At 45.7% G+C, this 288,358-nt stretch overlaps 5 protein-coding genes and 1 long non-coding RNA gene across 7 annotated transcripts; 3 read left to right on the forward strand and 3 right to left on the reverse strand.

Moving 5' to 3' along the window:
* The first annotated feature begins 459 nt into the window (after positions 1 to 459).
* On the forward strand, positions 460 to 41,304 carry oga (O-GlcNAcase). The gene is made up of 15 exons (XM_055646522.1): positions 460 to 908; positions 10,117 to 10,168; positions 10,726 to 10,823; positions 11,689 to 11,819; positions 12,636 to 12,807; positions 15,220 to 15,507; positions 16,093 to 16,251; positions 19,725 to 20,341; positions 22,781 to 22,955; positions 28,366 to 28,451; positions 29,419 to 29,523; positions 34,506 to 34,594; positions 36,413 to 36,605; positions 37,835 to 37,994; positions 40,393 to 41,304. Exons 1-15 carry the CDS (start codon positions 632 to 634, stop codon positions 40,527 to 40,529), a joined length of 2,739 nt encoding a protein of 912 aa, XP_055502497.1. The 5' UTR covers positions 460 to 631; the 3' UTR covers positions 40,530 to 41,304.
* Positions 41,305 to 43,841: 2,537 nt separating this feature from the next.
* Positions 43,842 to 54,199, reverse strand: poll (polymerase (DNA directed), lambda). The gene is made up of 8 exons (XM_055647101.1): positions 54,093 to 54,199; positions 51,570 to 51,721; positions 50,447 to 50,946; positions 49,620 to 49,928; positions 48,732 to 48,905; positions 48,011 to 48,139; positions 46,303 to 46,471; positions 43,842 to 45,480 (listed from the first exon to the last, which is right to left on the reverse strand). The coding sequence occupies exons 2-8, from the start codon at positions 51,676 to 51,678 to the stop codon at positions 45,122 to 45,124; spliced, it is 1,749 nt and encodes a 582-aa protein (XP_055503076.1). The 5' UTR covers positions 51,679 to 51,721; positions 54,093 to 54,199; the 3' UTR covers positions 43,842 to 45,121.
* Positions 54,200 to 54,242: 43 nt separating this feature from the next.
* On the forward strand, positions 54,243 to 60,465 carry dpcd (deleted in primary ciliary dyskinesia homolog (mouse)). The gene is made up of 6 exons (XM_055647106.1): positions 54,243 to 54,387; positions 55,780 to 55,860; positions 56,590 to 56,714; positions 57,336 to 57,469; positions 59,218 to 59,320; positions 60,227 to 60,465. Exons 1-6 carry the CDS (start codon positions 54,324 to 54,326, stop codon positions 60,329 to 60,331), a joined length of 612 nt encoding a protein of 203 aa, XP_055503081.1. The 5' UTR covers positions 54,243 to 54,323; the 3' UTR covers positions 60,332 to 60,465.
* Positions 60,466 to 61,526: 1,061 nt separating this feature from the next.
* On the reverse strand, positions 61,527 to 157,356 carry fbxw4 (F-box and WD repeat domain containing 4). Its single transcript, XM_055647102.1, has 9 exons — positions 155,395 to 157,356; positions 142,765 to 142,860; positions 142,169 to 142,354; positions 139,305 to 139,437; positions 132,774 to 132,868; positions 92,200 to 92,265; positions 64,439 to 64,579; positions 63,296 to 63,437; positions 61,527 to 62,010 (listed from the first exon to the last, which is right to left on the reverse strand). Exons 1-9 carry the CDS (start codon positions 155,646 to 155,648, stop codon positions 61,828 to 61,830), a joined length of 1,296 nt encoding a protein of 431 aa, XP_055503077.1. The 5' UTR covers positions 155,649 to 157,356; the 3' UTR covers positions 61,527 to 61,827.
* LOC129704178 (uncharacterized) lies at positions 153,883 to 241,347 on the forward strand. The gene is made up of 4 exons (XR_008724693.1): positions 153,883 to 155,336; positions 210,147 to 210,406; positions 232,230 to 232,396; positions 240,008 to 241,347. It is a non-coding gene; the product is annotated as an uncharacterized LOC129704178 (long non-coding RNA).
* On the reverse strand, positions 184,106 to 202,023 carry LOC129704176 (fibroblast growth factor 8-like). 2 transcript variants are annotated; one of them, XM_055647105.1, is made up of 5 exons: positions 201,315 to 202,023; positions 201,154 to 201,190; positions 198,697 to 198,841; positions 189,269 to 189,375; positions 184,106 to 186,801 (listed from the first exon to the last, which is right to left on the reverse strand). In XM_055647105.1, exons 1-5 carry the CDS (start codon positions 201,344 to 201,346, stop codon positions 186,520 to 186,522), a joined length of 603 nt encoding a protein of 200 aa, XP_055503080.1. In that variant the 5' UTR covers positions 201,347 to 202,023; the 3' UTR covers positions 184,106 to 186,519. The 2 variants fall into 2 exon arrangements, with proteins under 2 accessions (XP_055503080.1, XP_055503079.1); XM_055647104.1 differs by having other exon boundaries at positions 198,697 to 198,874; positions 201,315 to 202,022.
* Positions 241,348 to 288,358: the final 47,011 nt, after the last annotated feature.

The following is a 288,358-nucleotide window of genomic DNA, read 5'->3' on the forward strand; positions in this document are numbered from 1 at the left end:
GGCGGTTCCCACGCCTGCGCAGTTGCTTCGCGTCAACCCCCAGCAGCCTCTACAATGTATTTCCCGGCAGTAAAACGGGAGTGCGCGCATTAGTGGATTAACCAATTATAATTTTGTAAGAATGAGTGCAAAGTGATAAAAAAATATGTAGGGTCTTGTGGCCGAGCGAGTCGCCGCGCGTGCGTACTGTGACGGGTGTGGCTGCCGTCGGCGGTACGCATGCGTGGCCGCGGGGAGGTGGTGACGGAGCTGCGCACGCGCTGTACGGCGGCCAGCAGCGCGCATGCGCGAGGGGCGGAGGGAACAGAGTGCCGGGCGGCCGTGCGCATGCGGGCGGGGCGTGTCGGCGGCGCAGGGCGGCCGTGCGCATGCGGGAGGGGCGCGGCCAGGCGGCACGCACGCGCGGGGCAGGGCGGCGGCGGGCAGTGCGCATGCGGGGAGGCGGGCCAGCGATCCCAGGGTGCTTCAGTGGACAACAAGGGACGGAAGCGAAGGATCGCACAGCCGCCCTGAGAGAAAAAAAAAACCCAGATAGAGAAGCAACCCGCTCCGTGTCAGAATCATTTTCGTGCGCGGCAGATCGGCAGTAGTCGGGGAACAGTGAGCCAGGCTCGCCGACCCTCCGGTCGCCATGGTGCAGACGGACAAAGTGCCCCCGGGCCCCCAGGACAGCGGCAGCAACAGCGGCGGAGGAGACTGCTCCCCGCCCGCACAACCCTCCCCTGCCCCCGTCCCCGCGGCCGATGTTGGCCTCCCCGTCCCGCCCGGCGACCCCCCGGCCACGGCCGAGCCCGCCGCCACCGACGCCCCCGATCCCACCCTCGCCTACGGCGGCCTCGACAATCGGCCGGCGCCGCCTCGCACCGACTCTTCCGGCGGCAAGAAGTTTCTGTGCGGCGTCGTGGAAGGTAAATGAGTTAAACAGTGGCGAGCGCCTTTAAAATACCCACGTCCCGATCGGCGGCGGGGGTGTAACATGTATTCCATTAACGATGCACCATGCAGGCGGCACAGTCTTCCTCGGTGTGGAAAGCGCGGCTTGTTTGTCCCTCTGGCTCCTTCCTGCCGCCGCGGGAGGGGCGACGTTGCTTCTGAAGTCATAACATCCTCTAATTCTATCTCTCCCGTGAATAACAACGTGCACCTGGGACGTCCGACGGTGTAGAATTGTTATTGTCACCTGTACGGACTGCAGTAATAAGCTTTGCCTTCCAATTAAAGATAATGCTAGACGCAAGGAATGTGTGGCAGCACAGTGACGCAGCGGTAGTTGTTGCCTCGTAGCACCAGAGATCCGGTTTCCATTCTGACCACGGGTGTTGTCTGAACGGGGTTTGTACAAACACAAAATGCTGGAGTAACCCAGCGGGATAGACAACATCTTGAGGGAAAGAATGGCTGACGTTTTGGGTCGAGACCCTTCAGACAGAGTCAGGAGAGAGGGCGACCAGAGATATAGATGGATAAGGTGTGAAAACGAAAGATCAAAGCAGATGGTGATCAAGGAAATGTAGAATGGTTCATTGTTGGCCATGGGGAAGGTGACAAAGGGGGCATATAATCAGGTGGACAGCGGAACTAGTACTTATTGGTGTCATAAGGTCCTAAGTGATAGTAGAATCAGGCCATTCGGCCCATCAAGTCTAATCCACCATACAATCTTGACTGATCTATCCCTCCCTTCACCCCATAACCTCTGATACCTGTACTAATTAGGGATGGATTAACTCGCATCTGCAATTCCTTCCAACACACACATTTGTAGGTTAATTGGCTTCTGTAAATTTTCCCATAGTATAGGATAGAACAAGTGTCCAGTGTGATCACTGGTCAGTGCTGACACGGTTGGCCGATAGGCCTGTTTCCGAGCTATATCTCTAAAGTCTGAAGGAACTGCTGCTGCCGGCTTACAAAGACGAGGTGTATGAGTAACTCAACTGGTCGGGTCGCATCTCGGGTGAAGCAGCCTTCTTCGTAAATATAAGCAAGCTAAACTCAAGTACAATAATAGGTAGAGCAAAGAGAACTATAGAGAGCAAAATATAGTTTCTCAGCATTGTAGTCTAACGGTTCCAAAGACCAATGTCCGCAAAGGGGTTGAGGTGAATCTTGACAGTACCCTAGCTTTTGGAAGGACTGATCAGAAACCTAATAATGAAGGGGAAGTAGCTATTCCTGAGTCTGGCGGTGCACGCTTTCAAACTCCTGTATCTTCTGCCGAACGGGGTTGGGATGTAAGGTGGTGGGGTTGTTAATGCTTGTTTTGGGGACTAGCTCCCTTCAGTTTTCTCTTCAGCATATAAATGGCATGCTCAATTGGGTTCAGATCGGGTGATTGACTTGGCCACTCAAGAGTTGACCATTTTTTAGCTTTGAAAAACTTCTTTGCTGCTTTAGCAGTATGTTTGGGATCATTGTATTGCTGTAGAATGAACCGCCGGCCAATTAGTTTGGACGTATTTGTTTGAACTTGAACAGATAGGATGTGTCTATACACTTCGGAATTCATTATGCTACTACCATCAGCATTTGTATCATCAATTAAGATAAGTGAGCCAGTTCCTTCAGCAACCATACATGCCCAGGCCATAATACTCCCACCACCGTGTTTCACAGATGAGGTGGTATGCTTTGGATCTTGGGCAGTTCCTTCTCCTCCATACTTTGCTCTTGCCATCACTCTGATATGTCAATCTTCATCTTATCTGTCCACAAGACCTTTTCCCAGAACTGTGGTTGCTCTTTTAAGTACTTCTTGGTAAACTCTAATCTGACCATCCTGTGGTTGGCATCTTGCAGCGTACTGCTGTATTTCTGTTCATGAAGTCTTCTGCGGACAGTGGTCATTGACAAATCCATATCTGACTCCTGAAGAGTGTTTCTGATCTGTCGGACAGGTGTTTGGGAATTTTTCTTTATTATAGAGAGAATTCTTCTGTCATCAGCTGTGTAGGTCTTCCTTGGCCTGCCAGTCCCTTTGCGATTAGTAAACTATAACCAGTGGTCTCTTTCTTAATGATGTTCCAAGCAGTTGATTTTGGTAAGCCTAAGGTTTGGCTAATGTCTCTTAACAGTTATTCTTGTTTCTCAGTCTCATAGTGGCTTCCTTGACTTTCATTGGCACAACTCTGGTCCTCATGCTGACAAACTGCAATGACATTTCCAAAGGTGATTAAAAGACTGGAGGAAAGACTAGGTGCTGAGAGCTCTCTTGCACCTGCATTAAGGAGGCAATTAAACACACCTGAGCAATTACAAACACCTATGAAGTCCCATGTGTTCCAAACATAATGGTGCCCTGAAATGGGGGAACTATGTATAAATCATGGTGAAACCAAAATGTTTAAAAATGGCCATTAATAAAGTCTGACAATGTGTACTTTAACATGTGATTTTTCCTATTACAAATCTGAAATTGTGGAGTACAGAGGGAAATAAATAAATGACAGGTCTTTGTCCCAAACATTATGGAGGACACTGTAAATTTATTGGGGAATGGGGTTAGGAATTTGGATGGTAACTGGCTGAAACAATGATTCTCCATATGGCCATTTTGATCTAATCCTGATGTTAAAACACCCATCACACCATGGCTCCTTTCAACAAGATCCCTAATGTATCTGTTTTACTTGATTATTTTAAAGCCTTAGTGTAAAATTAAACACTGTCTAAAGTTGACATTTTGATCATTTGCAGAATGCTAGGTAGAAATAGTGGTGCCTTTCCTCCTCCTTGGCGCTGTTGAATTAAACCTACTGACACAGTATTACCATGCCTGTGAAATCTGCTTAAACTGTTCCAGTCTCTTGCAACAGCTGACAGCTTGCTATTTGGTTCGCTGCCACATTCCTTTTGTATTGTATTGTATTGTATATCTTTATTGTCATTTCCTGAGTATTCACATACCCAGAGGAAACAAAAAAACGTTGCTCAACCAGTGTCCATTCAGTGTGCATTAAAAATAAATAGAAATAAAAATACATATATCATGAACAAATTTAACACTCTACTAAACATTCAACAGGCGTTCCGATCGGCAGCGGCACAACAGTGGCTCTGCTGCAGTGTGTCCAGGTTGGTGGTTGGTGCGCGATACTTTGGCAGGGGGCAAAGTCCGTTTAGCAGTCTTATAGCCTGTGGGAAGAAGCTGAGGAGCATCCTGCTGGTTTTGCAGCTAATGCTCCTGTACCTCTTCCCAGATGGCAGGATGGAGAATATGTGATGCGATGGGTGGTTCACTTTAAGAATAGAATCAAGAATTATCCCTTTGTCTCCCCTGCATTCAGACGTGTAAGGTAAATTCTGTGTAGCTGAACAAAGGGAATTGTGGGTAAGACAATCATGGTATTGTCTGCATCCCCTAATTTGTTTGTCCAAGTTGTCTAGTAATTATTTTTTTCGGGTCTCTCTTTGCTAAACCCAGTTGTGGATATTCCATTTTATGTTGCAGAATAAAAACAAAGTACGTACTTGTGATGTGGTTGCCTGTGCCACAGATTTGCCTTTGTACATTAAGAAGGCAAAATGAATGAACTGCATTTACAAGCTAATGCTCTGGTAATATTGCCTGACGGGTGAGAGGGAGTACTGGCCAACAATATTTTGCGTCATACAGTGCCAAAATAGATCCCTCGACCCAACTTGTCAATGCCAACAAAATATGTAATCTAAGCTCTAGTTGCATTTGGCCCATATATCGATAAATCTTTCCTGCCCATGTTCCTGGCCAAATATCTTTTAAACATTATAATTTGTACTTCTAAAGCTTCCTCTTGCAGGTAATTATTTGTGCCCTTCTGTGTTGGAAAGTTGCCACCTTGGGTCGCTATTAAGTCTCTATTCTCGTATCTTGAAGCTGTCCTCTAGTCTCAGATTCTCTAGAGCTGGAAAAAGAACAGTGACCATACACATTATAAAGGGGGAGAAATCCTAGCCTCTCCAACCCTTTGTAACTCAAGTCCTCCGATCCCAACAACATCCTCGTGAACTTTTTTTGCACTCCTGATCTTGGTGCCCTGACTGATGAAAGCAAGCCATGCCAAACAGTCTTCACCACCCTGAGGACCCGTGTCGCCAAGTTCAGAGAACTATGTACTTGTACTCCTGGGTCTCTCTGTTCTACAACATTCTCCAGAGTCCTATCATTTACTGTGCAAATCCTGTCCTGGTTTAACTTACCAAATTGTGACATCTCACACTTGTCCGAGAAACGTTCCATCTGCCATTCCTTGGCCCACTATCACAGAATGATTGCAAAGGGCTGGCTTTGTTTACGATGCAGGGATGCATCCCATCTTTATTATCAGTGTTATTTCCTGCTCCTCACAAATCTGTTAATGTGGCCAGAGATGACTTGCACGGTTGTATTTCATTCCCACCTTGTTGATGTCCCTGTTCTGCTGACATTGACAAGAATGGTAGTTTAGCACTGAATGAAAAGTCAATTTTGAAAATTACATTTGTAAGAAATACTAATTGTTTGAAAATGGTATCCACTAAGACGTTTTGACTAACTAACTGTGGGTCACAAAATGGGAAGTGAAATGGCCTGATTAGATGGCATGATATCCTCCAAGACATTCTGTTCCCTATTGGAATCATTGTGACACCTGTTCTCTAATAACATTGGGCACTCATATGGGCAGCATTTTGTTTCCTTTCAATCCAGTATATAGTCTTAATCAACTGTTTTAATTACCCCCAGGACCCTATTTTGTTGAGGCTTATTAATCTTTGAGGGTTATGTATAATCTCCCGTGTCTACCTATTCTCGGTTTTGCTTTCTTGAGGATGGTTTGAATAAACTCAGTGAACTCGCATTCAGTGTAGGAAAGAACTGCAGATGCTGTTTTAAATCGAATGTAGACACAAAATGCTGGAGTAACTCAGGCAGCATCTCGGGAGAGAAGGAATGGGTGACGTTTTGGGTCTAGACCGTCATCAGTTTAAACCAGCATCTACAGTTCCTTCTTACACGGTCCATGACATCCATTGGTCTGTCAAAACGGGTAATCCAGGAAGGCTCTGGAACAAAGGGTGCTGGAAAAGAAATCTAAACTGGGGTGCTGGTGCGTACATCAGTTTGCAATGAAATTCCTTGCTCGCGTGAAGCTCAGAGTAAACAGCTGATTGTAATGATGGACACAACAATAAATTCAACACATGCAAAAGTGCAGAATGGTGCAAAGAAACCCTGCAATAAAGACGAACCAAATGAGGTAGAGTCAAGAGTAAGAGTACGTGACAGCAGCTCCATGATGGTGGATGTGAAAGAGGTGATTGGTTCAGAAGTCCGAGAGCAACCGGAAAGCTGTTCCAGAATCTGGGCATCTAAGCCTTCTAGTTCCTGTATCTTCTCCCAGAAGGTAGAACTGACAAATGGCCAGAATTGCAGGCATCCTTAATGGCCCAGTCTTGCTGATGCATTGCACCGTGAAGATGGACTGGATGGAAGGAAGTGACGAACCTGTGATGGACTGGGTTGTGTCCACCACTCTGTAGACTCGGGCAGTCAAGACCAGTGCAGTTGCCATACACGGCTGAAATGCATTCCATCAGAATATTTTCAATAAAAGTCCTGGCAGTCATCTCTATATTAATTACCAATCTCAACACCATGAAACAGCTAAGGTAGAGACAAAATGCTGGAGTAACTCAGCGGGACATGCAGCATCTCTGGAGAGAAGGAATGAGTGACGTTTCGGGTCGAGACCCTTCTTCAGACTGAAGGGTCTCGAGTCTCGACCTAAAACGTCACCTATACGAAATTGGAGACATGGAGCTCCAGGAAGAGTGAAACGTTACTGGAATGGATCGCTTAGGCTTCCGGGGAGCTGAGATACTGGCCCGCAAGTCAGCCTCAGAACTCGGATATGGGAACAGATCCTCTGGCTGGGCCGGAGAGTGGATACGAAAATGTAGTAACATGGAACTACTTGACTGGGTGATTGACGGTCTATGTTTACTCAGTGGGCGGAAGGGCTTCTTTCCATGCTGTATCTTTCAATCAAACAATAACCACTAGTGTGGCTATTTTCTTACTAAATTAACCTAAATAGCCTTTGAACTTTCCTCTTGCCAGTCATGGAGTTTCAGCGCAGTTTGTTTTTATTTAGAGCGTGACCAGAAATGTGAGTTCAGACAGCAACCATCTGTCATAGGCTGCCTGAATGCAGGGGATGGGATCTGTACTCAGCAGATTGACATTGACTGTGGAGGATACTCTTTCATTTAGACCTCTCACTGCATGTAAATGTGCCAGTTCTATTTGGCAACGTGGGAGCATATTTGGTTTGATGTAATTGTGACTAGACATGATTAGTAAAGGAATCTGTTGCCGTGTTTTGTGCTTGGTTTCGAGATCACTAATTAGCAAACCAACTGTTTAGTTTCTGGCACTCTGCTAAGCATACAGTGGTGCCTACAATGCAAAGGGATCTCATTTGTCATCCTTCAATTGAAAAAAAATTGTGACAACATGCCTCATGCCAAAATGTTGGGATGCTATATATCTTTTCAGTGCATGCTTTAGGACTGTACAATATTTCTAATGTGTCTTCCTCTGCAGAGGCAAAACAACCGTGATGCCATTCAGCTGACAAAGGTTCCATTTAATGGATTTTTAAAAAAACACTTAATTTTCCAAGGGCAATTGAGGAAGGATAATATTTACATGCAATAATTTACGAGATACTTGCCCGATAAGTGCTTAATTGTAACCTTTTTCCTATTTATGGCAAAGGTCAAAGCATAAATATGTTCAGCATTGTATAAGGGCTGATTACTGGTGGATTGGAGCTGGTGATGTGGTAGTTTTGCTGTGAGGCTATTGGCTCTTGGGTTGCCCGGGCAACACTTGTTCTGCATCAAGGAATTTGGGAACAGCTGTTTGTGTGTAAATGGCTTGTGTGACCTGGGTTTAAAACAGCGTGCCGTGCGCACAAAGCCGGCTTCACCGCAGAATTTCCCAGTTTAGTGCCATGAAACCTTAACTATAACCAAGCACTTAACACCGCAACAGATTCCTTTACTAATTGTGTCTGTTTAAATGAGGGGGGGGGGGGCATATTGAAGGAGAACACAGTTGCAGAGCTGGGTGACCAACCTTTGCGGAGGGATGCAAAAGCAAGGAAAAGATTTGAATGTGTTTCGGGATGCGTTGGGAGGCACTGCAGATGCTGGTTTAAAACCAAAGACAGACACAAAAGGCTGGCATAACTCAGCGGGTCAGGCAGCATCTCTGGAGGGTTGGGACCCTTCTTCAGTGTTTTGCTGGGTACCAGAACGGTTCAACAAACACAGTGGTGATTAGTGAAAGACACAAAATGCTGAAGTACCTCTGGGATAGGCGGCATCTCCAGTGATGCTGCCTTTCCCACTGAGTTACTCCAGCATTTTGTGTCTATCTTTGGTTTAAATCAGCACCTGCAGCTCTTTCCTACACATGGTGATTTGTGAACTGGACATGGTATGAATTTAAAGATAGCGGTTTGGGTTAATAGGCTGCTAAATGTAGGGTGGAGGCTAGTTGTGAATGCAGTGAAATCAATTTGAGGTACAATTCAAGGTTTCAGTCCTGGCTTAATTGAAATAGGAGGTATAATTAATGTTTCAGATGAAAATGGGTGGATATTAATCACATTGGCGTCCTTTAAATAATTAATCTCTTCACCCCAGCAGTGATTTGGAGTCTCAATCCTTACATCCATCTTTCAAGCCATTCCTTTAATTCCCTTTGACTGGTCTAATGATTTTGAAAGAACCACATGTCAAATTGCAACTATCAGACTGTGTCATTACTGTTAGCATTAGGTGTCATAGGATGTTTTGACATAAATGGTGTACATCTCCCTGCTCCCCACTTTTATGTCACTGCTTTCTCAGTGCTTCATGTTCTGACACAAGTGTACTGTAATCTTCTGAGTCTTTAAAATATCAACCTACTTTCAGTGTTGGACACATTTTAGTGCCTTTCACAAGCAAACAACAAACTCCTGGAGATATTGTGCAGGTCAGGCAGAGTCTGGGCAGGGAAATGAGCACGAATAGGGATCCAGACCAGAAACATCTCCTATTCATTTCCCTCCATGATTGCCGACTGGCCTGCTACTCTCTTCTGTTTTTTTTTTTTTGCATTGGATTCCAGCATCTGCAGTCTATGATCATCTAAATGTTTTGTTCATGTTAATAATGACAACCAGAGGCCAAAGATGATGTTCAAAACTTCAAAACTTTTTTTTAAGACACTTATGTGGCAGATTTAATGTTTTGATTGCACCCCAGATAGTAGAGAACTTCTTCAGTACTTCAATGGAATGGTGTGAATTATACACTCCATCCACAAGAATTCTTGTTTGCAATTTTCAGAATTAATCAGTGCCTACACTAATATTTTACATGAAATAGACCTCACTTTTCTTCTTACTTTGAACAGCGACACAGCACAGACCAGAACTGTGTATAGTACTTTAAATATATGGCCCTAACATGACATCCCACCTCCTGTATGAATTATTTCGACTGATGAAAGCCAGCACTCCAAATGCCGTCTTCAGACTGTTTATCTGTGTCGGCACTTTCATGGAATTGTGTGCCCACACTACTCGGTGCCTCTGTTCCACAATACTCCCTACCACTTTCACTGTAGTTAGGAACCTGGTTTAACTTATCAAAATGCAACCCCTCATATTTATCTTGATTTAAACTCCATCTGCCATTCCTCAGCCCACTGGCCCAGTTGATCAAGATCCTGCTGTAATCTTAGATGGCCTCCTTTGTTATCCACTTTGCTGCTAATTTTAGTGTCTCGAAAGAATGTGTCCTTGGAAATGCCTCCTAATTCAAAGCTACAGGCAATACATATAATATAATAAAAAATAACTGCAGATGCTGGTTTATGCCATAGATAGACAGAGTACACACTGTCCTTACTAGCTTTATTAGACACATAGTCATGAATGAATAAAAATACATTTTATTGAATTGTAGTTTTGCTTGTATTTCATATTTAATACCATGTTATTATTTGCTTACCATCAAATCCTTTGGGCAGATATGTGAAATTTGTGCCATTTGCAGTATTTTATTTTTTTAATCTGTTCTTTTCCGATTTCCTAGGATTTTATGGGCGGCCCTGGAGCATGGAACAGAGAAGGGAGCTCTTCAGAAGGTGTGTTTCTGTAACTCATCTCGGGTGTATTTTGAAGTTGACGGTCTCTTCAAACTAAATCGGCAATCTCATGACTCGCTTTATTTATTAACCCTGCGTGAATCCACATACAGAGAAATTATAGTAACGTGAATTGTCACTGAGGAAAATGAACTTTCTTTTCACCTTTGAAAGTATTGATAACTAACCTACAGTCTACTGCCATTGGATCAAATTGAGATTCTAAAGCTGTTGTCTCCACTCTAGCTAGAAGTTATTCTCACTAATAACTTTTCTTTGTGGATTTTAATCTTCAATGTATGTTTTTTTTTCCTTTAATGTATGCTTGTATGTTTAATTTGGTTTGTAATGTTACAGATTTAACACTTTAGTTTTGAAGGAACTGTTATCAAATAGTTACGCGTGCTTCCTTTGAGGCTGATTTAGCCCTTTTTCTTCCTCTTCCAAATCTGGTCATCTGAACTGGTGTGTTCTAGTTTTATCTAAAACTCCAGCATTTTGGATACTTCAGTGCAGAGAGGCTTAATGTGCGTTTTTATTGTTACATTCTTCAACAGAATGCGTCGATGGGGATTGAACACATACCTATATGCACCAAAGGATGATTATAAGCACCGAATGTTCTGGCGAGAGATGTATTCTGTTGAAGAAGCAGGTGAGTCTCAGTTCCATTATTCCCTTTCTGTTAATGTTGCACAATTTAGTTCAGTTCAGAGGTGGAGCATGGAAACTGATTCCAAGCCAACCGTTGATCACCCGTTCACCTTAGTTCTATGTTATCCCACTTTTTCATCTGCTCCCTACAGCCATTAGGGGCAGTTTACAGAGGCCATTGTGCTTGCATGTCTCTGGGGTGTGAGAGGAAAGCGGAGCACGCGGAGGAAGCCCACGCAGTTACAGGGATAACGTGCCAATTCCATGCAGACAGCACCTGAGGTCGGGATCGAATCCGGGTTTCTGGTGCTGTTTATCCTATATGCGGATTTTCCTTTGATGGAGCTCCACCACTAGTTGAACACACTCAGTCCCGGGAAGAGGCATAGTGAAGTGTACGTTTCATGAGTCAAGAGTGTTTAATTGTCAGATGTCCTGACAACCGACCTGACATTCTTCCTTACTGTAGCATAGCAGGCCTTAAACAGGGTATACATAAATAATATATAACAGAAATTTTGTAAAGTCATAAATTCTGATGGTGTTTTGGGTCAGGACCTTTCTTCTGACTGAACAGTTTCTTATTTCGGCATCTTTCTGATGAATGGTCCTGACCTAAAATGTCTCTCTGTCCATTCCCTCCGCTGATACTGCCTGACCCGCTGTGTTCCTCCAGCACTTTGTTTTGCTCAAGATTCCATCGTCTGCAGTTTCTTATTTGTCGGTTCATTGGCCTTTTCAATGTCCTGTTGTACCAGCGGTGTGCTGTTGTCTGGGAGTTGTCCATTCCTTGGCTCTTAGATTGATTGTTTTCTTTAACATTTCTGCTGCAAAGCTTTTGTTTATTCATCTTTTTCCTGTTCCAGAGCAATTGATGCAGCTGATTACTGCAGCAAAAGAGCACAGTATTGAGTTTGTCTATGCCATATCACCTGGACTGGATATCACTTTCTCTAATCAGAAGGAGGTTGCAACTCTTAAACGAAAATTGGATCAGGTGAGTGTTTTTATGATATTTGTGGAAGTCATAATCAATTTTGTAACTCAACTTTTTCAATTGCCAACCAGGTGAATGGGGTTGGAACTGATTTTGCTATTGGAAGAATAACGTTAGGATGGAAAGGGTGCAGAAAAGATTTACGAGGTGCTGCCAGGATTTGAGAGCCTGACTTGGAGGGAGAGGTTAGGCAGGCTAGGTCTTGGAAACATAGGAAATAGGTGCAGGAGTAGGCCATTCGATCCTTCGAGCCAGCCATTTAATATGATCACGGCTTATCATCCAAAATCAGTACCACGTTCCTGTTTGCTCCCCATATCCCTTGATTCCCTTGGGGCTAAGAGCTATATTTAACTCTCTTGAATGCATCCAGTGAATTGACCAGTACCCTCAATACCATGTGCTCTAATTTTGCTAACTGCACTCTTGTGTGGGACCTTGTATAATGCATCTTATTAAGTTGTATGAAATCATGAGGGGAATAGATGTGGTGAATGTGCAGTCTCTTACCCAGAGTAGAGGAATCAATAACCAGAGGACCGTGGTTTAAAGAGAGGGGAAAGAGTTAAAAGGAACCCAAGGAGAAAAAGAGGATGGTGGGTACATAGAACGAGCTGCCATAGGAGGTAGTTGAGGGAGGTATTACAACAACATTTAAAAAGCATTTGGACAAGTACATGGATAGGAAAGGTTTAGAGGGATTTTGGCCAAATACAGGCAGCTGGGACTAATGTTGATGGGGCATCTTGGTCGGCTAGGGCAAGTTCGGCCAGGGGAGTCATTTCAGTTAATGAACACTATCTTCCTGTTTTACAGGTGTCACAGTTTGGTTGCAAGTCTTTTGCACTGTTATTTGATGACATTGACCACAACATGTGTCCAGCAGATAAAGAGGTCTTCAGCTCATTTGCGCATGCACAACTCTCAGTTACTAACGAGATTTATCAGTATCTGGAAGAGCCGGAACACTTTTTATTCTGTCCAACTGGTGAGTATGCAGAAATATTTCATACTGTAATGCAACCTGGGTATAAGGTTTCTGCTGCCCGGGAGTCTGTAATTATTCTTTTCCTCCTTGTATTTGATAGCTGCAAAGGTGTTCTTGACTCCAGGGCAAAGCCATACATTTTGAGGGTGCAGAATTGACTCTTTTGATTTAAAACTCTACAGAAACATTCTTTTATCAGATGCATTTATGTACTTGCTGATCTTTGAGTCGTAAGGCTGGTTATCTTTTCTGGTTATATAGCTGTAGAATTACCAAAGTAATTCTTTGAACTTTACTGTAATTTGCCTGTTGTTTAAAAGGAAGAAGTTCCAAAAAAGGTTTTTGTATAAATGAACAGTGCCCCCTCGTGAGATTTGTTTTAGTCATGTGTGAAGAAATTGTGTTTCCCAGTGTTCTATTTCACAATCGACTCTCGGCTCTGTGCAAATACAAAAATCTGACGTCCAGTAAAGTTAGTTCAAAGGCTTTGTGCTACCAAAGGGGTTCTGGGGCTGAAGTAGGAGTTGCTTTAAAATCAATGTCAAAAGTATATATGTCGAAACGAGTAACTGCAGATGCTGGTTTACAAAAAAAAAATCCCAAAGCACTGGAGTAACTTGAGTCAGACTGTAGTCTGAAGAAGGGTCCCAACCTGAAACGTCACCTCTCCATGTTATCCAGGGACCCACTGATTTACTACATCACTTTGTGTCTAAAATGTACTTATTTGTCACTTGTCTCTGCAATTTCAACATTTTCCAATGGATCTCTGTGGCAGTGGCCTTGTATGCAATGTATGCATACCTATTTATTAGTGTCAGTATTCCAAAGGAATGCTAACATCTTAATTGCCCTTAAATTGTGTTGTTTTTATTTAACCAGTATTGGGAAATGCAGTGCCCTTGGTGTTTATCAAAGCTAAAAAATGCTCAATTCTTGAGTGACCAAATCAATCACCCGATCTGAACCTAATTGAGCATGCCTTGTATATGCTGAAGAGAAAACTGAAGGGGACTAGCCCCCAAAACATGCATACGCTAAAGATGGCTGCAATACAGGCCTAGCAGAGCATCATCAGAGAAGACACCCAGCAACTGGTGATGTCCATGAATCACAGACTTCAAGCAGTCTTTGCATGCAAACTATGTGCAACAAAATACTAAACATGACTAATTTCATTTACATGATATTGCTGTGTCCCAAACATTATTGTGCCCTGAAATGGGGGGACTATGCATAAACACTGCTGTAATTTCTACATGGTGAAACCAGAATGTATAAAAATGGCCTTTAGTAAAATTTGTCAATGTGCACTTTAACATGTGATTTTTTTTTTACTATTACAAATCTCAAATTGTGGAGTACAGAGGCAAATAAACACATGATGGGTCTTTGTCCCAAACATTATGGAGGGCACTGTATTTCAAATTTATCTGTCTCCCCTTTTCCTCTTTTTGGGGCCAATATGCCTATCCCTGAAGACACATTTTGTACTGGTATTTTGTGAGTAGTTCACTCTATAACAGCGTTCTAATCCCCTGACAATTTTCTGTGGGGGGGAAAATGTTTTCTGCAAAATAATCTGAGTTTGAAACTTGACTTGAATTACTAAGCCCAGGGGTGCAGATTGAGATCTCTGGCTTCTATGCTTACTGAAAGAAAATTAACCTAATTCTGTGTTCCCCAACCCCTTGCATTGGAGTCTAGTTAAGGTTGAATTTGAATCTTTAATGTTTTAATTTAGTTATAAATATCAGTGCTGCAATGGTAGAGTTGCTGCCTCATGTCACCGGGGTCCTGGGTTTAACCCTGACTATAGTGCTGGCTGGCGTTTATACGTTCTTCCTGTGACTGCGTGAGTTTTCTCCAGTGCTCTGGTTTCCTCCCACATTCAGATTCAGGTTCGGATTCAATTTTAATTGTCATTGTCAGTGTACAGTACAGAGACAACGAAATGCATTTAGCATCTCCCTGGAAGAGCGACATAGCAAACGATTTGAATAAATAATAATAAGTGTCTGGGGGGGGGTGGTGATTGGCAGTGAGGTACGTTGTAGGTTAAGTTGAAGCTTTTCGACCTGTGAAATTGCCTTTGTGTGTACGTCCATGTGGGGTGAGTGAAAGTGGCGATGCTAACGTAGACTCAATGGAGGGGAGCTAGGGCAATACAAATGTTCCGATCGATGCAGTTGCCATACCATCGTGATGCAGTTGGTACACTCAGTGGACGGTAGAAGGGATCCGTGGGTTTCGAATGCTTTTGCACATACAAAGAGGCTCTAAACTTGCCTTTGTGTGTAAAATATAGATAAATCAATAACATTGTGGCTGTAATGTCAAGGTAATAAAAGTGCTTGATTGCAAACAGTAAATCGGGTAAAATGTGTGAGAAACTAACTGCTTCTTGATGTGTAGGTCCAAAAGTCGTGTCCAAAGATATCTCTGTGGATTCTATTGAAGAGGTCACCAAAATATTGAAGAGGTCTCCTCTCATCTGGGACAATCTACATGCCAATGATTACGATCAGAAGCGCCTCTTCCTTGGGCCGTACAAAGGGCGGTCAACTGAGCTCATTCCACGACTGAAAGGAGTATTAACGAACCCCAACTGTGAATTTGAAGGGAACTTTGTTGCCATTCACACGCTGGCTACCTGGTACAAATCCAACATGAATGGTGTGAGGAAGGATGTCGTAATGAGTAAGTAGACTGCATGAAACTCGGCTGCAGGCTTCATCTGACATTTGTGACTTTAGTATTGTTTCCAATATTGGTAGAGGTGCATTAAACATTTGGGTACAGTTGGTTGTAACCTCAGAAAACCCAATTGTTTTCTTTTATTTAACATTATTATAACATTAACTCAACATTAATTGGTGGTAATTATTTCCTCCACCTGTGGATGTATGATGACTTTGAAGATGAGGCTGAAATTGGCACCAATGTTTGTATTCAATGCCTGCTGTATGTACAGCTGAAGCTGTTGGGGGAAGTGCTGCTGTTGGTATTCTTGTGCATCAGAGTGTGAAGCTGGGATCTTGCTGTTCCTTACCACATTCCATAGGATTTCAGTCTTGTAACAAGTGACTATACTGTACTTTGTGTTAACTGACAGTAAGTACCTCTGGTTTAGTCAGAAATGTCACAGGATAATGTTGGCAAAATGATAGCCACCGCACCTTCTCTGTTCTCTCCTGTGACTTCTGCATTTATTTGGAATATTAGTTCTTAATGCTGATTTTATTATGGGTTATGCAGTAAAGCCATCCTTTTTCTTTCCTCCAGCTGACACGGAAGAGAACACCGTGTCCATCCAGATCAAACTTGAAAATGAAGGCAGTGACGAGGAGATAGAAATGGATGTCTTGTACAGCCCTCAAATGGCTTTGAAGCTGGCCATAACAGAATGGATGCAGGAATTCGGAGTACCGCATCAGTATAACTGTAAGCATTTGACCACATTTTCACTAAAAGTCTTTCCTATCGGTGATCCACAAAGTTTTATCCTCCCAAATACCGGAATGTGACTGGCACAGAAAGACTTGCTTTTCAGTTTCCATTTAAGTTTTTTGCGTACGTCCAAATTGAACAATATCAAGGCTAGCTAAGAACAAATCTGGGTACAGTCGGACAGATAGCATTCAGTCCACTCCTTCTTGCTGGCCACTTGGCAGCTCTCAATTCTTATTGGCACCCCATGGGTCTTCCTTGTGTGAAGACTTCGACTTGCACTATTCTAGAATATAATCACTAGCAATAATTTTCCTCAACTTCCTTCGAATACTTCTACAAATTGTGTACCCCTGCATGCCTCTCTCCCTCCCTACTGAGTGCGATTTAACATTTCTATTCACAGTGTAGGCTTCGTAAAGCAGAGTGATCTGAAATAGTTCTATCTGCCTCAACTACTATATTACTACTATACAGTCTGAAGAAGGTTTTCGGCCCGAAACTTTACCTATTTCCTTCGCTCCATAGATGCTGCTGCACCCGCTGAGTTTCTCCAGCATTTTTGTGTACCTACTATTATGGCATCTTTTTCCATATAAACATCACCCTCTGTGTGGAACAGTTACCCCTCGGTTCCTCACCGTAAACCTTTCCCCTTTAGTTTTTGATTACCTTTCTCTGGAAAGAAGACTGCGTTCACCGAATCTCATTAAGGTCACCATAAGGCTCCTATGATCCAAGGAATAAAGTCCTAGTTTGGCCAACTTCTCCCTATAAATGTGGTCAGGTTTAATCTACAATTGGAAATCGGAGGTGTCCGTGCTACAGTTGAATAAAGGGGACTATGGGGCCAATAGAGCATAATAATTTAGAGCATGGTATGAAATGGATAGGGTGTTGACATGACATGACGTATGAAATGACATAGGGTGTTGACATGGAGAGAAAATTGGTTGTCAGACCGGAAGCAAAGAGGAGGCATGAACAGGTCCTTTTCAGAATGGCAGCAGTGGCGAGTGGAGTAGCGCAAGGCTCGGTGTTGAGGCAACTGATTACCATATATATTAATGATTTGGAAGAGGGAATTAGGAGCAACACTAGCAAGTTTGCGGATGACACAAAGCTGGGTGGCATTGTGAACTGTGAAGAGGATATTAGGAGGTTGCAGGGTGACCTGGACAGGTTGAGTGAGTGGGCAGATGCAGTATAATATAGATAAATGTGAGGTTATCCACTTTGGCGACAAAAACAAGGGAGCAGATTATTATCTCAATGGGGTTAGGTTAGGTAAGGGGGAGGTGCAGCGAGACCTGGGCGTCCTTGTACACCAGTCACTGAAAGTCGGCTTACTGGTACAGCAGGCAGTGAAGAAAGCTAATGGAATGTTGGCCTTCATAACAAGAGGATTTCAGTATAGGAGTAAAGAGGTTCTTCTGCAGTTGTGTAGGGCTCTGGTGAGACCACATCTGGAGTATTGTGCACAATTTTGGTCTCCTAATTTGAGGAAGGACATCCTTGTGATTGAGGCAGTGCAGCATAGGTTCATAAGATTGATCCCTGGGATGGCGGGACTGTCGTATGAGGAAAGATTGAAAAGACTAGGTTTGATTCACTGGAGTTTAGAAGGATGAGGGGGGATCTTATAGAAACATATAAAATTATAAAAGGACTAGACAAGCTAGATGCAGGAATGCAGTTCCCAATGTTGGGCGAGTCCAGAACCAGGGGCCACAGTCTTAGAATAAAGGGGAGGTCATTTAAGACTGAGGTGAGAAAAAACTTTTTCACCAGAGAGTTGTGAATTTATGGAATTCCCTGCCACAGAGGGCAGTGGAGGCCAAGTCACTGGATGGAATTAAGAGAGAGTAAGATCGAGCACTAGGGGCTAGTGGAGTCAAGGGATATGGGGAGAAGGCAGGCACGGGTTATTGATAGGGGACGATCAGCCACGATCACAATGAATGAGTTCATGGGGAGAAGGCAGGCTCGAAGGACCGAATGGCCTCCTCCTGCACCTATTTTCTATGTTTCTATGTTTCATAAGGGAGGAGCTGGCCAAAGTTGACTGGAAAGATACCCTAGCAGGGATGACAGTGGAACAACAATGGCAGGTATTTCTAGGAATAACACCGAAGATGCAGGGTCAGTTCATTCCTCGGAGGAAGAAAGATTCCAAGGGGAGTAAGGGGCGACCGTGGCTGACAAGGGACGTCAGGGACAGTATAAAAATAAGAGAAGTACAACGTAGCGAAGATGAGTTACAGAGCAACAGAAGATAACTAAAAAGACAATACGGGGAGAAAAATGAGGTACGAAGGTAAGCTAACCAAGAATATAAAGGAGGATAGTAAAAACTTCTTTAGGTACGTGAAGAGGAAAAAAATAGTTAAGTCCAAAGTTAGACCCTTGAGGACTGAAAAAAGGTGAATTTATTATGGGGAACAAGGAAATGGCAGATGAGTTGAACGGGTACTTTGGATCCGTCTTCACTCAGGAGGACACAAACAATCTTCCTGATATAGTAGTGGCCAGAAGATCTGGTGTGACGGAGGAACTGAAGGAAATCACATTAGGCAGGAAATGGCGTTGGGTAGACAGATGGGACTGAAGGCTCATAAATCCCCAGGGTACTTAAGGAAGTGGCTAGAAATCGTGGATGCATTGGTAATAATTTTCCAATGTTCTATAGACTCAGGATCAGTTCCTATGGATTGGGGGTTAGCTAATGTTATTCCACTTTTTAAGAAAGGCGGGGGAGAGAAAACACGGAATTCTAGATCAGTTAGCCTGACATTGGTGGTGGGGAAGATGCTGGTGACAATTTAAAAAAGATGAAATAGCCGCACATTTGGATAGCAGTAACAGGATCAGTATGAGTCAGCATGGATTTACGAAGTGGAACTCATGCTTGACTAATCTTCTGCAATTTTTTGAGGATGTAACTAGGAAATGGACATGGGGGAGCCAGTGGATGTAGTGTACCTGGACTTTCAGAAACAAAGGCGAAGTTAGATGGTTGCCTGTTGCTGTTCTGTTGAGAGAACATTTGTCAATTTTGGTCAGAGATCTTCCATTCCATTCAGCTTCATGCTAAAATATTGTTGCCAAACTGACATTTTCCTGTGAACTATTCACAAATTAGGTTTCAATTTATTGTCACTGTGTAAAGGTTTGTTTTGTATGCTCTCCTATCAGATTGGATGTACTTTCCAAAAAATACACTTATCAAACTCCAGTATAATAGATGGAACAATGGGGATGAATGCAGAGTGCAGAATATAGTTCTCAGCATTGTAGCGCATCAGTTCCAGAGACAAAATACAATGTCTGCAATGGGGTAGAGGTGAATCGGGCAGTACCCAAGCTTATGGAAAGACCGTTGTGAATCCTGATATAATAGGGGAAGCAGCTGTTCTTGAGTATGCTGGTTGCGTGTGTTCAAGTTTCTAATATTTTTTTGTTTTCAGGCCGAACAGTCCCTCACAGCGGCGCAAAGACAAACCCGATTGACACGGGAGGGATTGGCACACCATGCTTGAACTCCACTACCACAGTGACCACGGTCTACCAGCAGCCCATCATGAGTCAGGGAAGCCCACTGAGTGGCGAGCCAGTCTTACTGGCCAAGGAAGAGGAGGAAAAGAAACAGCAGTCCGATGAAGAGCCAATGGAGATGGTATTGGAAAAACCAGACGAGCAAGAAACCAAAACCGTTAATCAGATCCTTACAGACATTGTCAAAGCCAAATTGTCTGAGGATCTCAAACCCATGGAAATGGACAAAGACAGTATTGCTGAATCCAAGTCTCCGGAGATCTTTATGCAGGAAGACACGGGAAGTGACATGGCTCCAATGCAGACAGATGAGCAGTTGAACAAGGAACAGTACATCCCAGGTCCCAACGAGAAGCCGCTCTTCGCCGCTGAGGCCATGACTATGGAAGACCTGAATCTCTTGGCTGAGATGTTCTATCTGCCTTATGAGCATGGACCCAAATCTGTTCAGATGTTGAGGGAATTTCAATGGCTTCGGGCAAACAGTAGTGTTGTCAGTGTGAACTGTAAAGGGAAAGATGCAGAAAAGGTAAAATGTCGAGAGATTTTGGTTGCTCTCTCCTATCAAACACCCAGGGCGGCTCCTAGGCACAGTGTGCAGCTCCTTCTGAAATGATTCATTTAATGATCCCTGGAAGTTATGGAATGGAGTCTATACAAGTTATATACTGAGATGGAGCAGGTGAAGACGCCAGTCTGCATCTGACAGTCGGATAATGCCGATCCAGGCGTTTTTTTGGTCTGTTGCCTCCATGCCGACTATCTACACTGATCCCACTTGGCCCATATCCCTCTTTTCCTACGAGCTGTGTTTATGCCCACCTCTGCCACCTTTTGCAGCTTTTTCAACATGTGTATCATCCTCTTGGAGAGAAAAGCTGTGTCTCCTCCTTTAAATGTTTCCTCTCTCACTTTAAACGTGTTCTCTAGTTTAAGACGTCTACCCTTGGAGGAAAACTGACTATCCATCCCATTTAACTTCCTGATGTACTGTATTTCCCGAAATGAAGACGCACCTGTGTCAAAGACGCACCCCCAATTTAAGTTGCTAAATTTTGAGAAAAGGCTGGCGAGACAGGATCAAGGATTTGGTTTAGTCCAGGGGTGGGCAACATCGCCTGTGTACCCCAGGACTGGCTGCAGTTCCCAGATCCCTCGCATCCCTGGGACTGGCTGCAGTTCCCAGGTCGCCTGCCCCGGGACTGGCTGTTGCGCCCAGGTCACCTGCCCCGAGACTAGGAGAGAGAGAGAGAGCGCAAGCCCGGGACGGAGCAGCCAGCCTTCCGCCCAGTAGCTACCTGCCAACCACCACCTCCACTGGTTGTGCCTGTGCCAAAGGACACTGTGGCTGGCGGGCGGGCAGGCAGATGGCGCTGAGGTGGCAGCTCACAGCCACCCGAGCTACTTCCCTCCCCGGCGGTGCTGACCTTTTACAGCCGCATCCCATCAGTTGCCAGCAATGAGGGATAGACTTAGCTATCCCTCAGTACAGCAGCATCGTTCTTGATGTTGCTGTACTGAGGGATAGCCAAGTCTATCTTACTTGGCTAACAACCTAACCTTCGGCCTCCAAGACGCCGGTTAATTTTCGTGAGTTATTTTTAGCGTCTTCATTGCCGGGAAATATGGTGATTAATAAAACGACACCCCTCCACCTCCAATGAGAACAATCACAACATGTCCAATCTCTTGTAACTGAAACCCTTGATTCCAGGTGACTTCCTGATGAATCGCTTCTTCAAACTTTCTAGAGCTGCCACATCCCTTTGATGGTGTGGTGACCAGAATTGTGCACAATATTCCAAGTGTAGCCTATGTCTTTAACAGTTGCAACTTTACCCACCGCTTCCTATCAAACTATTTTGGATCTAGTTTGCCAAAATACCTTGTGCCATAAGTTCCTGGACCAGCTTGCCATGTGGGATCTTGCCAAAAGTCTTGTTAAAGTCTGGACAGAGTGAATGTGTAGAGGATATTTTTGCTAGTGAGAGAGTCTAGACCCGAGGCCATAGCCTCAGAATAAAAGAATATACCTTTAGAATGGAGATGAGGAGGAATTTCTTTAGCCAGAGGGTAGTGAATCTGTGGAAACGGACAACTGTGGAAGCCAAATTGATGGATATTTTTACGGTGAGGTTTGACCGATTATTGATTAGTAAGGGTGTCGGGGGTTATGGGGAGAAGGCAGGAGTATGGGGTTGAGAGGGAAAGATAGATCAGCCATGAGTGAATGGTGGAGTAGACTTGATGGGCCAAATGGCCTAATTCTGCTCCTAGAATGTATAGACTTATAAAGTCTATATACACCACATCTACTGCCTTGCTCTTATACATTTTCTTAGTCACCTCAAAAATAAAAGGTCAGATTCGCGAGGAAGGATTCCCCATACACAAACCTATGGCAACTACCCCTAGTCAGTCTAAGTGATCTTAAATCCTTTCCCAAATAATTGTTACTACTGACATAAGGCTCACCTACCTGGAGTTCCCTGGCTCAACCGTACCGCCCTTGAATAATACCTCTGCTGAGCTCCTCCTGAAATTTCTGTTCTACGTAAAATATCAGCATCTACAGTTCATTTTTGTTTCTGTCCATTCTGAACATGCCTTTGCTGGCTTGATATTCTTTTCCTCCACTTCTTCTGCATTTTCACCTCTTCTAAGGATCTGTCTTTAAACTGTATTTGCTGTCATCTCTTCCTGTTAACAAACCTTGGGTGTGGTTTGGTGAGCCATTAGATTGGGACTGATGTATTGATCTATTGACTGACCACATGTGTTTTCTCCAGTTTCCTCCCACATTCCATACAGACAGCACCTTTGGTCAGGATCGAACTCCGGTCTCTGGAGCTGTAAGGCAGCAGCTCTACCGCTGCTCCACTGTGACGACCTAAAATTACATTGAGTTATACTCTATCCATAAGTATGTATTTAGACAATAAGCAGAGTTCTGATTTTTCTGTTGCAGATTGAGAAATGGCATTTCAGAGCCACCAAGTTTGAAGAAATGTGTCGCAGAGTAATGCAAATGTTTACTCGCCTGGCTAACTGTGAAAACCGATCCATTCTCTACGACTTGTACCCATATGTCTGGGACATAAAGGGTGTTGTGGCCATGGTGAAATCCTTTGTCCAGTGGTTAGGTAGGTAACATCGCAGTCTGGTATTGATCCCACATGCTCTTGGTTTGAGACTCTACAATTGTGTCAGCCTTTGAAAACTTCTTAAACTAAAACTATCACTGCACCGAATCGATCTGGAATCCAAAGGTCGCACTTCAGGAATAATTTCTGCCATCCCCTACTTCTGTCCTTCAAAGTTACGGCATCTTCTAATTAACCCACATTGATCTTAAATTTCCCCCCCCCCCCCCCCTGCCCACATCACATGTACAGTGCAGGACATTGACATGCTGATGTCTTGTTTCTGAACTGGGATTTTAAACCAACACTAGGATTAGAGTTAATGATTTTGATTGAGAGTTTCTAAACCACACTTTTCCACTAGCTTTACTTTTCAGAGGCTGATGCAGTTGTTCCTTGTAAATATTTAAAGCCCACTGGTAATTAAAAAAAGAAACAGCCCATTGCATTTCATTTTTGTGTTGTCTCTTTTTTCTGGGACTGACTGTGGACTGCATCACGTCACTAGAACTAGTAAAATGTCTCGAAATTGTGGAATGGCACCCAGAGGAAATAACACAGGGAGAGCTGAAATGTGCCGAGATCACACCCTGCCGTTAGGAGCTGCTTGCTGTGTGCCTTGTAACATTACTGTTTCCAACAGAACAGTGGCATGCCATCAGAAGCCGAAGGCTTGGAACGCAAACTCCAGGCCACAGCGCATGCGAGCTTTATAAAACGCGCAAGGCTATTCTGGTGACTGCTGCTTCAGTCAGTACTTCACGTGTGCTACCAGTTTCAAAACAAAAAAAAAAATGGGCGGAAAGCCGTGTTAAAAATCCGGAGACTCCAATCTCCTTTCGCAAATGCAATTGGAATACAGTCATGGAATGAAACAACAATGAGAGCTTACATTGATTGAGGTGGTGGAGTGCGGACTGTCTCAGGCACCAGCATGGTCTAGGTTACGGCATGTAACCAAATTTTATTCACAGGTTCTACGCAGATGACAGGGAATGTGACGTGGATGCAGTCTTTTAAAGAACAATACAGCAGGCAGCTCAACTGGCATCGTGATCACGGCACGTGTTCCTCTTTTGAAAAGCCTAGGATTAGGGATTGCATATTCGAGTGGCAAGGTCCCCTGTCTGAAGGCAAAGCATTTCGATACAGTTTCTGAAAAACGGCTGCTGTTGTGTCCTGGGGAGGGGTGAGAAAGATCCTGACTTCCAAAAGTGCTGCAGTGAGTTTAATACAAGAGTTTGCAATGTTATAATGGCAGGTGTAAGACCGGGTGGTTGTGACACAGTTCAAAATGTGCAATATCAGTTTTCTGGTAGACATCAGAAATGATCAATATCTGACCACACTGATCGTTTAAAAAAATAAAAAAAATCAATGGGTGGGGTGCAAATTTATTTATTTTTCCTTGAGTCAGTACTGAACTTAGATTCATCTTGTTTAGTAATCAGCAGTATGCAACAGTTAGTTGGCAGCTTACAAATATTAGGTTCCATTATTGGAGTAATAATTGGCAGTGTTCAGCGCAGACATTGTGGGCCAAAGGACATGTTCCTATGTTTTAATTTTGTTCTGGCAAAAATCAACAATAGATTACACAAACAGCGGTGCTTCTATCAAGGTATTCGGCAAATTCAGTGCTAATTCATTAAACATGGGGGGGGCACAAGTTGTGAGAAAGGCAGCCTGTCATAATTTTTGAAGAGCTTTAGAGCTCGGCTTTTTCCCCGCTGAGATTGTCCTAGTGTTCAGTGATGCGGTTTGCATTCTGTCATAACCTGAGTGTGATGCTGTGATGTGAAGGGATACTAATGGCCTCTTCTATTGTCTTGTCTTCTTCCCTCATTGTGTACAGATAGAAGAATCCTCAGCACAAGTTACTACAGCTGTGGGATCCACAACGCCAGATGTATGAAGCGTGGCGCGATCATTCATTTAGCTTAGTGATAGGCAGTGAGGTTTTCTAAGGGAATGTTTTGAGGAAGTCTTGAAGTCACATTTATGCAGCCAGTATTATAAGAAATGCTTTAACGTTTTTTTTTTATATAGAACACAGTCCAGATTAATTTTGAAATCAAAAGCTAGTTGTGTTACTGTCCCCCAAGTACCCGTTACAAGCTTTATGAAATGTTTTGTTTTGCACTCTGTTATAATGTAGGAAAAATTAGTTCTGAAGCTGCAGTTATTTTTTTAGAAATGGGTTCAGTTTTCTAAGCTGACTCATTTTGCAAATGGAAGTCAATTGCAATATAAAAATTAATCTTGTTCTCCATTCCCCAGCCCTGAAAACATCTACTGAAGGTTCAGTAAAGTGTTTCCGTGCCACATTCCATATCTTTCATTTTTTATAAAGTTCTGCATTTTCATTCTAGATTGGCATGTAACGTTGGTACTGCTCAGGACTGTATCTCACTAGTGAATCGAGAGGAAGGCTTCCTTATTCGTAGCCAGGTTACAGACTCGTTTTTGCATTGACCCATAAAAACGAGCAAGGCCTAGAAACTGAAGCTTTCTCTCTTGTGCTGCTCTGCTAATCTTGTCAGATGACTGTCATGGTATGGACTGCACGCCAGTCATCATTTCTGTTTGCCTATTTGGAGTGAAAGTGGAAAGTCAAAGCGAGCCGAGTTTTCCAGTGTCGCTTACAGTTTATAAACCATGGTGCAAGAATTCTTTATTGTGGAAGGAGGGCTTGGGTGCATCTGACCCTTCCCACCTTGTCCCGTTAAGATTGTGGGGCAAGTTGCTTGGTGCAGGAGTCGGTGCAATCACCGATGCTTCAATTTCTTGTGTTGGAAATATGGCTGATAGAAAACTTAAACATTTATTTCTCATTTCGACATTTGGTCTGAAATGTTGAGTGGCTTTTAACTTTTCTGGCTGGATTTAGATTTCAGATTTATGACGGCCCAAATTGCCTCAGTGTTCACCCCATTAAATCACGATAGTTCAGATATATGTGGAGATCTTATGCTGGCTTCTATTCGACCTCTGTCACCCAAACTGTGTCTCACCAGTTGGCATTCAGCAGGATGGACAGGAGTGTGGTGACTCTTTGCGTGCTGGTCCCAGAGGAGGTTCTACTAATCATCCGATACACACGTTTTGTTTTGCCGTCTGTTATAATGTCAGAAAAATTATTTCTGAAGCTGCAGTTATTTTTTAGAAAAGTGTTCCGATTTCTAAGCTGACTCATTTTGCAAATGGAAGTAAATTGCAACGTAAAAATGAATCTTGCTCTCCATTCCCCAATAGTAGCTGGATCCTTTGTGAACTGTGCTAATTGTAGAGCATTGAAGCACAGCTTTGTTAAAGGCACTACCCAAAGCCATCAGCTCCAGGAAATGGGTTGTATAATGACTCTTTGCATAAAAACATTGTCTCCAGTGTTATTTGTCGGAAACCTGTGCGTTATCCGTGATCACATCTGTCTGTAGTGGACATGCAGGCTTGTGCCATTGATGTAAATGAGTTGCCCGTGTCAAAGGGTGATAGAGGAAGAATATGCAAATATTTGGAAGTAGTAAAGTTGATTCTACATGTGGATATTGATAAACATCCCCGTTTAAGTCTCCTGCTTAACAGTCTAAATGGTTCTTTGCACGTCTGGTGAACATGTCTGTCTTTCCCTCACTTGCTCTCCAAACTTTATTATAGTTCATTGTCTGCTCAGTATTTAAAATTGAGGGAGCATTTACCCAGCAAGGCTCAAGGTTCATCATTTTGACCCGACCTCTGCTCTGACCACATCATCTGTCCCTGTTGATGGAGTGGTTTGGTGTGTCTGTGGGATATTATTTTGCGCCCCTTTCCTTTGGCTGACTTGGACTTAGTTGGCTGATTCTCTGAAACAGTTAACTGTCCACGTTCACTACGTTTTGTCTTGTTTCCCCTCTCTAGTTTTGAAACTATATATACCCATCCATCCTTCCTGTTCTTTCTTCAACCTTGCTTCATGGCTGGGAAAGAAAGTGATCAGGCCAATGCCTCAACAGCAGTGAAACAATCTGCGATTACACTTCAAAGCAGCTTCAAGCTACAAAGTCCTTTCCCAGAGATTCCTGTTTGCAAAGGGAATTTGGGAACTTGCTAGAAACCAGAAGTTGTGTTGGGAGTAAGCAGGGTCGTGGTTCCAGGCCTTCAACTGGTATGCAAATACAGACTCAACTTGATTTTTCCAATATACACCTAAACCATACAGAAAACTCGGCAGCCACCAGCAAATGAAAAGAAGAATTGATAACTTCAGTCCAATCCAGAGTACCATTGTGTATTTGAGTTAATATGATTGCTGCAAATGTAACTTGGATGTAAAAGCCTACTAGAATTGAAGAGATTTGAGATGAGAAGAGAACATGGGCGTTATCTGTTACTGAAACTTGGAGTTGATGCCTTGCTTTAAGACAATCTTGGTCTTGTTTTCCCTCTTGGAAATTTTTTCCGTCAAACATCTTGAATGGTGGACCCTGGTGTGAATTTTAGAAGAAGCGAGCTGAACAGGCAAAGATGGCTGGATGCCTTGATGTACGTACAAGGCCTGCTGGCCTGAAAACCCTCTGTCAGACAAGGGTGAGCTGGGGAAACTAGTTGCCTGCAGCTTACAGCCTGGTCCTGCCCAGCTTCAGTGTGCTGACTATATAGGGCATTACCTGTGGAAGCTTTTATTGTTGGACCTCGCTGATAATACAAGAACTGAAGGATGCCATAAGTTGCCGTGAGTGCTCAACGATTGATGAGCCTTGCCCCCATTGAAAGACACACAACCTACAGATGCTGGAAAATCTGAAATCATAAATAAAGAGAGTTGAAAATACTCAGCAGATTCAGGCAGGGATTGTGAGAATGAAACATTGTGTTTCTCTTATCGACCATTGCTGGAGTATTTCCAGCATTTTCTTTACTTTTTATTTGAAGCTTGCAACTATTGTTGATCTTTAACCAGCATAGGTTAAAGGTTTTCCTGTTTAAACAAACAAATCTGCATACCAAATGTCATCTGACAAGAGGAGCCAAAATGTGACTTCATTTTAAGTTAAGGATTGCTTAGGGCTGCAATGGGACTAGGGACATCCTTTCAATATCCAATGTAGCCAAAACAGCATGGCAAAACCTGGAATTATTCCATGCACATTTGTAAATAAGCATTTGGTAAAGAGCTACGGTCAAACATTTCTCTATTGATGGTTGCATTTGATGGGTTAATAGATGTCTGTTTCGTATTAAAACTTTTGTAAAGAAGAGTGGTGTGGATCATTTCAGCCCTAAACTCATGCAAGGGGTAGTCCAGTTCAGAGAGGGTTATTCTTGCTGCGCACTTTTTCTATTGAGAAGGTGGTGTATTGCTTTTGTGGAAAAAATAAGACCACAGGAAGCCCCTACGTAACATTCTCCGCTTGGATCTGATCAACAGGGTGTCGTAGTCAATCTTCAGCACAGTTCTTGAGTGGCGACCAAGAACCCTGGGCCTTTAGAGGTGGTCTAGCAGGAGAGTTTCAGGTATTCTACCAATTCCCAATGATGATGTTATTTTTTCTTCATTTTGAAAGAGAAAACATTGTGCAAAAGGAAAGGATTGGTCTGTTGATGGCTAGCTGGTTTCCTTGACAGAATTTGGTACACTTTGGTACTGGCACTAATTTGCTTTCTTTTCAGTTTGGAAGGAGATGTTGGAATCCCACTGCGCCTGCGCGCGCTGCAAATTTTAGTTGACGTGTCGTTGACCAAAACGTTCCTTTGCAGGTTGCGCAACATTTACTGAGCGCTGCGCAGCTTGCTTCCACCTCGAAGTTCCATGAACCGCGAAGGCCAAGTTAAGAAGTGAACATTCAGCCTCTAAAATGTGGTGGGGATGGAGGGCGGGCGGGAGGAATACACCGAGACACATACGTAAGCACACTAAGTTATAACTCGCCTTGCCATTGGTGCCTAATGGACTCGAATGGGAGGGTCAATGGACAAGGATGTTTTCTATCCAGACTGCTGAACTTTCTTGGTTTTTCCTCAAAGGTTCATGGAGCTTTGTTGCGCTGTTTTGTTTTCTCCTCTACAGGTGCTTTTGCGCGCAGCCTGTGATACCGCGCTTGCGATGAAACTCTGGGTGCACTGCTTCGACAGCCAGTTAACCCTCTCCAGACCAAACCTCCTCCCCAGACATTCCTTGCCCCCCCCACCCCCTAAACCCTTCAAAAGAGATTTTTTGGCCTTTAAAACAAAAAAAAAAACTAAAAATAAAACTACGATTTCCATAGTAATTGGCACCTCCCTGACTTCTTTGCTGCCGCAGACGCTGTGCGTCATGTCCGGTGACTGGAATTGGTTCCAGCTACATTGCTGCACGTGATGTTTTACATGGTGCCTTCAGCAGCAAATGAGTTTGAGATTGGAAGTTATGTTGTGTGGAGAAGATACTGATGTCCCAAAGTTGTCGCAGAGCTGTACTGACTAAGCTGTTTGTTCTTCGCAGCGTTTGTTGCCCATTGAAGCGGCAAACGATCTCTTCTACCAACCACCGCCACCCATGCCGACGTCAAAAGTCTTCGCCATCAGGCCATACTTCCCAAAGGACGAGGTAAGTGCCATTTTCATCTCAACGACATCATCGAGACATTCTTAGATCCTGGCATTTTGTGTTTGTGTAAACTAAGATGGGTCCTGACCCGAAACGTCACATATACATAAGGTAGACACAACATGCTGCAGTAACTCAACGGGTCAGACAGCATGTCTGTAGAAATGCAATAGCTGACTTTTCGGGTCGGAACCCTTCTTCAGACCATGCTACAGCCATCTTAAAACGGCTGATCTCTGAAGCTATGCAGGCACAGGCCTGGTCAGTACTTGGATGGGAGACTGCCTGGGAATATAGGGTGCGAACAGCATTTTATAGCTAGCTTCCATATAAACCAACATCTTCAGTCCTTCCTATACATCTGTCACGTATCCATGTTCTCCAGAGGTGCTGCGATACTCCAGCTCTTTGCGTCTTGTGTTCTTAAACAGAGTTTTAGTTTTAATCGGGTTCTTAATATATATGAAAATTCCCAACCTTATCACCAACTGAAATGTGGTGTGGATATCAGACAGTGGCTTCTCATCCAAGTCACATTCTCCTTCTGTGTAACTATTAGAGAAAAAAAAACTGCTGAAGGAGCATGACAGGTCAGGCAGCTCGACAGGTCATGGACAGATGACATTTAGTCAGTTTACAGAATGATCCCGACCTGAAACATCGCCTGTCTTCCCTCCACAGACACTGCCTGACCTACTGGGTTCCTCCAGCACTTTGTTTAGCTCAAGATTCTATTGCCTGCAGTTTCTTGCATGCTCCCTCCTACTGACAGTGTTTACTGTCCAACTTCAGATATTCAGGCACTGAGGACCTTCAATGTCCACGAGGGCTTTGTAGTTTTGACAGTTTGAAGAAGGGTCCCGACCCAAAACATCATCTGTCCATTTCCCTCACAAGACGTTGCCTGACCCACAGTGATCCTCCAGCACTTTGTGCTTTGCTCAAGATTCTATCACCAGTTCCTTGTGTCTCCGCGTAACTACAGACGTTTGTTCCAGCAGGCTTATTATATATTTTTTCTTGTGTCATTGCTGTCCATGCACAGAAGCCACTTAAATGAGATGCTTTTATCTCCAGTTGCTACAGTTATTTAATCAGTTCGTCTTGAGAAATCAACTGCTGCTTGTGCGGACTATTTGACTTTAGAGTTTGCATCCTTCCCTCTTGGTCTTACAAAACATTTTAATCCCTTGGAAATGGGAAGAAGGCATCTCGAAGGCAGCACTCAGAAACCTGTTCACAGTTTATATTCATGCTGTGTCTTTATATTTTTAGAAGTTAAGCATTATTTCCTTTTGACCATCTCTTCAGTGGATGTTGTTGCTGTTTCTTCTAAATTGCTAAGTCAGTTACTTTAGCCCACCAAGTCCACGCCAACCAGTGATCACCCCGTATATTTGCACTATACTACACACTAGGGGCAATTTACAATTTTTACCAAAGCCAATTAATCTACAAACCTGCACGTCTTTGGAGTGTGGGTGGAAACCGGACCACCAGGAGAAAAACCCACGCAGTCACAGGGAGAGAGTTCCAACTCTTGTCAGCCTGTAGTCGGGATCGAACCCGGGTCCCTGGCGCTGTGTGACAGCAACTCTGCCACTGTGCTTCAGGAGTGCAACATCGGGCGTAATTGTAGCATTCGTACACTTCAAGGGTCAGTCCAGTTGTACCCTCTTCTCTTTACTGTTCAACGCAGAACGAGATGCAAACTCAATGTGTGAGGAAATTTGATTAATGTAACTACCAAGGCTTTTTTTTAAATGATCCAAAAGTGATCAGTTTATTAAACGTTCAACAAAAAAAAAAGCCTTGGTGCAGTTACATGAATCCATGAGAATTCACTTTGCATTTTTGTAATGGCACACTGGCTGAATCAAATCTGGCAATGTCATCCAGCATGGAAATGTCTTGTCAATCCCAACCTAAGTTAATCCCATTTGCCTGCACTCAGCCCATACCCCTCTATACCTTTCCTAAGACATAGGAGCAGAATTGGGCCACTCTGCCCATCGTGTCTGTTCCGCCATTGGCTGATCCATTTTTCTCTCTGCCTCATTCTCCTGCCTTCTAACATTTGACACCATTACTAACCAAGAATCTATCGATCGCCGCTTTAAAAGTATCCAATGACTTGATCTCTGCCACCGACTGTGGCAATGAATTCCACAGATTCACCACTCTCTGGCTAGAGAAACTCTTTCCGACTCGTTCGACTGCTTCCTGGCACCCAGTGCTTGGTTAATCTGTGTAGAATAGTGATGAACATACTCTTCACAGGTAAAAGAACCTGGGGAAACTGGGATGCTATATGATGGATTTGTCCTTGTACATGTGGAAATCACCATTGATATGAATTTACTTGGTAAGTTCTATCAGATTGGCAAGTTATTTTTTAAACCGAGTTACAGTCAACATCTGGAACCGAGATGCAGGTCCAAGTAGTGAATCTGCACATGTGTACAAACCTAACTTTAATCCTTGATTTGTTCTATTAGTCTCTGGATAATGAATATTTGGTTCATTGGTCCAGAGAGTCGCAAACAATATATACAGTGTTAAAGCTGGGAGCTTTGTCCAAGTCGGGCAACTGGTTTTATTGGTGGGTTGGTGGTGGAAGTCTCACACCAGCAGGTTCAGGAATAGCTACTTTCCTGCAACCATCAGGTTCCTGAACTGACCTGCATATCCCTTGCCCTTCCTTGTGCGTGAATCATCGGGAAGTACTATACCGCGGCAGAGTTGGGCAGATTTCCCACCAGTGTATTTGGGCCACGCCTCTTCTTGGCAATCAAGACCAAGTTCGATTAAGTAGTCTCTCACTGTCAATTATCTTTAACTGCGACCAGGAAAATATTGCAAAGACCGTACTGCTCTGTGTGTTTCATTTCCTGACACCCGCGTAGCTTGAGAACGACAGACACTGCAAATAAGACAGCTAGTTTCACCAGCTACATTTGTGCCATAAATACGCACGTGGAACATTGGCAAAACATCTTGCCTTCCCCCAGATGTGGCACTTGAACTGGGGGATAAACACGTCACTCTTTGAGCTCTCCTTCAATGCAAATTCATCTCCCAAAACTTGGCAGCCAGCACTGATGTTTGTGACATTGGTCCAATTTTAAGCATTGTCTATGTATGGCAATAATTGCACTGATATATATGCAAAAACTGTATTTCACTGTACCTTTGGTGCAAGTGACAAAAAAAAGAACCATACACCAACCATATGACTGACATCTTCAGGATCCTCCTATTGTAGATACGCACAAAACGCTGGAGTAACAGCAGGTCAGGCCGCAGCTCTGGAGAAATGGCTGCTAAGGAACCACACTCTGAAAACTTCCCTCTCTGAACCACTCTTTAAATCTTTAAAAACCTTCATAAAACGTTCCTAGGCCAGTAAGTGTTTTGTCACATGCGCTTTGTAAAACTTTATCTCATACTATTGTAACATCAGTAAATTGATCCACTCATTAGATATTTTGGTACATCCTCTGTGGACTGTTAGATAACGATATACACAGCCGCACGTGATAAAACATTAACTGGCATAGGTAAGTTTTGTGAAGCTTTTTAAAGCTGAGTGGTTCAGAGCGGGGAGTTTTCAGAGCGTGGCTCCTTAACAGCTGAAAGTGTGGCCACCTATTATAGAGACACAATGTGCCGAAGTGACTCTAACGGGTCAGGCAGCATCTCTGGAGAACATGGATAGGTGATGTTTCAGGTTGGGACCCTTCTTCAGGCTGATTCCAGGGGTGGGAGGGGAAAAAAGCTTAACGAGTGGAAGGGCAGACAAGGCATACCAGGTCATAGGTGAGCGTGAGGGGTGGGAATTGTTGGACAAAGGAAGAACACGCAAGAGTTGCAAATTGAGGTTTGACTCGTGACTGAGTGATTGAAGTGCGACTCGTTTAGGAATATAGTGGAAGGGGAAGGGAGAGATGGGTGCCAGGGTTCGGGGATTGCAGTGGAAAGGGGGGAGGGGGGAATGTTTTGTAGAGGTTACCTAAAGTTGCAGAATTCAATGTTTGAACTTCCAACTTTAGAATATTGTGTTTCAGGTACAAGGAGGGTGCAGATGGGGAAAAAAAGGGGCAAGGACTGCAATTAGGTATATTTTGACTACATGCTTAGCGCATGAGAGGCCCATTGAAGATTGATTACTGTGGGCAAGATGTTCCTGAATCTGGTGGGGTGTGCTTTCAAACCTTTGTATCTTCTGCCCGACGGGAGAGAAGAGGGAATTACACTCTTGGGCAGAACCAAGGCAAAGGATGCTTTCTACAGTGCATCTGTTGAGGTTAATAATTCATTGGAAACATGCCAAATTTCCTTAGTCTTCTGAGGAAGAAGTGTTGTCATGGCTGTATATGTTGTTGGACAAGTTTATGTTCATAAATTACAGGAGCAGAAATATTCATAAATCACACGATCACCATCTACTCCTCCATTAAATCATGGCTAATCTATCCTTCCCTCTCAACCCCATTCTCCTGCCTTTCTCACCAGAGATATCTCGATATCTTTACTAATCAAGTAGCTGTCAATCTCTGCCTTAAAAATATCCAATGATTTGGCCTCCACTGATATCTGTGGCAATGAATACCTTAAATTCAACACCCTCTGACTAAAGAAATTCCTCCTAGTCTCCTTTCTAAAAGTACATCCTTTTGTTCATTTTAGTTGGAAATTCACAGCAGGTAAATCCATCAGTTTTTCTCTACCTTTCAACTAAATGTACAAGGAGGATCCATTAGCCTCAAAAGGGCCTTGACAAATTGACCTCAATCCCAAATCTATTTGGCCACATTGGATTGTTTCTATAACGATTCGGTGATAACGGGATATTGTGATTTTTCTGGTTGCATTTCACGCAAATGAAAGGATCAAACACCTTTATTTTGCCAGTGCGTCGGACAGTCCCCTCATAATGTGTTACAGAACTATTTATTAACTGGCCTTTTTTTTATCCGCAGGCCTCGGTGTACAAGATCTGTAAGGAAATGTATGATGATGAAATGGATGCCGGCTTGATGTCTGATCAGCCAGATATCATCGGTGATAGGTGAGTGTCTGTGCGGAGTCTCAGCTGGTGTGTGAAATAGAACATAGCACAATACAACACAGGAACAGGTCCTTTGGCCTGCGATGTCTGTATCGAACATTATGCCAGGGCCAACCCTCATGTGCATGTACATAATCCACATCCCTCCATGCCCTGCATATCCATATGCCTATCCAAAAAGTCTCTTAAATGCCACTATTGTATGTGTCTCCACAACCACCCCTGGCAGCACATTCCAGACACTCAACACCTTCTGTACCTTTAAAAAAAAAAACTGATTTGTCCGACTTTTCCCCTGTAACCTTAAACCATTCCCTCTGGTATTTGATATTCAGTTAAATATTCGATATTCAGTTAACTCCCCCTCCCATTCCCACACTGATCTTTGTGTCCTGGGCCTCCTCCATTGTCAGAGTGAGGCCCAGTGCAAATTGGAGGAACAGCACCTCATATTTCGCTTGGGTAGCTTGCACCCCAGTGGTATGAACATTGACTTATCTACCTACAAGTAGCCCTTGCTTTCCTTCTCTCCCCATCCCTTCCCAGTTCTCCGACCAGTCTTACTATCTCCGACTACATTTTATCTCTGTACCACCCGCTCCCCTGATATCAGTCTGAAGAAGGGTCTCGACCCAAATCATCACCTATTCGTTCTCTCGAGAGATGCTGCCTGTCCGGCTGAGTTACTCCAGCATTTCGTGCCTATCTTCGACACAAAAACTTGACAGTATGAATCATCAGATTCAGGAGCAGCATCTTCCCCACTACTGTCTGCCTACATTCAGTAGTCACAGTCTCTCCCCCACCTCATTCTGGACCTTGTACTTTTCCTCTAACTGTAACACTGCAGGCCCGTAACACCACTTTATGCACGCTTTGTACTTGTGTGTGATTTGATGGTACTCGTGTACAGTATGATTAGACTGGATAGCACGCAGTTTTTCATTGCAACTTGATACACACAACAATATACCAATACTAGTCATTCCTTTCAAAATGTATGTGACTGGATCTTGGCTCGGGGAAATATTGTCCCTGTTTCTATGCTATTGAATCCTCTGAGACGCTGACATCTTTACATATGGGCATGTTGATCGGTGTGGGCAAGTTGGGTCTAAGGGCCTGTTTCCACACTCTATCTTGCATAAAGTAGCTGAAGATTGCTGTCCGATGCTGTGTTGCAACAACCATCAGGCTCTTGAACACCATGAACTCCCAACTAAACTGCAAACTGCCCATTTAGGGTCTTTGGGAATTTTTGTTTATGTAACTTTTGTGGGGATTTTTCCTATTCATTAAGTTTTGTTTAGTTTAGTTTAGATACAGCGTGGAAACACGCCCTTTAGCCCACCGAGTCCGTGCCGACGAGTCCTGCATGTTAACTAGGGACAATTGACATTTATACAAAGCCAATTAACCTACAAACCTGTACGTGTTTGGAGTGTGGGAGGAAACCAAAGATCTTTGAGAAAACCCACGCGGTCACGGGGAGAACGTACAAATCCCGTACAGACAGCACCTATGTTCTGGATTGAACCCGTGTCTCTGGCACTGAATGCACTGTAAGGCAGCAACTCTACCGCTGAGCCAGCGTGCCATCTTGGTTATTGTTTATTATACTATCTATTGGGTACTGTTAAACATATGCTGCTGCAGCAAGAAAGATTTTCTTTGTTCTTTTCCCGGCTATATGACGATAAAACACGACACTCTTAGGTGTCTAACTGAGGGACTATTTGAAGCAGTTGGTGTATGGGGAAGGGCAATGTGGCTCTGATGTGCCGGTACATTGATTGTGCTGCTCTTGCTGTGTTGCAGCTTGGTGGGTGGATTTTTGACACTAAGCCCCGACTATTGCTTTGTGTTGGAAGACGAGGGCAGCGTGTGTGGTTATGCCCTCGGCATTGTCGACGTCCACCCCTACGCCAGAAAGTGTAAAGTTTCCTGGATACCCGCAATGCGGGAAAAATACATTAAACCAGAAGCCAGTAAGGAGCTCTCCGATGAACAGGTACTTTCTCAGAATAATTGCACAATAATAGAACTTTCATGCTATAAATTCATTCAGTAACATTTGCTGCTACTTCCCCAGTTTTGCATCTGAATGTTACTAATTAGCAATGGCTTGTTGTAAATTTATCGTGCCTTTCAATGGACGAAACTCTGCAACCAGTAAAGACACGGGGTTCTTGCCCTCGTAGATCCCCGCAGCCCACCCATTCACGCTGACCCTTCATTGATCCCATCTTAGTCTACCCACATTCTCATCTCCCCAGATTCAACCACTAGTGTACACACCAACGGCCGGTGAACCTACTGACACGCACCTCTTTAGGATGTGGCAGGAAACTGGAGCACCCGGGAGGGAAACCCATGCGGTCACAGGGAGAACGTGCAAACTCCTCACAGACAGCACCCGTAGTCGGGGTCGAACCTGGCTCTCTGGCACTGTAAGGTAGTGAACACACTAACTGCTGCTCCACACATTGGAATGGTCTGGCGACTACAATGCCTGCACCTGAGGAGGTCGCCACGTCCATCCCTCGCTGATAATCTGGTCAGTCGTGTGGATGTAGCATGTTTTGGTACCAACATAGAACAGTACAGCAAAGTGTGTCCGAACATGATGTCGAGAGCAACCCTTATTGCCCACACATAATCCATATTCCTCCATTCCCTGCACTCCACGCGCTTCTCCTGAAGCCTCTGAAACACCACTATTGTATCTGCCTCCATCACCCTGGGCAGTGGGTTCCAGACAAAAATAGAACCTTCATGCTCAAACGTTCACTCCTTCCCCAGTTTTTCACCTGAAACTTACTAATTAATATTGAGACGTGTACTGTTATGTCCTGTTTTACCATTTTCTCCTATCCCCACCCCTCAAGTCCCCATTTTATAAAGAATAATTGCCCAATTCCTGATCAGTTCCTCCTTGTCCAGATTCCTGGAGTTTTATTTTGCTGCTATCTATCCAATTTGTGATTGGAAGCCACGTGTGAATCTGATTCCATTTTGCTCTGGCAGTGAATCCTGAATCAGTATTACATGCAAAGGTTTTCCGCTCATCACCAGTGTTCTTTCAGCTTTTCCTGCATTTGTGTGTGATCTTTCAACCTATTAGATTGTTCTCCACCCCCTCTCCTCCAAAGGGAATAATTGCAGTTCCCCTACTTTATCTGTATACTTGTGTGTTGTTACTGAGTGCCTCTCCGTCACTGGTCTGTGTCTCTCACACAGAAAATGATGTTGAGTTTCCACGAAGAGCAGCAAGGCCTGCCGGAAAACTTCCTCGCTTCCTTTCCCTCGCTGATTAAAGTGGACGTGCACACGAAAGTGACAGATCCCAGTGTCGCTAAGAGTATGATGGGCTGTTTGCTTTCTTCCTTAAAAGCTGACGGTAAGGACCTCTCTTTTCTTCCAAATGTTTTACCTCCATCTGTGAGTAGGAAGTGCATTGTTCACACAGAGTAAACCTTCAGTGGCATTTGTTCTTCCTTCCTAGACCAGTCTTAGCATTGTACCGTACGGAAACAGACCCTTCAGTCCAATTCGTCTATGCTGACCAGTGGCCATCTAAGCTTGTCCCATTTGCCTGTGTTTGGGCCATACCCCTCTAAACCTTTCCTATCCATGTATCCGTCCAAATGTCTTGTAAATGTTATAGTACAGGTGCACAACCTTTTATCCGAAGATCCAAATAACGAAAACCTCCGAATAGCGACATTTTTTCAGTCCTTGAATAAAGGTCCTTGAAAACGTTCACCGAGGGCGGCCCGCAGAGGTGACAGCGGAACCTCCGGTCGGTCCTCGAAGAAAGGGGAACTAAATCCCCATTCATAAAAGAGGTGAGGGTATATTGCGCGGGAGGGTTAATAATTGACAATATGCTGCTGCCTGCCCGCTGAGTTATAAAGTTCCCACGGTAGACACGATACACAGTGTATCGTGAGTCTTGCGTGCGAACTTTTTAACTCAGCGGGCAGGCAGCAGCAAATTGTCGCTCCCTTCAGTTTCACCCCACCTACACCCCTCTGCTTCCCGGCCATGTGTGTGACCCCTTCCCTCCCCTCTCCAGCTCCCCGCGCATTGCACCGGCGCGGGGGCTTTGCACTGTCTTCACGTTGGAGCCAGTGCCAGTCACCGGAGACGTCAGGACCAACGGGACACCGACCCCCAGGCCCACTGCAAGCACGGAGATCCCAGAGACCCACAGCCAGCAGCAGCCCAGCCCCGTTCCAATTCCAGAGGAACACGCTCTCCGCTGTCCCCGTTGGGACAGAAGCTGATGGCTCGGGCTGTGACGTCTCCGGCCACCCCCCTGTACAGGAGCTGAGACTGGGAACTGTGGGGTTGTTTACAGTTGCAGAGGGTGGGGGCAAGGGCGGTACAGTTCCCAGTCTCAGCTCCATTCCAGGGTAGTGACCGGAGACGTCAGGACCAACGGGACACCGACTGCAAGCATGGAGATCCCAGAGACTCACAGCCAGCAGCAACTCTAGCCCAGCCCCGCTCCAACTCCAGAGGAACCCGGGTTGCGGATGAGGGGGCGCAGCTCGGGCTGTGGGCGAACTGCCACTTGTCGCTGTAGCGGCGCATCGGGGAGCGGGTTCCTGTTGGTCCTGACGTCTCCGGTCATCCCCCTGGACAGGAGCTGAGAGACGCCAGGACCACCAGAAGCCGCTCCCCGATGCGCCGCTACAGCGACAAGTGGCAGTTCGCCCACAGCCCGAGCTGCGCCCCCTCATCGGGACACCGACCCCCAGGCCCACTGCAAGCACGGAGATCCCAGAGACTCACAGCCAGCAACAACTCTAGCCCAGCCCCGCTCCAACTCCAGAGGACCCCGGCTTGCGGATGAGGGGGCGCAGCTCGGGCTGTGGGCGAACTGCCACTTGTCGCCGTAGCGGCCCATCGGGGAGCGGATTCCTCTGGAGTTGGAGGGACAGGGAGACACAGTGGCTTTTGAGAATGGTGGGCAATCACTTCCAAAGTTCTGCCCACAAAGTCAGTACACCTCTCCTACACTTGTCTCCCGCACTAAGATCATCTCACAGAGAATGATCCCAGCCTAACCCTCCCTATTCTCTCCTATTCTGCAAGAAAAAACTACATTGAAGACTCAAACTCGCGATTGAGTAACTGCGGGGATCGAGGGGCAAACTCGCGACCTGGCGGATACGAGCCGAGCACTCTACCACTGAGCCAGCCGTTAAAATCTACGCTAAAAATCTTCCATTCCGAAAGCCGAAAAATTCTCAATTACGAAAAGTGTCTGGTCCCAAGGCTTTCGGATAAAAGGTTGTGCACCTGTACCTACATCGACTACCTACTCTGGCAGCTCATTCCATATACCCACTAGCCTCTGAGTGAAAACGTTGCCCCTCGGGTTCCTATTAAGTCTTTTCCCCCCTCATCTTAAACCAATGCCCTCAATTTTTGGATTTCTCTACCTTGAGTACTGAGGGGTAACTTTTTCACAAAGGGTGGTGGATGTATGGAACGAGCTGCTGGAGGAGGTAGTTAAAGCAGATACTATCGCAACGTTCAAGAAACATTTAGACGGGTACATGGATAGAACAGATTTAGACGGATATAGGCCAAACGCAGGGAGGTGGGACTAGTGTAGATGGGACATGTTGGTCGGTGTGGGTATGTTGGGCTGAAGGACCTATTTCCATGCTGTATGACTATGACAAACTATTTTGTCACACCCCTGTATGTTGGTACTGCCAATTTCCACTATCGCTCAACATGCACTGTCTGTCCCAAGAGCTAATGGACTGTTTTGTTTCCAGGGTCTCGAGGAGCTTTCTGTGAAGTGAAACCCAGCGACAGGCGAGGGTTGGAGTTTTACAGCAAACTGGGCTTCCTGGAGCTGGCCAAGATGGAGGGATTCCCCAAGGAGATGCTGGTGCTGGGAAGGAATTTGTAACGTGCAGCCTCTTCAACGTAGTGTAATTAAAGGATGTGTATAATTAAATGTATCTAAATTTAGCCTTAAGCTGAATAACCCGTGTTTAATAATGTTTTATATTTTATCTTTTTAATTTGCAATACACAAGGTGAACTCGACATGGAACTTTGTGAAGTGGGTGAGCTTCCAATGATGCAATAACAGTTATTTGATCTCCTTCCCCTTCTGACATTTCATCCCAGCCTTGCCTCCAAATATCGGGGAGTCTGAAGTTTCTCGTTTGGAATCTGGGAACTTGGCCTCTGAGTAGGAAACTACTCGGTCCACTGCCCACGCCATTCAAAAAGAGAGTGGTTTAGACTATCCACTGCCTGATTGCAGTCCTGGTGTGAGCATGCTGTTAAAGCAGCCATTTTGCCATCACAAGGTGGCTGTGTTTATAACTGACCACCCACAGGAGTAATTGGAGTTCTTCATCCCTGGAGCCCAGTTCATTTTCACTAAGTGAGATTTTAGGGCTTCAGTCGGTGATTTTAAGAGTTTGCTTTCTGCAGCATGTATGCATCTGTGAAAACTAATGACCTTTTGATACCTCTCTTTGAAGGCACTTTATAAGTAGTGAATCTCGATCTGAATGGTTAGTGGAATTGCTCTCCGGAGAAAGGAATGAAATGTTGACATTGGAAATGAGCACAGCAGTACTGGACTGCATACTGGGCCTGTCAACGTTTGTAAAGAAAGACGGGTTAATAATTTGGGTGGATCAGAACGTAATTAAATGTACGTGAAACCATTGAGTGTGGTGGGAGAGCTTGTTTGTACCCCAGCCCCATGAAGCCGTCATGCACTGGGGGGGGAGGGGTTACCTGCACTTACTGAAGGAATCCATTCCAGGTTGCTCATCAGCAGTGTGCCAGCGTTCTCTCAGGCGTGCGCGACAGACCTGTCAGTTGCAGCTTGGTTTTGCCGCCAGTGGTGCAAACTGCTGGCCTTGGAGAGCGGACGTCCCCGGCATCTGCTGCAGCTGGCCGTCGATTTGAGAGAAGGCCATGAGGCTGGGTCGAGACGGCAATCACTGTGAACTTCCAGCAACCCAGGAAGCAAAGAGCACTTATTACAAGCTATACATTATTGAAGTTCAGTGTAAACTATTGTAGATTGGAAGGTGCGTGTACAATTAAAGTCAAATGTCAAGTTCATTTAAAACAAAAAGTGGCCGTTATCCTTAATCTAAGAGTATTGCCGTTCACATTGAGGCCTGAGATGTGGGTAAGTAGTTCTTCTCTGGCCTTGCTTGGAGCCAGCTCCAGGAATGGTCAAAATGATTAAACCCACCAGCCTCACTAGCTGTGTGTGTCCTGACAGGGTTCCTAACTTACTGGCTGCACATTTGTGGCATTATGTTCAAAGACATCAATGATTGTTGACTTGTTGCCTGTTAGATACAGAGCAGAAAACTAGAATTGGAAAAAGCCCCAAGAGAACTGGACAGTGTTAGTCTGGTACCCAAGTTCCTGTTATTGGCCCATATCCCACTAAACCTTGCCTATCCATGTACCTGTCCTAAGTATCTTTGCTGTTGTACCTGCTTGCAAAAGAAAAAGTTCCATTCTGTCCAGTCTGGAAACACAAGCCTATACAGCAGGGTAACATCGTGTTTTGGGCTGACCTAAGATGGATATATAAAAGTCTTCATGCACAATCTGTATCTGGGAGTTAAATGTCCATATCCAATGACATTAAACAAATTCACCTGTGTTTCCAGCAATATCTTGGATAACTAGGTCTCTTTGAGCATTTGCACTCAAATTTTAGCCCTCAAGTCATAAAGTGTGCAAACTACCCTTTTGGCCCAACCTGCCCACAGTTATCTGTACACCAGTTCTATCCTACACATCGGGTACAATTTACAGAATTAACCTCTGACTTGTAGGGCAGAAGGGCCTGTTTCCGTGCTGTATCTCTAAATTAAACTAAACCCCTGTCATGGGCTTGCGGGTGTTACTGCTTCATCCTTTACTTTCTTGCATCTGCACAGATGGTGCCAACCAAGGGAAGTGGAACTGTGGTCTGAGATTGTGGTCACTACACTGGCAATACAGTTTGTATGAAGTCTGGCTGCAAGCCAAAGGAGTGCACCTGTATTAAACTTCTAGCTATGTTCATCATTTGTCCTCTGCTCTGGTAAAACTAAAAATGCACCTCTAGCATTTTCCTCACAAATCTGTGTGACTTTGCCTGTAAGTCTAATTTACAGATAAAGTGTAGAAACAGGCACACCGAGTCCATGCTGACTGACCATTGATCAAATATACAGTAGTTATACACATGAGAGGCAATTTAGAGGGCCAATTGACCTACAAACCTGCACATCTTTGTAATGCGGAAGGAAACTAGAGCGCCTGGAGGAAACCCAGGGTCACAGGGGACACACATAGTCAGGATTGAACCTGGGTCTCTGGTGCTGTGAGGCAGCAGCTCTAACGCTGGGCTGAAACCAACAGCTGGAGAACCTGATATGGATGAACCCACAAACAGGGAGAATTGTGTAGTGATTGGACTGGATGTGTTGCTGTTCATGGGGGGGCCCCATGCTAGTTTTCGACTTGCCAACCCTGGGGAAAAGATTGTATCTCATGGTGCTCCTCAGCCACTCTCCAGGGGAAAGAAGTCCCAGCCTCCAGTCACGGTAACTGTCCGCATGTTCTCTCTAACTCCCCAGCTAAACGTTCCCATGCAAAACATTGCCTGTCCATTCCCTCCACAGATGCTGCTTGACCCACTGAGTTCCTCCAGCACTTTCTTTTGCTCAAGATTCCAGCATCTGCAGTTGTCTAACCAATTTGGTTTCTGTTTCCACGGATGCTGCCAGACCGCTGTGTGTTTCAGCATTTGTTATTTCAATTTTTTCCCTGTGGCCATATGCCGTTTCCTCCCTCATCCAAAAGACGTGCAGGTTGGTAGGTAAATTGGCTTCTTTGAATTGTCCCTAGAGTTTAATGTTCGTCGGCTGGGCCAAAGGGCCTGTTTCCACGATGTACATCTAAACAATTAGTCAACAGAACTCTTTAAAAATTTTTTTTTTTAAAAACACATTCCTTCGCTGGTGAAGGGTCCAGACCTGAAACTACATCTGTTCACTTCACAGATGGTGCCCGACCTGCTGAGCTCCTCTAGCACTATGGGCTTTGCTCAAAGTCCCAGCATCTTGCGATGCCTTGGCAAGTTTAGGTTCTGTCCACAAGGTGGAGACAGAACACCAGTTTGAGATCTGGGACCTGACTCTCGCCAACAACCTGATCTTAATGCAGCTGTTTGTGGAACATGACAAACATTAATGTCATTTATTAAAATGTAAAAGCTTTTACAGAGACAACACAGCAGGATTGGATAACTTCATTAAAATGAGATCAATTAATCCAGATGTTGGTGAACCAGAATCATACAGTATAGAAACAGGCCCTTTGGGCCATCTCATCCATGCCAACCAAGATGCTCCATCTTAACTAGTCCCATTAGGGCCCATTATCCCTCTGATCCTTTCAAACCATATACCTGTCTAAGCATAATTTAAATGTTATAGTACCTGCGTTAACTACCTTCTCTGGCAGCTCGTTCAATGTATCCGCCACCCTTGGTGTGAAAAGGCTGCCCCTCAGATTACTATTAAATCTTTCCCCTCTCACCTTCAAGCCATGTCCTCTAATTCTTTATTCATCTACCTTGGGTAACAGCTCTGTGAATTCACCCTTTTCATCTCATGATTTTATACAACTATAAGATTACCCCTCAGCCTCCTGCACTCCAAGGAAGAGTCCTAGCTTGTTCAAGCTCTTGCTATTGCTCAGGAATTTGAGTCCTAGGAATATCCTCAAATCTTCTCTGCACTCCTTCCAGCTTAATGGCATCTTTGCTTTAGCAGGGTGACCAAAACAGAACGCAATACTCCCAAGTTAATATTTGACGAGTTTAAAGAAGTTCCCGACCCGAAATGTCACCTGTCCATTCCCTCCACAGATGCTGCCTGACCCACTGAGTTCCTCCCACACTTTGTGTTTTGATTGTGATTACAACACCTGCAGTTCCTTGTGTCTCTATTAGATCGTACTTTTTCCCCATTCATCCCCAGAAAGGTGATAGGGTGGAAACAGGCCCTTCAGCCCAACTTGCCCATCCCTTGCTAGCACAACGCCCACCACTTTGTGAACCTCTGCCTGGGCACGGTACCAGTGAGTAGGGAGGGGTTTCAGGATCTTTGATCATACCCTAGTGTCTGTGACAGTGCAGGGATTCACGACAAGAGAAAGGAGCAGAATTTAGGCCATTCAGCACATCGAGTGCTCCGCCATTCAATCATGGCTAATCTATCTTTTCCACAACTCCATTCCCTGTGACCTTTGACACCCTTACTAATCAAAAACCTATCAATCTCTGCTTTAAAAACACCTGTTGACTTAGCCTCCACCACCATCTGTAGCAACAAATTCCACAGATTCACCACCCTCGGGCCCAAAGGAAGAGGTCCAATGTTCATGTCATAGGAGCAGAAGTAGGCCATTCAACTCGGATTTGGCCTCCATCGCTGTCTGTGGCAAAGAATTTGCAGAGATTCACCAGTCCCTCTCCCGCGGCTCTCTGTACACCAGCCCCAGCTTCTCGAAGACTGCCTCCTCGCTGGGGGTGGGGACGGAGATGCCGGCAGCGACTTTGGTGCCGCCCTTCCTGAGGACCCGGCAGCTGAGCGAGTGCTCCGACAGGCTCATGTCCCTAGTCTTGGCCAGGGCTCGCATGGAACGGTTAAAGTGGGCCGACCCAGTGAAGTAGAGCAAGGCGCAGGCGAACTCCGCGTACGGCACCACGATGATGTCCAGCCGCCGGTAGCGCCGCCCGGCTCCCGGGAGCCGGCAGACGCCCAGGTACTTGACTTGGTTCCTGTTCTCCAGACTGACCAGGTCATCCGTGATAAACCCTAGCAGCAGAAAATTCAGCGGTCAATAAACTGTGCAAAACAATCAGGCCCCCATTCACGGAGTGAACCATGTCAAACGAGTGTATCCTGAAATAAAAACAAAATTCTACAAACCTTCAGCAGGTCAGGCAGCATCTGTGGGAAGGATCCTCAAGCTTGTTTATCTCTCCACTGTCGCTGCCTGACCTAACGAGTGTTTCTGGCATTTCTGTTTGTTTTTGGTTTACTCCGTTAATGCGGGCCTGATTTAGCACAGGACCAGGCCCTTTGGGCCATAATGCCCGTATTAAACATGATGACAAGTTAAACTGACCTCATTTGCCTGTACATGATCCATATCCCTTAACTCCCTGCACTTCCATAGGCCCATGTAAAGCCTCTTAAATGCCACTATCACTCCAGGCAATACAGTCCAGCACCTAGATGTAAATACTTGAACCGCACGTCTCCGTTAAACTTTCTCCCTCTCACCTTAAAGCTACATTTCCATCCTGGGAAAGAGGTTCTGACTATCTATGGGTCTCTTAATTGTATATACTTCTATCAAGTCACCCTCCAACGCTCCAGAGAAAACAATCTAAAAGTTCACCCATCTCCTTTTAGCAGAAACCCTCTAATGAATAATTCTGGTCAACTTCCGGTGCACCCTCTCCAAAGCCTACACATCTCCCTGTATTCGGGTGACCAGAACAGCACTCAATACTCGCAATAACTCCAAAATTTGGTTTTCCTCTGGAGATACCCTGCCTCTGAACCCGGGATGCCTCTGAACCTAAACCTTGTGAGTTGTGAGTATGAGTTGCCGCACCAGCCCATGCTCACCATCGCTGCGCAGACCGTCGAGGAGTTTGTTGAAGACGCCTCGGTGCGAATGTCCATCGGGGTGGGTGATGAGGATGTCCACGTCCCCGCAGGTGGGCTTCCCCCGTCGGAACGAACCGCAGGCGAGGCCGACCAGGCCTGGGTTGATGGAATGGGCCATGTCACAAACCTGGACAGCACAGGGCACACAGTCATGCAGCACGGAGACAGGCCCTTTGGCTAAACTCGTCTATGCCGATCAAGATGCCCCACCTGCACTTGTCCCTTCTGCCAGCAATTGGCCCATATCCCTCTAAACTTTTCTTTAAGCTTAGTTTAGTTTATTAAAAGTCACGTGTACTGAAGTACAGTGTAAAGCTTTTTGTTGCGTGCTATCCAATTAACAAAAGACTACAAATGATCACACTCAAGCCGTCCATAGTGTACAAATACAAGATAATGGTAATAACGTTTAGTGCAAGATGAAGTCCAATAAAGTCCATTAAAGATAGTTCAATGGCCTCCAATGAGGTAGGTAAAAGGTCAGGACCACACTCTAGCTGGTGAGAAGACCGGTCTGCATTAACCAACCTGATCTCCCAGTGGCTCAGCACTTCAACTTCACCTCCCATTCCGAATTCGACCTTTCTGTCCTGGGCCTCCTCCAACGCCAGAGTGAGCACCACCAGATATTGGAGGAGCAGCATCTCATATTCCGCTTGGGCAATTTGCACCCTAGCGGCATAAACATTGACTTCTCCAATTTCCGGTAGCCCTTGCTGTCTCCTCCCCTTCTCAGCCCTCGGGCTCCTCCTCTTCCTTTCTTCTCTCCGCCCCCCACCCCAGCCCACATCAGTCTGAAGAAGGGTTTCAGCAAGAAATGTTGCCTCTTTCCTTCGCTCCATAGATGCTGCTGCACCCGCTGAGTTTCTCCAGCACTTTTGTCTACCTGGTGAGAAGACTGTTCTGTTGACTGATGAGAAAGTGTCCCTGAATCTCTATGTAACCCTGCATGCATTTTCAAACTCTTGTACCTTTTGCCTGTCTGACCCACCTCTGACTTTTAAATATTGTTATTGTACCTGCCTCAACTACCTCCCTCTGACAACTCATTGCCAGAGGAGAAAGTTGTGATAGGTTTGCAAATAAAGTTCTGATTCCCTGTAAAGTGTAGTGAAGACTGTATTTATCAGACAGAACCTGCCTGATAATTTGCCGCAGGGCAGATTCAGGAGAAAGCCTTCAGTCTTGAAGCATGGTTTTGACCAAAAAAATGACAGTCCCTTCCGCCCCTTCCCCCCCCCCCCCCCCCCCCCCCCCCCAGATGCGGGTCGACCCACCGGACAAACTGCAAGCTAAAAACCGACGAAGGGTCTCGATCGAAATGTCGCCCATTCCTTCTCTCCAAAGATACTGCCTGTCCCTGCTTAGTTACTCCAGCTTTTTGTGTTTATCTTCGGTTTAAACCAGCATCTTCAGTTCCTTCCTACACACATTTTTGATTGATTGATTGATTGATTTATAGATACAACATGGAAACAGGCCGTTCAGCCCACTGAGTCATCGATCACCCGTTCACACTAGTTCTATGTTATCCCACTTTCACATCCAGTCCCCACATACTAGGAGCAATTTGCTGGGGGCCAACTAACCTACAAATCCGCAAGCCTTTGGGGTGTGGGGGTAAACCGGAGTAGTGATGGTTCCACACTCACACAGAGGCACTTACAGTTTTCTCAATCTCAGCTGCCTCTTCCCTGGGCATGCGATCCAGGAAGTCATGGTAGTGCTTGAGACCTATCGCCTGCTGTCTGGTGAGACTGGCTTTCGTCTTAATGTCCTCCAACGTTCTGAATCCCTGCAAAACACAGCAAAGGCACTGAAGCTTTTCGGTGAATAGTGCAAGGGAAAGGAAGTGGCAATGCAGAAGGGATCTTAATTTCCAGAAAAAGTTCGGTATTTACGAGCCTGGATGGGCTGTGGAAACCTTAATGGGTTAGTTTCTAACAAATACATCAGCATTTATAGAATCATAGTCACATTCTATGCAAGCAGGCGCTTCGGCCCAACTCATTCATGCTGACCACGTTGTCTAATGGAGCTGGTCCTATTTTCCTGTGTTGGTCAATATCCCTCAGCAGCAGCTTCTTCCCAAACTACCAACTCCAACTATACTCTGAACGACACTTTCTTGATTACGCAAGGGACTTGGGGCATTATCTTTGTCGTTGCACCATATTGGGTTTTTTTTGGCATTTGGGAGGAAACTGGAGCACCCGAGAAAACCCACGCAGGTCATGGGGTGACCGTACAAACAGCACCCATAGAGAGGATCAAACCCGGGTCTCTGGCGCTGTGAGGCAGCAACTCGACTGCTGCGCCACTGTGCCACCCTACCAGGTTGAAAGTACTGTCGGCACTCAGGACTCTGCACACCACAAGCTCCTCACCTGCTGGTACCACATCTGGGCTGTCTTCACGCCAGCTCCCCAGATGTTGGAAAAGGTCCCCAGCACAGAGACACTGTCGCCCAGGTGATCTAACTTGCGCAGATGGCCAGTTTGCAGGATCTCCCAAATCTTCTCGGCCAGCCTCTTGCCGATCCCGGGGATCTCACAGGCTTCCTGCGGAGAGTGAACGGGAGCGATGATGATTCCGAAATGCACAAAACCCTGAGAGGGGCAGACTTTCAAAACAAAAAAACATGCAAAAAAAGATGTTGGAAATGCAAAATAAAACATACAATGTCAGAAATTCTTATCTGGTCAGGCAGCATCTGTGGGGACAGGCGGGCTGAACGTTTCAGGCCCATGGAACTTCTGCTGAGGAATTCCAGATCTGAAACCTCAACGGGTTCTCTTTTTTTGTTCATTGATTCTCATTCATGGCATTTAAAAGACTTTTGTAAAGGCACATGGACATGCAGAGAAAGGTGGGGCATGGGCTACGTGCAAGTAGATAATAGGTATAGTGCGGCACATTGGCGTAGCTGTAGAGTGCTACAGATGCTGCTTGAGTCCATGGTGGGGAGAGTGGTCTGTGTGATGGGCCGGGCGCTCCATCCACAACTCTGTAATTTCTTGCGGCCTTGGGCAGAGCTGTTCCCAAACCCAGCTGTGATACTAACATGTGTAGGAAGGAACTGCAGATACTGGTTTAAATGAAAGAATGACACAAAAAGCTGGAGTAACTCAGCGGGACAGGCAGCATCTCTGGAGAAAAGGAATAGGTGGCGTTTCGGTTTGAGACCCTTCCTTAGGCTGAGTTTTTTGTGCTTTTTGTGTCTATCTGTGAGATGGAAGCTTCATTCCTTCGGGGAGGCGGTGAGAATGTTTTACCTGATAGGTGGAGATTGGTTTGTGATGGCTCTTCAGGGCGTTGATGGCCTTGCTGTATCCCAGCGCTCGCCACTTGTCGCCCTGGTGTGTGTACGCTGTCTCCAACGCCTTCAGCTTGTCCGTGATGGCCTGGTTGTGGTTGAGCTGCTTGCTTTCCGACGAGCGGGAACACACCCATTTGCCTCTGCCAGCGGCTCCGCTGGAGTCGGGGTCCACAGCACCACGCTCGCCCCCAGAGATCAGAGCTCGCAGGTCACGTTGGGACACACCTTCATCCTCAGACTCGCTGCTACTGTCAGTGTTGGGGAGCTGCGGAGAGATCATAAATGGTGCTCAGTGGCAGGGTCCCTGGCATGACTGGGTTGAATGACATACAAGGCGCGTTTGACAGCTCAGGGTGTGTACTCACTGGATGAGGAGGGATCTTATTGAAATCTACCAAATAATGAAAGGCCTGGATAGAGTGGACGTGGAGAGGATGATTCCACTAGTGGGAGAGTCTAGGATCAGTGGGCACAGCCTCAGAATAAAAGGACACACCTTAGAAAGGAGATGAGGAAGAATTTCTTTAGTCGGAGGGTGGTAAATCTGTGGAATTCATTGCCACAGACAGCTATGGAGGCCAAGTAATTCGGAATTTTTAAAGCAGAGATCGACAGGTTCTTAAGGGAGTCAAACGTTACGGGGAGAAGGCAGGAGCATAGCGTTGAGAAGGAAAAATAGATCAGCCATGATTGAATGGCGGAGCATAATGTTGGGCAGGATTACATTTCATTGTTCCGTTTCGGGACACATGACAATAAAACACTTGACTCGTGTTTACTTACCTGGGCTGTAGAGGCATGAAGTTTTTCGCTGCTCTCTGTGATGGCTTGGGGGTGCTGGGCTGCGACTCCCTCTGCCTTTGGGCACTGCGAGCTGGCGTTTGGCGACGGGGTAGGCCGCCCACTGAGTTCAGGGTGCACGTTCCCGCATTGGCCCTCGTCTCCTGCCGTGGGCGCAGGGAGCGGCGGCTCGGTCGGGAGGAGGTGTCCCGGGGTGCAGAGGGCGTGGGCTGCAGTGCTCAGCAACCTCCGCTGAGAGATGCAGGAGCTGAGCCAGGCGGAGCGCAGCAGGCAGACGCTGGCTGGCAGCACCTCCAGCCGCAGCAGGCGAAGGGCACGCTCGGCATCCATCCCATCGTCCACCACCACGTGGGTAACCGCTGGGCCGAAGACCAGGCTGACCTCTCCCCCATTCTGTGATATCTGCTTCTGGAAGATCTCCGTCCGAGCCTTTCCAATCCCGGCTGGTACAATGTACACCGTCACTCCACTCAACCACTGCTCTACAATGGAATGGATGCGGGGATAATAGTGTTACAACCACAATGTACAACACAGAACAGTACAGGAAGAGGCCACACTGTCTGTGCCCAATATAAGGCCAAGACCAACTCTTTTTTGCCTGCACATATTCTAGACAGTATGATTTGAATGGATAGCATGCAGGTTTTGTGTTTATCCCACATTCTCATCCACTTCCTACACACTAGGGGGGAATTTACAGAGGCCTATTAACCTACAAACCTGCCGCCTTTGGGATGTGGGAGGAAACAGGAGCACCCGGAGGAAACTCTCACGGTCACAGGGCAAACTCCACATACAGACATCACTCGGGGTCAGGATTGAACCCGGGTCTCTGGCGATGTGAGGTAGCAACTCTTTAATCGGAATTTCGTGGACTTGCACTAAACGTTATTCCCTTTATCCTGTATCTGTACACTGTGAATGGCTTGGTTGTAATCATGTAGAGGCTTTCCACTGACTGGTTGGCACGCAACAAAAAGCTTTTGCCTGTACCTTGGTACAGGTGACAATAAACAAAACTAAACCCACTGCGGAGAGCAAACAAACAAAGCTATTCATTATACTTTCAGTACAGGTTACAATAATATATCAATAGTTCTACCTTTGGCTTCCTCCGGCTTCTTCTTCAGGGGCTCCCCGTCTGTGGTGGACTGGACACCCTGGGATCGCTTCACCTTTCGAAAAGCCTTCACGATCCCCTGAGGATCCATGCACAGCCCGCCAGCCGCTGGTGAGGGTTAGCGTTTATCCCACCTGTACAACGATTGGTGAGAAAGATACGTGTCAGCACCCATGCTCCTGCGTTTACTACCCAAAGTGGCCAAACCTCGCCAGAGTTTCTGCTGGAAGCTGTGTCTGCACTCACTAAGGACTTTGCACTAAAACACCTGCACAAAGTACTTTGATTTTTACTCGATCATGGTCTAATTTACTGAGAATAACTAATCGTTTAATGTATATTTATTTTTGTTGCCTCTAATGTGCCAATAAAATTGCAGCAGGAATTATATTGTTCCGTTTCCTATCCAGTGCCTATGACACATCAATACTTGGTCACCCACACAGCTACCACCCCTGCTCGCAAGAGTTAGAGTTAGTGAGTGATGCAAGTGAGCAAAGGATACAGAAGTACCCTGGGCGGCAGAACCTTCAGTTCATTGGCTATATTTAAGAGGGAGTTAGGTGTGGCCTTTGTGGCTAAGGGGATCAGAGGGTATGGAGAGAAGGCAGGTACGGGATACTGAGTTGGATGATCAGCCATGATCATATTGAATGTGAATAGTGCAGGCTCGAAGGGCCGAATGGCCTACTCCTGCACCTAATTTCTATGTTCCTATGTTTCAACATGCACCAGCACTGACTGCTGGCCGGGTGTTGAAGGACAACGTTGGTGCAATGTGACTTCTCGAAACAGAGCTGTAGACTGGATCAGTGGCCAGTGATGAGTGAACTAACGCAAGAGACAGGAGTTTATGATTTACTGCAGGAAGCGAAGCGATACACCTTCCCCGGTATACATTGATGGCGACAAAGTAGAGATGCTTCAAGTTTAAAGTTTCAAGTTCTTAGGAATAAATATTACTAGCAATTTGTCCTGGACCAGCCATATCAAAGCAATGACTAAGAAAACGCACCAACGCCTCCACTTCCTTAGAAGCCCAGGAAGTTTGGCATGTCCCCAACAACCCTCATCAACTTCTACAAAATAGCTGTAGAAAACATTTTATCAGGATGCTTCACAGAATGGTTTGGGAACAGCTCCAACCAAGCAAGAAATTGCAGAGAATTATGGACACAGCCCAGACCATCACACAAACCAACCTCCCTTCTCATGATTCCAACTACACCCCGCTGCCTCGGCAAGGCCACCAGCATAATCAAGGACGCATCTCAACTCACTTTTCTCCCCTCTCCCATCAGGCAAGAGGTACAGAAGTTTGAAAACGCGTATCTCCAGATGCCCTCTAGTTTTTGAATCCTCTACCCTGAGAAAAAGACTATGAGTGTACGCTTTATCCATGCTCCTCATGATCTTGTTCACCTTTATAAGGTCACCCCTTAGCCTCCTACACTCTAAATAAATGGTCCCAGCCTATCCAACCTCCCTCTATAACTCAAGCCAGGGTAACCTGGTGTGAAACTATGTTTGTGATGATTCAAATGTTATGACTATTACTTTAATTGCTGTTATAGGAAAGATGCTAATAAGCTGAAAAAAGTACAGGGAAGATTTACGAGGATGTTGCCAGAATGCCAGGGCCCAAGCTTTAGGGAGAGATTGGGCAGGGTAGTTTTTTTTTCCTTGTAGCGTAGGAGAGTGAGAGGTGATCTTACAGCGGTGTACAAAATCATGAGAGGAATAGATCGGGTGAATTCTGAGTCTTTTATCCAGAGTTCGGGAATCAAGTATCACAGGTCATAAGTTTAAGGTTAGGGGGGAAAGATTTTTTCACACAGGGTATATGGAATGAGCTGTCAGGGGACGTAGTTGCGGCAGGTACTATGTCGTGTTTTATTGTCATATGTCCCAGACAGAACATTGAAATTCTTACTTGCAGCAGCACAACCAAATATGAATATGTACTTTGTAAACAATATTATAAATGAAAAAAATGTTGTGTGCATATGGGTGTGGGCAAAAAGACAAAACTAATGCTCCCAAGTCTATGGTACACGGAAATACTGGAGAAACTCAGCGGGTGCAGCAGCATCTATGGAGCGAAGGAAATAGGCAACGTTTCGGGCCGAAACCCTTCTTCCCAAGTCTATGTAGTTTGGAGCTTATGAAGTTTAATAGCCTAATTATAGGGAAGAGGTTAACAATATTTAATAGACACTTGCACAGGTACATGGATGGGACAGGTTTGGAGGGAGAGGGGCCAAGAACAGGCAGGTGGGACATCTGGGCTAGATAATTTGGGCCGAAGGGCCTATGTCTGGTTTAAAGTGACCAACGGGCGAGGCCGGTGCGACAGGAAGCGGCCAATCAGAGCCCCGCTCCCGGCTGTGTGGCCCCGGGGCCTCTGCACCGGCGGGTTGATGATTAAATCACCGGAGCGGCGGGAGGGGAGCGCCGGCCGATCGCTGAGGTGACCCGGGCGGAGATGGCCGCGGCCTCACTCACCGAGCCGGAAGTACCCAGCGGACAGCGAGCGGCCGGCGTGGATCAAACCGCGTCCATTCATAAAGCAGCAGCGGCGGGAAACGGCGGCGGGTGAAATCAGTGCACGCGGGCGGGGGCGGGGTCCGGGGTCCGGGGGGGCAGAGGGCAGGGGCCGGGGTCAGAGGGCGCGCCGCCAGAGAGGGGCGGGGCCAAGGGCGGCCGTTGCCGTGGAGACGGGCAGCCCGATGCAAGATGGCGGCGCGGGTCTGGCTGGAGAGTCTGCGGGGAGCGAAGAAAACAGCGGTGGTGCAGGAAGGTGAGTGGAGGATGGGGAGAGGGGTGGTTGAAGGAAGGGAGGGAGAGAATGAAGAGAAAGAAGGAAGGGAGTAAAGGAATCGAGAGAAAAAGGGGACGGATTTAGAGGGAGAGCGTGGATGGATGGATGGAGGAGGGGTGTTAAGAAGAGGGAAAGGGGAGCGATAAAAGTTTATTGTCACGTGTACCGCGATACAGTGAAAAGTTTGAAAAGGAATAACTTTTAGTGGGAGATAAGGTCCAGTAAAGGATCTGGATGTAGTCCGCTGAAGAACTCTAAGCAGAGCATCACTCAGCACTATGATGGTAGTGGACGTGCTAGTCGAGATGCTTTTAGAGTCAGTGCATCTTTGTATGTGTTGATGTTTTGGAGATCTCTGATGCTGGCTGGTTACGGTGTCCCTTGCTGTCTTGAAGAAAAACGAGTTAGAAAGTGCTAATGAAATGCCGTGCGGAATGAAATAATTTCCTTGTTGGTAGCTTCTGGTTGACATGCCTGTGGGTGCTTGGGTTAACTGGATGTGGTCCTCCATCATTAAATCAATAGTTGTATTCTTGATCTTGTGGAATTTTGTCAGTCTGATGAACCTGCGACGAGTAGTAGGTGGATGAAGTTTAAGGTCCTTTATCATGCTGGAGACTGGGCTCTGCCACTTGTAGTTGTTAGATATGAACCTTGCTGCTCTGATTTGTACTGCCTGGATCTTATTGATGTTCCCTTGAATGAAAGGATCCAACACAGAGCAGCAATATTCAACATGTGGACATACAAGGCTTTTATATGCTTGGATCTTGACTTAACTTCTTTGGGTGCATTTTGCAGATTGCAACCTAGAAAGCCGATGACACTGCTGGCTTTGGCTGATGCCCCTTCCACATGCTTGTTCCATTAAATGTTTTCAGACAAAGTAACTCCTAAGTATTTATGACTAGAAACTGCCTGTAGCTGATGTCCAGAGAGTGTATAGGAATGATGGATTGATTTAGGTTTCGTAGTAAAAAGCATGACATTACATTTTTCCGGTTTGAACATCATTTGCCATTTCTTCTCCCATTGCTCCAATGAGCGCAGATCTTTTATTCCTCCAGATATTCTTCCACTCTTCTTCCCGGTTCCTGGTCTATGGGGTCTAGCAAGAGATGAGCCTTGGACAACTCCAGTCGGGTTCCTGGTTACATGGTGGGCGTGTAGGGCCTGCTGTCAAGGCATGGCCGTGGCTCGCAGGGCGCCTCTGCGGCTGGCTGGGAACTTCCAACCGGGAATCCCTCCAACACTTTGTGTGTTTTGCTCAAGATTCCAGCATCTGTAGTCTCTTGTACGTCATCTCTGCCACTTGTGTTGATTGTTACAATGGTTACTAACTCTGTTCCTGACTCCCCTGCAAACCCATAGGTAAGAGGAAAGTCCATTATGTATTTACCGATGGTGCAGAAATGGTGGAAGAATATGAAATTTCCAGCGATCAACTAAAGGGTAAGAATTACATGCGTCCACTGGCAACTTGTTCGTTTGGTATCATTATTTAGTATTTGTTTTTCAATTGTATTAATCGTGCTTATAGAGTAAATAGGGGTAGTATTGGGTGATCAGTTGCAATTAATACCCAGTGATAATGCGTACGTTATGCTTGCCTTCATTGGTCGGGGCACTGAGCATAAGTGGCAGGAATTCATGATATAGCTTTATAGGACTTTGATTAAGCCGCATTTCGAGTATTGCGTGCAGTTCCGCGTCGCCCCATAGCAGCAAGAATGGAAAGGGTGCAGAGGAGGTTTACGAGAATGATGGCTGAATTAGGGTATTAGTTAGCTACAGGGAGAGGTTGGACTGACTTGGAATATTTTCTCTGGCATGCCAGAGGTTCCAGGGAGACCTGATTGAAGTATATCAAATTATGAGAGGCATAGATAGAGTAGATAGTCGGAACCTTTTTCTCAGAATGGAAAAATCAAATAGCAGACCGTGTAGTTTTAAGGTGAGAAGGGCAAAGTTTAAAGGAGATGAGCGCAATGTGTGGTGAGTGCCTGGAATGTGCTGCCGGGGGTGATGGTCGAGGCAGAAATGATAGTGGTGTCTAAGAGACCTATGGATGTGCAGGGAATGGAGGAACATGGATTATATGCAGGCATATATAAATTGGTCTTTGCATCATGTTTTTTAATGGTTCTCTTCGAATGTTTATTTTGAGACCTTTGCTTGTAGTCAGGAAGTGGAAGCAGAAGACCACACTGGGATCCCCTGGGCAGTGGCAATTCGAGGTGGGGGAAGCGTATTCTCGACCTGCAGGGACCTTGGAGCAGCAGCTGATACACGAGAGTGGCAGCAGTGTAAGTATCTGGAGCAAGGGTTGTAAACAACTCTTAAAGTGCTCCGTATTCATCAGAGTGAGTACTGAACATACAGAAACGACTTGAGTTGGATTGGCTGATCATTTCTAGCCTCCATTGATTAAAAAAGACAAAATAACATAAGAAATAAAGGTGCAGAGGGATGTGGGTTAAATGCGGGCAAATGGGACTAGCATCTTGGGCATCTTGGTTGGCATGAAAGAATTGGGCCGAATAGCCTGTTCCTGTGCTGAATAACTCTAAAGTTATTCGGTTCCGTGAGTTTGTTTCACCATCTAAAAGTGTTTATGTCTATTGCCACACGTACTACAATAGAAGTGCAATTATTACTTGCTGCAGCTTAACACGACCATTAACACAATAATAATGTTATGTAGTTTTCCTTTATGCCAGAAACACATCCCACGGTTCTCAATATCCCCTATCCACCACCCCCCCCCCCCCCCCCCCCCCCCCCCACCAGCACCGACAGAAGATGTATGGGTCAGTTTCTTCCCTCTTAAGCCCTTCCCTGTTTCAGTAACGCCACCTCTCATTGTTCTAAACCTCAGAGAGTATATCCTTTCTAAAGTTAATTTGTTTGTTTTGTTAATCTTGCAGCCAATTTTCACACGGCAGGACACCAAGACCTGCTTCCAGTGGCGGATTCGGAATATACCGTACCCCAAGAACGTGTACACTGTAACCGTTGATTCAGACCAGCGATGCTGCATCGTGAGGACCTCGAACAAAAAGTAATCAATCAAATTACAACATTATCATCCCTATCCACGATGCACTGGATGTCCCATTTCCACCACCCCCCATGGCGACCAGCATTCACGGAAGGCCTCAAGTCCTCAGGGACACCGTGTGTTCCCTCTCCAGCACCATACAGACACGGGCGTGGGCCAATTAGTTTACTTTGCTGCTGTTACAATTCTACAACAACCCCATGCCCATGGTTCCTCTCCTCTTTCAGACGCCCATTGATGATTAGTTTAGAGATACAGCATGGAAACAGGTCCTTTGGCCCACCTAGTTCATGCTGACCATTGATCAAGTTCACACTAGTTCTATGTTAACCCACTCCCTTCACATTAGAGACAATTTTCTTTTACAGAGGGCCAATAAACCTACAAATCCGCACGTCTTTGGAACGTGGGAGGAAACTAGAGCACCCGTAAGAAACCCACGCAGTCATAGGGAGAATGTGCAAACTCCACGCAGACAGCACCTGAGGTTAGGCTCGAACCCGGCTCTCTGGCGTTGTGAGGCAGCAGCTCTACCCGCTGCGCCACTGTGCCGCCCACATATGTAGGAAGCATCTGTGGAAGTTTGATCTGGTGGACGTGGACAGGGTAAACGGCAGAGTGTGAGTAACCTCGATGCTTCTTGTGCTAGACATTTATTTGCCTTCCAAATATATTGAATAAGTTGTTCTCCATAGCCTCCTGTGACAGGGAATTCCACAGGTTCACTATCACCTGATGAAATTCTGCGTGCCTCCATCCCAAATGTCATACCTTGTATCCTGAGATCAAACAAATCTCTTCTGCCTACATGTGATCTGTATCCATCCATTCCCTACATATCCATGTGCCTATGTAAATGCCTCTTTAAATGCAACTACCGTATCTTCCTCCTCCACCATCACTTGCAACACGTTCTAGGCATCTACCACCCTCTGTGTCAAAAAAACCGTGCCCTGCACATCTTTACATTTTCCCACTTGGACCTTAAATCTATGCCCGGTTGTATTTTCCACCCTGGGAATAAGGTTCTGAATGTCTACCCTATCTATGCCATTCATAATTTTATGTGGCATTATTATGTTTTCTCTCGCCCTCTGATGATCCCAGTTGGGTCCCTGGAAGGGGGGGATAAGGGTACTCCAGTTTCCTCCCACATCCCAAAGACGTGTGGGTTTGTAGGTTAATTACCCCTAATGTGTAGGGAGTGGATGAGAAAGTGGGATAACATAGAACAAGTGATCGATGGTTGGCGTGGACTAGTGGGCTAAAGGGGCTGTTTCTGTGCTGTGTCTTTCAATTTAAAAAAAGTGATTAGACCTCAAAACCACTTGGTGTTTATATCAGAATCCCAGCATTCATTTGTGTTGATAGGGTAGATCTCTGGCTGCGGAGCTGGATAAACCCATGGCTGGTTTAGAGAGGGAGGCCATTCCCATTTGAGGACCAGGGTCGGGGGTTTGAGGGGATGAGAAGATGCATTGGGATATCCTGGGGGGAGTATCAGTACGTTCAGATTCAAGTTGTTTCTCTTTGTGTTAACACTGTCAACACGAGGCAGATATTAATAGGTCCTTGATTAGTAAGCATGTCAAAGGTTATGGGGAGAAGGCAGGAGAATGGTTGAGAATGGTTGAGAGGGAAAAATAGATCAGCCATGATTTGGGCCAAACAGCCTAATTCTGCTCCTAGGTCTTATAAATGCAAGTCTTCTGTTGTTGAGAGTGACGTGGGCTCTTTCTTGTCTCTAGGTATTACAAGAAGTTTAATGTTGCCGATATGGACCGATGCCACCTCCCTCTGGACAGCTCAGCACTCGGCTTCACTCATGCTAACAATACCCTCATTATCACGGTGAGCACTTTGCGTCACCCATCCGCATCCTCCACAGATGCTGCCAGACCCGCTGCGTTACTCCAACCTTCCATGCACAGACTGAGAGCACAGGTAGAGAGCAGCCTCATTGTATTCGGCTGGCCCAGTTGCTTCAGATGATTTTTAAATCATTCAACGTCTGGATTTACAGAAGGAGTAGTGGCGAAAATAATCCAGGAGAGAATCTAAGGCCACAAATTCAGAACCGTGTCCAATTGTGGACAATTCAGGCCACGGGAGTGGAGGAAGAAAAGTGATTCTTTTCCCCCTTCTCCTTCCACCTTTATCCCATACTCTGACTTCAAATGTCATGCCTCTTGTATCCGTCGTATAGAAACCGGGAACAGCCGATGGTGGTTAATACACAAAAGGACACCAAGTGCTGAAGTAACTCAGCAGGTCAGGCAGCATCTCTGGAGAAACTGGATAGGTGACGTTTTGGGTTGAGACCTACTGAGTTACTTCAACACTCTGTGTTCTTTTGCCTTTTCTCTCCTTATCTCACGACCTTTTGGCTTTTCGTCTCTGGCTTTTGTCCAACCGTCAGCCCATCAACCCCCTCAACTATATCCACCTATCACTCACCCGGCTTTGTCCTGCCCCCACCTCTCTTCCAGTATTCTCTCCCTTACTACACTCAGTCTGAAGAATGGTCCTGACCCAAAACATCATCTATCCAATGCCTTCAAGAGATGCTCCCCGACCCAGAGTTACTACAGCGCTTTGTGTGTTTTTTGTAAACCAGCATCTGCATTTCCTTGTATCGACAAAGTGGTGGCGATGCGTGTGGTTGAGAGCGGAATGGTGTTAACACCTGAAGGGACGGGCTGGCTGGGTGGGTGCTGACTGTAAACGTGTTCACTGGATATTTTTCCCTCCCATCAGTATCAAAAGCCGACAGCAATCCTACAGCTGGAGCAGGAGGTGCAGCAGGAACTGAAGAAGATGAAGGTGGCAGAGGATGGAGATGTGCAGTGTAAAACGCAGTGATCCTCAGCACTGGTATCTGCCTCCACAGGCAACGCGTGGGGAGAAGGCACAAACCTGTGGTCGCACCAACTACTTCAAATCCACCTTGTATATTTAAAATCCCATTAAAGTTCTGCTAGTTTTTGAATATAGAATGTCTTCATTTTATGGTGGTCATAGTAAATTCTACCAACATTTAGTTTATTGTCACATGTACAAAGGTACAGTGAAAAGCTTTTTGTTGCATGCTATCTGGTCAGAGGAAAGACTACATGATTACAATTAAGCTGTCCGCAGTGTGCAGATACATGATAAAGGGAATAACGTTTAGTGCAAGGTAAAGTTTGATTTAAGATAGTCTGAGAAGCTCAGGACCGTTCTCTAGTTGTTGGTAGGATGGTTCAGTTGCCTGATAACAGCTGGGAAGAAACTGTTCCTGAACCTGGAGGTGTGCGTTTTTACACTTCTGTACCTCTTGCCTGATGGGAGAGGGGAGAAGAGGGAGTGGTGAGACTAGCCCTTGATTATGTTGGTGGCTTCGTTGAGGCAGCGTGAAATGTAAATGGGAGGGAGGTAGGTTTATGTGATTATCCTGGCTGTGTCCACACTTCTCCGCAATTTCTTGCAGTCTTGGATGGAGCTGTTCCCAAACCAAGCTGTGATGCATCCCGATAAAATGCTTTCTACATTTGATATTGTCGTGACATTTGTTTCCCAAGCCCTCAAATCCCTTCATGGTGTCAAATCAGTCACTTGCTGGGATACCTCACTCCGTGTAGTAGCTCTCACAAAGAGTCAGTCATAAAATAGGGACACAGGTCCTTCAGCCCTCCGAGTCCATGGAGCAGAATGAGGCCATTAGACCAGCGATCACCTGTACACTAGGGTTATCCTACACACTAGGACCTACAAATCTGTAGGTCTTTGGTCTATGGGAGAAAAACAGAGCACACGTAGGAAACCCATGCAGTCACGGGGAGAACGTACAAACTCCATACAGACCTCATTGAACCCGGGTCTCTGGTGCTGTGAGACAGCGACTACCACTGCACACAGTTTGCATACTGTGGGCTAGTCCTATTTAGCACATAGACCTCTAGACCTTTTCTATCCAAATGTCTTTCAAAAGTCATAATTGTATGTACTTCTGTACAAACCAGCTGTTACTTTAGCTTGCATTACAACATGAGATAACTGATAGATAACTGATAGATCAGGCTGTATCGCTTGCAAATGCAAGGTTTTTTATTTTTTTTAAATTGCATTCAAACATCCGAACACTGGTGCAGCCTTTAGCACCTTCCAACTACACAAATCCAGTTACAGATGATGCTTTGAGCAAATGGACAACCTCATTCACTAGTCATATAAAAGTTATTGCAAATAAAGAACACTCTATTTCATATATTAAAAAAAGCCACAGAAGGTGATTTTTAAAGACTGCAGAGCTGGAAGGGTGAAGGAGTGGTGTCTGTTCCAAATGCATCATCTGCCAGTGTGCTGGGCGGACCTTGACTTCAGGTGCACCGTCCTGGATATGTCTCGGTTGGTGTCTGGGGCTCTTTACCTGGCAAGCCCCAAGGCTTGGACGATGTGAAGTCCAGTGTGTAAAGTGCATTGGCTAAGGCAGCATAGAGGTGGGAGGTAGTAAACCGGAGGCAGTACACGGGACTGCTGCTGGGGGAGGAGAGGAAGAACATCTGGTGGAAGAGGAAACAACAACAGTTAGCTCGGAAACGTGCCTGCTCCGATTTGTGCCCAGTTTGTCATTTTTGATGGATTGAAAGATAGAGCAAGAAGCTGTTCCTGCGTCTGGTGATGCGCACATTTCAAGTTTCTGTTCCTACAGCCGGATGGGAATGGGGAGAAGAAGCTGTGACCGGGGTGGGATAAGTTTAATTCAATTTAGTTCTGAGATACAGCATGGAAACAAGCTCCTCGGCCCACCAAGCCCACGCCGAACATCGATCAACTATTCACACTGGTTTCTATGTTATCCCACTTTCTCATCCACCCCCTAAGGGTCAGGAAACATCACTGGAGAAAAGGAGCTGGTGACATTACGGGTCGTGTCCCTTCTTCAGACAGTCGGGAGAGAGAAACGAGAGATATGATAATGTCTCAAAGCCAGCAACGATGATCAAGGAATGGTAGAGCCTACAATGGTCCATTGTTGGCTGTGGGAAAGGTGATATGATTACTAGAGTGGGGGGTGGACGAAGAGAGAGGAGATGTAAGGGTTACTTTAAGTTAGAGATATCAATATTAATACTGATGGGCTGTAAGGTGTTCAAGCAAAATATGAGGTGCTGTTCCTCCAGTTTGCGTTTGGCAAAGGGAAAGGGAAGTTATGCTTTCAATGGTTCGAAACCCTGTCAGTGTCCCTTGCCTCAACAACTGATAATGTGAAGACAACCCTCAGAGAAGAGAGTAAGTTGACTCCTTTCCCGAGGATGCCAGTCGCCATTATCCACCCAAAAACACATATTGTTGGTGCCAGGGTGGTTTTGTTGGGTATTGCTGCCTGGCCTGCAGCGGGAAGGATATGGGTCCAATTACCAGGTGTCTACAATGGGACTCCTCTAAGGGTCATCAGTGTGGAGCTGTGCTGGCTGGGAGCACGTGGGGGGGGGGGGGGGGGTTCCTGACCAAGCGCGGTCCTAAAAGATCTCGGCGGAGGATGGTGTCTGGTCGGTGGGTGGGGACCACAATGGCTGAGAAGGCGGCAGCAGGGAGAGACTCCCAACCGTGGTGGATTCCATGCTGTTTAACCCAGGCCAGTCTCTGTCTGGGACCGTGTGATGGTTGTCCGTGCACCAGGCTCCCCACGGTAAAGACATCACCCATGGGCGTGCGCCTGGAGGGACAGAACGCCTGTGGCTTCAGGATCAGCCATCTCCAAATCCACAGACAGGACCCACCGGGACAATCGCACTCCGGGTGATCATGGATGATTTAGTCAAAACTCTGCCACACCCATCCTACCTGGAGGCTCTTTGACTGCCTCCTGTCCCAGAGGCGGACCACCCCATAGTGCGAGGAGCCACTGGCGATCATGTAGTTCCCGTCGGTCTGCAGGCAGTAGAGAGCGCTGTCGTGGGGCTCCTCCCATTCCATCACACAGCGCCTGTTACAGAAGGGGCAGGTTAGAACTGAGAATGCATCATTTGGGCAGCACCTTGGTGCAGCTGGCAGAGGTTTTTCTGGTGCGTGCTATCCAGTCAGTGAAATGACTACATGATTAAAAACAAGTCGTCCACAGTGTGCAAATACAGAATAAATTGAATAATATAACCTTTAGTGCAAGATCTAGTCCTGTAAAGTCCCATTCAAAGGTGTCTAATGAGGTAGATGGTAACTCAGGGCTGCTCACTGGTTGATGATAGGATGGCTCGGTTACCTGATAACAGCTGGGAAAAACTGTCCCTGAATCTGGGAGCTCCCCTTCTCTGGCGGCTCCTTCCATACACCCACCACCCTCTGAATGAAAGTTTTTATCTAGTCATTCATATGGGGCGGCACTGCGGCGCAGCGGTAGAATTGCTGCCTCACAGCGCCAGTCCTGTATTCGATCCTGGGTGTGCAGCCTGTACGCGGTTTGTACGTCCTGTGACCGTGTGGGTTTCCTCCCTCACTCCAAAGACATGCATGCAAGTGTGTAGTCTAATTGGCTTCTGTAAATTGTCCCCAGCGTGTAGGATAGTGCTCGTATATGGGGTGATCGCTGGCCGGTGTGAACGGTGGGCTCAAGGGCCTGTTTCAGCGCTGTATCTCTAAAGTTGAAAAGTCTAAATCAGCCACCTCAGAGTGGGTGCGTTTGCAAGAGTATGAATCTCCCTGGCTATCCAGTAGATGGCAGCATTATCCCACAGGGAGAGAGGATCACAGTGTGTACCACTACACGCTCTCTCATCACACAGGCCTGGGTTCCCTGCAGGTGAATCCCCCTGTCTCCCCAGAGCCTGTTTCTGTGCTGTATGAATCCGTGACTGGCTGGGAAATGGCTTGGAGCATCTCATGGCCGTGGAGCAGACAAGCCCAAAGCACGACTCTTGTTTTTTGAAAGCGAGCGTGTGCAGATAGAGGGAGCGGGGAGCGGTGCTCGGAGGCTGTAGAAGCTGGGCTTACCTGGTGCCGGCCCGTGTGTCCCATTGCCTGATGTAGGAATCGTACCCGCAACTCAGCACGACCGAGGGGCTCTCGTACAAGATGTCCAGGACCCCGGCTCCCCTTCGGAAGTCTGACCCCAGGCTGCTCTCCAGATGGCCACTGGAATGGATCAGATACACAGCATTGATTAAGATGTCATCAAGTTGGAAAGGGTGCAGAGAAGATTTACGAGGATGTTGCCAGTATTCGAGGGCCTAAGCTATAGGGAGAGGTTAGGCAAGCTAAGACTTTATTCCTTGGAGGATGGGGGGTGATCTTATAGAGGTGTACAAAATCATGAGAGGAATAGATCAGGTAAACACAGGTGTATATATAAGGCAAATCAGGTACTCTATTACCCAGAGTATGGGGATTTGCAAACCAGAGGACATAGGTTTAAGGTGACGGGGGAAGATTTAATAGGAACCTGAGGGACAACGTTTTCACACAAAGGATGCTGGGTGTATGGAGCAAGTTGCAGGAGGAGGTGGGGTCTCGATCCGAAACGTCACCTATTCCTTCTCTCCGTAAATGCTGCCTCACCCACTGAGTTTCTCCAGCATTTTTGTCTACTGCCAGAGGAGGTAGTTGAGACAGGTACTATTGTAAAATTTAAGAAACATTTTGACAGGTACATGGATAGGATAGGCTTAGAGGGATGTGCACCAAATGCAGGCAGATGAGACTAGTGTAGACGTGGCATGTTGCTTTCTCTGTACTTTCACCCTATCTATCCCCCCATGATTTTATACATCTCTATAAGATCACCCCTCAGCTTCCTGCACTCCAAGTTCTAATTTTCCCAACCTTTTCCTGCAGCTCAGGTCCTTTAGTTCTGGCAAAATCCTCATAAATCTTTTCTGCACTTTTTTCAGTTTATATCAGTGGCGTCAGACTTTGTTAAACTGCTTTTCGTTATTCCCAATATCACTGAGAAACAATCATAGAGCAGTACAGGATAGGAATGGGCCCTTCAGCTCACCGTGTCTATGCTGAACATGATGTTAAATTAATCTCCTTGCCTGCATGTAATCCATATCCCTTCATGCCTTGTGTATCAGTCTGAAGAAGTGTCTCGACCTGAAACGTTACCCATTCCTTCTTTCTAGAGATGCTGCCTGTCCCGTTGAGATACTGCAGCATTTTGTGTCTATCCCTGTGTATTCATGCGCCTGTCTAAAAGCCGCTTAAACACCACTGCCGTATCCTTTAGTCTCACCCGTGGTTGAGGGAAGACATTGTTTCAGTTTAGTTTACCATTTTTACATATACTGAGGTATAGTGAAAAGCTTTTTGTTGTGTGCTATCCAGTCAGCAAAAAGACTATACATGATTACAATCAAGTCGCCCACAGTGTACAGATACAAAATAAAGAAAATAATGTTTAGTGCAAGATAAAGTCCAGCAAAGTCTGATTAAAGATAGTCCGAGGGTCTCCATGAGGTAGATGGTAGCTCAGGACTGTTTTCTAGTTGGTGATACGATGGTTTTGGTTGCCTGATAGCAGCTGGGAAGAAACTGTCCCTTAATTTGGAGATGTGCATTTGCACACTTCTGTATCTGTTGCCTGATGGGAGAGGGGAGAAGTGGGAGTGACCGGGGTGAGACTCGTTCTTGATTATGCTGGTGGCCTTGCCGAGGCAACGTGAAGTCAAAGGACGAGAGGTTGGTTTGTGTGATGGTCTGGGCTACGTCCACAGCTCTCTGTAATTTCTTGGATGGAGCTGTTCCACAGGACAACGCTGACCGAAGTTTGCAAAACATTTTAAAGAGCAAGGCCGCAGCACACAGGCAAAAAAAAAAGAGAGCGGTGACTATTTTATTTGACTGACCCGACATATCAGCGGGGTCAGACTTTATTAAGATGGAGACCACACCAAAAGTTGGAGTGGAGCAGAGAGAAAAGGCCAGGCAATGTTAAAATATAAATAAACACCTTTGTCCGGGGGAAGGGTTTGCAAAAGGAGCTTATTAGTTGAGGCGAAGTGCTGGAGATCTAACACAGCGCCCCAATGCAGACGGAGCAGAGACTAACTACGCTGCTCTGATCACAGCTAATCACACACTGGGGGAGACCTGTCCCCACTCGCTTTCCAAAGAGAAGATTATTTAGAGTAACAATTTCTTTGTCAATGTTCAATTCTCCCCTTGGCCGTGACTGGGCATGTCTACATTGCACCTCGATACCTTGCCCCTAGCAACCAGCCAAAGTAGCTCAGCCGGCCCTGGCAACAGGCTCTTGTAAGCATCCCTTCACAAGCTTTATCGGCAAGTAGTTTGACTAATCCTTGACATTAACCTGCAGTGGAGTGTTATTGTGTTGCAAATTCTCCACGTTGGAGGTGACCCAAACCCACTGGAGTCAAGATTTTAACCCTTGCTGCACTGCCTCGCTCTCAAGGGCAGGGGAATTTTAGTTTAGTTTAGAGATACAGCGCAGAAACAGGCCCTTTGGCCCACCAAGTCCACGTCAACCAGCGATCCCCGCACACGAGCACTATACGGCACACACTAGGGACAATTTACAATTATACCAAGCTAATTAACCTACAAACCTGTAAGTCTTTGGAGTGTGGGAGGAAACCAGAGCTCCCAGAGTAAACTCAAGCAGGTCACGGGGAGAATGTACAAACTCAGTCTAGTCAGTATCGAACCCGGGTCTCTGGCGCTGTAAGGCAGCAACTCTACCGCTGCACCACCGTTCCGCCTTAACTCCCACAAATTAACGGTGATGAAAACAAACTGAATGTACGTAGCACAGCAACACTTTACATAAAGTTTGATGGGCAGTCATGTCAGGAACCTGAGAGTCAAGAGTATAAAAAGGTGTGAGAGGCACAGATTGAGTAGACGGTCAGAACCTTTTTTCAGGGTAGAAATGTTTCAAGGTGAGAGGGGCAACGTTTAAAGATGTGCAGGATGCTTTTTTTACATAGAGTGTAAAGTAATGGTGGTTGCCTGGAACGCTGGTGCTGGTGCGTCAGGCAGATTCGATAGTGGCGTTTAAGAGGCTTTTGGAAAGGCGGGTCATGCAGGGAATGGAGGGAAACATGTATAAATTATATGCAAGCAAATACGAGTTAGTTTTGGCATCATGTTCGGCTGGGATATTGAGGACTGAAGGGCCTGTTCTTGTGCTAAGTTCTATGCCCAAGGAGCATTTAATTGTCATGCACTGAAAGAGGAACAATGACATTCTTACTTGCTGCAGCGTAACAGGTTCATTAACGCAACAACGCCCAGACAAATATGTAATCATCACCAATACAATACATTAATAATCAGGAACTAATTGATAACCAAGCAAAGACCATAGTCGAACTGAAACAGTACAGATAGAAGATCATAGTTGCTGAGGTAGGGTCGTGGTTAGGATTCAAGGTGGGTATTGTATCATTTTATTTACAGAGGACAATTAACCTACACACCTTTGGGATGTGGGACGAAACCGGAGCACCTGGAGAAAACCCACATGGTCACAGAGAGAACATGCAAACTCTGTGCAGATAGCACCCATAGTTAGGATGGAACCCAGGTCTCTGGTGCTACAAGGCAATAACTCTACCGCTGCGCCACTTTGCCGACCGGGTCTCGGTCCGTGAGTGCTGGGTTGGTAGGTGGGCACACGGCAGTATCTGGGCTTGCCGCACCAGGGCACCACCCCGGGGCAACAGAGCGACGCAAAGGACAATCCCTTATCGCAGCACCCGGTGGGTGCACTCAGAGCGCAGGACGAGATGGGACATGATACACGAGATTCAAAGGGAAAGAATCCTCAGTCAACACTTTGAACATCAAAAAAAACCCACAACCAGCATCACTTAGAGAAACGTATTCTGTGATTAAACACACAAACAGACGGGACTGCACAAATGCCTTGGGCCAGTGATACAGGGTCTTCCTCCGTCATCTCATGAAGAGCTGAAAACAGAAGAACAGAGAGAAAGAAGGGGGGGGGGGGGGGGGGGGAGGGGGAGGGGGAGGGGGAGAGGAGAGAGGATGGGAGAAAAAGAGAGGGGGGGGGAGAGAGAAGAGAGAGAAAGCTGCCCATGCCAATCAAGATGTTCCATCTATGCTCGCACTAACGCTATCACCAACTAGAGAGCTACCATCTACCCCATTGGAGACCCTCGGTCTATCTTTAATCGGACTTTACTGGACTTGCACGAAACGTTATTTCCTTTGTCCTGTATCTGTACACTGTGAACAGCTTGATTGTAATCACATCTAGTCTTGCTGCCGTCTGGATAGCACGCAACAAAAAAGCTTTACAATGTGAGAGGGGCAAAGTTTAAAGGAGTTGTGCAGGGCAGGTTTTTTTTTTTACACGCACTGCCGGGGGTGGTGGTGGAGACAGATACCATAGTGGCGTTTAAGAGACGTGGATCAGCACATGGATATGTAGGGAATGGAGGGATATGGATTATTGTTTTAGTTTTAGTTTTAGGGATACAGTGTGATAACAGGCCCTTCGGCCCACCGAGTCCGCACCAACCAGCGATCACTCCATACTCTAGTTCAATCCTACACATTAGGGACAATTTACAGAAGCCAATTATCCTACAAACCTGCACGTCTTTGAAGTGTAGGACAAAATCGGAACACCCAGAGAAAATCCACGCGGGCACAGGGGGTACGTGCAAACTCCGTACAGACAGCACCTGTGTTCAGGATCGAACCCCGGTCTCTGGCGCTGCAAGGCAGCAACTCTACCGCTGCGCCACTGTGCCGCTCCGGATAACATGCAGGCAGATAAAAGTTGGCCTTAGAATCAGGTTCGGAACGGATATTGTGGGCCGAAGGCTGCACTGTCCTGTGTTCTATATTGTGAAACTGTGAGCATTAATATATATGACAATATATTCTATCGCATGTATCATTCCTGTACATCTATTACATCATAGCATTATGAATTACAATGTTCAAAACAGCTGAATATGCTAATAACTCAGTACTCTAATTATTGAACACCGATAGAGGAATGTAAAAGTATAAGATGCAGAGATGGGTAGAAAGCCAGAGTGTGTTTCCCTGAGGGTCCATAACCTGAGGGCACAGATTTAAGATGGGAAGGAGGAGGTTTAACGTTAGTGCGATCAGTTTATAGTCATATACTCCAGGGTGCAAAGAAACTTCCAAGTTTGTTTCAAATACAAATCAGCAAAATGGTACAAGATTAAAGACTGATCTGATGTAGTACAAAAATAAAGTGCACCAAAGGAATCACCGAATGAGGTAGAGTTGGGAGCATGGGTTTGAGTAGCACCACTGGGAAGTGGGTGTGTAAAAGGCAATTAGTTCAGGAATCTGATAGCAGTGAGGAAGAAGCTGTTCTTATGTCTGAATGTCTGAGCTTCCGTATCTTCTCCCAGAGGTAGAAGAGAGGAAAGAGAATGGTCAGGACGTCAGCATCCTTGACGATGCTTCCCGCCTTCCTCATGCAACACACCGTGAGGATGGACTGGAAGTGAGGAGCCTGTGATGGACTGGGCTGTGTTCACCGCTCTCTGCATGTTCAGGTGGTCAAGAGCAGAGCAGTTGCCAGAACAGGCTGAGATGCATCCCATCAGAATACTCTCTATAGCACATCTGTGGAAGTTCAGGAGAACCCTTGAAGACATGCCGAATTTTCTAGGATGCTTAAGAAAGTAAATACGCTGATGAGCTTTGTAGATCACTACATCAGTGTGAGGGGACCAGGTTAGATGGATGCCCAGGAACCTGAAGCTGTCGACCATCTCTACAGCAGCTCCGATGATGCGGATGGGGTTGCGTTCTCTCCCTTGCTTCCCGAGGCCAACAACCAATTCTTTTGTCTTGTTCATGCTAAGGGTTATGTTATTCTGACACCATGATACAAGGGTCCTGAACTGTTTTTTTGTACTCTGTCTCATCATTGGTGTTGATCTGGCCGATGACACTAACATCATCGGTGACCTTAAAGCTTGAGCTGTCGCCGTTATCAGTGTACATGGAGCAGACCAAGAGACTGAGCAAACACCTGAAGAGCATCATTGATGAGGGTTCAAAGAAAGAACCAAAGTGCTGGAGTAACTCAGCAGGTCAGGCAACATCTCTGGAGAACATGGGTAGCTGACATTTTAAATCGGGGAAGGGTTCCGACCCAAACTGCCGCCTATCCATGTTCTCCGGAGATGCTGCCTGATTTGCTGAGTTACTCCAGCACTTTGGGTCTTTTTTTGGTAAACCAGCATCTGCAGTTCCTCGTTTCTACATTGTCGAGGGTTAGGTGGAGGAAATGTTTCGACCAATTCTGCAAGTCAGGAAGTTCAGAAGCTGATTGCAGATCTTCTACGCAGAACTCAATTCTTTCAACCATTAAAGACTTTGAAGAAACCTGAATAGCTTGAACAACAAATAAATGTAATCAAATAGTAGAGGTTTGTCTAACGAGGTGATGCTTAAGCAGGTGGAGTGAACAAATGTTGATGGCCGTGGCTGGAGAGGGGGTGAGGAGACACTGGTTGGCCAGATGCCCCACACCAGCCTGGCTGGTGAGATGGGTGCCTTGGAACGTGAAGCTGTTTTGGAAGATACCCCCATGTTGCCCTGGACTCACCCACCGGGAGGACATGAAAAGTTCCAGATGCAAATTAAGTGAGTCCCGTCATTTCAGTGATGTTTGATATTTCTTTTAAAAAATAAAAGATGTGAGAGAGAAAGTCCAGGGAGGGAAGGAATTTGATATCTTCACAATTTCAACAAAGCACTCTCACTGCGAGGCTCCCTTTTTATTCTTGCAAAGCTGTTTTTTGTCCTCAGTAACAACGTTTCAAAGGCTTTGTGCCAAACACGCACCTTTCAAAACAACCCGGGGTCCGTCTGACTATATCTGTGCAGTTCCCTCTGGCGAAGGAAGGAACTGCAGATGCTGGTTTACACCGGAGATAGGCCACAAAATGCTGGAGTAACTCAGCGGGTCAGGCAGCATCTTTGGAGAAAAAGAATAGGTGATGTTTTTCGGGTCAGGACCCTTCTTCACACTGTTTGACGAAGGATTCCAACCAGAAACATCTCCTATTATTTTTCTGCCTGACCCGCTGAGTCACTCCAGCATTTTGTGTTCAGTTTCCTCTGGTGTCCTGTGTACCTACACGAGTCCTTGCAGGGTGTCACCATGCTAGCAGGCTGTGGTTCCAGGCGGAGAGTCTCGGCTTTCCCAACGGTTTGCACTGAGGGTCAAGATTAGGCCAAGGGCAATCAAAAACGATAATTCAAAGGAGACACAAGGAACTGCAGAGGTTGGTTAACAAAACAAGACAAAGTGCTGGCGTAACTGGCCCTGGTTAGTAGGGCCGGAATTACAAGGAGAGGTTAAGCAGGCTACGACTCGATTCCTTGGAGCGTAGGAGGATGAGGGGTGATCTTAATGAGGTGTATGAGGAATAGATCGGGTAGACACACAGAGTATTTTGCCAGTATAGGGGAGTCGATGAATCAGAGGACACAGGATTTAGATGAAGAGGGAAAGATTTAATAGGAACCCGAGGGGTGACTTTTTTTAATACACAAAAGTTGGTGGCTATATGGAACAAGCTGCCGAAGGAAGTACTATCATTACGTTTCAGAATCCTTTGGACAGATACAAGGATAGGAAAGATTTAGAAGAATATGGCAGGTGGGATTTGTGTAGATGGGGCATGTTGGTTGGCGTGGGCAAGTTGGGCCGAAGGGCCTGTTTCCACACTGTATGTATGGCTCTATGACTATACGACTAATACTGGAACTGGAGCAGACCTTTCCACACCCCTTACCTGCTCCACCGTTCAATCAGTTTATGGCTGATCATTGGCACTTTCTCGCAAATCCTCCGATTTCCTGCATCTCTAAATGGATATAAAGAGTGGCATCAAAATGGAAGAGGAAGCTCTAATGAATAAAACCGAATGCTAAGCATAAGTATGAGTCAGTCATTTAAAAGACCCTTGGACCGATACATGGATACGAAACATTTGGAGGGATATGGGCCAGGCACAGGAGCTGGCTGCTCTTGAAAATGATGTCAGTCCTCTAGCTTTCACTTTGACCATCTTCCCAACCAACTATTCACGCGCTTTTGAGTGCAACATGCACTTTAATTTAGTTCAACAACGAAAATAATGTAACTGAAAAACCCAAAGGGACGAGCAACTAGCAGTTAGGCAACTTGGTTAGCATGGATGAGTTGGACCTAGGAGCCAGTTTCCATCCTGTATAACGTCTATAACTCCAAGTGCTGTGTGCTTTCTGGAAGGCAGTACAGAAATGCAACTTGGTCTTGAAAGGCTCTCTGCTGAGTGTGAAATGCCAGAGGAGATTTCTGCGCTCAATTCTTGGGCTCACCAACGGCTTCCTGCACTCACCACCTAGATGAGCAAACCTCAGCATTGACCTCCCGCCCCCCCACCCCGAGCGGGCCATACGGTTTGAAGGTTTGTCGCTCAGTCGGCAGTTGAAACCAAGATGCCAGGTCCTGCTGAAGGCTTCAACTCAAGCTGCCCCATGTGTAACCATGACTTCAGCAACATTATATTTCACTTGGGTAGCTTACACTTCGATAAAACCAGCATCTGACCTTCTTTCCTACACCTTTCCCATCTCCAGGTTTAGTTTAGTTTATCGTCACGTGTACCGAGGTACAGTGAAAAGCTATTGTTGTGTGCTAACCAGTCAGCTGAACGAGACTATACATGATTACAATCGAGCCGGTCACAGTGTACCGATTCAGGATAAAGGGAATAATGTTTAGTGCAAGATAAAGTCCAGTAAAGTTCAATTAAAGATAGTATGAGGGTTTCCAATGAAGTAGATGATAATAGGATAGTTCATTTGCCTGATAACTGCTGGGAAGAAACTGTCCCTGAATCTGGAGGTCTGCGTTTTCACACTTCTGTACCTCTTGCCCGATGGGAGAAGGGAGAAGAAGGAGTGACTGGGGCGAGACTGGTCCTTGATTATGCTGGTGGCCTTGCCAAGGCAGGGTGAAGTGTAGATGGAGTCAATGGAAGGGAGATTGGTTTGTGTGATTATCTGGGATGCGTCCACAATTCTCTGCAATTTCTTGCGGAATAGTCTCTCTCTCTCTCTCTTTAGTTCCCCAATTTTACCACCTTTATTGCATCCTTTTGAATTCTGTCCCTGAAGGACATCAAACTGAAACATCATTTGCCCATTACGTCCACAGATGCTGCCTGACCTGCGGAGTTCCTCCAGCTCTTTGTGTGTTGGTGAGAGGTGTCATGGCATCCGTGTGCAGAGATCCACAAAGTGGACAAACCCCTCGTAAAGGGACATGGATACAAAGGAGACGGGTCTATCTCAAAGTGAACTGGCGAGCTGGAGGTGATCAGGCAGTTTTGTTACGTACACTGCCTGCTCTCCTCTCAGGAGTTCCCAAAAGAATGTAGTTGAAGAAACGTCTCGGTACCAGCCCAGTGGGTTTGAAAGAGTATGTTTAAAAAATATACTGGGAATCATAGTTGTTGGTGGGGGGGGGGGGGGGGGGGGGGGGGGGGGGGGGGAAGCTGCTTGTCCCAATTGCGAGTGGGAAAATTCACATGCCAACAAAGCGGAGAACAAAGAGGCACATTGTTTAACCCTTTCACCCAGCCAGTGCTGCTCATGCGGAAACCTCAGAACATCATTAAACCCCGCTTATTTCACAGGTACCTTTGAATGTATATGGGTTTTCCGTTGTTAACTACAATCGATGCTATAATTCAATTTACAAATGCTTGGGAATTCTTGCCCCATCAGATCGGCACTGGTGGTGGTCCAGGAAAAGTTGTTTTAAAAATTACAATCTTTCTCCATTCATCACTCTAGTTTCTCGAACTTGCTGGATTCAGTTCAGTCCAGGTGTGAAGTTACACTGAGACTCTATCCATGGAGAGCTGACTTTTTGGGTTGGGACCCTTCTTCAGTGCTCTATCTAATCTGTAGGTTCCTCGAGCAGATTATCTGGTCAGGAATCATCCATATTTGCACAATCTTGCTCTGTTGCTTTTTTCTAAATTACATTCATCAGTTTGCTTTGAAAGGAATATGGTTTAGAACATCCATATATCTGTAATATGGTTTAGAACATCCCGTGAGTTGTGACACTGTAGAAATGCCAATTGATCTATTTTCTGGAAGCTCTGGGCCAGTAATGGGAATGCCGTAGAGAGAAGAGACAAGCAACTGCAGGTGTTGGGGGAAAAAAAGACACAAAGTACTGGAGTTATTTGGGTTAAGCAGCATTTCCGGAGGACATGGACAGGTGATGTTTCAGTCCAAAGAAGGATCCCGACCCAAAACGTTGCCTGTCCATGTCCTCCAGAGGTGTTGCCTGACCTGCTGAGCTACATTAACATCTTGTGTTCTATACATGGGAAACCCATAATCAGAGGCAGGAACCAGAAACAACAGAATGGTGGGGCTAGGGGATAAGTTCATAGGTTATAGGAGCAGAATTAGGCTATTCGGCCCATCAAATCTACTCTACAATTCAATCATGGCTGACCTATCTTACCCTCTCAACCCTATTCTCCTGCTTCTCCCCAGAGCCCCCGACACCATATAGTTGGTGAATACTTGGACTTGGACCTGTGCAGCCAGGATGTTGGTCCATGGTTTAAACTTCATTGTCCGCATGACTATCTGTATGACCACTTGGCAACTGACATCACAGCAACCTGTACAGACGCTATGTCAAAAACCAATAGTAACAAATAGTTTTTGTTTTATAGACTCCTGTGACAAATTCCTAATTTCATTTGATGACATAACTTTATTTTTCTAAAATCCTCCTGCCTTGGGTCAATTTGCTTTTTTAAAGGCCTCATATTTACACACAGAAGGGATAACAAACATGTTCAGCGTGATCAGAAATTAGCAGCCTTGTGATATAAAACAAAGCTCAGAAGTGACTGCAGGGAAGGGAAGAACTCGGTTAAACATCGATGACACCACAGAGAGCATATTAACGTATGGCATCTCTGTGTGGTATGTCAGCTGCACGGAGGTGGAGAGGAGAGCTCTTCAGCGCGTCGTCCACAGAGCGCAGAGGATCATTGGGACACAGCTACCAGCCTTGGAGAGCATCTACCACACACGGTGCCTCAGGAAGGCCGTCAGCATCCATAAAGACTCCTCACACCCTTGTAATGGACTGTTCAAACTACTTCCCTCCAGCAGACGTTACAAGGCCTTCTACGCCCGAACCTCCAGACTCAGAAACAGCTTTATTCCCAGAACTATAGCGGCTCTGAACCGGCCCCGCTGAGTGCCCCCCATCCCCCCTGGACTGTCTCCCTCGGATGGTCACGTCACACAGCTATTTATTTATTTATTTTACTCTTCTTTTACATCGGTTGGAAGCTGCGTACTAAATCTCGTTGCACTGACGTACAATGACAATAAAAGATATTATTATTATTATGAATAATCTTGTTCTTATGTAAGCCTCGCAAAGGCTGACATTTGTTGTCAAATTTTAATTAGAATCATACAGCATGGAAACAGGCCCTCCTGCCCAGCCTGTCCATGGCAACCAAAGTGCCCCATCTATGCTGGTCCCATTTGCCTGCATTTGACCTTTCTCCCTCTAAATATTTCCTATCCATATACCGTCCAAATGTCTTTCAAAAATATTATTGTTTCTGCCCCAGTAAATCCTCTGGCAGCTTGTTCCATATACCCACCACCATCTGTGTGACAATGATTGCCCTCAAGTTCTTATTAAATCTATAGAATTCCTAATACATCTAAAACAGAGATTAATAGATATTTACTGGACATGAGAATTTTTAAAAAATGGAGCCTAGATGTGGTTGTTAGAATCACAGATCATTGATGAGCTAGCAGGAGCTAGATTAAAGGGCTCAATGGCCTCCTCCAGGACATGCATGACATGAAACTGTACAGAGCTTGTACTTTTCTGTACAAAGTTTGTACCTTCCTGTACGCAGTTTGCACGTTCTCCCTGTGACCGCGTGGTTTTCTCCTGGTGCTCTGGTTTTCTTCCGCACTCCAAAGACATACAGGTTTGTAGGTTAATTGGCTTCTGTAAATTGTAAATTGTCCCTTGTGTACAGGATAGTGCTAGTGTGCAGGGTGATCGCTGGCACAGTGGGCCGAAGGGCTTGTTACAGTGCTGTATCTCTAAACTAAACTAAACGTGAAAGGACCAGACAGAAATTGGAGACCATCCTTTAATTACAGACCCCTTTGTACAATGCATTTGGGTAGTTGTCAGACTGTTTCTGTTGTGGGGTATTTGCAGAATTAGGAAACAATTTGACCTGCTGATTGAAAGGTTAACTCCCTGCTCTGTGCCCACTGCAATTTTGTACATTAACGGATTAACAGGAGTCATGTCGCAGGGTTACGATGTGCTATCCAGAATGATAAAGCAGGCCACCTGAAAGTAAGGAACAATGTTTCAAACAGATTCAGATGGGATTACCTGGCATTGCCAATATAGCCAGAGGGTTTTCCACAAATGTCCCCTGTACTTGGGTGGGGGGAGGAAAAGTGAAAGAACATTTCTCACCTCTATCTTTCTGTCTGAAGAAGGGTTCCGACCCAAAACGTCACCTATTCCTATTTTCCCCCCAGAGATGCTGCCTGACCCACTGAGTTACTCCAGCATTTTGTATCTATCTTCGGTATAAACCAACATCTGCAGTTCCTTCCTGCACAACAGATAGTTAATCAATGGGCGAGAGAGTGTTAGACCATCTGTGTGCAAGATCACACTTGTGCAAGAATACCTTTGAGCAATACAGAGTGTGAGAATGTGCAAAGGAATTTTCAGGGATCCCAGTCAGCTGTCTCCAATATTAATTATGTCCAGAGTCATGCATACAGAGTCACAGAGTTTTCACCCAGAGTAGTAGAGGCAAGAGCCAGAAGACATAGGTTTAAGGTGAGGGGGGAAAGATTTCATATAGGGACTCGAGGGGTAACTTTTTCCACACTGGAAATGAGCTGTTAGAGGCGGTAGTTGAGGCAGGTACTATAACAACATTTAAAAGACTGTTGGACAGGTACATGGATAGGAAAGGTTCAGAAGGATATGAGCCAAACACAGGCAGCTGGCACTAGTGTAGATGGGGCATCTTGGTCGGCGTGGACAAGTTGGGCCGAAGGGCCTGTTTCTATGCTGCGTGATTCTTTGACAGGCATCTGGGAGAAAAGCACGCGTAAATTATCTTTTTACAATATGGGATTATTCCTCCTGAGCAAAACATCAAGGAAGAGTAGACCGCATGGAAAGAGGAAAATAGATACTAAAAAAAAAAATACTGAACTTAAAAATGAAGTTTTGAAAACCAAACATTCAATCAAGTGGAGCAAGCACAATGTGTCTGGGTAGAAATCCTGGAGGAGGGGAATTTTACTCGCTTTTCGCTTTAGAAATATTCACTTGACTGGAGCTGCCTGCAGCGTATCAGGATTTCTTTTAGCTGCAGAGCCTTCGCATTGAGCAAAGGCAATACCTTCCTTTACAAAGCCCAGATTCCTCCACTCCCCTCCGCACAGCCGCTGGGTACGGCTGCGCCTTTTCTCTCTTTTATTTTAACCCCTCTTGTAAAGGTTAAGTTTGTGTGTGTAAACGGTCATGTCGCACAGCTATGAGAAACAGCCACCCCCTGCAACTGGCGAGCAAAGACAGTGACCTGCAACCCTTGTTACTCCTGCAAAAACAAACAGAGATGGCACTGTACCCTCTCCTTATTAACCATCTGTTGCTACCAGTGGTTGCACTGTGCCACGACACAATGCAGCCCGCCTTCCACCGGGCCACCCACAACTAACGCAAAAGCCTCCTCCCCCAGCCCCCTTGTTGCAAGCAAGGGACCCTAAAGCTTCCCTCTGCACCACTCCGACCCTTCAGGAGAACACACAATGCGGCAGGGTTGGAGGACGATGAGGCATGTTGGAAGTGCAATAAGGCTTTTCAATGCAGCCTGCCTTTCATTGCTGGCTGCGTAGCAACACAGATTTGGTTGACATCATTGTGGGGATCTAAGCCAGGCTGTGCAGCCTTAAAGAGAAAGGGGAGGGGGTGAAGTTTAACTGATTAAGGTCGAGGTGGGGCGTATTGGTGGGTAGGTATGGCTGCATCGGCTGCGGCACTACAAAGTCATTGTATCGGCTTTTTTTTAAAAAATCTAAAAGGGAGAACCTTTAAATAACACACAGGGTGCCAAGTAGACTTGAGGATAAGGCACTGGGGTAAAAATGAGATTCAGGAATTGAGAATATCCAAGAGAGTAGATAAATGTGGAGCATTAAAGGGGAGATCGAAAAAAAATGGAGGGAGATGGAGAGAAATTACAAACGCAAGTGAGAGGAGGATGGGTCAAGCAACGTGAGAGATTGGGAGGTTTTCCCAACGATCCCCAGGGACTTTATTGATCCAAACCTTGTTCACATCCTCTGCTTTTGAAGGCGAGTCAAAGGCAGGGGAGAGGGGTAGATGGGGGGTGGGGTGGCTGGGAGACATTACATTACGATGCGCCTCATACCTCTCCAATGAGGAAAGAATGCTGACCAAATTGATCATGGGAGACCTCTGCCCTTACTCCAGTAGTGTCTATCTGGACAACTAGCTGAACACCCAGTTTTATACACCCACCGCAAGTAATGGCATCAGGTGCTACTTCCTCAATGCTGCGCAGGAGAAGTGAGAAGAGAACACAACTAGGATGGAGAACAAAAACTAAGTTTAGTTATATTGTCCCATGTACCAGGGTACAATGAAAAGCTTGGTTTTGCATGCTATCTAAATAGATCAGATATGGCATCCATAAATATAACCAAGTCAAACTCAAGTAGAATAGGTAGAGCAAAGGGAAAGGCACAGAGTGCAGAATATGGCTCTCAGCATTGTAGCGCATCAGTTCCAGGGACAAAGTCCAATGGGCTAGAGGTGAATCAGACAGTACCCTAGAATATGGAAGGACCGTTCAAAAGCCTGATTACACAGGGGAAGAAGCTGTTCTCTAGTCTAATTGCTGAATTAGAGGAAGCTGAAAAGCTGCCGACTGCGCGGTTCCTGTGTACAAAGGATGCTCATCACAGGTGGATGGACCAGTACTGGGAACAGTTGGCCACTGACTCCCACAGGGACATTCTCCTCTGCCGTTTGTACACCTCCCTGGGCCAATATCACTAGAGCACAATGTTTTTTGCTTGTGGGATCTTCCAAGTGAATGATCTGCTGTAATCTCCTACTTTGAAACACTGACTGACCGACAGAGGTACCTAATCTGCTGTAAGCCTTTTTGAGACATCTTGAGTCAGAGTGGAAACAGGCCCTTCGGTCCAACTCATCCACGCTGACCAAGATCCCCATCCAGGCTATTTGCCTATGCCTGGCTCATATCCCTCTAGATCTTTCCTATCCATTTACCTGTCCAAATGTCTTTTAAATATTGTTATAATACCTGCCTCATCTACCTCATCTGGCAGCTCGTTCCATGCACCCACCACCCTCTGTGTGCAAAGTTGCCCTTCAGGTTCATATTACATTTTTCCACTCACATTTTAAACCTTTGGCTCTTGATTTCCCCACCCTGGGAAAAAGACTGTACATTCCACTCTATCTACATCCTCATGCGTTTATACAATGCTACAAGATCACGTCCAAGAAATAAAGTCCTAACCTCTAGGTGCTAAACAGGGCACATACATCATTAATTTATCTTGTGATTTATTTGATTGCATCTGATTATCACTATTTATCATTATAATTTCATTTATCTTTCCCTTTATATCGATCTTGAAGATTTCAATCAATACCACAGCACTCGAGTTTTTGTTTTAAACCAGGAGTGGAGGTAATGTATTGACATCTAGAGAGGATAGTCACATTTTAAATGGCCCTTCTGTTTGAGCTCCGTACACGGCAGACCCCACACTGATGTCGACCCTACCAAAGAATCCACGTCGTTAGACAAAGTACAGGGAAATTGAAGCATAATCAGAAACAGAGACTGGGGCGTGAAGCTAAAGGAAGATTCTCACCCTTTTACACTTAATCTGAACACATCAACAGTTTCAAAAATAGAACAAAAACACTTCAAAGAATGTTTAGATGTCAAAGTAATACTTTAAACAAATGCACACCTTATTCCTCTTGAGCCCCAGCTGCCCTTTGAAGCTAAACTTACACAAGCTTCACGTTCTGCCAGACTATTCAGAAGCGATTGTTAGATTTGCTTTTTTTGATATTCTAACTTGCATCAGCTGTGGGCAGGACTCTCCCATCTGTAAGTTAAGTGGTTGTGGGTTCTGAGCACACGACCTAGCGTGACACAACTAGTACAACACCTATGCTACACGTGGAGATGTTATCTGTATAGGATGCAACATCGCACTTAGTCTGGCCACTTCGATCATATTATCGTGAAGAAAAATCAGGGATGCTCTCTCCGGTATCCTGGCCTATATCTGTCCCTCAATAATCATAACTTCAACAGATTTGTGCCATTTATTTTGCTGCTTCCTCTTGCTTTCTGTCGCAATTTGAGTGCCTCGATGTCTCATGACTAAACTTTACAAAGCGCTTCATTAGCTGTAAGGTACTTTGGAGCATCTGAGATTGTGAAAGACACTACAGAAACACAAGATTTTCTGTCATTCCCTCTTCTCCACTCTCCCATCGGACAAGAGGTACACAAGTGTGAAAACGCAAATGTCCAGATTCAGGGACAGTTTCTTCCCAGCTGTTATCAGGTAATTGAATCATCCTATCATCAACCAGAGAGCAGTCTTGACTTACCATCCACCTCAATGGAGACCCTCAGACTATCTTTAATCGGACTTTGTCTTCCACTAAACGTTATTCCCTTGTCCAGTATCTGTACATTGTAGACAGCTTGATTGTAATCATGCACAGTCTTTTTGCTGACTAAATTGCACGCAACAAATAGATTTTCACTGTACCTCGGTATACGTGACAGTTAATAAACTAAACTCAACTAAAGTACTTAGCTGTGAGGAAGTTCCACAAAGAGAAAATCCAGTCTCTGCTCACAAATAACCTTAGGGTTTTGATGCTGGACCAGACTGGAGCTCATGTTCAACGCAATGCATGTAAATAGGTCGCCATTCACAATGATATACAAGCATTATACAAGTGCTCAGCAACTGCGGCTCTGAGTCCGATCTCTTCACTGTGGGAACGGGGGTCAAACAGGGATGCATCATCGCACCCACCCTGTTTGTCTTCTTCATTGCTGCCATACTTCACCTCATTGGTGAAGAGCTGCCACAGGAGATCCCAATCCTCTACAGAACTGACGGTGGGCTCTTCATCCTTAATAGGTTGAAGGCCAAGAGCAAAGTTAGTAACACTGCTATCATGGAACTTCAGCATTCGGACGACTGTGCCATTGCAGCACACTATGCAGAAGACATTCAGGGCATCCTGAATGCCTTTGCCAAGGCATACAGAGCCCATGGGCCTAGCCCTAAGTATCAAGAAGACCCAGGTCCTACATCAACCTCCACGCAACCAGCCGTCTACCCAGCCCACTATAAAAGTGGAAGACACCACTCTTGAAAACGGTGACCACTCCCCCAACCTTGGCAGGATTTTCGTTCCTCAAAAGCTGACTCTGAAGTTAACCGTCGCCTGAGTTGTGCCAGCGGAGCCTAAGCCAGACTCAGGAAAAGAGTCTTTGAAGACCGATACCTAAAGGCTCAAACAAAACTGCTGGTCTACAGAGCCGTTGTCCTCTCCACCCTGTTGTATGGAGCCAGGTCATGGACCACCTACAGCAGGCACCTGAGAGCCCTGGAACAATACGATCAAAGATCCTTACAAAAGATTCTGAGCATCAGCTGGGAGGACAAACGCACCAACATCAACGTTTTGGAGGAAGCCAACATGACCAGCATCACCACCACAATAATGCAGCACCAACTTCGTTGGACTGGCCATCGCATGTCCATCACACGTCTCCCTAAACAAATCCTGTACTGTCAATTGAAGGAAGGTCGGCGAGCCCCCGGCGGGCCAAAAAAACGCTTCAAGGACAACATCAAGAACAGTCTGAAGAAATTCCACATCACATCAAGCAACTGGGAGCACACTGCACTGGTCAGGCGCTCCTGGAGGAAATCCGTACAGGAAGGAGCTGCACTTCACAAAATGGAACTACGCTGTGTTGCAGAGACAAAGCAGCAGCACCGTAAGGAGAGAGAGAGAAGGGGGCTCGACGACTACCAACCACCGCCAGTCTCCAATGCCCACGTTGCACCAAGATGTCTGAATCGCGGATTGGCTTCTACAGACATCTGCAGACTCACAAGTAGACGACCCTATGGAGAGGAGAGGACAGTCATACTCGTTTCGAGTGACCGCCGATGATAATGACAAGCATTATACAAGTTGCTAACCATACCTGATTAAATAAAACATTTACATACATTTAGCATTCCCATTTCTCAATAACAATAACATTTTATTGACCAGATTCATAACTTAATTCCTGTAGCCTCTTGGCATAGGATATTTGAAGAAGTCACCAACTAACTTTCCTATTGTAGAAACAAGGAACTGAGGATGCTGGCTTCCAAATAAGGCATAGAGTGCTGGAGTAACTCAGTGCGTCAGGCAGCATCCTGAACATGGATAGGTGACGTTTCAGGCTGGGACCCTTCTTCAGGTTTTGGTGGGATGGGAGAAAGCTTGAGGAGAGGAGAAGCAGGACAAAGTAGATGGTTGCGCAAAGGCTAGAGATAAAAAGACAAATGTGTGAGATAAAGATAGAATAGTTGTGAATTGTGAAGACAGTGGAGGGGAACGTAGGTGTATGGGGAGCAGGAGGGGGGAAATGGGCGTGGTTGATCTACATCTTATGGTAACCATAGACTCCTTCTTCACTGTCCTGCCTCAATTTTGGTGTCATCTTCAAACTTACCAATCATGCTACCTATATTCCCATCCAAATCACTAACATATATGACTGTGGATGAAGTCTTCTCACCCACCACTCCACCTCCAGGTCCCTCAGATCGGCCGACTTGGGGCTGCTGAATATCCCGCGGTCTAGGTATAAGCTTAGGGGCGACCGCGCCTTTGCGGTTGCAGCTCCTAGACTGTGGAACAGCATCCCCCTTCCCATCAGAACTGCCCCCTCCATCGACTACTTTAAGTCAAGACTAAAATCTTATCTATACTCCCAAGCCTTTCCTGACTTCCACTGAGTGAGGGCTATATGTATATATGTATGTAGTTTGTTTGTTTATACTATTCATATAACAAATGTAAAGCACTTTGGCCAATGAGAGTTGTTTTTTAAATGTGCTATGTAAATAAATGCGACTTGACTTGACAAATGATGGAAGACCCAGTACTGGTCCTGTGGCACACTACTGGTCGCTGGCCTCCACCTGAAAAACAATCCTTCACTACCACCCTCTGCCTCTTTTTACTCAACTATTGTATCCACTTTGCTAACTCACCCTGAATCCCAAGTCTTCTAATCATCCCGATCTGTTCCCGCACAGGACCTTGTTAAAGGCCTTGCTTTAGTCCAGTTAGGGCTAAGAAGACATTGCCACCGCATTATGTTGGATTGGATTGCACTTCAGTCAGAGGAAGCTTTGAAAGGTCAGTGTTGTCAGAAAGTGCAATACCAGGCACCATCTGAGCTTTGGTATCTTGCCAGGTGGGTCTGTACACTTCCGAATCATTGCTGTCAGTAACAAGATGTCTTCTTTGATATGGTTCCCCATCTCATCTCTGCAAAGCTTTCAGTAGATAAAGAGACGGCAAACTTCCAGTTTGGCAAAGAGCAGAGTTTACAAAATTATTCACCAAGGATGAGGGTGAGATCACATCAAAAGATCCCACGTTGGAGACATGCCACATCAAGGAATCCCAGTCATACCACAAGCTACTGGAGCTGGCAGAGTGTTGCAAACAAGGGGATTGAAGTGATCCAGCCCATCACATTTGATGTTTATCCTCGGCCAAACAATATTTAACACTACATTTTGGCACATTCATCAGTCTGAAGAAGGGTCTCGACCCAAAACGTCACCCATTCCTTCTCTCCAGAGATTACTCCAGCATTTCATGTCTATCTTCGATTTAAACCAGCATCTGCAGTTCCTTCACACACTACATTTAGCACTTTCCGAGAACTTTCAACTTTAGAGAAACGGCACGGAAACAGTCCACGCCGACCAGCGATCACCCAGTACACTAGCACTAACCTACGCACTAGGGACAATTTACAGAAGCCAGTAAACCCACAAACTTGTACATCTCTGGAGTGTGGGAGGAAACTCCTTCTGCAGTTGTACAGAGCCCTAATGAGACCACACCTGGAGTATTGTGTGCAGTTTTGGTCCCCTAATTTGAGGAAGGACATTCTTGCTATTGAGGGAGTGCAGTGTAGGTTTACAAGGTTAATTCCCGGGATGGCAGGACTGTCATAAGCTGAGAGAATGGAGCAGCTGGGTTTGTACACTCTGGAGTTTAGAAGGATTGGAGGGGATCTCATTGAAACATATAAGATTGTTAAGGGCTTGGACACGCTAGAGGCAGGAAACACGTTCCCGATGTTGGGGGAGTCATCTGGACCACAGTTTAAGAATAAGGAATAAGCCATTTAGAACGGAGATGAGGAAACACTTTTTCCCACAGAGAGTGGTGAGTCTGTGGAATTCTCTGCCTCAGAGGGCGGTGGAGGCAGGTTCTCTGGATGCTTTAAAGAGAGAGCTATATAGGGCTCTTAAAAATAGCGGAGTCAGGGGATATGGGGAGAAGGCAGGAACAGCGTACTGATTGGGGATGATCCGCCATGATCACATTGAATGTTGGTGCAGGCACGAAGGGTGAAATGGCCTACTCCTGCACATGTTGTCTATTGTCTATTGAAACTGGAGCACCCGGCGAAAACTCACGTGGTCCCAGTGAGAACGTACAAAATCCACACAGACAGCATCCTTAGTCAGGACAAATGGCCTAATTCTGCTCCTAGACTTATGAACTCAGGTCTCTGGCATATTAAGGCAGCAACTCTACCGCTGTGCCACTGTGACACATCATTCCTGATATTGTTTATTAATTAATAATTCAAAACCCTCCATCCCACTCACTCCCAGGTATGTGATATTCTAAATAAAAAAATGATTTACCCCTAGGTCACAGAAGAACACAATATAACAGTGAGAACAGCCCTAGAGGTCTCAAGCCTGCACTGCTATTCAGTAACACGGCTGATCCTACACTTATTTCTATTTTTTTCCAATCCTTTAGTTCCCAAAAATCAGATCTTATATTTAATCTTTCAAAAATGTATTGATTTTATTGGGATGTATAAAATCATGAGGGGGATAGATAGGCTGAATGCAAGGTCTGGTACCCAGGCTAGGGGAATCAAGAACCAGAGCACATAAGTTTAAGGTGAAGAGGCAACATTTCATAGAAAAGTGAGGGGCTACTTTAACACACAGAAGGTGGTGGCTATATGAAACGGGCAGCTAGAGGAGATAGTTGAGGCAGGTACTATAACAGTGTTTAAAAGACAGGTGGACAGGTACATGGAGAGGTACGATTTGGAGGGATATAAACTAAACGCATGCAAATGGGACTAGCTTAGAGGGACACCTTGGACAGCATGGACAAGTTGGGCTAGAGGGCTTGTTTCTATGCTGTATGACTATGACTATCTATGACTCTCGGTGGATCTTGCACATGCAAAAATGAACCATTCTGAACATCTACAATGTTATGCATTGAAGAAATATCCTCACATCTCAAACCTAAATGGCTAATCCCTTACCCCAGGAGAAAATAGCTACCGTGTCACTCCCTTGAGAGTCTTTAGTTGGATACCCTCTACTTTCTGCATTGCAATGAGTACAGACTCAAGTCTTACTTGATCTTTCCTCATAGCATAAACTATCCCACTGAACTAATTTCAAGCGTACAGAAGTGTCCAGTCCCAAATCCAATCTGCTTTTCTATGCAGAAACCACCTGAGTCCCTCTATTAGATTCCATCCTGTAATTCACTTCCAGGTATGTTCTTCAATAATTGAAGCCCCTGAACCCTTCAATTACATTCTACCCTGTAACTCACACTCAGGTATCCACCATTCTACATATAAACTTCCCAAACACCTTGATTAGATTCCAGACTATAACACACTGCCAGGTGTCCATTATTCGAGTTATAAACAGCCCAGCGGGGAAAATGTAAAGGTGTGTTTATTACTTTTGATGTATTTTTCAAACACCTCACCTAACACAATGTTTATCAATAAAAAGCTGCCTACAGGGGCAACAGCACAATACCACGCCAAGCCGACAGGCAGGTCAGACGTGACTTCAAGTCTCAGTCTGTGCTTGGATAACAGATCTCAGTTGGACTAGTGAAAGGTGCGATCAGTGAAAGGTTATGCTGACCGCAAGTTATTGCCTGATAAGGGCAGATTCTGGTTGGGGGGGGGGGGGGGGAGAGAAATATATCACCATTCACAATCTATACTCAGCCAGCATTAACACAATGCTGGACTTTACTGGACATTATCTTCCACTAGACGTTATTTCCTTTATCCTGTATCTGTACACTGACGGCGTGATTGCAATCATGCATATAGTCTTTCCACTGACTGGGTAGCACGCAACTAAAAAGCTTTTCGCTGTACCTCGGTGCACATGACTATAAACTAAATCAAACTAAACTATACAAAACGATGCTGGACATTGGGTCAAACTGGCAAACGTTGACCTCTAGGGGAAGATGGACAAAAAAAGGAGAAAGAGAAAAAAGATTCTTTTTCTGCTGGACTGTAGTGAGGTTGCAGGCAGGTCCAGCTGTCGTCCAGTCTGAGGCAGGTTCTGTTGCCTCTCAGTGCAGCTTGTGTTTATTCCTTGATTGGTGCTGACTTCAGCGGTTTACTTCAAAGGGCTCTCCCTTTCCCCGAACACCTGACGTTCTGTCTTGAATGGTGGGAACCTGCATCGCAAGCCCGGGCACGAGCTTCAATAGCACGACATGCAGAGAAAAAGCTTCAGATAATGGAAGATACAAAAAAAAGGGGGAGGCCGAGGTGGCCCCTATATGTGGGAGAAAACACACACAATCACACACAAGACATTTGCCATCACAATGGCTCACAAAGGTAAACCTGTACCAGGGCTACTTTGTACTTTGACAAAACATACATGATTACACACACAGAAGATAAAAGGATGAAAGCAAAACATCTGTTTCACAGCAGCCCATCTGGCCCCCACAAGGAAAAAAAAAGATAAATCCAAACTTCCAGATCCTTACATTATCTTCACTGACCAAACTATGCACAGCAACAATTTATACCTCAGGTATCTATAATAATTCAGTGTATGAACTACCTAAACATTTTGATTAGACCACAAACCTTTGAATTCACTTCCGTATATAAACCACCTGAATCACTTGATTTGATTTCAGACTTGAACTAAATCCCAGGGATGTTTTAATACATATACAAAAAGCACTTGATATTCCTATTTAGTCCACAATTATTTATCCAGATCAATTGTAGTTTCCACCATATAAAAATTATTGATAATTATTCTATTCTTTCAATACCCAAGTCTGGGGTGTAACCCATATGTTAGCACACAACAAACTGGGTAGAAAGCAAAAAAAAAGCTTTTCACTGTACCTCGGTACATGTGACAATAAACTAAACTAATATACAAGGGTGGTATATATAGGTTGACAATAATATTGGCATGTCACAGTAGGCACTGTGCATACATTTACGATACAGAAATAGCTGGTGACTGACTTGCTCACTTCAAACTCGTTTTGTTATTGATAAGCCACCATGGTCAGACCATATGAATGAACTAAGCACAGCCTTGAATGTTTCCTTAAAGTACTTTCCTGACATTAGAGGAATGAGTGATGTTAATGAAAAGTAAACAAATTCTTAGAGGCATAAAAAGGGTATATTTTGACTAGCTATTTCTCTTGATGGCAAGTTTAGAACAAGAGGCATAGTCTCAGGATAGTCAGCCACTTAAGACGGAGATGGGGAAATATTTATTCACTCAGAGTGCTGTGAGTGTTTGGCTTTCTCCAATCCAGAGAGGCAGGTAGTCAAATTGGGGAAATCAAAGAATATGGGGATTAAGTGGGAAAGTGGAATTGAAGTAGTATTATAGTAGTGAAGGATGGGAAAGATTCAAGGGACTGACTGAACTACTATTGTTGATTCTTTGAAAGAAAAATAGCACCCACCCAGTTATAGCCATATAGCATGGAAACAGGCCCTTCGACCAAACTTGCTCAGCGCAACCGACATGTCCCATCTACACTAGTCCCACCTGCCTGCATTTGTCCCATATCCGTCTAAACCTATCCTATCTACCCGTTTAATGTTTCTCACTGACCTGCTGAATACAGTAAAAGAGAGAAGACTTACAGTTAAGCCTTTATATGGATTTCTGCAGCTCCTTATAGACCCCTTTCAGGATGCCCAATTATAATTTTCAGCTAATAAAATGTTTAGTTTTAAATGCCAGTCCACCATTGCAAAAAGCACATTAAACAAATTTTACAGAGCAATATCCCACCATCAGCAGGAGCTAAATACCTGACAAAGGAGGTATATATGGTAGATCGAACTGTTGTGAAAAATGGCAGATCGAATCTGAAGAAGGGTCTCGACCCGAAATGTCACCCATTCCTTCTCTCCAGAGATGCTGCCTGTCCCGCTGAGTTACTCCGGCATTTTGTGTCTATCTTTCATTTAACAGTTAAATGTGAGGCCAGCAAACAAATAGGAACAGAGAATGCAAGAGAAAGAATGTTCTATGTTGGATGAACATTTAGTGACTTTGTCGGTGCAAAAACATGACGACTCTTTTGTGTCCTGCCGTGGTGAGGTCTGCTGTATGATTTTACCAGCTTGAATCATTGAAAAGCCACGAAGAAAGAATGAATGAATAAAGAGCGAAATATAAAGCAAATCAGAAAAAGTGACAAATATAAAGACAAATTGCTAGACTCGGAAACGTGAGAAAATAAAAACATTATTCAGACTTAGAACCAAAAAGCATTACAAAAAAAATTAAAGGTGTGAAAAGGAAAGGAAATGCAAGCAATTTAGATAGTGGGAGAACACAGAAAGCCAAACCAAAGAAAGAGAAAAAAGGCCACATCATCTGTCAGAGCCTTTGAACAGCCTCACTCAACACCTAAACGTGACACCTGTCTATTACAAATAGATCTGTTACTTCTTGCCCTTCTCAGCAGGCTCGACACTAAACCACTTGCACAAGCTGCCAGTCAAATGAAGAGCGATTGCCAGTTAAAAGAGAAATTAAACTACTAGACAAGACTAATCTCCTTCAATTGCCTGTGCTTGCCTCTTCACTAGATAAACTCAAACCCTGTCTATCCGTGTTGCTAATCCTGACTAATACAGCTTTGTTACTCGGGCAGATTCGGGCTCCCCAGCTGCACTGAGCTATCACTCCACTGCAATGAAAACAGGCCTATAAATTTCCTTCACATTTAAAATCACTGGCATTGTTTACTGACCCCTCAAGTGTACAGCTTCATAATATTACTACCTACACCTGATATAGAGGTGGTTGTCACAGGAATGGTTACAGGTCGCCAATCCCTCTCCTCACTACAACACCCTGCATGCTCATCTTCCTCATTGTGTTGATGTCCAAGGTTAATCAACACCCTTTCTGCTCATTCTTCCCCATCACCTTAATACAAAACACTGAATTAGTCTCTTCCTCAGGGTTTTTAAACTGTGGCTAAGTGACTTTACACATTAGAGAAACTACGTGGCAACAGGCCTTTCAGACCACCAAGTCCACGCCGACCAGCGATCATCCCATCCACTAGCATTATCCTACACACTAGGGACAACTCATAGAAGCCAATTAACCTACAAACCTGTACATCTTTGAAGGGCGGGAGGCAATGGGAGCACCCGGAGAAAACCCACATGGTCACAAGGAGAATGTACAAACTCTGTACAGACAGCACCCATAGTCAGGATCGAGACGGGGTCTCTGGCGCTGTAAGGCGGCCACTCAACCACTGTGCCGCCCTAAGTGGGTTGCATTCTAGTTTCCGAGTCATAAAGTTGATGGTTCAAATCCCCTTCCAGGACAAGTTGGCAAGTTGTAGCCAAATTTAATTGCCACGGTAATAGGAGCGATAGTGGATTGGAAGCCTGCGTCCAGTGGTGTAGCATAGGATCGGTGTTGTGATGTTTCCTGTTTGTAACATACACTGATGATTTTGATGAAAATTTGGGAGGTATGATTCGCAAGTTTGTAGACAACATGGAAAATCAATGGTGTTGTTAGTAAGGAGGGTTGTCTCAGGTGATAACATGCTATTGATCAGTTGATAAGAAGAGCAGATGGAATTTAATCCTGATAAGTGCAAGGGAGGACATAATATTTCACACAATGACTGGTAGATCCTGAGGGAGAACTGAGGAACAGAAGGATCTAGGTGTACAAGTCCAAGGACCACGGAAGGCGGCAGCACCGACAGATAAGGTGGGGGATACTCAAAATGAGTATTCCCATTACAGAATACTCACCTCCATTAACTGGAGCACAGACTATAGGAGAAGGAAGATATGCTACTATTTTATGAAATATTGGCTAGGGTACAGATGGAGAATACTGTGGCTGGAACACTATAGGAAGTATATGATTGCAGTATAAGGATGGGTTTTTCTTTATAGGAGACATTGGTCAGGCTGGGTTTGTGTTCCGTGGAGTAGAGGAGGCAAGTGGGGGGTTGGTAATCTGATTATAGATTATAGATACTGTGAGCTAAAAAGTATATTCTTGCGTTGTATAGTCCATGTTCTATATATACAAATTATGAGGGACATAAAGAGCAGGGGTGCTGGAAATAAAAAGGCACAGGATTAAGGTAAGGATAGGAGGTTTAGCGAGAAGGCGAGAAATATTTTCTTTCACCCAGAGGGGTTATGGAATTTGGAATGCACTGCCTAAAGGGGCGGTGGAGGAAGGCACTCTCACAACTGTTAAGAAGTATTTGTTGAGCACTGGAATCATCAAGGCAAAAAGGATTGAAGGCCGAGTGTTGGACAAAGAGGCTTGGTATAGATGGGTACTGGATGCTTGGCATCGATGTGTTGGTTCTAAGGGTCTGTTTCTGGGCAGAATATCTGGCAAAAATGGAGGAATGCTGCACTGTCTGAGTTGCCCTTTCAGATGAGGTATTAAACTAAGGGATCCCCTCACCTCCAAGTGAACATTAAAGATCCATGGAGCTTTCTAAAGAGCAGCAACATAGTTCTCCCACGAGTTGCAAGCAATATTTGTATCTCAAACAACTCTAATAACAGGTGTAGAAATAAGGAACACCAGATGCTGGTTTACAACTAAAGGACACAAGGTGCTGGAGTAACAGCGGGTCAGGCAGCATCACTGGAGAACATGAATAGGTGACGTTTAGGGTCTGGACCCTAGTAACAGGTAACCTGGCTGTCATCTCATTGCTGTTTGCGGCAGTTTCCCCTTGTGCGTTAGCTGGCCACTGTGTTTCCTCATCATGCCGATTGTGCATTAAAAGTATCCGACTGGTTGTAGAACACATTAGAACGACTGAAGGTTGTGAAGGGTGCTGAACAAATGCAGGTTCTTTCCACCCTCTGAAAAAAGAAGGGCTCCAGTAATAACACAAGGACACAGACTGAGATTCATAGGGTCGGTTCCCTTACCTTTGAAGGTCCCATATCCGTAAGGGAGAGGCATGGCCACAGCAAGCAGTCCCGGTCAAAACAGAGCTAGAAAATAGAAAGTACAAGCACTTACCAAACAAAAAGGTGCATCAAAATAACTTATATATTTTCCTATTCCTGTATTCTATTAGAGCCCTTGATTTGGAATGGATGCAAGTAATCCTCACTTTACCCCAATAACATTTTGTGTCAGGGGCCATTGTGCAAAAGTATATATACGAGACAGAAAAGAGACATGGGGACAACAAATTTGAGTCTCACCACGGTCACTCCCTCTTCTCCCCTCTCCCATCGAGCAAGAGGTACTGATGTACACCTTCAGGTTCAAGAATCTTACTTCCCAGCTGTTATCAGGCAACTGCACCATCCTATCACCAACTCGAGAACGGTCCTGACCTCCCACCCACCACCTCGGACTACTGCTCTAGTAATATAGAAACATAGAAAAATAGGTGCAGAGTACGACATTCAGCCCTTCGAGCCAGCACCCGCCATTCAATATGATCATGGCTGATCATCTAAAATCAGTACCCCTTTCCTGTTTTTTCCCCATATCCCTTGCTCTGTACATCTCAAGATCAATTTTGGACCTTGCAAAGGCACCAGCCAGCTTTATTCATCAGCCTTGCCCTCGGACCCACCAGAGATCGAGGGACAGGGAGAAGGGGTAGTAGCAGTGGATCATCCATCATTATCCATCATTTCTGTATGAAAAGAGCTCCACTTTGGCAAGTATTGTATTACCCGAGCTCTAATGCAGGAGGTTAAAAAACAAACCGAGATAGACACAAAATGTTGGAGTAACTTGGCGGGACAGGCAGCATCTCTGGATAGAAGGAATGGGTATCCAGTGATGCTGCCTGTCCCACTGAGTTACTCCAGCATTTTGTGTCTATCTTCATTGTAAACCAGCATCTACAGTTCCTTCCGGCTCAAAATAAACCGAGAATGGGTCTACACAAATCATGCATGTAGGTTCTATCAAGGAATGGGTTAACACTAATCAAGTGCTGGATACATGGTTAAGAGCAGGGGAGGTGTGACGAAGGGGCTCGGAGGGGGGAAGAGATTGGAATTAGCCTTTCTCCAGTTGGTACACTGCTCTTGAGCAGGCCTGAATCATTTATTACACAACACAATACAGGGGTGGAGCAGTTTGCACAATCCCACACAGGCTGTGGATCACCTGAAAGACCCCCTCCCCTGTTCCTGCCACTACCTGCTGTGTTCCCACCACCTAGCCCCTTTCACTACCCCTGGGGGACCATCACACTCACGTACACACTAATAGCTTTTAGTTTCCATTCATACAAAAACTGCCGCACTAAAATTGGCCAGCAGACCACCAACACTGAGCCCTCCCCAACCCAACCTTTCATAGCCAGGGTTTTGCTGCAATCCTCACCTCAAGCCCCAGACAAAGGCACTAAGGCATCTCAGAAACTTATTTTAGCACTAAAGGACCAAAATGTTCAAACTTCTTTACAATTTTTGATCAATGAAAATAAACCTCCCTTTGATAACTGGACAGAGATATCCCTGGCTCATTTTATTAGTTGCCTTTGCTGATTGGCAAATAGAACAATTCACCACATGGAGGCAGAATTAGTGACTCATGAAACAGCACCTGAAATACGTGAATTGCTTTTAAAATAGACTAGTGAAAAGGGTGCGATTTGTATATCGTACAACAAAGGTTATGTAGCAGGTTAACAGATTTTCTTTGCAAGTTTACGGATTCTGTGTAGATTTACAGATTTACTCTGTATTCAGGCGATTCACAGCATCAATGTATGGAGTCTGTTTATTTAAGGTTGCTTTATCGAATTGTATTAGTTTCAAAAGTATTACAGTTCAATGTAACTGCACACGTCACTCAGCATTTAAGATACAATACTCATTGTGTTGCTGTTTATTTGTAGGGGGTCACTCTTTGTCTAATTGCATCAAATTAATATTTAGGGCAAGGTTTATTCGCTACGTAAGTTCAAAAAACAGCACAGAGTCAAAGTTTATTCAACGCACGACTGCTCAGAATGGGGGAGCATTCAGGACGGCGTGGATAACGCCGGGTCCCTTGGTCTGGAGCAGGTAGCAGCCCCGCACCAGCTCCCACACTACCTACCCGCACCTGCCAAGCAAGTCCCACCTCACTGTGGCATCGTCTGCAGGTCTCACATCAGCCAACTCAGAATGCACAGAGCCAGTCGTCCTGCAACCCAAGGGATAGCCTAAGATGGTGAAGGTTAGACTTGACTGTTTAGACCACGTCAAGTAATATCAGACGTCAATCTCCTCTTCCCAACCCATGGCCCGCTTCTCTACCTTAGAATAAGGATATTCTTGGTTTCTTTTATCCATTACTATTTCTTAAAATCTCTTCCTCTTCTGCCTCTTCCCTTTCTACCCACTACTTCATCAAGTGCAAGGATTTCAGGGACTTGTCTTTTCACCCAGACTTCATTCCCACTGTTGACCATCTACCTGTCTTATGTCAGCACAACGGGTTCCATTACCCCTTTTCCAAGTCTTTGCAAACTTTGTCACTACCAAAAAACACACCCGTAGCTCTCTTTTCCCCCATCCACAGTTGCTGAATATGTAGTCATCTCAAGTCAATGGTGATTTTTGCCATTGCCTTATGTTTGAACGTTTAACATCTGACTCCACCACTGCCGTGGTATTGAAGCAACATAATCAAACATGCCAACTATGACCGGCAATCATTGTCCTTCTTCATCTTCACAACGATATAGGTAGCTGGCAACATGACTGTAACTACCCATGAGAAGTTGTGGCAGTGACCCAGGACCTTCAATTCCTGACCCAGGACAAAATTCCTGGGCACACCTTGGATCCCTTACACACGTCAGGGCCGTCAGGTTGGCCCATCCAAGAACCAACGTGATGAGTTGTTATAATCCTGATTTTAGAAAACAGCCTGAAGAAGCGCCTCGACCCAAAACGTCACATGTCCATGTTCTCCAGAGATATTGCCTGACCTGCTGGGTCCTCCAGCACGATGTGTCCTTACAATATTAGTGATTGTGCAAAGAGACAGACTGCGCATGGCTTGAGATCTTGCTGAGGTCAATACGAGCTTCACATGGAGGCAATCAATGGAAAAATGTGTGTATGGACATGGTATGGTAATTACTCTCAAACCTCTCTAAGATTATGGGAGCTGAGAGAAGGATTAGCCTTCAGGGTGATATAGACATGATAATGAATGGGCACAGACATAGCAAATGTAGTTCGGTAAATGCAAGGTCATCTATTAGGATAAGATTTAAAAAAAGAAAGCAAGAGTATTTTTCACAGCTCATTTTCAATGATAAGAGATTGAAAGGTGCTACTGTTCAGAGCAACCTGGTGTCATTGTACGCGAATCATTCACTTACAGTTAACAGCAGGTACAGCAAGCAATTAGGAAGGCAAATGATGCGAGAGCCTTTTTTTTTGCAACAATGAGGAGATACGTCTTGCTCCAATTATAGAAGCTCCAGGTGAAATTGTACCTAGAATATTTTGAACAGATCTGAGATTATACCATTCCTTGGGTAGAAGCTGGGGAGTGAGTCAATTTAAGGGGTGGGGGGGGGGCTGAGAAGGGAAGACATTTCTTCACACGAAGGTGGCAAAGCTTTCTCTACTATCTCTACTCACAAGGGCTATGGATGCCCGACTGTCGAGTACATTCAAAAGAGAGATGATAGATTTTTAAATATTAATGAAATTAAGGAATATGGTGTAGGTGAATGATGCCAAGATAAAATATCTTAATAAATGGTGCAAGAGGTAAAGGGCTGAATTCTATCACTTTTTACATTAATCCCTACGATTCCAATCCTCCAACTTCCTCAAACATTAACTCATCCAAGACTCGGGAGAGCTTATTGTACTTTGCATCAATTCCAGCTCATTCATCAGTCTTGTGCCCAAGCACGCAATTGTAAAATACTCACCCTTGCATTCTATTAAGAGAATGAATCTCAACATTAAAGTTGCTGTATAAATACAAATTATTATTGCTTCACAAATCATTATTATTATCCCACAAAGCTCCTGCCTATTCACAGGGTGATGGCTTCTTGGGCAATTATGAAGCGTTAGACTCAACATTTCTGTTCGACCACAAATAGATAATGCTAGTATTTCACAGAGACTGTCAGTTGTCCTACTTATCCAGTTTTTGAAATACTTCAGTAACAGTCAGATTCAATTTTACAGTCCAAAGGAAAAAGCACACAAAAAATATCTCGCCCCTGACTGTATGAATAGTATTTTCCACAATTTACAGTTAAAGATTTTTGTAGCCACCCATTAGAAGTGGTGGGTCGATGGGCTGCCACTCAGGATCTTTCACAAATATTGCGAGGCGGGCATTCCATATGCTCAGTGTAAATTAACCACAGCTCACAGTCAGACTTTAAGAGCCAGATCACAAGACGACCAACAGGCAGTTAATGCATACAGAATTCATTTCAACACTAGGTGGTTATTGGGGAAAGAAGTGGATCTGGCATAAATCATGCCACTAAGTGGAGATCCTGACCTCAGACGGCGTGGGAAAGCAGAAATTTGATGCAATGTTCAACGGAATTTCTCCATCTTCAGCCAATTTAACATGGACAGTGGAAACCAGACCATAATATTGCAAGCCAAAGTTATGTAGTGCAACCTGTGCAAAGTCCATCGTGGTCCATTTGCATGTGGCTGAAGAGTCTGATGGCTGTTGAGAAGAAGAAACCTGCTGGTCACAGTTTTCAGACTCCTGTACCTTCTTTCCAATGGTAGTAGCAAGATGAGAGCATTGTCATCTTGGTTCGATCCTGACTACGGGTGCTGGCTGTATGGAGTTCGAACGTTTTTTCCGAGATGAGAAAAACATTTTTTTAGGACCAAGATGAGGAAAACATTTTTTCACACAGAGAGTGGTGAATCTCTGGAATTCTCTGCCACAGAAGGTAGTTGAGGCCAGTTCATTGGATATATTTAAGAGGGAGTCAGATGTGACCCTTGTGGCTAAAGGGATCAGGGGGTATGGAGAGAAGGCAGGTACAGGATACTGAGTTGGATGATCAGCCATGATCATATTGAATGGCGGTGCAGGCTCAAAGGGCCGAATGGCCTACTCCTGCACCTAATTCCTATGTTTCTATGTCAGGGTGGCGTGGGTCTTTGATGATATTACCTGCCTTTGTGAGGCAATACTTTCGGTGGATGGTGGGGAGGTCAATACTCATGATGGACCTAACATTACCTAACCATATTTCCTCACATCTTGCTTACCCAATTAATTCTATATAATTCAGCAAATATAGCTGCAGTATACTCAGGACTGATTAAGATGGGATGAATGGATAGAACCATTAGTAGATGTATCAAAGGCCAGCATGCAGAGATAGAAATAGAACATAAAAAGTACAGTCATTCGGCCCTAAATGTCTGTGCTGAACACGATACTAAGCTCAACTAATCTCATCTGCTTTGCATCATGTTCGACACAGATTTTAAATGATGGAGAACGTATTGGAAATAGAACCAATCAGGCTTTCAAATGACAATTGCCCATTAGTTGCAGATCAGAGAGTCTATCGAAGACTCTATCCTCTTCTTAGAGTTAATCCACCCTTTAAATGACGGCGAAATCCCTTAAAAAACCCATTTAAGGAAGAGAAGGAAATCTCGCTTGTGTCCTCGCTATTAGTTATCTCCTAACCAACAACTGAAACACAGATCATCTGGTAATAAAAAAGAACTGCAGATGCTGGTTTATACCAAAGATAGATGCAAAATGCTGGAGTAACTCAATGGGTCAGACAGTATCTCTGGAGAAAATGGATAGGTGACATTTCAGGCCTGGACCCTTATTCAGACATCTGCTGAGCCTGATGGTTGTTGAGAAGAAGCTGTTCTTGAACCTGATGGTCAGAGTTTTCAGACTCCTGTACCTTCCTCCTGACGGTAGATGAGAGATTTGCCATGGTGGTGTGGGTCTTTGATGATATTACCTGGCATATTGAGTTAGTGCCTCCTGCAGATCCCTTGGATGCTGAGTTACTTCAGCATTTTGCGTTTATCTACAGATCATCTGGTGATCGTTGCTTTGGAGGTGGTGGGAGCATACTATGAATACATTGATGGCTCAATTTGGCAATAATTGCACTTCAAAAGTACTTTACTGATTGTGAAACCACACTTCTATGCACAGAGGTTGTGAATGATGCTATCTTTCTACTGTATACAAAAATGCTGGAGAAACTCATCGGGTGAGACTGCATCTACGGAGCGAAGGAATAGGTGACATTTCGGGTCGAGACCTTTCTTCAAACTGATGTGGGGTTGGGGGGTGGGCGGGAAGAAGAAAGGAAGAGGCGGAGCCGGTAGGCTGTGGGAGAGCTGGGAAGGGGAAGGAGGGAGAACGTAAGGACTACCTGAAATTGGAGAAGTCAATGTTCATACCGCTGGGGTGTAAACTACCCAAGCGAAATATGAGGTGCTGCTCATTGAGTTTGCAGTGGGACTCACTCTGGCCATGGAGGAGGCCCAGGACAGAAAGGTTGGATTCGGAATGGAAGGGAATGGAGTTGAGGTATTGAGCCACCGGGAGATCGGGTTGGTTAATGCGAACTGTGCGGAGGTGTTGGGTGAAGCGATCGCCAAGCCTGCGCTTGGTCTCACCGATGTAGAGCAGTTGACACCTAGAACAGCGGATGCAATAGATGAGGTTGAAGGAGGTGAAGGTGAACCTCTGCCTCACCTGGAAACACTGCTTGGGTCCTTGGATGGAGTCGACGGGGGGGGAGGTAAAGTGACGAGCGTAGCATTTCCTGCCGTTGCAAGGGAAAGTACCAGGGGAGGGGGTGGTTTGTGTGGGAAAGGACGAATTGACCAGGGAGTTACGGAGGGAGCGGTCTCTGCGGAATGCCTAAAGGGGGAGGAGATGGGAAGATGTGACCAGTGGTGGGATCCCGTTGGAGGTGGCGAAAATGTCGGATGATTATCTGTTGTATGTGACGGCTGGTAGGATGGAAGGTGCTCTATGTTTTATGTGCCAGCCCTACATTCAGCACCTGTCACTGTGTCTGAACCGTGGTAGAAGGCAAGTGATAGGTTCATAAGTTATAGGAGCAGAATTAGGCCATTCGGCCCATCAAGTCTACTCTGCCATTCAATCATTGCTGATCTATCTTTCGCTCTCCATCCTATTCTTCTGCCTTCCATAACCCCAGACTAATCAAGAATCTGTCAATCTTTGCCTTAAAAATATCCATTGACTTGGCCTCCACAGCCGCCTGTGGCAATCAATTCCATTGATTCGCTATCTCCTGACTAAAGAAATTCCTCCTCATTTCCTATCTAAAGTTACATCCTTTTATTCTGTGGCTGTGGCCTCTGGTCCTAGACATTCCCACTAGTGGAAACATCCTCTCCACATCCACTCTATCCAGGCTTTTCACTATTCGGTAAGTTTCATCGAGGTCCCCCTTCAATGGTGGTAAGTGATAAATTATCGCTCACTATCCCTTGGATTTTTAGAGGTTAAGCTGCTCGTTTCAGGGGAGCGACAGGTGCAATCAACATTCAGTGGATGATCAGGTGGGGTTTGTTGCATCAACCGCCTGACAAGATCAACAGATTGCATAATTAGAACATGCATGGAGAACTGCCGCATTAATGTGTTTCTTGTATCACTGGGGAACATGCAGGTCGCGCAAGTGATCTCAACTCACTCACTTTATTTTATTTTCAAGTATCTTCATAGAGCGACAGCAATTTGGCGAGGACAGGCTCAGGGGGCTGTCACATCGTTCACCAGAGAGCTCATCAAACACATTCAGCCTTGCCGAACTTCCCTGGCACTTTAATCACTGTTGGGTAAACTCATTTGTTCCAATGATTAGGACTCGACCTAATAGAATATGCAAGCCTCCTGACCTTTGACCCTCGCTGACACAGGATACAAAAGAGGAAAAGTTCAACCTTCCCCCTGCCCCCCCCCTCGCCAAACCTCCCCTCCTCTCCTCCCCCTCAACCCTATTACTCTCGATTACTCAAATTATTTATAGCCCACTGATCCCCGCACGGAGAGGCGAAAGAAAAAAGTTAAAAAACGCAATTAAGTCAGCTTTTGAAGAAGGGAAAGAGTTTTTTTTGTGTGTAAGTAGGCACTTTGTTGACCAGCGATATTATAGTGGCAAAGGTTATATCAGCACAGGTAAGGCGGACCTGCCAGTGTGTCCAGCAATCATTAGAACATGTCACGTCCTATTGCCACTGTTCACATTTTCGGTAACCTAATCATTTGACATCATTATTTGAGGTACCTCAGAGGCATGGAATTATTGCCAGAGGTCACACAAACACAAAGCCATTCCTAGCGGGACAGCATCTGCCACAGTACCAACATTGTTCGCACCAAACCCTGGCCGCCGTTTCTAAGTTAACGGATTCTCTTCAATCAAAGGTTCTCCGTTCCTCTGAACCCATCCCCCCCCCCTTATCCCACTCATCCTTTCCCACTCTCCTCTCTCTCTCTCGCATTCTACTTCCTCCCGCATCTACGTACCAAACAACTGAGAAGATATAGAGGAGAAATTCCTTTCGCTCACCAAGTCAATTGGGTGCGAGAGTATCAACGTCCTAACACTGGCTTATGTTGACTTTGATGAAATCAAATGTCGGCAGGCGAGTGCAACTGGCAGCCAATATCCTCGTTTCTGGCTTGTCATCGTAAAGAAAGTCAATAGATTTTCATGCAGAGCATGGTGGGTATATGGAACGAGCTGAGAGGAGATAGAGGAGGCAGGTACTATAACTACATCTATGAGACATTTAGACAGGTACATGGATAGGAAAGGTTTAGAAAGATACAGACCAAACGTGGGCAGGTGGAACATACCTAGATGGCGCATCTTAGTTCGTCATGGGCAAGTTGGGCCGAAGGACCTATTTCCATTCTCCATTACTCTATGCGACAAAGGGGCCAAGGGCCAGTGCAACACAACATCTAGATTGTAACAAGTCCATTATGTATATCACTGCGCAGCCATACCTTGGGGGAGTTGTACCGGGCAGGAGCAGCTGAACCAAGATGATAAAGCAGAGTCAAAGCCTTCCTGCTGGAGTGCGTGAAGTTCAAGTCATCTACAGTCTCTTGCCAGTGCTGACGTCTTGCTGCATCCAGGGAATCTAGCAGTTCTGTGGCAGTATCTGGGTCGCCTGTGGCCTTGTACTGCTTCAAGAGGTCTTCTGATAATACGTACTTCTTTGCTGCAGCCTCCAGGATCGTGCAGGATTTCTAATTCTTGGGGACAGGTTCAAGACTTATGATCTTTTCCTCAACTTCTTGTGTGAAACCTGTCCAACCTGCTTTCCTGAAGTTCCAGCGCGGGAGAGGCTTGGATGAGATCACAGGGATTTGTACACTGATGTGGATCAGAGCAGGTCTATGTTGACTGGGAGGGAAGTGCGAAAGGATCTTGCATGCGCACGGAGGAGGTGGTCAACATCGGTTTTCAATGTTGTAGTCTCTCTCCCATCTGCTTGAGTGGAATGTGCCTGGTTGCTTGGCATCATGGAGGAGGTAGCGTTCATTGTTGGATGCCCACATATCCAGTAATTCCCCATTCACATTGTTGGTTGAGTAACCCCAGGATGAGTGATGACTGTTAAAGTTCTCTGCCTGTACTTCTGGGAAAGTGGGTAGCATGGAGGCAGGCCACGTGACTCTAGGGGGTATACATTATACTCAACAGCTGAGATTTGCTCAACAGCTTGGGCTAATAGCTGCCATATCAAACGACTTGACACTATCCTTAACTCTGCAATATGGGTCATTACAGGGAGGCTTAAGTCAACAATTATGCAGTGGCTCTCTGTCCTCTCTCATATCGCCCCTCCCAGCATACGCAGAACGGAGAGGATGTTGAAATATTGGTGCACCATCGAGGCTAACTAACCGTGACCTTTCCATCCATGCTGACTTGAACATTCTGCCCAACATGAGCCTGAAGTCCCGCAAATCCTCTGGTCTTCCGCAAATCCTCAGTCTCCCTGGAAGACTTTGACTCCAAGACTGAGTGTCGCGGAGCCTGGGAAGATGCCAACACCAACAACGGAGAGGTCATCATAGACCCCACAGTGAAACCACCGAGTTTTGACCTCCATCGCAAGCAATGGCTAACCTGAACAGAATCCGCACCCTCCATGCGAGAACAGCCCATCTCCTGCATAAGTGAGGGATGACAAGACAGCCCTGCTTGCGACTGCGGACATCCAGACCAGACCATCCCACACATCGTGAATGACTGCCCACTGAGGCTTTTCCCTAGAGGCATCAAAGCCATCCACCCAGTAACTGATGCTGTCCTGGCCTGGATGTCTATCCTTGATCTACAACTTTAGGCTGTGAACGCCATACGCAAGAAGACCATCAAGCAGAAATCAAGGAAGAAGAAGTACTCAACAATGAACGGCACTTGCGCAAGAAGGGTGAAGTTCACACGTTGACACTGCAATATTTTATTTGCTGATGAGAAATGCAATCGCTCACATTTAGATTAGCTACAATTTTCTGGTGACCAATGACCGAGAACAAAACGAGACCAATGAAGGCAGACGAGAACAATTCCAGCAAATTGAGGTGCTGGAAATGGGACTGAGGAATACACACTGATGAAATAGTTCCCAATTAGGCTGAAATAATTCTTATAAATATTCTGCAGCCCATTAAACAATTATTGTTCCTGTCAGATCTAACTTGTCACCAATTTCGCTCACTTCAAAAGTTTATAATATGTATCCTATGCTTCTAGATATGCATCTTGTGGTCTTTTTGAGTGCTACCAACATTATATGTTGCATGCATTATCGTGAATTTAGAACATAGTTTTGTTTAGTGTTATGTGTACCGATGTACAGTAAAAAGCTTTTGTTACATGCTAACCAGTCAGCGGAAGGACTGTACGTGATTACAATTGAGTCATCCACAGTGTACAGATACATGATAATGGCGATAATGTTTAGTGCAAGATAAAGTCCACTAAGGTGAGATTAGAGATAGACCAAGGGTCTTTAATGAGGTAGATAGTAGCTCAGGACCTCCCTCGCATTAGAAACATAGAAACATAGAAAGTAGGTGCGAGAGCAGACCACCAGGTCCATCGAGCCCGCACCGCCATTCGCTCATGGCTGAACACTAAACAGACACACTTACCCACAAACAGTAGACACAAGACACAGAACACAAGACACTACCCTCCCCTTTATACCGCTATCACCCCTCTCCACCCCAAGAACCTCGTGATCTCCTGGGGGAGGCAAAAAACCGGATAAAAACCCAGGTCCAATTCGGGAAAAAAATCCGGGAAATTCCTCTCCGACCCCAATCTAGGCGATCGACACTTGTCCAGGAGATCACTCAGGTCTTACTATACTAACCATACCTAGGTCCATATCCCTGCCCTCTCCCCGTAGCCCCTTATCCCCTTGGCAGCTAAAAAAACATCTATTTTAGTCTTAAATATATTTAACGTTTCTGCTTCCACTGCTCCCTGGGGCAGTGAATTCCATAAATTAACCACCCTCTGGGTGAAGAAGTTCTTCCTCATCTCAGTTTTAAAAGAGCCCCCCCTTATTCTGCAACTATGTCCCCTAGTTCTAGTTTCCCCGATCATTGGGAACATCCTCGGTGCATCCACCCGATCAAGGCCCCTCACGATCTTATATGTTTCAATGAGATCGCCTCTCATTCTTCTAAACTCCAAAGAGTAGAGTTCCAGCCTACTTAACCTTTCCTCATATGTCAATCCCCTCATTGCAGGAATTAATCTTGTAAACCTTCGCTGCACTGCCTCCAGGGCTAGTACATCCTTTCTTAAGTATGGACCCCAGAACTGTACACAGTATTCCAAATGTGGTCTCACTAATACTGTGTACAGCTGCAGCAAGACCTCCGTGTTTTTATACTCAATCCCCCTAGCAATAAAGGCCAAAACTCCATTGGCCTTCCTGATTGCTTGCTGCACCTGCATACTAACTTTCAGTGATTCATGTACTAATACCCCTAGATCCCTTTGCGTTGCATTACAACGCAGCTCCTCCTCATTTAGAAAATAACTTGCCCTATCATTTTTTTTTCCCAAAGTGAATGACTTCACATTTATTAGTATTAAATTTCATCTGCCAAGTTGTTGCCCACTCACCTAGCTTATCTATATCCTTTTGCAGACTCTTCCTATCCTCCTCATCCCCTACTTTTCCTCCCATTTTTGTATCGTCCGCAAATTTTGATATATTACACTTGGTTCCCTCCTCCAAATCATTTATATAAATTGTGAACAACTGGGGTCCCAGCACCGACCCTTGCGGAACCCCGCTAGTTACCGGTTGCCATCCCGAGTATGAACCATTTATCCCCACTCTCTGCTTCCTATTTGTTAGCCAATCCTCTACCCATGCTAATATATTACCCCCAATCCCATAATTTTTTATTTTTAGCAATAGTCTCTTTATGTGGCACCTTGTCAAAAGCCTTTTGGAAGTCCAAGTATACCACATCCACCGGTTCCCCTTTATCCACCCGGGTTGTTACTTCCTCAAAGAATTCGAGCAGATTCGTTAAACAGGACTTCCCCTTCACAAAACCATGTTGGTTCTGTCCGATGAAGTCATGTTTATCCAAGTGCCCCGTTAGTGTTTCTTTAATAATTGTCTCTAACACTTTACCCACCACCGATGTTAGACTAACCGGTCTATAGTTACCCGCCTTCTGTTTACTTACTTTTTTAAATATAGGTGTTACATTGGCCATTTTCCAATCCACTGGGACCGTTCCTGCCTCCAGGGAGTTTTGGAAAATTATCACCAATGCATCCACAATCCCCACCGCTATCTCCCTCAAGACCCTTGGATGTAATCCATCAGGCCCAGGGGATTTATCCTCCTTCAGTCTCATTAATTTCCCTAATACCACCTCCTTGGTGATCTTAATAGTATTAAGCTCCTCCATTCCTACCGCCCCCTGTTTATCCAGCGTTGGGATATTTTTTGTGTCTTCTATGGTGAAGACTGATACAAAATACTCGTTTAATGCCTTTGCCATTTCCATGTTCCCCACCAACAACTCTCCAGTCTCACCCTCCAATGGACCAACGTTCACCTTAGCCACCCTTTTTCTTTTTATATAGCTATAAAAACTCTTACTATTAGTTTTTATGTTGTTCGCTAAATTCCTTTCATAGTCTATTTTCCCCGTCTTAATTAATCTCTTAGTTATTTTTTGCTGACCTTTAAATGCTTCCCAATCCTCTACCCTCCCACTATCTCTGGCTACCTTATATGCCCTTGCCTTCAGCCGAATACTATCCTTTATAGTTTTACTGAGCCATGGCTGACTGTTCTTACCCTTACCCCTTTTTTTTTCATAGGAATAAATTTTTCTTGAAGGTTATACAGTATACCCTTAAACGTACACCACTGCTCATGTACCGTCTTATTCTTGAGTCTGCTATCCCAGTCAACTTTGATCAGCTCAGTCCTCATACCTTCATAATCCCCCTTATTTAGACTAAGCACCCTAGCCTGAGTTTCAACCTGCTCCCCTTCTATTTGAATATGGAATTCGACCATATTTTGGTCACTTGTTCCCAACGAGTCCCTAACTATGACATTTTTAATTAATCCTGCTTCATTACACAGGACCAGATCCAAGATTGCCTCCCCCCTTGTCGGTTCTGTGACATACTGTTCTAGGAACCCGTCTCTAATACTTTCTATAAACTCTTCCTCTAGTCTACCCTGCCCAGTTTGGTTTGCCCAATTAATATGAAAATTGAAGTCCCCCATGATTACAGCAGTTCCCTTTTTACATGCGTCAACTATTTGCAGATTTATGTTCTGACTAACAGCGTCACAGCTATTTGGAGGTCTATAAATTACACCCACTAGTGTTTTTTTCCCCTTATTATTCTCTATCTGTACCCAAGCTGTTTCACTATCCTGATCCTTCAACGCAATATCCTTCCTCTCTATTGCCGTTATTCCCTCCCTTATTAAAAGGGCCACCCCTCCTCCCTTTCTTTCCTGTCTATCTTTCCTAATTGTCGAGTACCCCTCTATATTTAACTCCCAGTCCTGATCCCCTTGCAGCCATGTCTCCGTAATGGCCACGATATCATAACTATATATACTTAATTGCACCGTTAATTCATTTATCTTATTACGAATACTCCGTGCATTTAGATAAAGCCCTTTCAGATGATTTTTACTACCCTTCCTTTCCGTTTTTGCCCCTTTTACATTGTTGATAGAATGGTTCAGTTGCCTGAATAGTACAGCACAGAAACAGGCCATTCAGCCCACAATACCCGTGCCGAACATGATGCCAAGTTAAAATAATCTCCTCTGCCTGCACGTGATCTATATTCCTCCATCCCTTGCATATCCACGTGCCAATGAAAAGGGTCTTAAACACCACTATCATATCTATTCCATCACCCCCCGGCAGTGCATTCCAGGCACCCACCACCCTCTGTGTAAATAATCGTTTCCTGCACATCTCCTTTGTAAAATGCATCCTACACTTCTTATATGAAATAATTTCCTTATGCTCTTTGTTTGTATAGCATATTGCGATTGTATTTCAATTATCCTGTACATGCAATGTATCCCAAAGTCCTGCCGACACCAACCAGGAACTGCATGTACCCTGGACCTTGTATGTAACACACTGCTCCTATCTGTATTGTGCTGCATTGTCACACACAATCTACGCTGCATTCTGCACCACTCCATACAAAACGTGTTCAAGTTCCACGTGGGTGTGGAATAAATTAGCATAAACCCTGCAGTGCATGGTGCTGGACTGAACCAGTTAATTGGTAGAAAGCTGCTGATTTTGTTGAAGCTGCCGCCATAGGAGTGGAGGCGCACCACACTCACTGAACAATGCTACCCCTATGAAGAGGATCTCAACAGAAGTCAAACCTGCAGCAACAGCACAGAAACAAGACAGTGATCAGCAGGTGGTGCAGGTGAATGTCCTGTTAGACTTTAATCGACCAATCATACTCACAAACTGTAACCCGATCCCGTTTTACAATGCAATCTGCTTTTGCAGTCTTTGCCAAAATCGCTCATTACAGACACTAGCTTTGCTATAAACTACCATCAATAGAATGTGTCTCCCTCCCCAGACTCTTTGTGTGGGCTGGGGCTGAAGAAGAGGTCTGGCAAGGGATGAAAAAGAATACAGAACAAAATGGGAGATTTGAAGAGAGGAGCAGCTTCAGCCATCTTGGTCATTTGGCAATGGGTGTATCTGCATCACAGGTAGGTCAGAAACAAATGGACGCTGGATATTCCCACATGCTGGCACCACCACTCTCACAAACACTAACATTAATCCCACAAAACCTGGGTGTTTTGAAATATTCCTTTCTGATCGTCTCTGCCACATTGCCAACCCAATCACCTCTCTCAGCCTTCAAATCAATGGCTCAACGGTGCTTTATTGTCATGAGTGTACTGAACAGTTAAATTGTTTTTGCTCGGCTCACACGAGTCGCCATATTTTGGCACCATTTGTAAAAGTCTAACGTATGGTCCACCTGCTCGATGCACTGGAGTGGCTCCCGATCCAGGTAAGCACCAGGCCGCTGGAGGGCCTCCTCTGTTGCCCTCGATGGGCTTGGCCCATGAAATGATGTCCCTCTCCTTGCCCGACTGCCTTGGTTTCCCAGGGGTACCTCCTGCAGCCGACCTTGAAGGCACTAGAGGCAATACCCCGGTCCCACTCCTTGAATCCATCATCGCCAGCGGATCCCTCCTCCTCAACTCTCCATTCTTTGGGGTCAAACTTGGCGGCTTTCAAGTTTCCCCCCCGCAGGCCGTCTTAGTTTTGATTTTTGATACGCTGAGGGATAAACTATACTATCAAAATGAATTTTCCAATCTAGAAAATACAGAACGGTATACCTTCTGCCCACAATGTCCATTCCGAACATGATGCCAAGTTAAACTAAACTCTTCTGCCTGCAATTGATCCATATCTCTCCATTCCCTGCATATCCACGTGCCTATCTAAAAGCCTCTTAAATGCCACTATCACTACATGGTACTGACTATCCTTTTCATCTTCAAAAGACTGACAACAACTTGCATTTACATAGCAGCTTTAATGTTATAAAAGACTTCAAGAGGTTTCATAGAAATGGTATTGGACTAAATTTGACCCTGTCTGTATAAAGAGATAATGGGTAGATGGTCAAAAGTTCTGTTCAACAGTTGTGTTCTAAGGAAAAAGAGATGAAGCGATTAACTAAGGCAGAAGAGGTCAAACAAAATCAGTGATGCATAAAAAAGATTTGAGTATTTTAGTGTAGTAAGGAACTGCAGGTGCTGGTTTACTCCGAAGTTGGACACAAAATGCTGGAGTAACTCAGCAGATCAGGCAGCATCTCTGGAGCATAGGAATAGGTGACGTCACCTATTCCTTTTCTCCAGGGATGCTGCCTGACTCGCTGAGTTACTCCAGCATTTTGTGCCCAACTTCAGAGTATTTTAGTGATGGAAGAGGTTATGGTCTGGGGAAACAACTCATTCTGACAGATTTAAAACATGAAGAAGAGAATTTTAACATAACACTTTAAACACGAGGACCACTATATGTGGATACCTTTGTTAAAGTAACCAAGTTACGTAATTTGCTCTCAGCGAAGGTCACTAAAGGAGATAGTATAAATGGGTTCATTGCATAATCTGATCTATTTCTTGAAGATAGAAATGTTTGGATTCTTCAAAAATACAAAAGCAATCACAAATACCTGCATTCAAATCAGGAGAATCTTCAAAAAAACCTCACCTGGTCCTGAGGGCTCAATTCTAACTGATACTGTAGCCTCTCTGCCTTTTAAACTTTATGGGTGAGGACACATCAAGTGCCTAAAAGGCAGACCCTCATAACAAAGTCAGCTGAGGGCAACATTCCCAGCCCCGAATTGCTCTTTAACTGGTTACATTACAAGTAACACTCGATACCAATCTCTCCTGTCCGCCGAGATGAAAACACAAGGCAGTTACCACAATGGCCCATGAGGGTACTCTGCCCCTTTGATATGTTCCAACGCGTTACTCAGTGACGCAGGGAGAGTAGATGAGGGGAGCACCGCAGGGACACTCATTCTCCACAATTTTGTCATTTTTTTTGTGTGTAATTACAGTACCACATATCAAGCCCCCCCGCTGAATAGACAACAGCTCTACTTTGCTCGATTTAATGCTCCAGTAATAATCAATTGTTTACATCAAGTACCAATATAAATTGAGTCAGAGGCTCGACTTGCAGTTTTACATGGAGACCCCTCAATCCTGACACTCAGGCGACAGATAGCACAATGGGCTAAGAGTTCGGCTGGCGACCGGAGGGTAGCTGGTTCAAATCCCGCTTGGAGTGCATACTGTCGTTGTGTCCTTGGGCAAGACACTTCACCCACCTTTGCCTGTAATGGAATGTTACGGCGGCAGGCGCGGGCACACCGCGACGCCCTGTGTCTCCCTTTCAAGGGAGATGCTAAAAATGCATTTTGTTGTCTCTGTACTGTACACTGACAATGACAATAAATTGAATCATTTCATTTCATTTCATTTCAATTAGAATCTAGCATGCGATTCGTTGTATAAAACTCTCTAAAATCCTCAATTGAATTCCAAACTGCATGTTACCTCAAGGTACTCTACTCAAGAGACTGCAGATTCCACAATCTTGAGCACAAAAACAAAAGCACTGGAGGAACTCAGTGGGTCAGGCAGCACCTGTGGAGGGAATAGACAGGGGGGGGCAAGCAGAAGGGACCCAGAGTAGTTCCAGGGCCTGGAGGTGGGCGAGCTTACAATCCTTAATGGATGTCCAGAACATTTAAAGCAGGAGGTTGAAAGAGTGGATACGACCAGTCTAGTTGAAGGGTCTTAACCCGAAAGATCATCTTCAATTCCCTTCACTGTCTCTGCCTGACCTGCTGAGTTGCTCCGACATCTCTCCTTTTGTAATAGATTCCAGTAACTGCAATCTTTTGTGCCTCCAAATTCTCTAGAGCAGCCTCTCCGATGTTCTACAATAATCTACTCAGGTACTTGAGCACCATGTTCCAGGGTAACCTCCCCCCCCCCCCCCCCCCCCCCCCCCTATCCCTTCTCCAGGATCAGCTCACATATTGCCATGAGATCCCTGTCACCATTCAGGGCTCCCCCCCCCCCCCCCCCCCCAACCCTAAGCATATCGGAAAATGTGGACAGTTCAAATTATAGTGTGCATCCTCTGCATCTCTTTGTAAAATGATGACACCCCACTCCCATTTGAATTGTTCAGAGAGGAAAATAGTACTTGATAAGAGTTTGATTTGGGCACATATAAAATTATAAAAGGACCTGACAAGCTAGATGCAGGAAAAATGTTCCCAATGTTGGGGGAGTCCAGAACAAAGGGGAGGCCATTTAAAACTGAGATGAGTAAAAAAAAAATAAAAAAAAAATTAACCCAGAGAGTTGTGGATTTGTGGAATTCTCTGCCACAGAAGGCAGTGGAGGCCAATACACCAGATGAATTTAAAAGAGAATTAGATAGAGCTCTTAAGGCTAGCCGAATCAAGGGGTACGGGGAAAAGGCAGGCACGGGTTACTGATTGTGGATGATCAGCCACGATCACAATGAATGGCGTTGCTAGCTTGAAGGGCCAAATAGCCTCCTCCTGCACCTATTTTCTATGTAAGTAAACCCAAGGGAAAGAGAGACACAGAGACAGAGATAGACCCAGAGACAGACAGAGCAGAGTGACAGACAGAGACAGTGACAATGACAGACAGAGAGACAGTGACAGACAGAGAGAGAGAGATAGGGAGAAAAAGAGTGAGACAGAGAGAGAGCGAGCGCCACCCACACACACACACACAAAAAGAGGAAAACCATAATGAGAGAGGAAAACAAAAATCACACTCCAAACACGTACAAACCAGCACACACTAAGCAGCACATGAGATTATGCATTTGAACTATCACCTGTCGGCGCTAGCTTTGAGTCAGTAACCCAGTTAGAGCCTGTGCTGTGAGCTACTACACTGTAATACACCGCGGAACATCAGAGATGCCTCTCTCTTCCCCTCATGCCTCCCTAATTGCTTCCTATCCTTGGCATATGTATTTCTAAATGGAAACAAGGTGTCAGGGCACAGAGGTTCCATCACTCCTATAAATCTTGAGGGCAATCCGTCAAGCGCCCCAGGCAGTGCGTTAGAGGAAATGGACTTCCTCTCTCCATTAGCCGCCTGTGTCTGTAGACACCACCGGTTCTACCGTAACGTAATATCGGAGGAGGAGGAGGAGGAAGAGTCATCATTGGTCAGTTAACCCTTTCAAACAGAGTGTCAAATATGTATCAAAGGTCACTGCTCATGTGATCACTCTTAGATATTTCAGACATAGCGGTGAACAAACTTAATGATTACTTCATGCCTGTGAAATTAGCTCATAAAAGACACAATATTTCTGACCTTGTTAGATATTAAGATATTATTTACTGTGGCAATTTAGTAGAAATGTTTAAACCAGTTTGCATCTTGAATTCAGTTATTTCCCTGGGCACTCCACCGAGACCAGAAGTTACTACATGATGGTGTCACGCACTCTAGGCAGCTGGATGAGAGCCAGTTGTGATCCCTCAAAACTTTGATGAGAATTTCTTCTCACTTCATCCCAGTTAATTGGATCACTGCTCCCAGCTCTAGTCTGCCTCCTACAGGCCACTCATGGAGAAGTATTGATTATTGTAAATCACTGCACCCCACAGGGATGAAACCACAGCTACTTGTAAGCAGAGATGCTCTCTTGCCTCCCCCATCTACAATGCTTGTCATAAATCCTGGCTACAGATCCACGTTGGTCAGCACCCTTGGTGACAAACAGAGATCCTCCTGTTCCAATGTCCCAACTCAGAAACAAAGAACATCCACACATCCTCGTTAAATGCTGAAACACTGCAGATAAAATGTTTTCTTTGAGTCGGAGAAAAATGAAGCACACATGATAATTTCGTACTTAAATGTTGTTGTACGTCACCAGACTGAAGGATCCAGACCCAAAATGTCATCTATCCATTTCCCCCACAGATATTGCCTGAACTGCTGACTTCCTCCAGTACTGTGTTTTGCTCAAGATTCTAGCATCTGCAGCCTCTCCCGCCTCCATGGGATTTACCAGCTGAGTTTAAATTAACATCCTGGGTTCCCCACAGGCTTTTCCAACCGTGCCGCAATGTTAATTGGAGAAATCACTAATGTTTCTAACCATCTAGACACAACCCACTCCATCTTTAACCAAAGTCAATAAAGAAACAAAAAAACAATATCACATATGGCCAAGCCCGAGCTCTGGAATTCCTGCTTAACCTCCCTCTTCATTTAATATGCTTGTCAAAAGCGTCCCAAATATTTGTAAGAACTTAAATCCCAAAAACGTCTTTACTCCCAAGAAACTGCAGATGATGACATTTTGAGCAAAACATAAAGTGCTGGAGGAACTCAGCGGATCAGGCAGCATCTGTGGAGGGAATGGACAGAATAAACGCCAGACTAATAGGAGGCTTGGTAATAAAGTTTGTTTGAGGTAGGCTTTGCCATACTAAAGGTAGTATATAAATCAAGCAGTTATTGCAGTTTTAATCAGCAATACAGTATGTATCCATAAACCGTGTAAAAATGAATAGCTGTTTTAAATATTCGTCCTGTGAGTAAAAGTTAAGAACTTGCCTGGTTTTCTATGGAGCTGTGAATTTTTTAATTCATGTGTGAAATGAATGAACACTGAATTAATAGAACATTGAAAAGTACAGTGTGGAACACAAAGTGCTGCAGTAACTCAGCAGGTCAGGCAGCATCTCTGGAGGATGTAGTTAGGCGATGTGTCAGGTCAGGAACCTCCTTCAAAATTCTTCAGAAGGATCCCAGCCCGAAACGTCACTTATCCACGTCCTCCAAAGATGCTGCCTGATCCGCTGAGTTACTCCAGCACTTTGTGTTTTGCTCAAGATTCCAGCATCTGCAGTTCCCTGCATCTATAGAAAAGTACAGCACGGGAAGAGGCCCTTTGGCCCACAACGTTTGTGCTGAAATCGACCTGCTCTGAAAGATGACACGTCTGAGAGAGTGAGAGAGAGAGAGAGAGCGAGAGCGAGAGGACCTCCTTCAGTATTGCACTTGGTCTGATAACCAGGACTTTGTATTCAGGTTCACTGCTTAACTGGAGGGGTCATACAATTTTTACCCAGAGCATGCATGTCAGTACTATGGAACATCAACACACACTCTCATCCACCTCCTCCCTCATTGCTGACATCTTCAGTGTAAACTTGGGCACTGTGCTCATTCCAAGCCTCGAGACCACAAGTCCTAGCAACATGCCCGTAGCAACATTAATACAATTTCTATGATTCAAACAAAAAAATTAGACTCATCGGGTCTTTAATAGAATTGACACAGAGAGGTCAAGCCAGCATTCTTTTTTTTTAAGAAAAGGAGAAATGTGGGTGGGGGTGGGGCCGTGGGGGGGGGGGGGGGGAGAGAGAGAAGGCACTGTCCGCCCATGCAGAACAAACTCACCGACCATGGAATCATTTACAAAGACTTTAAAAAACTATTTGCTAATGAAACCCCACCAAAGTGAGGCTCAGGAATCTGTGTCTCTTGCCTGCTCAATTCCCCCAACTGTCTCTCGCTGGAACCTCACAATTCCTGGCACCTGATTCAACGGTATCCACGCTGCTCTCCCAACATATATGTAAATGATGGGAAGATGTGGGGCAACTGTTACAGATAGACATTGTGAGCGAGCGAGGGAGGGAGGGAGGCGAGAGAAAGCCCGCTCCTATTACAGCCCGCCATCTCTGACAGCGAGACAGACAGTGGAAATGCCCTGCAAAGCGAGAGAAGAAGATGAGGAGGGTAATGGGTCCGTACAAGTTAGAATATTGTCGAGGGAAGGAATTATTTTATTTTTTTTAAAGAGCAAAGTGATATAGGGTCAGAGGTCATGTCCCCTCACTTGTGAGAAAGCGGTGAGTCAGAGCGGGTTTTATCAAACGATCAGCTGCCTTTGAAAACTTGGCTGCAGTGATTCTGTAGATTTGCTTGACAGGCTCCACACAAGAAAGTAGGCTTCTTCTCTTCTGTTTTATCTCCTTTGACCCCCTCCCTCCACATTGGAACACTTCTCTCTCCAGTGCTTTCTGAACCCTCCCATCACTGTAGTGGCCAAGGGAGATCCCCACCCACTACAAAGCCCTTTGTATTTCACAGCCCTTTCTACACACAAGTCAGTGCTGCTAGGCTGCATTTCGGACTCCCTCAATCAAGTCCCATGCCATCGCAGGAGCCGCTAACAGATTCGGCACCTTTCAAATCATTTCTATTGAATTAAAACTGCTTCAAAAACATCCCAATACAAAAGAGAAGAACCGTACAAAGACCAGCTCGCTCTGGCCAACCATCACATTTACCTCCAGTGGATCCAATCTGAAAGACCTTGCAAAATAAACTCCCTGCTGTCTTCACTGCTATCTTTCATCTGAATATTGGGAATGTTTGAGAGAAATATTGGGAAAGGTTATCTCATTATAAACAGGGAGATATTCCAACCGTGAATGCAGAGTGCCAGCTGTGGCTCAGTTGTCACAGTCTCTTCTTCAAGCCTGAAGGATACGGGCTCAAGTCACACTCCAGAGGATTCAGCAGATGATGCAGGCTGCCATTCCCAATGCTTTAGACAAGGGGTTCTACCATTGCTGGTACCACCATCATCGTGTCCAGTGTAGTATAGGAGAAGATGCACCAGCAAATGAATCACTACCATGTCTGTCTATTCAGGTGGGATTGCATGATAGGCACTGACCCCCACACCATCGAGGGGATCTAAAGGAGGTGGTGCCTCATACAAATGCAGCCAATATCATCAAAGACCCACACCACCCTGGCCACATTCTTGTCTTGCTGCTACTCTCCAGAAGAAGGTACAGGACCCTGATAAATGTGACCTCTAGGTTCAAAAACAGATTCTTCCTGGTAACCATCAGGCTCTTGAACACAGTACAACACTAACTTCTGATCCTCTGTGGCAGGCTTCTGAACAATCCTTCCATAAGTTTGGGAACTGTCCGATTCACCGCATCCCCTTTGTAGACATTGGATTTTGTCTCGAGAACTGATGTGCTGCAATCCTGAGAACTATATTTTGCACTCTGTATCTTCTCCTTAAGTTTGATTTGATTGCATTTATGTACAACATCTGATCTTTTTGATAGCAAAACTGTACCTTGGTACACATGACAATAGTATACCTAAACCTGTGTCTTTGGTTGTACTACAAAGTTTTTTTTTGCACTATTATGGTTAGCTAGTACAGGGACACCACTGATTTTCCAGCAACTGATGGTCCAGCACCTCCTTTGATCCAGAAAATGTTTATGAGGGCGCACTTAAAATTCCCGCGAGCACCAAACTAGTTCACTGTGCTGCTATGCTGCGCGTGGCTCACGCTCATTTGGGACCTGTGCCTCCATCGCAAAAGAGTTAATTATTTTTATTATTAAGTTTCTAGCACTCCATGGTGCTTTGGAGACATGGGTGGGGTATAATTAGTGGGTCGGAGATATATTGTTGAATTATTATTTCTGAACCAGTATAACAGATAATCAGGCAAGGCTCTGGAACCAAATCTGACAGAAATATCGGTGGTGTGTGTACCTGTATTACATTTATTAATTATTCTACATTTTCTGTGTGTCTTTGCATTAATGAGCCTTTTAAGCTCCAGCAAGTAAGAATGTCATTGTTCGGTTGTCAGTAAATATGACATTTATATACTCTTGACTCTCTTGAAGAAGAATAGTTGGCGATTTATCCCTGGTATGCCTGTGAATATTTCCCGCTAAGCATAACTGGTCATTTTCTCATTGTTGTTTAAAGACTTTTAGAGAATCATGGGTTATTTGGTCTATCATGTCCATGTCAACAAATGAATGTTAATTCCACTTCCTAACTTTTGGTCAAAGGTCAGGGTCTCCGGGTGCTCACCTAGAATCTTTCTAACTAGGGGGAGTGTTTCTGTCTCCGGCATAGAGTTCTGGGCCTCCTTCACTTGTTGGAAGAGATAGATCCCAGCCCGATCAATCTGAAGAAAAGGTCCTGACCCAAAACGCCACCTCTACATTTTCTCTAAAGATACTGCCTGACTCGTTGAGTTACTCCAACATTTTGTGTCCCTCTTTGGTGTAAACCAGCATCTGCAGTTCCTTTTTACTACAAATCATAGGATACCGACCTCAAATTTAGCTGCCAAGAAATCCATTTGCTCCATTCACATTTTCTCCATGAAGTCATCCAAAATATATTAACCAATGAGTCAACACCAGAGACCGTCAATGAAGACCAAGGTCAAACAAAGCTGCATCATTGCCTCAACAACTTTTTCAATCTTTTTGTTCCTCAGCTCCAACAGATATCTACTAAGTGTGGCGTAATCGTCAAATTAATGAAACTACTGTTCAACTTGCGGTGACTACACTCTAGAATCAAGGTCATTCAAACCTCAATTAGAATGGCTGCAATATGCCAATAAAGCTTGTCTTTGAACATGTGTAGGGAGGATTTGCAGATTAAACCAAAGCTGGACACCAAAAGCTGGAGACACTAAAAACACTAAAAGCTGGAGAAACTCAGCAGGTCAGGCAGCATCTCCGGAGAAAAGGAAAAGGTGATGTTTTGGGTGGAGACCCTTTTGCATATGCTCGTTTTAATCTTGAACTCCAGTTATTAAACTGACACATCCTTCTGAAGCATTTACTCTCTTCGAGGCCAGTATATTGTCCTTTTGGGCAGCACAGTGGCAAAGCGGTGGAGCACTGCCTTACAGCGACAGAGACCTTGGTCTATCCTGACGGCGGGTGGTGTCGGTACAGAATGTATACGCTCTCTCTGTGAATGTGTGGGTTTTCTCTGCTTTCCTCCCACAGTCCAAAAGGTGTGCAGTTTTGTGAGTTAATTTGCTTTGTGAAAAGAAAAAAATATATAAATTGTCCCCAGAGTGTAGGATAATACTAGTGTACAGGGTGAATCTGGTGGGCACAGACTCGGTGGGCCGAAAGGCCTGTTTCCGCACTGTATCTCTAAAGTCTAAAATAAAGTATGCTCACAGCTCTCCAGCTGTGATTAGACCAGAGGTCCATTCCACTCTAGTCCTTTAAACATAAAGGCCAGCATTTCATTATGTTCTATAAATGTTCATGACATTTTACATGGGAATGGAATACTTTATTGTCACATGTGACAAGGCACAGGGAAATTCTTTGCTTGCACACACAAGGTTTACGAATAGTGGCCACCTACATCACTGACACCTTCTTTGGTCTCTCTTTCCCCATCCCCACCCACCCCCCACCCCCATGCTGGGTCCCCATTGTCCCTCACTCCCCATTGTCCATTGTTCTTTTCCCTCCCTCATGGCAGTCCCCCCCCCCCCCCACGCCGGATCCTCCATTGTTCTTCCCCTCCTCACTGCGGTCCCCCCACACTGTCATCGACCGCGGGTCGACCCGCAAAGCTTCGCCGCCACTGCGAGGCTTCACCACCGCCGAGGCCCCATCGCCGCGAGGCTCCGCCACCACTGCTAAGGCTTCATCTATCATAATTAGACTGCTCCACTTTTCTTAGGTTACCATTCATTTTAACTTTTCATCATTAATACTTTTATGTTCACCAAACATTCGCGACAATTTGTTCATCCATTCATTTCATAACATATCATGTAACAATGTTTTTAACTCCACCGGTTATTATTGTTACACTGGGAAACTTTCCAGCCCATCATTAAGTTGAATACAAATACAGGGTAGACACAAAAAGCTGGAGTAACTCAGCGGGACAAGCAGCATCTCTGGAGAGAAGGAATGGGTGACGCTTCGGGTTGAGACCCATCTTCAGACCGGTTAGGGATGAGGGAAATGAGAGATATAGACGATGATGTAGTGATATAAAGAACAGTGAATAAAAGATACGCAAAAAGGTAACAAAGGTAAAGGAAACAGGCCATTGTTAGTTGTGTATTGGGTGAAAACGAGAAGCTAGTGCAACTTGGGTGGGGGAGGGATAGAGAGAGAGGGAATGCCGGGACTACCCGAAGTGAGAGAAATCAATATTCACACCACTGGGCTGTAAGCTGTGAGATGCTGTTCCTCCAATTTGCGTTTAGCCTCACTCTGACACTGGAGGAGACCTCGGCCAGAAAGGTCTGTGTGGGAATGGGAAGGAGAATGAAAGTGTTTAGCAACCAGGAGATCAGGAAGGTTAAGGCGGGCTGAGCGAAGGTGTTCAGCGAAACGATCGCACAGTCTATGTTTGGTCTTGCCGATATATAAGAGTCCACATCTTGAACAAAGGATACAGTAGATGAGGTTGGAGGAGGTGCAAGTGAACGTGACCTGTTCTTCCCTAGCCTAACCTGAAAGGACTATCGGGGTCCCTGGACAGTCGAGGGAGGAGGTATATGGACAGGTGTTGCATCTTCTGCGGTTGCTGGGGAAGGTACCTGGGGAGGGGTAGTTTGGGTGGGAAGGGATGAGTTAACCAGGGAGTTGCGGAAGGAAAGGTCTCTGCGGAAAAGGGTGGCGATTGGAAAATGTGGATAGTGGTGGGGTCTCTTTGGAGGTGGTGGAAATATGTGAGAATTATGTGTAAAAACACTTCGAATTTATTGCTCACAACAAGCATGCTAACCAAACTGGACAATGGCGATGTTTAACCTCCAACCTCTAACCAATTTATCCTATCAGTACATGATAGCAACACCATATCATTACGGCACAGAATGACACAGTTTGAATAAACATAATTCCAAGTAAAGCAATCCAATCCACTGCACTATTCCCCTTTTCCAATCATGCTCTTTCAAATGCTTACCCACCTTCTCGACATTGCGACAGACTTAGCTTCCACCAATACCAACAGGCAACAAATTGCAGATCAGAACTGCTCTCTCACATCCCCCTAATATCTTCTGCAGGTAACTTTAAATCTCAGTCCCTGGTCTTCAAACCATTCACTGATGGGATCATTTACCCCACCTAAACAAGTCAGGGTCTTGTACATCGCAATTAGTTCTCCTCACTACCTTCTTTTCCACGATGAGAGCTCTCTCTCCCTCTCTCTCTCTCTCTCTCTCACACGTGACAGTTATTTCCACATTGCCATCACCCTGACCTTACTGCACAGAATTTATCTGCGGACCTTTAAACTAGAAGCAGAAACATCTTCTCCAGCTTATTATTTCAAGGTTTGAGTGCTCTCTCTAAGGAAGCCATTCAGCTTCCACCTTCTATGGAACAGAACCACAACCAATTATTGTTTATAATTATAACCTCCAGTTCTTATGCGTACCTTCTCTATTGCCTTTATATTATTTCTCAGCAATGTGGAAGCCAGAACAGTGTACAGGGCTCCAGATGAGATATACACAAAGTTCTGTACGACTTTAACACGACTTCTCTTGATGTTCAGTACCATTCCTTAGGAATGAACCTTCCTGCAGGATTGACTGATGAAGGCTCTGCCCTTTACACATAGAAGCTTTGTGTTTGCAACCATGCAGTGACATTTTCCTGCAACTGGGAGAAAGATTGACTTTGTGATTATTTTATCTTCCCAACACAAGCTATTGCATGTTACAAGTTTTTATTTTGGGGGAAAAGTGTGCATGAGAGTATGAATTTTGAAGAAATGTGCATGCAAGTGTGAATTTTTGCTTGTACAGTAATGAGAACATGAAGAGAATAGAACAAATTAGGAAGCTACAAAATAGAAATGAGCACACACTTAGTCAATGAGGGAGCACATAACTATATGTTTTGTGACACTGCAGACATAGAACATGTAGTGAAATAAACACATTTAATCTTAATTAAACTCCAGCTTAGATCTCCTCCCCAGAGACTCATTATACTACAGTTAAAATTTTATGACCATCAATATTAATACATCAACTTTCACAGAGATAATGTTCCAAAAGACTTCACAAGATTAGTAATCAAAATTTACACCAAGCCACATAAGGATAATTTGGGCAGGTGATAAAAAGATTGGTTTTAAGGCAAGTCCTAGAACATAGAACATTGAACAGTACCACACAGGACCAGGCACCTTTGGCCCACAATGTCTGTGCTGAACATGATGCCAAGATAAACTAATCTCTTCTGCCTTTACATGACCCACACCCATTCATTCCCTGCATATCCACGTGTCTGAAAGGACAAAATAAGGGCAGTTGGGAGAAAAATGCCAGAGCCGTGGGTCCAGGCAGCTGAAGATGATGATTAATGGTCCCAATTATAGACAATAGGTGCAGGAGTAAGCCATTCAGCTCTTCGAGCCAGCACCGCCATTCGATGTGATCATGGCTGATCATCCCCAATCAGTACCCCGTTCCTGCCTTCTCCCCATATCCCTTGACTCCGCTATCTTTAAGAGCCCTATCTAGCTCTCTCTTGAAGGTATCCAGAGAATCGACCTCCACCACCCTCCGAGACAGAGAATTCCACAGACTCACAACTCTCTGTGAGAAAAAGTGTTTCCTCATCTCCGTTCTAAATGGCTTATCCCTTATTCTTAAACTGTGGCCCCTTGTTCTGGACTCCCCCAACATCGGGAAAATGTTCCCTGCCTCTAGCGTGTCCAAACCCTTAATAACCTTATGTTTCAATAAGATCTCCTCTCATCCTTCTATACAAGCCCAGCCGCTCCATTCTCTCAGCATATGACAGTCCCGCCATCCCGGGAATTAATCTTGTAAACCTACGCTGCATTCCCTCAATAGCAAGAATGTCCTTCCTCAAATTGGGGGACCAAAACTGCACACAATACTCAGGTGTGGTCTCACTAGGGCCCTATCCAACTGCAGAAGGACCTCTTTGCTCCTATATTCAACTCCTCTTGTTATAAAGGCCAACACGCCATTCGCTTTCTTCACTGCCTGCTGTACCCACATGCTTACTTTCATTGACTGATGAACAAGGACCCCCCAGATCCGGTTTTACTTCCCCGTTTCACAACTTGACATCATTTAGATAGTAATCTGCCTTCCTGTTTTTGCTACTAAAGTGGATAACCTCACATTTATCCACATCTGCCATGCATCTGCCCCCTCACCAAACCTGTCCAAGTCGCCCTGCGTTCTTATAGCAAACTCCTCACAGTTCACACTGCCACCCAGCTTTGTGTCATCTGCAAATTTGCTAATGTTACTAATTCTAACCAAATTATGACCTTCCGACTCAGCACATCAATACAGACCCGGAATGCAATTTGGGACTTTCCTCTTCAAACTCCTTTGTACTTCAAACTCTTTTTGAATTAGAAAAATCAGCAAAATAGGTTAATAAAAAGGGTGTACCCAATTATGATGAGGAGGTGAGCATTTTACAGTCCATGTGTCTCACTCCACTCAGAATTAATCAGCTCCTGGGTGAAAATTTACGTCTGGCCATTGCTTCGCTTTGTCGACCACTGAACCAGTGAAAAGAGAAGCTGTTTTACATTAATTCCACGCTTCCACTTTGGGAGATGCCATTGCCAAATTATCTATTGGCAGGGCCATGATCAAAGGATGGTAAAAAACAAAGAGGCAGTGCTGCGCAGAGCGAAAGTAAGTACAAGGCAGGCCCCTGGATAGGGAAAAAAACAACTGCTTTCTCAGTGAAGAAACAATGAGACATTCAGTTTGAAGTGTCACTGCCTTTATCCATCCACTCAATGAAAAGGTTCAACACTTGACTGCCACTATCCCACAACGTGAGCCTTCCCCGGGCATAATATCCCAGCAGGGTGACTCCCTTTTGGTCATTTTTCATCAGCTTCACAGCAACCCCCCCCCAACTCCATAGAGGGGCTGGCTTGGGGAAAATACCTGATGTCCGTCCTTCTGAAGCTGTAATATTTACTTTCTCATTAGGATGTCTTTTCTCTGTCCTCCACCATTCCCAAGTTGATGTCCCCGTCCTTTCTCAATTGTGCATCCATCCTTGCCCTCATCCAGGTCACTGCTTCAAGCTTAACCCCATCGACCAGCCCCTCACCTGTTTAACTCTCCTCCACCCCCCACAATCTAATAGTAGCTCTCCTCTTCCATCCACACCTACTCCTCCTCTCAATAAAAGAGCCATAAGCTATGGTACTGCCCTACTCACCTCTACCCCGTTGCCAGCATTGGACCTTGTCTGTGGAACTGGTGCGCAACAAAGCTGAGAATTATATTCTGCATTCTGTATCTTCCCCATCTCTATCTATTACTCGAGTTTGATTTATTATTGATTATTAGGGCTTCAAAGGTTACGGGAGAAGGAAGGAGAATGCGGTCAAGAAGGAAAAATAGATCGGCCATGATCGAATGGCCTTGATGGGCCCAATGGCCTAATTCCGCTCTTGTCTTATGGACTTCATTGTACTCATGCATGGTATATCTGATCTGTTTGGACAGCATGCAAAACAAAGTTTTCCACTGTACGTCGGTACATGTCAGTATAATTATTCTAAACCTGACAAATAGATCAGATGCAAAGGTAGACTTGTGTGGAACATAAACAGTTGTACAGAACAGCTGGCTGCTTCTGCGCTGTCAAATTTACACAAATCACTCTTTTGATGATACTTAGTAGACGGCAGCACAGTGGTAGAGTTGCTGCCTTACCGCACTTATAGCGCCAGAAACCCGGGTTCAATCCTTACTACGGGTGCTTGCCTGTACGGAATTTGTACGTTCTCCACGTGACCTGCGTGGCTTTTCTCTGAGAACTTCAGTTTCCTCCCACAAAGACGTACGGGTTTGTTCGTTAATTGGGTTGGAAAAAATGTTTTTAAAAATTGCCCCTCGTATAGGATAATAATAATAATGTACTGGGATCGCTGGTCGGTATGGACTTGGTGGGCAGAAGGGCCTGTTTCCGCACTGTATCTCCAAACTAAACTAAACTGTGGATGTTTACTATGAAAAGATTGCAAAGAGATACACACTAAATAAATGGACATAGTAATGGTAGATGAACTATAATGTGTGGAAATGTGAAGTTATTTACTTTAATAGAAGGAAGAGATAAAGGTATATTAAATACTGGCACACAAGAATGGCAAATTATTAGGATAGACACAAAATACTGGAGCACCTCAGTGAGTTACTCAGTGTGCCTAGCTTTGGTATAAACCAGCATTTCAGTTCTTTGTTTCTACATCTATTCTTCTTTTATGTATGCAAGATACATCCCTAACTCATACCCAATTCTATTGCTTTTATTAGTTAAACTCCTTAAATCATATCACCTTGAATTAAATGTTTATGGGTTTTTATATGAGGAAACAAATTTTCCGAATCTTTTTTCAATCTCTCAGCATCATCTGTCGTTTCAGAAGACACAGCGTTCCAGAAGAGGGATAAATAAGTACTTACCCAATACCAGGAGAGCTTTTTTTATCTTTAGGATTTGATGAACCAAAATATATTCATCCCATTCCTCCTTGTGACACTTTGATCTTTAGATGCGCACATTGTCTATGATCTCTTAATGCTCAACAGTGATACTCTCATAATCCCACATGCTGATTCCTAGCTTTACACATCACACAATATTTATCAATGTAGCACCTTAGTTTTAAACTTTAAAACATCACTTCCTTAGGCATCTCCTCCTTAAAACATCACTTTTATTATAATTTTGGTATGCTGATTCTTGTATCCCATTTGTTATCAAAGCACCCTCTTGTAAAACACCTATATCTTACTGAAATTAAATAACTTAAATGAATGCATCTTCTTTTTGGTTAATGACTTTGGCCAGATGGGGAGTTCTAATCCACCTCTAACCAAATTTTCCATATGATCATAGCAATTTCATATCATCACAAAATTGCAGAGGGTCTCCCCCCTGCTCCAAGATCACTAACAGAAAAACTGAGAGACCTCAGCCCCATCATCGGGTGGGTCCCTGTGCCTCATAGCTCAAATGTTTAGTGAGGGCATGAGGTAGGAGAAAGAAAAGGCCAGTCTTCCTCACCTGCCTTCAATAATAATAGAAGATTCAGGCTCTTCTGAAGATGCCTCCCGACCCCAAACATCACTTATCCATGTTCTCCAGAGATGCGGACTCAATTGCTATCTCATTTCCACATCTGTAACAATACCTGAACTAATATAGGTTGTAATTAAGAAGAAAAACAAAGGAATCGTTTAAGAGAATGAAAGGCTTTCATGGAGTAAATATACAAAACAAAATGTCCCACAGGAAAGACCAGAGCCAGCAACATTAAAAAACTTTAAAACATTCAAACAACAGCAGCAACCCAGGGCGAGTTTGCACTTTCTAGATGGAGGAAAAGAAAGGGAATCAACACCAAACAAGCAGGAGCCGGGGTAAAGAGTTTGCAGAGTTGTATGCTTTTGAAGAGTATGCAATCACGCTTTTTGAAAGCAAGGGAAGAGGTAGCGAGGTTGTAAGAAGGTTTTATAGGAAGATTTCCAGATTACCAGCGAGTAATAGTTAAAGCCTATGGTCATCCTGATCAAGTAGAGGAATGAAAACATGGCAGATCAGGGTAAGAGAGAGTGGGGACTAACTGGAACCTGCTCCAGCCCGACATCAGAGCTTGCAGCAGGAGAGGATAGGGGAAAAACAAAATCCCTCCATCTAGCACCTCCGTGCCTGAAGCTGGATGCATAGCCGCGCTGCTCTCAGACTCCCACTCAATGGGCAGACACCTTACATAACAAGACTGCATAGAATTTCAAAAGACATGCACTAAACAGAAAAGTAAACTAGTAAAAGATCAATCAGTAAAAGTGGTAACAAAAGCATCCGACCTGTACGATTTGTTTGGAGAGCATGTCCCTCAGAATTAGGGCTGGAACAAAGGGACATTTTTTAACCTTTCACCCCCTCCCTGGCAAAACCTTCAAAACCCTCTAATTTCCCTCTTAACCCGTCACTGCCCCATTGTCTCCATTGAAAAGCTTCCTCAGCGGCACGCAGCTTGCACCACTGTGAAGTTATCTTTGAACTCTTGCTTTTGTGTATTATTCGGGCGATTCTTAAAGGAGCAGCCACACACGTCAATGTCTGTGTGTTGAAAGGGGAGACATCAAGAAACATGGATGTTACAACCTTTTCCCTCTTTACACAGCTACTAGCTTCCCATCCACAACTGCAAACAGTCCATCTCCAAACTTCTCCTTTGGCACCAGAAAGAACCCCTTGCTACTTGGGTAACAGCACTAGCTGTCCACAATCTGATCCTTTCTGGACATCCATAACTCCAGCAAGTGGTTGCTGGTCTGATTGGAACAACTGGGGTCCAGGAATACTACCTTCTCTAAATATCAGGAAACTATCAACTTGAGGGACAAAAGAACATACGAAGATTTTGGAAGGTGAAGACCTTAAGCTGGAAAGAGTACAGAGTACATTTACTAGGACTTTGCCAGGACTCGGGGACTGAACTATAGAGGGTGGGCAGGCTAGAACTTTATTCCTTGGTGTGCAGGAGGCTGAGGGTGAGCTTAAAGAGGCGTATAAGATCATGAGGGGAATATACAGGATGAATTCACAGAGGCTTTTACCCAGGGTTGGTGAATCAGCAGATATGGTTTAAGGTGAGAGGGGCAATAGGAAACTGAGAGGAAATTTTTCACAAAGTGGTGTATGGAACGAGCTGCCTGAGGAGGTGGTTGAGGCAGCTCGTTCCATACACCACTTTAAAAAAAAAACTTGGGCAAGTGCATAGATAGGAAAGGTTTAGAGGGATATGGGCTAATTGCAGGTAGGTGGGACTAGCGTAGAAGGAGCATCTTGAACCAGTTGTGCCGATGAGCCTGTTTCCGAGCTGTATGACTATGACTGAGCTGTCCAGTTGATACACCAGTGATTTGCCATTAGTCTACACTGCTCCTGCAGCCAGTGCTTTCTCACTGATGTGTGCTAACGTAAAGTGGTGCCTTTGGTGATTGGCACCTTGCCAATGTTCCATGTTTCATGCTGCTGATGGCAATTGTTAACAGACTATTGAACTGCAGAGGGCATCAGGTCTACTTGATTCTGTGCCCAGGTACACACGTACATTGGCAGTTCGCAAAGAGCAGAGCATCTGCAAGGGGAACTCAAGCAAGTACTTCAGCTACTGCACATTATTCTCTCTGCTTCAACCATGTATGAAATCCATCCAAAACTCACTGGTGCCCAACGGCACCTGTAAAGACACATTGTCATCACCTCAATAACGGTTAATATTCTTATTCCCACCTTACTAAAAGATCAAACTAATGGAAAAATTCACACAAGAATGGGCATTTTCATTTAAAAAAATCTTTTAACCTATATCGTGACACCAATATCCAGGGAAAACTTCAATTAACCCACGGCACCACGGTAATGTGCAAAGGTGTCTGTTATCTGACAGGTCTGGCTTTGTTCTGCTCTAATATATCAACCATCATATTGGAGAATTAACGAGCTGTTTAATCGCTTCTGATACCGGGTCTGCAACGAAGAGAAGTTGAGCCAGAGAGAGAAAGATCAGAAAGACATAAAGTGGCGCCGTACCTAATAAAATGGGTGAGTGACTCAAAGCAGCCAGCTGGGTGGCAGTGCACATCAAAAAGATCCCATTCACCCTCGTGTAAATGGCAGAAAAAGGACAGGAGGGAAAAGCCATGGTAAAATATTTTGACAAAATAAGTGTGGCAAGAATAAACTGTTGTGTGCCAGAATGCAGAGGCTAGCAAGAAGGAGATGCTATTCGAGGTCGGGACTGAAAGACAAAGCAAGATGAGCGCCAGAGTGGAGAAAGGAGCAAACTAGAGTTTAGTTTAGCTTATTGTCACATGTACCGAGGTACAGTGACAAGCTTTTTTGTTTCATCAGGAAAGAATGATGAAAAGAATGAGCATAATGAGGGGGAAAATATATGACAAACAGAACAATGAGTATAAAATGAACAAGGAGGGGAAAAGAACAAGAGGATGAGAGAACTAATGGATGGAGGTGAAGGCATTCATGGAGGAGTTGATTTCACCACATTAAGGAGATTTTCATCATCTTGGTCAAAATCGGGATTTGAGTTTGGATTATGAAGGTTAAAGGCAGGATTAAATTATTGTGCCACACGCCAGTTTACGGAATATATCATTTTTATTGCTTGCATGTTGTTGAGCTGCACTGAAATAGCTAACCTGATGAATTCCTCCAGTAAATGTTTTTTGCACAAGATTCCACCATCTTACTGGCTCCTTCTGCCTCCTCTTTGTTGAGGAGATGCTATTTTATAAGACTTGTGAAATTGCTACTGAGCATCTAGCAGATAATATACTCTTTAGCCACCGTGGGGCGATGGTGGGGGGGGGGCAGCATTTTGCCTAGTATCAAGCTGGAGATCGAACAGGCTTTATGTCTTCCATGAGTGTTACTTCAGTTTGATGACCTGGAAAAGATCATCCACACATTCATCTCCTCCCGCCTAGATTACTGCAACTCCCTTTACACTGGCATCAGCCAATCTTCCCTGTCCCTCCTGCAACTGGTCCAAAACGCCGCAGCGAGACTCCTGACGGGCACCCGAAAAAGGGACCACATCACCCCGATCCTGGCCTCTCTCCATTAGCTCCCTGTGCGGTTCCGTATAAACTTCAAGATTCTCCTCCATGTCTACAAAGCCCTCAATGGGCTTGCCCCCACCTACATAAAAAGTCTTCTCACCCACCACTCCACCTCCAGGCCCCTCAGATCGGCCGACTTGGGGTTGCTGAATATCCCACGGTCTAGGCATAAGCTCAGGGGCGACCGCGCCTTTGCGGTTGCAGCCCCTAGACTGTGGAACAGCATCCCCTTTCCCATCAGAACTGCCCCCTCCATCGACTCTTTTAAGTCAAGACTAAAGTTATCTATACTCCCAAACCTTTCCTGACGTCTTCTGAGTGAGGGCTACATGTATATATGTATGTAGTTTGTTTTGTTGTGCTATTCTTATAACAAATGTAAAGCACTTTGGCCAACGAGAGTTGTTTTTTAAATGTGCTATATAAATAAATGTGACGACTTGACTTACTTAGCTCTATGAGTGTCGTTGTGGACGCCCATCGCCTTCTCAACCTTGCTGTACTGGGCAAGAGTCACAACTCCAAAACACAGTAAAGTGGTGCCTCCTTCAAAAAGTTGGGGAAAGGCACACAGATAGAAAAGATATATATACACACACCTGCAAAGATTAAGTTTCAATTTAGGGTGGATAAAGTGTAGAGAAAATTTACGAGGATGTTGCCAGGAATGAAGGGCCTAAGCTATAGGGTGAGGTTGGGTAGGCTAAGAGTGCAGGAGACTGGAGGGTGATTTTATAGGTGTATAAAATCATGTGAGAAATAGATGGGGCAAATGCATCGTCTTTTACCCAGGGTAGACACAAAATGCTAGAGTAACTCATCTGGACAGGCAGTATCTCTGGATAGAAGGAATGTTTGACGTTTCGGGTCGAGACTCAGTGTGAAGAAGGGTTTCGACCTGAAATGTCACCCATTCCTTCTATCCAGAGATGCTGCCTGTCCCACTGAGTTACTACAACATTTTGTGTCCATTTTCGGTGTAAACCAGCATCTACAGTTCCTTCCCACACATTTTTATCTTTTACACAAGGTAGGGGGAATCAGAAACCAGAGGATATAGGTTTAAGGTGAGAGTGGCAAACTTTAATAGGAACCAGAGATGGAACATTTTCCACACAGTGGGTGTATGAAACAAATAGCTAGTGTAAGTCGTTGAAACAAGTACAATAACAGCATTTAAATTACACCTGGACAAGTATATGGGCTTAGAGTGAAATGGACCAAATGGGACTATCTTAGATGGGATATCCTGGTGGACGTGGCCGAAGGGCTTGTTTCCGTGCTGTATGACTTTCTGACTTCTGAGGAGGAGACCAAGGAAACGGTAGGTTAATGCTGCACGAGATAGCTATGCAGGTTGTCAGAGCAGCGTGCCGGAGAAGTCTAGATTTACTTCTGTTAAGCAAGCACTGTTATCTTAGCATACAGTTCCATTTGGGACACTCCTTAACACGGCTGATCGAGTACGTGTGTCATCCTGCTTTCGCCTGCTGTTCATTAGAAATGTTCGGAACAAACGATCACATCAGCAGCAAGTCATTGAGGGGATAAATCCACCAATAAAACTAAACTCCCTCTCTTTGAGATTATTACACTACAGATTAATAAAATAAGTAAATTCAATAGGCTTGTTTGAAGAAATTAGTTCTAAAAAGATGACTGTGCCCAAAGCATCTCTCAAAATGTTTTGTAATCCTTACCTCAGGCAGTGGTTCAATGAACAAAAGGACGTTTTTGAACTTCATTCTGCACTAACTTGCTTTGCAACCTTTGTCAAGTACAGCAGCATGCACGGTTCAGGCAAGCGAGAAGCAAAACAATCTTTAAGTCCAAAACAAGATCAGGAAGTTCTAGAAGTAGGTAAGGACATCCACTGAGAAGATATGAACCACTTTGATGCAGGATCCACACCAGAAACTTTAACTTATTTCCTCCAAGAAGGGTCCTGACCAGAAACGTTGCCCTACCATTCCCTCCACATATGCTGACTGACCCACTGAGTGACTATAGCACTTTGTGTTTTATACAAGATTCCACCATCTGTAGTTCCATGCGTCTCCTCCATTCACTGATGGCTGGTGACCAACTGCGAGGTCCTCGAATGTTCCTTATTCATGCTGTGATTCAGAAGTCATCTTGAACTCCTAAAGTATCAAATATCATCCCAGAACACTCTTTAAAATCTTCCATTTATTCTTGTCCATTGGAAACTTTGAAAAATGTCTCACAGAAACTGACTTTGGTGACATTGATTGGTCTTATAGAGTCAAGCACAAAAGCAGATTTAAACAAGGGGAACTTGTTAAGGGCGAACCTTGAAAGTCCAACAAAGAGATAGACGCAAGGAAATGTAGATGTTGGTTTACAAAAATTAGACACAAAGTGCTAGAGTAACTCAGCAGGTCAGGCAGTATTTCTGGAGAACATGGATAGATGACGTGTCAGGTTGGGACCCTTCTTCAGAGCGATGAAGATAGGTTTGGTTAAAATGTATTGACCCACTCTGGCAATTCAGCATTCCTGAAATTCCACACTAAAATATCATCTTAAGTAACGAGCTTTATCTTCTAACATTGGGAGAGCGTCTAGCGGAAAGGATAGAACACCATCAGTAAACCAAACCAAATTATCTGGCGAGATCCTCCGACAAACTCCCCAGTACCATCAGAACAGGTTAGCAGATCGTTATTGTTTGCTCAACTATCTGCTGGAGTCAAGTGACTGGATAAGGAGAAAGAGAGGATTTAATCTTTTCAGCTCTTTCCTCCGCTGAATAGTGCTTCCCAAGAGAGCTTTCATAGGTTTTCGGACCAGAATTAGGCCATTAAGCCCATCGTCTACTCCATCATTCAATGATGGCTGATCTATCTTTCCTCTCAACCCCATTCTCCTGACTTCTTCCATAACCCCTGAAACCATTACCAATCAAATCTATCAATCTCCGCCTTAAAAATATCCATTGACTTGGCCTCCACAGTCTTCCGTGACAATGAATTCCATAGATTCACCACACTCTGACTAAAGAAATGCTTCCTCTTCTCCTTTCTAATGGTCCTTTTATTCTGAGGCTATGGCCTCTGGTCCTGGAATCTCCCACCCCTGGTAACATCCTCTACACATCCACTCTATCCAGACCTTTCACTAATCATTACGTATCAATGAGGTCCAGTGCCGTCAAACACTCATCATATGCTAACCCAATCATTCCATGTTCAGCTCGACATTGTTTGTCAAGGAAATAGATATAATTCTATTGGCTAAAGCGATCAAAGATAAAAGGAGAAAGCAGGAACAGTGCCCAAAGTTTGGATAATCACCTGTGATCATATTGAATGGGGTATGGGCCCCAAGAAAGTCCCATTCTTATTCATATTTTCTTTGTTTTAGGTTTCTATTTCCTCCCTCTCAAAGCATGGACCGTAGTTGGAAGACATCAATTACATAACCACACACACGGTCTATTTATGTCTACCCGAGTGCTTCCAATGTTTTCACACCATCTCCCGGTGATTTTCATCCTAGCAGCTCACAGTAACTGAAGCCCATCACAGAATTCCATCAAGTTTTTTAGTACAGAAACAGGCCCTTCAGCCAAACCTGACCATGCCGATCAACATGCCTCATCTACGCTGGCCTAAGCTGCCCCCGTTTGGCCATTGTCCCTCTCCTATCCATGTGCCTGTCCAAATGTATTTTAAATGTTATTATAGTAACTGCCTCGATTACCTCCTTTGGCAGCTCGTTCCATATACCCACCACCCTCTGTGTGAAAAAGGTGCCCCTCGGGTTCCTATTTATGTTTTTCCCCTCTCACAAACCTCTGTCCTCAGGGTCTTGATTTCCCTTCCCTGGGTAAAATACACTATGCATGTACCCTATATATCCCTTTCATGATTTTATAAACCTCTATAAGATCACCCCTCAGCTTCTTGTGCTCCAAGAAATAAAGCCCTAGTCTGTCCAACATCTCCCTGTACCTCAGGCCCTACAAACATCCAATAGTTATCCAAAGCAAATATAACCAGATCAGTAAAAAAACTATCAACTCAGTGCTTTATCTCATTTAGCCATCATTGCCTCAATGAATAAAACTACACTGGTCTTAATTCAGCTCTCTCACACATGGTTAGGCTGAGTAACTCCACACACTGTGTTACTAATTGTATTTCCACTGCCTACCGGAGACTGTGCAGAGCAGATTTACTGGAATAGTTCTTGAGGCAAGGGTTGTTCAGAAAAGCTGGGAATCTCCTGAGCAATGTTTATGGAGAGTTTTAACACTCTGCCACTCTTTCAGGAATTTCATACATTTCAACCCTTTTATTTCTCAATTTCCTAAACTCCAGCTCATAGAGGTCTGTCTAATCTTTCCTCATCATACAAGACAAATTTATAAAACAATTGTAACAATATATAGACAGTTTAGTTTAGAAATACAGCATGGAAATAGGTCCTTTAGCCCACCGAGTCCACGGTGACCATTGATCACCCGTTCACACTAGTTCTATGTTATCCCACTTTCTCATCCACTCCCCACACACTGGGGGCAATTTACAATTAACCTACAAACCTGCATATCTTTGTGATGTGATAGGAAACCGAGGCCCCAGAGAAAATCCATAGTCAAAGGGAAACCGTGCAAACACCACACAGGCAGCATCCAAGATAAGGATTATACATGGATCTCGGACGCAGTAGGCAGCAGCTCTACCAGCTGTGCCCTCATTAAGGTATCGTAACATAAACCGTTTCTAATTTGCTCTGGAAATGAGCATACCTTCAGAAATTAAGGTAAATAAAGAAGAAATAAAAGGTAAACAAAGAGTACCTGAGAGTAGGGTTAATGGCGATTGACCAAACTCGATCTTCTGTCCTTATTGTGTGCAAGCATTCGCCCAGGCGATTTGAATTCAGTGACCAAATCTGTAGGAGTTGAGGAGAGCTTTAAAATTACATGGCTTGTGTAAAGGATTTCTGCTTCTACCTTTCAGATCATTCAGATAATTAATCTAATATTCGAGGCATTGCCTCGTCAAAGCCATTCATAAATTTTCACTGCCATGGTTCAGACATAAACGGTTAATCTGGGGACTGTTCTCCAGAAATATTCACCCCTTTGAGAGCTGGAGAGCAAAATGCACGTACACAGATGGAGCAGGAGACACACATGTACGAAGTAGAGACACAGATGCACACTCACAGTGAGAGACTGAAAGAGGGAGGAACACAAAGGCACATAGAAAGAGGGACATAGAGAGGGAGAAAAAAAAAAACAGAATTTAAGAGATAATTTTTAAAAACTGGAAAAACCAAACAGAAACGGAGACCCAGAGAGACAAACATACAGCAAGATGGACCAACATAACATGGAAAACACTGCCTGCGAAATAGAACATGGAAACATAGGAGAGAGAAAAACAAAAGCCAGTTTGAAAGTGACAGAATATTGAAGGCAACTCGAACAGGGAGACCTGGATGTCAAGGGATATCAAAGGTCGGATAAAAAGAAAAAAAAGAAAGCTTTTAGCAGGTATCAAGAATTAAAGATACGGGATGCCTGTCAAGAGTATAAAACGTGCAAGGAGATGCTAAAAAGGTATACAACGAAGGTAAAGAAAGGTCATGTGATATCACTGGCAGACAGGATTAAGGTAAATCCAAAAGGTATTCAAGTATATTAAGGATAAAAGAATATCTGGGGAAAGACCAGAGACCACACAGGGCAAAAGGGGCAGGCTGTGAGTGGTCAGAATGTATCGGTGAGGTTCTCAACAAATACTTTTCATCAATATTCACAAAGGAAACAAAGTTTGTACTTGGAGAACTCAGTAAAGGGAAAGAGAAATTTTAGAACAAGTTTCCAAAAATAAAGCCTTAACACAATTAAGCTGGGGCTCTGGCTGAGAATTATGATCCATCTATGACCCCCATGAATTTATAATGCAAGGTCATCTTTCAGCCTCCTTTGGACCAAAGAAAGCAGACCCTATCCAATTCATTCTTATAACTCAAGGCCTTTTCTGCACACCTAAAATAAGACACAAAGTGCCGGAGTAACTCAGCAGGCCAGGCAGCATCTCTGGAAAACATGGATAGGTGACGTTTTGGGTTGAAACCCTTCTACAGATTGAGGTAGGGTGAGAGAAAGCTTGGAGAGAGGAGGGGCAGGACAAAGCAGATAGTTGGACCAAGGCCAGAGATTAAAAGACAAAGGTGTGAGACAAGGATAGGATTGTTGTGAATTGCGAAGCCAGAGAAGGCAAATGTAGATACAACGGGAGGGGTTTAGTTACAGTGCCCTCCATAATGTTTGGGGCAAAGACCCATCATTTATTTATTTGTCTCTGTACTCCACAATTTCAGATTTGTAACAGAGAAAAGAAAATCACATGTGGTTAAAGTGCACATTGTCAGATTTTAATAAAGGCCATTTTTATACATTTTGGTTTCACTATGTAGAAATTAGAGCAATGTTTAAACATAGTCCCCCCCATTTCAGGGCACCATAATGTTTGCGACACAGCAATGTAATGTAAATGAAAGCAGCCATGTTTTGTGTTTTGCTGCATATCCTTTGCATGCAATGACTGCTTGAAGTCTGCAATTCATGGATATCACCAGTTGCTGGGTGTCTTCTCTGGTGATGCTCTGCCAGGCCTGTATTGCAGCCATCTTTAGCTTATGCTTGTTTTGGGGCTAGTCCCCTTCAGTTTTCTCTTCAGCATATAAAAGGCATGCTCAATTGGGTTTAGATCGGGTGATTGACTTGGCCACACAAGAATTGACCATTTTTTAGCTTTGAAAAACTCCTTTGTTGCTTTAGCAGTATGTTTGGGATCATTGTCTTGCTGTAGAATGAACCGCCGGCCAATGAGTTTTGAGGCATTTGTTTGAACTTGAGCAGATAGGATGTGGCTATACCCTTCAGAATTCATTATGCTACTACCATCAGCAGTTGTATCATCAATGAAGATAAGTGAGGCAGTACCTTCAGCAGCCATACATGCCCAGGCCATAACACCCTCACCACCGTGTTTCACAGATGAGGTGGTATGCTTTGGATCTTGGGCAGTTCCTTGTCTTCTCTATACTTTGCTCTTGCCATCACTCTGATATAAGTTAATCTTCGTCTCATCAGTCCACAAGACCCTTTTTCCAGAACTGTGGTTGCTCTTTTAAGTACTTCTTGGCAGACTGTAACCTGGCCATCCCAGTCGGTTTGCATTTTGCAGTGTAGCCTCTGTATTTCTGTTCATGAAGTCTTCTGCGGACAGTGGTCATTGACAAATCCACACCTGAAAAGTTTCTCTGATCTGCTGGACAGGTGTTTGGGGATTTTTCTTTATTATAGAGAGAATTCTTCTGATTTTGGTAAGCCTAAGGTTTGGCTGATGTCTCTAACAGTTTTATTCTTGGTTCTCAATCTCATAATGGCTTCTTTGACTTTCATTGGTACAACTTTGGTCCTCATGTTGATAAACAGCAATAAAAGTTTCCAACGGTGATGGAATGACTAGGTGCTAACAGCTCTCTTATACCTGCATTAAGGAGGCATTTAAACACCTGTGAAGCCATGTGCCCCAAACATTATGGTGATCTGAAATGGGGGGACTATGTAAAAAAAACAGCTGTAATTTCTACATGGTGAAACCAAAATGTATAAAAATATAATTTAATAAAATCGGACAATGTGCACTTTAACCACATGTGATTTTTTTAAATTAAAAATCTCAAATTGTGCAGTAGAGAGGCAAATAAATAAATGATGGGTCTTTGTTCCAAACATTATGGAGGGCAATGGAGTTACCTAAAATTTAAGAATTCAATATTCATACCGTCGGTAGGCTGCTGGAAGAAAGGTGCAGGGCAAAGTCTGGCAAGTGATAGGTGGATACAGGTGAAAGAGCATACGCAATTCTAGGATAGAGTCATAGAGTGACATTCCTGGGATAAAAATAAACTCAGGCCAGTAATTTCATTCCGGCCCAGTTCTCAAAGTGTTAAATTTTAATCTTGAGGCCCAGTAATGCTCGTGCTGTCACTGTACTGTTTTATTATCCAAAAGTCTGAGACTCAAATCACTCTGTATCTATGCATTCTGGCAGCTTCGAGGTCAGACTGCAGTCTGTTTTATGTCAGTATTGCATTTCTGGATTACAGCAGCAACAGGACCTTTCAAGAACTGATGGAGCACTTGTTCATCCCAAAACAAGAAGTACGATTTTTATTTAAGGTTTATTTATTCCCCAGACGGTTTAGACTTCATTATGTGATTCTTATTTTACTTTACAGGCAAGGCGAGGTCCTGGGTTCCATGCACAGGCTAATGAGTTTGCTGATCTCTGCTGGAGCTGAGATTAGCTTCAACACTCCTACACTGGGGAAGCAGATACCTTTTTTCACAAGTCAGTCAACTGCGAAGAACACGGGAAAGATCTCAGAAACAATCAGCAGGTCAGGCAGTGTTTGTGGAGAGAGAATAGGGGTTTTGTTTAGAGATACAGCATGGAAAATGGCCCACCGAGAAGACGTCGACCATCGATCACCCGTCCACACTAGTTCTATATTATCCTGCATTGGCATCCACTCCCTACACACTAAGGGCAAGATGCAGAGGGCCAATAAACCTACAAACCCACACATATTTGAGATGCGGGAGGAAACCAGAGTACCGGACAAAACCAAAGCAATCACAGAAAGAACGTGCAAATTCCACTTAGACAGCACACAATTTCAGGAATGAACCTGGGTTTCTGACGTGGTGAGGCAGCAGCGCTACTGTGCTGCCTAAGTTAATGCTTGAAGTCTAAGACCGTTCACTTCTACCAGGCTATCAGCCTGAAACATTATTCTTCCTTTGAGTCATAGAGGTGGACAGCACAAAAACAGCCTTTCCAAGCCAACCAATCTAGGCATACCTAGGCAAACAGGTCAAACCCTAGGGCGGATAGGAGTTGCAGCTGGTATATCTGCTATCTACTCCAAGATCAACCCCGACCTTGGGTGCTGTCTGCGTAGAATTTTGCTTTCCCCTCTAGACCATGTGGGTTTCCTTTGGGTACTGTTTTCTCCCACATCCCAAAGATACATGGGTTTGTAGGTTAATTGGCCTCGATAAATCGTCCCGGCGTGGGGGGACTGCTATGAGGGAGAACAACGGACAATTGGGGAGTGGGAGGGCAAAGGGAATTGGGAACCTGACATGGGGGAACGCTGGGGGGGGGGGGGGGGGGGGGGGGGGGGGGGGGGGGGTAGGGGGGGGATCAAAAGGAGGTCAACGCCAGAGATGACTGCTATTTGTTTACTGTGGGTATGCAAGCAAAAGATTTCACCGTGCCTAGTCCATTCCATTCCATTGTGTGTAGGGGGCAAATGCAGAAGTGGGATAACCTATAGCTAGTGGGAACTGGTGATCGATAGTCAGCAGGGACTCGGTGGGCCAAAGGGCCTGTTTCCATGCTGCAACTCTAAGGCTAAAGCTAAAACCCAAGTGTTTCCAATAATTTTTGGCTTCTTGATTGGACGGAAATTGGTTTTTATTTTCTGAATTTTATGAGCCACTGCCTCTTGGGCAGAGAATGCTAATTTCTACATTACCTTGGAGAACAAGAGATCAGCGGAATTAATGAATAGCTGCTACAATACCGCCCAACTATTTGCAGACAACAAAAAATATACATTCAGTAAGCAGGAGTGTGGCACAATAATTTAATACTGCCTTTATTCTCCATAATCCAAACTCCAATCCAGATTTTGTCCAAGGTGATCAAAACTTCCCTTATCCGGTGATATCACAACTTCTCCAAGGATAACGTGGAGGATGCCGTGAGGGAGGGGGAAGAACAATGGAGGACCCGGCTCCGTGAGTAGGGGGAGGGGGAGGGGGGGGGGGTGGGGGGGGGAAGAATAAAGGGGGGGGCCTGGTGCGGGGTTACTTTATAACTTTAAGCGCCCTCTATGTGGCGACTATTTGCATACCTTTGGCATGCAAGCAAAGAATTTCACTGTGACTTGTCACATGTGACAATAAAGTAAAGTATTCATTCATTCACTATGGCGATTTGTATCCTGATGTTAGTGCAAAGGATACACTGTGCAACTTTGACTTGGATCCATCTTAAATGGTTAATCTCTATTCGTCAAATTATTAGATGGGGACTGGTGTGATACATATGTTGCAAGAAAAGGATGGGTTAACAGCATTGGGAAGCAATTATTCGGCACTTTTCTTTTAAGTCCACTCAGAATCATTGGTCTATATAGCACAGAAACATGCCCTTTGGCACACCTTGTCCATGATGACCAAGTTGGCAATGTTTCCCCCAGCAGCTCATGCCAGATACAGACTACTCTCTGAGTGGGACGTTTGCCCTGGAGGTCCCTTTTAAATCTCTCCTCACTCGCCTAAACCTAGTTTTACCCTTGGAAAAAGACTGTGAGAGTTCACTGTATCTATGCCCCTCATGATGTTGTACAGCATATCCAACCTCTCCCTGCAACTTAAGCACACAAGCCCAGGCAACACTCCTCTTTAGTCCTGGAGCATTGTTCTTTGAACTCTCTAGTAACTTAGCACAAACTAAAGGTTGATCTTTCTGGTCTACACAACGTTATTTACAAGATCGGAGTCCAATTAAAGTTTCAAGGAAAATATTACAGCAGAAATTGGAATTGGCCAACAGAAGGTTAAGGGCAACAGACTTGCTCAAAATGATGAGGAGAGTTCTTCCTGCATTTTATGATAGATTAGAAACGGTGTGTGACGGCAAGAACGTATGTAACCAGAAAACATAGATTTATAATGGTCATACGAAACAGAATGATTGCCAAAAAAGGGACAGGAGAGGAGTGGAATTTTTTGAAACAGCTCAGACACATTGTTTTTTGAAACAATGGAATTTTTTGAAGCGGTTCGGACACAAGCTGGAAATAGTGTTAAAGATAATTTTCAAAAAAAAGGAATTACACATACATTAAAAAGGAATACCACAACATAGGAAATGGAAATTAGTGAAAATATTCAGGTCAATCTTTCAACATTGGTGTCCATAGATAGAAAGATCTATATCTATGGCGTGTGTTTTGATACTAATATATACATTTTATGACCCATTCCCCATTCCAAATATAGTTCACCCGTTTCTATATATTAATCTAAAATTCTTTGCTGGCTTCAGCAAGTTCACAAGGCTGAAGGTGAAAACAAAAAGATTCATTGCTGGCATTCCAAGACTTCGTCTTCTCCTTGGTGAGAGTTAAAAATACTCTTTCCCTCACAGATAGTGCAAATTCCACTTCTGATAGGGACGAGATTAGCTGCCAAGCTGAGCTTAACACCAGGCTACTTCTCCACACCTACCCGTGCTGTCTTGTCTCTTGAGCCACTAACGATGACATGTCCTCGGCTGTCGATGCAGTTGACCTCTTGATTGTGTGCTGAGTACTCTGTGCAAAAGGAGTTGCAAGTGTCGTAGACAATGATCTTCCCATTCCTGCCAAGTAATTTAACATATGTTCTTAGCAACCTCCATCAGAATTGTCAATAGGTTTACTCGAAAAATATACACTCACGTACATACATTGTGCGGGCGCATACACACACGGATAATAGCACTCAACGCGGATCTTGCAATATTTCTTTTAACATTAAAAAAAATGTAATGGATCTAAATCAATGTTGCACAGCAGGAAAGAAAAAAAATGACTCTAATTGACTTTAATGCACATTGCTCCAGGTGCTGTCACTACTGTGCTTAGATAACATGAAAGTTAGGATATGAGTGAGAGACAGACTGGTTGATTAGGGGCAAGTAGCTAGAGAGGGGCATAATCAGTGTACTGTTCCATGCTCTAGAAGTGAAAGCTTCTTTTTATTTGACCCGTACCATTAAAATATAACTGCTACCACCATAATGCAAAGAAGCTTTGCAGCGTCAGGAAAATTTGTAACCATTTCAAACAAAAAGGACAAAGTATTGCAGTAACTCAGCGGGTCAGGCGACATCTCTGGAGAACATGGATAGGTGATGTTTCAGGACGGGACCCTTTTCCAGTAACTGAAGAAAGCTCGCAATCTGAAACATCACCTTTCCATGTTCACCAGAGCTGTTGCCTGACCCGCTGAGTTACTCCAGCACTTGGTGTCCTTTTTGTAAACCTGCTTCTGCAGTTCCTGGTGTCTACATGTTACCATTGCGAAGCATAATACACATATAGCTAAGAAAGAGTCAGAGTACAAATGGCTGAACTGGAATGAATCACTGGACCCAAAACCTTGGAGAGGAACTTCTGGTCGAATTACACAGCCTCCACTCTCTCATCCAGTAACACAAGAGCAGAACGGAGGGCATCCGAGAGACCATGGCCATATTCAGGAAAGAAAGCAAATCCAATCACTGCAATTACAACCTCTGCTGTCTTCTGTTGAGGAGGTCCTCACCAAAGTACTTCTCCACTGCCCTGGCCCAGCAGCTGAAGTGCTGCATTGCATCTCCTCACCGAGATGCTGGGCAGATTCCATCATCAACATATATGTTAGGCAAAATCATCAAGGCCTGTCAACTCTAAGAATAATTCAGGGATCAACACCAACCATTATATATAGTCTTCCTCGTCCTCACAAAAATCTTTCACTGCCAACTGCGAAAATTTATGATACTCTTCTCAAATTTGGGCGCGCTCAGAAATTCTGCTCAGACTAAATGATGACATACAAACTATGATCATCATAGACTCATTCCCAATGCAGACTGGGGTTAAGAAAAGCGGCATCATCACTCCAACACTTCCCAATCACCAAATTTTACCTTACATTGCACCTCTCTCCCCTTGAATTGAATGAATCTACAGGACAATTGGGAAACTGGTCTACCCCCATTGACTAAATGAGGGATTGAGCTGTCGTATGCAGGTGACATGTATGCCCACTTGGACATGAAACAGTTGACATGTTCACTAACACACGTGTAAGACAAAGCTCCTCCACAAACCTCCACTGCACCACAACTTCAGACAATGAAATGTCTAAATCCAGATCACCCTCCACATCCCAGGAACTATCTATCCACAAAGTAAGACATTGATGACAAAAGGTACCATCTTCTACTGCACCACTGTTTCCTTTGGCCTTGTGATGAAAAGAATGTCCAAGTGATTAGATCAAGATCTCAAAACCAACACCAAACTCAGGGTTTACTGGACTGCAGTGATCCCTACCAACTATATCTTTCCAAGACAAGGTAGGCACTGGAAATATCTGCATGCATTGGCAGGATAAGCAAACCAATAGCATCATCTTGTCCCAAGCCAATGCTGTAGCTCTGATAATTCTCTAACAGCTCCAATAGGCGGTCACATCAGCTGCATGCCCAATACCAGATTCCCAAAAAACAATAGACACTCTCCATCAAGTTCTATCGTGGCAAAAGAGGCCAGAAGACAATGCTTCAGGAATGTTCACAAAGTCTTCTTGGGAAAAACAGGACCAGGCATGGAAATGTCTGGCCAAGCACAAGGAGTAGAAATGTGCCAAATACCACTCATCTCTTCAAGCCCACCCTGCCCCACCTGTAGCAGCCAAAATGTGTAGGAAGGAACTGCAAATGATGGTTTAAATTGAAGATAGACACAAAATACTGGAGTAACTCAGCGGGACAGGCAGCATCTCTGGAGAGAAGGATTGATTGACGTTTTGGATCGAGACACTTCATCAGACTGATGTCAGGGGAGAGGGAGGTACATAGATAAGGAAGTGTATAGCTAAGTGTGAAATGTTGTGAAAATAGGACAAAGAGAATGGAAATCAAGGAAAACGTAAGATAGATCATTGTTAGTTGGGAGGTCACAACAAAGCAAACAGAGATAAAATTTAGTCGGAGACAGTAAGACTACCCGGAGAAGTGGGAAGGGATGGAGAGAGAGAAAGCAAGGATTACTTGAAGTTAGATAAGTCAATGTTCATACCGCTGGGGTGTAAGCTGCCCAAGCAAAATCTGGGGTGCTGTTCCTCCAATTGGCGGTGGGCTTCATTTGACAATGGAGGAGGTCCACGACAGAAAGGTCAGTGTGGGAATGGGAGGTGGAGTTGAAGTGTTTAGCAACCAGCTGTAGCAGTCTGCAGGTCATGCATCAGTCTTAATAGGAAGCCACAGAACCAGAGTAGAATCACTGAACTCTCCAACTTAAAGTACTTTTGAACACTACTCAGTAATCTGGAGTACTTACCCTCCACCACTGACAACTTGAGATTCATTGAGGACAAATCGGCAGACATCATCCTGATGACCAGTGTAGACCGCGATAGGGCGCCTCCGTAGACCAGTGCCATTCCGACTCAAGGAGTAGGCTCGGATATCAGATGCTTGGGAGAGGTAGAGCCACTGTTGGTCCAGTTGTAACCAGGGTAACAAACTGAAGGGAAATCAGAATGGAGATGAGATCAATACAGGACACAAAGGTAGCACAATGAGGAATCTATCCCCATGTTTCAGTGAAGCAAAGCAATGCCTATCCACCAGGCTTGCCAACATTAAAAGACCACGTGCTCCATTATGATACACAGCATAAAAACAAGGAACTGCACGTGCTGGTTTACAAAAGGAACACAAATGCTGGAGTAACTCAGCATGTTAGGCAGCATCTCTGGAGGACACAGGCAGGGGACATTTCTAAATCTGATGAAGGATTCCAACCTGAAACATCGCCTATCCATGTTCTCCAGAGAGGGTGCCTGATCTGCTGAGTTACTCCAGCACTTTGTGTCCTGTCATATTGGGAAGAAGAGCACCTATAAATAGGAAAGAAATTGCGCTGTCACTTACTTGCACTTCCACCTTAGGGTAACCTCTTGGCGACACCTCCCATGCTTCCAGTTCCGAGAGGCCTTCACACGGTCCTTCAGAGCTATTTGGGGAAACCTAAAACAGTACAGCACAGTAAAGAACTAAACACAGAGTGTAGAGGCATCAGCAATACAGAGGTAGCACTGTTGAAACAGGGGTAGCAAATTAGTTTTATACTTTACCCAATGTTATCTTCTGGTAACCATGAAACTGAAAAGAAACTATCGGGCACAATGTTGAAAGGACTGCCAATTTTGTAGAGTGGACAGAGATGCAGTGTCCTCCATAATGTTTGGGACAAAGACCCATCATTTATTTATTTGCCTCTGTACTCCATAATTTCAGATTTGTAATTTAATAAATAAATAAATAAATAAATAAATAAATAGATAGATAAATAAATAGATAAATAAATAGGAAAATTATAAAAAATAAAATAAAAAAGTCACATGTGGTTAAAGTGCGCATATTTAAATAAAGGCTATTGTTATACATTTTGGTTTCACTATGTAGAAATCACAGCAGTGTTTATACATAGCCCCCCATTTCAGGGCACCATAATTTTTGAGACAGAGCAATGTCATGTAAATGTAAGTAGTCATGTTTAGTATTTTTTGTATATCCTTTGCATGCAATGACTGGTTAAAGTCTGCGATTCATGGACATCACCAGTTGCTGGATGTCTTCTCTGGTGATGCACTGCCAGGCCTGTATTGCAGCCACCTTTAGCTTATGCTTGTTTTGGGGGCTAGTCCCCTTCAGTTTTCTCTTCAGCATATAAGAGGCATGTTCAATTGGGTTCAGATCGGGCGATTGACTTGGTCACTCAAGAATTTATTATTTTTTAGCTTTGAAAAACTTATTGTTGCTTTAGCAGTATGTTTGGGATCATTGTTTTCCTGTAGAATGAACTGCCGGCCAATGAGTTTTGAGACATGCAGGGCAGCAACTGTGGACTCTGCCCACGCACAACTACTAGGATTTGTCAACCAAAGCTATGCGAGTAGAACTTTCTTGCCTTCCAAGTAAGATGGCTGGGCATCTATCCCATGCCAGAGCACAACAATTCAGATCGACACAGGCAAAGTAATTTAAAAAAAATTGAATTTCAAAAATACATTTCAGAATTTTAAGAATCAGAGAGCTCTTTACAGTCAATTAAATACTTATGAAAAAAGTGCTAATGTATGAAACAAAGCAGCAAAAAAAACTATGCACAGCAGGATTCCATAAACAGCAGTGTGCTATTTGTGCTATTCTGAAGAATAGTTCCAACCAGAGATCCTGCAATGACCTACAGAGTTACTACAGCACTGTGTTTTTTTTGCTCAAGATTTCAGCATCTGCAATTCCTCATGTTTGCGAGCATTAAGTATTGGTTAAAAGAGCAAGGAGACCTCCCATAGTTAATTTGAAACTACGCCACAGAACCATCCGCCTCTATCTGCGACGGCAGCATTACTTTACTTCAGTGCTTCATCTCCTTCAAAGCTCTCAGCATTTAGGAGCATCAGCTCATGCCTGGAGTCAGATCTGAACCCACTACCTTCTGATTCAGTCAAGTCAAGCTGGGTTTACTGACATATGTATAGTGAGGTACAGGAACAATGAAAATATTGCTTGCATCGGCAACATAGGCACATACACCCAGACTACACACAAAACATCAATTATACACAAATGACACCTAAATTTTGCAAGACATTAAGAGAAAAAGTTGCAAAAAAAACATTAGAGCCATCAACTGACTATGGCCAACACTGACAAAGTATCACTGGTTAGGGCTCCCATTACCAATAACAACATGTGGTGGTCGTAGAAATTGTCCAGAGATTGATGTGATAGTTAGGACCTTCTGTGAAGCACTCTGTGGCTGAGTAACTTGGCAACAGTCACGGTTCCTGGCCCTTTGGGAGGAGACATAAACGGTATACCTGCAGCCTTCCCAGAGCGTGCCCTCACTGGCTTTAGCACAGAAAAGGAAGATTGTAAAGAAAAATATACAAGGTTACATCTTTGGTAATGTGAGCCCCTCCAACGCAACCAAACCCAATATAAAACACCTATTTGGGTCAAAGTGCAAAGGTCAGCATGCAGCTCGCTTATTTTAACCAGTTGCCATTTGCTGTTCTGCAGAAACAAATGTGAGACACATATGTTCACCAACAATAGATCTTCATCACACACACAGAGCAAACTGTAAATCAACTGTGCGTTTGGACTGGAATGGGAGCCCCACACACTTGAAGGACAATCTAGCTTGCTGCCACATTTCACACATCCCACTGCATTTCTGCCTTTCCATCCATGATAAATCTTTATGTTTTAAAACCCAATCATATCCCCCTTTTCATCTTATGCCACCCACCAACTACCCCCCCCCCCCCCCCCCCAACCTCCCCGCCCCTACCAAGCCTGAAACAAACTGTCACAGATTTAGCAAAGTCTCTTTAAAATTACTGAAGAAAACCTCTGTTTGATCAATTCACTTGTGTCAGTGTTAGATACTTCGCTCATTGGTTAATTCTGCCTAGGACTTAAGCAAAACTCTCATTGCTCAACCATCCCACCACATGAATTAAAACACTTACCACTACTGGGCAGCACAGTGGCGCAGCAGTAGAGTTGTTGCCTTACAGTGCCAGAGACCCAGGGTTTGATCCTGACCATGGTTGCTCTCTGTACCGAATTTGTACATTCTCCCTGTGACCGCATGGGTTTTCTCTGGGTGCCCAGATTGCCTCCCACATTCCAAAAACGTGAAGATTTTTAGGTTCATTGGCTTCTGTAAATTGTTCCTAGTGTGTAGGATCGTGCTGATGTACAGGCGATTGTGATTGGCGTGGACTTGGTGTGCTGAAGGGCCGGTTTCCACACTACCTTTAAACTATAAAATAAACTACTGGGAGTTTGATGTTTGATCTTAAAAGAGTTATATTTCTCTAGTAAAAATGTTCCACAGCACTCAAAGCTAATGTTTGAAGTCAGTGTTGTTAAAGGAAACAACAGAGGGATTTGAAGAAAATTATGTGGTCACAATGTCAATATTGCAGAGAAGGAAAGGTAGACACTCTTAGTCACAGTCACATAAGATATATCAGTGGTTTAGGCCAGGGCTGTTCAGGTACTGTAGCAGTGTCAAAAGACAATTAGGATTTCCTTCTCTCCAGAGATGCTGCCTGTCTCACTGAGTTACTCCAGCATTTTGTGTCTATTTAGGATTTGAAGAACTAGCTCCAGATAAGCCAGGCGCAAATATGTACTGTGCGTGCTATATTTTTACTGCAGTATGTCACGATGTTAAAGCAGGGTCATTTTAGTTTAGTTTAGAGATACAGCGTGGAAACAGGCACTTGGGCCCACGATGAGACAGGCTCTACAGCTCGTTTGAGTCCGCGCCAACCAGCGATCACCCCATATACTAGTTCTATCCTACACACTAGGGACAATTTGCAGAAGCCAACAAACCTACAAACCTGCACTTCTTTGGGGTGTGTGAGGAAACTGGAGCACTTGGAGAAAACCCACATGGTCACAGGGAGAACATGCAAACTCCATACAAACAGCACACATGGTCAGGTTCAAACCCATGTCTCTGGCGCTGTAAGGCAGCAACTCTAACACTGCGCCACATCTTAAAATCGTAGCTTACAAAACGTCACAATTACCAAAAAGTTGCACGCACAGGTGTCATCAGGGTCAGATGGAAGGAGCAAAGGTGAGATAAGAAAGGCAGCAAGAAGGACAAAGAACATGACAAGGAAAGACAATTAGTATTAGGACAGGTACCAAAAAGATTTAGGAAATAAGAATGGAAGGGGTTACTAAGGGAGTTCTGGAGCAGAGCTGAGACAGCTGAAGGCTGCCACCGTTATCAGAACAGAGGGAGGATGAGTTAGAAAGGCCAGTGTCCAAGATTCAGAAAACACAGATGGACTGAATGTGGGAGAAGGTTGCAGGGAGCCAGGAGGAGGGGTTGGGGAATGGGAAGCATAAGCCGAAGCAGGGATTTTCAATAGACAGGGTCACGGAATCAACAGACGTCAGTAAAGGTGTTGGATAAGCGAGGTTTTGCATGAGATGTGTGCTACAGTTTGTTGGATGAGTTACAGTTCGTGATTGATGATGTCAAGAACACTGGATTAGTGCTAATGTTTGGCAGACAAAAATAGTTTCTATAGTTCTTTTGCATTTCTATAATATTTTGTTATCTCAGCAGGCTCCAAAGCATTTTTGCAACCAATGAAATACTTTTGAAAAGTGATCACTGTCACAAAATACAAAGTTGTGGATGAACACAGTCAGGCAGCATTTGTGGAGGGAATGGATAGGTTGTTGATTGGTGCAATGTGGGAAATCAGGTCCAGTACCAACACATACCATCAACAAGGTAAGTGTTGGTACTGGAGATGCAGGAGATTGAAACAACTCACAAACCTTTGTCGGGGCCAGTACAAGTGACCAAAGCTCGTTTGAACTTTTGAAAGTTTGGCACGTAACAGGGTGAAAGATCAGAGAGTGGGACTGATAGAACAAAAAGCTCTGGAGAACTGCACAATGTTACTAAAAGGTAATAAGCAGTCATGGTGATGAGAACCTCACAGACTTTGACTTCAACGCCAAGTTGAATAAAATACCAAATGACAGTCAGATAGGGTGAATCCTTCTAGGGTGGCACAGTTGCAAAGCAATTAGTGCTACTGCCTAACAGCTCCAATTTCCCAGGTTTGAAGTCTGTCAGATGCTGTCAGTGTGGAGTTTTCTTGCTCTTTCCATGACTGCATGGATTTCCTTTGGGTGCTCTGGTTTCCTCCCACATCCCAAAAATATGCAGGTGGTTTAATTATGTACTGAAAATTACCAATTCCCACTGGTTGAGGATAAAATGAATCAAAAGGGAGCTGATGAGCATGCATAGGACAAAATGGGTTGCAGGAATAAAGTGAAATGAGAAAGTGTCTGGTGGATTTGCTCTTCAAGGAGCTGTGGCAGACCCGATGACTGAATAACTTTCTCATGCATTGTTAAATAACTTAATCATTGTGCTACCTTCATAAAGCTTGATCAAAACATATCTTAGCCAACTTGCCTAACCTCGCACAAAGACACAACACCCGTGTTTATGCTGTTTATACTGGGTCAAAAAAGTTTTTCATTTCCTGAGCTTCTTTGCATTCATTGAAGTCGGCCAAAGTGGTGGCAGAGGTGTCACAATTGCTGTTTGCATCACTGGGTTAGGAGTGGAAATATTAGACTAGGTGTGTGCTGGTAGTCCATGATCTCTTCTGAAACATAGGACCCTCAAAGATAAATACTCACTCAGCATTGCTAGTCAGACATGAAGAACAAACAGTTGGCAAAGTATCAGGAGGCGAGACTGAATTCATGGACATGACCACACCATCTCCTCCTCCCCAGCAAGGAACAATGGCTTCAACAGTGGGGGGGAAAAAATTGCTGGATGGTGAAAACGAGCTGTAATTATTTTACAATCTGTAAGTGCAAAATGTTGTTTGTTTTATTTTTTTTTCATTGTAGTTGGTGGGGATATGAAATAAAAATATTGATGACAATACCCAGGAGGTCAAGCAGTACCATGAAGAAAGAAAGGATTGAATGTTTTGGTTCAATTGCAGCATTGCTACAGACTATACTTGTCATTTGCACTGTAATCTTTCTCAACATGTTGACAATGATTAAAAGTAGGGTTGAAAAAGTAATACAATTTTCTCGGATTCTGTTGGAGAGCATGAAGGGAGGAGAGAGTCCAGGATAAGGGGTCATATCTTTAAAATTAGGGCCAGCACTTTCAGAGTTATGACATTGGTCCCTCTTCACACAAAAGGGAGTGAAAATCTGGAACTCTGTCATGAAACTGTTGAGGCGGAGAATCAATTGGAAACTGCAAAACTGAAATTAATCACAATTTCAGAAGAAGGACAATATGGAGCACAAAGTGCTGAAGTAGCGCAGCAGGTCAGGCAGCATCTCTAGAGAACTTCTCCAGTCTGAAGAAGGGTCCCGACCCAAAACGTTGCTTATCCATGTTCACCAGAGATGCTGCCTGACCTATTGAATTAGGCCAGCACTTTGTGTTCTGTGAGTGATTCCAACATCTGCACTTGCTTGTGTGTCCATCAAATATTACAGAAACAAGACATGAAGGTGCAGTCAAGATGGAAGTTAGCACTGATCCAACTTCATTGGCAGAATGGTGTTATGGATCTTATTCCTCGTACAATTCACCCTTTAAAATGTGATCATTGGTTGATACTGGATACAATGCTCAAGTTATGAGTGTGTTGAAATAACTATTCTTTGTAATAAGCCGAAGATAGACACATAATGCTGGAGTAACTCAGTAACTAGTGTAATATGCAAAATAAGGGGTGCCATAACACTCATTGAGATTTGGAACTTCACAGCCAAGTCCTGTTAGATTATCTCCATTTATCTCCACACAAAGCCAACTCTGTCCTTATTCAACATCCATATACTTTGGACTGCAGCAAATAAATGATGGGTATCTGTATTTCAAACACATGAAAAGTTACTTTCAGGAGAAAATCTAACAAGACAGCTCCTGGGACGCTAAGCATCACTGCAACAACTTCGCCAAGAGTGGGGCGAGTGCCAAATGAATAATCCAACTACTCAAACAAAAACAAATCATCAACAGCAACCACAGCTTCAGATCTTAGTTTAAATATTCTCATTATTGGTGGGAGGGGGTGCGTTTTTAGAACAGGTCTTTGACCTTGGGGGGGGCGGGCATTCCTGCATTTAATGACATTTGCTAAAATTTGACAATATTGTAGCATACCTCTTGACTCAATAAAACAGTTCAGTGCTTCTCACCTCCACTACACCCCCTCCCCCCACCTCAACTACCCCTACATTTCTCCTTCAAGCACATTCCCATCAGCTTTTGTTTCAAGCCATTGTTCCCCAAGGCCACTTAAAAATGATTCAGGCAGTAAATAAGCATCTCACATAGCTGTTAACACGCGTTACAGTGGCCGCTTCGCACACAGAATGCCTTGGTGTTCCATTTTCCCATCCTCTTGCCACAGCCTCAGGCACTTCTCTTTTCTCTCTCTCTCTCTACACCCTCCACCTGCCCCAAGCCCTGTATATCTTTTGACACTTTCTTTTTAGTGTGATTGCATTCCTAGACATCTGACTTAAAGTCACCCATTCCACGTCTTTGCTCTTGTGATCATCAAAGCCAAGCGAGAAAATAATTTGCTTTCTCAGGGTCTGCTGATTCAGGTTGGGGAAGGGGATGGAACCAGAGCTTGTCGCTTGAAAGACAAAGCAATTTTCTAAAATAGCAGTTCGTCCCTCACAAGGAACAAACAAATACGTGCATGCGTACAGTGCCCATGGTTCGCTTTCGGAGCTTTGCCCCCAAAGAAATACCTTTGAAGGCATCTCCATTTTAATGAAGGAAACGCTGCAATTTACACATAGCAAGAACCCTCAAACAGAAAATTGATAATAACTAGATCGTCTGCAATAAAAGTGCTATGTGAGGGATACGTAGTGGTGCAGCCACAAACAACTCTAGCCATCTTCAGCTCATGGACACAAGCCATTTAACTCCTTACATTAGTCTCCTCCTCCAGGATGTGGCCAAACAGAAACTATAGGAACAGTACTTTGTATTCCAGCTTGGTTCTACAAACCAGTTCTCCAGTTTCAGATAACCCACCATGTTTCTCTATCTCTCTCCCTCTCTCTGATCCACCCAGGTCCTCTCACACACATCCCTTTTTCCAACCTCTCTTCCAGTTATACAGTTTCTTTCCCCGCGCCAACTGGTCCCATTTGCCCATTACCCACACATTCAATCCACTATTTCCCGTATCCCCTCCCCATACTATTCGCATCCGTCCATTATCTGGTTCCTCTCATCAGTTTTCTTTCTTATCAGATTCCACAATCAGCACTCCTTTGTTATCTCCACTTAACACCTCCCATCCTCTGTCACTAGCTCCAACCGTCTCTCTTCTACCTGGCTCCATCTGCCCATCAATTCCTCCTCATTTGAATCCACTTACAATCCACCCTTTACACTTTCAGTCCTGATGCAAGGTCTTGATCTGAAATGTCAACCATGATTTCCCGTCACAGATGATGCCTGGCCCACCGAGTTCCTCCAACAGTTTGTTTTTTACTCCAGATTCCAGCACCTGAACTCTCATTTATTCAGCAGGATCAACCATGAAAACCAGCTGATCATGCCCAAATCTTTAAAATTAAAACAAAATGCAGATGCTGAAAATCTAAAATGAAAACAGGCCACCTCTGAGAAAAAAAACAGGTTGGAGCTATAATAGGTTTGGAGGGAATGGATGGGTTTGGAGTGATTGGGACCAAATGCAGGCAGGTGGGCATGATGGCATGAACGTTGAATTCTCCCAATTTTGCTAGCCCTTGCTGTCTCCTCCCCTTCCTTAACCCTCGAGCTGTCTCCTCCCATCCCCCCGCCCTCGGGCTCCTCCTCCTCCCTTTTTCCTTCCTTCTCCCCTCCCACCCCCCATCAGTCTGAAGAAGGGTTTTGGCCCGAAACGTCGCCTATTTTCTTTGCTCCATAGATGCTGCTGCACCCGCTGAGTTTCTCCAGCAATTTTGTGTACCTTCGATCTTCCAGCATCTGCAATTCCTTCTTGAACACAGGTGGGACAAGTCGATGGGACATGGTGGTCAGTGTGGGCAAGTTGGGCGGAAAGGGCCCGATTCCATGTTCTATGACTCTAGTCAGCATTTCAAGTTGGAGACCCTTTGTCAGAACTGAGAAGAAAACAACAGCAGCTTGTAAAGCTGCAAGGATTGTGTCTGAGAGGGCAAAACCAGGTGGCCAGTGGGACAAGGTTATCCGGCCAATGAGTGGATGGGAGCAGTTTGAGGGCATGAAAATAGACTTAACATGCGAGTTGTGAAATGCAGAGCAGGTCAACAAGCCTAGCGAGTCATGCTAGACAATCCCAGGGAGAGAATAAAAGGAAGAAAAGAAAACAAGCTGGGATATTATACATGGATGACTGGTACAGACCGAGAAGTCATGTAATAGAAGATGGAAATCACTATTGAGTGGGAGTAGGATGAGATGATAAGCAGCTCAGTGCTTGCCACTGTAGACCGATCATGGGTATTCCACAAGATAATCACCCAATCTGCTTTTGGTTTCTCCAATGTAGAGGGGACACATTGTAAACACTAAATGCAGGACACTAGATTGGAAGAAGTGCAGGTGAATCATTGAATCATGAATTCCAGGCGAAACAACTTTTAATTTCACCAGCGCCAGCGTCTGATGAATCTTCTCTGTTTTCACTGACAGTAATAAAATGGGTCACTATAAGGAAAAAAAAATCCAGGGAGATGAGACCGTGCTGCTTATAAACTAAAGGACAGTGGTCAGCAATGAAACCCGTCTTATTCCTGTCTCTGAAATGCTGAGGCTAACTACAGCAACCAAAGGGATATCCCTGAACTAACTAACTGTGAATCTAGTGACTCTACAAGTTCCATATTGAGCACATTTATTTCCAAACTTAATTATTACGACATGTTAAGATACAATTCCTCCCTCACAAGTGACTCGCTTGCTATCCCTACTGCCAAAGTGACTTTCGTGTCACTCAAAGGCATGGCTGGTAACTATATAGAATCACTGCTTCCAGAAATAATAAACTCTCTATTCTCCAGGAACACTTCAACATGGCATTCAGCAACCTCCCTGCACTGCCAGCAAATCCACAGGGAATAGACAGCACCATTAAATCCAGCTTTATTACTGCTTTACTGGATTAACTTTACCAGATTAATCGTTAACATGCAGTAGGTACAGAATTTGTTATGACAGCTCATGGGGTATAACTGATGTCCTATGCATTGTGCTCGCGGTTCCTGTGGCTTGCCACCAATGAGGTGTAGTATCTGATTTCCAGGCATTACCTATCCAGCTCTTGACATTCAGGCTATATATCACTGCCCTGCTGCAAAAACATGTGTATAATTTGTATGTGACAATTCCCTGCTGACTTCATTTTTCTGGAGAAATTACTCCTGCTTTTATTGGGAGATGTTGATGCAGTTCTGTTACGAGTTCTGTTTTCAACCAGTTTCTGTTCAAAAATAAGGAGTGAAGATAAGCGTAGCAACCATGAACTAATTAATTTAACCTTAGTGCTGGGAGACTTTCAAATAAATTAATCTAAGACAAATTAACAGGGACTCAAATTTAAATTCTCCAGCTGCCACGGCTCAACACAAATTTATATCTCTGATCAACATCCAGGCCATCAAATACGTTAGTTTAGTTTAGAGGTACAACATGGAAACATGCCCTTCGGCCCACCGAGTTCATTGATCACCCGTTCACACTAGTTCAATGTTATCCCGCAATTTTTATTTTAAAGAGATTAATTAATCTACAACCTGCATGTCTTTGGGATGTGGGACAAAACCATTGCATCCAGATGGTCACAGGGAGAATGTGCAAACTTCACACAGACAGCACCTACGGTTCAGGATCGAACCCATGGTTTCTGGCAATGTGAGACATCAGTTCTCCCAGTTGCTCCACTGTGCAGCCCCATCCAGATGCTAATCCAGAAATTCAAATACTATCTACAATAAATCACTTCATTATTAAATAGATTGGAGCGTCCTTGCTGTACAAGCACAGCATGTTAAAACACACCATCATTAATGCGCAGTCAGTCACCAGGTTCAGTTAATGAAGCCTCAAGCAACTGTTGGTCAGTTACATTATTTGCTTCTCACACTTGAGAATTTTCCAGTGCGCTCACTCTGCACTTTTCAAGCCACAACAGCACATGTGCTATACCCACAACAGATGCCGATGCAGCAAATGGTATCTGAGATCTGAACATCTGGAGCACAGGTGACTAGAGATGGCATGAATCCTCAAACTAGTTCATGGAAACCCGGCAATATTTATAACTTATGGAATCTTATGGTTAAATGTTGAGGGCTGCTTAATATGACGACCAACTAACAGCACATGTAGAGAAAAAGTAGAAACAGGAGGCGATTATTTGAACCTCACTCACCATATCCACTCGCTGATCAAAAAGGTTGGGGCTGTATTTACATAGATTCTGCCCATTGTCTGAAGAAATGTTTTGGCCTGAAACGTTGCCTATTTCCATCGCTCCATAGATGCTGCCTCACCCGCTGAGTTTCTCCAGCATTTTTGTCTACCTGCCCATTATCAACACTGTTTTCAAAGTGCCCTGGTACCTATTCCTTAATGATAGATACTAGCACTTTGCCCACTCGAGGCTAATTGGTTTGCAGTTTCCTCTCTCATGCCTTATTAAAACTTTGTCTCTGGAACTGGTGCTGAAAATTATGTATTATCTGATCTGATTGGATAACATGCAAAGCAAAGCTTTTCACTGTATCTAGTAAGCCCAATTTAACACGTCTCAATCCATAAGAGAGCCACATTACCTTTTATTCGTCTTTTCTTATTTTTACTTATTTGCAGACATTTACACACTCTTTTTATGTTCCACACTAGATTATTTATTCTGAACTTCGATCAGCCTCATCAATATTTAAGAATTTACATACAAATAGACCAAAAACATACTACTGTGAGTGAAACTTGGCAACTCCTGGTCCTCACACTTCTGTAACCAGTTCATTTTTACACAATGCCAGTAAGCTTACGAATGGCTGAAGTCTGGATGGCTTTGAAGCATGAAAAAAACTCTTTAGAAAATGAAGGAAAATATCCTAACTGACTATTTTAAGATGAAATGCTCAATAAATGGCATTCACAAGCTAGACCAACAGGCCATTCCATTCGATGTCCCTTCACAATATAAACAAATGATTTTTTCTAAGAGACCAGATGTAAAAGAAAAAAAACCTACCCAAAAATTCAGAATGCCATCATAAAAACATAGAAAATAGGTGCATGTGTAGGCCATTCGGCCCTTCGAGCCTGCACCGCCATTCAATATGATCATGGCTGATCATCCAACTCAGTATCCAACTCAGCATCATCCGCCCACCTCATTCCTCATTGAAAGAAAACTATCAGTGTAACCTGCATTTTCGCCTTGCATTATAAAGTGCAATCATTAATTTTGTTGTAATTCGTATTTCACTATGCACACCCCAACCCTTCCTGGAAAAGTTATTTCCTAAATCGGCCCCATCCGACCTCTGAGCACTAAACTTACCTATAATGTACCCCATGTTAAATAAAGGATGAACATTTTATAAAGAAAACTGTACAGAAACAGTGACATATCAACATAGGAAGAATACAGTGTATACACGCAGATGGCTCAGGCTCTGTGCAGTAATGGCCAGTTGGGGGCGAATAAAGTTAAATTAAAGTGGAAATTAAAATTAAACGGCGCAGAAGACGGAAATTTTAAAATATGTTCTTATGCCTAGGATGGAAATAAATAATTTTGAGTTATTCGATGCGGCAGTTAGTGAAGGTGACGGGCGGTAACCATGGAGACTGGTAGTCGGGTCGGCAGGAGCCGCAGACTCAGGTAGGCCGCGCCTCCATTTTTTGAAAGGATTCGGTGTTAAAAACGTTTTTTAACTCACGCGTCCCTGCCCAGGCGGGTGAGGCCGGTGTTGAGGGAGACTTTGGCGATGCTCCTCCACAGAGTGTCTTTGTTGATGAGGCGCTGGAACCTCCGGCAGACCTGCGACAACCGGCCCAGGGCCTGGGCATCGGCGTACGCGAAGAGCAGCAGCAGGATGTCGTCGGGGAGCTGGGGCAGTAACAGTGCCAGTATCGCCCTCCTCACACCCTGCCTGGCACCGAGGCAGAGCAACTCATACCCCTCCTCTTGCATTTGCCCCCATCCCTTCCCTCCCTCCCTCTAAACCCCGCCGGCTGCCATCTCCAGCCGTGCAGACAGAAGTCACACGTGTAGACGGAGCCTGCTCCTGTCGTGCCAACTACTAGGTTCACCAGCATGTGGAGTATTTGTATCCGCATAAATATAAAATACTCCTCTCTTATCTGTAATAGTGAAAAAGTACGGGTCACATAAGTAAGCAGGAAGTGAACGATCAAATTATGTAAACAACTGTTCTATATGTCTTTATTTTATATGTAAATGCATCAGGACATAAATATACTTTGCACGTGTGTTTCATGTATTGAGGTGGTCTGTATGAACGCACTAGCATTACATATGCAACTTCCTAAGTGGGTGGATAGGTTTAAATTCATTTGATTCCATGGGAGTTTACATTTTTGTCCGCATATAATGTTATGGATCTAGCATTGTTTGAAAGGGTGATGGAGCCAGAAAGCCTCATCATATTCAAAGGTAAACATAGGAACACTTGAAGAAGCATGGCCTCCAAGGCAATGGTCAAGGAACTGGAAAGTGGGAATGACTCCTTTGGTTGTATCTTGGCCAGTATTAACACAATGGGATGAGTGGCCTTATGTGCTATAAAACTCATATTGCCATGATTTTGTACATTAATTAATCCGATGGGAATGTTTAACTTATTGGGGGTGATCACTGATTATTTATGAAACAAAAGTGTTTATTTAATTAGAATCATCCCAAAGTTCAATGATAAAATGCCACAATCCTTTAGGTTTATTGTTGTCACGTGTACTGAAGTACAGTGTAAAGCTTTGTTTTGCATGCCAACCAAACAGGTTAGATTTATTATACATAAATACAAGCAAGTCAAATTCAAGTACAATAGATAGCAGTGGATGATGCAGAATTTGGAATAGTTCTCAACATTGTAGTGCATCAGTTACATGGACAAAGGCCAATATCCTATGCAGTGTCTTACCTCCAACAAGCTTCCAACTGGAGCACGGCTATTCTGCAGGACCAATGGGAAACAGTTAAATTTACACTGCCATTACCTCTCAGGTTCCACAGCAAGAGACCTGCTGTGTAAAATCATCAGAAGCAATAGAGTTTTGTTGCGTAAGATCACTCAATCATGCAAAACAATGTATTGATACTTGGAATCAAGGTCATTAAAAACAGGAGTTTGCCTTCTGTGATTATGCAGTCATGTAGTAACAGTATCTCACTGTGTAGGGTTGCACAGAAGTTCTATCTCATTCTGTGTGATCACACAGACAGAGTAATAGGGTCTTGCTGCATAGGATCATAGTTGCAGAAAGACGTATGGTCACTGTCCCAGAGTAACAGGGTCTTGACGTATACGATCGCAAATGCAGTGACAGGATCTTACTGCTTACAGTGATTTAGTCACACAGATATAGGGGTACTGTTATGAGGTTATTCCATCACCCAGACACAGGTCTGTACAATCACAGGGGTAGTTTGTCCAACATTGGAAGTATAAAACAACTCTGCAAGGCCTTATAGAGTTATAGAGCCATACAGCATGGAAACAGGCCCTTCAGCCCTATTTACAGACACTGACCAACATGCCCCATCTACACTAATCCCACCTGCCTGCGCTTGGCCCATATCCATCTAAACCTATTCTATCCATGTACCTGTCTAAATGTTTCTTAAACATTGCAATTGTACCTGCTTCAACTAACACCTCCAGCAGCTCGTTCCATGTACTCACCACCCTTTGTTTAAAAAAGTTACCCCCCAATTCCTATTCAATCTTTCCCCCCTCACCTTAAACCTATGTCTTTGTCGTGTATACGAGGGAATTTACTCTTGAGCAATTGGTGTAACAAAGTAAAAGAATTTTGCGGTTACATCACAGGGAGCAGAAGGCAACGGCTGGTGATAGGAAATAATTTGGGTGTTTGGAATTGCAGCTTAACGCAATTACAGACTTACCAGATTTATACTTCAATCGGTTTTACTGTAAAACCGTTCACTTCATTTTATTTTTAAGTGCAGCCAATTTAAAGATAGGTCATATGAGAAGAGGTCTTTTCATGTGAATGGGGGGCTAGTTTTAGTCTAATCCCAGGTGCTGCGTAACAGTATACAAGTATATCTCAGCAACGCCTGTAATTTAATGTATTACACTGTTGAATGGGGGCTTGGCTATTGAACAGCTTTCTGTGTGTTCATCAGTGAAAGGATTAGATGCAAGGAATGTAGCAGAACTCACACCTCAATAAACTAAAGTGCTTCCCATTTGAGAGGGAGGGGGAAAAGATGAAAATGTGTTTTTTTAACTTTATTCTATTTATTCGTGATCAAAGATGCCGGCATCTATTACGATTGTGGCTGCACTAAAGTGACAGCTGGAAAATAGTTAGTAAAATTACACGTTACTGTATCATTGAAAATGTTTTACTAAAAGAGGTGATTTGTGGATTAGACTGTACTCACTGAGGTGATTGAGTTCTTGTGAGCGACAAGGCAGAAAATAGAAAGGAGGCAATGAAAGAGAGAGACACAGACACACTGACAGAGAGAGATGTAAATGTAAGAGTTAGATTTAGCTCTTAGGGCTAAAGAAATCAAGGGATATGGGGAAAAAGCAGGAACGGGGTACTGGTTTTAGATGATCAGCCATGATCATATTGAAAGGCGGTGCTAGCTCAAAGGGCCGAATTGCCTACTTCAGCACCTATTTTTCTATGTTTCTTTGTAAAGTACTGATTTGTGTTCGGGGCTCAGAAGACGAACATAATTTTCTACTATCAATCTTTTGCCCCTATATCATTGTCCCCCCCCCCCCCCCATCCCTATCACATCAGCACAACTGCTTATAACCTGGATGCAGAATTTATTTGATTCGATGAATGATACAGCATGGAAACAGGTGGTTCAGCACACTGAGTCCACAGTGACCATCAATCACCTATTCACACTAGATTTGTTATCCCACTTTCTCATCCACTCCCTACACACTAGGGGCAAATTTGCAGAGAATTATTAATCTACAAGCACACATCTTTGGGATGTGGGAAGAAATCGGAGCACCTAGAGGAAACCCATGTGGTCACAGGGTGAACATGCAAATTCCACACAGACAGCACCCGAGGTCAGGATCAAACCCAGGCCATTAGCACTGTGAGGCAGCAGCTATACCAGTTGCACCACTGTGCCACTTCCATAGGAATCTTTGATGTTGTGAAGTTGCTCCGGATGTGAGCCAAGTTAGTCAGAACATATTCAGCCCAAAAGTGTCTCAGAACTGACCCAAGGTAGACATAAGTGATGGAGAAACTCAGCGGGTGCAGTAGCATTTATGGAGCGAAGGAAATCAGGCCGAAACCCTTCTTCAGACTGAAGAACTTCAGAACTGACCCATCTGTGTGCACATCTTCCTGCACCAGTTCCTTTATTGCACTCAGCGTGTTGGTTAGTTTTCATTCATTGTCATCCAGAATTTAACTCAGTGACCTCCCAGGCAAGAGCATGGTCAACAGTACTGATTGGTCCACGTGGAGTCATATAAAGACCAGATTGGGATAGAATGGCAGATTTATTTTCCTTAAGAACTGAAGTGGCCGAAAAAGTTTGAATTTCTAACTATCTGGAGATACCGGTACACTTGCAACAACGACATATCAATCATGATCGAAGCTAAGTTATGGTCAAACCTGCAATCTCCCACATTTGAATTCCTCCACCCCTGACGTCTTTCATCAGTTGCCATTGAACACTGGACCTTTATCTGTCTGGGCCCCAATCTCTGACATTACTTCCCTAAACTGCTCTCTGCCTCTCTCACTTTTCAAAGTGGTTCCTTTGTTACCCATTTGAGCAACCTTCTGGTCACCTGTTCTTAATACAAAATCAGTGCTGTTTGTCCCGATTTTGTCAAGCATCTTTAAGATGTTTGATAGTGTTAAACGCAATTGTATAAATGAAAGATGTTAATCGGGAACAGGTTCATAGTGAAGCCTGACACAAAAAAGCTGTGGTAACTCAGCGGAACAGGCAGCATCTCTGGAGAGAAGGAATGGGTGATGTTTCGGGTCGAAACCCTTCTTCAGACTGATCAATCTTGTATATCACAGTAAAGCCAAATTGCCAGCTAAAATGAATATAGTTGAGAATAGGATTTATAGAGTTGAGTCTTCTCCCTCTCCCATGTTTGCAATCATATTGTCTACCTTTGAGATTAGAAGGACCAGTTACTCTAAAAAATAGTAGTCAGGACACTGAATTTGCATGGGTATTTTTTTTTTTTTCTTTTTGCAATGGATCCTTTTCAATGTTTGGAACAAATTTGTCGCCTAAACCTACTTGATATAGGAAAGACTTTATAAATGAGTACATTGTAGAGATAGCCAAATATACATTTAGGGAGGAAATCAAATACCCTTCTGAAACATTAATATCCATTAATAAAAGGAAATGTGCTCTCCTTATCTAGTACAATCTACATGTGACCCCAACGCCATCAATGTGATTGACTTAATGACGTTCTGAAATGCCATCTCGAAAGCCACTCAGTTCATCGGGCCAATCGGGGTGGACAATGTGGCAGAGATCCTCATATTCTTTGAATAAATACATTTAAAACATGTAGAAAAATGAGGAAAATTGAGCAGACACAAAAGATGAGAATAGAAACATAGAAAATAGGTGCAGGAGTAGGCCATTCGGCCCTTCGAGCCTGCACCGCCATTCAATATGATCATGGCTGATCATCCAACTCAGTGTCCTGTACCTGCCTTCTCCCCATACCCCCTGATCCCTTTAGCCACAAGGGCCACATCTAACTCCTTCTTAAATATAGCTAGAATGTTTCCAATTTATAGACATAAGGACACATAGATAACTTGGTAAGTAATGACTCAGGCTGGTAGAGATACAATGAGTCAGCACAGCATATTGAGTGGATTTGAGCCACACAGGATTTGAGCCGCATATCCTCCCAGAGTGAACGGTTCAATAGCAGTATGACTCTGATGCTCCCACAATTGATGAGCTGAGTGTTATCCAGTGACCCCCTGCTACAATGTCCTTGTACAGATATAATGAGAAACAAGCTCAGCTTTGAAAACACCTATTATTAAACGTTATTTTGCTGCTCACTTGTCATATTTATCCAACGCTTTGCAAAGTGCTGACTCAACCACAATATATCACCTTTAACCAGCAGCAGCAGGTCCTTAAAGAAAGAGATCTCAAACCTGTAGAACTATTGGAGTCGAGAAGAGGGGGAGAGAGAGAAGAAAGAGATGGGGGGGGGGAGAGAGTTAGGGGAAAGAGAGGGGAGAGAGAGTTAGGGGAAAGAGAAGGGAGAGAGAGTATGGGGAAAGAGAAGGGAGAGAGATGGAGAGAGGGGGGGAGAGAGGGGGAGAGTGAGGTGGAATGGAGGAAGGGGGATGGAAGAGAGATGGGAGAGAGAGGGGAAGAGAGGAGAGAGAGAGGGGGGAGAGAGAGGGGGGAGAGAGTGAGGGGAAAGAGACGGGAGAGAGAGTTAGGGGAAAGAGAAGGGAGAGAGGGGAGAGGGGGGAGAGAGGAGAGGGGGGACAAGAGAGAGAGGGGGAGAGTGAGGTGGGAGGGAGAGAGGGGGAAGGAGAGAGAGAGGGGAGAGAGAGTAGAGAGAGAGGGGGAGAGAGAGAGAGGGAGAGGGGGGTAGAGAGGCAGGGATGCCAACTCCCATGCATTGAGCGTGAGAATCACGCATTTCACCAAAGTCTCACGCTGAGACTGCTACAATGTCCTTGTACAGATATAATGAGAAACAAGCTCAGCTTTGAAAACACCTATTATTAAACGTTATTTTGCTGCTCACTTGTCATATTTATCCAACGCTTTGCAAAGTGCTGACTCAACCACAATATATCACCTTTAACCAGCAGCAGCAGGTCTCACGCTGATCACAAATTTCTCTCGCTCTGTTGTGAGAAATTCTGTGATCAACGAAAATTTCAAAACTCATATCAACTGCATGGGCCGCTGGTGTTGGAAGCAGAAGCAGCGGCGGGGACAGATGTGGACAGGGAGCGGGGCTGGCGAGTGTTTGCTGGGCTGGCGAGTGTTTGCTGGGCTGGCGAGTCGCTCACTGGAACTCCGGCCATGGAGCAGCCTCAGTGCAAGAGTCCCGGCCGTCGGAGGCGTAGAAGCGTTGCGCCGCTGCTGTGAGAGTCTCTGTGCCGAATTCGCCCAGGTGACCGGCATGGATCAGGCTGCGGCTCCGTGCATCCTGGAGGACAACCAGTGGCTGCTGGAAGTAAGTACCAAGCACTGGGTAGATACAGTGGAAGGTAGTGGACTTCAAATGGGGGTGGTTGGTGAAAGTATCCTGCTTGCCTGCTAGATTTTCACTTGCTGTAACTGCAGGAAAAATGTTCCTGATGTTGGGGGCGCTCAGAACCATGGGTCACAGTTTAAGAATAAAGGGGGGCCCAGTTAGGACTTAGATGAGAACAAACTTTCTTCACGCAGAGAGTTGTGAATCTGTGGAATTCTCTGCCACAGAAGGCAGTGCAGGCCAATTCACCGGATGTTTTCAAGAGAGAGTTACATTTAGTTCTTGGGACTAACGACATCAAGGGATATGGGGAAAAAACAGGAAAGAGGTACTGATTTTACATGAACAGCCATGATCATATTGAATGGCAGTGCTGGCTCGAAGGGCCGATGACCTATTCCTGCACCTATTTTCTATGTTTCTATGCTTGAGTATATGGCAATAAAACTCGATCACTTGATTTTGAAGCATTCATGCATGGTGGAGGTATAATGTAGTCATAGAGTGATACAGTGTGAAAACAGGCCCTTAGGTGCAACTTGCCCACCCCTGCCAACATGTCCCAGCTACGCCACTTGCTTTTGGTCCATACCTCCAAACCTGTCCTAACCATGTATCATTCTAACTTTTTCTTAAATGTTGGGATGGTCCCTGCCTCAACTACCTCCTCTTGCAGCTTGTTCCATACACCCATCACCCTTTGTGTGGATAAAGTTACCCCTTAAAAAGTTACCTCTTAAAAATACTTCATACAAAAAACATTGAAATCATATTTCTACAGTGCACTAAAACATGATTTTAATACATCAAATTTCAGAAGGTTCCTACCCTGGGAGGGGGACACCCTTCTTCCACACCCTCTCCCCACTCGGTTGCTCCACTCCCTCACCGGGTACCCCCAAGGCCAGTGATCAGTGATCGCACAGCCTCCCCCCTTTACGCTCCAATCCAATTTAAGCATATATATTGCATTCAAGTGTAAGTTAAAAGACTCGCTACAGTATGCACCATATTGCACAATTTCAAGCTGAAAAATGCAAATGTTCCGTACCAATGTGAGAGGGACACCCTGCTCCCCCCCCCCCCCCCCCCCCCCCCCCCCCCCCCCCCCCCCCCCCCCCCCCTATGCTCCCTCGGGGCTTGGTCTTTCGCAATTTCTCACTCCCAACTCTCACCCAATGTTGGCAGCCCTGATTCCCTCCACAGATGCTGCCGGACCTGCTGAGTTACTCAAGCACTTTGTGTTTTTAACAAATCTTTGATTGATAGCTGAGAGTTATTGATTAGAGATATGTGAACAGGTTGGTGTAAAGAGTTAATTCATACATCAGCCATGGCATCATTAAATAATGGAACATGTATGAGAATCTAAATGGCCCCTTCTCTCTGTGAGATTGTTACGGGTTTACATTCAACTCGTGAGTTCAGTCAGATGATCTCAGCCAGGTGGCAGTAAATGACCTTGGTTTTATTTTCATTGGAGAATGCTTCACTGATCTCCACTGGAAATTGCCAGCTATATGAAGACTGAACTGGCTTTGGCTGTGAAGCTGCCCACAGTTGAATTGAAAAAGATGGTTAAAATGCAGGTTTTTTCCCCCCATTTATCTCCCATTCAGGATGTCCTGATAAATCTTGCAGTCATTTGCAGTTCTGATGTGATGTTCACCCCACTCGGGTGGGTGACTGGGGAAGGGTTGACAGTGTGGGGCAAGAATACTTTGATGTAATTTGTTGCTGGTGCATTTTATGTATATTTGATCAACATCGGTTGTTGTATAGAAAAAGGGAAAAAAAAGAAGGAGAGTCAGGAGGTGAACAGAGAGTTTGACCAGTCAGTCACGCTACATGCATCTGTGTATATCTGTTTTACCTGTTCTGACACTTCTAAATGTAAAAACACTTGGAAGCTTGTGTTCACCTTCCCCTGTGAATGGACACAACATTAGCCCTGTAACCTAAGCAGACCAGGGGAAGCCTTGCAATCTTCAAATCTTTTGTATCCCTAATGTTTGCTCAGGGTTTTTTTCACCCTTGCTCTCTTTGGACCTGCCTTCTGTGCCCTGGGAAAAGGCAGATCGAGGAGTTCTGCTGCTCAGCAAACTTTCAACCTATTGTGTTTTACAGACAGACCTGAACATGCTAAAAGGCAATTGAGCTTTTCTCTCTCTCTCTCTCTTTCTCTCATTCTATTGCTGCCTTTTATCCCTGTGTTAAACAGCTATGATTTTACAATTAGACCCCCCCACACACACACACACACACATACGCACACACACACATTCACACACAATTGAACCAAGCTATCTCTTTCAAAGTAGATTTTCAACGCTTTAAATTGTGATTAGGAAGTCATAACGGTTTGAAAGATTATCAAAGGTCTAGCTTTAACACCTAGCGCCAAGCCACCTCCCTCAAATGCTCTATCAACTTCCCTGCTTTCTCTGTGAATGCTTTAAATATATAAATATATGTACCATATTATTATTACTACAGGTGAAACACACCTACCAAGATAGAAAATGGCACAATTAACATTTTTCGGATACCGGATGAGATCTTAAAAGGTTTAGCATTTTCCCGACATGGAACTGGTGAAATAGGTCAGAAGGAGACCATTTAGCCCTCTCTGCATCTGCTGGTAAAGTCTGCTGTTTTCCCATTCCACTGCCCTAAATCCACATCACCATGAATGACTTAAAATCTACTTTTGGATCCAAAGTAAACATTTCAAAACACACATCATTTATTCCATTATTCTGTGGTGATCATTTTTTCAATGTCAATTTTTTTTTTTGCAACAAAAATATCATGATGATTTGTTTATCTGGTTTGATTAAATATGAGAAGTGAAATTTCTGTGAACTCATGAAAGATGAAGGTCAGACAGATCAAACTTCTGCAGATTCTGGAAGTCTGAAATTAAAACAATAAATGCTAAATATACTCAGCAGGTCACACAGCAACTATGATGAGAGAACCAGAGTTACTATTTCAGTTTGTGATGACAGGCCATTGATATGAAATTTTTCCCACTAAGCATTTCCAGCATTTTCTGTTTTTGAAAATTTTGAAGATTTAGGAGAGATCTGATCCCAAAACAAAAGAGATTCATGCACCTTCTCTCCATATCACTGTCTTTCACTCCATTTCACTCTGATGTATCACCCTGATGCATCATCAATCCATGAGATGCTGCCTGACCCGCTGAGTTACTCCAGCACTTTGTATCCTTTTGTGTATTTAGCAGCATCTGCAGTTCCTTGGTTCGACAAAGTCAGGTCGAAATGTTATCTATTTATTTTGTGTGTGTGTGTGTGAGAGCCAAGAGAGAGAGATCGAAAGAGAAAGAGAGTCACAGCTATTCTGTGTGAAACAATATAAATCCTAATTATGTGGAAAATGTTCCACATTTTAAGGAATATTCAGCTATCTGGGGAAAGCAATCACAACGTGTTATTAATTATATCAATAATTATTAAATATTGTTAATATTCATCAATTCTGAAATTTACACGGTGCCAATAGCAACATGTCTTGATCATTAGCAAAGTGATGTTTCTGTTAATCACACAACAGAAAAGCTGAGTATTTGTTAAATGGTGAGACATTGGAATGTTGATGTTCCAAGTGACGTATCGTTACTGCTACACAAGTCATCAAAGGTCAATTGGAGATGCAGTAAATAATGACAAAGTCAAATGGTATGTTTTGAGAGGTTTGCTTATAGGAGTAAGAAGTTCTTTTGCAATTGTACATCCCTTTAGTGGGACTGCACCGGCAGTGTTACTTGTCCAGGCTACTGAGACATCGCCTTCCAAAATGGCACCCTTTGCCATTTGCCACCAAATGGCACCCTTTGCCACCAAGAAGAAGACGGGCAGCAGGCTCAGGAGAACATCACCACCTGTTTTCCCTCCTAACTGCAACCACCCAGACTTGGAATTAACTCTCAGTGGATCTGAATCCCTAAACCTCCTTCCCAGCTGCGCTGTGAGAGCACCTTAATAAAGGGGTCTGCAGGCTTCAAAAAGATCAACTTATGAAGGGCAGTTATGGATAAGCAATAAATGCTGCCAATTATTTCCAGTAATGTCCCAAATTACCCAAATCTCCAAAAGGGGATAAACACAAATAAAAAGACAGATCTTCCATGAGACCCGAACAATTATCACAGAGTCTTCAGTAATTCTGAGACTTGAGTGATGTCAACTTTTTTTTATCTGCGTTCCCCTGAATATGGATTCCAATCTGCATTTGGTTTAGTTTAATTTAGTTTAAAAATACAGGCCTATTACAAACTAAGTTCACACTATTTCTCTGGTAGCGCACTTTCTAATCCTTCACACTTTGGGCAATTCGCAGGAGCCATTTAACTCCTGCGACTCTTTGGGACATGGGAGGAAACCGGAACACCCGGACGATGCCCACTGTGAGTTGCGCCATTTTGCCGCCCTCCATACCCCCTGGTAGTCTCTCTTTCTCCCTCAAAGTAACATTCCCCTCAGCTCTCTCATCCTCTGCCACACATGTGCCCAAATCAATCTGCCCTGCCTTTGGGAACGGTGTGGAGCAGCCCAGTGTAACTTGGGCACATTTCATCTTATGTGAGCAATAATGCTTGAGATACCAAGCAGTTGATGGTCTACCAGCATGTGGATCGCACAGTCAATGCCCAGGGAGATCCAACAGCAATCTGGAATGCCGGAGACCTGATAGATGCATCTAAAGTTATGAGAGTCGTAGATACGGTAGACAGTCAGAACCTTTTTCCAAGGGTGAAAATATAAAAGATTAGAGGTGATAGCGTTAAGGTGAGAGGGGCAAGGTTTAAAGGAGATGGGCATAGTGAGTGCCTGGAACACGCTGCCTGGGATGGTGATCAAAGTAGGTACATGCCATGATGGTTTTAAGAGACTTCTGGATAGGCACACGGTTATGCAGGGAATGGAGGTTTATGGGTCATGTGCAGGCAGATAAGAGTTGGTCTTGGCACAGACAAGTTGGGCCGAAGGTATGCTGTACTGTTCCATGTTCTATGTACTTCAGAACCAATATAGAGGCAGCAATTCTTGTCAAATCGAACCTCTATCACTCAGTTTAGCTGCTCTCCTGATGAAATTTACAATTCCTCCCTTCCCTCCTCTGCTTGCTCCTTTCGCCGCATACTGTATCCATTTGTTGTTTTGCCTACCCCCGATTTCTATATAGTATATATTGATGTTTTCCAAAATACATTGGTTTGCCTGAATTATTTTAACAACATTTCGTGATCATTGGGATATTCTGCGATTTTATTTTTTGACTCTCTTTCTCTCTCCTTCCCCCCCCCCCCCTCCCGAAAAAAACAAAAAAAACCCCGCTCCCTGTCGCTCTCCTGGGATATTCGTTCCCACTCCTTCATCTCTTCCTCGTCTCGTCTTCCCACCCAAACGCCGGCTCTTTCATTCAGTAACAAGTCGCCGTTTTGAAGCTCGCCTCTCTGTGTGTTATTGTGCCACTTGGACATTGTATAACACGGTTTATATTAGTGCTGCAAAGGCAGCGTTTGATCACGCCGTATGCTCGCTGAATGGGGAGAAAATGCCGCTCGCTGCTGCACAGATTGTTGTGTGAGCGGGGCTTTGACCCCGCGCTATTCAGGACAGCACTCAAAGTGGTCTCACTGACAACATGCTCACACCCCCTTCATAACTCACTGAGCACACACAGCTGCCGGCGTGTCACTCACACACACTCATACACCCTTCATGCCTGTTAAGGGGATGTCTCCTCCCTCCATCTCCTTTCATCTCTTTCTCAATCCCTACATCTCACTACTGCACGGCCACCTCAAATTAAGTGTCCTTTTCAGAGGTGTTTGTCAGATGGCTTCAGTTGAGGGAGCTGATGCCAGTTGGGATGACTGTCAGGGTACAACTCTTGGCCTCAATAGCTGCAGAGCAAGAGGAAAATGTTGGAAACTCAAAAAACTGCAGCTGCTGGAATCTGGAGCAAAACACAAAGTGCTGGAGGAATTCGGCTGTAGACAGAAATGCTGGAGAAATTCAGCTAGTCAGGTGGTATCTGGGGAAGGAATGGTTGGGCAACTTTTCAGGTCGGGACCCTTCTTCAGAAAAGCCTGTCTATCCATTCCCTCCATTGATACAGCCTGGCCCACTGAGTTACTCTTGCACTTTGTGTCTTTTTACAAATATTTCAATCATATCATCTCTCATTCTTCTAAATTTTGGTGAATGTGGGCCAAATCGACTTAAACTCTCCATCCATGGAACCCAACAGCTGCCTGGTATTGCATTGAACTTTCAGCCCAGATTTTTCGCCTTTACGCCATGTCCCACTGTACGTGTTCATTCCAAGAGTTCTCCCGAGTTTGCCCTGAGATTTCAAACTCGGAGATTTACGGTAATGGCCACTCGTCGATACTCGGGGCTCTCGTGGACATTTTTCATCATGTTGAAAAATCTTCACGAGTCTTCCCTAGGTTACCTGCCTTTAGCAAGTGTTCCTGAGTACCTGCCGTTAGCGTTACGAGCCGCTAAGAGACGTCCCCGAGCTCCGACGTACCCGCTACGTTCATTCTCCGTGCTTATCACGAGTTTGATTTTTTTAAAACTCGGGAGAGCTCTTGGAATGAACTCGTACCGTGGGACAGGGCTATTAATATCTGGAGTTGTTACAAAACCCACACCTTCGGAAGCCAAGAGTCGAGTGTGTTTAATTGTCATATGTACCATCAAAGGAACAATTTGATGTTCTTGTAGAAACAAGGAACTGCTGATGCTGGTTTACCAAAATAGACACATAGTGCTGGAGTAACTCAGCGGGTCAGGCAGCACCTCTGGAAAACATGGATGGGTGATGTTTTATGTCACCTTCTTTGGACTGGAAGGGTTTTATTTTTTGTCTTTGAAATTCTTACTTGCAGCAGCATAACAAACATGTGAACACGTACCCGCGTAATGAACAAAAAAAAATTCAACAAATTTAAAAACCCAAACGCTAATGCAAAAAGCCTAAAGTCTTTAGGGCAACCAAGACAGTTCATCCTTCATAGTTTAGTCAATGTTTTGTAGTATTCAAGAGCTAATACTCAAACACAAGATTGAAAGCTGGGCTGCAGTTTACAAGTCTCACAAATTCAATGATCTTGTTGACTTAAGCGATTAGGCACTTTGATTAAATAATTCTTGACAACAAGAAAGAAAGAGTTGCATTTCTATAGCCTCTTTCATGTCCTTTTCCGGATGCTGCAAAGTACTTCACTGCCAGTAAAGTGCTTTTGAATTGTACTTACCCTTGGCAATATAGGAAGCACACAACAGCCAATTTGCACACAGTGAGCTTGACTAACAGCCATGTGATAATAACCAAATTATTTGTTTTTCGCAACATTGAGTGAGCGATAAAGATTGGTCAGCTAACCCAGTGAAAATTCCCTGTTCTTTTTTGATACCATGCTGTGGGGTTGTATGCATCCTCCTGTGTGGGCAAATAGAGCCTCAATTTAACATCTCATTTGTAACATGGCACCTTGGTTCTGTCCAGCACTTGGCTTGGTGTTTTCACTGTACCTTGGTACACTTGACAATAATAAAATCTACACCAATAGTGTGACAGCCTCCTCATTGAAAGAGTGCCTGCAATGTACACAAACTCAATCCACATCAGTTAAAGGCAACTGAGGCAAACTTGGAATCAGTGGTGAAAGTGGGAAGATAATATAAAGGGTGCTAATTAAGAGCAGCATGGCGCTAGCTGTGTAAATTATTTGGCAAATAAATTCTCAAGATGCGTCATTCCACAGAGAGAATCCCATCATTTTCACGTTATTAAATCTGTGTGGAAGTTGTGATTTGGTTTGGTGATGAAAGTTATTTTGTGCTATTTGTTTCACTTCTCTTCTTGAAGTATGCTCTCATTCTTTCTAGCACTTAGCTTTGCAGCCACTAAGTTTCTGTGGGCCCCAATCCCTTTTCAAATCCTCATAGATATTTTCAAAAATCAACGTGTATTGCAATGGATTAGAAACAGTCCGTGGAATATTTACAGCCTGTGTTTACCATAATTAAAATGTAATCGCTACGTATTATTCTGAAATAATTTGACTGAAAATAATCCAGTGACTGGCAGTTTTTCAGTACTTTAGTGGTTTTTGCCAGCTACGGGTTACTATATTGTTCATGCCCCTAGACATGGCTCCCTTGGCCCACACAACAACACTCTGCATCCCACCCATGCAGACTTGTCGCACCATCCATTTCAGCTAGTTGAGTAGTGTTTATGTCCAGTCTTTGTACCACTAGTTACTGCCCAAGAGGGGTGAGGTTCTAACCAAGACCTGAGAGGCAACATTTAACCAAAGAAAAATTAAGTGACACTTGTCAGCCCCTGTCCCCAACGATCGTGGCAGCTGAAATCAGATAACTCAGCAAGGACAGGGTGAATCTGGGATATTTGCCCCAATATCATACTCCGTACTATTTAAATGTCTCCACCGTCTCTTCCAATAACCTAATTGGACTCGCCTATCCTCTCTATTTCTGTAACCGCTCTCCAGTCATGTAATTCCCAGAGATGTCTCACTCTTTCCATCCTAGACTCCTGCCTGTCCTCAGTTTTCATGCACCATTGCCTTTAACTACTCAGACTCATGAATTTGTCTTCCTAAACTACTCCACCACTCTCTCTTCCATTAACGCTCTCATTATAACCCAACTCCGTAACCAAGCATTTGGTCACCTGGCCTAATATCTTCTTAAGAGGCTTGGTGTCAAATTAGTTTGGCAATTGCTCGAGTGAACGCTGCTACAAAGTATGCCGTTTACTTTTGTCATCATGTCACTGGCCCGTGATGCACTGAGTCATGATGCACAAATCTGACCGGGAATGCCTTAATGCTGCTTTAACAGCCCTTTGCTGGATGCGGACACAAAAAACTGCAGATGCCGGTTTACAAATAACACACGCAAAGTGCTGGAGTAACTCAGCGGGCCAGGCGGCATTTCTGGCGAACATGGATAGGCAATGTTTCAGGTCAGGACCCTTCATCGGGCTGGTTAGCACAGACAGAGTTTGGGGGTGGTGCCAGTGTATGTTTGGAACAAGGACTGTTCAACATAACAAACAAAAAGGCTGGGGGCCAAGCGAGTAGACATGGCTACACCTTTAACCTGAAGAAAATGAGAGGAGTTGGAGGAGAAGTTGTTGAGGGTGAGGATAATTTTCGTCAGATAGAGGAGAGTGTTAGTAGAGAGAAACTGATTGGGTCTCCATTCAATCCAATCTCATGAAGGATCCCAACCCGAAAAGCCGCCTATCCATGTTCTCCAGAGATGCTGCCTGATCCACTAAGTTACTCCAACACTTTATTTCTTTTCCTTTCCCGATGTGATGAGCTAATCTGTTGCATCATGACACATTGACAACATGCACAAGAAGCATTTTATATCCACTGGACTCTTGAGTTTCCATGGTACTAGAGGGGGTTATTTTGAATCCCCCCTCGTACTTATTTAAGTTTCAAAAGCATTGCATGGTACATGCATTATTCTTTGTTATTCTTTCCAATTTGATTGTTTTGTTGATAGGATTGCCATTTTCCTAATACTTGCCTTTACAAGTGTAGAAATAGTCAAGGATGCAACATTTCATTGCACTGCACCAAGCAGTACCTCAGCATGATTTAAGGCTGTACCATGAGGAATCAGATGCTGCAAATCAGGTTTTATTTTGCTCCTTCACTCCCATACAACATGTTTACTTTCTGCTCACTCAATGTACAATCTCACTCCCAGAAAGCAAATCATATCCAGGTACACGCAAATGAAATAGCCAATCCTCAATATTCTCAGGAGACACAATAAACTGCAGATGCTAGAAACTTGATCAAATCACAAAGTGCTGGAGGAACAAATGCGTCCGGCAGCATCTATGAAGAGCATGGACAGATGACGTTTTGGGTCAGGACCCTTCTTCAAACTGAAGAAAGGTCCCGATCCAAAAAGCCATCAGTTCATTCCCTTCACAGATACTGCCTGACCTGCTGAGTTCCTCAATATTTCCAACAACGACATTTTTACCTCCAGCTGTATGCTGCATGAGCTCTGCCAAGCCGGCGCTGAAGCTCATTCTGCATCTATATTGTGACCATTTTATCACCTCAGCATCTCACCATAGATTTTTGCCCCATGGTCTGATCAGCCTGATCAGTTTCACTGCACTCCAGACTCTGACCACTTCACAGATCCCATCCTATACTGTGAGCAACTTAAAATAGTTCCAAATCATTTCCTTTACTACCAAACATCTGTAACAGTTCATATCAGATTCAGATTCAGATTCAATTTTTATTGTCATTGTCAGTGTACACTACAGAGACAACGAAATGCATCTTCAAGCACTTTTAACACTTGCAATCATTCTCAGGTCCGTGCCCTGGATAACACAGAGGACAGTACCATTCTTAAATATTCTCTACTGTAGTTACACATTCTACATCTTATTTATAAATTCTAAAACCCAAAAGACTTAATCCCATTAACATTTCCTGTGCTTTCATTGAAGGCTGTCTGAAGGCACTTTTTATGCCGTTAAGTGTGTGCTGTTTTGTCCCCTTGCCCGGTTAGCCCTCAAACCGGTAAATCAGCTGCTGGATAATGGAGAGCCAACTGTAGCGTCTTTCACGACCACAGGATGGCCTAAGTCTCTTCACAGCCAATGGAGAGGGTGTGAGGTGTTGTAAATGTCAGAGAATCCCTAGGTGATTTGGCTGCCGTACCATCAGATGCTTGCTGGCACCATGGCATTCATTTCACACAGCCCTTTATATCCCCGCAACAAGTGCCAGGGCTTCTCGGTCTGCCTCAATTTAGAGTTAAACACATTTAAGACAAAACACATTTTATTTCACGAGTCAAGAGTGTTTAATTGTCATATGTCATACCGGCACAAAACAATTACATTCTTACTTGCTGCAGCTTAACAAGCCTGATAATACAATAACAGGCAGATACACATATAAGAATCAATACTAGAATTAATTAATAACAGTAATACTTATGTAACCACAACAGTGCAAAACCAAAATGGAGCAACAAAAGGGTTCCTTTTTCTTATTTTGTTGTGTTATTGATCTTATTCATCGAGAAACAAGGGCATTAGGCAATGCTTATCTTTCAAGAATCATTTATATGTTGATCCGGGCATTTATTTCAATGCTCTCTGTGGAGACTTGCTTTGTGCAAACGGACTAGAAAGTTCCCAATTATACAAAATCATTTAAAAGCAAATTAATTGATTGTAAATGTATACACAGTTATGAGAGACATAGGGTAGCAGAACCCAGGGTGGAGATGTCGAATATGAGAGGGCACAGCTTTAAGGTAAGAGGGACAAAGTTTAAAGGAGATGTGTGGGGCAAGTTATTTTACACACAGAGTGCCAGGAATGCACTGCCAGGCATGGTGTTGGAGGCGAATAAGATAGTGAAGTTTATGTCTTTTAGATAGGCACATGAAAATGCAGAGAATTGAGGGATATGCATCATGTGCAAGCAGATTTGATTAGTTTATCTTGGCATCATATCAGCAGGCACATTATGAGACAAAGGGCCTGTTCCTGTGCCTATAAAAATATAATCTTTCCATGTTCTCCAGAGATGCTGCCTGACCCACTGAGTTACTCCAGCATCTTTTGCTCAAAGTTTCAGCATCTGCAGGATCTGCAGTTTCTTGTAGCTAAGAAATCACTCTGCTCTTCTTAGATCAGTGGTTTATGACCGTACAGATCTACCTAGACAACTGGGACTGGGTAGCGTTTCATCAAACGGTAGTATATCCCACACTGCCACACCCCCCTATCATGCATTGGGAGTGTTGGCCCTTATGGTCTGGTGTGACGTAAGAAGACTCCATACCTTGTTTGAGCCAAAATGGAAATGGCTTCTCACTCAGAGCCAAGAATGTTACTGACTTCCTAATGGTGTGGGAGTCAGGCAGTATCTGTTGTTTGACCATTGACATGAAAGCTCGGAGAGAATCCATGGCAACAGCTGAGCAAAACTCATTTACTTCACATTGCCATACGTTTGGGGTGGTTCCTCGGAAATCGACAACTCTTGACCGAAACATCAGAGTGGCCTTCAGACACATTTCTCCCCTCCCTTCATCACATTGGGGATGGTGGGACAATTGGGATGACGGCATTTCTCCCTTTTAGTCCTGGTTCTTTGGAACGGCTAGCTTCTGCTGAAACATCTGACAGAGTTTAAACATTTGCAGGACCCCTAGCCCGAGGTTTACACTCTTTTTGCAGACCCCCCACCGGCCCCTCAGGTGCGAAGTAGCAAGGCTTTTACTGCAGGCCTACTGTTTGTTTCTCACCCCATCCCCAAGCTCCCTACAGTAAAAAGACTAATTGTTGAGTTCATGGACTGACACTTGGTGATCACACTATCCTGAGATGAATTGCACGCAATCAAATTAGATTGCAGTGTTTAATGGCAAAGCAATGGTGTTTCAGAGGCAGATGAAAGGGTCGGTAGGGGTGTTGAAATGGGGGGTGGGATTCAACACCTCCCATTTACATGAGACTTGAAGCTGGTGAGTGGGTGCAAGCTGAGAGTGTGACATTTCCCACAGGTGTCTGATATCCCCTGCTTCACTGCACCAGGGGCTTTTTTTTTCCCTGGAATTAATTAAGGTTTAAGATAAATGCTTATTGTTGCCTGCTTTGCTTTGTAAATATACAAAAGGAAGGATCTTTGGAAGTTCTTCTTCACATCTGTTCTGCGATATCTCTTGTTCAAGCAGTTCTGCGAATCTTGGCTCCTGAGAAAAATCGCCACGGTTTTGGTTCTCAAGTTATTTCTAAGTGGCCGTGCTTGTGCATCTTCCATTCTAAACATTCGCTCGATTCGACATCAAGGCTGCAGTGTGCACTAGATACAAAATACCTTGCAGTTACACACCTAGCCGGTTCTGACAGTACCTCCTAAACACGTGACCTTTGCCACCAAGAAGGATAAAGGTAGCAGACACATGAGGTGCATCACTTCCTCCAGGTCACACATAGTCTTCTACTGGAAATATATCACCCATCACTGGGTCCAAATCCTGGAACTCCCAAACCAACTGCACTGTGAGACCTTTGTTGTCTCTCTAGTTCCTCTACCGACTTCAGCTTTGCACTACTATGGATACCTAATATTATGTTTATGAATGATTGTACTTTTGATTATATATTTATCTGTGTATTTTACGGGCCAGTTAAGCTGCAGCAAGGAAGGATTTCATTGTTCCATTGCCAGTACGTATGACCTGATCCAAAAGGGTGTCTGTCCATTCTCTCCACGGATGCTGCCTGACCCGCTGAGTTCCTCCTCTTGTGCAGGAAGGAACTGCAGATGCTGGTTTAAACTGAAGATAGACACAAAATGCTGGAGTAACTCAGCGGGACGGGCAGCATCTCTGGAGAGTAGGAATGGGCGATGTTCCTCTTCCTCCTTCTTCTTCTTCTTCTTCTTCTTCTTCTTCTTTCGTGTGGCGTGCACAGCCTAAAGTTGTTGGACAACTTGTTCTATTTGGTCTTCCGTTTGTGCACGTCGAGTTCATTGCATTAGTCGAAACAGGGCGGGCCACGTGAAGGTCGCAATCTTCCATCCCCTCTTCCTCCTCTTTGTGTTTTGCTGAAGATTCCAGCGTCTGCGGACTCTTGTATCTCTATCACTGGATTTTATTTCTCCCCCTTTTGCCGTGCAGTGTCTAAGCTGAGATCGGCATAAGCAATATTATGGGAGACTCATCTCTATTGTATCTTTACCAGAACGCCTTCCAGACAATTGAGCAATATGAAGTGTAGCCACTGTTACAATATGGGAGAGGCCTTAACCATGCAGGATACAGCAAACTCGCACAGCTAGAGCAACGTGTCAGTTTGTTTCATAAAGATTCTGATTAATAGATAAATATCCTCAGGGTGACCACGGATATATATCCCTCCTTCCCCAATATAGCGGATCTTTAACATCTGCCTATCAGAGCAATTAGACCCTCTGTTTAAAATCTCATTCACATACAGCACTTGAGTAGTGTAGCACTACCGTAATACTGAACTGACAGCTTCAGCCTAGTTGTGACAAAAAGTCAACAGTTAGAAACATTAACACAGATTCTAGGTGAGGCTCTGGTTGTTTACAGCATCTTAGGTTTCTGTGGAATCTCCTCCGCAGATTGCCTTGCAATCTTTTGCACAGATGCACAAATGTAGCATTCAGACCTCTGACTACTTAAACCTTCCCAACGTAGAACCTCTCGCACATTGTCAACAAAGCCCTCTGAAGAAGGGTCTCGACCCGAAACGTCACCTATTCCTTCGCTCCATAGATGCTGCAACACCCGCTGAGTTTCTCCAGCATTTTTGTCTACCTTCGATTTTTCCAGCATCTGCAGTTCTTTCTTAAACAAGGAATTAATTGTTGACTTTGGAACGAGGAAATTGATTGGGGCAGTCACGGCGGCGCAGCAGTAGAGTTGCTGCCTTACCGAGAATGGAGCACCGGAGACCCGGGTCCGATCCCGACTACATGTACTGTGATGCTGATGCAAATAAGATTTTCACTGTACCTGTACCTCACCATACGACTGGACTTGAATTAGTTTAATGAATAGTGTCAGATTTAAATGATAAAACATAAAAAAACTTGAACTTAAAAATCACCTTTCAGAATTTAGGAACCAATGACGTTGTTTTGAAGTGTTGTCACTGTGGAAATGTAGCCAATGTATGAACCAGAATGCATTAGACAAAGTTTCAAAAACAGTTATGATTATGCTGTTAAAACGACTTTTACTCTGTCTCGAGTGTGTACTCTCAGGGGTATATATCATGGGTTAGATTATAATAAAGTTCCCTCAACCCCTATTCCTGTCAAACTCTCATAGGGCATAGACAACACAAGTTAGATACATAGTAAAGCTTCCTCTACATCATCCCTTAAAGCTCTCGAGTGTCATTTATACCCTGATTAAGACAAAGAGGTCTGAAGAAGGGTCTCGAACCGAAACGTCACCCATTCCTTCTCTCCAGAGATGCTGCCTGTCCCGCTGGGTTACTCCAGCTTTTTGTATCTATCTTCATCCAATTATGTGTTATAACTACAGCCTCAGAGTCCTGCACCACATCAGTGTAACCTTTTTTCTTTATGTTTGAGGCACCGACCCGAAAGGTCTTCTGTCCATTCCCTCCCAAGATGCTGCCTGACTCGCTGAGTTCCTCCAGCCCTTTGTGTGTTTTTGCACATCTTCAGCTGTAGCCGGAGGATAGCTCAGGGTAATCCACTCCGGAAGTGCAAGATTCAATACAATTGATGATTGAGAATTGCAAGTGATATGGTGGCTGTGTCTTCAGCTGACTGGGTGTGAAGCTCTCGATTCCCTTCCCTCAAGCTCTCTGGGCCCCAAACATCACTTCTCCACGTTTAAGACATAACTCTCAGACCAAACTCTAACCAATATCACCCATTGTGAAATAATGAAAAACCTTGTCTTAGAACACACATCACAAAGATGTACATGTTTATAGCTGGTTGGCAGCTGTAAAAAAATGTTGCCCTTATTTTGTAGGAAGTGGATAAGAAAGTGGGGCAACATAGAAACGTAGAAAATAGGTGCAGGAGTAGGTCATTCGGCCCATCGAGCCAGCACTGCCATTCAATATGATCATGGCTGTCATCCAAAATCAGTACCCTGTTCCTGCTTTTCCCCCCCATTTCCCTTGATTCCATTAGCCCTAAGAGCTAAATCTAACTCTCTCTTGAAAACATCTAGTGAATTGGCCTCCGCTGCCTTCTGTGGCAGAGAATTTCCAACTCTTTCACAACTCTTTTGAATGCATTCAGTGAATCGGCCTCCACTGCCTTCGGAGTGAACCTGGTGAACCTACGCCGCACTCAAGAATCAGTATCAAGAAAGTCCTTCCTCAAATTAGGAGACCAAAACTGCACACAATACTCCAGGTGCGGTCTCACCAGGGCCCTGTACACTGCAGTAGGACCTCCTTGCTCCTATACTCAAATCCTCTTGCTATGAAGTCCAACATGCCATTTGCTTTCTTCACTGCCTGCTGTACCTGCATGTTTACTTTCAGTGACTGATGTACAAACAAATCTAGGTCTCGTTGCACCTCGCCTTTTCCTAATCTGATGCCATTCAGATAGTAATCTGCCTTCTTGTTCTTGCCACCAATGTGGATAACCTCACATTTGTCCACATTATACTGCATCTGCCATGCATCTGCCCACCCACCCAACCTATCAAAGTCACCCTGCAGCCTCATAGGACTAATGTGAATGGGTGATTGATGTTCGGCATGGACTCAGTGGGCTGAAGGGCCTGTTGCATGCGGTATCTCTAAACTAAACTAAGCTCCCTTCTATTTTTTTATTACCCTGGAGACACTACAACAATATTTGTTAAATTATGAATCACGGTTTAAATTTGTTTAAGGATTTTAAAACATTGGGCTGCAAACTGAGTAGCAACCGGTGCCCCAGGGAAGGCTGTGAATTTGTGCAGTCGCGCGTGGAGCATACGATACCAGCAGACACTGCCGGCAGACTTGAGGAAATGGGGTTTCATTGAATGAACCATTCGTAAATTGAGCTGAGAAGAGCAAGGCTCTGACTGGCTGTGGCAGGTTTTCAAGTGGATAAGATGTCGTTTCAGCAGCAAGTTCTCCTGTTACTCTGTCCCATATTCTTCCCCCAGCCAACGCAGAATTGGCCAACCGACCGTTCATCTCACTAATGTGTATCCGATGCCGACTGGAATAGGTCAACTTCCTGCTATGCACATCATGGGTGTAGATGTTTTGCAGATCAAATTAGTGGCCTATTAATAAACTTGATTGGCTTCTTCACAAATATAGGATATCAGACATGACTCTTGAGTAGCTCTTTTCTCCCTGAGTCACTGTATTGTGGGGCGAAGTCCCATTTCTAAAGCTTGAGCACGTGATCGCAGCTGATGTTTCCTGTGCAGCAGGGAAGGAACACCACACTCTCAGCACTGCCATCTCTCAGATGAGGCTCATCAGCCATCTCAGATGTACATAAAAGATTCCATACCGTTATTTGGAAGGAAGCACGGTCTAATGTTCTAGCTACTTTTATATCTTTTACCACAACTTAAGAATAAAAACCTGGTCATTGTCCATTTGGCCTTGTAGGGCCTTGTTGTTTAGTTTAGAGATAAAACAAGGAAACAGGCCATTCAGCCCACTGAATCCGTGCATTTCCAACACTGAATGGCAATCAACGTAGTAGACATTTATCGCAGGTACTGAATTCCCTTCCAAAGGGGATCTACAGGAGGCGTTGTCTCATAAAGGCAGCCAATATCATCAAAGACCCACACCACCCTGGCCACCCTCTCAGCTCACTTCTACCATCGGGAAGAAGGTAAAGGAGCCTGAATACCATGAGCTAAAGGTTCAGGAACAGCTTGAAGTGACAATCAGCCACTTGAACATGGTACAACACGAACCACAACACCTACAATCCACTATGGACTTTATTCTGTTTGCATCATGTACTTTGGTTTTGCACCATTATGTTCTGCTTGCAGATTATTACTGATTATTCATTTATTGTATTATTGATTATTTTATATTTATTTGTGTGTTACTGCGTTAACGTAATTTTTCTGTTGCTGGTATAACAATTAAGCGCTCTTCAAGAGTCAAGAGCATTTTATTGCCATATGTCCCAGATAGGACAATGAAATTCTTGCTTGCTGCAGCACAACAGAATATGTAAACATAGTACATAACGGGAGAAAAAAAAGTTGAGTGTGTATATATACACATGCACACATACTCAATAAATAAACAAATATAGTGCAATAATAATAATAGTCTGTTGTAGTTCAGCGCTTATTTATTGTCATGTTTAATAGCCTGATGGCTGTAGGGAAGAAACTGTTCCTGAACCTGGACATTACAGTTTTCAGGCTCCTGTACTCTCTTCCCGATGGCAATGGTGAAACGAATGTGTGGCCAGGAAGGTGTGGGTCTTTGATGATGTTGGACGTCTTTTTGAGGCAGCGACTCCGATAGATCCTTCGATGATGGGGAGGTCAGAGCCCGTGATGGACTGGGCAGCGTTCACAACTTTTTGCGGTCTTTTCCGCTCCTGAGCGTTCAAGTTGCCAAACTAGGCCACAATGCAACCAGTCCGTATGCGCGCCGTGCAGTGATGGAGACTACTGGCTGCCTTAATACAAGTCTGATACGTGCTTTTCTTTGCATGCAGCGTCAGCTTGTGTTTGGTCCTAAATTCTGTTTCAACCGTCTACGGGTTCCGCTGAGAATCTGGGATCCCTGATGCTCGCTGACACCTCCATGCCTGCTGCTGCTGCTGCTGCTGCTTGTGATATTGCCAAAGTGATATTGCCAATTAACCCTCCCACTCTAAGACAGCTTCCTGCCAGCAGCCATTAACACAACACACACAGTATGCTCTGCAAAGCAAATGGGTTAATAATAGATTTATCACCAATTGGCAGCTGGGATTCCTGGTAACTAGAGTGAAATCCAAGCTGGGGAACTGAGACCCAAGACAGTCTTCATGTGAATCAGGATTAGAGGACAGGAGTTAATTGGTCTAACGCAGCCGCAAGTTTTTTTCTCTCACCGGTTTTGATCAGATAAAAATAACTTTACTCTAACTTCATACTTTCCACATACTTTGTAAGTTCCAGTTTATATTGAAATCAATTAATGTCAGGCTGTAATAGTCTGCCTGGCAGTGCAGGCATTGCAGTAGATTGAGGGGAATATGCCTTGTTTACATATTCCCCTCAATCTACTGCAATGCCTGCACTGGGAAGTTTGCATTGTAAGCATAGGCAGAGGAACAGGATGCTGGGCATTGATACAATATAGTGTCTTCTTCTTGGTTCTTGGTTTCTTGGTCCTCCAAAATATTCCAAATGGAATTTAAACTGGAGGTGGTGAAGGGAGGGGGCTTAAGCCAGAAAGGGTTATTGGGAAGAAAGAGCTACTTTAAATTTAGTTGCATCTGGTTGGGTAACTATAGTTGGGTGGAGATTATTCCATGCTTTAATTGTGCGGGGGAAGAACGAATTGCTGTATACATCTGTCTTTGTAGCTGGGATCACAAATTGGATCGAATTCCCTCGTCTGCTCTTAATTGGTTTGGGTTTGGTCTATTGTCTATTATAATGTCATTATATTATATATTGTCTATTATAATGTGTATATACAGTGCCCTCCATAATGTTTGGGACAAAGACCCATCATTATTTATTTGCCATTTTTATATATTTTGGTTTCACCATGTAGAAATTACAGCTGTGTTTATACAAGGCCCCCCCATTTCAGGGCACCATAATGTTTGGGACACATGGCTTCACAGGTGTTTGTAATTGCTCAGGTGCGTTTAATTGCCTCAATGCAGGTATAAGAGAGTTCTCAGCACCTAGTCTTTCCCCCAGTCTTTTCATCACCTTTGGAAACTTTTATTACTGTTTATCAACATGTGGACCAAAGTTGTGCCAATGAAAGTCAAAGAAGCCATTATGAGACTGAGAAACAAGAATAAAACTGCTAGAGACATCAGCCAAACCTTAGGCTTACCAAAATCAACAGTTTGGAACATCTTTAAGAAGAAAGAGAGCACTGGTGAGCTTACTAATCGCAAAGGGACTGGCAGGCCAAGGAAAACCTCCACAGCTGATGACAGAAGAATTCTCTTTATAATAAAGAAAATCACTAAACACCTGTTCGACAGATCAGAAACACTCTTCAGGAGTCGGGTGTGGATTTGTCAATGACCACTGTCCGCAGAAAACTTCATGAACAGAAATAGAGGCTACACTGCAAGATGCAAACCACTGGTTAGCGGCAAAAATAGGATGGCCAGGTTACAGTTTGCCAAGAAGTACTTAAAAGAGCAAACACAGTTCTGGAAAAAGGTCTTGTGAACAGATGAGACGAAGATTAACATATATCAGATTGAGGGCAAAGTATGGAGGAGAGAAGGAACTGCCCTAGATCCAAAGCATACCATCTCATCTGTGAAACATGGTGGTGGGGGTGTTATAGCCTGGCTGCTGAAGGTACTGGCTCACTTATCGTCATTGATGATACATTTGCTGATGGTAATAGCATAATGAATTATGAAGTGTATACACACATCCTATCTGCTCGTTCAAACAAATGCCTCAAAACTCAATGGTCGGCAGTTCATTTTACTGCAAGACAATGATCCCAAACATACTGCTAAAGCAACAAAGGAGTTTTCCAAAGCTAAAAAATGGTCAATTCTTGAGTGGCCAAGTCAATCACCCGATCTGAACACAATTGAGCATGCCTTTTATATGCTGAAGAGAAAACCGAAGGGGACTAGCCCCCTAAACAAGCATAAGCTAAAGATGGCTGCAATACAGGCCTGCGGAGCATCACCAGAGAAGACACCCAGCAACTGGTGATGTCCATGAATCGCAGACTTCAAGCAGTCATTGCATACAAAGAACATGCAGCAAAATACTAAACTTTCATTTGCATGACATTGCTGTGTCGCCAAACATTATGATGCCCTGAAATGGGGGGGACCATGTTTAAACACTGCTGTAATTTCTACATGGTGAAACCAAAATGTATCAAAATGGCCTTTATTAAAATCTAACAATGTGTACTTTAACCACATGTGATTTTTATTTTTCTGTTACAAACCTCAAATTGTGGAGAACAGAGACAAATAAATAAATGATGGGTCTTTGTCCCAAACATTATGGAGGGCACTGTATAATAAATGATTAGTTCATGTTGTGGCGATTTGCATTGAGAATGCTTGGTACATTTGCTGAGTACATATATGTTTAATTGAGGTGATTTTTGATCCATTTATGGTATTTTCTATCTATAAAAGAATCTTGATTTGATGAACCATTGGATAATTACAAAGACAAATATAGTTTGAAGCTTCATGCCTGGTAATATTTAACTGACAACTTGACCTTGTTGAAATCAAATATTTAAAATGCTCCAAAATTATCAATAGAAGGGCATTGATGGTCAGGTCCCCCTATGTTAATAAAACTCAGCTTCAATTGCCTCTGCCTCTGATACAATGTTCTCATGGTTTGAACTGAACACACTAGGTTAAGTACAAATTGTGATATATATAATCCAGGTCAGATAGTTCCCCAGACCCCAGACTCAAAAGAGGAATCGTGAAGCAGTCCAGTGCCACGTATCCCGAGAGAAATTGGAACCTGTATAAGGTTAGGCACAGTTGTAATGCCAATTATCACCCTTGTGTGAACCAGCAATGTAAGAATGATGACTTTCGCAAGTTAATAGCTGCCTGCAAACAATTGTTAGGTTACATCTCAGACAGAACTTTCAAGAGTGCTGGCTACACCCAGATGCACAAATGTAAGGAACAAAACCACTCAGGGAGACTTGCACAGTTTCCACCTGGGGAAGGGACAATTGGAGATATTAAGTACATCCGTACCTCTGTTCAATAGCTTGGTGAGGTGCAGATTAAAGCTCCCATTACATTGTCCCATCAAATACTCCCAGGAAATATGGATTTGGTACAGAGTAAAATTCCCTGTATAAAGACCTATCAATCACAGCCATGACAGGAGAGCATAGGCTAGATATAGTGTAAAACTCCCCGTGCACACTCCCATTAAATACTCCCAGTGCAGGAACAGTATGAGTTAAACGTGAATTCTCCCGTGTACCCAACATTGATAGTACTCCACTCTGAACTTGTATACATTTCAGGCGTATGTTCATAGATGACACAAGAGACTGCAGATGCTGGAACCTTGAGTAAAACAACAGAGTGCTGGAGGAACTCAGCGAGTCAGACAGCATTTGTCGATGGAATGGATAGTTGATGTTTCTGGTCAGGACCATTATTCAGACTGATGAAAGGTCTCGACCTGAAACGTTTGTCCATTCACTTCAGTATCGCTGCCTGACCCACTGAGTTCCTCCAGCATTCTGGTTTTATCTGTAAGTGTTACTAATGATTCCATGGAAGGTTGTAGCAAAATGCAACATTTCACCCCCCGTGTATTGAAAGAAGTGTTGAGATGGGTAACGACAAAAAGAAGGCAACTTCAAACAGTGTTGTAAAGTGTAGGATTTATACACAGAGCCAGACAGCAGATCAGCTGTCATGGTCAAAGTCACCAGTTAGAAATATATTCAATTTAGCTGCATTTTTTTATTCTCAGTAATTATGCCTTTCTGATTCTCTATCTATCTGATATGTGCATCTATCTGGAGGAAAATTTTAACTCTTCATTTTTATGTGTAAACATAAATTTAAGTATAATATGCTCACGATTTTCCTAATGTGAAAAGGAAAAATTTCCCAACTTTTTAAACTAGTTTTATAGTGTTTATGCATCTATTTTTCTGACTCAATTTCTCTCTACCTAACCGTCTGCCTATCTATCTATCTATCCACCCGCCCCATTAGGATAGTTGCATTTATCTTTATACACAGTAATCTGCCCTTTTCTATTGCTTTGTGTCTCTATGTCACAATTTTTAATGTATCATTTTCTAAAGAGTGATTTTGCAACGTATATTGTCAGCGATAACTGTTAACAATTTCTCAAATGAGGATCCAGGTGAAAGAATGTAATTATTACATTCAGATGTAATAAGATTCCAAAATGGTTGTTTCCGTGGTCACAAGAGACTGCAGATGATGGAATCTGGAGCAAAAAAACAAACTATTGGAAGAGCTCAGTGGGTCCGGCAGCATCTGTGGAGGGAAGTGGACAGTTGGTTCAGCTCAAACGTTTCATCTGGACTGATGGTGTAGAGGGGCAAGGCCAGTATAACGAAGCAAGTGGCAAGAGTTGGCAAATGCTAGATGGATCCAGGTGAGAAGTGATTGATTAACAGATGGAGTTAGGGGGGGGAGGGAAGGGTAGAGATAGCGACAGAGGCTGGGAGGTGATAAGTAAAGCTAACAAAGGGCTGTAGAGGAAGGAATCTAATAAGAAAGGAAGAGTGGAACCAAATAAGGGAAGGATGTGTGCTGGTCGGAAGAGTGGGGGAGAGCATGGGGACCCAGTGAGAGAGGTTTATGGGTGATGGGAAGATGGGGTTGGTGTGGAAAGGGAAAGAAACTAGTTTTAGTGGGCTGGGTCAGATTGGAAATAGGTGAGCATGGGTAGGTCAGAATGAGAGAGAAAGGAATTGAGTGGGTGATCTGAAACTGAAGAATCCACTGTTTGAGCGATTGAGTTGTAGACTATCATGGCAGAATAAGAGGGTGTTGTCCATCTAGTTTGTGTTTGGCCTCATCTTGGCAGTGCAGGAGGCTGAGGAAGAAGATTCCCTCTTCTGGGAATGGGAAGAGAGATTAAAATAGTTTGCAAGGAGGAGCTCCAGATGCCACGGGTGTTAATAGTCATAGAGTCTCACAGGCCAGAGGGCCCAACTTGCCCATTCCGACCAAGATGCCCCATCTACGCTGGTCCCATCTGCCCGCATTTGACCCCGATCCCTCTAAACCTCTCCTATCAATGTACCTGTTAATGTATTGGCAGTGATGGCTTTGGATACATTAAGCAACCTTTCCCGTCCCTAACGCTCCTTAACCTCTTTCTTCCTTTCACTTGTTCTCTTTATTTTCTTGTGTTAAGTCTCTACCCCTCTGTTTCATTCTCCTTTCCCCCTCTCTCCCTCGGGTTTCCTCTCTGGGCTGTGTCAGTTATTCTGTAACGATGGGCACGTGAGTGTCACTCGGAGAATAATCCCCGGCACATCCTTTGTTACAGCGAACATCACACAGAAATTGCTTTCTGTAAACTAGTACAAATTTAATACAGTTACTAAATAAATATTCTCACCATTAAAAAATATCTTACACAATTCTTCAAAAAAGAGAAAAGAATATAAAAATGGTGCCAGTCTCTTGGCAGTGATACAGTGTTTTACTGGGGAAAAAATAGGTAATAAAGAAAATTAAGAGAGTATCAGGAAGAAAAAGTCAGGTGGGACTGTAATCCTTTGCTGCACCTGATCTCTGCTGAGATTCAGTAGATGGAGTTGCACAGTGAATGACTGATAGCAGCATCCAGGGAGAGTGTTAGGTGGAGAATGACCTGCGCTCTGGTAGATTCTTGGCGTTTCACTCCCCTGGATGTCAATCTTAAGAGTTCCCAAAACAGCATCCGAAGAGAATGTGAGCAATCTCTCTTTTGCTCTTCTCCTTCCAATGTCTAATTAACTCATTATATACATACACCATTATCCTAACTCAGGTGAGCATGGGGCAGCTTGGGCTGATGGCTCGGAGTCCAGAGTTTCTTTTACCCCAATCAGAATCCAATTTGTGCCCCAGTCCTTTCCTTGCTGAATTCTTTTTACCAGCTACCCCCTCGTCAGGTCACATTGGGTCACGTGGCGTAGAAAAATAAAGCCTCTTGTTCATTTATCTTTTTTAAAAAAGGGGCTAAAGTCCTGTATTGTTGGTTGTAATTATTGGAGCGAGGTTATGGTTGAGGTGGGTGGCTGCTTCTATCGAGGCCTGGAGTGTCGGGTGCGTTTAGTCCTGGTGGAGAATGGGTAGTTGATGAACTCAAAGTGTCTGTGGTTGTCTTGCGTGGACAGGTGGCCCTTGGGCAACCTCTTCATGAAGTGCACCTCCCTCTGATGCTGCCGGGTCTTCGACCCTTTCCTGGGTCTTCCTTTGCGGGTGAAGCCCATGAACCAGCCTTCGTACTTGGCGTTCTGCAGTGCCGTGTAGTTATTCTCCAGGACAATCTCGGTGAAAACGCAATCCTTGCTCTTCCCACTTCGCTGTGTAAAGAGGAGAACAGCCTCAGATTAGTTTCACGGTGAGTCAACTCCAGCCGCATTTCCAACAATAAACAGAATATGCTGAGATCTCACTCAGTGGGTCAGGCAGCATCGGTGGAACACGGAACAGAGTTAATGTTTCAGATGTCAACAATGTGGGGTTCCTCCGGGTGCTCTTGTTTCCTCCCACATCCCAAAGACGTGCGGGGATGTAAGTTAATTGGCCTCTGTAAACTGCCCCTAGTGTGTAGGGAGTGCATGGAAAATTGGGAGAACATAGATCTAGTGTGAACGGGTGATCAATGGTCACTGCGGACTCAGTGGACTGAAGAATCTGCTTTCATGTTGTATCTCCAAACTAAAAAACTCTCCAGCTCCCAGCATTCAATGCAAATAGCCAGCTCTCCAAATACTTAACACTGCACCAAATCTACACATGGGGCTATTCATAGCTTATCCTTGGATCGAAGCAGCTGTCACCTTACATAAAATGTTAATCATTATTTCCTGTTACGATGTACCTAAAATTCGATTTAAAAAAAAAAGAATTATCCTTTCAAAAAATATTTGGACATATTTGAAAAGAAAGGTTGAGAGAGGGATATGGGCCAGAGCTGGTAAATGGGGGACAGAATGCAAACTTGGTTCTCATTGTCAGGGTGGGCCGAAAAGCCAACTCCATGCTGCACAGCCTCGTGACTTTATGCAGGGCTGCAGGAGAAGGGTGCCACTTATCCATTGGCAGCGAACATCGAATCACAGCCTAAATTTCCAGTGGCACCAGTGTCCCTGCAAATTATTTTCCCTCGAGACCACTACCCATTTCCCTTTTCATTGACTACTTCCACCAAGCCGTACGCTTTGCATAATATGCTTTCCCTACATAAATAACTAATTGTATTGTAAGGAGAGGCTGAGACTGATCTGTATATACAGAAGTCTAATCATCCCACTGTCAGAATTATAGCAAATAATGATGTGAAGACACAACAGACTGCAGATGCTGGAATCTTGAGCAAAAAGACTAAGTGCAGGTGGAACTCAATGGGTCAGGCAGCCTCTGTGGAGGGAAAGAAAAGACGATGTTTCTGCAGTCCAGATGAAACTTCCACTGTCCATTCCCTCCACAGATGTTGCCTGGCCTGTCGAGTTCCTCTCGTTTGTTTGTGCTCCAGATCTAGAGTCTCTTGTCCCTCCTCTCAGATTTAAATTGGTATTTCAATAACACAGGAGTTCAGAAGGGGGAGCTGATCGAGGAACAGCGTACTATAAGAGGAACATATTTTCCCTCTGTTTTAACACATATTTGTTAGTAAATTAAGGTGGTCATACAGCAGGGGAGACAAAGCAATTGTCTGAAGAAAGGTCCCAACCCAAAACGTCGACTGTCCATTCATTCCACAGATGCTGCCTGCCCCACTGAGTTCCCCCTACACTTTGCGCTTTGCTTACGATTCTAGCATCTGTAGTTCCTTGTGACTCCAATTGTTTAAAGTGTTGAAACCTGGGCAATGGTAAGGGAAGGCAAAACCCTAGTGCTGCTTTCTGTCCAACCATTAAGCAGTGCCGTGTGGAGTGTTCATGCAGAGCAAGCTATTTAAGTCAAACACACCTCCCCCCCATGCTCCTTGGAATAACCATTCCTCCTCCTCCAACCTTCCTCCTACCCCTCACCAAGTCCCCCGATCTCTCATCCGCCTCACTGTTTCTCTTTGTTTCCTCTGCTAATTAACCTCTCCAATTCATTAGTACGGTGACTGTCTGAATTGCCATTCTCCGATTTGCTCCATTTCTGCCAGCCATCCACTCTCCCGTTGGTGAAAGCACGTACGACCAGATTCAGGACAGCATCTTCCCCGCTGTTGTTAGGCTACTGAATGGTCCTCCCATAAGCTAGGCTGTAAAGGGACCCGATCTTCCACCTACCTCATCGCAAATCTTAGACTTTTTCTCTTTAATGCTGTGCCACCATATTCTGCACTCTGATATTTTTCTCTTTGCACTACCTGTTGTACTCGTATATAGAGTGATTTGACCGGATAACACGCAAACAAAGCTTCTCACTGTATCTTGGCGCAATAACAAACCAATAACAATACCTCCCAATTTCTCCACCTCCCTCTCCACAAGCAGTCACTGCTCGCCCCATCCCTTCTGCTATCACTGTTCCTGATTCTTCAGCTCTGCAGTTGCTTTGTACAGTATCAACAAGTGGCGCACTAATTATCATCACCGGTTCATCACAGTTCTAATTATTATCACTGGTTCATCGCTTCCATTGGATTAAAAATGCCATGTAAATGTTAATGATGATTGGTCATGGGCTATTTAAGGTATCCGTCTCCCCCCCATTTTGCTCTCTGCCACTTTTCCAAACGTTTGCTCTGTTCCTCCTCAATCTCCCTGCCCCATGCTCCGCACTCCCATCCACTCGCCCGTCGGCAGTAACTCCCACATTGAGCCTTACCTTTCCGATCAGCTTTCCTCGCTTGTTCATGCAAATGTAAAACCCAGACTCAGCACCTTTGATGCGGACTCTGCTTCCGAACGTGTCCGTCTCTACGATCAGTTTAGCTGTAAGCAAAAACCACACAGAATGACCACCTGAGCGGATAGTCCTACTATATTCAAATCCTGCTGCAGAAGAGAGCACGAGCTAGTTCACATAGCAGGTATCCTCAAACACAGTGCAGGGACAGCATGAATCCAACACAGAGTGCAGCTCCCTCTACACCATCACATCATACACTCCCTGGATCAGACACAGACTGAAGCTCCCCCTTACACTGCCCCATCACACTCCCGGGGTCAGACATAGAACACTTGTTTCCACCCAAGTGTTTTATACGGAGCCATTCAATAAACCGAGTGGTGCTCTGCTTTCTTCCATCCCCCCCAAGTAGTTGACTATCCACGGGTGACTCCATGGGTTGCATTTGTTCTTTATGAGCTGGGTTGTATTGATGGCCAATTATAAAACTATGAACAGAAGACAAAAAAGTGCTGGACACAAAGACATCAGAGGCCAGGCAGTATCTCTGGAAAACATGGATAGGTGACGTTTTGGGTCGGGACATTTGGACTGATGAATCTCAAGAAGCGTCCCAACTTGAAACATCATCTCCCCATGTTCTTCGTAGATGCTGCCTGACCCACTGAGTTACTCCAGCACTTTGTGCCCTTTTTTTTAGTAAACCAGCACCTGCAGTCCCTTGTGTCTTCTTTCAACCATGAAGGTGACATGGTTGGGATTAGTCCTGTCCTCACCTGATACATAGTTACGCGACCCCCGAGCAGTGGTGGAGGACGGTTCGATTTTATCATTTAAAAATAAATTGGATAGGTATATGGATGGGAAAGGAATGGAGGGTTATGGTCTGTGCAGGTACATGGGACTGGGGGAGAATAAGTGTTTGGCACGGACTAGAATGGCCGAGATGGCCTGTTTCCGTGCTGTAATTGTTATATGGTTATATGCCGAACCTCAACTAGTCAGGTCTGCACGCTCTGGCTGGGGATCTTCTCCTGCCGACTCAAGATGCTGAGTTCTCCATGACTGACATCCTGGGGTTGTGCGGAGGGAGGGTGTGTTAATCAGCAGGAGATGTTGCCTTTCAAATGAGCTGTTAAATTCAAGCTCAGCTTTCAACCTGTCAGGTAGATGTGAAATTACTATGTAAGTGCAGGAGAGCTTGCCTCTGCACCCCAACCACTGTTTATCTTTCAACTAACATCACCGTAACAGATTATCTGATCGTTATCGGGCTGCTGTATGTGGGGGATGCTGTATATGAGCAACCTGTATGCTACATTATAAGTGACTGTACTTCATAACATATTTTAGAACGTCAAAGAGGTAGATATTGACCCGTACTTCACAGGTACTGACCTCCCCACCATTGAATGGATCTACAGAAGGAGCTGCCTCTAAAAGACAGCTAATATCATCAAGGACCTTCACCGCCCTGCCCACTCTCTCATCTAGCCGCTACCATTAGGAAGAAGGTACAGGAGACTGAAAACCGTGACCTCCAGGTTCAAGAACAGCTTCTTCCCAGCAACTATTAGGTCTTGAACACAGCACAACACTAATCTCGGCATCTATGATCAACTATGCTGTTCTATGTATAGAATATACATTACAGCGATCAAGGTATCAGTAGCAAATGAGCTAAGGTAGTAAATCAAAGAACGACCCTGCCTGTAATTTGTCAAGCCGTGCTCCTGAAATAAAAGCTTTTGCAAATGGGAGCCCATGTTCTTAAATAATAGCAGAAAGATCCCACAGTTATAGACTCATAGAGTATCATAGAGCCATACAGCGTGGAAACAGCCCCTTCGGCCCAACTTGCCCATGCCGACCAAGGTGCCCCATCTACGCTGTTCCACCTGCAAGGGTTTGGCTCATATCCTTTTAAACCTTTCCTAGCCAAGAACCTGTTTAAATGCCTTTTAAATGCTGTTCTAGTGCCAGGTTGTACAAACATAGAGAAACATAGAAAATAGGAGCAGGAGGAGGCCATTCGGCCCTTCGAGCCAGCACCGTCATTAATTGTGAGCACGGCTTATCATCCCCAATCAATAACCCGTGCCTGCCTTCTCCCCATATCCCTTGATTCCACTAGCCCCTAGAGATTCACTGTGATGGGTGTTTGTGTAAATTGTGTTTGTTGTGTGTCTTGGCACTTTTCTTGTTGTATGACTGCAGAAATCAAATTTTGTTTGAACTTCATTTGAGGTTCAAATGACAATAAATAAATTGTATTTTATATCCCTTGATTCCACTAACCCCTAGAGCTCTATCTGACTCTCTCGTACATCCATCCAGTGATTTGGCCTCCACTGCCTTCTGTGGCAAGGAATTCCACAAATTCACAACTCTCTGGTTGAAACCATTTTTTCTCACCTCAGTCTTAAATGGCCTCCCCTTTATTCTAAAACTGTGGCCCCTGGTTCTGGACTCTCCCGACATTGGGAACATTTTTTCCTGCATCTAGCTTGTCCAGTCCTTTTATAATTTTATATGTTTCTATAAGATGCCCTCTCATCCCTCCAGTGAATACAAGCCTAGTCTTTTCAATCTTTCCCCATATGACAGTCCCGCCATCCCAGGGATCAATCTTGTGAATCTGCCCCAATCACAAGGATGTCATTCCTCAAATTAGGAGACCAAAACTGTACGCAATACTCCAGATGTGGTCTCACCAGAGCCCTATACAACCGCAGAAGGTGTACTCTTCCCCCTGAGTACTTTGCTGAGCATCAGCTGGACACCAGACATTGGTAGATCCACTCTGAGTATCTCCTCACATTTCAAAACATTTATGTTGTGTTCACACTGCATTCACACTTTTGGTGAGCAGCAGTTAATCGTTCCCCTACGTGCTCTGACACCAGCATGGGAACAGCATCTGTATTTACCTTGCAATCATAATGCAATTGTGGAGGGGCCCTGTTATGTACCATGCTAGTGTTATAGCACAAATGCAGCTCATCAGTTCACTATCTGTGGGCATGTGCTGTGACTCCTTCTGTGTCAATGCCTCATAATATTCAATACACTCCTCCAAAGATGCTGCCTGACACTGAGTTTTTAAGAAGGAACTGCAGATGCTGGAAAATTGAAGTTACGGAAAAATGCTGGAGAAACTCAGCGGGTGCAGCAGCATCTATGGAGCGAAGGAGATAGGCAACTTTTCGGGCCGAAACCCTTCCTCAGACTGCCTGACACTGAGTTTCTCCAGCACTTTGCTTTTTGCTCCAGCTTTCAGCATCTGCAGTTCCTCATGTCTCCCGATAGTATTCTATTTGAATGTGAATACTTATAACTAGGAATTGATCCCCGTAACCAATAATTCTGAGAAAATCAGTTTTAATCCCACCGCAACGATTCAATAAATGCAATTTGCAGAGTTAATCTGGGAAATAATCACAGAAGCTGCTGAACGGCTGCTTAAATCCCAATTGCTTCAACAGTCAAGTTGAAGGTACAGAATCCCAACCTTGCGAACCCATGCATCCAATGCTCTCTGAAAAAGGCTTAGTACCACTGACTCACACTACGCAATAAATCAAAGCACACACACGTTACATGGTGCCCTCAGAGAATCAGCTGCTTCCATGGCAGTGACCATTCTTAGATGCCGTGCTGTACAACCACTAAAATCCTGCAGCGTTAACTTTTCTTCAGTTACCAAGCTTAATTTCTGGTTTTGAAATCCCCTTTAAATAATAATGTAGCATAGTCATAGAGTTATGCAGCACGGAACTAGGCCCTTCAGTCCGTGCCGACCAAGATGCCCCATCTATGCTAGTTCCATTTGTCAGCATTTGGTCCAAATGTCTCTAAATATTTCCTATCCATGTACCTGTCCAAATGTTGTTTTAGTACCTTCCTTGGCAGCTCATTCCATATACTCACCACCCTCTGTGTGAAAAAGTTGCCGCTCAGTTTCCTATTAAATCTTTCCCGTCACAACTTAAACCGATGTCCTGTGGTTCTTGATTCACCTACCCTGGGTAAAGCCTCAAGTAACTCATGTTAGCTCCCCTTCATCTCTGATTCCTTCTTAGCTCAGAAGTACCAGTTGTATACTTGGTATCTCTGCCAGAGCATTAAGAATCCTTCCCATTACAATGCCAGTTGCTAGGAGCACGTGAATCAAATTTCCAACAAGCCCACTCGACCACAATCAATTATACAAAGAAAAGAACATATGAGGATGCAAAGTGGCTGCAATGGAGTTAAATGATTAACTGAGGTGGGAACAGTGGGAGGAAATTAGCAATTATTCACTTTAGTATGAAGAATGGAAAATATAAGGAGGAGAGACCACTAAATGTTGATATTTTAGAGGATATGGGTGTTCTTATACAAGGATCACAAAAACTTAACATGTAGCTGCAGAGAGCAATTAAGAAAGCAAATGGTACGTTAGCCTTTATAACAAGGAGGTTGGAATACATCAGTAAAGGAGGCTTGCTGTAATTATATGGTGCTTTGGTGGAATCACACCTGTTACAGGTTTGGTGACCTTGCTGAAGGAAGAATATACTTGCCTTGAAGGAGATGTAACAATGGTTCTTTCATTCCTTGGGATGAGGGGAGACTGAATGGAATGGCTCATGGTCAGAGAGTTGGAATAAACAGGTTGTCTTGGAGACTCAAGAATCTGCAGATGCTGGAATCGTGAGCAAAATGCAAAATGCTGGTGGAACTCAGGGGCCAGGCAAGGGGGAGTGGACAGACCCCTCTGTTTCGGGTGGGGACCCTTCTTCACACTGATAGAGTGGGGGGTGTGGGGGAGAAGACTGGAAAAGAGCCACAAATCCTGACAAATGATACGTGTCGCCTTGAATGATGGATAACAATCTATTGAATTATTTATTATTATTATATTTTAGGTGTTATTACCTTGTTTATGGGCCAGTTATGCTGCTGCAAGTAAGAATTTAATTGTTCCGATGTCCATACATTTAACAATTATTCACTCTTATGCCCCTGTTCCACTTGGGAAACCTGAACGGAAACCTCTGGAGACTTTGCGCCCCACCCAAGGTTTCCGTGCGGTTCCTGGAGGTTGCAGGTGGTTGCCGGAGGTTGCATGTTGTGGAAGCAGGTAGGGAGACTGACAAAAACCTCCGGGAACCGCACGGAAACCTTGGGTGGGGCGCAAAGTCTCCAGAGGTTTCCGTGGGACAGGGGCATTCGCTCTTAGATCTGGCTCAATGGCCACGAGGCTGCTCCTCCCTCTTGTGTTGTGGTTGACCATAAGGACATAAGGAATGAAAGCTGTAGCATGATTCACCCCCTCATGCCCGTTTTACCATTCAGTTAAGATAGATGATGGCCGATCTTTTACACTGGTGCCAGTTTCGTGCACTTGCTGCAATATATTTGTTGAATTTCACTTTATTTCCCGGTATAATGGCTCGAATCTCACTCTGTACATGACATATATTAACTTATTTTTACAACTATCAAACCTGTTATAGCCATTTCTTGATGTTTGTTTGGTAAATTATTCTCATGTTATACCTTTCCTCTCCTAGTCAATTGATTGGGATTCTTGTGTCTATTTACTTGAGTTTGACGATTGTATTCATAGAAAATAGGTGCAGGAGGAGGCCATTCGGCCCTTCGAGCCAGCACCGCCATTCATTGTGATCATGGCTGATCGTCCCGTATCAATAACCCGTGCCTGCCTTCTCCCCATATCCCTTGACTCCACTAGCCCCTAGAGCTCTATCTAACTCGCTCTTAAATCCATCCAGTGATTTGACCTCCACTGCCCTGTGTGGCAGGGAATTCCACAAATTCACAGCTCTCTGAGTGAAAAAGTTTTTTCTCACCTCAGTCTTAAATGACCTCCCCTTTATTCTAAGACTGTTTCGTGTTTAGTATGGATCTTTTCACTCCACTTCGGTACAGGTGACAATAATATACCCAAACCTAGTGACATTTGAACATTCTCCGATCCCCAGGCTAACTGTCTTATTTGACAACATTACATGGCGCAAATCTGAAACTAACTTTAACTCTTTGTGTTGATCGAAAATGTAACTCTTATTCTTGCTATAAAAATTCCAACATATTCGAAGCACTGAAGTCAGACGTCGGGTCCCGGCCCAAAACGTCACCTATCCACGTTCTCCAGAGATGCTGCCCCCCTGACCCGCTGAGTTACTCCAGCACTTTATGTCCTTTTGAGTAAACCAGCACCTGCAGTTCCTTGTATCTACATGAGAATCACTGTTCCCTTATTAACTAACCATCTCTCGTCGCATAGTGCCTCGTTCCTTCCTCCATAAACTGATCTGGAAACCATCTCTTTCGCGTTTTATGAATTTGTTTTATGGTGCAAACATCCCAGTGCCTTAGGAATCGGTGAAATGTTAAGACCATAAGACATAGGAGCAGAATCAGGCCATTCGGCCCATCGAGTTCTCCCCCATTCAATCATTGGCTGATCTATATTTCCCTCTCAATCCTATTCTCCTGCTAAAGGACACCATTACAAATCAAGAACCTTTAAAAATACTCAATGACGGCCTCCACCGTGGTCAGTGAATGACTATACATGATTACAATCAAGCCGTCCACAGTGTACAGATACGGGATAAAGGGAATAACGTTTAGTGCAAGATAAACTCCAGTAAAGTCCGATTAAAGATAGTCAGAGGGTCTCCAGATAGGAGGTCTGGACCGCTCTCTAGTTGGTGATAGGATGGTCCAGTTGCCTGATGAACAGATAGGAAAGTGGAGGCGAGGGCACGGTTTGGATGGGCATTGAATGATAGGGCGGGCTGGAGGGGCCGAACGGCCGAGCGTTCTTGCACATGATGAAATGTCTGACCTAAACCATACAAATAATCATCGCCACCACCTGTGGAAGCTATCGATGCCGTCCGCTGATTAATTCCGCCCAAGCAGAATCTATCGATGCGTTCGGCAGCAAGGGGCTTGGAGTATCGATTATGGGGCTGTCGCCGGATTCACAGAGTCGGCGCGGAAGGAGGGGCAACGAGATTGTTGGAAAAACAGGAGGCAGGTTTTGCAACCACATACATTCACGACGGACTTCGGGGAATGAGCGATTCGGTGCAAAATATTCAGTTCAGAAAGGCTTTAAGTCTTTGAGCTGTACAACACGAAACAGGGTAGAGAAAAAAAATGCTGGTGTAACTCAACGGCACAGGCAGCAACTCTGGAGAGAAGGAATCGGTGGCGTTTTTTGCACGAGACCCTTCGGCCCACCTTGTCCATGCCGACAAATTTGGCATATTGGGCTGGTCCCATTTGTCTGTATTTGGACCCTATCTAAACCCTTCCTATCCATATATCTGTGTCAGATAAATGTCTTTTGATAGTCGGGGTTGTGTCCGCTTCTACGACTTAATAACAGTGACCATAAACTAAACTAGAACGGAAAAAAGCTGCAGTAACTCAGCCGCTCAAGACAGCAGTCGCACCACAGACGCTGCCCGACCCGCTGACTTCATCCAGCACTCTGTGTTCTGCGCAAGATCCCAGCATCTGAAGCCTCTTTTGTGTGTTGGATCTGCATTCTCCAGCTTCCTCTGGGAATGCCGTCCAAATACGGACAGCTCCCGGAGTGGAAAAGTCCACCCCACCCCACAGGGCGTAACCCTGTGCCCTCTAGTTTAAGAATTCTCGAGGAGAAAGACTGTGAGCGTTCATTTTATCCACACCCCTCGTGATCGTGTACACCTCAACAAGGTAGACGATGCCCCTGGGCGCTAGCGTTGTAACGGCACCTCCAACATGAAATGCAACATTTCGGTGTAAAGGGGGAATGTGTGGAAAGGAACTGCAGATGCGGGTTTAAACCGAAGACAGACACAAAATGCTGGAGTAACTCAGCGGGGCAGACAGCATCTCTGGAGGGAAGGAATGGGTGACTTTTCAGGTCGAGAACCATCTTCACACCGAGTCTCAACCCGAAACGTTTAATATAAAGCCCCCGTCCCACTTAGGAAACCTGAACGGAAACCTCTGGAGACTTTGCGCCCCACCCAAGGTTTCCGTGCGGTTCCCGGGGGTTGCAGGTGGTTGCCGGAGGTTCCAGGTAGTGGAAGCAGGTATGGAGGCTGACAAAAACCTCCGGGAACCGCACAGAAACCTTAGGTAGGGCGCAAAGTCTCCAGAGGTTTCCGTTCAGGTTTCCTAAGTGGGACAGGGGCAGAGATGCTGCCTGTCCCGCTGGGTTACTCCAGCATGTTAGGCCCAAGTGAATTCCTTTCTCTCCTACAAACTCTCCAGCGAAGAGGGAAACCCTGATGAAACCAAGTGTTCAAGAAGGAACTGCAGATGCTGGAAAATCGAAGGTACACAAAAATGCTGGAGAAACTCAGCGGGTGCAGCAGCATCTATGGAGCAAAGGAAATAGGCAACGTTTCGGGACGAAACGTTGCCTATTTCCTTCGCTCCATAGATGCTGGCTGCATTTCTCCAGCATTTTTTTGTACCTCCTGATGAAACCAAACAAACACACTACTGCTGTTGACGCCTTGATTTATTTTCGAGAAAGCACAACATTGCTGGAGGAACTCAGCGATCCAGGCAGCATCCGGGAAGGGAAGGGACATACGGCGATTCCCTTTGGAGTCTGAAGAAGGGTCCCGACCCGGAACGCCATCTGTACACCCCCTCTCCAGATGCTGCCCGACCCGCTGAGTTCCTCCACCACTTTGTTTTTTTTTGCTTAAGATTCCAGATTCTGCAGTTCCTCGCGTCTTGATTTAGGGTTTTTTTTAAAGTTGAATGTCACGTGTACCCAAGATACAGTGAGAAGCTTTTGTTGCGTGCTTAACGAACCGATTTTGTTAGGATTTTAAATTCCCTACCCCTGACTCGCCCCGAACTGCGTGTTGCTGGAAATGAACCAGAGAGGGACATGGAGCCGCACCGCGCGCAAACAGGCCATTCGGCCCAATTCGTCCATGCCCACCCAGATCCCCTCCAGTTGAAAGGAGCTCCGCATTCCCCGTTCCCCACGCCCCTCTCCGGGATGTTACTGACCTGTTGGTGCACGTCCCCCCCCCCCCCCCCCCCAATCCCCATCTCGCTCGTTCTCTTTCTATTCTCATCCTCTCTCTCCCCTTCGTGCCCCCTCCCTTCCTCCCGGTGTCTCTCCCTCTCCCTCCATTCCCCTCCGACCTCCGCAGAACCTCCCTTATATCATTCTCTGCGGAGTCACTCGTCCCCTTCCCTGCACCTCTTCCTGCCACCTCATCCCCCCACCCTGTCCTCACCACCCCCCCCCCCCCCCCCCCCCCACTCCCACCCGGCCCTCGACCCCCCATTGCCTCCCGACCTCGCACCCTCCGGTCCTGCTGCTCCCTGACCCCCCCCCGCCTCTTGCCCTCGCTTACCGTACTTGTCGCCGTCCTCCGCCTTGGCGTTGATCCTCTTGCCCAGCACCTGGACGTGTTTGCCGCTAGTGCGGCTGTAGAGTTGGTAAATACGGATTAGCTTCCTGCTGAGGCGGTCCGTCTGCCTGGTTTGTTCCCTGACGTGCTGTGTAAAATTAGGCGGTGACTGATAGGTTACCTTTAAAGAAAATACAATATACAATACATATAGACATTAAACAATGACAGATACAGACAGCCGCCTTCACATCGAGGCACCGCCTGCAGGGGATCCACATAATATGTTTATTTAAAAAAAGTCTAATCAATTAACAGAAGCCTCAGCCCAAGAATCGTCTCGCTTCCAGGAGGCCGGCTTGTTGAAATCACTTAATGAAAGAACCAAAGAGGAGTGAATCCGTCGCGAATACCCCGGCCCCCTCCCCCAGGGATAGTCCGCTGGCCATCTCCCCAGGGATTCACCCCCCCAGCTTCTTATCCCAGTGCTATTCCCGCTCCCGATTCTTCCAGTGATCTCTCCCAACCGCGATTTATTTACCAGTGAATTCCCCATGTGCTTTCCCATCCAATCATCTCTCCCGTGATTTCCAGCCCCCCCCCCCCCCATGTGATCCCTCATCCCCAGTGATTTATATCCCCAGTAATTTTTCGCCCAGTTACCAATTCTCCGATTATTTATTTCCCTGGTGATTTCTCTCTCCCCAGTGATTTCTCTCCCTGGTGATTTCTCTCTCCCAGTGATTTCTCTCCTTGGTGATTTCTCTCCCTGGTGATTTCTTTCTCCCAGTGTTTTTTCTCCTTGGTGATTTCTCCCGCGGTGATTTCTCTCTCCCAGTGATTTCTCCCCCGGTGATTTCTCTCCCCCAGTGATTTCTCTCCTCCCCCGGTGATTTCTCTCCCAGTGATTTCTCTCCCTGGCGATTTCTCCTGCGGTGATTTCTCTCCCCCGGTGATTTCTCTCCCCAGTGATTTCTCTCCCAGTGATTTCTCTCCCCGATGAGACCCCCCTGACGGTTGTCCAAAGTTTCCTTTCTCCACATGCTTTTATTCGTGCTATTTATGAATATATTTTCAGTAACTGAGTTCCTGGGGCGGGGGCAGGAGCGCGGAGAGGAGCTGTTGCCGGACTGTGGGAGGGGAATGAGGGCTAGATGGCTTGAGGCGTCCTGACATCCCCGTCCCTTCAATTACAGCCAGCCTTATCCCAAACTTCACCACAATGCCATCAGATTATACCGCGGGCCGCTAATGGGATAAACATGTGCAGGGGCCGGGTCGGGAGCAGGCAGCTTCGCGCCGGTCTTTCCTGCTGCTCACGTTCAATCTGTCCACTCCGCCCGCCCGCCCGCCCGCCCCGGTTCACCTCTTCATTCCCCCGTCTGATTCCTTCATTCTGTCGCTCTGCCGGGAACCTGCCCCCCCAACCCCCTCTCTCTCCTTCCACTTGCCTCTTTTATTCCCTTTCCTCCTCTCCTTTAATCTGTTGCGCTCTCCGTTTCCATCTCATTTACTCTGCCGCTCTGTTGTGGCCCGCTCACTCTCACGCACTCACTCACTCTCTCTCCTTGTCTGTTTTATTCTCCGTTCTCACACCCAGTCTCAATCCGCTCTCGTTTCTCCTCTCTCTACTATGTTGTCATCTTGCCCCTCTCTCTCTCTCTCTCTCTCTCTCTCTCTCTCTCTCTCTCTCTCTCTCTCTCTCTCTCTCTCTCTCTCTCTCTCTCTCTCTCTCTCTCTCTCTCTCTCTCTCTCTCTCTCTCTCTCTCTCTCTTAATCTCTCTCAATCTCAATCTCACTCTCACCCTCTCTCTGTCTCTCAATCTCACTCTCACCCTCTCTGTCTCTGTCTTCTCTTCCTCCCTCTCTCACACTCTCTCCCTCTCTCCCCTCGCCTGCGCATTCCTCCTCTCCCTAACACACACGTTCTCAGCCTGTTTTCTCCTTCCCCTTCTCTCCGGGATTCTTCAATCACGACCTGTCTCCCGTCCCGACCCCGATCCTCAAAACGGGACGTGCGTCAGTGAATTACCGAATCACCCTCTGCCGGAGACAGAGGGCTAGCGCTCCACAGAGAGGGGAGTGGGGGGGGGGGGGGGGGGGGGGGGAGATATATATATATATATATATATATATATATAGAGAGAGAGAGAGCGAGGTGCTAAACTCTGAAGAAGGGTCTCGACCCGACTCGTCGCCTGTCGCCCCCCCCCAGACGCTGCCTGAGCCGCCGAGGGAGAGGTAGTTGTCAGGAGTTTTCCTCCAGCACTTTAGTTGCGAGTTTCCGATTCCCGATCCTGAACAAACATTCATGACAACTACCGCTCCCAGCCACAAACCCCGTTTTCACATGCTTGCTACCTCTCGGGAGAGAAGACGCTTTAAATCCACACGGCAACAACACAACCAGGATAAACCACTTTAAAAAAATTAAAAGTTTTTTTTAAATTCGGTACCAACCTGCGCTTGAAAGCAGAAGGCGAGTAACTGCAGGCATCTGTAAGGAGGAGACAGGGTTAGCGAGGCGGGCTGAGCCGTTCTTCCCCCCCACAACATAAATACTTTTACACACAACATCATAACACATGTCAAAGCACAAGCCCATCGGCGGGGAGACTCACAGGTAGCTCAGACGCGTGGACAGGAGACGCATCCTGAATTCTGCGGGTGCCGCAGCGAGCGGTGTTGGGAAACTGCGGACTGTGCTCCGGTAAATCCGCAATAGGTCGGGCGGCCCTCCGGTGTAATCCACGGGGAGGTTTGCGTGAGCGGGAAGGGAGAGCTGTCAGCTTCCCGGACGCCCGTCGCCGGCTCCAGCCAATGTCACGCTGTGTGTAACGAGGAGAGTTGAAACTTGCTTGCGTGTGCGAGAGGTCGGATCCAAGCGACCGGCGAGGACTAAGCGCTCTGTGCTCTCAGCTCTCTCTCTCTCTCTCGCTCTCCTCCCTCTCAGTCTCCGCTATTTCCCACCGAACGGGATGGAGCGGCGAGTCACTGGACTGTGTCGCGGTGGGCGATCGCCGGGTCGGGATAGTCTGCACAGGTTTGCCGCAGTCGCCGATCTCTCCTCGAATACCGTTCCCTCGGACTAGATATAGATGTATCGTCTGCAGCCGGCCTCGGGAGGTTTGGACTCGTTCGTCCCAAGTGAGATTCCCAAATGGATCTGAACGCTTCCCCCTCGCTCTCTCTATCTCTCTCTCCCTCTCTCTCTCTCTCTCTCTCACACACACACACAGACAGCCCGGAGGTGGGATCCCCTCCTGTGTCTCTCCTCCCTCTCCCTCTCCTGTGTCGGACTGCTTATGGCTCGGGCTAAAAACGGGCGCAAAGGACCTGCCCCCTCTGCCCAGAACAATGGTTAAATAGAGGGCGCACACCTGTCTGTCTATCCCCCCCCCCCCCCCCCCCCCCCCCCCCCCTCCCACCCTGCCTCCTCTCCCGTGCCGGGCAATTACATGACGGGGCGGTGTGTGGGGGGGGGGGGGGGGAGGGGAGGGGAAGATAGGATGCACAGACGGCGGACTATTTGATAACTAGTAATAATCCAAGGAATCTCAGCCGTGTGAGTTATGCCAACGAGGAATACTCGAGGAGACCAGATAGCAGTATATAACACCGTGAGAGGCATAGCTGGGGTAGACAGTCAGCATCTTTTTTCCCCCCTCCAGGGTGTAAATGTCAAAGACTAGAGGGCGTAGCTTTAAGGTGAGAGGGGCAAAGTTTCAAGGAGACGTGCGAGACAAGTTTTTTTTTTTACAAGTGGGTGCCTGGAACCCGCTGCCAGGGGGTGGTGGTGGAGAGAGATGCGATAATGGCGTTGAAGAGACTGTTAGATAGATAGGCACATGGATATGCAGGGATATGGATCGTGTGCAGGTAGATAAGAGTCGGCCTTGGCATCGCGTTCACCACAGACATTGTGGGCCGAAGGGCCTATTCCCGTGTAGGAAAGAATTGCAGATGCCTGAAGTTGTTTATACCGAGATATACACAGAGTGCTGGAGTTAACTCATCAGTGGCCGCGACAACCCCGTGTCACCAACACTCCGGACTGTTCATTCTTGGGCATCTCTGGAGAAAAGGAGAAGGTGTCGTTTCGGGTCGGGACCCTTCTTCAGAGTATTCCAGCACTGCACTGTTCTGTGTTCTTTGAGACGGTTTTGCGATTACTACTTCGTTGATTAAAATAAAAACCTAGTTATATTTATCTCTGATTCCGCGTTTACGGAATCTTTGAACTGCGGCAAGTAATTTCAGTCTGAAGAAGGGTTTCGGGCCGAAACGTTGCCTATTTCCTTCGCTCCATAGATGCTGATGCACCCGCTGAGTTTCTCCAGCATTTTTGTGTACCTTCGATTTTGCAGCATCTGCAGTTCCTTCTTAAACACAAGTAATTTCATTGTCCGGTTGCCGGTACATATGACAATTAAACACTCTTAACTCTTACACCCCAGCGGCATGAACATTGGCTTTCCTACTTCAAATAACCCTTGCTTTCCCCCTCTCTCCATCCCCTCCTCCTTCCCAGTTCTCCTACCAGTCTTACTGTCCCGCTGAGTTACTCCAGCATTTTGTTTTAAACCAGCATCGGCAACTCTTCCCTACACTCTTAACTCCTGACGGAGTTCTTGTTTGACACTATGTCACTGCAGATAGGGCGATACACACTGCACCCACCTACACGTTTAAAGATAACCCGCTACACATACGTGATGTTACTCTAGGCTATTTAATGCCAGTTCGAAGTAGGGTCCCAACCCGAAACAACGGTCTGCCCATTCTCTCCACGGATGCTGCCTGACCCGCTGAGTTTCTCCTCCGCTTTGTGTATTGCTCAAGATTCCAGCGTCTACAATTCCTTGTGACTTTGCATTTAAAGTCCCGAATATCAGTTGTCGTTTTTTTATTTTGCTATTTGGAGCTGCCGGTGTCATGTGAGAGAGTTGTAGAAGTGACGGTGTGGGTGGAATGTGTGTGTGTGTGTGTGTGTGTGTGTGTGTTAGTGCCCGTGTGTGTGTCACATCTACCTGTCTACCTGCCTGTGCTCGCGGTGTGTGTGAACAAGGTGTGTTAGTGCTCGTGTGTGTCATATCTACCTGCACACCTGCCTGTGCTCCCAGTGTGTAAACCATGTGCTGGGGTTATGGAGAAACGGATGGGGGTGGGAGGATTTAACAGGATGGTGTGTGTATGGAACGAGCTGCCGATGAAGTGGTTCAAGAAGGAACTGCAGATGCTGGAAAATCGAAGGTACACAAAAATGCTGGAGAAACTCAGCGGGACGAAACGTTGCCTATTTCCTTCGCTCCGTAGATGCTGCTGCACCCGCTGAGTTTCTCCAGCATTTTTGTGTACCTAGGAAGTAGTTCAGGCAGGTGCAATCGCAACGTTTGAGAAACATTTATAGGCAGGTACATGGAGAGGGTTGGTTTAGTGGGATTTGGGGGCAAACGCAGGCAGGTGGGCCGAGCGCAGATGGGGCATGTTGGGCGGTATGGGCAAGTTGGGCTGAAGGACCTGGTTCCACGTGGTGTGACCCATGATAAGGAACTGCAGATGCTGGGATCTTCAGCAAAACACCCAGTGCTGAAGCAACTCCAGGGTTCAGGCAGCATCAGTGGGGGGGGAATGTGCAGACGAGGTTTTCTCTCTGGAGAAGGGCCCCAACCCGGAACGTCGCCTGCCCATTCCCTCCACAGATGCTGCCTGACCCGCTGACCTCTCCAGCACTTTGTGTTTTGGCGAGTTAACATATTTGCGAGAGTGACTGAACGTGTGCAGAAATATCTGGAATTCTCTGCCACAGAAGGTAGTTGAGGCCAGTTCATTGGCTATATTTAAGAGTGAGTTAGATGTGGCCCTTGTGGCTAAAGGGATCAGGGGGTATGGAGAGAAGGCAGGTACGGGATACTGAGTTGGATGATCAGCCATGATCATATTAAATGGCGGTGCATGCTCGAAGGGCCGAATGGCCTACTCCTGCACCTATTTTCTATGTATCTATGTATCTATGTAAATATTGACCAGAACATGTAGCAGTACCCGCGCAGGTACAGGCCCTTCGGCCCACAATGTCCTCTCTGTCTGCAGGTGATCCGTCTCCCTTTATTCGCTACATATGGATGTGCCCATGTAAAAGCTTCTTAAACGCCACACTCATATCTGCCTCCATCACCACCCCCAGCAGCGCGTTCCAGGCACCCACCACCCTCTGTGTAAAAACACTTGCCCCGCACATCGCCTTTAAACTTTGCCTCGTTCATCTTAAAACTATGTATTCCAGTACTTGACAGTTCCACTCTGGGGAGACCGGTTCTGGTTGTCTACCTCTCGTTGTCTTTCATACGTGTATAATCTTCCAGCAGGTCTCCCACTCAGCCTCCTACATCCTGAGAGAACACATAAGTTATGCGAGGATCCCTAAAATGTGAGACTTATTAGGACTAATATGAAACCCCCGAGTGTGTTAGAATATAGGTTATCTTGTCCGTAGGTGGATGTGAGTTTTGTATGAGAGCGATTGTGTATCGAGAGGGAACGTGTAAACGAGATCGAGTCCGCCAACTTGTGAGACTGAGCGCGCCGCGAGTGTGCGTTGCAGATGTGAGTGTGCGTTTGTGCGCGTGTTAAAACCAGCGTGATCGTGGGTGTGGGTGCGTGTGAGTGTGAGTGGCCGTGCGAAAATTCAGCTGCAAGTGAGAATGTCATTGTTCCGTTTTCGGGACATCCTGACTCTTGACCGTGTGTCTGAACTACAAGTGTCTATGTGGGCAAATGTACAACACGTTTACACAAGGGGGTGCCCATGCTGGTTCACAAAAAGGGCAGATTGTTGGTGTGACAAAATATTGTACGCGTGAATGTGCGTGCGAGTGTGTATTACGTATTCGCGAGAGGATGTGTGAAGGTTTTCGGTGAAATGTTTGTGTGGGGGGGGGGGGTGTGTGTGTGTGTGTGTGTGTGTTTGTGTGTGTGTGTGTGTGCCTGTGTGTATGTGCGCGCCTGTGTGTGTGTGTGAGTATGTGTGTGCATGTGCGTGTGTCTTTTTGTGCATGTGCGTGTGTGCCTGTGTGTGTGTGTGTGTGTGTGTGTGTGTGTGTGTGTGTGTGTGTGTGTGTGTGTGTGTGTGTGTGTGTGAGTGTGTGTGTGTGTGTGTGTGTGTGTGTGTGTGTGTGTGTGTGTGTGTGTGTGTGTGTGTGTGTGTGTGTGGTGTGTGTGTGTGTGAGTCCGTATGCGTGTTGACCAAGGGTCTGTGATGTGGGTGGGGTTGCCGCGGCAGTATGGGTGCAGGGTGTGTGTGAGTTGTGTGTGTGACGACACCGTCCGTCCGTGAGGTTGTGATGTTTGCTGTAAGCCCCTCGCGTTCACCCCCCCGGGAGGAGAAATGACTATCGCAGCTTTCTCTACGATATTACTATGCAGATGAATAGATATTATGAGAGTGAGGTCCGGTGCGAAGATGATGAGTCGGATAGATCTAGACCACGGGAAGTTCCTGTACAGCTCGGTGTTTAGTGACAGCACACTAACCTTGCATCTATGAGGGGCTATATAAGTAGAGTCATAGAGTAATTGAGCCGTACGACACATAGACCGGCCCTTCGGCCCATTTTGGACATACCGACCAAGTTGAGTCTGCTGAAGGGTTCCGAACCGAAACCTCACCAATCCACGTTCTTCAGAGACGCTGCCTGACTCGCTGAGTTACTCCAGCACTTTATGTCTTTTCAAAAATAAACCAGCATCTGTGGTTCCTTGTTTCTACAAGTTGATACATTGGATTAGAACCACTGCCCTCATATCACCCTGGACCATTCCTATCCATGTACAGGTCAAATGTCTTTTAACGACGTGATAGTATCTGCCTCAACTACCTCCTCTGGCCGTTCGTTCAATATACCCACCTTGCTCTGTGTAAAAATGTTCCGATCACTTCCTATCCATATACCTGTCCGCTGACTCTTAGTCTGAAGAAGGGTTTGGACCTGAAACGTCACCTATTCCTTTTCTCCAGAGATGCTGCCTGACCCGCTGAGTTACTCCAGCTTTTTGTGTGTGTCTATCTTCGCAGATATCTGTCCAGATGTATTTTAAAAGTCGCAAGTGTCTTCGCAAAGTCGTACTTGAAAAGATATTCTAAATGAAATGATAAACTGGATGCAGCGAGGGGCTTTGTCCTTTACATCATCAATATTCACTGTCCAGTTTTGCGCCGCGCGGATCCCTGATTGAACCTGTTGGATCGCACTAACGATGAATTCGCAGGGAACTTAACTCCCAGTTAGCGAATTCACATCAGAGGCCCGGGCGCTGATTTTAATAGCGCGGATCTGAAGGAGTCTCTACATCCAGTACAACCCGGAGGATTATTGAGCTCAGATTTCGCAGGGCTTTACGGCAAGACCCATATCCCGAGATGGTTTATTGGCAAAGAGAAAGGAGATACTTGGACCTGCAGATGCTGGAATCTTGAGCAAAACGCAAAGCGCAACTCAGCGGGTCAGGCAGCGTCTGTGGAGGGAATGGACAGACGACTTTTCAGGTCGGGATCCTTCTTCGGACTGATGTAGTGGAGGGGGGGGGGGGGGGGGGGGGGGGGGGGAGAGGGGGGGGGGGCGGAGGAGAGGGGAGGGAGTCCTGGAAGAGATAGGTGAAGGGAATATTGATTTGGAAAATTGTATCTTCGACTGGGACACAAGGAACTGCAGATGCTGGAATCTTGAGCAAAACACAAAGTGCTGAGGGAGGTCGGTGGGTCAGGCAGCATCTGTGGCGGGAATGGACAGACGGCGTTGCGGGTAGAGACCCTTCTTAAGTCATTCTGCACAGAATGCCCACGGTACATTGTTTGTGGTGTCATGCTGACTGGTCAGTTTCAGAGAGAGCGGATTTCTATTCAGAGTTCAATAGACAATAGGTGCAGGATTAGGCCATTCGGCCCTTCGAGCCAGCAATACCATTCAATGTGATCATGTCTGATCATCCCCAATCAGTACCCCGTTCCCGACTTCTCCCCATATCTCCTGACTCTGCTAATTTTCCAAATTTCAGGCGCTATATCCGTAGAAATAGCAGGAGGCTGAGGGGCGATCTCAAAGAGGCGTATAAAACCGCGAGTAGAATAGATAGGGAGAGTCCTTTGCCCAGAGTTGGGGGAATCAAGAACCAGAGGACACAATGTTAAGGTGAGAGGGGAAAGGTTTAACAGGAGCCTGAGGGGCAACTTTTTCACCCACAGACTTTAGACTTTGGTAAGACAGCCGGACACAGTCCCTTCAGCCCAATGAGTCAGTGGCGACCATCGATCCCCGTACACTGACACTATCCTACACACTATAGAGGCAATTTACAATTTTTTCAAAGCCAATTCATCGCATTTCAAACATGCACTGTGAATGCTCACAGTCTTTTTTTCCCAAAGGTTGGGGGATTGTAAAACTGGAGGGTGTAGGCTTAAGGTGCGAGGGGAGAGATTGAAGAGGGCACTAAGGGGCAATGTTTTCACTGAGGTTTTATCTGGAATGTGCTGCCAGCGGAAGCTACAGAAGCTATAGATACAAATTTTATATTTAAAAGACATTTGGACAGATAGGAGAGGGGAGAAGAGGGAGTGGCCAGGGTGTCACATCCTTGATAATGCTGGTTGCCTTGCTGAGGCAACGTGACGTATAATGGAATGAAAGGGAGGTTGGGTTGTGTGATGATCTGGGCTGCGTCCACAATTCTCTGCAATTTCTTGCCGTCTTGGATGGAGCTGTTCCCAAACCATGCTCGTGATGCATCCCGATAAAATGCTTTCTCCGACGCATCCGTAGAAGTTGGTGAGAGTTGTTGTGGACATGCCCCTGGTGACATTTACTCCGAAGAATTGGAAGCTTTCAAACATTTCTACATCAGCGCCGTCAATCCAAATCGGGGTATGTGTACCGCTTTGCTTCCTGAGGTCGGTCACTATCTCCTTTGTCTGCTTGGCCGCACAGTCATGAGTGGACAAGAAGTAAGGAAGGGGGCTGAGAATGCATCCTTGCAGTTGAGGATTATTCAGGAGGTTGATTTGTCCCCTATCCTCACTGAGATGGTCAGCAAGTCTAGGATCCAGTTACAGGGATGAGTGCCGACTCCAAGTCTCTTGAGTTTGGTGATAAGCTTGGATGGTTTATTGGTGTTAAAGGCAGAGCAGTAGTCTATGAATAGGAGTCTGACGTAAGCGTCTCTCTTATCCAGGTGATCCAGGAATGAGTGTTGGGCCAGGGAGATGACGTCATGCGTGGATCTGTTGTGGGTCAAGGCTGCTTGGCAGACCGGATTTAATGCTTTCCATAACTAGCCTCTCAAAACATCTCATGATGGTGGATGTCAAGGCCAGTCGACAGTAGCGGTGTAGGCACGAGATTTTCCTTTTCTGGTGGCCTTCTTGAAGCAGTGAATGGTGAATTGTCCCGAGTGTGTGTAGGATAGTATTAATGTGAGGGGATCGCTGGTCAGCGCTGACTCGGTGGGCTGAAGGGCCTGTTTCCGTGCCGTATCTCTAAACTAAACAAGATTTATCTGTTCCTCTACATGTCTCTACATTTATCTTGCTCCAAGTGAGGACCTCACATTTCTCCACAATTTGCCACCTCCAACGGGATCTCACTACTGGCCACATCTTCCCATCTCCACCCCTTTCGACTTTCCGCAAAGACTGTTCCCTCCGCAACTCCCTGGTTAACTTGTCCCTTAGAGATATAGCATGGAAACAGGCCTTTCAGCCCACCGAGTCCACACCGACCAGCGATCCCCGAACATTAACATTAGGGACAAATCACCTACACATATTAGGAACGATTTACAGTTATACCAAGCCAATTAACCTACGAACCTGTACGTCCTTGAAGTGTGCGGGGAAACTGAAGATCTCGGAGAAAACCCATGTAATCACATGGAGAACGTACAACTCCATACAGACAGCATCTGTAGTCATGACCGAACCCGGGTGTCCGGAGCTGCAAGTGCTGTAAAACATCTGTGCCACCGTGCCGCTCTTTGTCTGCATGCTCTCCAGTCAAATCATGCTGCACAATGAGTATAATCAAGTTAAACAGAAGTACAACAGGTACTGCAAAGAGAAAAATATCAGTGCAAAATATAGGATTACAGCTTTATGGTGTTACAGTTATGGAGAAAGTGCAGAAAAAATGCAAGGGCAACAATGAGGTAGATTGGAAGCAGGCTCCAGTCTACAGTACATAGACTTGGGGGCATTATTTATGTCTTATTATTTTTCGTTTATTTGTTATATATATATATATGTTTCATACCTCTAGTTCTTTCCTCTGTTCCCAAATCTGTTAGTATCTTCTGCCCGACAGGAAAAGGGAGAGGAGGGAAAGATTGGGGAGAAAATGGTACTTTTCTGAATTTATGTGGTCTTTTCCTCCACACTCAATTGCCATTTTATTTTCCAACAGCCTCTATCATTTGCTTGGTGGCCCCATAGCAGGAACGTCCACGTCGTGGGGCTGGAAACTGGAAGTATCCTGAGCTAATTCTGCTACCACCATCATCTACTGCGACAAGCGATGGCTCCCACTGATTGTCACCGGAAGCTTGCGTCCTTTTCAGGACGGACGATGACAGCGAGGCCAACATTTGTAACAAGATGGATACGAAAAGAAGAAGATTGACTTGATTATCCTTTTGCTCTTTATTTCATTCTAAAATATTTAAGGTATTCCTTTGAATTTATTTCCCTGATATGCTTTTATTTTATGACTGTGCTCTTCAATATGAATTCTCCAATTTAAGGTAACTACATAACCCTCCTTCTCTCCCAACCAGAAACGTCACCTATTCATATTCTCCAGAGATTATGCCTGACTCGTTGAGTTCCTCCAGCATTTTGTTTCTTCTTTTGCAAGTTCCACACTCTCTTTGGAAACATTTTTTAAATTTGCCTTCTGCATTCCTTCTGTGAATGCCATCCATTGCTCTGACATGGTAACTGTTTTCAATTCACTTTTTGCTAAACTTCCACGGATAAAATGTACCTTATCCCAATTTGGAAATACCGATCTGTTTCAAATTTTGACTTAAATGTGAGTGCTATTTTCAAAAATGCTCCTCTTCTTATATTCCTACAACTCTGAGCTTCATTAATTACAGGTAAATTGATCTCAATCTTCTCCATTATAGAGACATAGTCATACAGCATGGAGCCAAGCTTTTTGGCCCAATTTGCCTATGCTGATCAAGGTGCCCCATCTACACTAGTCCCACCCATCTGCAATTGGAGCATATCCCTCTAAACCATTCCTATCTATGTACCTGTCTAAATGTTTCTTGAATGTTGTTATGGTACCTGTGTCAACTACCTCCTCAGACAGCTCGTTCCATATACCCACCAGCCTCCGAATGAAAAAGTGCCCCATCAGGTTCCTATTAAATGTTGTCCCCCCCCCATCACCTTAAACCTATGTCCTCTGGTTCTTGATCCCCCTACTCTGTGTAAAAGACTCTTCGCGTTCACCCTATCTATTCCCCTCGTGATCCCATTGTTGTGACTCCACATATTTGCTAAAAATATTCACCTGATTTTTTTCACTGATGGCAAGCTTGTTACTGCTAGAATAGCAAAAATAACCTATAATATATTCTTATTTTGTAAGGTCTTTGTCCTTTTATTTTTGACATTTCTCAGAAACACGTGGTGGCAGATTATTTTTGATCTGGCGCCAATCTAGTCCCCCTCCTTATGCCTCGACTGACCTTGCTTCCCCACTCTGTAGATGGTGATCTCCAGACCACCACCTCTCCCCCATTGGGTGATAGGACTCCTCGGGTGCAGCGCAGTGGTACAGCGGCAGAGTCTCTGCCCCAAGTTCGATCCTAACTACGGATGCTGTCTGTATGGAGTTTGTACGTTCTACCTGTGACCGCATAGGTTTTCTCAGGATGCTCTGGTTTCCTCCCACATCCCAAAGACATGCGGGTTCGTCGGTTAATTAGTCCTCTGTAAATTGCCCCCCAGCGCGTAAGGAGTGGATGAGAAAGTGAGATAATATAGAATTAGTGTGAACCTATTTGTAGGTTAATTGGCTTTGGTAAATTTGTAAATTGTCCTTAGTGTGTAAAATAATGCTAGTTTACAGGTGATGGCTGGTTGGTGTGAACTCGGTGGGCCGAAGGGCCTGTTTCCGCACTGCATCTCTAAAGAAAAGTAAATCCCCTACTATTTCCCAGTCATCACCTTTTAAATCTGTGCCCAGCGGCTGATAAGAACAGTTTCCCTCTCTCTCTCTCTGCTGTATACCCATTATTATTTTTGGCCAACTTTATCAAATCTCCTCTCAAATTTCGATATTACAATTTGAAAAAGCCCAGCAGTGAAACTGTGGAATTCATTGACACAGACCGCAATGGAGGACAATTTTTAAAGTGGAGGTTGGTAGCTTCTTGATTAGTAAGGGTGTCAAAGATTACGGGGAGAAGGCTGGAGAATGGGGTTGAGAGAGAAAGATAGATCAGACATGATCAAATGGTGGGGTTGACTCAATGGGCCAAATGGCCTAATTCTGCTCCTACGTCTTGTGATCTTCCAGTGAATCCAACCACACCATTCTTGTAACCGTTAATCTCTTTAGTTCACACACCTGTGCACTCACCATTGTACACAGGTAATGATGTACTCAGGCACACACTCGTTAGTAATCAATCCTCTCCCCCCTCCACTCTCAGCCCTGATGAAGGGTGAATCCAAAATGTTGGCAATTCCTTCTCACTCACAAACACTGCCTAACTCGCTGAGTTCCTCCAGCACTTTGTGTTTTGCTCCAGATTCCAGCCTCTGCAGTTCTTTATGTTTTCACACACGTAATCACACTTGCTACCTTCATGCATTTCCATACTTACACTTATTCACACGTACATAAGTAATTATTATTAAACTCATACACACAGAGACATGCACACAGACATGAACACACACACGCAGATACAAACACAAACACACAGAATATGCAGAGATGCACACAGATGCACACACACACACACACACACACACACACACACACACACACACACACACACACACACACACACACACACACACACACACACACACACACACACACACACACACACACACACACACACACACACACAAAATAAATCTGCATTGAATAAGAATTTCGTAATTTCAGTCCTGGTGCATTTGACGATAAAGAACTTGATTTTTGACATACAGTGCATTCAGACCCCTTCACTTTTTCCATATTTTGTTACTTTACAGCCTTATTTTAAAATGGATTCAATTATTTTTTTTAATCATCAATCTACACACAATATCCCAGAATGAAGAAGTGGAAACAGGTGTTCAGAATTTTTTTACAAAGTAATTAAAAATAAGTAACTGAAATATCACATTTACATCAGTATTCAGACCCTTTACTCAGTACTTTGTTGAGGCACCATTGGCAGCGATTAGAGCCTCAAGTCTTCTTGGGTATGATGCTACAAGCTTGGCACACCTGTTTTTGGGTAATTTCGCCCATTCTTCACTGCAGATCCTCTCAAGCTCTGTCAGGTTGGATGGGGAGCATCGATGCACAGCTGTTTTCAGGTCCCTCCAGAGATGTTCGATCGGGTTCATGTCCGGGCTCTGGCTGGGCCACTCAAAGATATTCACAGACTTGTCACAAAGTCACTCCTGGCTGTGTGTGCTTAGGGTCGTTGTCCTGTTGGAAGGTGAACCTCCGTCCCAATCTGAGGTCCAGAACGCTCTGGAGCAGGTTTTCACCTAGGATCTCTCTGTACTTTGCTCTGTTCATCTTTCCCTCGATCGTGACTAGTCTCCCAGTTCCTGCCACTGAAAAACATCCCCACAGCATGATGCTGCCACCACCATGCTTCACCGTGGGTATGGTATTGGACAGGTGATGAGCGGTGCCTGGTTGCCTCCAGACATGACGCTTGGCATTCAGGCCAAACAGTTCAATCTTGGTTTCAATCAGACCAGAGAATCTTGTTTCTCATGCCTTTTGGCAAACTCCAAGCGGGCTGTCATGTGCCTTTTACTGAGGAGTGGCTTCCGTCTGGCCACTCTACCATAAAGGCCTGTTTTCGCTGTTTTAATATGGGGTATTGTGTGTAGATAGAAGATTAAAAAAAAATAATTTAATCCATTATAGAATAAGGCTGTAATGTAACAAGATGTGGAACAAGTGAAGGGGTCTGAATACTTTCTGAATGCACTGTACGCACACACACTTGTGCATGCACAATTCTGCCCTAATGCTAAGGCATAACATTGTCAAGAGTCAAGAGTGTTTTAATGTCATATGTCCCAAATAGAACAATGAAAGTCTTACCTGCTGCAGCACAACAGAATATGTAAACATAGTACACTGTAAACAATACATAGTACACTGTAAACGTACACACCTGTAAACATTATGCTGATCTCTTTACTCAGGGATTGGCTACTGAGACACGAAGAAAGACACAGGAGTAACTCAGCGGGTCAGGCAGCATCTCTGAGCAAAAGAATAGATGACGTTTGGGGCCAGAACCCTTCTTCAGACTGACAAGAAGGGTTCCGCCCTGAAATGTCATCCATCCATTGTTTTTCTCCAGAGATACTGCCTGACCCATTGGGTTACGCCAGCACTTTGTGTCTATTTTCAGTATTAACCTCACATCTGCAGTTCCTTCCTACTCATTTTTACTAAGACACCACGGGGAGAGGACAGGGAATTGAGACTATTGCACTGCTCTTGCGTAGGGCTAGTACAGACTCGATAGGCCGATTAGCTTACTACTGTGCTGCATCCATTCACTGTTTTTTGTGATCCCGGTCTGCTGGCCGCTGTCAAATTCCAAGACGTTAAACAGTCCAGGCCGAGGTAACTAACCGAGGCACTTAGAGGCCTTGAAGCTTTATTTACTGAGACTTCCAAATCGTTCCCACAACAAACAGTGTCCCATTGCAGACTGCCGCGGTGTGACAGCACCCTGCCCCCAACACCAATCTCTGTAACTCAAAACCTGCCCCCCCGTCAGGTAAACCCATCTCAAAATGTTCACAGCTTCCACTCGCTTGGGGCTAAAAGTTTCAGCACATGGAGAGATTCAAAGCTCGATGCTTGGGAGAGCGGTGGTCTCCCTTAGCATCCGCAATATCCGGGGAAGCAGGCATGATGTATCCATGAGGGCCAAGCTTGGAAACACAGCACTAAACTGGTTGCCAAAGCAGCCCACTCTGGAACACACACACCTCCACACCTACACACATTTCCACACCCACACGCATGTGCACACACACTTGCACACATACAGACTCGCACACATGCACATGGTCACACCGCACTTCCACACCCACACGCATAAGCATGTGCACACACACACACACATACAGATGCATGCACATACATGCATGCACATACATGCACACCCCCCCATACACATCCACACGCGCACCCACACACACAAATGTACACGGTCACACGCGTATACACGCGCGCTCGCACATACACGTGCACTCCCACAGACAGACACACACACAATCAACTCAAGAGGCAGGAAAGAGCGAAGAGGGTTTAATTGTCATATATCCCGACAGCAGAACAATTCAATTCTTACTTGTTGCAGGTTAGCAAGTCCATAAACACAAAACACAGATAACTGTACAATAACCAATAGTACAATAAATTAATAATCAGTAATATTAAATAGCCATAATGGTTCATAAACCAAAGTCGGTAGTGCAACTAAACACACAGTCCGTGGGAGATCATAGTTGCTGAAGTCGCAGCGCTAGAGATCCAGGATAGATCCTGACTACTGGTGCTATAATGTACAGCTGTTGCACGTTCTCCATGTGATCGCGACGATTGCAGTTTCCTCTTATATATACTCCAAACACCCACAGGTTTGCAGGTGAATTGGCTTCGGTAAATTGTAACTTGTCCCTAGTGTGTACGATAGTGTAGGATAGTGTTAGTAGTGTATGGGGTGATCGGCGGTCGGCGCGGAGTTGGTGGAGTGCGCTATATCTAAAGTCCCACTTAGGAAACCTGAACGGAAACCTCCGGAGACTTTGCGCCCCACCCAAGGTTTCCGTGCGGCTCCCGGAGGTTGCAGGTGGTTGCCGGAGGTTGCAGGTAGTGGAAGCAGGTAGGGAGACTGACAAAAACCTCCGGGAACCGCACGGAAACCTTGGATGGGGCGCAAAGTCTCCAGAGGTTTCCGTTCAGATTTCCTAAGTGGGACAGGGGAGCAAAGTCAGTGTTCAAGACCATGAAGGTTGCTGGGGTCAAGAGCCAAGAGTGATTTCCTTCTGTCCCCTTGGCCCCAGAGATAACCAATTATTCTTTATTAATTTATTGACAATCAATTTATTCACAATTTACTAATTAAGCACCACTGTTGTATCTGTGCCTCCACCACCAACCCTGGCAACACGTTCCATGCACCCACCGCCCTATGATTAAAACAATTGTCTTGTACATCTCCTTTTATCTTTGCCCCTCTCACCTTAAAACTATTCCCTCCTAGTCTTTGACATTTCCACCCCGGGGAAAAAGACTCTGACTGTCCACCCGATCTGTGCCTCTCATATTTTTTTATAAACTTCTACCAGGTCTCCCCTCACTCCAGAGAAAACACTCCAAGTTTGTCCAACCTCTCTCTCCCAGTAGCTGATACCCCCCTAATCCAGGCATCATTTTGCTAATCCCCTTCTGAACCCTCTACAAAACCTCCACATCCTTCCAATAATGGGGCGACCAGAACTGCACACTTCTCTCATGTAAAACCAGGCAACTTCTGGGAAAGAACCACATTTCCCAATCTCCGAATGGCCTTTATTGTAAAACACCTTCAGAAAAAAAAACCTTGCACCCAGTCTCAGGTTGAAGTCATTCCCTCCACAGATGCCGACTGAGTTCCACCAGCACTCTGTGCTTTGCTCCGGATTCCAGCATCTGCTGTCTCTTGTGCCTCGGTAGTCAATCTCGCCCGGACAGATAGACTTGACATGACTAGAGAAGGACCAGCCTCGGGATCTGGTCAACAATTAATTCTGTGACCAAGTGGAGCAACCCGGCAGGGCCAGCGACTGAGGCACAACCTCAGGATGTCAGGACAGGACTGTCTTATGAATAAAGACTGGATAGACTTGGTTTATACTCTCTAGAATTTAGGAGATTGAGAGGGGATCTTATAGAAACTTACAAACTTCTTAAGGGGTTGGACAGGCTAGATGCAGGAAGATTGTTCCCGATGTTGGGGAAGTCCAGGACAAGGGGTCACAGCTTAAGGATAAGGGGGAAATCCTTTAAAACCGAGATGAGAAGAACTTTTTTCACACAGAGAGTGGTGAATCTCTGGAACTCTCTGCCACAGAGGGTAGTTGAGGCCAGTTCATTGGCTATATTTAAGAGGGAGTTAGATGTGGCCCTTGTGGCTAAGGGGATCAGGGGGTATGGAGAGAAGGCAGGTACGGGATACTGAGTTGGATGATCAGCCATGATCATATTGAATGGCGGTGCAGGCTCGAAGGGCCGAATGGCCTACTCCTGCACCTAATTTCTATGTTTCTATGTTTCTAACCTCCTCTGCATTCAATGCCCAGCTATTCCTGGTTCTAAAGAGCAGGGGCGAGAATCATCAGAACCACAATGTTAACCACAGTGAAACAGGAGCATTAAGTCAATTGCATGTTATTACACTCGGGCTGTTTCCAAACGATCGGGTTCTGCAATTACTGAACCGCACGGACAAAACGGTAACTTGAAGAATTGTTCCGCACCGATTTTTATTTTAAACCGTCCAAGCGCCGGGCAGCCAGCGAGGTGGTTGGCGCTTTGGGGCAATATTGGGACGGAGTTGAGACGCCGCTGGCTGCGCCCACAGGGGGGCGGCACTGAGCAGGCATCTGGCCGCCTGGCAGATGTGACAGAACTCGACCAATTAAGTTGCATTTTTAGTTTAGTTTAGTTTAGAGATAGGAAGAGTTAGAATATGTAACTCGGCATGCACTGCATGCGTGCATCTTGGATAGACCAAGTTAATGTGAGTTGCATACAGTTCAAGTCTGATTCTGATCTCGAAACTGACCCTTAATTAAAATAGATATTAAGAGTCACCTTCCTACCGAGCCCTCCTCGCTTACTCGCTGTTCACATCAATATATATTATTCCAGTCTTCTCCACATTGTTTAAATATACCGGAGAAAATATCTTGGAGACACAAGGAACTGCAGAGGCTGGTTTACAAAAAAAAAACACAAAGTACTGGAGTAACTCAGAGGGGCATGCAGCATCTCCGGAGAAGGTGTATAGGTAACATTTCGGGTGGGGACTTTTCTTCAGCTTGCGGGCTTGAATTACAGGAGAGGTTGGATAGGCTGGGACATTTTTCTTTGGAGTGCATGAGGCTTGAGGGGTGACCTTATTGAGGTGGACAAAAGTGCTGGAGAAACTCAGCGGGTGCAGCAGCATCTATGGAGCGAAGGAAATAGGCAACGTTTCGGGCCGAAACGTTGCCTATTTCCTTCGCTCCATAGATGCTGCTGCACCCGCTGAGTTTCTCCAGCACTTTTGTCTACCTTCGATTTTCCAGCATCCGCAGTTCCTTCTTAAACACCTTATTGAGGTGTACCAGATCACGAGGGGGCACGGGTAAAGTGAACGCTCACAGTCTTTTTCCCCAGGGTAGAGGATTCTAAAACTAGAGGACATGGGCTTAAGGTGAGGGTGGGGGGGAATTTCAGAGGGTCCTCAGGGGCAACTTTTTCACTCAGAGGGTAGTCTGTATCTGGAATGAGCTGCCAGATGATGCTATGGAAGCGGATACAATTACAATGTTTAAAACACACACTTGGACAGGTACATTGATAGGAAGGGTTTAGAGGCATATGGGCCAAATGCAGGCAAATGGGGCTGGTCCAGTATGCCAAGTTGGTCAGCATGGGCAAGATGGGCTGAAGGGCCCGTTTCAGTGCAGTACAGCTCTGTACGCTGGCTGGTTAGCAGGCAACAGAAGCTTTTCACTGGACCTCGGTACGCGTGACAATACTAAACCTAAACTAAACCGCGACTCTGTACAGATTGATGAACAGTACAGGCTGATGCCAAACCCTGTCTACAGCTCAGCAGCCTCCGCACATCCCAGCAGAGAGACCACGGGAACTGGAGACACCTCCCGCCAGCCATTGGAAGATGATTCCAGCAGATCCTAATGGGAACTTGGATCCAAAAACCAACAGCTTTTGATGGGAACTTGAATCCAACACAGAAACACGACAGTGAAAGGATTGGATAGAGTGGGTGTGGAGAGGATGTTTCCACTAGTGGGAGAGTCTAGGACCAGAGGGCGCAGCCTCAGAATAAAAGGGCATACCTTTAGAAATGAGATTAGAAGGGATTTCTTTAGTCAGAGGATGGTGAATCTGTGGTATTCATTGCCACAGTCAATGGTGGAGGCCGTTGTTGGGTATTTTTAAGCGGGGAGATTGACAGATACTTGATTGGTAAGGGTGTCAGGGGTTATGGAGAGGGGGTAGGAGAATGGGGTTGAGAGGGAATGATAGATCAGCCATGACTGAATGAGGGAATAGACACAATGGGATGAATGGCATCATTCTGCTCTTATGTAACAGATGAACTCGTGAACTTGGATCCAATTCCTGCAGTTCTGGTGGGAACTTGGATTAAAAACCAGCATCTCCTGATGGAACCTGGATCCAGAACTAACAGTTCTGCTGGGAGAGACAAGAGACGGCAGATGTTGGAATCTGGGGACAAAATCCCGCACCTAGCCCTGCCTCAGATCTCCCACTGGCCCACCTGCCTCCATCTGCCCACCACCCCCCCATCCTTGCCTGGTCCTACCTCTCACTGCCTGCGCCTGCTTCACCCCTCCCTCTCACCCCTTTATAAAGGTTATCTCTCCCCCCCCCCCCCCCCCCCCCCCCCCCATAACTCTCAACAATCTTGTATCAGACCTGACACATCACCTCCCACTCTGCTCCACAGATGCTGCCTGGCCCGCAGAGTTCCTCCAACAGTTTATTTTTAGATCTGCTGGGGACCTAGATCTAAGTATGGAATGAGCTGCCGGAGGAGGCAGTTGAGGGAGGTACTATGACAGCATTTAAAATATATAAAACGCACGAAAAGATATTTGGATGGATACATGGACAGGGAAGGTTTAGAGTGATATGACCAATTACACTTAAACTAGACTATTCCTTTTCTCCAGAGATGCTCCCTGACCCGCTGATCTACTCCAACATTTTGTGTCTATCTTCAGTATAAACTGGTAGATGCAGTTCCTTTCCTACACTCCCATGTTAGGCACATCTCTCTCAGCCACAATCAGAACCCATTAGATAGACACAAGAAGTTGGAATGTAACTCAGGGACAGGCAGCATCTCTGGAGAGAAGGAATGGGTGATGTTTCAGGTCAGACTATCACTTTGGCTCCGGTTTCTTTATTTTACAGCTAGAGTGTGGTGCACAATTAGTGAGGCACAGTGGTGCAGCAGTAGAGTTGCTGCCTTAGAGCGCCAAAGACCCGGGTTCGATCCTGACTACAGGTGCTGCCTGTACAGAGTTTGTACGTCCTCCTTGTGACCGCATGGGATTTTCTCCAGGTGCTCTGGTTTCCTTGCACATCCCAAAGACGTGCAGGTTTGTAGGTTAATCGGCTTCTGCAAATTGTAAATTGTCTCTCGTGTGTAGGACAGTGCGAGTGTCGGGGGTGGGGTGGAAGATTGCAACCTTCACGTGGTCCGCCCTGTTTCGACTAATGCAATCAACTCGACGTGCACAGACAGATGTGCACGAAACACGAAAGGAGAAGAAGAAGGGGGTGATCGCTGGTCGGCACGGACTTGGGGCGCTGAAGGGCCTGTTTCTGCCCTGTAACTCTAGAGTCTAGTCTAAACTAAAGCACTGAGTTTGTCCGGTGCTTTGTGTCTTGCTCAAGATCCAAGCATCTGCAGTCTCTACTGTCTTGACTTAACTTATTTTAGGACTTGGACGGTAGCCTTAGCTGGTTGAGCTCTGATTCTGATCCCAGCCAGAGAGCCTGACACCTGTTCGCAGATGAAAGTGGCTGTATATTAACACTGGCCAAAGTCTTGGACAAGCCTCTCTGTGCTACAGACTGCTTTCACCATCGTGCCTCTGCTCAATGCTTCTTAGCCGAGGCAGCGGTCCGCGTTTGTCGGGCACGTGGCAGGAATAGAGGAAAAATAAATAAGAGAGAATTTTTCTCAAAAAAATGGAATAATGCCTCTTTGATCTCTCGTCCTCTGATGTCGGCCTCATAAACACCTGAGAATGATATTAGTTTGAGACAGAGAGGTGGGGCTGTTTATAGATAATGAGGCAATGTCTTGGATAAAATAGCAGACATTTCAGGAGAATGTGTTAAATGTTTGTAAGCGCGGTGCACAGCTGGGCTGTTAGCTGTTACATCAGGTCTTGTGGTGCAAGCCTGCTCAGCAGTCAAACAGAATAGTTTAAAAGGCCTTTGAATTGTTCAAATTCTTGAGACTCTTCGTGCCCAGAAGCTGGGTGGTCACCAGTTGCCAGGAAACTCATATAAAAGAGACAACCCCTGCTAACACTTGGAGTGTTTTGATGCTTTATATTACCAGGCCTTTATACTCACGTGGAATCCCTGGTCATTTGAGCAAAAGAGCATTAAAAAAAGTACAATTCTTGTAAATATTCAGCCTCCAGAAAGGCGGCCCACTTTGCTTGTTGGGGTGTCTTAGTGATCCTCTGGTTCCTTTTCATCTCCCTTGACTTGCTTGTTTGTTTTCTCTCTTGCAAATTATTTTTTTAACTCCAGAAAGCCCTCCCCTTGTGTTAATGGCCCATTTAACTGCCTCCAGCAGCCTGTGCCCCTCGGGTATTTGTCCAGGTTTATTATTGTCACGTGTACCGAGCCACAGCGAAAAGCTTTTGTTTGCGTGCTATCAAGTCAAATAGATAAGTCCATACAATCAAGCCAAACTCAAGTACAACGGGTAGAGCAAAGGGGAAATACACAGAGTGCAGAATATAGTTCTCAGCATTGTAGCATCAGTTCCATAGACAAAGTCCAATGTCTGCAATGGGGTAGAGGTGAATTGGACAGTACCCATGCTTATGGAAGGACTGTTCAGAAGCCTGATAACAGAGGGGAAGAAGCTGTTCCTAAGTCTGGTAGTGCACACTTTCAAGCTTCTGTACCTTCTGTATTCTGTTTTATGGATGGGCACATGGATATGCAGGGATAGAGCTATATATATACACGTATACAGTATATATGTATATATGTAAACGTGTGTGTGTGTATGTGTGTGTATATATATATATATGTATGTGTGTGTGTGTGTGTGTATGCATGTATATATGTGTGTGTGTGTGTATATATATGTGTGTGTGTGTATATATGTGCGTGTGTGTATGTATATATGTGTGTATGTGTATATATATATATATATACTCACACTCATACACACACACATATATATATATATATATACACATACACCCACACATATATATACAGTGGCTTGCAAAAGTATTCATACCCCTTGAATTTTTCCACATTTTGTCACGTTACAACCACAAACGTAAATGTATTTTATTGGGATTTTATGTGATAGACCAACACAAAGTGGCGCATAATTGTGAAGTGGAAGGAAAATTATACATGGTTTTCAAATTTTTTTACAAATAAAAAACTGAAAAGTGTGGCGTGCAAAAGTATTCAGCCCCCTTTACTCTGATACCCCTAAATAAAATCCAGTGCAACCAATTGCCTTCAGAAGTCACCTAATTAGTAAATAGAGTCCACTTGTGTGTAATCTAATCTCAGCATAAATACAGCTGTTCTGTGAAGGCCTCAGAGGTTTGTTAGAGAACATTAGTGAACAAACAGCATCATGAAGCCCAAGGAACACACCAGACAGGTCAGGGATAAAGTTGTGGAGAAGTTTAAAGCAGGGTTAGGTTATACAAAAATATCCCAGGCTTTGAACATCTCACGGAGCACTGTTCAATCCATCATCCGAAAATGGAAAGAGTATGGCACAACTGCAAACCTACCAAGACATGGCCGTCCACCTAAACTGACAGACCGGGCAAGGAGAGCATTGATCAGAGAAGCAGCCAAGAGGCCCATGGTAACTCTGGAGGAGCTGCAGAGATCCACAGCTCAGGTGGGAGAATCTGTCCACAGGACAACTATTAGTCGTGCACTCCACAAATCGGGCCTTTATGGAAGAGTGGCAAGAAGAAAGCCATTGTTGAAAAAAAGCCATAAGAAGTCCCGTTTGCAGTTTGCCACAAGCCATGTGGGGGACACAGCAAACATGTGGAGGAAGGCGCTCTGGTCAGATGAGACCAAAATTGAAGTTTTTGGCATAAATGCAAAACGTTATGTGTGGCAGAAAACTAACACTGCACATCACCCTGAACACACCATCCCCACTGTGGAACATGGTGGTGGCAGCATCATACTGTGGGGATGCTTTTCTTCAGCAGGGACAGGGAAGCTGGTCAGAGTTGATGGGAAGATGGATGGAGCCAAATACAGGGCAATCTTGGAAGAAAACCTGTTTGAGTCTGCAAAATACCTGAGACTGGGGCGGAGGTTCACCTTCCAGCAGGACAACGACCCTAAACATACAGCCAGAGCTACAATGGAATGGTTTAGATCAAAGCATATTCATGTGTTAGAATGGCCCAGTCAAAGTCCAGACCTAAATCCAATTGAGAATCTCTGGCAAGACTAGAAAATTGCTGTTCACAGATGCTCTCCATCCAATCTGACTGAGATTGAGATATTTTGCAAAGAAGAATGGGCAGAAATTTCAGTCTCTAGATGTGCAAAGCTGGTAGAGACATACCCCAAAAGACTTGCAGCTGTAATTGCAATGAAAGGTGGTTCTCACGTCTCTGATCGCAGCGGCCTCTGCAGTCCGTCTGTCTTTTTATTAATTTTTGTATCGTTTGAATGTAGTTTTTATTATTATTTTTTGTGTATGTGTGTGGGTATGTGTGCGGGGGGCGGGGGGTGGGGGAAACTTAAAAAATCTATCCCCTGCATGGAGAACCCGACCTTTTCTCTGTCGGGTCTCCGTTGTCGTTGGGGCCGAGCACCGTGGAGCGGCCTCCAGCAGGAACGACCTGGGGCTCCAGTCGCGGAGCCTGCGGACCTACTCACCATCGCGGAGCTGGCCGAGTTCGGAGCGGGTCGAGTTCGGAGCGGGTGGAGCGGTGGTGGCGAGCTGCTGCGACCCGACCCCGGGGATTCGGAGGCTCCAACCGCAGGTCTAGCAGACAGGAACACCCGGAGCCAGCGGGTCCCTGCTGGGAGACCGCTTTTTCGGGGGCTTCCGCAACGGCGACTTCACCCGCCCGAGTTGTGGGGTTGAAGATTACCTGGAGCGGGGCTTACATCACTGCCCCGTGCGGCTTGGAATGGCCGCGGGACTTTGCTAGCGCCCGCCGGGGGCTCCAACAACAAGACCCGGAGCGCGGCCTTGCATCACCCCGCGCGGCGTAAATGGCCGCGGGACAATTACCATCGCCCGCCGGGGGCTTTGACTCTGACATCGGGAGGGGAATGTGGAGTGCAGGGGAGAGATAAGTCTTTGCCTTCCATCACAGCGAGGAGGAGATGTGCTGTGATGGAAGTTTGTGTAAATTGTGTTGTGTCTTGGTTCTTTCTTGTGTGTATGGCTGCAGAAACATTTCGTTTGAACCTCAATGGGGTTCAAATGACAAATAAATTGTATTGTATTGTATTGTATTGTATTGTATTGTATTGTATTCTACAAAGTATTGACTCAGGGGGGCTGAATACTTTTGCACGCCACACTTTTCAATTTTTTATTTGTAAAAAAATTTGAAAACCATGTATCATTTTCCTTCCACTTCACAATTATGCACCACTTTGTGTTGGTCTACCATATAAAATCCCAATAAAATACATTTATGCTTGTGGTTGTAACGTGACAAAATGTGGAAAAGTTCAAGGGTATGAATACTTTTGCAAGCCACTGTGTATATATATACACGTGTGGTACACAAAAATGCTGGAGAAACTCAGCGGGTGCAGCAGCATCTATGGAGCGAAGGAAATAGGCAATGTTTCGGGCCGAAACCCTTCTTCAAACATATGTGTGCGTGTGTGTATATATATACACATATATATACACATATACACATACACACACACACACACACACATATATAGAGAGAGAAAGTGTACATAGAGTGTTTTATTGTCACGTGTCCCAAAATGGAACAATCAAAGTCTTACTTGCAGCAACACAACAGATATGTAAATATCGTATTCTGTAAAACCTTGAATAAACAAGAAAAATAAGTTCAGCATGTATTAAAAATAAATAGACAATAGACAAGTATAGACAAATAAATAGATAATAGTAGTGCAAAGTCAGAAATAATTCCCCAGGTCTATAATGTTTGGAGCTTATTTGGAGGTTGTTGTGTTTAATAGCCTGATGGTTCTGGGAAGAGGTTGCTGCTGAGCCTGGACGTTCATTATGTGCAGGCAGATAAGAGTTGGTCTTGGCATCATATTCGTCACATTGCAGGCTGAAGGGCTGTTCCTGTGCTGTACTGTTGTATGTTCTGCCCAATGTAAGCGTGGAGAAGAGGGAAGGAGAAAGTGGGAAAGATCTTTGATTATGTTTGTTGGCTTCCTGAGGCAGTGTTCTGTGCAACCGTGTGTGGACTGGAGCAGTGCCACAGAAGTGAGCCCTGGATCATCACATACACATGGACACGCACACACACGCACTCACACATGGACACACACACACACACTTGGACACACACACATGGACACGCACACACACGCACTCACACATGGACACGCACCCACACACTTGGACACGCACACACACACCCACACCCATGGACACACACACACACACACACACACACACACTTGGACATGCACACACACGCAGGACACACACACACTTGGACACACACACACACCACACACACACATGGACACGCACACACACACACACACACACACACGCACACACAGATACACACACACACACATGGACACACACACACACTTGGACACACGCACACACATACACACACACACACACGCACACACACGCACACACACACACACTCACACACACACACACACGCACACACACACACACACACACACACACACATACATGCACACACACACACACACACACATGGACATGCACACACACTTGGACACGCACACACACACACACACACACACATGGACACGCACATACACACGCACTCGCATACACACACACACACACACACAAATGCACGGACATAAACACACACAATCACACACGCACATGCACACACACATGCATACACGCATTCTCTCACACCCACACACATGGACACGCGCACGCACACTCACACATGCACACACACACATGCACACACACGTGCAACACACGCTCACACACACGCGCGCACACACACATGCACACACACACACACACACACGAACGCACGCACCCACGCACACACACACACACACTAACACTATCCTACACACACACACACACACACACACACACACACAGAATCTAGGTCACTCACCCACACACACACTCTCACAAACATTCATACACACACTCATACACACACATACACATGCACACATATACACACATACTCATCGTACACGCACACACACATACACATATACGCACATACAGGCACACAGAACACACAACTAGACTCACATACACACAAACACATACATACACAAACACACATCCATACACACAGACACACGCTCATACACGTACACGCACACGCACACACACACGAACACGCACACGAACACGCACACGCACACACACACACATAAAATGAAGAGCAGGGCGGGTGGGTTTCCTTTGAGGTTACCGCGCGGCCCAGTGCGATGGGGGAACGTGTACAGAACGATACTTCAGCTATGCCCTCGATGACAGTAAAGCTGTCCCCGGAGACGGAGAGGTCACTGAGGAGTCACCTCTACGGCTGTAATAAATGTTTCTGCAGCTTGTGAGAGGCAGATCGCACTCCGTGTCCACGCACAACGCTAAACCACTTATCAAACCTCTGCCCTGCAACATAAACTGCAGAGTTTGCAGAGACTGACTGACTGATGTTGCAGCCTGTCTATTCCCATCTCGGGGCCGGCTGAGCAGACAATTCTTCATTAAACGATGCGCTGTTCCCCCGCCGTCAATGGCCCCTTTATACTTCCAGCTGTGAGTTACTGCTGAGCACAGAATCAGAGGAAAGTTAGAAGAATGTCCAGCTTGCTGTGGGCTGTGTTCTCTGCCAGAGACTATCGGAGCTGCCTGGACCACCGTCCCAGCCGAACCGGGCCACAACTAGGCTCGGGGGCAGGGACATTAACGAGGGGCACGGTGGCGCAGCGGTAGGTTACTACCTCTACCGCTGCGCCCGGGTTCGATCCTGACCCCAGTTAATGTCCCTGACCCGGGTACCTTCGATTGTACCTGACTGCACCTGCTGTCTGACGTGGAGTTCGTACCTTGTGTCTCATTGTACCTGTAGCCTCACCGTTTTTTGTGCACTATCGATTATCATGAACGGGATCGACTAGTCAGCCATGTCATCTTGAATGGCCTCTCAAAGGGCCGATCTCCTACTCCTGCAAAGCATTTATTGGTCTCTATGTTATCTATGATTATACAGCTGGCATGTGAAGTGCGTTAAGAAGGGTCCCGCCTCGAAAAGTTGCCTCTCCATCTTCTCCAGAGATGCTGCCTGGACCGCTGGGTTACTCCAGCACTTTGTGTCTTCTTTTAAATAAACCAGCATCTGCAGTTCCTTGTTTCCACAAGTTGGCACATGGCGCTAGACCCATTTGCCTGCATTTCCCCCATACCCGCTGAACCCTCCAATCCATGTCCCTGTCCAAACATCTTTGAAGCTCCGTGATAGTACCCCCATCAAGTACCTCTTCTGGCAGCTGCCTGGCCCGCTGTGTTGCTCCAGCATTCTGTGTTTTTCTTGTAAACCAGCATCTGCAGTTGCTTATTTCCACCTGTATTCATTCCTCTCGCTTCACAATTCACACCTCTTTCCTCCTTTCCCCTTCATCTCACTACTTTTTGTCTTTTGATCCCTGGCCTTTGTCCAGCCACCTGCTTATCAACCCTCCCTCGCCTGTATCCACCAATCGCTCGCCAGGCCTCGTCTTGCCCCCACCTCCCGACCAGTTTTCCCTCCCCCCCCAACCCTACAGTCAGGCTCCCGACCCCCAACCCTACAGAATGGTCCCGACCCAAGACATCATCTCATAAGTTCATTAGTTCATGACATAGGAGCAGACCATTCTGCCCATCGAGTCTACTCCACTATTCATGGTTGATCAATCTTTCCCACTCAACCCTATTTTCCTGCCACCTCCCCGTAACCTTTGACACCCATACTAATCAAGAATCTGTCAATCACTGCCTTAAAAATACCCAATGACTTGGCCTCCACCTCTGTCTATGGCAATGAATTCCATATATTCACTACACTTTGACTAAATACATTCTTCCCCATCACCTTTCTAAAGGTAGGTCCACAGAGGTTGTGCCTTCTGGTCAGGCAAAGAAGTTTAGGGGTAACATGAGGGGGAACTTCTTTACTCAGAGAGTGGTGGCTGTGTGGAATTAACTTCCAGTGGAAGTGGTGGAGGCAGGTTCGATTTTATAATTTAAAAATAAATTGGATAGGTATATGGACGGGAAAGGAATGGAGGGTTATGGTCTGAGTGCAGGTAGATGGGACTAGGTGAGAGTAAGTGTTCGGCACGGACTAGAAGGGCCGAGATGGCCTGTTTCCGTGCTGGAATTGTCATATGGTTATATGGTCATACACTCTCCCACTAGTGGAAACATCCCCTCCACATCCACCCTCTCCATACATTTCACTATTCGGCAAGTTTCAATGAGGTCCCCCATCATCTTTCTAAACTCCAGTGAGTACAGGCCCAGAGCAGTCAAATGATCATCATACCTTAATCCAATCATCCCTAGGATCATTCTCATAAACCTCCTCTGGAGAGGTCAGCACACCCCATTCCGATATGGGGCCCAGAATTGCTCATAATAATCCAAATGCCCATCCATGTCCTCCAAGAGATGCTGCCTGACCCGCTGAGTTACTCCAGCACTTTGTGTTTTACGCCAGATTGCAGCACCTGCAGTTGCTTGGGTGTAAAGGCTGACTTGGCCAGTGCAGTGTTTACGGGAGGCAGACGGGATCTTTGAGCCTCACCAGCCAGTGCAGGTGCCTGGCTTGATCTCAGCCTCACTGGGTGGTCAGACTATCTCCTCTTTCAAATCCTCTGGAAATTTTTTTTAATCCTTCCTTTTTTGGATCCGATCATCCATGAGACAAAACAGCCAACATTCCGTAGAAGGTGAGTAAAATGTTTACTCGGGAATGTTCAAGTGAAGCCAAGAGCCGCACACCAACATGCCAAGTCGGGATTTTCAGTCCCACCAACACGCCAACCGTCAATTTATCAACATCCAAAAGTGCTGGAGGAACTCAGTTGGTCAGGCAGCATCTGTGGAGGCAATGGACAGGCAGCGTTTCGGGTTTGGAAACCTTTCTGCCGACCGATGCGGTCAGGGGAGAAAGCTGGGAAGCTGGAAACAGAGGTGGGGGATTGGACAAAGCTGGCAAATGATAGGTGGGGGGGGGGGGGGGGGAGGGGGTTGGTTGGCAGATGGGTAGAGTAAGGCTGGTGGTGAAAAGCAGACAAAAGGGTGACAAGGGGACGAGTGAAATGAAACGCTGGGGGGAGGGGATATAGATGGAAGGGGAGGGGTGAGGGGGTGAAGGGGGGGGAAATAAAAGAGAAATGGGGTATTCGGGAGATGATTGTACGGAGAGCGAGAAATTGACTGGCTGACTGGGGGGGGGGTGGGGGCGGAGGGAGGGATGGTGGGAGAAATATGTGCACGCTGGGATAGAGGGGCAGGAGAAAGAGAGGGTTTTACTTGAAATTGGAGTATTTACTGATCATACGATTGGGTGGAAGCTACCAGCTTATTTTTGGAGAATCGTCCCAGTTCTTCTGAATCTTGGCCCGTGAGCTCTCGGAGGGCAGCAGGTCAACAGTTCAGTATTAAAATATGTCATCTGGTTCAGTTCATTCACTCATTCGTTGAAAGATCTCACTCCAATGCGTCCGTCGCCCCATTTAAGAACATCCTTCAAGTTTGCAAACCTTCTCATCAAAGTGGGTTAAGTGTGGAGGGAAGGGTGGAGCATGGTGTGGGTTATATGTGTGTTCACACAATTTCACACAACTTATAGAGATAGAATCGGGCCATTCAGCCCATCGAGTCCACTCCGCCATTCCATCCTTCAATCTCTGCCTGCTAATCCCATTTTCCTGCCTTCTCCCCATAACCCTGGTCACCCGTTCGAATCAAGAATTTGCCTATCTCTACCTTAAAAATATCCACTGACTTGGCCTCCACAGCCCTTTTGTGGCAATGAGTTCCACAGATTAACTATCCTCACCTCCTTTCTAGAGCGCCCATTAATTCTAAGGTTATGACCTCTGGTCCTATACTCTCCCACCATCCTTTCCACATCCACTCTATCTATGCCTTTCATTATTCTGTAAGTTTCAATGAGGTCCCCCCCTCAACCTTCTAAACTCCAGCGAGTATAGGCCCAGTGCTGTCAAACACTGATCATAAGCCAACCCACTAGAGGCGAGGTAGCGGTATGGGTTGGCATGGTTACTAGTCTGTGGGATGTGTTGAGGGGACTCCTTGGTGGAGATGAGGTAAGGATGAGCTGAGTTGGAGCTGATGGAGGGAGCGTGGGTGTATAGGGTTGTAGAGTCATACAGCATGGAAATAGACCCTTTGGGCCCAACTCATCTATGCCGCCCAAGTTCATAACTCAAAGGAACAGAAGTAGGACATTTGGTCCATCGAGTCTACTCCACCATTCCATCATGGCTGATCAATCTCCTCCATTCTCTGACACTCCCTCTTATTCCCTGACTGCCCCCCTTCCGTTCCTCGACTTCCTCCTTGGAGGAAGCTCCCGAGTAGCGCTGCGGACCCGTACAAGGACATACACGTTCATAGGTTTGTAAGCCATAGGATCAGAATTAGGCCATTTGGCCCATCAGAAGCACTCTGCCATTCCATCATCGCTGATCTATCTTTCCCTCTCAACCCAATTCTCCTGCCTTCTCCCCATAACCCCTGACACCCTTGTTGCCCAATATAAGCTCGTCCTTCATTTGAACTCCATTTGCCCCATGACCCTCTAAAGGAACAATGGCATTCTTACTTGCTGCAGCTTTACAGACTGAGTAATACAACGACACAGAAAAAAATATAATAATCAATAATGCAATAAGTTATTAATCAGTAATAATAGGTAACCTTAATAGTGTAAAACCAAAGGCATAGTGCGTGGAAGATCGCAGTTGCTGAGGTTAGTGTTGTGCAGTGTTCAAGAGCCTGATGGTTGCAGGGAAGAAGCTGTTCTTGAACCTGGCGACACGGTTTTCAGGCTCCTGTACCTTCTTCCCAATGGTCACAGTGAGATGAAAGCGTGGCCAGTGTGGTGTGGGTCTTTGATGATGCCGGCTGCCTTCGATGGTGGGGAGGTCAGAACCGGTGATGGACCATCGATGGTGGGGAGATCAGTATCTGTGATGGAGCAGGCAACGTCTACCACAGAGGAAGACAATTTGGGATTTAGGACTGCAGATAGTTGTCTGTAGAGATGGAGGAGAAGGGGGTAGCTAGTTATGGGCCAGTGTTTGAAGTTTGGCTTTAGTTACTTATCCCAGTCCCACTTGGGAACCAGCAAAGCTGTTGCAAACATTGGACTGAGTGGGGAGTTCCCGAGGCAGCAGATCTGTGAATGAATGAGGTTAGCATTCCCCACCCTCCCCCAGCTTTGCACATCCCGTCTTTGCTGTGATCCTCTGCATCAAACCTCTCTCAAACATCTGGGCAATTCATTAAATATTACAGCTGCACATTGTCATGTTCACTGCTTACATCCTGGTGCATTATCCCTTTTCCCGATTTCTCCTCAGCCAGTAATGAGCTTGCCTCCGGTCCGACCCTGGGGAGCTGACTCTGGGTTCCTTGGCTCTGGCCCACCCTCCGAGACCTCACACAAAACTCTCTATTCACTTTGATACTCGGGCCATGTTTGGTTACTGATCATCCGTTAAGAGGCTATTTTCCCAGCCCTCCTCCACTCCGGCCTCCGGGCACAAGGCAGCGGCTGGGATCAAAGGCAGGAGCGACGTGTGCCCTTGTTTACCCAGGGCACACGAGGCTGGCGTTCCGTTCACAGGGAGTGGCCTCAGCTCCACTCGGGCAAAGGGGTCACGGGCGGAGATCCAAGTGGCCCAGATAAGATCCACCAACTCGGGGACTGACTCTGAAGACAGGTCCTGACCCCGAACATCACCTATCCGTGTTCTCCACAGATGCTGCCTGACCTGCTGAGTTACTCCGCCACCCTGTGTCCAGAATTGACTCCAGCCCGATGGGAATCCACAATTCCATGGATCCATCCATCATCAGAGAGATTCGTAACAATCCAGGACTGACTGTGTAGTGGAGCATCTCACACTCTCCCCAAACACCCAGCAAGGTAGGATATTACAGAGAGTGGTAGACTCTCTCTTTGATTATGTCGGCTGCTCTCCTCAGGCAGCGTGAAGTGTGGATGGAGTCAATGGTGGGGAGCCCGGTCTGTGTGATGGACTGAGCTACATCATAAATCTCTGCAATTTCTTTTGATCTTGGACAGAGCTGTTTGCTGCAATTCTCCAAATTGCACCTCAACAGTTGGTGTGGATGGAGTTAGACTATAGAGATACAGTGCGGAAACAAGCCCTTCGGCCCAACAAGTCCGCACCGACCAGCGATCGCCCCGTACACCAGCACTATCCTACACACTAGGGACAATCTTACCAAAGCCAATTGACCAAAAAATTTGTACATTTTGCGAGGAAACTGGAGCACCCAGAGAAAACCCACGTGGTCACAGGGAGAACGTGCAAACTCCACACAAACAGCACCGGTATTCAGGATCGAACCCGGGTCTCTGGTGCTGTGTAAGGCAGCAACTCTACCGCTGCGCCACTGTGCCACATTGATTGTTGGTGACACATGTGTGTGGTGTAGGGTGGTTAACCCCATGGGTAGGTGTGGTGAAGGTGGTAACCTTGGTTACTGTTGCCTCTGTTTACCGCCTCCCCAGAATGACTCTTCCTGGTGATGTTGCCACCCGGCATTGTTTAACAGGCCGGCGTGAGTTTTTTAACAAGAGTGTGTGCGCTGGCACGCTGCCGTAACCTCTTTAACAACCCCCTCCACCAACCCCTTCCCCCCCACACCTCACACCCTACTAATGGTACTGAGGGCAGCTGAGAACAGCTGTGGGCAGGCCGAAGGTGGGGAGTGAAGGGTCAGGTCAGTGGAGACAACTGCATTTAGTCAGGCCCTGGCCACTGCCGACCTTCTCCATTGGCCAGCTGTCGTCTGACCCCACAGATACCTGACACACTCCGGCATAAACCTGACAGCACAGTTTAGACAGGGACAGGGCCTGCATGTGGCCGGGCTCCCTGGGGATGGAAGGGGGGGAGAGAGCAGGCCTGAATCAACCTGGCTAACCCCACCCCCAACAACCCACCGCCGCGCGGCCTGACCCTGTTTAATTTGCCACCCCCGCTGACTCTTAAATCACCCGCACAGCCCCGAGCACGCGCCTGGTAACGAGGACATGGCTGGTGTCAGCAAGAGGTGAGGTGTTCACAGAGTCCACAGCACGGAAACAGGCCCTTCATCCCGCCTTGTCCATGCTGACCAAGTTGGTGTATTTGGCTAGTCCCACTTAGTTTAGTTTGGTTTAGAGATACTGCACGGAAACAGGCCCACCAAGTCCACGCCGACCAGCGACCCACACACACTGGCACTGTCCCACACTATCCCACACTATCCCACACTATCCCACACTATCCCACACTATCCCACACACTCTGGCACTATCCCACACTATCCCACACTATCCCACACTCTCCCACACTATCCCACACTCACTGGCACTGTCCCACACTATCCCACCCTATCTCACACAATCCCACACTATCCCACACACACTGGCACTATCCCACACTATCCCACACTATCCCACACTATCCCACACTATACCACACACACTGGCACTATCCCACACTATCCCACACTATCCCACACTATCCCACACTATCCCACACACACTGGCACTATCCCACACTATCCCACACTATCCCATACTATCCCACACTATCCCACACTATCCCACACTATCCCACACTATCCCACACTATCCCACACACACTGGCACTATCCCACACTATCCCACACTATCCCACACTATCCCACACTATCCCACACTATCCCACACACACTGGCACTATCCCACACACACCCACACTATCCCACACTATCCCACACTATCCCACACTATCCCACACACTAGAGACAATTTGCTATTTTTTCAGAAGCCAAATTGACTTCCAAACCTGCACGTCTTTGTAGTGCGGAAGGAAAGAGGAGCACCTGGAGAAAACCCACGTGGTCACAGGGAGAATGTATAAACGCTGTACAGACAACACCTGTAGTCAGGATCGAACCGGGGTCTCTGGTGCTATGAGGCATTTGCCTGCATTTGTTCCACATCTCTCTAAACCCTTCCTATCCATACATAGGCTCCAAATGTCATAATTGTATCAGTTTCTGTAGCTTCTTCTGGCAGCTCGTTCCAGATACAAACTACTCTTTGAGTGAAAAAGTTGCCCCTGAGGCCCCTCTTACAGCCGCCCTCTTAGGGCGGAACAGTGGTGCCGTTTTACAGCGCCAGATACCCAGGTTCGATCACGACTACGGATGCCGTCTGTACAGAGTTTGTACGTTCTCCCTGTGACTGCGTGGGTTTTCTCCGGGCGCTCCAGTTTCCTCTCATACTCCAAAGACGTACAGGTTTGTGGGTTAATTGGCTTTGGTAAAATTGTAAATCGCCCCTAGTGTGTAGGATAGTGCTAGTGTACGGGGTGATCGCTGGTCAGCGCGGACTGAGTGGTCCGAAGAGCCTGTTGCTGCGCTTTGTGTTTAAAGTCCAAAGTCTAAAAGTCTAAAGTTTAAATTAAGCCTGTGCCCTCTAGTTTTAGAACCATCTACTCCGAGGAAAAAGACTGTGAGCATTCACGCTATCCTTTCCCCTTATGACCTTGTACGTAGCTGAGAGGGTGTGGGTCTCTCGCCTATTGAGTGAGTATCGAGCCGCTCTAAGCCGCACTGCAGAGGTTGAGCAAGAAGCTGGCAAAAGCCAAGAGTGAAGGTTTGGTTGTAATTTCACCTCAGGGTTAGGTTTAGGGTTATTATTGTCACGTGTACCAAGGCCATAAACTCATATAGTCATGGAAACAGGACCCTCAGCCCAACTTGTCTGCACTGACCAACTTACACCATCTACACTAATCCCTCTTGCCTGCGTTTGGCCCATATCCCTCTCAACCTATCCTATCCATGTACCTGTCTAAATGTTTCTTCAATGTTGTGTAATGTACCAGCCTCATCTATCTCCTCTAGCAGCTTGCTCCATACACCCACCACCTTTTGTGTGAAATACAGTAGTTACCCCGTAGGTTCCTAATAAATCTTTCCCCCTTCACCTTAAACCTATGTCCTCTGGTTTTCTATTCCCCTACGTTGGGCAAGAGACTCTGTGCGTCTACCTGATCTATTCCTCTCATGATTTTGTGCACCTGTTATCCAGGAATCTTCATCAGCCATGCAATAACCATTTAGCATTTGGCCCCTATCCCTGTGAACCATTCCTAATCCAGGTACCCATCCAAGTGTCTTTTCAAAGTCATTATAGTCCCTGCCTCAACGACCTCCTCTGGCAGCTCGTCCCATATACACACCACCCTCCTGACTCTTGCACAAAACACGCAGTGCTGGAGGAATGCTTTATAGAAACATATAAAATCTTTAAGGGATTGGACAGGCTAGATGCAGGAAAAGTGTTCCCCATGTTGGGGGAGTCCAGAACCTGGGTCACTGTTTAAAAGAATAAGGGGTAGGCCATTTTGGACTGAGATGAGGAAAAATCTTTTCACCCAGAGAGTTGTGAATCTGTGGAATTCTCTGCCACAGAAGGCGGTGGAGGCTAATTCACTGGATGTTTTCAAGAGAGAATCAGATACAGCTCTTAGGGCTAACGGAATCAAGGGATATGGAGAGAAAGCAGGATGTTCGGTGGTGCTGGCTTGAACGGCCTTCCCTTGCACCTATTTTCTATGTTTCTATGGTAGACAAAAATGCTGAAGAACCCTTCAGTCTGAAGAAGGGTTTCGGCCTGAAACGTTGCCTATTTCCTTCGCTCCATAGCTGCTGCTGCACCCGCTGAGTCTCTCCAGCACTTTTGTCCACATTTGATTTTCCAGCATCTGCAGTTCCTTCTTAAATTTATTGTTTCTATGTTTCTAACTCAGCGGGTCAGGCAGCATCTGTGGAGGGAATGGATAGGCGATGTTTCGGGTGGGATGCTTGACTCTTGCTTGTTGCCTGTTGTTACAAGACCCACCCAGAGCCTGCACCGATACCTCAGCCGATCTTGTTCGGATGACATGTTAAAATTGTCTGCTTGTTTGGCCGGGTGATAAAACATGACAGGAGGCTCTGCAAGAGCACGGCTCGCTCGCTCCAGATATCTGGGCCAACATTCATTGATCATCCATCACCTCCATCAACAGATCATTCATCCCCTTTGTGTGTGTGGGACTGGGACATGTGATGGTTTTGCCAGCACAACCACCACCAGAGACCTACACCATACATGTGAAGCGTTTGATATCAATGACAGATACACAAGGGAGGAATAAGTCTGTTTTTTAAGCCCGATTCGCATGCTTTCCCTTGCTCGGGGTTGCTTAGGTTTTATATGTTGTGATTGTAGCATTTTTTTTGAACTGAAAAATTGCTAAAGTTAGTTTGAAAAAAAAAATTTGCAAAGTTAGCAGTAAGGTAAAACACTTAAAGCTGGGTTCCTACAGGGAATAGGACATTGGCTTTGAACTGAGGCTGAGCGATTCCTCTGCAACTGTTCAGACATCACAGCTCAAGACTGGAATTCAAACGCAGGAGAAAGTAGAAAAACAGCAGAGAGAAATAATTGTATCGTCTGAAGGGGTTGGATAGTGTCCAAAGTGGGGGAGGGAGGAGAGATTCGAAATAAAGTGGGAGGGGGAGAGAGAGAAAGAGAGAGAGAGAGAGAGGGAGAGAGAGAGAGAGAGAGAGAGAGGAGAGGGAGAGGGAGAGAGGGAGGGGGAGAGGGAGAGGGAGAGAGAGGGAGAGGGAGAAATATCGAGAGAGAGAATGAGTGAGTGAGAGAATGAGGGAGAGAGAGATGGAGAGAGAATGAGGGAGCGAGAAAGAGAGAGATGGAGGGAAAGAATGGGAGAGGGAGGAGGAGAGAGAAAGAGAGGGGAGAGTGGGATAGATAAAGAGAAAAGAGAGATAGAAAGAGTGTAAAAGTGGGAGGAGAGAGCTAGGGAGATGAGGGTGAAAGTGAAAGCAAGGAAGCAAGGATCAAGGTGAGAGACCACATTAAAACAAAACCACAGAGAGTGGAAGATAAAAGGGCAGACAATCAGGGTCTTTCTCCCTGGATGGAAATGTCAGAGATTTAAGGTGAGAGGAGCAAAGTTTAAAGGGGCCAAGTTTTTTACTCAGAGAGTGGTGGGTGCCCGGCGCGTGCTGCCATGGGTGGCGGTGGAGGCAGATACAACAACAATGTAGCATTTCCACAGTGATAGAAAGGCATATGTGCGCAGTCAAGAGTCACGAGTGTCGAATTGTCATAGGCGCTGGCCACAGAACAATGAAATTCTTACTTGCTGCAAGTTAACGGGCCCACTAACGCAACAACACACAAAAACATCAACTAATAATCAGTAATACCGGGTAACCGCAACAGTGCAAATACAAACCAAAGACTGTGCATAAAAGATGGGATTAGTTTAGGGGATTGAGAGAGTACACCACAAGATAAAGCGAGAAGAGATAAGGGGCAACATGAGACGAGGGGAATGGAGGGAATAGAGAGCAGGCTACGGTTGATTGCCGACTGCTGCTTGTGTTTGTCCCATCCTCAAAGACACTTAATTGTTTTCCCATTCAATATTACAACTAGCCGCTGTTACTGGAGGTCCTATAACGTTCCCCTCCCCTCCCTCCCTCCCCCACCCCACACACCATACCTCACTGCCTGAACCACACATACACAACATTAGCAGACATCTGTCTTTTAAACTTTTTGCGGGCGGTGTTTGCGAATGGTCAGTGTTTATTTGGTTGCCTTAAAGAGGGAATCTTTGCATCAGGGGCTCTCTTTAAAGAGTCAATCTCAGGCACTAAGTGCTTTCTATCCACCAAGCGCTGAGCCAGTGGGTAGGGGGAATGGGGATTAGTGCAGTGCCTTGGTATGTTGGCTACAGCAGCAGCAACATCTTTATCCTTTGGGTAACACCCTCCATAGAACGTAGAACACGGGCCTGGACAGAGTGGATGTGGGGAGGATGTTTCCACTAGTGGGAGAGTCTAGGATCAGAGGGCACAGCCTCAGAATAAAAGGGCACACCTTTAGAAAGGAGATGAGGAGCAATTTATTTCGTCAGAGGGTGGTGAATCTGTGGACTTCATTGCCACAGATGGAGGTGGAGGTCGTCAAAGGATATTTTTAAGGCGCAGATTGGCAGGCTCTTGATTTGGGAGGGTGCCAGGGTTTATGGGGAGAAGGCAGGAGAATGGGGTTGAGAGGGAAGGATAGATCAGCCATGGCAGAGGAAGACTCGATGGACCCAATGGCCCAATTCTGCTCCTAGAACTTATGAACCTATGAACGTATTTACATAGAACAGTACAGCACAGGAACAGGCCCTTCGGCCCACAATGTGTGTGTTGGACTTGATGCCAAGTGAAACTGATCTTCCTGTACATGACGCATATATTTCTCTATTCACTGCACTTCCATGTGTCTTATCTAAACGCCTCTTAAACGCCAATATCGTATATCTGCCTCTGACATCAGCCCTTGCAGTACATTCCAGGCACCCACTGCCCTCTGTGTAAAAAAAAACCTGCCCCGCACACCTCCATGAAACCTTTCCCCTCTCACCTTATAGCTATGCCCTCAAACACAGGGTAGACAGTCACAACCTTTCCTCCAGGGCGGAAATGTCCAATATTGTGCGGAACGGCACAGAAACAGGCCCTTCAGCCCAACGTCCATACGGACTAAGTTGCCCCATCCACACTATAACTCTGTGAATCTATCGAGGGATAGAACGTAGAATATAAAACATGACATACTGCACAGGAACAGGCCCTTCAGCCCACAATGTCTGTGCCAAGAACAACACTTGTCGTGATCCACACCCCTCCATTCTTGGCATATCCATATGCCTATCCAAAAGTCACTTAAACTATTGTACCTGCCTCCACAATCATCCCCAACAGCATGTCCCATGCACTCACCACTCTCTATGTTAAAAAACAACTTCCCCCTCACATCTCCTTTAAATGTTGTCCCTCTTGTTTTATAGCCACGCCCTCCAGAATTTAATATTTCCATTCTGGGAAATATTCCCATCCTATCTGTTCGTCTCAATGAAACTTTCCCCTCTCACCTTATAGCTGTGACCTCATGGATAGGGTAGACAGGCAGAACCTTTTTCCCGGGGCACAGATCATCACACTGCTGCTCAGTTAGTTCAGGCAAATATTGAGGGAAGAGAGACATTGATGATGATGGAGAGAGAGAAACAACTAGAGTGATGGAGTTAAACGTTAGCACAACAGGACAAAGCTGATGTTCGGAAGCCAGCACATGCAACGCTGGCTCAAGTATGTGGTACAAAGAGATATCTGGTGGAAATAGGAGATAAAGCTAGAAGTGTACGTGTGTATCTATTGCTGGAATTAAGTGGCGTACAAGGGAAGATCGCAGGGTGATGTGTTGGTGAGTGTATTGCAGTGGGGAGGGGAAGAACAGGCGCAAGAGTTGACGCAAGAAGTGTCACTTGAATCGGGAAATGCAAACAATGTCAGGGACACAGATTCCTTCGAGAAGATCAAGGCAATTCAGGAAATGTATGAACGCGTTATATCTGCAAATAATTTGTACAAAACAAATCTATTTTCTTCTCAAAAGGCGGAGAGGGGTGCAGTGAACATTTGATGTCCGCGTCTGACTGAGGGAGGTGAAGAAGCAATGACACCATAAAACTGGAGGAACTCAGTGGGTCGGGCAGCGTCTGTGGAGGGAATGGCCAGGCGACGTTTCGGGTCGGGACGCTTCCTCAGACTGATGGAGTAGGAGGAGGGAGGAGGGAGGAGAAAGCTGCAAAAAAAGAGGGGACGAGAAAAACACTTAAGTTCTGGAACAGATAATAATAATTTTATTGTCATTGCACGTCAGTGCAACGAGATTTAGTATGCAGCTCCAACTGATGAAAAAGAAAAGTAAAATAAATAAATAAGCTGTGTGACGTGACCATCCGAGGGAGACAGTCCAGGGGGGGGGTGGGGGGCACTCAGCAGGGCCGGTTCAGAGACGCTATAGCTCTTGGAATAAAGCTGTTTCTGAGTCTGGAGGTAAAACGTGCTGGAGAATGAAGAAGGGTTTCGGCTTGAAACGTCGCCTATTTCCTTCGCTCCATAGATGCTGCCGCACCCGCTGAGTTTCTCCAGCATTTTTGTCTACCTTCAATTTTCCAGCATCTGCAGTTCCTTCTTGAACATAAGTTCTGGAGCAACCATCTTTGATAGACCAGTGAATGTGAGTGACAGACAGTTCAAGTCTGGTTCTGAACCTTAATTAAAATAAATGTGATGTCGTCACTGTTCTTCAGTCCACCAGCTTAGTCACTGTTTACTCATATATATATAAATTGTCACAGTCTTCTCCTCATTGTTCTAATATACCAGAGAAAATATCTTGAAGACACGAGGAACTTGTACACAGGGGACACGAGGAACTGCAAAAGTTCATGTTCGTAAGTTAATAAGGTCTAGGAACAGAATTAGACCATTCGGCCCATCAAATTCAATCATGGCTGATCCATTTTCCCCTCTCAATCCCATTCTGCTGCCTTTTCCCCATAACCCCTAACACCCTTACTAATCAAGAATCTGTTCATCTCTGCCTTAAAAATATCCATTGCCTTGGCCTCCAAAGCCGTCTATGGCAATGAATTCCATAAAAAGGCACAAAGTGCTGGTGTAACTCAGCAGGTCAGACAGCATCTCTGGTGAACATGGGCAGGTGAGATCTTGGGTCGGGACCCTTCTTCAGACTGTTCCCCGGGGGCTTGAGTTACAGGCAGAGGTTGGGCAGCCTGGGACATATTGCTTTGGAGTGTAGGAGGCTGAGGGGTGATCTGATTGAGGTGTACAAGATCACGAGGGGCATGGATAAAGTGAACGCTCGTAGGGTAGAGATGGGCCGAAGGGCCTGTTCCTATGCAGTACAGATCTGCGGCTCTACTGTTAGGGTTAGGGCTGCATTCACTGTTTCTGCATGCGAGCAGAAGGCCAATGGAAACACTAATATCCAGCTGCTGGAAACTGAATGGGGGAGTCAGCTGGACATGGTTCAGAGCGAGAATGAGGGTAGAGGGGGGGTGGGAGGAGAGGGGAGCGGGGGGGGGCTGCAATATGAACCGATCTGCACCCCAAATGTATTGCAATGTTGGAAGCAGAACTGGGAAGAGTGTATGTGCGTAGGGAGGGAGATTGAGGGGGGGGGGGGGTTAATGGGAATGACATGTGTGTGGAACTGAAGTGGAATTTGCTCTGGAATTCTCAGTGACATTCCTCGCGCTTTGCAGAGATGCTGAAGTGCATTCCTTGCTCCTCGCTCTCTCTCTCTCTCAGTCCTTTCACACTCTCTTTATCTCTGCCATTTCCCAGGACGGGCTGCAAACCCATCACAGCGTTAATCAGCAGGCCGCGGTGACAGACCATTTATTTGGAGACTGATAACCGCCCCCAGAATGTTTGTGTTCCTCGCCTCCAGTTCCAGGGCCGGGCTCTGACACAAAGCTGGGTCCACCTTGCTACTGCTTTTCCTCCCATTCCTGCCTGTCCCCCTTTGCTGGTACATATTCCCCAGCTTCGGCAGCCGCTGAGACCTCTCACCTCTGAAGCAGGTCCCACTTCAGTAGTTGCAGCCCCCAATACAGCCTGATCCAAGCACAAATTCGGATCAATGACGTTTAATGGTCATTTGCCCAGCAACAGAACAATGACATTTGTACCTGCTGCAGCTTAATAGGCCCATTAACGCAACAATGCAGAGATAAAGATATAGAGTCATATCAAGGGTCAAGGGTGTTTAATTAAACCATAATATCATAAATTAATAACGGTATTACTAGACAACCATAATAGTTCAAAACCAAAGTCCGTAGTGTAACGAAAGACACAGTCTGTAGAAGATCACAGTTGCTGAGGGTTGTGTTGTGCAGTGTTCAAGTCCCTGATAGTTGCTGAGAAGAAGCTGTTCTTGAACCTGGAGCTCAGGGTTAACAGGCTCCTGTACCTTCTTCCCGATTTACTAGAATGTTGCCTGGGTTTCAGCAACTAAGTTACAGAGAAAGGTGGAACAAGTTAGGTCTTTATTCTTTGGAGCGCAGAAGGTTAAGGGGGGACTTGATAGAGGTCTTTAAACTGATGAGAGGGATAGACAGAGTTGACGTGGATATGCTTTTCCCATTGAGAGTAGGGAAGATTCAAACATGAGAACATGACTTGAGAATTAAGGGACAGAAGTTTAGGGGTATCATGAGGGGGAACCTCTTTACTCAGAGAGTGGTAGCTGTGTGGAATGAGCTTCCAGTGGAAGTGGTGGAGGCAGGTTCGATTTTATAATTTAAAAATAAATTGGATAGGTATATGGACGGGAAAGGAATGGAGGGTTATGGTCTGAGTGCAGGTAGATGGGACTAGGGGAAAAGAAGTGTTCGGCATGGACTTGAAGGGCTGAGATGGCCTGTTTTCCGTGCTGTAATTGTTATATGGTTATATGGTTATATGATTGTGTTTATAATTTGTTTGGTTGTTTGGTTGTTTGTCTTTTGCACAAAAGTCCACGAGCATTGCCACTTTCATTTCACTGCACATCTCGTATGTGTATGTGACAAATAAACTTGACTTGACTTGACTTGGTAGCAGCGAGATGGGATCATGGCCAGGGTGGTGTGGGTCATCGATGATGCTAGCTGCCCTTTTGAGGTAGCACCTCCTGTAGATCCTTTCGATGGTGGGGAGGTCAGTAGCTGTGATGGACCGGGCAGTGTCCGCCACTCTCTGTATTCAGATTCAGATTCAGGTTCAGATTCAGATTGGATGACTTTGTTATCTTATGCACCAGGGTGCAATTAATTTGCATGTTCATATGAAGCTCAACGGGTAAACAGTGTTGATAAATAGAAGATAGCAGATAGTGCAGATTAAAGTGCTGAGAGCTGATCTTATAGAGGTGTATAAAATCATGAGGTGGAATAGAAAAGGGGAAGGCGCAGAGTCTTTTTCCCAAAAGAATCCAAGAGAATCAGGAACTAGAAGTGCACAAGTTTAAGGTGAGAGGGGAAGCATTTAAAGAGGGACAAAGTTTAAAGGAGATGTGTCTGGAGCGGAAAAGACTACAAAAAGTAGTAAACACTGCCCAGTTCATCATCGGCTCTGACCTCCCTACCATTGAGGGAATCTATCGTGGTCGCTGCCTCAAAAAGGCTGGCAGCATCATCAAGGACCCACACCATCCTGGCCACACACCCATCTCCACGCTACCTTCAGGTAGAAGGTACAGGAGCCTGAAGACTGCAACATCCAGGTTCAGAAACAGCTTCTTCCCCACAGCCATCAGGCTATTGAACTCAACTCAAACAAAACTCTGAACATTAATAGCCTGTTTATCTGTCTATTTGCACTTTATCTGTTTTATTTATTCATGTGTGTATATATTTATACAATGGTATATGGACACACTGATTGATCTGTTCTGTATTCATGCCTTCTATATTCTGTCGTGCTGAAGCAAAGCAAGAATTTCATTGTCCTATCTGGGACACATGACAATAGACTGTCTTGAATCTTGACATCCGAGGGCCCCCAGTGAGGTAGAGAGTAGCTCTATGTTTGATTACTGGTTAGTGGTGGTGTAAGTGGTTAAGATGCTGGATTAGTATGTGGGCTGAGACATCCAGAAACCTGTGGCAGCTGTGGAATTTAAATTTGATTAATAATCTGGAATTAAAATAGAAGCAACTAGCGTGGGTGCGTGCAAAACCACTGGATTGTTGTAACAACACATCTGGTTCGCCAACGTCCTGCAGGTCAGAAGCTCTGCAGACCTCAGCCAGTCAGACCACCAGCGTGGTTCCTCCAGAGTGATAGAGCACAGGTCAGGCCCTTCAGCCCGCCATGGCCGTGCTGACCACACTTAATTGTACTCAACTGGCTGAGCAAGCAACTCGTTCATGGAAGGGTCTCGGACCTGAAACAAACGCCACCCATTCCTTCTCTCCAGAGATGCTGCCTGTCCCACTGAGTTACTGCAGCATTTTGTGTTTATACATAGAGTAATGATTGTCAGGGGCAGTTAACAAAGGGCAATAACCATTGGCCTTGCCACTGATGATTGGAGCAAGGTGAAGGTGGTGTTGCGGTGATTAGAGTGAGTGAATCGTACAGCACGGAAACAAGCCATTCGGCAAACCTCCCCCATGTCAACCAAGATGCCCCATCTACACGTCCCATTTACCCACATATCCCTCTAAATCTTTCCTATCCATGTCCCTGTCCAAGTATCAAATATTGTTATATTACCAGCCTCAACTGCCTCCTCCGACAGCTCGTTCCATACACCTACCACCCACTGTGTGAAAAAGTTGTCCTTCAGATACCTATTAAATCGTTCCCCTCTCACCTAAAACCTATGTCAATAGACAATAGAAAATAGACAATAGGTGCAGGAATAGGCCATTCGGCCCTTCGAGCCAGCACCGCCATTCAATATGATCATGGCTGATCATCCCCAATCAGTATCCCGTTCCTGCCTTCTCCCCATATCCCCTGACTCCGCTATTTTTAAGAGTCTTATCTAGCTCTCTCTTGAAAGCATGTCCTCTGGTTCCTGATTGCCCTACTCCTATAACCATATATAACAATTTCAGCACGGAAACTGGCCATCTCGACCCTTCTAGTCCGTGCCGAACACATAATCTCCCCTAGTCCCATATACCTGCGCTCAGACCATAACCCTCCATTCCCTTCCCATCCATATAACTATCCAATTTATTTTTAAAGATACCAGCCTTCCTGGTAAAAGGCTTTGTGCATTCACCCTATCTATTTCCCTCATGATTTTATACACCTCTATGAGATCACTCCTCAGCCTCCCGCGCTTCAAGGGATAAAGTCTTAGCCTAAAGTCCAACTTCTCCCGAGAGCTCAGGCACTCATGTCCTGCAACCTCCCTGTAAATTGAAACCTACCGGATAGTGAAAGGCCTGGATGTTGAGAGGAGGGTCTATGATCAGAGGGCAGAGTGTCAGAATAAAAGGATGCACCTGTAGAATGGAGATGAGGAGGAACATCTTTAGCCAGGGGACAGTGAATCTGTGGAGTTCATTGGTGATAGATGCCATGATATTGGGTATTTTTAAAACGGAGCTTGATAGGTTCTTGATTAATGGTTCAATGGTTCTTTATTGTCACGTGTGCAATGCACAGTGAAATGCTTGTAACTGTTGCCATGTTTTGGTGACATTTACAAAAGAAAAGGGAAAAGTCCAAAGTCCCATCCACATGTTGGAAGTACTGGAGCACACTTGATCCAGGTGAACCCCAGACTGCTGCAGAGCCTCCTCCATCGCCCTCAACCGGCCCGGCCCGCCAACCAATGTCCCTCTCCTCGCCCGCCCGCCTCTGTGTCTCAGAGGGTGCCTTCTGCTGTTGATCTTGTTGGTGCTGGAGGTAACACCCCCGCCCCTCTCCTGCCGGCACCACTCCTCGCATCCGTCGTGGCCAGTGATTAGTAAGGGCGTCAAAGGTTACAGGGGAAAGGGCAGGAGAACGGGGTTGAGAGGGAAAGATAAATCAGCCATGATTGGAGGGCAGAATAGACTCAATGGGCTGAATGGCCTAATTTTGTTCCTGTGGTCTTATCAACAGACCAGGAGAGTGTTGGCACCAGTTGAGGAGATGGAAGCAAGGTGGAGTTTGGGATCTGCCCTGAGCTTCTGGCTGCCGGTGATGGACCAAATGTGGGCGTTGGGGATCGGGCAGTAACTCCTCAAACCGTGGAAAGTCATTAACTGCTCCGTCCTTTCAGTGGCTGCAGGGGTCGAAGGCAGGTCAGAGGTAACGAGACACTTGAATGGGACAGCGTGGATTCACTCAAGCGGCCAGGTACGGAGTGTCAGCGGTAAGCACTTCTCCGCGCACACAGCTAACCTGCCCTTTGAAGATGATCGGGTAATAGGTGCTCCCGAGCTACATCCCCCCTCCTGTGCTTCCAGGTGAGTAAGCCTGGCTCCCACAACCATGCTCCACCTCCTCCTTTGTCTACCTTGACAGCTCGAACCAACCAGCAGCAACTAACAAGCAAACAATCAGCCGTGGAATGCACCTTGATCCACTTGGCTTCACCCAGAAATCTGCCTGAGTGCAGGAGAGGGAATGTCGGAGAATCACAGAGTCAGAGAATCACAGAGTCACAGTCACAGAGTCACAGTCACAGAGTCACAGTCAGAGTCATCGAGTCATCGACTCATAGATTTATACAGCATGGAAACAGGCCTTTTGGCCAATTTTCTCACACTGACCAACATGTCCCATCTACACTAGCCCCAGTTGCCTGCGTTTGGCCCATATCTCTCTAAACTTCAGATGTACCTGTCTAGTTGTCTATCCATGCGTGTACTTGTTGTGTGCAATTGTACCTGTCTAATTGTTTCTTAAACGTTGAGATAGTAGCTGCCTCAACTACCTCCTCTGGCAGCTTATTCCATGTCATTGTCATATAGACATGGCGACACAGTCACAGAGATGTACAGCACAGAAACAGACCCTTCAGCCCACCTTCTCCATGTTGACCAAGTTGGCATGTTGGGCTAGTCCCATTTGACTGCAGTTGGCCCATATCATTCTAAACCCTTCCTAATATATCTGTCCAAACGTCTTTTGAAAGTCACAATTGTATCTGTTTCTATAGCTTCCTCTGGCAGATCATTCCAGATACGGACTACTTTCGGAGTGAAAGAGTTGCCCCTGAGATTCCTCTTAAATCTCTCCCCTCTCACCTTAACCCTGTGCCCTCTAGTTTTAGAATCCTCTACCCTGGGGAAAAAGGACTGTGAGTGTTCACTTTATCCGTGCCCTTCATGATAGTGTACACCTCAATAAAGTCACCCCTCAGCCTCCTACGCTCCAAAGGAAAAAGTCCCAGCCTATCCAACCTCTCCTTGTAACTCAAGCCCGCAAGCCCAAGCAACATCCTGAAAAATCTCCTACACTCTTTCCAACAATGACCAAATACCAACAATCCTTCCAGACCGGCACTGCACATGGTGCTCCAAGTGTATAAAAGTAGGGTCATGTTCCTACAAATGTACAGGTCACTGGTGAGCCTGCACTTGGAGGACTACGTTGGTTAAACGCTGCTACTTTAACAGTGATACCCTTGCAATGGGGTTAGACACAAAACGCTAGTAACTCAGTGGGTCAGACAGCATCTCTGGAGAAAAGGAATAGGTGACGTTTCGGGTCGAAACCCGTTTTCTAAGGGTCTGAAGAAGGATCTTGACCTAAAACGTGACCTGTTCTTTTTCTCCAGAGATGCTGTCTGACCTGCTGAGTTACTTCAGTTGTCTGTGTCTATCTTCGTTTTAAACCAGCATCTGCAGTTTCTTCCTCCACATTCCCGTGCAATGGGGGCTGCTCAGAGAAGGGCAGCTACCTTGGATTTTGGATGTAGAGTTGTTTTATGGAGGAAGCTTGAGGGGACCGCTCTGCATGTTGGAATAAACAATGCGGGCTGATCGTATTGCAACCTGTGAGGTTCTTAAGGGCATCAGTAAGGAGATGCTTTCACTCATGGATGGAACCTAGGACCTCGGAAGATCTAAAAATACAAGATGGGCTATTTGTCCCTCTCACCTAACGGTATGGCCCGTAGTATTTAGTTTTTCCATCCCAGTACTCTATATCCTATCTACGCCTCTCCTAATTTTAAATACTTTATCATGTCTTCCCGCATTCTCCAGCATTCATGAGAAAACAATCCAAGTCTGTCCAACCTCTCCCTGTAGCTAATACCCCCCAATGCAGGCATCACACTGGTAAACCACCTCCGCGCACTTTCCAAAACATCCACATCCTTCCCGTAATGGGATGACCAGAACTGCACACAATATTGTAAATGTGGCCCTGATCAAAGCTCGATAAAGCTGCAACAAGACATCTTGACTCTTATACTCAATGCCCTGACTTATGAAAGGTACGCACTGGAGCGGCACCCAGTGGCACAACGATAGATCTGCTGCCTTACAGCGCCAGGCACCCGCATTCAATCCTGACTACGGGTACTGTCTATGTGGAGTTTGTATGTTCTCCCTGTGACCGCGTGGGTTTTCTCCGGGTGCTCCGGTTTCCTCCCACACTTCGTAGACAGCAGGTCTGTAGGTTAATTGGCTTCGGTACAATTGTAAATTGTCCCTGGTGTGTAGGATAGTGCTAGTGCAGGGGGGGGTGATTGTTGGTGGGAGTGGACTTGGTGGGCCGAAGGGCCTGTTTCCACGCTGTATTTCTAAAGTCCAAAACATACCATATGCCTTCTTTACCACTATCAGGGAGTGATGGACTTGGACTCCAGGATCCCCTTGTACATCAACGCTGAGAATGGATTCACATCCTCCACTATCTGGGTGCAGGGATCGCAGGCATCCTGTCGATCCAGTCCCAAAGGCCACTGTGACAGGTGCCCATCACCCTGGGCCTCCTGCTAACAGGCTGTGTTGTTTGTGTTTTGTATTGAGGTGGAGAGCGCAGCTAATACCCTCAACAAACAAGCAGAGAGGCAGTGTCCCGTAGCTGACCCGGTTAAGCTGCTTTTCCAGGGGGATGGCTCTCACCCGACACCATCCCGTGACGGCCCTTTCATGTCGACCCCACATCCGTAACAAGGTAAATAAGGGAGTGCCGCGCTAATGGAGAGGCTGGCTTCCAGTCGCTGTTTTATCTCCACTCCCTCGGCCCTGTGAAGATGCCACGTCCTGTTGCTACACAATGCCGCCAGTGCCTGAGGCGATTTCGCTGGCGGTGCGGCCATTTGCCACGGTTTTCACGCCAGCTTGTCCCAGTGTTGGCACGGTAACCACAGCTACTGGTGGAGTGAGGCTAGGTGGCCCACAAGGCCTCCCTTCCCACTCCGCACCTCATGAGTCTGACTCCCTCCACATCCTTGAATCACAGTCACACAGCAGGGAAACAGGCCCTTCGGCCCAACACGTCCGTGCCAACCATCTAAGCTCGTCCCGACTGCCCTCGTTTCACCCATATCTCTGTGAATCTTTCCCATCCATGTACCTGTCTGAATGTCTTTGACATGTTGTTCTAGTATCTGCCTCAAATATCTCCTCTGGCAACTCGTTCCATATGCCCACCACCCTTTGAGTGAAAAAGTTGCCCCTCCGGTTCCTATTAAATCTTTCCCTTCTCACCTGAAATCTACGCCCTCTGGTGCCCGCTTCCCTTCCCTGGGCCAGTGACTGTGCATTTAACCTATCTATTTCCCTCATGATTTTATACACCTCTATTAGATCACCCTGTGCCTCCTGCGCTCCAAAGAATAATGTCCTACCCTGCCCAACCACTCCTGGCCAGTCTATGTGAGAGTGCAGGTGCATGGGCCCCCAAAAGTGGCGAGTCAGGGGGGGGCAGTGCGGTGAAGAATGCGTGTAACCCACTTGCCTTGGGAAGGGCTTTGAGTACAAAAGTTGGGACATCATGGTGCAGCGTTAGAGGTTGTTAGTCAGATCACACTTGGAAAGGTTTGGAGGGATGTGGGCCAAACATGGGTAAATGGGACGGGTTTCGACGGGGCACCTTGGTCGGCATGGACAGCGGTTCTGGGGAGAAGGCAGGAGAATGGGGCTAGCAGGGAAAGATAGATCAGCCATGATTGAATGGCGGAGTAGACTTGATGGGATGAATGGCCTCATTCTGCTCCTATCACTTATTAACCCTATGAACAGGACAAGTTAGGCTGAAGGGCCTGTTTCTGTGCTGTATGACTATGATTCTATATAAATTCATGTAAATAAACCTCCTGTCCATGTTCAACTTTCTCACCGTTGTTCTCTTACTATGATTTATTCTTTTCTTTCTTCATCTCCATCTCTTTGTTTACTTCACCATCTTCGGTTCTTTCTCTCCAGAATTCATCCCCTTTCCTCTCCCATTCCCTCCATTCTTTCTCTCCACTGTTTCCCTCCCCTTTCCCTCTTTCCACGGTTTTCCCTCTTCCCTCATCACACTTTCCTTTCTATTAGTTCGGGATTGTCCCCCATTCCTCGTCCTGCGTGTGGGAAACGCTCACTATTACTTTTATTACCGCCAGTCTATAGATCTGCAGAGAGTTGTGGATGTAGCCCAGTCCATCACACAGACCAGGCTTTCTACCATTGACTCCATCTACACTACATGCTGCCTTGGGAAAGCAGCCATCAAAAAAAGACTGAAGAATGGGTTAGGCCCGAAACGTTGCCTATTTCCTCCGCTCCATAGATGCTGCTGCACCCGCTGAGTTTCTCCAGCATTTTTGTCTACCTTCGATTTTCCAGCATCTGCAGTTCCTTCTTAAACATCAAAAAAGACTTGTTCCACCTCGATCATTTCTCCTGTTCCTCGCTCCCGTTCAGCATAAGGTACAGAAGCTTGAAAGTGCGCAACACCAGACTCAGGAACAGCTTCTTCCCTTCTGTTATCAGGCTTCTGGAAGGCCCTTCCATAAGCTAGGGTACTGTCCGATTCACCTCTAACCCATTGCGGACATTGGACTTTGTCTCTGGAACTGATGCGCCACAATGCTGAGAACTATATTCTGCACTCTGTATCTCCCCCTTTGCTCTATCTATTATACTTGAGTTTGATCTGATTGTATCTATGTGCGGTATATCAGATCTATAGACTTTAGACTTTGGAGATACAGTGTGGAAACAACCCTTCGGCCCACCGAGTCCACGGCGACTAGTGATCCTCCCCGTACACTAGCACGAACCGACCATGGGGACAAAGTACAATTTTACTGGTCACTTAACGTAAAGAAACTGTGCATCTTTCGAGTGTAAGCAGAAACAAGAGCGCCCGGAAAAGAACACACGGTCACAAGGAGAACGTGCAAACTCCGTACAGGCAGCACAAGAAGTCAGGATTGAACTCGGGTCTCTGATGTTGTGAAGCACGCTACTACTAGGTCACTGTGTCGCCCCAGTGCTATCTGTTTGGATAGCTGCAAAACACAGTGTTCACTGTACCTCGATACACTGACTATAATAAACCAAAGCCCATACTTATGTTCGCCAGTCTCTATTCATCTCAGAGATATATTTCCCTTCTTCGAAGTCTGATCCTCCCGCCTTGACCCTCTCACCGTCTCTTTGAATTGAATTGAATTTTTTTTTTTTTTTTTTTTTTTTTGTCATTCAGACTTTTCAGTTTCGTTGCCTTCCTGTCATGCATATAATAAAAATGACAAAAACACACAATAAACACAAATTTAACATCCAACACACAGTGAGTTCACCAGGCACCTCCTCACTGTGATGGAAGGCAAAAGTCGTAAAGTCTTTGTCTCTTCCCTCCTTGTTGTCCCTCTGTGCCGAGGCGATCGATCCAGGCTTCGGATGTTGTGACCCTGCCGGGCGATGTCACCTCTCATCATCGGCGGTCACTCGAAATGAGTAAGTCTGTCCTCTCCTCCCCGTAGGGTCGTCTACTTGTGGGTCTGCAGGTGTCTGTAGAGGCCGATCCGTGACCCACACACCTTTTTTTTTTTTTTTTTCTTTTTTTTTTTTTTTTTTAATTCAAAAAATGTATTCAATTATTAAAAAATAATATTTACACTACAATAAAACAAGCCAGAACCCACCACCATAAATACAATACAAACATATATCCATAATAAACTATTATACAATTATGATACAATCCTTATTGAGGATACATTCAACACCCTGCGGAGCCCAGCGGTCCCGGAACTCCCTCAGGGTGCCCACAGACAGGGCGTATTCCCTTTCTAATCCCACCCGGGCATGGACGTAACCCCGGTGACCCACACACCTTGGTGCAAGGTGGGCAGTGGAGACTGGCGGTAGTCGGTTGTCGTCGATCCCCCTTCTCTCTCTCTCCTCACGGTGCTGTCGCTTTGTCTCTGCAACACGGCGTAGTTCCATTTCGTGAAGTGCAGCTCCTTCCTGCACCTTGTTTCACAGCCAACAGTGAATCAGCAACGTACGAAGTGGGCAATTTACTGTCAGTCATTGGGCTCGTTTGATTCCCAGTCTGTCCACGTTTCACAGGTTGTTACAAAGTCGGGACTTTCAGCTGTTTGAGGGGCAAGTCTTCACACTTCCTGAAAACCCCACTGAGATATTCCTGCCTAAACCTCCGCCCTCAACTCTGTCCAACGACCCCGACAGTCCTTTCAGGTGAGGCAGAGGTTGAGATGAGAAAAACATTTTTCACACAGAGAGTTGGTGAATCTCTGGAATTCTCTGCCACAGAATGTAGTTGAGGCCAGTTCATTGGCTATATTTAAGAGGGAGTTAGATGTAGCCCTTGTGGCTAAAGGGATTGGGGGTATGGAGAGAAGGCAGGTACAGGATACTGAGTTGGATGATCAGCCATGATCATATTGAATGGCGGTGCAGGCTCGAAGGGCCGAATGGCCTACTCCTGCACCTATTTTCTATGTTTCTATGTTTCACTTGCCCCTCCTCCAACCTTATCTACTGTATCTGCTTTTCCGGGTGTGGACTCCTATATATCGGCGAGACCAAGCTCAGGCTCGATGATCGTTTTGCTCAACACCTCCGCTCAGTCTGCCTAGGCCTACGCGACCTTCCGGTTGCTAAACACTTTAACTCCCATTCCCATACTAACCTTTCTGTCCTGGGCCTCCTCCATTGTTAGAGTGAGGTCCAACACAAATTGGAGGAACACCACCTCATATTTCGCTTGGGCAGCTTACAACCCAGCGGTATGAATTTTGATTTCTCTAACTTTAAGTAACCTTTGCTTTCCCTCCCTACCGTCCCTCCCCCACCCTAGTTCTCCTTCACTGTCAATTTGATTAATTTTATTGATTGGATGCAACCTTGTCATCTTCCCCTCAGCTAACAATTAACCATTCAACATTTCCTTGATCAATGTCTGCTTTGATCTGTCATTTTCACACCTCACCCCTCCATATTTCTAATCTCCCTCTCTCTCCACTGGCTCTCTGACTGAAGAAGGGTCTCGACCCGAAGCATCACCCATTCCTTCTCTGCAGAAATGCTGCCTGTCCCGCTGAGTTACTCAAGCATTTTGTGTCTATCTTCGACTGAGATATTTGGCTGACCTGGGAGTGAGTGATTCATGGCTGTCCATGTCCCACTGCCCCTTCTACATACTGGAACTCCCTGCAGGACCAAGGCAGGCGGGATCCACTGGGACAATGAGTGATGGACTGAGCCAAGGTTAGTCTGAGCAGCTGGACAAGGATAACAGGGACACACAAGAGACTGCAGGTGTCGGATTCATGAAGGAAAAACAGTGCTGGAGGAGCTCAGCAGGTCAGGAGGTCAGGTGGGTGTGTGTGCGTGTGTGTGTGTGTGTGTGCGGGTGCGTGGGCGTGTGTGGGTGTACGCGTGGTTGTTTGTACACGTGGGTGCTTTGGTGCGTGTGCGTGTGCGTGCGTGCGTGTGCGTGTGTGTGTGTGTGTGCTGTGTGTGTGCATGTGTGTGCGTGCGTGTGTGTGTGTGTGTGTGTGTGTGTGTGTGTGGTGTGTGTGCGTGTGTGCGTGTGCGCGTGTGTATGTGCGTGTGCACGTGTGTGTGTGCGTGTGTGTGTGTGTGTGCGTGTGCATGTGCGTGTGTGTGTGCGTGTGTGCGTGTGTGTGTGTGTGTGTGTGTGTGTGTGTGTGTGTGTGTGTGCGTGTGTGTGTGTGTGCGTGTGTGTGCGTGTGTGTGTGCGTGCGTGTGCGTGTGCGTGTGTGTGTGTGTGTGTATGTGCGTGCGTGTGTGTGTGTGTATGCGTGCATATAGTCTTCTGGGGACATTGTGCACAGATAATAACATCAATGACCCACACCATCATGGCTGCCCGCTCATCTCCCTGCTACCATCGGGAACCTGCCTTTCATTTTTGCCACAGCTACGGCCAGCTTTTCCACTGCTGCACCTGATCCATATGCCCTCATTCCCTGCACATCCATGTGCCTGTCTGAAACGTGTTAACACTACCATACCTGCTACCACCACCACCCCTGGCAGCACGTTCCAGGCACCCACCACTGTGTAAAAAAACTTGCCCTGCACATCTCCTTTAAACTTTGCCCTTCAGCCCTTAAAGCTGTGCCCTCTAGTCGTTGACACTTCCCCCCTAGGGAAAAAGATTCTGGCTGTCTATCCTCTCTCTGCTTCTCATAATTTCGTATACTTCTATCAGGTCTCCCCTAAGCCTCTGAGGTTGCAGAGAAAATAATTTTGTGCAACCTCTTCCTGTATCTATCGTGCTCTAACCCAGGCATAATTCTGGTAAAACTCCTCTGCAACCTTTCCAAAGCCTCGTCATCCTTCCAATAAATGGGGGTTACCAGAACTGACCGGAAACTGACCTTTATAAAACTAGGACATGATTTTCTGCCTCTTGTACTCAAGTAGCAGAGCTTGGGGCCTGGCCAGTTTGGGGCAGAGCTGGCAGTCGTTGAGTTTTCCACCACAATGCAGAGGAGATGTCCATCCAAGGGCCATGCTAACAAGACATGGCCTAACTCTGCTCCCATGTCTTATAATCTAATGACAGTTCCAATAGTTTTGGACCTTAAACTCACTGGTGTCCAACTTGGAAATGAGAAAAAGACTGGTGTCAGTTGTAATCAGTTGTATCAGTGTCTGAAGAAATGTCCTGACCCGAAAGGTGACTTATCCATGACTTCCAGAGATGTTGTCTGACCCGCTGAGTTACTCCAGTACTTTGTGTCTTCTTTACATGTACTGACCTCCTCTACCATCGAAAAGGATCTATAAGAAATGCTGCCTTAAAAAGGCAGCCAGCATCATCAGAGACCCACATCACCCTGGCCACGCTCTCATCTCGCTGCTACCATCGGGAAGGTACAGGAGCCTGAAAACTGTGAACTCCAGCTTCAAGAACAGCTTCTTCCCAGCAACTATAAGGCTCTTGAACACAGCGCGACACAAATCTCAGCAACTGCAATCTTCTGTGGACTGTGTCTTTGGTTGCATTACGGACTACAGTTTGTGCACTATTGTGATTACCCTGTAATATGGTTATTAATTAATTGTTTTGTTGATTATTATATATTTATCAGTGTGTTATCTGTGGCCTGTAATGCAGCTGCAAGTAAGAATTTCATTGTGACTCAACAACTGTAGATGCTCGAATCTTGGAGGTACTCAGCATATCAGGCAGCATCTGCGGAAGGAATGGACAGATGACGTTTCGGATCGGGACCCTTCTTTGAATTTCATAGTTCCGTTGTCAGTAGACATGGCTCTTGGAGTCTGCTGTCAGGTTGGCAAGATTTTCCTGGTGTAAGATCTCGGGATAGTTTGTAGAAATAAAGAACTGCAGATGCTGGTTAATACACAAAAGGACACAGAGTGCTGGAGGAACGCAGCAGGGTAGGCGGCACGGTGGCGCAGCAGTAGAGTTGCTGCCTCACAGCACCGGAGACACGGGTTCAATTCTGACTATGGGTACTGTCTGTGCGGAGTTTGTACATTCTCCCTGTGACCGCGTGGGTTTTCTCCGGATGCTCCAGTTTCCTCCCACACTCCACAGATGTGCAGGTTTGCAGGTTAATTGGATTTTGTAAATTGTAGGTTGTCCCCAGTGTGTAGGAGAATGCTGGTTGACCACTGGGCCTGTTTCTGCTCTCCATCTCTCAAGTCTAAAGTCAGGCAGCACCTCCGGAGAACATGGACAGGTGACGTTTCGGATCGAGACCCTTCTTAACGGGATGGTTTCCCCTTTTTACCAGCAGGTTGTCACCACAGTGGGTGAGTCGGGTGGCTGGTAAATGCCTTCTGCAGCCAACTAGCGGGGAAATAATTCATCCTCTCTCCGCTCAGACTCGCGGAGAAGCAGTTTAGCTGGGGAGCACGAGACACGCACATAGCTGTCCCGTTTGGGAAAGGTTAATGAGCCTTGGATTACTTGGCTGAGTCTGTTTGATGTATTTCAGAGTCCCAAATAAATCCACCACTTGGGACATCTCCACTGCCCGATCACAATCAAACCTATTTTCTTAAAAAACAACAAAAACCTACGGTGATTCCCTTCATCCCAGAATGAAGATTTATTTAAAAGGAAATTCTCAGCTAATTAAAGCGTTTGATACTGGGTTACAGAAGAGAGAGGCACTTCAAAGTGTCTGCAGCTAATTTATCTCTAGACTGTTGCCTCAAGATTTACTGCCCTCTTTTCCATGCAGTTAGATAGTGAGTACTACATCATTTTTAATGAGTTCCCTCTGCAGGGCACCAATGGAAAAGGTAATTTATGTGATTATTTGTCTTGGTTTTCTAATTATCCAAAGTGGTAATTAGATGCTGTAATAAAATGGGAACAAAATGAGAAGGAAGTTTTAGTACCAGCCACTTAAAAAGAGGCTGGAGGCGAGTGGTTGATGGTGGAATGGGTTTGTCTTGTGGCTGGGGTTTGGAACTATCTCAAGCAGAACCGTCGGGCTAAAGCCGAGGATGCTATCGAGCTCTGAATGTCCATGTATTCAAGAATGAAGGAAGAGCCTGCAGTATTTAACTAAATTACAACGCACTTCCCCAAACCAATCCTTTCCAAGGCTTCAGTCTGAAGAAGGGTCCCGACCTAAGTCGTCACCCAAAATGGCCCAAACGTGGACGGTTCGATTGTAATCATGTATTGTCCTTCCACTGACTGGTTGGCTTTTAAACAGTTAAAGCTTTTCAATGTACCTGAAAATGAACTAAACTCAAGTCAATTCAGCTATAGAAACATAGAAACATAGAAAATAAGTGCAGTAGGCCATTCGGCCCTTCGAGCCTGCACCGCCATTCAACATGATCATGGCTGATCATCCAACTCAGTATCCTGTACCTGCCTTCTCTCCATACCCCCTGATCCCTTTAGCCACAAGGTCCACATCTAACTCCCTCTTAAATATAGCCAATGAACTGGCCTCAACTAACTTCTGTGGCAGAGAATTCCAGGGATTCACCACTCTCTGTGTGAAAAATGTTTTTCTCATCTCGGTCCTAAAACATTTCCCCCTTATCCTTAAACTGTGACCTCTTGTTCTGGACTTCCCCAACATCGGGAACAATCTTCCTGCATCTAGCCTGTCCAACCCCTTAAGAATTTTGTACGCTTCTATAAGATCCCCCTCAATCTTCTAAATTCTAGCGGGAGGCAGCATCTATCCACAGATGCTGCCAGATCCTCTGAGTTACTCCAGCACTTTGTGTCCTTTTGGCTATTAACCAGCATCTGCAGTTCTTTGTTTCTATCTTCCAAAGGCCGGCTGCTGTCAAGGCACTGACGACGTTTCGGGTCTGGACCCTCCGTCGATCTGTGAGGAAGGGTCCCAATCCGAAACATCGCCTGTTCAAAATACATAATCAGCTCAAGACACTGTCAAGGCAGCCAATTAGACCTCATGGACAACACAAAGATAATGAGGATCCCAACCCGAAACATCGGCCGTTCATTTCCCTCCACAGGCGCTGACCGACCCGTTGAGTCCTCCAGTGGTTTGTCTATTACTGAAGATTACAACATCTGCAGTCTCTTGCGAATCTCTGAAGACATGTTATGTTGAGTGAGGATTAAATGCCACCTGGATTAGAGGAGTCCGTCAACACCTCACACCGCCTCGGCAAGGCCACCAGCATAATCAAAGACCAGTCTCACCCCGGTCACTCCCTCTTCTCCCCTCCCCCCATCAGGCAAGAGGTACAAAAATGTGAAAACGCACACCCATCAGATTCAGGGACAGTTTCTTCCCAGCTGTTATCAGGCAACTGAACCATCCTATCATCAACTGGAGAACAACCCTGACCTCCCATCTATCTTGGAGGCCCTCGAACTATCTTTAATCAGACTTTACTGGACTTTACCTTGCTTTGTGCTTGCGCGCTATTCCCTTTATCCTGTATATGTCCACTGTGGACGACTCAATTGTCATCATGTATAGTTTTTCTGCTGACTGGATAGCACACAACGAAAATCTTTTCACTGTACCTCGCTACATGTGACAATAAACTAAACTAAATATTAGCTATAAGGAGAGATTGACAAATTTGGATTCTTTTCTCTGGAATGTCAGAGGTTGAGGAGAGAACTAAGAATGGTTTATGTGGCATAAGCTTAACAAAGGTTTATAAGGTATAAACGCAGAACCTTGATACATTGTGGAAACGGGCCCATCATCGCGCAGTGCCGCCCCATACACTAGCACTATCGTACACTAGGGATAATTTACAATTTTACCAAAGCCAATTAACCTACAAACCTGCACGTCTTTGGGATGTGGTAAGAAATCGGAGCCTCCGTAGTCGCAGGGAGAACGTACAAACTCCATACAGGCAGCGCCCGTGGACAGGATCGAACCCGGGTCTCCGGCGCCCTCTACGGCAGCAACTCTACCACTGTGCCGCTCTGAGTCAACCACATCGGCCAACTATTAGTTCCTGGGAACCTCTAGTCCGTGAAGGATCAGAGAGGAAAAGAGTAGTTGGGAAGATGTGGAGAATGTTGAGCCCATGCATTGAGAACACAGAGGCCCTGGGCGCCAGGCTCCTCAGCACAGATACAAAGACTTCATAATGTTCACTCATAAAGGAAAAAGAGGAGAGTTTCCCCTGCAGTTTGCCCTATGTTTCTCTCTCCGCCTTCATCACTGAAGTAACATGCTATGTGGAAATATTGTGTTGGGCTGTGTGGGAGCTTGCTGTGTTCCAAATGGAAGCCATGACTCCTACATCTCAACACTGACCGAACATCAAACGTTCTTCTCCGGCTGTAAAGTGTATGGGGATTTCCTGACGTTATAGAGAAGGTGACTTAAACCCATCTGGCATCCTCCCTCCCCCTTTCGGTAATCTGTTCCTTGTCTTCACTGATCTCCGCTGGATCGCCATCACTCGTGCATTCACTTCAATGAGTTCCCATCTTGCTCTGATTATTCCCTCTGTGCTCCTGCACCATCCGCCCCTTGCAAACCTCATCTCCAAAACCCACCGGCTCTCGTGACTTGTTCTGCCCAGCAAACAAGCTTGTACTGGCTAGAATTTAGAAGATTTCGGGGGGATCTTATAGAAACGTACAAAATTCTTAAGGGGTTGGACAGGCTAGATGCAGGAAGATTGTTCCCGATGTTGGGGAAGTCCAGAACAAGGGGTCACAGTTTAAGGATAAGGAGGAAATCTTTTAGGACCGAGATGAGAAAAACATTTTTCACACAGAGAGTGGTGAATCTCTGGAATTCTCTGCCACAGAAGGTAGTTGAGGCCAGTTCATTGGCTATATTTACAGTAAGAGGGAGTTAGATGTGGCCCTTGTGGTTAAAGGGATCAGGGGGTATGGGGAGAAGGCAGGTACAGGATACTGAGTTGGATGCTCAGCATGATCATATTGGATGGCAGTGCAGGCTCGAAGGGCCGAATGGCCTACTCCTGCACATATTTTCTATGTTTCTATGTCTCTAAACGCTGGGCTGGTGGGATCACGCTGTACTCTCCGGAGAACTCTCACCATCACCCTTGCTCCCTTGTGTTTGTTTCCCGGGGCAGGGGTGTGCACCAGGGTGGGGTCTGCAGGAACGGGCCACCCACCATCATCAGTTCAAAGCCGTGGAAGATGTGACTGTGTGCACACCCGCACACCATGGATTAAAGGTGGCCAGGCACCCTCCCAGCATCCAGGGTCTCTCCAAGGACCTGCACTGGGCCAAGCTGATAGTTGATGCATCTTCCACAGGGATGTTTGATTTTCCACATCTTGCCCTTTGGGATAGACTGAATTTGTTTGGTCACTCGCTGGAATTGACTCATTATGAATAGACTCATGAAACTTACTGAATAATGAAAGGCCTGGATGGAGACGAGAGTCAAGAGTGTTTTATTGTCATATGTCCGGACGGGGCAATGAAATTCTTACTTGCTGCAGCACAACAGAAATGTGTGAATATGTAAACATTGTACATAACGGGGGGAAAAAAAGAAAAAGTTCAATAAATAACAAATATAGTGCAAATGACAAATAATAATATAGTCTTTTGCAGTTCAGAGCTCAGAGCTTATTCGTTGTTGCGTTGAGTAACCTGATGGCTGTGGGGAAGAAGCTGTTGCTGAATGTGGAGAGGGTGTTTCCATAAATGGGAACGTCTAGGACCAGAGGGAATAGCCTCAGAATAAAAGGATGTGCCTTTAGGAAGGAGATGAGGAAGAATTTCTTGAGCCAGTGGGTTGTGAATCTGTGTAATTCCTTGTCACAGATGGCGGTGGAGGCCAAATCATTGGATATGTTTTAAGCTGGAGATTGATAGATTCTCGGTTAGTACAGGTGCTGCCAGTTATGTGGTGAAGGCAGGAGAATGTTGAGAGGGAAAGATAGATCAGCTATGATTGAATGGAGGAGGAGACTAGATGGGCCAAATGGCCTAATTCCACTCCTATAACCTATGAACATGAACTTATGAATTATCCATAGACCATCTACAGCAATAGTCTCATTATCCAAACACCACCTATTGGGGTAGGTGCATTGTCCTCATACCATCCATTAGAATAGGCTTGTCATCCATAGAGGATCCATTCAGATAGACTCTTTGGCCATAGACCATCTGCTGGAATATACATTGATCATCCATGAACCAATTGCTATTACCCATTGATCATCCATTGGAATAGGCTCATCGTCCATGAAACATCTTTTGGAGATATTCATTGTCCATTGATTACCCTAGAGGTGGATTTATTGATTGTAGGTTTTTGATGGGAAGTCTTATTGCCCATGGGTCGATCATTGGGATATATTGATTTCCATTGATTTACCATTGGCATTGGCTGATAGGCTGTGGGCTATTGGCTGAGTCGGCCGTTGGAATATTTGATTGCTCGTTCGGTCATCCCAATGTCTTCAGCTGATGGTTGTGGTCATGATCTCGGACTGGTCTTGATGGGCTGATCTGCTGAATGAATGGAGCTGTCAGTGTGTGGGGACAATACCTGGACTCCTACTTTCACTACTGATACCTGGTGCAGTGAGACACCTCAGGCCTAAACCACACTGGCACATAGTCAGTAGGGACTCAATGGGTAGCGGGGTAAGTGAGTTACGAGGGCAGGGGAGGGGTAAGGAGGAAAGAGGGCTGAGGGGAGTGGAGGACGGGAGATGAGAGGGTGAGGTTCAGGAGATGTGGCCAAGGGAGGGTAGGGGTGAGGGGTGAAGGTAGTAGAGGGGTGGAACGGGGGGGGGGGGGGGGGTTGAAGCCAGGGGAGGGGGCAGTGTAACATGGTGGAGAGGAAAGGAGTTGGGATGAAGGGGCAGCTGGGGTTGAGGGAGTGAGGGAGATGGGATGGGGGTGGAAAATGGACTAGTCATGTTGGAGTAGGGGAGAGGGGAATAGTGGGGTGGTTTGTGGTGCTGGTGGATTTAGGGTGATGAGGGATATGGAGAGGCAGTGAGAGGTGTGGAGAGGCAGCGAGGTATGGATGGCAATAATGAAGGGGGAAGGGCTGGTGTAGTTGGAGGGGGAGAGAGGTGTTGAGAGGTGTAGAGGGGGAGGGGTGCTGAGGAGCGGAGGGATATTGAGGGGCACATAGGGTGTATTGCGAGGTAGAGGGGCACTAAGAGATGTGATATAGTCAGAGGTGTAGGGCAGTGAGATATGGAGATGCAGTGAGAGGTGGTGGGGACCTGGAGGAGTGTGAAGGGGGCTGGGTGTTGTAGAATGGGAGTGAGATGTGGATGGGTGGTAAGAGGTGTAGGGGGTCTTGAGTAAGCAGAGGGGCAGTGAGAGGAGGTCACAGAGGGAGTGAGAGGTATAGGGAGTCTGGAGGTGGAGAAGCAGTGAGAGGTGCGGAGGGGTGGTGAGGGTAGAAAACTTGAAAAATGTACGCAAAATCTAAAGTTTGTTGTTGAATTCAGAAGCTTGAGTGAAGAGGATGGCGTGTGGGAGCGTTATGGGGTGACTATCTCCAGCGGTGACTCACAAACTCTTTGCATTCCACTGTCGTAGCGGGCTACATTCGTGGCATGTTATTTTGGCAGCTTACCGTTTCGGGAGTTCAGTGTGTGATCTCTTCTGTTTGGGGAGGTGAGGAATGACAGTCTCGGAGGATGGAATTCCAGTGCAGGGAGAACCAGCCTGTGGGTTAATCGTGTGGGTGCAGTGGTGTAGAGGCTGCACCCATTGACCGGTTGTCCAGGCTCCTGGACTAGTGGCCCATTAGAAGATTCATCCATCCAGATTGGAAATTAACAGATAATTGATCAGTACGGAGGGGGGGGGGGGGGGGGGGGGGGGGGGGGGGGTTTATGGGGCAAAGGCAGGAGAATGGGTATGATGGCATTTCGTTGTCTCTGTAAAGACAATGACAATTAAAATGGGAATCTGATGAGAGGGAAAAATAGATCAGCAGTGATTGAATAGTGGAGTAGACTTGATGGGCCGAATGGCTTAATTCTGCTCCTGGAACTTACATAGTCCCACCACCCCAGTGGAAGTCCTGATCAGAAGAGCAGCAAAGGTTCAAGAGAGTCAAGAGTCAATGAACCATTGTACAATTCCATAGGTAGACAAAAATGCTGGAGAAACTCAAAGGGTGAGGCAGCATCTATGGAGCGAAGGAAATAGGGTCTCGACCCGAAACGTTGCCTATTTCCTTCGCTTCATAGATGCTGCCTCACCCGCTGAGTTTCTCCAGCATTTTTGTCTACCTTCGATGTTCCAACATCTGCAGTTCCTTCTTAAACATTGTACATTTCCTTTGTTCATCGTCTGCTTTGATCTGTTCTTACATGTTCTTTCCACCCTTCCATATCTCATTTCCCTCTCCCGACTCTCAGACTGAAGAAGAGGGGCCGGACCCGAAACATCACCCATTCCTTCTCCCCAGAGATGCTGCCTGACCTGCTGAGTTGCTCCAGCATTTTGTGTCTATCAAGAGTCAAGAGTATTTAATTGTCATGTATACCCACAATGGAACAATGACATTCGTACTTGCTGCACCTTAACAGGCCCCTTAATGCAATAACACTCAAATAAATATGCGATAATTAATAATATAATACATTAATAATCAGTAATACTAAGTAATTATCACAGGGCAAACCCAAAGTTCGTAGTGCTCCCAAAGACACAGCCTATAGAAGATCCCAGTTGGTGAGGTCAGTGTTGTGCAGTGTTCAAGAACCTGATGGTGGCTGGGAAGAAGCTGTTCTTGAATCTGGAGGTCATGGTTTTCAGGCTCCTGTACCTTCTTCCCGATGGTAGCAGCGAGATGAGAGCGTGGCCAGGGTGGTGTGGGTCTTTGAGGATGCCGGCTGGCTTTTTGAGGCAGCGCCTCCTGTAGATCCCTTTGATGGTGGGGAGGTCAGTACCTGTGATGGACCGGGCAGTGTCCACCACTGCCTCTGTGGTCTCCTTCATCCCTGGGCGTTCGAGTTGCTGAGCCCTTTCATAAGTTCACAGTTTAAGGATAAGGGGGAAATCTTTTGGGACCGAGATGAGGAAAACTTTTTTCACACAGAGAGTGGTGAATCTGTGGAATACTCTGCCACAGAAGGTAGTTGAGGCCAGTTTATTGGCTATATTTAAGGGGGAGTTAGATGTGGCCCTTGTGGCTAAAGGGATCGGGGGGTATGGAGTGAAGGCAGGTACAAGATACTGAGTTGGATGATCAGCCATGATCATATTGAATGGCGGTGCAGGCTCGAAGGGCCGAATGGCCTACTCCTGCTATTTTCTATGTTTCTATGTTTCTATAAGGTCAAAAGTTATAAGTGATAGGAGCAGAATTAGGCCATTAGGACATTTGGCACATCTGGTCTACTCCACCATTCAATCATGGCTGATGTATCTCTCCCTCTCATCCCCATTCCCCTGCCTTCTCCCCATAACTCAAGAATTTATCTATCTGCGTTAAAAATGTCAATTGACGGCCTCCACAGCCTTCTGTTGGCAAAGAATCCCACTGATTCACCACCCTCTGACTAAAGAAATTCCTCATAATCCCATTCCTAAGGGAACATCCTTTAATTCTGAGGCTATGACCTCTAGTCCTAGACTCTTTCACTAGTGGAAACATCCTCTCCACATCCACTCTGTCCACGCTTTAACTGGGTTCAATGGCACACCAGAAGCTCCAGCTAACTCAGCAGAAGTCTCCACAACTAAACTTGGCAACACGGCACGTACGATATATTGTTGACGTTGTCCATGACACCTGCATCAGGAGAAAACTGAAGCACAAACGAACATTCCTGCCTGCCTGAAGTCACTGGCTGTTCCACTTGCATAGAAAGAGTATTGAATGGTAATGATTCACAGACAGAAATACCCACCTTAACTTATTGTTAAGGTACCGCCTTGCCTTCATGCTATTCTCCATCAAATTGAATTAGGAATTCTACCATGCCAAGATCATTCTTTTCTCAGCGACCTAGATGTGAGATCATCCATTAATCCATTCAGTCATGAATGGATCATCCAGTCTCATTGAACATCAGATGTAACATAATCTGTTGTGTTTGGTCCCTCAATGTATTAACATAGAAACATAGAAAATAGGTGCAGGAGTAGGCCATTCGATATCCTGTATCCTGTACCTGCCTTCTCTCCATACCCCCTGATCCCTTTAGCCACAAGGGCCACATCTAACTCCCTCTTAAATATAGCCAATGGACTGGCCTCAACTACCTTCTGTGGCAGAGAATTCCAGAGATTCACCACTCTCTGTGTGAAAAATGTTTTCCACATCTCGGTCCTAAAAGATTTCCCCCTTATCCTGAAACTGTGACCCCTTGTCCTAGACTTCCCCAACATCGGGAACAATCTTCCTGCATCTAGCCTGTCCAACCCCTTAAGAATGTTGTAAGTTTCTATAAGATCCCCCCTCAATCTTCTAAATTCTAGCGAGCACAAACCGAGTCTATCCAGTCGTTCTTCATTTGAAAATCCTGACATCCCAGGAATCAGTCTGGTGAACCTTCTCTGTACTCCCTCTATGGCAATGTTGTTCTCACATACTCACCGATACGACACTGTGAACTCGCCCTCAAAGCTTCTCTTGCCGAATCATTTGCCTTTCTGGCGCCATCTTGCAACGTCCAAGTCTTTCAAAAGTCTGATCTTGTCCCAGGGAGATCTGCAGTTTCTTATTGTCTCACGTTCGGGTCCAGTGTCCAGGCGGCATTGAGGTTGGGGTCGGTCTGGCCCAGAAAGATGCCGTGTCCAGCTGCGGCAAAATTGAAGTTGGGGTCGGTTGTTCTGGCCCAGGAAAGATGCACAGTTAAGGTTCCTTCCACTGCTTTTTTTTCACGCCGTAGGCTGGAACTCGATGCCACTCGCTAGTTGAGGCCAGTTCATTGGCTGCTGTAGGGCCTGGCCGTGGCCACATCAGCCAACTCCACCGCCTCTTCTGGCCCCGACCGAGGTACAGTAAAGCTTGTTTCTATGTTTCTATCCACTCGCTAGCCCGGCTGCTGTAGGGCCTCCCGTGGCCATCTCCGCCAACTCCACCGCCTCTTCTCCCCACCGAGGTACAGTAAAGCTTTATGTTGCATGCTGTCCACTCAACAGAAAGATTATTCATGTTTACTGTCAAGCCATCCATGGTGATGAAGGGAACAACATTTAGTGCAAGATAAAATCCATTAAAGTCCGATTAAAGATAGTTTGAAGGTGGGAGGTCAGAACTGCGCTCTAGTTGTTAACTGGACAGTCAGATGCCTGATCACAGCTGGGAAGAAACTGTGTTTAAGAAGGAACTGCAGATGCTGGAAAATCGAAGGTACACAAAAAAAGCTGGAGCAACTCAGCGGGTGCAGCAGCATCTATGGAGCGAAGGAAATAGGCAACGTTTCGTCCCGAAACGTTGCCTATTTCCTTCGCTCCATAGATGCTGCTGCACCCGCTGAGTTTCTCCAGCTTTTTTTGCGTACCTGGGAAGAAACTGTCCCCGAATCTGGAGGTGTGCATTTTCAAACTTCTGGACCTCTTGCCGAATGGAAGAGGGGAGAAGAGGCAGTGAGGCTGATCCTTGATTATGCTGGTGGCCTTGTCGAGGCAGCGTGAAGTGTAGAAGGAGTCTGAATAAGGGTCTCGACCCAAAGCATCACCTATTCCTTCTCTCCAGAGATGCTCCCTGCCCCGCAGAGTTACTCCAGCATTTTGTGTCTATCGACGGAAGGGAGGTTGGATTGTGTGATGGTCTGGGCAACCTCCACAATTCACTGCTGTATCTTTCAGTCTTGGATGGAGCTGTGATGCATCCCCAATAAAATGCTTTCTATGATGCATCTGTAGAAGTTGGTGAGAGTTGTTCTGGTCAAGCCGACCATCCTAAGCCTTCTGAGGAAGCAGAGGCGTTGGTGTGCTTTCTTGGTCATTGTTTCAGTAAGACTGATCAAGGACAAGTTGCTGGTGAAATTTACTCCGAGGACCTTGAAGCTTTCGACCCTCTCTACATGGGTGCTGTCAAATGCAGTATCATGTGGATAAATGTGAGGTTATCCACTTTGGTGGCAAAAACAGGAAAGTAGACTATTATCTGAATGGTGGCCGATTAGGAAAAGGGGAGATGGAATGAGACCTGGGTGTCATGGTACACCAGTCATTGAAAGTAGGCATGCAGGTGCAGCAGGCAGTGAAGAAAGCAAATGGTATGTTAGCTAGCATTCATAGCAAAGGGATTTGAGTATAGAAGCAGGGAGGTTCTACTGCAGTTGTACAGGGTATTGGTGAGACCACACTTGGAGTATTGTGTACAGTTTTGGTCTCCAAATCTGAGGAAAGACATTCTTGCCATAGAGGGAGTACAGAGAAGGTTCACCAGGCTGATTCCTGGGATGTCAGGACTTTCATATGAAGAAAGACTGGATAGACTCGGATTGTACTCACCTTTGATTTAGAGGATTGAGGGGGGATCTTATAGAAACTTACAAAATTCTTAAGTGGTTAGACAGGCTAGATGCAGGAAGATTGTTCCCGATGTTGGGGAAGTCCAGGACAAGGGGTCACAGCTTAAGGATAAGGGGGAAATCCTTTAAAACCGAGATGAGGAGAACTTTTTTCACACAGAGAGTAGTGAATCTCTGGAACTGTCTGCCACAGAAGGTAGTTGAGGCCAGTTCATTGGCTATATTTAAGAGGGAGTTAGATGTGGCCCTTGTAGCTAAAGGGATCAGGGGGTATGGAGAGAAGGCCGGTACAGGATACTGAGTTGGATGATCAGCCATGATCATATTGAATGGCGGTGCAGTCACGAAGGGCCGAATGGCCTAATCCTGCACCTATTTTCTATGTTTCTATGTCAATGTGCATGCATGTGAACAGTGGACCAGGAGATGGGTGACCCTGGTGACATTTACCCTCCTTGCGTTCCCCCCAGTGTGGGCATGTGTCACTGCCAAAGCCCTTTGTGTCTGATCCCAGACTGAGACCAGCGCAGTGTGTGGGAGAGCGGGCTGGGGCAGGGGGAAGGGACGGTAAATGGCCTGGAGGGATGGAGACAGGTATTTGATTCTTGTCACCTCCACTTTGTGTGGTTTGACGTTGCCTTTGTGCAAACGGAAGATAGGCAACGTGGCCATCAGCCTAATCAGGAAATAACTCAACAGGTGCTTAGTAAACATGGAGGTGTACACAAATAGGATCACATTGTAAATTAAAATCAGACTCGCAGGCAAACATGTTCCGCCAGGTATTAGGTATCAGTGTGAACACATTCCCACAGCACTCTGGCACAGGCTCTGCCAACTGCCTGACACAATTAAATGATGTCCCATTATCCCTCTGGACTTGTGTCACCGCGCATGCACACACGCACACACATGCACACTCAAACACACACTTACACACTCACTCACTCAAAAACATGCACACTCACACACACTCACACACATACGCACACACATGCACACTCACACACACACTTACACACTCACTCACTCAAAAACATGCACACTCACACACACTCGTATACACTCACTCACTCAAACACACACTCAAACACATGCACACTCACACACACTCACTCACTCACACGTGCACGCTCAAACACTCGCACACATATGCTCACACACACTCACACACATAAGCACACACACACTTACACACACACACACACTCACTCACTCACTCAAACATGCACACTCACACACACACGTACGCACCCATTCACTCACTCACACACTCACACACATGCAGACACACTCAACACACACACTCACACACACACACACTCTCACACACACACACACACACACACACACACTCACACACACACACATAGACACACAGACACCCACACACACACACACACACACACCTTGGACAGAGAGTATACCAGCCCATGGCTATTCAATCCTTCATCTTCAGGCAACATTAGGAGGGAGAGGTTGGGCAGGCTAGGACTTTATTCCTTGTAGAGCAGGAGGATGAGGGGTGATCTTATAGAGGTGTATAAAATCATGAGGGGCAAACATGGGGTACTCAGAGTCTTTTACCCCAGGGTTGGGGAATCAAGACCCAGAGGACACAGGATATTAAAGTGTGAGGTGCTGTACTTTGGGAGGTCCAATGTATGGGGAAGATACATAGCTGATGGTAAGATCCTTAACAGCACTGATGTACAGAGGGATCTTGGGGTCCAGGTACAAATGGGCACACATATAGGGAGAGGTATTAGGTATCAATGTGAGCACATATCCACAGCACACTGGCCGAGACAGACAAGAAGGCTTCATTGGTCAGGGAATTGGGTATAAGAACTCAACACGTCAGGCGGCATCTATGGAAGGAAATGGAGTGAAGTCTTTTCGGTTGGGACCCTTCTTCAAGGAATGCTGCCTGACCCACTGAGTTCCTCTGTTGCAAGCTACGAGGAGAAGTTGGACAATGTTGGAGCGTTTTCTCTCGAGCACCGAAGGCTGAGGGAAGTATCTAAAGTTGTTCCAGATGTGGATGGGGTAGAATTTATAACCCAGAGTAGAAATTTCTGCAGGGGCATAGCATTAAGGTGAGAGGGAGATTTGTGGGGTGAGGTTTTAAGGAGATGTGTGGGGTGAGGTTTTTACACAGAGAGTGGTGGGTGCCTGGGGTGGTGGTACAGATACATCAGTCACGTTTTTAGATAGGCACATGGATATGCAGGGAATGGAGGGATATGGATCACGTGCAGGTAGAGGTGATTAGTTTGATTTAGCATCATGTTCAGCATGGACATTGTGGGCCGAAGGGCCTGTTCCTGTGCTGTACTGTTCTATGAGAGAGGTTGGCGTGGAAACAAGGAACTGGATCAGAACAAGGGAAATTATGGAGACATTTCCATGCATTTGGCCCGTAGTCTTCTAAACACTTCCTATCCATGCATCAGTCCAAATTTGAAAGTCATAATTGTAGCGGAGTCTAAAGCTTCCTCTGACAGATCATTCCAGATACAATTACCCTCTGAGGGACAAAGTTGCCCCTGATGGTCACTCTTAAATCTCAACCCTCTCACCTTAAGCCTGTGCCCTCTAGTTTTAGAATCCTCTACCCTGGGAAAGAGATTGAGCATTCACTTTATCCGTGCCACTTGTGATCTTGTACACCTCAATAAGGTCACCCATCTGCCTCCTGCGCTCCAAAGAAAAAAATCCCAGCCCATCCGACCTCCCCTTGCAAGCCCAAGTAACATTGGGTGAATCCCCTCTGCACCCTTCCCAATTTCATGACATGGGGTGGGGAATGTAGCTGACAGGAGTTAGCATGGACTTGAAAGGCTGAATGGCCTTCCATCCCTCCATATCCCCAGAGAGAGCTCGCAGGACCTCTGTCTGCAGTGGGAAAGGCAGAGAGGACCATTGGGCTCCTGAACAATGATCATAGAACATAGACCACAGAACACAGCAGAAGAGCAGGCCCTTCAGTCCTCAACGCCTGTGCCAAACATGATGCCAAGACCAACTCTTATCTGCCTGTACATAACCCATATCCCTCCATTCCCTGCATATTCATCGGTCTAGGAAGGAACTGCAGATGCTGATGCTGGTTTAAACCGAAGATAGACACAAAAAGCTGGAGTAACTCAGCGGGGACAGGCAGCATCTCTGGAGAGAAGGAATGGGTGACGTTCCGTGTCGAGACCCTTCTTCAGACTATCGTTCCAGGCTCTCACCAGCCTTGTGTAAAAAGCTTGCCCTGCGCATCTCCTTCAGTCTGAAGAAGGGCTTCGGCCCGAAACATTGCCTCTTTCCTTCGCTCCATAGATGCTGCCGCACCCACTGAGTTTCTCCAGCAATTTTGTCCACCTTCGATTCTCCAGCATCTGCAGTTCCTTCTTCAACATCCTTTAAACTTTGCCCCTCTCACCTTAAAGCTGTGCCCTCTAGTATTTGACATAACCGTCCTGGTGAAAATGGTTTTGACCTCCTTCCCTATCTACGCCTCTCATAATGTTATATACATCTCTCAGGTCCCCCTTCAACAATCCATGTCTGTCCAACCTGTCCCTGTAGCTAAGATGTTCTAATCCAGGTATCATTTTGGTGAACCTCGTCTGCAACTTCTCCAAAGCCTCCCCATCCTTTAGTAATGGGGCAGCAGGAACTGTGCACAATATTCCACATGCAGGAGAGTTTCTGCACTGGATGGGGGAGGGGGGGGGGGGGGGGAGGTGCATTGGTGCTCTGCAACTCTGTAGCCCAACATAGAGGTGGCAGACTCACAAACCCGCCAGAAATAGACTGAACCAAACACAACTGATAAGCAAATTCCTCGCAGGCAGACAGTTTTGTATCGAGGGGGCTGCAGAAGCTTCTATTTTTGAACAGCTTCACATAAGTCAACCTCTCTGCCATCGCAGAGCCCACCTGTGTGCCTGGAGTGTGGTGGGGGGGGGGTTTACAATAAAAATAAATTGAATTGATTATTGCAATAACAAATACAATGCAAAACAATCCCAAACAAGCCCTCCCACCATAATCCAAAATCACCCAATTATCGAAACAAATATTCTTAAAAGTCAAATATATTCTTAAACAAATACATTACAATCCTTGTTTCACCCCCCGCGGTGCCCAGTGGGGCCGGAAATCCCCCAGGGCGCCCCTGGACAGCGCATAGCCCCCCTCTTGTCCCACCCGTAGAAACCACCCAGAAAAGGGGCAGTTCGGGCAGAGCCCTCTTCCGCCTGGCCCCATAACTCGGGGGTTTCAGTCTTCACCAGCCACCAGGCGGGGGGGGGGTCACCAGTGTGTGCTCTCCGTAAACCTCCAGTGCTTTTTATGAAGATCCTTCCATCTGCAAGTCCGAGCCTGACGGAAGGTCCCGACCTGAAACGTCGCCTGTCCATGTTCTCCAGACCTGCTGCCTGACCCGCTGAGTTCCGCGCTGTATCTCCAAACTGAACACATCATACAAATAAATAGCAGACTGTACAAAAGACATGAGTGCGACACGCAGTTACGACACGTCCGTGGCAAGAGGTGGTCCGCAGTGGCCGGTTAGCCCACACCCGCCGCCCGTTTTCATCTCCCCGGTGAATCTCGGCTACATGTGTGGCTTTGCCGCTCGCAGTTGTCACCAAACTCTGAGCAAAAACACTCATAAAACCCACTTAAGCTGAACAATGTCACCCCCATCTGCTGCTAGCAGTCACGCTATAAAGTGTTGCAACAACACTCTGCTTGTTTGTTGAAGTGTTTTCCAACTGTGTGCCTGCTCAGACATTGCAGGGGCCGGCCGGAGTGCCGCCACCACACTCCCCCCCCCCCCCCCCCCCCCCCCCTCAGGAGCCGGCGTGCACAGTCCGGTCCATCTCATGCCAGACCGAGCCACCATCCAGAGTAAGCCGTCTCTACCCCATTCTCATCACCAGCTCCACACCTGTGCGGTGCAGTCTGAGAGCTGTACAGTTGGAGGCAGGCCGTTCGGCCCATCTTGTCCACTCTGACCAAGTCGGCAAGTCCCGTTTGCCTGCATTTGCCCCATATCCCTCTAAACTAGTGGGGTACCCACCGCAAGGCTCGGTGCTGGGACGGCAGCTATTTACAATATACATCAATGATTTGGATGAAGGGATTCAAAGTAACATTAGCAAATTTGCAGATGACACAAAGCTGGGTGGCGGTGTGAACTGTGAGGAGGATGCTATGAGAGTGCAGGGTGACTTGGACAGGTTGTGGGAGTGGGCAGATGCATGGCAGATGATGTTTAATGCAGATAAATGTGAGGTTATTCACTTTGGTAGCAAAAACAGGGAGGCAGGTTACTATCTAAATGGCAACAAGTTGGGAAAAGGGGAAGTACAATGGGATCTGGGGGTCCTTGTACATCAGTCTATGAAAGTAAGCATGCAGGTACAGCAGGCAGTGAAGAAAGCGAATGGCATGTTGGCCTTTATAACACGAGGAATCGAATATAGGAGCAAAGAGGTCCTTCTGCAGTTGTACAGAGGCCTAGTGAGACCACACCTGGAGTATTGTGTACAGTTTTGGTCCCCTAATTTGAGGAAGGACATTCTTGCTATTGAGGGAGTGCAGCGTCGGTTCACAAGGTTAATTCCCGGGATGGCGGGACTGTCTTATGCTGAGAGAATGGAGCAATTGGGCTTGTACACTCTGGAGTTTAGAAGGATGAGGGTTGATCTCATTGAAACATAGAAGATGGTCAAGGGTTTGGACATGCTAGAGGCAGGAAACATGTTCCCAATGTTGGGGGAGTCCAGAACAAGGGGCCACAGTTTAAGAATAAGGAGTAAACCATTTAGAACGGATTTGAGGAAACACTAGATAGGGCTCTTAAAAATAGCGGAGTCAGGGGATACGGGGAGATGCCGGAACGGGGTACTGATTGGGGATGATCAGCCATGATCACAATGAATGGCGGTGCTGGCTAGTAGGGCCGAATGGCCTAACCCTGTACCTATTGTCTATTGTCTATTGTCTAAACCCGTCCTACCCATCGATATGTCCAAATGTCGTTTAAAAGTCGTAAGAGTAAGGCAACGACTCTACAACCGTGCCACCGTGCAGCGCCTCCCGGCGTGTCTTTGGTCACGAGAACTGAGGTCCTGAAATGGAGTTTGTTTCCTTCCTCTTCACCGGCTTGGACAGTGGGTCTTGGATTTGGAGTCGTGTTCCCCCCCCCCCCCCCCCCCCCCCCCCACACACCCTTCCCCACAGCATTCTCTCTGTGTCAGGAGCTCCACAATCCCAGACCATCAGTCCCAGGATGCGGGGGGGACCCTAATTTCTTGAGCAGCATGGGTGCCTGAGGTTATGGGGAGAAGGCAGGAGAATAGGGTTAGGAGGGAAGAGATAGATCAGGCATGATTGAATGGCGGAGTAGACTTGATGGGGCCGAGTGGCCTAATTCTGTTCCTATCCCATATGACCTTATGATGGTGTCCTCGACCATAGCCCCGTGACCCCCCCACCTCTCTCCGTGCCTCTCCCGTCCACGTTCCCTCGCACCTCGCGATACGGAAGCGAGCTCGCGGCCTCACCCCGGGGATCGGCTCCAAGCCCCGGGCACGTCCCAGGAGCGGGGGAACCTAATTAATGACCTGTTTACAAGAGCAATGCATGAACTGTCATCCATGCTATAACACACTGTGTGAACAGCACCAGTAACCCATTCCATCAGGGCTGGGTTACTGACTGACCACTTGTCTGAAATAGGATAGTGTCTGTTTTCATGGCCCTGAAGATCAATGCAAAACTTTGCTCATTCTTTGGTCTCCTGTGACCAGTGACCTTGCCCTGGCGAGGCACAGTGATCAATTGGTATTGGCTGTTAGTAGACTCGAGACTTCAGAGATGCAGCCTGGAAACAGGCCCTTCGGCCAACCGAGTCCGTGCCGACCAGCGATCACCCCTGCACACCAGCACTATCCTACACACTGGGGACAGTTTACAATTTACAGATTTACAATGAACTTACAAACCTGGAGTGTGGGAGGAAACCGGAGCGCCCAGAGAAAACCCACTTGGTTAAAGGGTGAACGTGCAAAGTTTGTACAGACAGCACCCAAGGTCAGGATCGAACCGGGGTCTCTGGCGCTTTGAGGCAGCAGCCCTGCCTCTGCGCCACCGTGCTGCCAACTGGTATTAGTATTGGTTTATTATTGTCACATGTACTGAGCTACAGTGGAAAAAAATATTTTCCATGCTATCCAGTCAAGTCATACCATACATGAGTACAGCCAAACCATGCACAAGTTCAACAGGCAGTGCAAAGAGAAAAATACCCGATTGTGACAAAAATGTAGTGTTATTACAATGTTCTAGGGTTACAGTTACAGAGAAAAAGTGCAGGGTATGTAGTGATGTAGGTTGGAAGATCGAGAATGCACCCTAGTTTATGGAAGAAGATGTTCTTGAACCTGGTGGTCTGTGCTTTCCTATAACGCACTCACATCTGGACTCACAGATAACAAACCAATATCAATAGCAAAACCTTACTAAGGGGCAGGGGTTTCTGAAGGGGCCGTGGTCGACTACTGCCCCTGATCAGTGTGGTTGTCCCTAGTCAGTCCCTGGTGGTTGAGGTTAACTTCCTTCCATCTTGCCCTGTGGGCAGAAGTGATCGGTGAGGCAAGTGAGGGGCAGAGTGTGAATAGAGGGGCAGGTGGAAGGTGCATGAGAAATTCTTGACCATAACTCTGAGATGTTCTTTATATTTCCTTGCTTCTCTTTCTCATGCTCTATTCCTCCTCTCTCTCTCTCTCTTCTCTCTCTCTCTCTCTCTCTCTCTCTCTCTCTCTCTTCTTTCTTTCTCTCTCTTTTTCTTTCTTTCTCTCTTTCCCCACTTTCCTCACCGTGATTCCTCTCTCCTTTCCCTCCCTCCCACTCTCGCCTTCCCTCCGCTCCCGTCCCAGCCTCTGCTCTGTGCAGCGTGCCTGCCCCCTTGTGTTGGATGTTGTTGGTGCCCTCTGGTGAATCCCACGGTCGGGTTGACCATCCCGGGCCAGGGTCCTGTCCCAAGCTGCCGAGCTAGAGGCCCAGACCAAACCTCAGTTGCCCGGAAAATGCAGAGGAACAGGCCCTTCAGCCCACAATGTCTGTGCCGAACAAGATGCCAAGACCAACTCTTAACTACCTGCACACAACCCATATCCCTCTATTCCTTGCATATCCATGTGCCTATCTAAAAGCATTGAACGCCACTACCGTATCTGACTCCACCACCACCCCCCGGCAGCACATTCCTGGCACCCACCACCCTTGGTCCAGCACCAGTCTAGTTTCCCGCCCAGCAACAGCAGTAGGAATTCAACCAAGTTCATTTTCCTTCATTACCTATGACATAGAAGGAGGCTGTTTGGCCCATTGAACCGATGCTGGCACTCAGAGCATTTCCATTGCCCCTTCTCCACAGATTTTCCCATTCTCCACAGATTTCCATCAAATAGGGACTGTCTTCTCTGGAATGCCAGAGGTTACAGGAATACTTGATAGGAGTATGTTAAATTATGAGGGACATAGATAAGGTAGATTGTCAGAACCTTTTTGCCGGGATGGAAATGTCCAACATTAAAGGGCGGAGCTTTAATGAGAGAGGGGACAAAGTTTAAAGGAGATGGACGGGGCAAGTTTTATTACACAGTGGGTGGTGGGTCACAGGGAGAACGTGCAAACTCCACACAGTCAGGATCGAACCCAGAAGTCTGGCGCAGTAAGGTAACGGTTCTACCCGCTGCTTCACTGCGCCGACCCAATCCTGACTGTCCTTTGACCCTGCAGAGACCTAAGATGGTCAACCATGATTTCATTAAAGGGCAGAGGAGGCTTGAGGGGCCGACTTTTCTCACTCACCTCCCCCCTCCCCCCCCCCCCCCCCCCCCCCCCCCCCCCCCCCCCCCCAACCAGCCCCCAACCTTGTGCATTATCATGCATCATTGTGCAAATTAGTGAGGTTCTGTTAATGTTGCAGTGGCCAGCAGAGGGCAGCAGGGGACCAGCGGTGAAGCTGCTGTTGGCTCTCTGCCCCTGTAGGTCTTCCACACTGGACACCTCACTCAGAGAGCGCAGGTTCGAATCCCACCACTGATGATGAGGATACTATTCTCAAATGCACCTCTGTGCATTGAAGTTCTTTGTTTTGCGTACAATCCAGTAAAATCACACTACAGGCAAGCACAATCCTAGATCAGTACAAAAGTGCAACATTTTGAGCGACACAGTGGCACGGCGGTAGAGTTGCTGCCTCACAGCGCCAGAGACCCGGGTTCGATCCTGATCCTGACCAGGGGTGTTGACCGCACAGAGTTTGTATGTTCTCCCTGTGACCACGTGGGTTTTCTCCAGGTGCTCCCGTTTCCTCCCACGCTCTGTCTCCGACCGGAAGGTATTGCAGAGGGTGGTGAAAATTGCCCAACGCATCACCGGTTCCTCGCTCCCCTCCATTGAGTCTGTCCAAAGCAAGCGCTGTCTGCGGAGGGCGCTCAGCATCGCCAAGGACTGCTCTCACCCCAACCATGGACTGTTTACCCTCCTACCATCCGGGAGGCGCTACAGGTCTCTCCGTTGCCGAACCAGCAGGTCCAGGAACAGCTTCTTTCCGGCGGCTGTCACTCTACTCAACAACGTACCTCGGTGACTGCCAATCACCACCCCCCCCCCCTCTGGACACTTATTATTATTTATTCAAATCGTTTGCTATGTCGCTCTTCCAGGGAGATGCTAAATGCATTTCGTTGTCTCTGTACTGTACACTGACAATGACAATTAAAATTGAATCTGAATCTGAATCTGAACAAGCCAAAGATGTGCAGGTTCGTAGGTTAATTTACATTGGTAAAATTATAAATTGTCCGTAGTGTCTAGGATGGGGTGATTGCTGGTCGGCGCAGACTCGGTGGGCTGAAGGGCCTGTATCCGCTCTGTATCTCTTTTTTTTTTTTTTTTTTGTTTTTGTTTATTTTATTAGAAGTTAATACAATACAAAACAGTACAGTGGAACCTAATTTTAGGTGCCAACTATGTAATACCGTAATCCATTCTATGTACAACCTCTAGTTTTATGTTATGATAAGGAAGTAAGCAAGACAAGAAAAATAAAACAATAGAAAGAGGAAAAAGTGGAAAAATAGATGGCAGAGAGTAGAAAAACGTGAAGTGTGTATATAAAAAAAGAAAAAAAAAAAGTGGAAAGTAGAAATAGAAGAGAAGGCCCCATAAAAGAGAATTTTTCAAATCTGTATTCGGAGATGTAGATCTATCCGCGTCATGAACTGAAATCAGCAATCTTTACGCTCTGTATCTCTAACGTCTAAAGCCCAAAGTTATGCTGGGCTAAATTATGTGCAGGCAGAGGAGATTAGTTTAACTTGGCATCTTGCTGGGCATGGATATTGTGGGCCGAACAGCCTTTTCCTGTGATGTATTGTTCTATATTAAACTGACCTATACATTATGGGTACAGAGGGTCAGTTAACCTTCAAACACGCTCATCTTTGGGATGTGGGAGTTAAACGCCACCATCATATCTGCCACCACCACCAACCCTGGCAGTGGGATCCACGTGCCCACCCCCCTCTCTGTAGTGCCATCTATGTCATCCATCATTTTATATAATCAGGCCTCCTCTTAACATCTGACGCTGCAGAGAAAATGATCCATGCTTGTCCAACCTGTCCCTGTAGCTGATATTCCTTAATCCGGGCATCGTCTGAAGAAGAGTCTCAACCCGAAACATCACAGATACCTTTTCTCCAGAGATGCTGACTGACCAGTTGAGTTACTCCAGCTTTTTGTGTCTATCTTTACTTTAAACAAGCATCTGCAGTTCCTTCCTGCACATCATTCGGGTAAACCTCTTCTGCACTGTCTCCAAAGCCTCCCCCTCCTTCCTGTAACCGGGCAACCAAAACTCAATGGTTATAGATATGAGAAACTGCAGGTGCTGGTTTACAAAAAAAGACACAAAGTGCTGGAGTAACTTGACGGGTCAGGCTGCACCTCTGGAGAACATGGATAGGTCAGCTAATAAAGCCCCAGGCTGCAGCGGGACCTCCAGCTGCCCACTCCGCCAACACCTCGACTCCTCGCCTCCCACCGCCCCCGCTCAGCCCCCGTGCCCCGGGGCACCTCCCGCAGCCGACCTCGGACCCTCAGAGCATCTCCGAGACCCCGGCCCCATCAGCACCGATCCTCTCCTCACTCCGGTGCTGCCAACATCTCCAAGGGAGCTCCTCGCAACTCTCCAAATGTGGCCTAACCAATGTCCTCTATAGCTGCATCACGACCTCTGACACATACACTCAATGCCCCGACCTATGAAAGCAAACATTCCCTTTGCCTTCTTTACCACTCTGTCTACAGTCAATGGCATAACCCTGAGCAGCATTGATGTGCAGAGGGATCTTGGAGTCCAAGTCCATATCTCCCTGTAGGTGGCAGCACAAGTAGATAGTGTGGTAAAGGAGGCAGCAACTTGCCTTCATTGCTGGGAACATTGAAAAAAAAAAGTCAGGAAGTCGTGATCAGCTTTACAGACTTTAGTCAGGCCGCATTGGGGGAATTGCTCACACTTCTGGTCGGCCCATAACAGGAGAGACATGGAAGCTTTGGAAAGGGTGCAGAGGAGGTTTACCAGAATGATTCTCGGATTAGAGGGTTTCAGCTACAGGGAGAGGTGGGACGCCTTTGGGGTGTGGGAGGACACCGGAGCACCCGGAAAAACCCCACAGGGAGAACATGCAAACTCCGCACAGACAGCACCCGTAGTGAGGATCCAACCCGGGTCTCTGACGCTGCGAGGCAGCAACTCTACCGCTGCGCCACCAGTTGGGGATCAGAATTGGGTAACAGAGCAACAAGTCATCGTTCTGTCTTCTAGTTCTTGATTCCTGGTTCTGAATAAGGGTCCTGGACCGAAAACATCGACCGTTTCTGTCTCGACAGATGCTGCCTGACCTGCTGAGTGTTTCCAAAACCATTTATTTTTATTTCACGTTTTCAGCATCTGCACGTTTTTTGGATTTTCAAACCATGAGTTTAGACCTGGGGGGGGGGGGGGGGGGGGGGGGGTGGGGGGAATGTTTCCACATGGAGTGTGGTGGGAGGGCGGAACGAGCTGGATACAATAGCACCAATCGGAGCGGTACAAGGATAGGAAAGGTTTAGAGGGATACGGGTTGATCTCAGGTTCATGGGACCAGCATAGATGGGGCACCTTGTTGCTTGTTTCTGCGCTGGTTGGCTCTATGGTGATACCACTAAGGTGAGGCCACACTTGCTGTACTGTGTTCAGGTTTGTTCACCCTGCTATTGGAAGGATGTCAATTAACTGGAAAGAGTGCAGAGAAGATTTACGACGATGTTTGAACTCAAGGTTGCCTGGTACAGGGAGAGGCTGGGCAGGCTAGGACTTAATTCCTTGGAACACAGGCGGCTGAGGGATGATTTATAGAGGTGTATAAAATGATGAGGGAATAGATAGGATGAATAGATTGGGTGAATGCACAGAGTCTGTTACCAGAGGTAACAGAAGGTAGGGGAATCAAGAACCAGAAGACATAGGTTAAGGTGTTTCTTAAATGTTGGGATAGTCCCTGCCTCAACTATCTCCTCTGGCAGCTTGTTCCATGCACACACCATCCTTTGTGTGAAAAAGTTACCCCTCAGATTCCTATTAAATCTTTTCCCCTTCCCCTTGAACCTATGTCCTCTGGTCCTCGATTCCCCTACTCTGGACAAAAGACTGTGCATCTACCCAATCTGTTCCTCTCCTGATTTTATACACCTCTGTAAGATCTCCCCTCATCCTCCTGCGCTCCATGCAATAGAGACCCAGCCTACTAAACCTCTCCCTATAGCTCACACCCTCTAGTCCTGCCAACATCCTCGTAAATCCTTTCAGAATCCTTTCAAGCTTGACAATATCTTTCCTATAACATGGTGCCCAGAAGTGAATACAATGCTCTAAATGCGGTCTCACCAATGTCTTATACAACTGCAACATGACCTCCCAACTTCTATACTCAATACTCTGACTGGTGATGGCCAATGTGCCAAAAGCCTTTTTGACCACCTTAGCTACCTGCGACTCGACCTTCAAGGAACCATGCACCTGCACTCCTAGATCCCTCTGCTCTACAACACTCCACAGTGGCCCTACTATTCACTGTCTAGGTCCTGCCCTTGTTAAACGTTCCAAAATGCAACTCTTCACACTTCTCTGTATTAAATTCCATCAACCATTCTTCAGCCCACCCGGCCAATCGATCCAGATCCTGCTGCAATCTTTCACAACCATCCTCACTATCTGCAAAACCACCCACTTTTGTATCGAGAGCAAACCTGCTAATCTTGTCCCGTTCTCACCCAAATCATTGATGTAGATGACAAACGGGCCTGTCTCACCAGCATGCGACTGCATGCGTCTAGCGCGACCAAACGTGGCGGCTTAAGGCGTACGGCCTCGCGGGGCCGGTCCCACTTCCAACCGCGGAGCCGTCTGGAGTTGTGCGGGGCTGGTCCCGACATCAAACTCACCAATCAGCTGGGTAGGAGGCGGGCCGACTGAATTTGGACGTCGCACGGCGCCGGGCGGTTACGTCATCACACAACGGCACGCCGGGCGGTGACGTCATCGTGCAATGCCACGCCGGGCGGTGATGTCATCATGCAACGGCACGCCGGGCGGTGATGTCATCATGCAACGGCGCGCTGGGCGGTGACATCATCATGCAACGGCACGCTGGGCGGTGACGTCATCGTGCAACGGCACGCCGGGCGGTGACGTCATCGTGCAATGCCACGCGCTAGGCATACGGCGTCAAGACGCTGCGTACGGCGTCGAGACTCTGCGCACGCCCGTCGAGGCGCTGCGTACGGCCTCAATGCGGCTGCGGGCCGACAGGCCGTTGCTGCGCATAATTTTTGGACAGGGTCAGTTTTTCGGAGACCCGCGCGATGTCGCGACCAGCCCCGCACAGCTCCATACGGCTCCGGCGATCGAAGTGGGACCGGCCCCGCGAGGCCGTACGGCTCAAGTGACCACGTTAGCTCGCGCTCGCCACATACAGTCGCATGCTGGTGGGGCAGGCCCTTAAGGGGCCCAGCATTGAGCACTGAGGCACACCATTAGTCACAGGCCTCCAGTCCAAGGAGCAACCTTCCACCAAACGCAAGGGATTTCTGGTCAGCTGCCACAGTGGGTGAGTGAGTGTGGGAGTGCTGATCAGAGGCACATTGTTGGCTGCTTCCCTCAGTCAGGAGTTTGATTTGGACTCTCCTCAAAGCACAATTGTGCCTTCATTTAAATGCCTCGTGCCAAAAATAAATTGATTTAAAAATCTAAATATATTAAATCAGACCATGAGTTCACTGACCTCCAAGGGAGGCTGGTTTCATTCCTCCCTCTCCAGCCCCGGGCAAATCTCCGGTTTTAGCTTCTGAACCTTGGTTCTGAACCTTACCCCGAGCTCAGGAACTCTCTCCCTCAACCTCTCCGTTGCTCATCAAACATCCTCATTGACCACGCCTCTGGTCACTGAAGCAGGACCTCCTGAAGGGCAGAACTCACAAAGTGCTGGAGTAACTCAGCGGGTCAGTGAACCGGAGGAACATAGAACGTGGGACAGTACAGCATGGGAACAGGCCCTTCAGCCCACAATGCTCGTGCTGTACGTGATGCCGAGACCAACTCTAACCTGCCTGCACATAACCCATTCCCCTCCATTCCCTGCATATCAATCTGCCTTTCCACAAATCCCCTAAAAGCCACTATCGTATCTGCCTCCACCACCACCCCTGGCAGCGCATTCCAGGCGCTCACCACCTTAAAGCTTTGCCTTCCAGTATTTGACATTTCCACTTTGGGCAAAAGGTTCAGGCTGTCTACCTTATCTATGCCTCTCATAATTTTATATACATTTATCATGTCTCCCCATGACCTCTGGTGTTTCAGATAAAACAAGTCTGTCCAGCCTCTCCCTGTGGTTAATACCCCCTAATCCAGGTATAATTCTGGTAAATTCTGAGGAAAGACATTCTTGCCACAGAGGGAGTACAGAGAAGGTTCACCAGACTGATTCCTGGGATATCAGGACTTTCATATGAAGAAAGACTGGATAGACTCGGCTTGTATTCGCTAGAATTTAGAAGATTGAGGGGGGGGATCTTATAGAAACATACAAAATTCTTAAGGGGTTGGACAGGCTAGATGCAGGAATATTGTTCCCGATGTTGGGGAAGTCCAGAACAAGGGGTCACAGTTTAAAGATAAGGGGGAAATCTTTTAGGACCGAGATGATGAAAACATTTTTCACACAGGGAGTGGTGAATCTGTGGAATTCTCTGCCACAGAAGGTAGTTGAGGCCAGTTCATTGGCTATATTTACGAGGGAGTTAGATGTGGCCCTTGTGGCCAAAGGTATCAGGGGGTATGGAGAGAAGGCAGGTACAGGATACCGAGTTGGATGATCAGCCATGATCATATTGAATGGCAGTGCAGGCTCGAAGGGCCGAATGGCCAACTCCTGCACCAATTTTCTATGTTTCTAAATCCCCTGTGCAACCTTTTCAAAGACTCCCCATCGTTCAAGTAATGGGACATCAAGAAATGCATGAATATCCATGTGCCCATCTTATCGTATCTGCCTATCACCACCACCACCACTGGCAGCGCGTTCCAGGCACCCATCACCAACTGCATAAAAATACTGCCCAACACATCTCCTTTAATTTCCTCCACTCACCTTAAAGCCTTTGAATTTTTCCAGTGGACCAGCACAGCGCAAAACAAGCCCTTCGGCCCATCAAGTCCATGACAACCAAGAATTGAACAGGAATCCCTAGGGCCTCTGCTACAGGGAGGTTGAGCAGGCTCGGACTTTATTCGCTGGAGCGCAGGGGGCTGAGGGGGTCAGGTGCATAAGATCATGAGAGGTTTAGATAGGGTAAATTCACAGTCTTTTACCCTAGCAGAGTAGCAGAATCAAGAGCCAGAGGACATAGGTTTAAGGCACAAGATTTAATAGGAACCTGTGGGACAACCTTTTTACATAAAGGGTGGTAGGTAAATGGAACGGGATTACAGAGTAGTTGAGGCAGGTGCTATGACAACGTTGAAGAAACATTTGGACAATAGAATAGATTCAGTGATATGAGCCAAATGCAGCCGATGAGAGGCTATTGTAGATGTGGCATCTTGGTCAGCATGGGCAAGTTGGGCCAAAGGGCCTGTTTCCGTGCTGAATGATTCTATGACCCAAAGGTTCAAAGGTTCAAAGGTTATTTTATTGGTCACATACACCTAGGTGTAGTGAAATGCTTCTTGCCAATGCAGCACATAAAGAAAGAATACAGACATAACATTAATAAGAGATTTAAACATAAAACACACCCCCCCACAATGGCTCCCACTGTGGGGGAAGGCACAATGTCCAGTCCCATCCCATGTCCACCCATAGTCTGGCCTATTGAGGCCCCCACAGTCGCCCCTGTTTGGTCCAGGTCATCCCACACACACCATGTGGACACTCAATTGAACTCAACAATGAGGATCATCACAGGAACAATCCGCTCAACACCACTCCCCTGGCTCCCTGTCCTATCCAACATAGCCCCTCCACACATCCGGCGAGTAGTCCTCACTCAAAGGATGCTCCAAAAGACCAAAAACTCCCCTCACCTGCCAATTCACATGGACATCTTCAACCCACCCACTGCTCGACTTCCATCTAGACGACCAATTTGGAAGAACCCACCACCAGCTGATTTCACCATCCAATCAGCTTGGAAAAAGGAATGGGAGTCCAAGGACGTCCCAAATAAACATCTGGTGTCAGACCCCACCCTACCGGTCCCTGGCACCAATCTCCCAAGGAAGCAGTGGACGACGCTGAATAGATTCAGGACTGGACATGGCCCCTGCTTGGCCAGCCTTCACAAATGGGGCAGCAGTCCAACCCCACGGTGTGCTTGTGGAGAGCAGCAAACAATGCAACACATCATTGAAGCATGCCCTCAACAAAGACTCAAAGGAGGACTTGTCACCCTTCATACAGCAAATCAAGAGGCAACTGCTTGGCTAAAGGACTTTGCATTCGCTAAATAAATAAATAAATAAGTTGCCTTTACGGAGGCCCGGATGTTCCAGGCCTTTCTCGCCGGATGATGATGCTCCGGCGTCGGGAGAATCCTCTCAGCAGCGTGGGACACCTGGAACGGCCGCTTCCTTACTGGAGACCGCAGTTTCCGAAGCCAACAAGGCCGCGCTGGATGGAGCTCCACCACTGGCGATCACGGCGAGAGATCCCAGGCTCCCGATGTAAAGTTTAGCGCCGCCGCCTGCGGCTGGCCGCTCCACGGACCCGCAGCTCCGCGATGTTTCATCGGCGGTTCTTCAGCTCACCGGGGTTCCAGCACGGCGACCCGGGCAAGGCATCGCCCGCTCCGCAACAGCGCTCCGGCGCTGCGCCGCCGCCGAAGCCGAGGTTCTGGGCGGTCCCCGACAGGAAGCGCCGCTCCAGGCCCGCTGGTAGGCCGCGAGGACGGGTCGAAAGTGCAGCCCGGAGAAAAGCTGCCTCTCTCCGACCAGGTAGGGACACTGAAAAGCAGTTTCCCTCTTCCCCCACATAAAAAAAGACCAGAACTCCAAAAACAAAACACTAAAACTCACTAAAAAAAAAAAAAAAAAAAAAAAAAAAGAGTGAAAAGAACGAACAGCTGCAGGCTGGGCAGCCATACCACACTGGACTGGCTTCTAAGTCAATAGGGAAGGGGTAGGGGGAATGAGGAAGATCTCAAAGACGGTAAAACATCTTTGTGGAGAAGCGTAGAGAAATGTGGAGGCTTCTATCCCAGAGGATAATTGAGTTTGGTTTGGTTTGGATTAGTTTAGTTCATTATTGTCACCTGTACTGAGGGACAGAGAAAAACTTGTGTGTTACTCAGTCAAAGAACAGACTGAACAGGATTACAATCAAGCTGCCCACAGTGTACAGACACAGGATAAAGGTGCAGGATAAAGTCTGATTCAAGCTAATTAAAAGGTCTCCATTAAGGTAGATGGGAGATCACTGCAGCCAATGATAGGATGGTTCAGTTGCCTGATAACAGCTTTGAAGATCCTGGCGAGGTGGTGCTACTACCACAGATCAGGGATGAAGGAGCAAGGTGGGGGGTACAGATCATCACCAGGGGACATGTGGTGGACTGGCCAGGCCACCGCTGCCCGTCACGTTGGGGAAGCGATGGCTGGTGTCTCCCGACTCCCGGCTCCAGCTGAATGCAAAGGATGGAGCCCACTGCTAACTGGATAAAGATGGAAATGTAATGTCATTTGAATTACTGTCATCGGCCTTGTGATTAATGCCCGGAATCCCACACTGATCGCATCTCCTGGACTTTGCCTTCATTGTCTTTGACATCTTTCAGGTCCAATCAGCTAGCTGACAACTCTCTGTGTAACTCAGCGAGGGGATGGGCCACTCGGGGGACGGCTGAACCTCCCCTGCTTTAATTTGCTACTTTGTTCCTTTCTTTCTGTAATTCAATCTTTCTCTCTCTCTCTGACATTTTCTCCTTCTGTTTCTGGCTCTCTTTCTCTTTCTGTTTTTTCACTCTCTCCCTTGTGTTTTTATCCCTTCCTTGCTCTTTTTCAGTTTTTCTCTTTCTTTTTCTCTTCTCTCTTTCTTTCTCTTTTTTTTTGTTTTCACTCTCCATTTTCACACTCTCTTTTCTACTCTTTTTTTCTATTTTTCACTATCACGTTCTTTTTCTTCTCTCTTTCTCCTTCATCCTCTTTGTTTGGTTTTTACTCAGTTTCTCGCTTATTCTCGTTCTGACTGTTTTTCCGCTTCTCACTCTACGTTTCTCTCTCACCTTCTCTCCGTCTTACTCCTGTTCGGTTTTTCACTCTTCCTGTTTCTCTCACGCATTTTCTCTTCCTCTTTCCCACCTTCTCTTTCGATGTCCGTCACTTTCCTTTCCACCTTTCATTGCTTCTTTCCCCTGGATTTCTTTTCCACGTTCGTCTGGAGGTTTTGAGAGACTCTGACCCCTCCATGACTGGTGTCTCCACAGACAAGGTGAGTTTGACATTGGGAACTCAATACCTTGGGGTCCAGGAATCTTTAGCTCTGACAGCGTGAAGCCAGCACACTGTGGATGAAGAATGACATTTGCCTTGGTGCAGAGTAACTCAGCAGGGTCCTGGTTAGCTTAGTTTATCATTATCATATGTATCGAGGTACAGTGAAAAGCATTTTTGCTGCATGTTATCCATTCAGTGGAAAGACTATCCACTGTCGGCTTGTACTCGCTGGAATTTAGGAGATTGAGGGAGGGATCTTATAGAAACTTACAAAATTCTTAAGGGGTTGGACAGGCTAGATGCATGAAGATTGTTCCCGATGTTGGTGAAGTCCAGGACAAGGGGTCACAGTTTAAGGATGAGGGGGAAATCCTTTAAGACCGAGATGAGGATAACATTTTTCACACAGAGAGTGGTGAATCTCTGGAACTCTCTGCCACAGAAGGTAGTTGAGGCCAGTTCATTGGCTATATTTAAGAGGGAGTTAGATGTGGCCCTTGTGGCTAAAGGGATCAGGGGGTATGGAGAGAAGGCAGGTACGGGATACTGAGTTGGATGATCAGCCATGATCATATTGAAAGGCGGTGCAGGCTCGAAGGGCCGAATGGCCTACTCCTGCACCTATTTTCTATGTATTTATGTACTATGTATGTTTACAATCAAGCCGTCCACGGTGTACAGATAAAGCATAAAGGGAATAACATCTAGTTCAAGATAGAGTCCGGTAAAGTCCGATTAAAGATAGTTTGAAGGACTCCAATGACGTAGATGGGAGGTCAGGCCTGCTCTCTAGTTAGTGAGAGGATGGTTCAGTTGCCTGAAGACAGCCGAGAAGAAACTGTACCTGGTGTGTGTTTTCACACTTCTCTTGCCTGATGGGAGAGGGGAGAAGTGGGAATGACTGGGGGTGAGACTCATCCTCGATTATGCTGCTGGCCTTGCCGAGGCAGCTTCAAGATTAGATGGAGTTAATGGAAGGGTGGTCGGGTTGTGTGATGGTCTGGGCTGCGTCCACAATTCTTTACATTTTCTTGCAGTCTTGGATGGAGCGGTTCCCAAGTTATGCTGCGATGCATCCTGATAACATGCTTCCAATCCTCATCTCTAGAGAACTTGGATAGGTGACGTTCGGGTCGGGACCCTTCTTCAAGTTTTATACACCTCTGTATTGTGTTTAAGAAGGAACTGCAGATGCTGGAAAATCGAAGGTAGACAAAAGTGCTGGAGAAACTCAGCAGGTGCAGCAGCACCTATGGAGCGAAGGAAATAGGCAACGTTTTGGCCCAAAACCCTTCTTCAGACTCTATTAAGTATTGTGTTCAGTTTTGATCACCCTAATCTTATAGAGGTGAATCAAATAATGAGGGGAATAGATAGGGTGACTGCATAGAGTCTTTTACCCAGAGTCGGTGAATCAAGAATCAGAGGACGTAGGTTTAGGTGAGAGGGGAAAGATTGAATAACAACCTGAGGGGCAACCTTTTCACTCAGTGGGTGGTGAGTGTATGGAACGAGCTGCCAGTGGAGGTAGATGAGGCAGCTATTATAACAACTTTTAAAAGACATTTGCAATGGTACATGGATAGGAAGTTGAGAGGGATATGGGCCAAACGTGGGCAGGTGGGACTAGTGTCGATAGGGCATGTTGTTCGGCATGAATGAGTTGAGCCGAAGGGCCTGTTTCCCCTGCTGTGTGACTGAATGATCTGAGACTGTTGATTACAGAAATGGCCTTGGACAGGACAAGTAATAACTGGGGAGTGCAGAAAGGCAAGGGTTAACATCCATCGTCAGGCAGAGAGGCCATCGCCTGGAAGAAGATCATCGGCCTGTAAGCTGAACTTTTAATTGATATTATTGAAGCAAGAAGGAGTTTAACTTGAGGGCAGAGAGCTCCTCAGTGTCGGGTCTGCCGAGCAGGTGGAATCAGCGGCCCTGGGCAAGGCAGCCCAGCCCTGGCGTGGGGAGAGGGCT

Source organism: Leucoraja erinacea, chromosome 15 (assembly GCF_028641065.1).
Source record: "Leucoraja erinacea ecotype New England chromosome 15, Leri_hhj_1, whole genome shotgun sequence".
NCBI lineage: Eukaryota > Metazoa > Chordata > Chondrichthyes > Rajiformes > Rajidae > Leucoraja > Leucoraja erinaceus.

Excerpts from the sequence above, each read along its gene's own strand:
- poll (XM_055647101.1), bottom strand. The coding sequence starts at position 51,678 with ATGGATCCTCAGGGGATCGTGAAGGCTTTTCGAAAGGTGAAGCGATCC. Across the intron at positions 50,947-51,569 it reads GAAGCCGGAGGAAGCCAAAG|AGCAGTGGTTGAGTGGAGTG; the intron begins GTAGAACTATTG and ends ATTCCATTGTAG. Across the intron at positions 49,929-50,446 it reads TTCATGCCTCTACAGCCCAG|CTCCCCAACACTGACAGTAG; the intron begins GTAAGTAAACAC and ends ATCTCTCCGCAG.
- fbxw4 (XM_055647102.1), bottom strand. The coding sequence starts at position 155,648 with ATGCAAGAGGAGGGGTATGAGTTGCTCTGCCTCGGTGCCAGGCAGGGT. Across the intron at positions 92,266-132,773 it reads GCCATTAACCCTACTCTCAG|CTCTGTTTTGACCGGGACTG; the intron begins GTACTCTTTGTT and ends TCTATTTTCTAG. Across the intron at positions 62,011-63,295 it reads GGCAGTCAAAGAGCCTCCAG|ATGTTCTTCCTCTCCTCCCC; the intron begins GTAGGATGGGTG and ends CTCTTCCACCAG.
- oga (XM_055646522.1), top strand. The coding sequence starts at position 632 with ATGGTGCAGACGGACAAAGTGCCCCCGGGCCCCCAGGACAGCGGCAGC. Across the intron at positions 15,508-16,092 it reads GAGGAAGGATGTCGTAATGA|CTGACACGGAAGAGAACACC; the intron begins GTAAGTAGACTG and ends TCTTTCCTCCAG. Across the intron at positions 20,342-22,780 it reads AAGGGAAAGATGCAGAAAAG|ATTGAGAAATGGCATTTCAG; the intron begins GTAAAATGTCGA and ends TTTCTGTTGCAG.
- dpcd (XM_055647106.1), top strand. The coding sequence starts at position 54,324 with ATGGCGGCGCGGGTCTGGCTGGAGAGTCTGCGGGGAGCGAAGAAAACA. Across the intron at positions 55,861-56,589 it reads TTCCAGCGATCAACTAAAGG|TCAGGAAGTGGAAGCAGAAG; the intron begins GTAAGAATTACA and ends CTTTGCTTGTAG. Across the intron at positions 57,470-59,217 it reads GTGAGGACCTCGAACAAAAA|GTATTACAAGAAGTTTAATG; the intron begins GTAATCAATCAA and ends TCTTGTCTCTAG.
- LOC129704176 (XM_055647104.1), bottom strand. The coding sequence starts at position 201,346 with ATGCGTCTCCTGTCCACGCGTCTGAGCTACCT. Across the intron at positions 198,875-201,153 it reads CCTTCTGCTTTCAAGCGCAG|GTAACCTATCAGTCACCGCC; the intron begins GTTGGTACCGAA and ends TTTTCTTTAAAG. Across the intron at positions 189,376-198,696 it reads GGAGGACGGCGACAAGTACG|CTAAACTGATCGTAGAGACG; the intron begins GTAAGCGAGGGC and ends TTTTGCTTACAG.